General features: G+C 40.0%; 8 protein-coding genes and 1 long non-coding RNA gene across 14 annotated transcripts in view; 4 read left to right on the plus strand and 5 right to left on the minus strand.

Annotated features, from left to right (window-relative positions):
* The first annotated feature begins 5,533 nt into the window (after window positions 1-5,533).
* On the plus strand, window positions 5,534-44,354 carry septin7a (septin 7a). The gene is made up of 14 exons (XM_051955903.1): window positions 5,534-5,653; window positions 6,541-6,542; window positions 12,516-12,618; window positions 20,571-20,677; window positions 28,966-29,066; window positions 29,155-29,289; window positions 32,927-33,044; window positions 33,435-33,527; window positions 34,270-34,366; window positions 38,199-38,250; window positions 39,644-39,769; window positions 42,265-42,400; window positions 42,521-42,666; window positions 43,533-44,354. Exons 1-14 carry the CDS (start codon window positions 5,599-5,601, stop codon window positions 43,567-43,569), a joined length of 1,308 nt encoding a protein of 435 aa, XP_051811863.1. The 5' UTR covers window positions 5,534-5,598; the 3' UTR covers window positions 43,570-44,354.
* A 9,205-nt stretch (window positions 44,355-53,559) lies between these two features.
* On the plus strand, window positions 53,560-93,723 carry eepd1 (endonuclease/exonuclease/phosphatase family domain containing 1). Of its 2 annotated transcripts, XM_022203581.2 has the most exons (8): window positions 53,560-53,912; window positions 53,994-54,899; window positions 76,492-76,543; window positions 89,054-89,164; window positions 90,613-90,747; window positions 91,528-91,666; window positions 91,803-91,997; window positions 93,247-93,723. In XM_022203581.2, exons 2-8 carry the CDS (start codon window positions 54,052-54,054, stop codon window positions 93,435-93,437), a joined length of 1,671 nt encoding a protein of 556 aa, XP_022059273.2. In that variant the 5' UTR covers window positions 53,560-53,912; window positions 53,994-54,051; the 3' UTR covers window positions 93,438-93,723. The 2 variants fall into 2 exon arrangements, with proteins under 2 accessions (XP_022059273.2, XP_022059272.2); XM_022203580.2 differs by having other exon boundaries at window positions 53,560-54,899.
* A 9,667-nt stretch (window positions 93,724-103,390) lies between these two features.
* On the minus strand, window positions 103,391-105,256 carry LOC127536152 (mitogen-activated protein kinase 15-like). Its single transcript, XM_051955767.1, has 4 exons — window positions 104,686-105,256; window positions 104,491-104,598; window positions 104,165-104,313; window positions 103,391-104,056 (listed from the first exon to the last, which is right to left on the minus strand). The coding sequence occupies exons 1-4, from the start codon at window positions 104,761-104,763 to the stop codon at window positions 103,486-103,488; spliced, it is 906 nt and encodes a 301-aa protein (XP_051811727.1). The 5' UTR covers window positions 104,764-105,256; the 3' UTR covers window positions 103,391-103,485.
* A 9,810-nt stretch (window positions 105,257-115,066) lies between these two features.
* Window positions 115,067-131,586, minus strand: matcap2 (microtubule associated tyrosine carboxypeptidase 2). The gene is made up of 7 exons (XM_051955766.1): window positions 131,255-131,586; window positions 129,393-130,066; window positions 123,690-123,833; window positions 121,344-121,476; window positions 119,945-120,250; window positions 119,656-119,753; window positions 115,067-117,453 (listed from the first exon to the last, which is right to left on the minus strand). The coding sequence occupies exons 1-7, from the start codon at window positions 131,277-131,279 to the stop codon at window positions 117,295-117,297; spliced, it is 1,539 nt and encodes a 512-aa protein (XP_051811726.1). The 5' UTR covers window positions 131,280-131,586; the 3' UTR covers window positions 115,067-117,294.
* A 4,587-nt stretch (window positions 131,587-136,173) lies between these two features.
* anln (anillin, actin binding protein) lies at window positions 136,174-149,691 on the plus strand. 5 transcript variants are annotated; one of them, XM_051955760.1, is made up of 24 exons: window positions 136,174-136,331; window positions 138,448-138,598; window positions 138,696-139,136; window positions 139,225-139,538; window positions 139,872-140,229; window positions 140,396-140,598; window positions 140,680-140,787; window positions 140,897-141,008; window positions 141,389-141,696; window positions 141,781-141,929; window positions 142,021-142,162; window positions 142,327-142,462; window positions 142,790-142,972; window positions 143,252-143,378; window positions 143,590-143,638; window positions 143,916-143,969; window positions 145,049-145,081; window positions 145,197-145,215; window positions 145,679-145,791; window positions 146,053-146,106; window positions 146,882-146,968; window positions 147,083-147,190; window positions 147,952-148,124; window positions 148,221-149,691. In XM_051955760.1, the coding sequence occupies exons 1-24, from the start codon at window positions 136,314-136,316 to the stop codon at window positions 148,333-148,335; spliced, it is 3,555 nt and encodes a 1,184-aa protein (XP_051811720.1). In that variant the 5' UTR covers window positions 136,174-136,313; the 3' UTR covers window positions 148,336-149,691. The 5 variants fall into 5 exon arrangements, with proteins under 5 accessions (XP_051811720.1, XP_051811722.1, XP_051811721.1 ...); XM_051955762.1 differs by having other exon boundaries at window positions 141,392-141,696; XM_051955761.1 differs by having other exon boundaries at window positions 139,875-140,229.
* Window positions 149,692-156,859: 7,168 nt separating this feature from the next.
* On the plus strand, window positions 156,860-188,221 carry asns (asparagine synthetase). The gene is made up of 12 exons (XM_022218067.2): window positions 156,860-156,971; window positions 165,546-165,801; window positions 169,914-170,151; window positions 170,909-171,094; window positions 171,174-171,275; window positions 172,658-172,785; window positions 175,705-175,831; window positions 177,051-177,157; window positions 179,301-179,401; window positions 180,035-180,116; window positions 180,202-180,357; window positions 183,529-188,221. Exons 2-12 carry the CDS (start codon window positions 165,553-165,555, stop codon window positions 183,733-183,735), a joined length of 1,683 nt encoding a protein of 560 aa, XP_022073759.2. The 5' UTR covers window positions 156,860-156,971; window positions 165,546-165,552; the 3' UTR covers window positions 183,736-188,221.
* A 128-nt stretch (window positions 188,222-188,349) lies between these two features.
* tac1 (tachykinin precursor 1) lies at window positions 188,350-193,497 on the minus strand. The gene is made up of 5 exons (XM_022218066.2): window positions 193,084-193,497; window positions 191,525-191,627; window positions 191,412-191,435; window positions 189,052-189,108; window positions 188,350-188,943 (listed from the first exon to the last, which is right to left on the minus strand). The coding sequence occupies exons 1-5, from the start codon at window positions 193,198-193,200 to the stop codon at window positions 188,897-188,899; spliced, it is 348 nt and encodes a 115-aa protein (XP_022073758.1). The 5' UTR covers window positions 193,201-193,497; the 3' UTR covers window positions 188,350-188,896.
* Window positions 193,498-212,100: 18,603 nt separating this feature from the next.
* Window positions 212,101-213,227, minus strand: LOC127536154 (uncharacterized). The gene is made up of 3 exons (XR_007945145.1): window positions 212,860-213,227; window positions 212,563-212,657; window positions 212,101-212,322 (listed from the first exon to the last, which is right to left on the minus strand). It is a non-coding gene; the product is annotated as an uncharacterized LOC127536154 (long non-coding RNA).
* A 67,093-nt stretch (window positions 213,228-280,320) lies between these two features.
* Window positions 280,321-288,358, minus strand: part of sdhaf3 (succinate dehydrogenase complex assembly factor 3) — an 18,652-nt gene continuing 10,614 nt past the window's right edge. The window contains exon 2 of the mRNA XM_022217023.2: window positions 280,321-280,753. Within this exon, the coding sequence (XP_022072715.2) occupies window positions 280,559-280,753 (195 nt within the window). The 3' untranslated portion in view covers window positions 280,321-280,558. The remainder of the gene's footprint in view (window positions 280,754-288,358) is intronic.

Raw genomic sequence — 288,358 nt, forward strand, 5'->3', positions numbered from 1 at the left:
TGAATTGGCAAAGGAACAATTGTTTGCTGTTGAACTGAAACAAACCGCGTTGATGAGAAACACAGGGAAGCTTCCATTTGTTTCAACATTTTGGCACGGCTAAATAATAGACCAGAAAAAAAACAAACAGAGCAATTGCACACATTGATTCATTTGCCAATTTAATGGCACACCAGGCAGGCGAATGATACCCTTCAGCCTCTACCAATGAGAGCCTAAATGTTGTAGAAAGCAAACGACTTCCCTGATGATGAAGTTGGAATTGCGTGAAGATGGCGAATAGTAATTTGATTTCCTCAGCTTGAAATTAGATTTCTGAAAAGACTATTTCAAACACAGATGGCTTTGTTTTGTGCAGTCATTTCATCTCAACGCTGGTATTAAGCCCCATAATGTTCCATCATGTTGTTAGCCTCGTGCACCATACATTTCTATTCACTGTCAGCCTTCCATCACTATGTTTTGGACCTCTCAGCAAAAATAATCAAGTATGAGGTCAGTGTTTTCTTACATAAGGATGCTATTATTCATAAAATATACCAGGCTCATGCTTGCTGCATTACATTACCCACACTGACACCTTGTGTGAGCACTGTGCCACAACCAGATTTTCTGTTAGAGATCGAAACATTGTGTTAATTTTGAATGTTTGTTAATCACTGCGTCAGTTATTTCATATGTCATTTATTTAATATGATGCCTATGATGCATACATACGCCAATATCTGCCCACATACATTCAGAAATATATACAGTACATAAAGCACAAACATGCTACATATACATGAGAACAAATGTGTCACATTCAGTATAGAATAGGTGGAGTTTCTTGTGTATGCTACAATACCATACATATATTCAGTGCACACATACATTTATAGATCATAATGAAGGGGAGAATAAGACATGTAAAACTAAACACAAAGAACAAAATAAGCAAAAACGATCATATATATACCCATCTATAGCTACACGCATGTATGTTTTAATGTATAGTGGTGAAAAAAGTCTTTGGACACCTTTAAAATCTTATACAATCTCAAATATTATCACAAATTATTGGTGGAAAAATCTTTTTTGTGTTTCGAAAGGTGTGGCTACATTAGACAGACACAAGCAAATACAAATGATATTTGTCATTTATTGTTTACAAGAAGATCTAACAAAACTGAATTTTTGACAGTTTCAGTATGTCAGTTCTCAACATTGTCTGTATCAAAGTCAAATAACAGAGAATGTGTTCAAAACTGAACAAAAAATTAATAAATCATCACATCAACAAATTAATATTTAGTGGTCCTGCCATTAGTGTGCAGTAGAGCTCTAATCCTGCCTGGTATGTTCCCCATGAGCTTTTCACACTGTTGAGGGGTGATCTTGCCCCATTCTCCTTGAATGATTGCTTTTAGTTCTTCTAAGTTCATTGGTTTTTGCTTTTGAAACAGACCTTCTGAAAATCCACCACAGATTTTCAATCATGTCCGGGGATTGAGCTGACCACTCTAAGATCTGGATACTGAGCTCCTGCAGCTGACTTCTACTGGCCCTGGATGTGTGGCAAGGGGCGTTATCTGTTGAAATATCGCATTTTGACCGTGACGGAACAGTGCATGTGCAGTAGGGAGCACGTGGGTTTGGAGAATGGCACAATACTTGGCCGAGTTCAATGTGCCCTCATGGACAGTGAGATGACCAACACAAGCAGCACTCATGCAGCCCCAAACCATGATACTGCCTCCACCATGCATGACAGTAGGTACTGTGCATGCTGAAGATGATGCTTCGCCTGGTCTTCTGTGTAGCCTCACATTAGCAGGAGGAAGACAAAGCTGGAAACTGGACTCATCTGACCACAGAATCTTCTTCCAGTTCTTGTATGCTCGGGCCCATCAACACCAAGCTAGCCTTTGTCTCTCAATGATCAGGGACTTCTTGACAACCTTACAGGACCTTACCATGATCTAAAAGTCAGCCACTTTCAATGCAGGTGGAACACTGGACACCAGTTTGGTTTGACCACTGCTGCTGAAGCTCCTGTGATGTCATTTGGCAGTTTTTCATGGACATGTGGATCAGGATGTGGTCATTTCTTGGTGAAGAAACCCTTGAATGCCCAGATCTCAGTTTGTCTTTCAATATGTTGGTTCGTCTGTATGTCTGCAGAGCGTATCCAACTGCTGAAGGACTGCATCTGCACTTCCTGGCTATCTGGTGGTAGCTGTACCCTTCCTGGATGAGAATCTACATCTTTAGGTGCGTTTTCTGCATTAGGTTCCTTGTTTTAGCCATTTTTGTCTCTGATGAACTTTCAAATGTGCTGGCTTTATATAGACACAAACCACGGCAACAAAAACTGTGTCTTTTAGTAAAAAGAACTTTCATTAGTGGATCACTGGTACCAAAATGACCCAATACTCAACATTTCTTATGTTATTTTAGGGAACCTATCAATTTTAAGTTTTTCATGGCTATTTTAGGATTTGTTTAGTATTTTGGCTGTGACTATACTAAAAGAAATTGCATTTGATGACCTATAGTGACTCTTAATGTCAATATTTCACAAATGCACATGGTGTCCGAAAACTTTTCCACCACTGTATACATACAATTATACCTTTGCCTGAACTCTATAGAGGCTAGTAACATATTATAACCTTTGATAATAGTCTAGTTTTTGCATTGCTAAATGTAATATGTATATATGTTGTTTTTTTTGTTAGCAACTTTGTCAAAGTAAATTATATTGTGTCAAAAAAGCACTGCATTAAGACTGTGGAGAAAAACATCAGGCAGCACGCAGAAAAACTTGGCCTTGGGCAACACTGGACTTTGCAACAACAGCCACTGTGGTGAAGAAATGTTACTAGAAAACAAAATGAACATTTTTGGAGCATCTCAGGCAGAATTCAGACCTGAATCCCATTCAAAAAGTACAGAACAGTACAAATAAACAGAAATAGTTTTGAAAATCTTTTCCACTTCTGTCTCTTGCACATTGACCTATGCATTGTCAGATCCTTATTTCATTTTGATCCAGAAGAAACCTGACTGACTGTAAATCATAGGTATGAAATATTTTAGACGTAATTGCAGATACATAAATATATATGCATGTCTTAAAAAGATTCTTCAAAAATAAATAAATGCAAATATTTGACAAATACATCAATACAAAGTATGCAGGAATAATTTTAGTTAAACTAACCTGTGTACATGCATCAAAATGAAGCACATCCTAACATCTGTTTTTTGTTATTGTCAATAGCATGATCCGCATCAATCCACTCTTTGTACTGAGAGAGAAATGCACTGTAATTTGGTTGTATTTTCATAGAGACACATTCCATTTTGATCTGTTTGTATGTAGCTGTTACTGAGCTCTGTTTTGGAAATGGAGGTAAAAATTTCCTTTCACTGTTACAGTATAACCATAGTAGGATGGAGGATATTAATCAAGCCAAGAATGCAGTTAATTGTCAGTGTAATTATACATTTACTAGTGTCTAAGCAGCTCTTCTTCAACCGCTACAGCATGTGTAAGAGCATCACAACAGCTTAATCAACAGTACACAGTAATAACACTGAGCAGCACAGTGACCCAGGTGGTTCATCTGAAGCCTTCTGTACATCAGCTGGCAGCTTCGTATAATGTGATGCGACAACTTCATTCTCCTCTTTGCCACACTCCATTTCATTTGATTTCACAGCCAGAGGCTGTCATGTACGTATATGCTGCTGAGTGAGGCTGCTCAGGCTCACAGGATTGATTTTACTGCTGCCTTGCGTAGGATGGTTCATATCTGCAATGCTTTTTGATAGTTTATTTTTTCCCCAAAACACGCAGAATCCTGCACAGCATTCTGTAGTGTTTTTCTGCCAGGCTTTCTCTTTTTTTCTTTTTCTTTCTTTCTTTCTTTCTTTCTTTCTTTCTTTCTTTGTAATTAATTAAGTTAGAAAAATTTATTATATGTGATTTTGGCCGCAGCAGCAGCCAGCCAGTCAAGTCAGTGCATCACTTGGGTCCAGAATGAAATATCTTCACAACTCTCAGACTGATTGATGAACAGCCATGAACAGCAATGATTAACACACACCTTCACTCACGCATATGATCGCACTAGTACTGAAGTCACTCCACTCTGGTGTACTGTAATTTGTGCACAATAGACTTCATCATAGCGCATATATCACAAAAATTCGTTTCTCTACTCTGTCTGTCTGTGACATCTTTAATATGCAGCCATTTTATGTTAAGACCCTGATAGGCGTCAACCTGTGCCAAGCTGAACTGACTGTGTATTGCTGAGAAAGTAACCCACCTGCATAATAAACTTGAACAATTCAGTACATGTGACCCATGAAATCCAAAGTACTCTCCATGGATGTCCATGACAAAATGTTGGTGAGGCATAGATGCTCAATAGCGCAGTGGCCTCAGTAACTGTGACAAGGAAGACACTGAAACCCCCGGGATCATTCATAGAGGTTGCTGTCTGACAAACTGAGTAACTGCAGAAGAAGGGCCTTGGTCAGGGAGGTGACTAAGAATCCAGTTGTCATTCTTCATTCATTAGAGCTTCAGTAGCAGGGATGTGAGATTCTGCTGGAAGAACAACCATCTCAGGAACACTCCATTAATCTGTGCTAAGCAGTCTTGCTCTTTTTTCAACCACTTTTTTGATGAAGTGATGATATCCAGCTACACTCATTACACAGTAGGTGATTCATATGGCCATTAAAGAAAAGTAACACTTTTCTGTTACCTGCATTTAACACAGTTTTATTATATTTTTTTGTTGACAGACCTTGTTTTTTTTTAAAATTACTATTTTATTCCTACAAGAAACAGAAGGTAGTTGTGTACCAGGCAAACTTAGATTTTTATTATTAATAGAGCATTTTTACATTCACGTATGAGTACTTCTGTTTAAGTAAATGAGCGGAAGACTTCCCACCCAGTGTGAAGAGTGAATGAACTGTTGATTCAGGCAATATCTGTCTGATGCTTCTACCCAAAGTTAAGTGAACATTTTCTGTGGCATTGTTGCTAAAATGAATGCTTTATCTAGGAATTCCTTTCTATTTTTTTGTGTTTTTAATCAGAGGTAACTTATGCATCTTCATAGCATCGATCCTGCTCCTGCCAATACATTTATTATGATGCTCTGCTCACACCTGTCCAAGTGTAAACTGTAGTTCATACACATTTCCACCAAACGGCGCTATTGGCCGGTTATTTCCATGAAGACTGAACGTATGTGTGGTTTCATTAGTTTGTATCGACGAAGTGTAAAAAGTCTAGTGCAAATCTTAGTCATATATACCAGTTTATAGTTGGAGTTATCCTCAGTAATACAGTTAGTATTCTTATAAATTTGTAAACAGTTCGTATTAGGTTGTAATCGCAAGTGGTATTTGATTCGGTACAAAATCTCGCGATATGTCGTTGCTTGTATTCTCCAAAGAGAGCGTACGCAATTTGCGTTGACGTTCTCTCGTCAATCACATGCCATTACGTCCAATAATGTGCGTATCCCGCTCGGTATCACTATTACTACTACTACTTCACCGAGCTGTGTGCTGAGTTTCAGAGAGGGAATGTCAGGCGGAGAAACATCGGTCAGTGAAGCAGACGGGAACGGCGGCATAATGGGTGAGTTTTCTTCGAGTTTTAAACCTTCAGTGCTCTGTAAAGCTGAACCTAGTTGAACTTTTTTTTTAACAGTTTGGCGTTTGTTCAGCGAGCAGCGAGTTTTCTCTGTAAGCGAACCGAAAAAGCGTGGAGGTGAAGTTGGGTCTCGTTCTGGACTAGTCAGCCAGTGTTAGTTAGCCGAGCCCCGGTTAACTCTGCTCATGGAAAAATAGCACACCGAATTTCATGTAGAAATCTGTTGGTTCTCTTTGTTCTTCGGCCAGCGCAGCTTCACGCCTCTCAAACTGCTGTTGGTCTTCCGGTAAATTTGGTGTTGCCTTAAGTGGAAGTTTGGCAGCTATTTAGACGTTAACCCAGTTCACGCTGCTCGCACCATGTGTTTGGCTACAACTGGGGCTATTGTTAATATTATGGGAAGTATATGGAAACCATGTTTAAGAGTTGAAGCTCCCGACTTCTGTCTGTTGTTTGGTGTTTAACGTTTTGCCTCATTCAAACAACAGCTTAATGAGTGACGTTAAATTACGCTGAGGCAGTGTTTCAATTAAACTTTTGTGGTAAACTACATGTTGGTTCATTAATAGGGTTTGACTAGGAGGTCATTGGACAACATTTATCACCGCACATTATCATTTCGAGCCATCCTGTCGTTGGTTCATACGTTAGTCTGCCAGTTCCTTTGTTTTGTCTCTAGCTACGTAGTTAAGCCTGCTCGTTACAAAAGAAGTCTCAGCTCTCTGTTGTTGTAATCTAACCCACTAAACATGCCTAAAAGGCTGTTAAAGTTCATTGTTCACCAGAAATGCGACTGAATAACAGAGAGGACTGGGCTCCAGAAGGTATCCTGCCAGGTGGTGAAACAGGTCAGTCTGCTATGCTTCAAACAGCAGTTTGTCAGCTGAGTCTCACTGGGATGTCAAGTGCATTTCTCCGCTGACAGCCACATGAGTATTCTTCTCTTGAGCAATTATATATGAATCATTTGCATTGTTGACGTAATCCTTGATCCTGTTAGGATTATGTGTGGGAGGCAGGCCTAATTATTGTGCCATTTTTGCTGTTACACGCCTAATCATTCAAAGTAGTCGACTACTTTCAGGCTCCTTCGTGCTGCTGTTTATCTTGCCATTCAGAAGAGAAAAGAGAGTATGTGGTCCCGAGCTCCAGGATGGAGACGTATATTTGGCGCTACATAATGAGCAATTAAAAATCTAAGGCTACCATGGGAGTAAAATTAGAGCCAAGTGACATCTTGTCTGTGGTGTTTGCATAGTGGCATTGACATAGCACAGATGGGCAGGTCAGGCATTTTGCCAGACAGTGTCAGGTGGCCTGGCTGTCAATTGCCAGGGGAACGGTCATTTTAGAGTAGCAGAGTCATGTCTGAGGGTATCTAAAAGGAAGACTTTGTTTTCCCTTCTCTATATGCAGTCAGAGGTTTGCCCATGCTCGTGCCACATCTATTTTTGACATTTCATTGTCTTGCTTGTGGTCTGTTTAGTTGTGTGGCTGCAGATAAAGTCTTCAGTTTCTTTCCTCTGTTTACGTTATTGTCAATGTAGTGTTGTGAACATTAGTGTGTGCATTGAAATAAGCTGTAAATTGTAATTATTTCAGAACTCAGCCTCATGTGATTGATGGTAGTTGTTGAAAATCATACGCTGAGACATCATATCAATGTTGGGATGCATCGTGTTAACGGTGTATCATAGCATTTTATTCATTGATTTTGAGACTCTAGCAGTGGATGTTGGGGGGACAGGGTTTCTCTCAGACAGCTGCAAATGATCCTAGACTAGTAACATTTGCAACAGAACCTTTGAATGACTGGTACGTGATCGTGAAATGCGTTAAACCAGTATTGAATCGTCATTCTGCTAGCAGCTACTACTCTTTACTCGGAACAAATAAAAATGGCTCAGTAATCCTACAGATATGATGAGTAGCCACAGCTAACCTCACTAGTACAACTACCAGAAAAGCAGCATTCATCACATCGGGAACAGCTGTCTGCAAGCAGAGGTTGTCTTAGAGCTAACAGTTTTACACAGTACCTGCTGATGAAAAGGGACACCTGTTACTGACATGCAAGTTACCTACTGTTCTTATGTGGCACACAGCTGCAGCACACGATGATCAGCAAGGACGTAAGTTTGTAAGAATCGATACATGCAAGTGGGGTAAAACACCAATAATGCAGTTTTCTTGTGTCATATGATAGTAGAACAGCTACTGTTGCAGCAACTTTATCAGTCCAGGCAATATGTCAGTATTTAACAATACCTCTAAAATGTATTTTTACCCTGAGCAGAGCGTCACAGATAAACTTCATCACTGTAGTTTAAATGTTGGATGCATGTAATCAGAATCCTGTAGCACCTGAAAATTAGCAGGATTAGCAGCAGTGTGCGCTCTCTGCTGACAGACACTGAGCTCCAGGCCTGTTAGTGTTTGAAAATCCTAGCTTAATGGTAGTATGAACATCAGGTAGCTAGCTAAACCATACAGCTGTGAGAGACATTTTGTTTTACAAAATTATACTGCAGAGTTCATTAGCACTGCAACAGTTAGCAGTTAGACAGCAGAGAAGCCCACTTGTGTTGTGCGACCCTTACGGACGATCAGCAAACACACCTGTAGCTCCATCTTAAAGAGCTAAAGGATCAGCATTTACTGTAAAATCCCCGTCTCTTTGAAACCTCATCTGTTCCATGTGTGAGGAATATCTGATTTGGAGCATTTCAGTCCCATTGTAAATGAAGCCCATTTGCTTTAACAGAGAAGTTTGGAAGGACAGTGTGGGATGCTGCATGAAATGTCTTGTCGGGTCGTGGGAAGCACTTTGTCTACAAAGCACTGTGATCCTGTCTGCTGTTGAATTCATACTCGGTGCTCTGCCTCTGGGATCTCTGGACCTCTTCATAACCCCGGCTTCCGGGAAGCTAACCGCATTGTTTCCGGTACTTTAGCAAACAGCAAAGTGCACCATGCATTGGACTGTCTGTAACTACTGCATTGCTTCCCTGCACTGATTCAGTTTTTCAGTGACATATAAGGAGTCTGTTGTTACAACAACCCGTCTTCCTTTGGTTAACACCTCACAGTCAGGAAGTTGTAAAGCGTTTTCTTTGCTTACTTTTAAAATGGTGTTTATGTCGAGCAGCTATAATTGCAGCAAACAAGTTAATTTAATGCATGTTTCTGAGATGCAATTTAGCAAACTGTTTTGTAAAGTAATTTGTGTGAATTGTGTGGTTACAGCTGCCACCTGTGGCAATGTACGTGAAATTTCTCATAGCGTCTCTCACACAATGCTTCAGAAGACAGCTGCTCCCGATGCTCTTTATAAAATGCATGTGAAAGTGTACAGCGCTGTACAGAAACATCACTTGCAATGTTTAGATTCCCTGTCATTAATTACAGTGTGTTTGTGTGTTATGGGTGCTCCTTCACATTAGAGATAAGCTTATGTTTGCAGCATTTGCACATTGTTTCAGTCTGAATGTTTGAGTGCTCTGCTCTTCGTCAACTGCATGCAGAACAGGAAGTGGTGGGGAGGAGAGGGCCTTTGGATGTAAGCCAGTATGCCGGTAGCCTGTCAGAAAGGTGTACGTGTGTAGATAGTTACAGTGTGACAAGTGGAGGACGCATCATCTTCAATGCTCAGATTAACTGGTCACAGCTCCTATAAACACATGGGAAATAACCACTTAAAGATGCTCTGCAGTTACTCTACTGGAGGTCTGACTTTGTTCACCCATAGGACTGTAGTAATGTCATGTGTGAACAGTCTGTTTTAGTGATGATCACTGAAGCTTTTTGTAAGTCACACTTCAGGACTGGCAGTGTTTCCCCCTCACAAGCTTGGTTTGCTGAGGTGGTTAGAGTGGCATTCTCGTGAATGTGGTTTTGAAAAGTGTCTATTTGAAGAATTTTTTTTTCAATTTCTTCTCCTCTGTCTGTCAGAATTGTTTTCAATAAAGATAGCATTCCCTCCTAATGTTTAATCATGTACTACAGTAGTATCTTAGGGCCTTATCAATGATTCTCATCCACATTTAGATTACTTATTCTTGTCATTTGCAGGGATGAGTAACAATGTACTTTGAGGGTTATTAAATTTACCAAATGAAGTCAAAGTTTAATTTAATTAGGTAATTTCTTCCCTCCTCAACTGGCAAACTTTTATTCATGTAGAAAAGAATGGTTTAGCATGCCCTTTTTTCTATTATATTACTTTATAAGATTAGGGAAAGCCTTGCATTATTGGAGCTTTATTGTCTATTAGCTATCAGAGGGAGATGTATAAAAATGACTGAAACCTGTGTTCTAGATTATTAGCACACCTGTGACTGCTGTTAAGAGTTTTCCAGCTTTTTCGAGATTTTCTCGTTGTGCTTACAGTAAGTCAGTGAGCCAGACTGATATTTCCTGTCTTTATGTAAATTGGTCCACTTATTCATTAGTCTCTGGAGGTATCCAGCCTAATAGCGAAACTAAAGGAGAATTCCTGTGCCATTTTAAAATGTGGTTTTACTGACAACTTTCTCTTGTTCTCTTTTGTTTGGATTTGTTCCTGATTCCTGGACCTACCTACACTGACTCCTGGCTTCCTGTTTCATTTTTTGTCACCTTGACAACTTGCTTTCCAACTCAGCTGTAAGTACTCTGCTTTAAAATGTTCTAAAATCTCTGTTCATCATATATAGAGAAATGCAGGTTCTTGTTTATTTTTAGTGGAACCATTTGAATCTGAGCACACCTACAGCATACAGCCTGAAATCCATGAATCAAATAAGAATTTAAAATGATTTGGATCTAGGTTTAAAATGGTTATTAAATGACTTCAAATGTGTCTTTGAATTCTTGTGTTTTTCATTAGTACTTCTATAAAAGTTGTGTAAAATTTCACAGGCATCTATCTAGAGTAGTATTCACTTAGATATTTCAGTCGGAACCAAAGTGGTTGCAATTTGTCCAGACTCGACTACAGGTGCTCTCAAAATATACATATAAATACAAGAGGTTTGGTAAGCACAAAATTTGTGGCGGAAATTTTATCACGAGGCCTTGAGTTGCTTCAGCTGATCATTTAAAATGGAAAACAAAAGGAAAAGTTCATGAGATACCTATGTCAAGCTGTTTGACGATCCAAAATCAAAATTATATGTCAACGTCACTTTGACAAGTCAAAATAATAGTTATATATATCTCAAAGGTTATTATGAATCATCTGAATGGATGTGCATACCACTGCTCATGTTTGGTTTTCCATTGGATATTGGTCTGGCAAAGCATTTGAACATTGTACGCTGAAGTAATGGTGGCTGTTGTGGTGGTGACCAGTTGAAAATGCTGTGAAATTGGAAGAAATTCTCAGCAAGAAGTTTGTGAAGAGATTCATTCATCTGTGACTTATGGTCAGAGTGTATTAGAACCTCAGGCCTCTTGACTAAGCAGTGAAACAGATGCCATATGTGGTTGTGGGTGGTGTACTATATTAAGTTGGAAAAGCGAGTTTCCTCTGCCATTTGCCATAGCTTCTGATGTATTTACAAATTTATCTGCGATGTCATTTGGCCTTGTCTAAATTCTAATTCAAATATCTGTATTCACATTTTGATTTGACAGAATTCCAGTTTGGGAAATCCACAGCATAGATCTGACTAGTTCAGACTCCCTTTGTTTAAAAGGGACAATGTAGATATCTTGAATTTAGGGGAAATAAATACATCTTGAACTAGAATTCAACTGTAGATACCTGGACTAATTCAGCTGCAGATATCTATAATGTGAATTGTGGATATCTGCATATGTTTGTAATGTGAAACTCTAAACACATGAATCGTAAAATTGACTTTGAGTGGCATTGTGTATGTCTGAAATGTTCGTTTTGACTCAGAATCAGAAATACAGATATTTGTTTTGCATACCCTACCTAGCTATTTCTTGTTTAAACAGCTGGCTATATAGTCCATTATGACACAAGCAGGAATGACCGCAGCTCTTGAAGAGTGTGATTATGTAGCTGAAAATAAGAACAATATTACATCATCACCTATGCCTGTTAATCTTATCTGATACAGTCGTGCTCTGTAATGCTAGGTAATAACGAATTACCTAGTAATATTTCTGCAATGAACATCTAATAAAAATTGGACTTCATTAGGTATGATGGAGTTCAGCATATTCCCTGTGGTCCCTGGTAATTTAACTCAAGGTTCTGGATGGGATTTTAATCTTGGTAAAATTACAGGAAGTGGTTTGTACTAGATCTAGATATCCAGTAGGACGAACCAAGACAGAAAGCAAATGAACATTCTAAGTTAGCTTAGAAAGCACAGAAACAATGAGGCTTTGGACTTTGCACGAGGTCCATCATATGTTTAAGTATTCTTTAGTGTCACAGTAAGAGGATTAACACTGTCTTAACAACTAAAGGAACATTATAAAGAGGAGCTGCTAATAGGTAATTAAGGTGCCAACTTTACAAAATGTAAACAAATGAGTTAAGCAGGACTGAACAGCTGAGGCTTTAGTTTCATTCCAGCATTATTTTGTCTCCCAGATAAGTTGGTGTTAGCATGTTTCTATCAGCAAAACTATTTTCCATGTTTTGTGTTTTCTCATCTCATCACTGACCAGGCTTCCCTGTCTTTCCATAATTTTGCTCAAGTAGGTATCAATGATTCATGCAGCCTCAGTGTATTTGTTTAGGGCACAACAAAGTATTTAGTGGCTTGAAAGTGTTTGCAGTATTTCTGAAATCAGGATGAGGATTGTCCCGCAGTCTGTGCTCATTTTCCAGTGTGGTCTTGTTGCCTTTGGAGAAAAGTTTCAGCTGTTTATTTTTTGTCCACAGCAACAGAAGAACCTGGAGGGCTATGTGGGTTTTGCAAATCTACCCAACCAAGTTTACAGAAAATCTGTGAAGAGAGGTTTCGAGTTCACGCTTATGGTTGTGGGTGAGTAATTCTCTTTTAGCACCTTTTCACGTCCTCGTGTCTCTTCAGCTGTGACACAATCAGGTATTCATCTGAACAAACATTGACTGAGATCGTTACACTTTTTCATTATTTGCCTATTCAAGTGTCTATTCAAAAATGTTGGCACCTGCAGAGACTCTGTCAGTATAAGAACCCGTATATCCTTCTGCACGTGTTCATATGTTGAAGTGTATTGAATTTCACACAAATGTGATGGCTGAAAGCGTAAGCATATGGCTGCCCAAACGCATTAGGGATGCTTGTATTTGAGGAGGATAAGTTACATGTAAAACAAGGCTCCAGAAAACCGTACTCAAAGCAAATGTTTGCTGTTCAGCAGTACATTCAGCCCACTAGTGTTGCTTTGGTGTGTTTGTGTGTGTCTCTTGGAGTGCGTGAAGGGAGGAGGTTTCCTGTCATTCCATTCATGCAACCAAAGTCAAAGCCTGAGCAGCTGATTCGAAGGGAGGCGCACCCATGCAACCCTTCCTTTCTCTACTGCATGTTGTCGAGGGCTACCTGAGCAGGAAGTTGCCTTGAATGCCTGCGTGATGTCACATCCTATCCCCAGGGTTCATGGCTTATAGAGCTTACCTGCCTCCAGGGCTAAAGAACCCGTTTCTATGGACATGAGAGCACCCTCCTCCCTTCTGGCTTCATTCATGTAGTCACGCCCTGGAGTTTCCCCCTGCTGTGCACTCTCAGGAAAGAGGCTGTTATGTGGCAATTTTATGTGCAGCATGTAATTAGAATAGCAGAGTTATTGGCAAAGTCACACATTTGTCATGCTGGAGTAGGTGAAGAATCAGATAATGCGTACTTCTCTTTATGTTTTTTAGCTGAGTGTTTTAAAACACATTTACCTTTTTGGGACCCACTGGTTATGGAATTTATGGGATATCATGGAATTTATAGACCTATTCAAGAACGAGAAATATAAAACACACTACAAACAGGTTTTTTTTATTGCATTTTAGTGCTTACTTTATTAGACATTACAGCATTAGAAAGGAAGTGTGAATGGAAGTAGTCCAGAAAACCAGTCTGTTCACAGCCACAGGAAAAGATGAACACATTAGGAATTAACAGAGCTTTCTTCTGCACTTCACAAAAACATTGAACTGCACTCAGAGAGAACAGTCGTCCACTGAGGTCAGTACCCAATTTTGCAAATTGGCTCAGATCTGCACCAACATTTAATGGACTCTTCCTGTGCCTGTGCTCCACCTCATTACCAAGTTTCATGAATTTCAGGGTGGTAGCTTTTGCTTACATCTGCTGCGTGACAGACAAACAACACTGGAAACATACAGTTACCGTGGCTTAGCCTTGGAAGGAGGAATAATAACTAGACTTACTACAGTCAGGTATATAAATGGACAGTCATCAAGGGAAAGCTCACCAACCCAGAGCAATTAGACAACAAGTAATATCACTGAATAAGTGTTAGACAGGTGGTTCAGCATGCATTTATTGTTCAACTGCTGATAAGTTCTTGACTATTGACTTATTCCACGCCCTAGTCTGGTGTGAATTACCAGGACAATGATCAGATAGTGAGCAGTACACAGACACTCCTTTGACCAGTGACTATAAAAGGCCACCATAAAATGCAGCTTTATTCACTGCCACAGATGACAAGAGAAGACGAGAACGGGATGTCGGCCTGCTGGATGCTGGCATGTTGGTTCGGACTGTAGCCAGGCACCACAACCCTAACATTTGTCGTTGAAGAAATAGTTTCAGAAAGCATGGTATGACAGACAATCCGCCTCATGGTGCTCTGGATGTCCAACAATGTGATCCTGTCCCCGAAAATGTCTACCCATTTATTCCCATTAAACGTACTGCAGCCTTTCACTAAATATCCCAATGTCTCCACAGCGCTACATATTAGCAACAAATATCCCAAACAAGGTCCGAAATGGATCTGAATTGATTCATTTATTAATCAGTTGACATTAAATTAAATGGTTTGGATAGTCTCTCATTTCACCTCAGTTCAAGCATAGATTATAAATGTGAGGATCCAATGTCTTTCTTTGTCATACATGATAAAAGGCTTTATGGTTTTTGGGGTTTTTTTTGGCTGTTTTTCAGATTAAATAAGACATTGTAAGTCCTTGGTTGATGGTACACTATAAAGAGCAGTTTGCTGTTTCAATAAATAAGACAATTAGTCAATCAAGAAAATAGTTTGTGCAGTCATTGATTATGTAAATATTTTGAAGCCTTTGTCAGAAAGAAACAAAACATGTCATCCTTTTGCTTCTTACAACACTACCTTCACATTAACATTTAAACAACATTTTTTTCCTCAGCTTTTTAGTCTAATGTTAATCATATTTTCTGATGTATTTGTAATAAATGAGCTTGAAAATGTGAATATAAACAACAGGAGGGGATAAATCAAATGTCAAGGCCACAGTGGGAACTCTGTTTTTAACCTAGAGCTTTTCTGCATGGGTCTATATGAGTGAAAGTGCTAGTGCAGTGCTTGTGTGGCTGTAGAGGGGCATAGATTGTTAGTGGATAAGTGAAAGTGGGCCAGAGTCATTTGCTGGTCAAAGTCAATATTTGGCTGTCTTTTCCATGTTGGCAGGAACTGACCTTGATGTTTGCCACCGCAGTTAGAGCTCATTGTTTTGGGTCCTGGTTGACAGAGAGGTGAATGAGCTCTGGTATAATCTTTATGGACAGAATGGCCTCACGTAAACAGGAGCTTGTAGGTGGGAGAGAAGCAGTCTGACACGGGAAAATGATGGCTTTGTCAATAGATATATGTCTAACATTTTTTGTGCCCTAGACTTGTTAAACTTCTACTGTCTCCTGCCTCTTTGTAGGGAAAGTCCCATTCATAAACACGGAGTGCTTTCAGGAGGTAATGTTGAATGCGCAGAATTTCCCTGAAATAAATCAACAGACTACTTTCCACATCACCTGCACATGAGTAGCCCAGTGTCCAAGAAACCCTGGCAAATGAATGGACCTAATGCGATCTCCGTCTCAAAAGTCAAACTTTTCCTGCTTCCCCTCCACCAGCCTCTTGCATGCAGTGGGAAGTGCTTTTGAATAAACCCCCATGGTTTACACAGCTGCTGGAAATTTCCTTTAAAGGAAGTGAGCTGGCTGCTGAGCGAGCCGATGGGCCTCAGCTTGGCGGGCCGGCCCGCTCAGAGTGGCCCTCCTCTGGTGCTGCAACCAGGATGCTCACTTCTAATGACATGGAATGGGGTCACTATTTATGCTGGGTCAAGTGTAGCTGACATTGGGGACATTAAAGCAACTCAGTAGCAAGGAGTAGCTTTGACTGATGTAGCCAGTTGGTCAAATTGTAATAATTTAGTAATGACTATAGCAGTTAAATATGCTCTGGTCATACATTAGCATATTACTAAGTTGAGTTAATTTCCCCACTGCTGCTGGCTGATTTAGCACTCTTTGCTGCTTGTTGTTTGTAGAAAGTGAACATTTTATATCCTAATATAGTTCATAGCTAGCTTGCCCTCAGTGGGTTGAATTATCAGTCGAGGAGCCCTTCATTCAAACTTCAAACACAAACCAAACTGGAACAACTGTAGAGAGAAGCATGGTTAGAAAGGAGTGCAGCCACATGATACATGCCTTGTTTCTTAACCACCTTTTCCCATGCTAGTGAACTTGGCTAAGCTATAAGCTATACCACAGCAGACTCTGGCACCATGTCCACGATTGTCATACAACAGTGTCATCTAGACTTAGCTGGCTGGCAAGCTTGCAGGATTTTCACTCAACAGCTTGTTAGGACATTGTTAATGAATTATATTCCAAGCACACTTCTTTTTCATTTAAATGTGAGCCATCATGATTGAGTATTGTAAGTACCAGTGAAGACATTAAAGTAAAAGTAAACACTTGATATATTAGTGCTCATCAGAGGCACAAAACATAGGTGGCCTATGCCAGCACTGTACATGAGGTAGTGTTTCTGATTGAAAATTCAGCTTAATCAAATCATCGTCAAAAACATTTTTATCAGTTTGTTGTGTATATCAAATTTAACATCATAAAATATGTGAGTAGCCACAGTATGAGAAGTAATTTTGAAATGGAGTGAACACAGACAAGCACAAACAAGTGGAACAGCTTAGCTCACAATGTTTGCAAAGACCTCTGGTGCAAATCAAGTTTAAGCATTTCTGCCTTGAAACTTCGACGTACTGATGACAGTCTCGAAAAAAGAGTTGATGCCGATTCCGATCCTGCTTATAAATCCCAGTTTTTAATGATTCTCGATTCCACTGTAATGCAGGTAGGGATTCTTTTTTTGAAATACCTTCTACCTTCGTAACTTTGATTCACATTGACTTTTTTTAGGGCTTTACCCAATGACCGGAGATGGACTTGAAACTTCTGACCACTGTATGTTTTTTGTTGGATAATTTTTTAGTTGAATATTAAAAACCGGTGTTATGGGTACAAAGTCAGACATCATGTATTGTGCTATCCTGACTCAGAGCAGCCAGAGTATGGAATATTTTTTAGTAAGTCATAGCCAATTACTGTCTTATAAGATCTCCGTAGCTCATCTTGGCTGTGTTATATAATGGTTGGGTCCTGTGGCAGATTGATGACACACTCCATGCCCCCTCCCATCCAGACAGCCACATCTTTGACCAAACACGATCAGCATCTTCACTCAACGCACCACCACCATCATAAGTTTGAGTTGAAGAATTTTGGTGTTTGTGTAACCAGAGCCTCTCATCTTCCTTCTACTTACACTGGCCCTAAACTTGGAACAGAATCTCACCAACTCTTTCCTGCTGCTCTTGTCAACTCTGAGCTTTCCTAAATCAAGCTGACGTTTTTATCACATGCATTTCACCCACAGTTTGCTCAAAACCACAGCCTCCCCCTGATACCCATCAGCCCCTAGTACACAAGAGTTCTCCATTCCTTTTCAGCCTTGAAGAAATGTTTAGTGGTCTTACATGTTTCATCACAGACCAGTTATAATCGCTGAAACCTTTCTGTTGAGATTGCGAGATAAATGTGGCTCTACCCTCTTAGGAAAATATTTTTGACTCAGAGTGTGTTTAGTGAAGGATCCTTTTGTGTGATGTTTTTCATCTTGCCGTCCTCCTCCCTATTCATGGAGTGTTGAGTGGCTGAGTTGTTGGCAGCCTTAGCTCCTGTTGGCCATGGCCACTTGTAAAGGTCAGGAGCAGCTCTTTTGCTTCTGTGCCAACCCGGCGTATGACTGCCTCTTCGCACACACTGAAGCTTTTGTTCAGCAGCTCCTTCTTACCCTCCACTCATCCCAGTCTTAACAGGCACACTGCTGATGGTATTGGTTTACCACAGTCATGCCCTTAAGGTTCCTGTTTTCTTGTTTGAGTTGTTGGGTGTTTGTTGTAGCTCCGAAGGGGCTAAATTGATCTGCACTAAAACTGTTCAAAGACAACTGAGACAAGCTATCTGAAGCTCAAGCTATCCTGGTCCCAGTATTATTCTAACCTGGCAATAGCCAGATTGATATTGTGTAGTACTTGATAGTACTCCACAATATCAATCTGGGACCGCTCCATGTAAATCCGTTCGGAGGAAAGAGGCACGGATTGGACAATGCAACAGTATGTCCCGCCTCTGACTGGTTTGTTTTTAGCCAATCGCGGGATCTTCACAACGAGCGGAACCAATTGGTAGATTAAACTCTTATCAAAACCCGTAGGTAAAAAAGCACAAACATCTTTACCATCCAGAAATGCGCAAAGCGCCTCTCGTTGGTCTTCCTTCAAAGAAGCGAGAGGAGATTCAGCTAAAACTGACTTAATAGCAGCATCTACACGATCGTTGTCCTCCGTTGCCCTGTTTGTTTTGGTCTACTGGCGCTTGGTGTCGTCTTCACACCCGAATATCCCGCCCCACACACGAATACTGCTGCGTGATTGGCCCGTGCCAACTTGGCTCTGTACGAACAGTGAATGCGGGAGCGGTGCAAGATGGTTTCTTGAGAGATTTGTGAACTCACAAATATCGCGAGAAATCAACTTGCTGACAAGGTTAGTATCATTCAGCATCAGACCATACTGTCCAAACTGCATGTTGGATGGTTGGATAGTGTTGAAAATCTTCCTTCTTACACCTTACTAGTGTTAGTGCCGCTATTATCTGTAACTTTATATAATTAATGCCACCTCCCCCACCTCTCTGTGATGGACGGCTTTCCTCCGTCTTCCTGTGTTGCTGTTGGGAACGAATACAACCCATTTGATGTTTTTAAGGTGGTTGTACAGCACATCTTAAAAACTTGTCATGAGGAACCATAAATCCACCCTAAATATATCGGTTGTGTAAGTGGCAGTCAAGGTTTGACCAAATCAAAGGCATTTGAATCATGATCTGAATTTTTGAAACTGTTGATCGAGACTATAACATGACCTCAGTGCTTCATATCATGTCACACTGACAGTAAACTCTATGAACCATTGACACAATTTCCTACAGCATATTATAATGGAGACGTGCTGTAGTCAGTGCTTCAATGCTGGTTGCTTAAGGCAAACAAACAGTGATGGTACATCACACCGCAAAGGCCACATATTTAAGGAGTGGCCTGGCTGTTTAGACAATTATGTAGCAACTGAATCGACAAATTGAATATTGATCAGATTTTGATTATCAATCGTGATTGATCACAGTTTGCCTTCTATTTATTAATTGAGCAGAATGAGTGGGACTTGTGAATGAAGGACTACATTTCATATATGAACTAAGCAATAACAGAATTTGTTTTGACGCAATTACATTGGTTTTCACTGGACTTAGTGCTCATTTTGGAGTTGTAATTTATTCATTGCAGCTTTCAGGACCAACATCCTGAAAGTAGCATCAAAGCTGTCCAAACTGGTGCAATAAAGACAGATTGAAAGGAGAACGCCAAGCTTTGTGAGATGGACCCTAGCTTTAAGTTAAAGGGACAAGGTATTCGGATCTCAAAATATATATTCAAATACCACCACAATGACCGAATATTTGGATATTCAGGTCCAGCCCTAGTTCAGTCATGTATGACTTAATTACTCTGTTACAACTTTCCATTGTGCAACAAAAATTAGTTTTACAGGGTTTAAGCACAGACATAGGTGAGCTGATGTGCTTGAGCTGCTGGGGTGGGTGGACGAAGAGGCAGAGTCTTCATAGAGAAAGCAACATTCTAGAGTAAGAGAAATTACCAGTGTAGAGCTGTATCTAAGCCATTTAAATACGGTAAGCAATTGCTTTCATGGAGAAAAAAAATCTACTTATGCAAGTCTGAGAGACAGATTAGTTTGTAGGAGTTAAATCAGTGATAGGAGAGGGACTTTAAAATCAATACTGAACTCATATGAGCTGGTGAAGCGTCCATGAAAATTCTGAAACAAAATTTTATAATTCTTAGAGTGAATCATTCTGTCAGTTTATTGTTTTTTTTCGTGTGCGTTGGATTTCTTGGAAAACTATTTAATGGAATCTGTGATTTCATTTTTCTTTCCTTTTTTAGAGTGAAAAATTCATGACTGTGGTGGTTTGAAATCTTCCTTCCCCTCTCCTCCCTTCCCACGATTCTCTGATTAGATTCCTGACATGCAGACAGGATAAGAATTTGGGAGGACAAAACTTCCACCCTGTCCTTCTCTTCCTTCGTCTCACTGCTTGCCTGGTTATAAAAAAGAAGGTTAAACTGAGCCATTTCCTGTGCTAAAAAAAAAGTTTTGAATCTGAAACATGTGAAGAATGTCAAACAGCAAAAGACTGCGTTGGAAAGGCAGTTGATAAACATCTGGAGACTGTGTCATGTTGCGCCCCAGTCTGGCATGAAAAAGAGGATTAGAAAACAAGTATAGCGTGAAATGCATCTCTCGAGTTTTCTCTCACCCACTCACTCTGTCCATGTCTTTGTCTTGCAGGAGAATCTGGGCTGGGGAAGTCGACGCTGATCAACTCACTCTTTCTGACAGACCTGTATTCCCCTGAATATCCGGGTCCCTCTCATAGAATCAAAAAAACAGTACAGGTAAATGTCTTTCTATTCCCAAAAATGCATGCAGTTCCCACAGTGCAGTAATTTCCCCATTTGACTTATTGCTGTTTTTTTGTATTCATTGTGGATTCATCCTTTCTGTTGGTATGACTCAGAAACTAATAGATTTTTAATGCCGAAAAGAGTTAGTTTTTTTTTTTCTTCTGTTGATTAAACGATGCTGGTTTACTTTCACTCTGTCACTGGGCAGTTCAGGTGTCAGAGCTTGAGGCTGCTTTAATTCAGGTGTGCCTCACCCTCTTCTCTCTGCATTATAGCCACCAACTAAATAGTTGGTGTGTGAGATCTTGTTTTGTGAGGCTGCTCCACCTTGCTGTTGCCTCATGTGTGTTTGTGTTTGACAGTGGAACCAGTTAATCAGCTTTCACAAAGAAATATCTTGATGGCCCAAGGCAAAAATGTGTTACAATTTCAAATAGGACAATAAAATTAGCTTTTTTTAAGGTTCTGTGTTTCTAACATTCCCCTCCATTGTGCTGCTTTTTTAAACGATTGCTCATTTGGAAATAAAAAATAATGACAGCACATCTGATTTTTTTTTTTTAAACTTTTTGTGATAAAAGTAAAAATGTATGTCTAATCTGTTCCTATATTTTATTTTTTAACACCATCTTAATCTTTTGAGTTCAGATTAAACTTTAAAGAAACAAAGCTCTTGATTTATTCATCAAAATATAATTCCAGGAGCTAATCCTTTTAATGTGTAAATACACACACCCAAATGCCAAGTCCCCAGTATCAGTCACACTTTTCAATAGATTTTAAAGGCCCACTAAATTTTATTTCTCAACCTCTCAGCTTCTTGCTTTCAGTGCTGTGTTCCTGAGTGAACACTTAACATTCTGCATAATTAAAACAATATTTAGATTTTTTTTTTTTTTCCCACAGAGGAATTATTTTATTTCATCCTTAGAGATGATGCATAGTGGTTTGTGAGGTGCATCTTGGCTGGCATTGTATTGCAGTGGGACAGATAGTAGAAAGACCCAGGTTTCTGTTCTGCTTTTGGATGTTCTAATGAAAGATGTGTAAATATATCTTAGAGTATTTTACATCTCCAAGCATGTTCAATTTGATGCATCGCAGTAAGCGATCGTTCACCTAATTTTATTAAAGTGACTGTTGTTGCTAATAGATGTATATACATGCCTACTGGATATCTATGTTCCATGCTAGATAATCGGGAAAGTAAGTGAAGTGTTACTTGAAAAGTGCTTTACATTTTTGTTAAAGTACGACATCAGGAAGATGTTACTCTTGACATTTTTCAGTCACCACTGTCTGTCAAGCATCCTAAATGTAATGTATGTGAAATAGTATTGCTGCAGGATTGCTAGAGTATAAATTCTTATACATCTTCATCTTGTTCTTCTGCCACTGGTGTTTATCGCAGCTCCTAGTAATCATCAGCTACAGACCACTTTATCTTTGGAACATAGTAACAATTGGATGTATTCATTCTTGTGTTAGGTGAACTGAGTGGGCCAGAGAGGAAGAAAATTTACTCCTTTCTACCACAATTTCTGACACTGTAGCTCCATATGCCTTCCCAGCAGCGCAACAACTCAACCAGATGATTATTATGCAGTGACATGAAGGCGACCACGTGGAATTTGAGCTTGCGCACTCTCATAAAATAGTTGTATATGAACCATAAGTAAAAATTTTGAAATTAGTGATTTGTAACAGTCCCTCAAATCTATTCATCAGGCTTCATGTCTGTGCCTTGATGACTCTAGCATCACCAATGGGACAAACTTGGAGCTGTCTTTATGTGCGGAACTGTTTTTCCAATTTTCAAAAATGAGGTACCACTGGATTAGAGTTTAAAGTGCCCAATGATGTCAGTTTCTGTAATATAAATAAAGTAGGGTTAGCAATGAGGTTTAGGGTAATCACAATTTTTTTTCTAGTTTTCAACTAAATTAGTACAGATTAAATTATATACCTCACAAGGGAGTAATATATTTTTTTAATTGTCAAACTTGTTCATTTGTTATAGCCAATCTTTTTTTTTTTTTTTTTTTGCAAAGCTGCCGAACTGAAAGCAGTTGACACCAAACTTGGTTCATACCTTGGTCTGAGGTTGTCACAAAAGTAATTTAAGCACTGGGGAGCACTTCAATTTAAAAAAAAAATTGAGAATTGTTCCTCTGCCCATAGCATAAGAGATCCTAAGTATAGGACCTGACAGCCTATTGTCAGCCAAAGTCATTTTTTCATTCCATTGCATTTGTTCAAAAAACATGTCAGATTTTCACCAAATTTCGTGCAGATCATCTTCAGACAAATCCACACAAAAGTTATCAGATAAATTTTCTGTTTTTAAAACCATTTGGTTGTTATAGACTATTGAGTGCTGCAAACAGGATGTGAGGACAGATGTCAGCAACACATTGATTTGTTGACACCATACTTGGTACTTGAACAGAGTATACATTCATCCAGACCATAATAATACGTGATTGACAATAACTGAAAACTTAATTAAATCAGCCCCAGTAAGTAGGTAGAAAGACAAGAGCAAGTGTGTTATTTTTGTTTCATTTTGAATCCTTATGTATATACTTGTTTATTAGTTGATTAGCATGCTGTCATCTGGTAAAAGGCAGAGCTGGTATACAGTTAAATTGGAAACTTTAAGTGTGTTTTATTTGAACCTTTTTATGGAAAGGCATGTCTGTGCCAGTCAGGACAGTAGAGAGTTCAGTCTAGCTAGGATGGCCAGTGGCTATGCTTGATTGGATATAAACATACATCTCTGTGAAAGTATTATGTTTACCTCTTTCTGCTCTACAAGACCAGAGTGTAAACACAACCCTTTTTGCACTATAAAAGAGAGAGATGCATGTACTGGACCTGATCTGAAAGACAAATTCATGTGTATTCAAACTTTCCAAGCAATGTACAGCTTTGAAGCATAGATTTAGTGTGGGGTGCGGATTCAAGGATTCAGCTGATACATCTGCAGTGATGTAACAGCTAGCCATGACTGGTGACCAAATGTTCTAATTTGTTGGCTGGGTGCAGCACCAACACAAACTGTTAGTTGCTGTTTTGACATGTCTGGCATTCAACTTTTTGGGGTTCATCTTGGCAAATTAGAAAACTTTGAAACTTTCCAAATGCATTGTAGAAAGAGGAAAGCATTTTTGAAGCAGGAACCAGAGAATGAGTTTTAGTCTTTCCTAACAATCAATTGATCAGTTAGCCTTAGAGCTACAACTGCCTTAATTTAACAGATTGGACCTGACTGGCACTGTATTTCCTGTGTCTCAATGATAGTAGATCTTATACACCTCATTAAAATGTGTACTGTTTCAAACCAAAACAAGCAGACTACTTCCTGGTATGATGTACTGATAAAAGAAGGCACGTGCCAGACTGAATAGTACACTGCCCCTCCCCATTCCAAGACAAGAAGGTTTCGCCTAATGACATGACTACAGCATGACTTTCCAATGACTTACTATGTATTTATACAGGAATTGGTTATTGGTATGGCCTTCATGAGGTGTGCATTAATGACAATACAATGAAACACTACCGTCTTCTCTTATCAGTAGCCCTAGGACAGAAAGCAATTTTTCATTGACCCTTTATAGTCATAGACTAGTTTTAAAGTAGTAAATGTGCCACAAAAATGATAATTATGCAAGTCAAACAGCAGGTTTATCCAGATCAGTGGATTGAATCACTGAACAACAGGCTTTCTGTGTTATATTAAACTCGGCTAGCAGGCTTTCTATTGACTTTAAAATTACCAGTGAGTTGTGAACATCTACACTGGTGTTTCTTGAAAGTGTCAATGAATATTTGTCACGTCTGAAAAGTGTACTTGCATCATGTAGTACAAACTCATGAAGCCTTTAAGCTGCCAGTTTCAGGCAATTTTATTCAGGAAGTTCCTGTATGGTAGCCTAAGTTTAGACAACATTGAAAGCTGCATCAGTCTTTTTTTTCACAGCTGAAGAAAAAGCTGTAAACATGATGCAGATGCTTTCTGACATGTTGGCAGACAGTTGCCTTAGGTCTTCACCAGCTCTGTGAAAATGACTGAGTCTTCAGTTAGGAATTAGGTGGTTGAGAGCAAGGACAATGAAGCAATACAATGAAGTTGGGAGCTGTAAAACCAGAACAAGGATCTGAATGAGCCTAAAGCATTCCATAGAGTTGAAGGGAACTGCATATCTGGGGATAATTCTCTGAGAGTTTGTCCCTGCAACACATCTAACAGCATGATCATGGCACATCTTTTTTGCATTACAAGTGCCCATGCGACCCATTTTTTTAATATACAAATGTAAATTACTGAAAAACAAATTTTGTTTGGTGTGTGTTTCAAAATCTAGAACTGTTACTGGCATTTGTAATTTCAGTCTGTACCCATTCCTACTACCTACAAAGTTCTTTTGTTGATCCCAAACTTATCACTGTCTGAAGATTTTTCCTGACTAGACGTCTGTTTACAATAGCAAATATTACAGCTTCATGAGCCCTCTGTAAGTTTAATCTTTATGTTAAATCGGGCATTAACAGACATCAAAGCTACAGGTGTGTATGCCAAGGCTGATGTTGCCACCAAGAGTGAAACTAAATGTGGGAGGCATCTGGTTTATGCCCCAGGTCTTTAAACTTTGATGCTGTTTGCAATGACAGAGCTGAGGATAAGGGTTTGGCAGTTTCCTCAAATAGAGCTCACAGCTGCATACTTTTACTTGAGCTTCCTTTTGAAGACTGAAAGATGATACTGTTGGTGTGAAGGAGCTCCAACCGGCTCCTCTCTCCTCTTTATAGCCCGTAGTGGGGAATTATAAGTGTTCCGTTTGGGTTGGTGTACAGAAATCAGCTGCATGTTGAAGATCTTCCCTTCACCTGTTCCTTCTGATCTACTGCTTTGTTTTAAATCTCCTCTAATCCCCGGCAACACACTGAGGGGCTCTGTCTGCCCTCACCCCACTGCTGCGTCCAATTTGTTTATCTGCCCATTACACCTCCTCAGCTCTTATTAAAAGTTTAAAGAGATTTAGACTGCGAGTCTGTGTGCTTCTGCCTCCTCCCAGACCGAAGCTTTGAGGATTCATCAACGTTTTCACTCCCAGGGCTGAAATGTATGCTTGTGCTGAAACCATGTATTGCTTGTTGTTTATCCTTGCAAAGACTGAGATGATTAAAATGAAGAACAGAGAGCTTTTCTTTTTCTCTTTCCAAGAACCACATAATAATTACATTTCAAATAATTGTGGCCACTTTTATTCTAGGCCCTGCCAAAGAATGTGATGAAACCCCGAGGAATGCTGTCTGTAATAGACTCCAGTTCTTTATTTTAAAAAGATGGGGGGGGGGGGGGGGGGGGGGGGGGGGGGGGTTAGCTAGATGACCAGGTGGGCCAACAGAGAGGGTGTTATCTGAAGGTGATAAATGCTGGAATAGACTTTTCTGTTGTTCCTTGTTAATAAGAGCATGCAAGGACACTGACTTGGTAATTAGCCAGCAAACTGACATATGCACTGAGCTCAGTCCTGCCGATGCACAGACATGCCCTGGTTTTTTATATCAGGAACTCGCTCCTGCTTCAGTGGAATTTTAAGATTAAATAACAAGATAATCTGTTGAATTCATAGAAGCACAGCCGAAACAGCTTTCAACAGTGTGTTTGAAAGATGTGTCTTCATGTAACTAAGTGTAGCAATACATTACATTTAAAATCTATCATGACATCATTTGCCATTTACTGGCATTTTCAATTTGCACATAAAAAAACTGAACTGAAATGTTGCGATAAATTTGTGTACCAGTAAAAGCAAACCGAATCTGTGGCAAAACTAAAATCAGTCTGATACGTCTGTCAGTGATCACATCTAGCCTACATTCATATTAAGCAGATCAAAGGAGAATTGTGTAGTGTAGTGTAGCGTAGTAATTCACCTTAACTGTCTCAAGAGTGGTTAGTTGTCCCACACAACAGTCACAGTTTAGTTATTACATTAAATAAGCGTGTGGTCCTGTGATCCAGTCAAACAGTCCATAACACTTGAATTGCTGTCCCAGAATGACGTGTATTCAGTGTTCATGTCCGTTTTCCCATGAACTCACTGTCTGTGAGCTGCCTGTCTGTTAATTAGGCATGTCTGTGGCTTGACTCATCCTGCAATGCAGCAGAAGAAGAGAAACTCTGCTGTATTTTTCCATGTTGCTCCTTCAGCATTCCTACACTTTCAACTTAAAATTTGTTCTACTATCTCCGACGTGCTGTGATTTACCCACTTGGTTATTATGTAGATGTAGCACGCCTGTTGAGATCTGTATAGACGATGCATTATCGCAAACGTCATTCTTTTACTGTTACACAATGAAAGAGATATTTGAAATATTGCAGATTCCTCCAGGCAGTGTCTTCTTCCTTCCTTTTTAACATTTAAAGTCCTCCTCCATTCAAATATGTGTTGTGGTGATTGTTACGTCTACCAAAGTTGGACCTTTACTGTGTGCAGAATTTGTGCCTGACGTCACAGTCCTGCTCTAAAAAGCAACTGGACAGAAGTCTGACATAGAAACCTGAAGCCTACATTGTGCATATACAATGAATGGACTTTTGGTCACGTAGGAGGCATCCTGTAACTAGTAGCTAAACTTTTGAAATGATAAATATTTTCAAATTGTGGATTTTTCATTAACAGGAGATGTCGATGCAATGAACTTTTTTTATTAAAAGAAACACATCAGACACAGATGTTTTTTCTAAGCACAGTATTTTCATGTTTTCCAACTTGCATGGAGGGTACATTTAGTAATTTATGGAATTTAAAGGGTCTCTAAAAGTCAATTTGTCAATTAAACGTCCACTCAAAGTATGATAGTCATTTGTACCATTGTCTGGTCAATCTAGGCTCCCAGTAGCTAGTTCTGGAGGTCAAAGATCAGTTTACCAAAAGCCAGTCTGAACTCTGCAATCTTAAGCCATCATCCAATAAAAACGGATGTTCAGATTGGGGCAGCAATCACAGGTCTTGCCCGACATCTGTTTTCAAGGGAGTGTAATATCCGTGTGTCACTCACTGACAGTCTGGGAACTCTGAGTGCCTCTCATATAAAAGATTGACAGATGAGGTCTGGTTCAGTTCTGCTGATTAAATCAAAGTTCATCTGCTGATCACAAGTTCTGCCTCGACCCCCACTGATCAAAGCTCAGCCCCCTTCTGATCTTTCTGATGTCTTCAGAAGCAGCTTTGTTTACCACGTTCTTTCACCCCACCCCCACCATCCCTCTGCTATCTGTCCAAGACTCTGCAAAGATGTTAGGTTGTGTAGCTGCAAAACAGCTTTGACTGGCTGTGGTTAATTAGTTTGCGGAGCAATTTTAGTTCTGATCTGCTGTCTGTAAATTGATTAAGGATATAAAGAAGTAATCAGTGGTCATGCCCTCATTTGGAAAGTATCTTCTATTCCATGTCTTTTCATTACGATATCAAGTTTTCCTCCATAATATGTTTCTACGACTTTTTCACCAAGATGTTCCTGGGCAGGGTCAGTGTCATCCTTTTGTGCTTGTCCACAGCCCTGGCTGGGTGCGAGAGGAGCATAAATCTGGCGCATGTTCGCTGTCAAATGTGTTGAATAGCCAAATATGAACAACATTCGCTTTGTTTGGGAGCAGACAACAAATTGGAAATGTACGGTAAACTATGAACTGGCTTTTGGCATGAAACATAAGATGTTGAAATTGCTGTCTGTAGTTCACATATGCAGGGATGTGATTTTTTTCCGTGAATTCGCGGAAATCCGCTTTTTTTCAGGGATGGGAATTTAGTGCAGATCCGCGGATTTAATTTCAAGTTTGAACACTTTATTGTCGCTGATACTCCCGCGCGATGGTAACGACGTTAACGATAGCTTGTTAACGACGATTGTAAACGGCCCAGCGATTGGAAGTCGCTGCCCCCCCCCCCCCCCCCCCCCCCCCCCAAACAACTTTCTGCTGGAATCAGAACTTGCAGATCCCATCCCTGCATATGTGAAGAGATGGTAACCCCTGTTGTAGTTTTAGGCTGCCAACATGTGAAATTAACTTCATGTATTCTATAGATTGCACCAAAAAATCAAGTATGGTTTTTAAAAACAACTTATGAATAATTGAAACTGTAATATACACTGCTCCAAACGGGTAACAAGACCATGCCAAGTAAAAAGTCAGTCTTCTGCAGTGATTTTGTAATTATTTTCGATATGGCCTGACTGAGTTTTGTTTTTGGTGGTTGCAGGTGGAACAGTCAAAGGTCCTGGTAAAGGAAGGAGGAGTGCATCTTCTGCTCACCATCGTTGACACCCCTGGCTTTGGTGATGCTGTTGACAACAGTAACTGGTGAGCTCTGCCATCTGTCACTGGTTATTACAAGTAACCGTCACTGAAACTTCACTTTCCAATCATGTGAATGATCTGTTGTCCCCAGCTGGCAGCCAGTCATCGATTACATTGACAGTAAGTTTGAGGATTACCTCAACGCAGAGTCACGGGTCAACAGACGGCAGATGCCAGACAGCAGAGTGCAGTGCTGCCTGTATTTCATTGCTCCGTCAGGACATGGGTATGTACTACAGGGATTCTATTCATTACTGAACTTCTGAAAAGATTAGGACACTAAATGTATTTCAGATAGGACAATTTTGTAGACATACCTTCCATAGAACATTCACCATCAGAAACAACATCAAAATCATTGACAAGAGAAGTGAATAATATTGATTATTTTGTTGCAATGACACACAGCAAGGGGTGGGACAAATTAGACAACAAGTCAACCGTCAGTTCTTAAAGTTGATGAACTGAAAGAAGAGAAAACTAGGCAGTGACTTTGACAAACTAAAGTTATGTAAAAAGTTAGTCTTCAGTCTGTACAGAATGATCTTCAGTCTGCAATGTAATGAAGAATGTGGGCAGGGTAAGAAAAATAATGCTGCACGCAGGGCTACGAAATGTGGGTGTAACCAATGGAAATGTTTAGTCACACCTGACAACTTTTTGGTCGCATGGCTCTGGAGCCTTACACTGGGAAGAAGGCGGGCTGGCACAGGCAATGTGATGCTTTATGCAATTTTCTCCTGAGAAACCTTGGATTCTGGTGGATGCTACGTTAACTGTGTCTATAATCTGTTTACGACTGTAAGTGAGGATCTTTGATTACCAGCAATGAACCATCTTTGCAGTATTTTAAGCTGAAAATTTAGAACCACACTGTTACACATGTGAGACCTTGATTAATTTGCTGAGAAAGGCCACTTTTATAGATCTGCTGCTAACATCTTGGTGCCTCATACCCCAGTCGAGGCCAAAAGCATAGACGCATAATACTGAAGATTGCAGCAAAATTAGTTTGTCATGGAGGCATTCTCACAGTTTTTAAGGTCATGGAGATGTTAAAATGAAATTGCTGGCATGACACCTGTGAGTTGAACTGAAGATACCAGGCAGAACTGGAATGCTTATAAGCTCTCTGCAGCTGCACTTTACCAAGTTTTATCCAACTTTACATGTAACACATAGCATTGGGACTACAAAAGCTGTAAGAAAATGAGATTTATCCCACTGCAGTCTTACAAACGTGGACTCATGTTGCCAGAGTTAGATCATGGTGCCAGGCCACAAAGTATTTTTGAAGAACCAAGACCTTGGAGTCGGTGGGAATGGTGCTAAAATAAGATAATGCAATATAAAATAATGTACAGCATGCTGCGGGCTAAGAAGGGCACTTAAAACCTGGTTGTGAGTGATCTTTTTTTTTTCTCCTTTTGTTTCCTTCTCTCTGTGTTAGCCACAGTTTACACAAGGGCAAACGCACACAGAGCAGAGTGAAAAGATTTAAGAAAAGCAGCACCCGTATTTAATCAAACATCGGTTGAACAAGCTCAACACAAACTTGGAGAAATGGAACCTCTTGGACTGCTGGACTCCCAACCAACAGACTCAGACAGTGCTTGTTAGAATGATTTTAGAGAATTGTTGCAAATGAGCTGGAAATGGACCAGAAAACAGTTGGATTATTCCACATATTAAAGGCATTTATAGTTGAGTGAAGATGTCAGTTTATCAGCTTCTCAAAGCTGAGTTCACAATCAAAAGTGACACCAACATATTTCCATTGCAGTGACTTACTCAGACAGATTGTTAAAGTTTTTGAATATTGCGATTTGTGGGAATAGAGAACCAAAAATACCATTCTGGCTTCACTGAGGTGTAAAGAGTTATAGGTTAATATTTTTGATGATGACAGTCACCCTAGTTATTTGAGTTTAAAAGTGAATAGTCAACAGTGAAAAGAAAAGTTGTATTTGTGAAAGATCTCTCTAAGAGGATGCATGTACAGGAAAAATAAACAAAAAATGGCCTTGAATACATCCCTGAGGAACCTCACGGGAGATGTCTGCTGTGGTGCTTGACGAATGACCTAAAATGACCTAAAACATTAGTAAGAATTTATTGATTTTTAAGTACTTTCAGTTGTTTGGAGTGTTGGACTCAGTCACAGGGGAAGCAACAATGCAGCAGAGCAACAGATTTCAGCTGTGTATGTCAGCGTTGTTCCCCTGGTGCCTGATTTTTCTGGCCAGCTGAAGCCAAGTTAGTTCTGCCTGTAGCCTCCAACCGGGTTACCGGGCAGGAGTAACATTGGTGTAATCTGCCCTGAGCTCACTGACCTGGAGACCTCATTCCTCCCATCTGTGTCTTGGCTGTAGCTACTGCCAAATGCACACGCACACACACACACACACACGCACACACACAGACGGCACACACAAGCCACACTGTCCTGCCTACTGATGGTGGTTTTGCAGTCCAGTGCTTGTGGAGCCTGTTTGCCCGCAGTGAGCCAGCGTGGGATACTGACCGCAGCCTTGTTGGTTCTCTTGGCAAATGAAAAGCATCATGTGGATCCATTCATTTTCAACATCTGCTCGAGAACATTGTGTATGTGCGTGTTTCCATGTGTGGATTAACCCGCTGAGCCCTCCAAGTACTTTCTAGTCTCTGCTCCTGTCACATTATTACTCACTGTCTGCATCTGTTTTGCTGTAATGTAAAGTCCTGCACATCAGTGGAAAACACACAACCATAGCTAAACATTAAGTATTGAATGTCTTTTGTGCTTTATGTTGACTTTATAATGCCAGAAATCATTTTAAAAAGGCAAATTGAAAGGTGAACTTATTAGATTAATGATTAAGTATATTTTATTTTTCTTTCAATCTCTCTAATTAAGTTCCATTGTCAACACATAATACTCTGGGCTATGTTTCCTAACGTACTGTTGGTATGTATCAAAATTTGGTCAAAAAGCCCTGAATAACTGATTCAACTGAAAGAGGTAGTGCTGGGTGGACCTCACCTTACTGAAACCCATCCAAGCCAAACACTTGTCCACAGCTCAGCTTCCATAGATGAAAACAATAGTAGCTGATCATACAGTAAGATTTAATAAACTATGACAAATGTAGAAACAGCCAATAATAATTTTCAACTGTCATTGAAATCAGGCAAATGTATTTTTAAGCAGGCCTGCAGATCAATTTGGATAGACATTTTCGATTTAACCTGAACACTTCGCTGAAATTAGTGATATGCAGTGTTGTGCAAATGGTTTAGTCTTCACAAGTAAAGTGGAAATGCTTTCCAAAACAGTACCATGGAGAGTTTTTATTTATCAATTGGGTAAGGGAGGCAAGAAGAAAAAAATTAATATTTGTTGCCTTTATAACAATACCACTTCTCCAGTTTTGGGCTTTCTACATTTTTGAGGATTTTTTTATTTTTTTTTCCATTTTTATTTTAGAGTTTATTTTTGATAGCGTTGCTTTCACTTTGCTGAATTTTTCGGCAGAGATTCTGAGTGTGATGAGTGCCTATAAAATATAGTGCATGAGTCAGGACATGGTTGAGGTATCCTGTGAATAAAATGGTAGCGATGAACTACTGGCTTTCCAAAACCTTTTCTGTGGGTCACCGACAATAGTTCATACCACATAGAGGCTTAGGCACTTGTAATGCCATGACAGCAGCAAACAGTCCAAACAGACAGATTTACAGTGGTGTTTGCTCCATCCACATGTGCAGTTTGAGGTCAACCAGCCCTCCAGCTTAGCTCAAACCAGAGCTATTCAGTGTAACCTTTAAACCCTAGTGCCTCACTAACCTTTAAACTGTTGCTTCTGTTTGCTCTTTTTCTCCAGACTGAAGCCCCTTGATATTGAATTCATGAAACGGTTACATGAAAAAGTAAATATCATCCCTCTCATCGCAAAAGCTGACACGATGACTCCTGAGGAGTGCCAGCAGTTCAAGAAACAGGTGTGTGTGTGACTTCTGCATGTTTCAGTCCATATGTTTCTGTTTGGTTGCTATATTTTATGATTTGTTTAAATTGCATTGATGTCAGTACTATGGCTAAAGGATTCAATGACAGGTTTCCATTTGGTGCTTGTCAACACTACCATTTCTACTGCCCTATTTCTAGGTATATTGCTCTTTTTTTTTTTTTTTTTGCTTTTTGGGCATATTTTTTTAATCATAAACAAGCTAAAATTGAATGTTTTGTTTGTGAATATTACCATCAACGGAGTTAGTTAATCTTGGCTGTTGAGTTTTTTGAAACTGTTTGTCATACACCTCTCTACATCACCTCTCACGCTGATTTTCCATCCCACTCTGCATCCTCCTGTCCCTCTCTTATCCCTGTAGATCATGAAAGAAATCCAGGAGCATAAAATCAAAATTTACGAGTTCCCAGAGACGGAGGATGAGGAGGAGATGAAGATGGTCAGGAAAATCAAGGTTAGTTCCTTCAAAACAGCTGTCCATCAAATTAGAAGTAAATACTCTTCTGTTATATCACTTCAATGTCCATCCATCCTTACATACATTATCTATACACCACTTAATCCTCATTAGGATGCGTTGCATGCAGATTAATATCATCACACCAAACATGCTGGACCTCATTGGCCTCATGTTGTTTTAATCTCATCAGACCAAAGGATATGCTTCAAATAATAACAGACTTTTTCAGTTCCTTTAGCAAAATATAATGTAGCAATGTGCCGACGACCTAAACATAGTTTATGTTGTTTTTTTTCTTTGGACGCTGTCCTTAGAAATTATGTGCATTTTTCAGTTTCTTTGACAGTTCCTTTCCATGTAGAGTCATGATACAGATAGATCCAGCCCATAGGTCTAAAAAGGGGAAAATTCTGGTGTTCACAAGCTTTTTTTTTTTTTATAACCATGTTCATGCAATTATGCTGATTTAGAAATCACAGATATCCTCAGTTTTGTTTCTACTTTGGGGCCTGTACTTTTAATATAATCTATACACTACAGTTTAACTTAGAAAATCTGCAATTAATGAGAGTTGATTAACATTAAAGTGATGTTGCATAGGTTTGTACCCGCTTATGTTGTGTACTGTACATACAGTGCCTCTGTGCATGACAGTGCACATCCACAACCAACAGTCTATTTTTAGCTGTTGTGTGTGAGCTATGCAACAGTTGTGCCTCCTCCCTCCTCTCCACAGGATCGTTTACCCTTGGCTGTAGTCGGTAGCAACACCATTATCGAGGTCAACGGAAAGCGAGTTCGTGGCAGGCAGTACCCCTGGGGTGTGGCTGAAGGTAAGAGGTCAAAGGTCACCTGATCCCAGCCTGCAAATTGATCAACTGCATTGGAATGTCCCCTTCACAAACATGTGCAAACACACTAATATTTCCACAGTTATATTGGATTATTGAGCAGGCATCATGTGTAGATGATTTGCAAACCAGTAACGCAATCCATGTGCTCTCATGCCAAACACAAACACTGTATCATGACTATATAAGCCCAGTACAAAGGAAATGCTTTGGCCTGAGCTGTGGTGGACAGTACATGTAAAAACTGGCTTATTGCTTATATGCAGTATGAAGGGGATTACATCAAATATATATTTCATATAGAAGAAGGGATTTAAAAATAGTGTGGTGTGTTTCAGTCCCATGCTATATCATTCCAAACGTTAGCTTACTGCAAAGGCACAATTATCCTATCCTGTCTTATATCTAGATCTAGTAACAGCATTGCTCTCTCAAACAACATTTTTCAACATTGATTAAAAATGTTACAAGTCAATGTGACATAACATACAATAAGTTTAAAGGTCATTCAGGGAGTTTTTGACCCTGAGTGGTTGTATAATGCAGCATTTCAACATGCAGAGTTCTTTGCATCTTGTATTAGCCCATGTGTGCACAGATAATGGCAGCCCTGGAATTGTGTAGTTCATGCAAGCCATAAATTACCAAGAAGTCTAACAGGCAAAGAAACAAACAGTCTTGAGCTTGTATCACATGTTTGTCAGCAGATGCAGTTGTCCATTTGTCATGGAAATGGAGTTGACTGATGTGTGGAAATAGCTGAAAGAACAAACTTTAAATCTTCAACTTTTTAGTGAGTGCAGATGAGAAGTCCTCGAACTATTAAATAGGGACGGTTTGAGAAACCACAAAAATATGTTAGTACAGTTGAACAGTTCAAACCAGCTTCTCAATGGACTTTGTGCTTTTAAGCTCATGGATGAACTTTCAGTCTCGTCATAATGTGATGGTGAAAAAAACATATTTACTTCAAATACAAGCCTTTTTAATGCATCTGTATGACGCACATTAGTTTATAACAGAGGGTGAAAATATCAGGTGCAAGTTTTTGAATGTTTAAAAAAATCAACTTTGCAGTGTTTTATGAGGAAGTAGTAGTTAGAAAGTTATAAATAATCAGCAGAGTTGGGTAATTAGCTGTTTAGTTGATTGACAAGAAGCGTAATAATCAGCTATTTTAGTTTAGTTAATTGGTTAAAACATTTCTAAGCAAAATGACCTCTTTAATTTCTTGCCATATGTGATAGCTCTGTAAATCCTAAACAACTGATAAGCATAATTCAGTCATATTGTATAAACAGACCTCAAGACAATAGGAATCAGTTTGCTCTGCTAACCGTTCACAGCTTAACCCCTGTAACAAAAACACAACTGCAAGCAAGACTGATAATATGAAGAAAAGCAGTGACATTTTGAGCCGCCACTGAGAGACTACACATTTTTCTCTTCAGCACAGGATATGAGAATCCTGTTTGACATGACACAGGAAGCTGCAGTCACATTGCGGCGAGATATATCAAACGTATGCAGCTTGAAGTGATGAGGACAGCATGAATGTGTCTCAGCTCACAGATACCAACTGTAACGGATGAATCTGAGGCAGTGAGGGGAACATTCCAGATCATAAACGTTCTGTTGTTGTCTAAGTAAAAAAAAAAAGAAAGAAAGAAAGAAAGGAAACAACTGGGCACAGCACGTCCAATCAAGTGACTGGTAGGAGTGCTACTATGAAACTGGTTTGCCGCCAGGGTTTGCCGTCCATGGGGAGTGAGTTTTGGAATACCAAAAATGTTTTTGGCTCCATGTCAGCATAAATATGGAGAGAGGGCGGGGGAGAGAGAAAGAGGGCAAGGTCCCTGAGAAGCTATGCAAGTCACTCTACCACAGAGAAACCTCAGAGGACTGTGGTGAGCTTCACTGGAGGAGGGATGGAAAAAATAGCATGTGATGCCACACGCTGACAGCTTCTGGTATTGCAGCCGTCCATGTTTTCAGCTTTTTACACCTCCCAATAAGGGATTAGGGAATAACAGTATGCTTTGTTTTCCTTCATTGACATCATTTAATTTATGTATCGACTTGTAATATTCATTCATTTATTCATTATAGTTGCTTCATCTGATAACATTCCTCTATCTTTTGTCTGTTCCTGGGCTCAGGTACAAAATGAAATTGCCCAAATATCCAACAAAAGCCAAAAGAAAACTAAACTTCTGTTTCCCTTTGCTGCAGGACTAAAACGTACTGTATCATTTTAATATGGATTATGCACCACACCAAATAAAATATGCTCCTTATCTGTAATGTCATACAGTTAGTAAATGTATCGTTTAAAACCTGAGAAACAGACACCCCATCATGCATGCAGCTAATTTTGAAATTTGCTGTCCTTATAAAATCTCATTGCCATTATTTGATATTTTTACATTTGATGCACATATTTAACTTCCTGGCATGTTTTTCTATGTTAAACAGTGTTTTTCACTATGAGACACTTTCTTCTGTCAGCTCACTTGAAAAAATGGGCTCCAACTAAGGATTACTTTCAATATTGATTAACCCAATGAAACCCCAGTGCTTTCTTGCTGCTTCTTTGGTTTTGTCACATTTTTATTCACTGTGTGCTCATTTCACTGTTATATAAAGTCATTCAGGTCTTTGCAAACAGAACAGCCATGACCAGCAATAAAGAGAACTCAAATATGTCTTTTTGTGCAGAATGACAGTTAAAATGCCGTCAAGAATATAGAAAGTTGTTTTTTTAATAGAAATTATTTTACAAGAATTAAAAAAACTGCAATCAACATTTTCCCTCAGTTTACTGGGGAAAAAATGGTGGCTCAACATACTATAGATATTTTACTACCCACATTTTAAATTTGTTATTCCATACTTTTTTCTGCTCAGCCTGCAGTTTAACCAAAAACGCCCTGAATTTTTGTCAGATGACTGTTGGTCACAGCTGAGTCATGGCTCAGTCATGGCTTCTTGCTTGTGCCAAGGATTCCAATTTCTTTTTCTTTTTTAAAGAATCTAGTGTCGACGGCTTATTTTTTCTGAAATTTTACAAGTTGTATAGAATATAGTGATTTTGGCTAAAATGTCAGGTTTAAAGCTTAGATTTGGTCATTTTCCGATCAAAAATTCAGTTTCATTTTTGACAGTTTCTGGCTATCAAATGGTGCCATTTTGCTGCTTATTTGTCTATTTTCTTTTTTGTTTCCATGCTTTCACAGTCAGCCAGCAGGTTTTGGGGTTCAGATGACTGGTTTGTCTGTTACTTTATTGAATAATTGTGTCTGTCCACAAAATAACAAATAATTTAAAAAGACTACCACCTAATGGTATCCTACTTGAATAAAGCAATGAAATATAGACAGTCAACAGGTTGTAAAAAATCCTCAAGTTTGTCACTCTATTTGAAAAACAAGATGAAAGCAAATGGAAATTTATTTCCCTAACAGTTCATTTCAACATCCAACACTGTTTACAGACTGACTGCCTGTTCCAGCACAGGTGTGCACACACACAGTTTTTCCCTGAAATAAACCACCTTATCCTGTGGCTGCTTGTGTTTGTTGCCCCATTCTGACATTTTTGCAATTACTCTGTTGAAAACACCTTTACTGTAATTTGTAAAACATCCTCAGTTTGGATGTTATGATCAAATTGTTGTCTGTGCTGTTTAATAGGATTTGCTGTAATGTCTGTTTTCTGTGCTGTGGTCATAATCCGTGCAGGAATCCTATTATGTAAGTGTCTAGCAGTGTTTGGAGCTTGATCTAATCTCTGTTGCGTCTGTGTTGTCTTACAGTGGAAAATGGAGAGCACTGTGATTTTACGATCCTCCGGAACATGCTCATCAGGTAAGTAGAAATGTACGCAACATTCAGAGTTTGGGCTCACTGAGAAATGTCCTTATATTTGAAAGAAAAGCATTTTTTTTCTGACACTAAATGAATCAGAAGTACAGACTTTTTTTTTTTAGTTTTTATTAACTGATTAGCTGGTCAGTGGACATTTCCTACTATTAGCTAAGGCAGCAAAAAAAAAAACAACAAAACAGATTTTAATTTACATTTTTGACATTGTTAATGTGTAAATTACTTTTCTAGCTGGAAACGGGTGACTTTTAACGGAATGTCGACATAGGGGTACAGAGGAACATTTCCAGCAACCATCATTCCTGTGTTCTAATGCTACACTGTGTTAGCTAGTCAGAATCAGCTTTAATGGCCAAATATGTACACAACATATAAGGAATTTGGTTTCGGCCGTCGGTGTCACCCTAGGAGTATGGGAGAGAATAATAAAATAGAAACTACAAAAAGAGGAACAGGTAGGAAAACAAAAGTAGTAGTAATAAAAATAAATATAATACAGTATATAAAGAAATTTACAGCTAGAAAGGAATATATAAACACAGTAGTGCAAATGGTGTTGACGGGCTAACTGATGATTAGAAAACCCATTGTGCAGTTATGGTAGCACATGAATAAAAGTGGGAGTTTTCATGGAAAACATGAAATTGTCTGACCCCATACTTTTGAACAGTGGTGTATAATTAGTAATAACTTAAAAAAAACAGAAGCTCACGGGAGATAATCATTTAATGTTCACAGTTACAATGTTTATGTTTGCCAGGGCCGGCCCTAAGACTTTGGTGGCCCTAAGCAAGATTTTTTTTGTGGCCCCAAAACATGCACAGGGCAACTACCAAATCACGTGCACAGCTTGTAATTGGGTTAAAACACACATGCACATGATTAACAGCATTAACAGATTTATGTTTTATTGAAATAAAGACAGGGACAGAATGCGAATTACACACTTATTGTGGTGTGGCCCCCTCTAGTGGATGTGGCTATAAACAACAGCATAGAGTGTTTATGCCAGCGGCCGGCCCTGATGTTTGCTTTTAGTGTTTCATTTTTTTTCTCTTGTAAACACCTTTATCTACAAAGAGCAAATCTGGTGTTTTTGTCAAATGTAATTGGAATAATGACAGTAATGCTGTTTTGTAGGCTTGTATGTGCAGTGATCTATAGGTCACAGTGACTAATTGAAGCTGGAAACAACCTCAGACACCACTACAATAAAGGAAAGATGGGCTAAATGTTTGATAGGTTTTGATTAAATTGAAAGCTAGATAGGTTTCTTTTGCACTTAAAAGTTATCATAAAAAGTGCTGGAGTGGATGCCACTGACAGCGATTGTGCCTTTTTCTGACCACTCTTGTTTACTGGTGATGTTTTCCAGGACCCACATGCAGGACCTAAAGGACGTGACAAACAATGTTCACTATGAAAACTACCGCAGCAGGAAACTGGCTGCCGTCACCTACAACGGTGTGGACAACAATAAGAACAAGGGACAGCTAACCAAGTGAGTTCATCAGTGCAGCATGCAAAGCTTTCCCGTTTCTGAAATGCACATTAATACTATGGACTGATGGGACAGTGTTGCTGATCTGGCTGCTGATTTTGTGAGGATGCTCTGAGCAGCCTAATCCCACTCTGAGCTCTGGAGGAACCCGCAGGTCACAGGTCAAAGTCCGCATTGACTGACCGACAGATTAAACTTGGCAAGCTGTCACTAAAGCAGCCCAAACCATTCTCAGCCCAAACAAGCCTGCTCTAACACCCCCCAACTAACTGGCCACCAGTATCAGTTGTGTCTAATCTGACAGCACTAACTGCGGCACCATCTGACACCTAATCCACTGGCTGCAGCCATAAGTAACCACCAGCACACTCTCACAAGCTAATGCATGGTTTATGGCAGCATGCTAAGTGTCTGTGCATTTGTTTGTTTTTAGACCTGACACGGCTGAAGGCATGTAAGTGTTACTTCATTTCTTCATAACCTCTCCAAACAATGCATTTTCACCCCTTTCTCTGACCGTTTTCATTTCCCCCGCCTCATAGGGTTCCTTTTATTCTTTTCCACCTGCAATGCTTTACTTTATATATTTATTTGAAAAATGATGTTATTTTGTTTATCATGTTTGACCATAAATTACAGAATTTTAGAACAGAGACTGCAAACTTAAACTCTGTGTAATATATCCAGTCAGTGGCGTTCTCTCGTCCCTATTGGCAGTCCAACTTAATTACCTGTGTTGTACTTTAATTACACATTTCTTGGCCCCCAGTGTTGAAGAATTCTCCATGCAACGACTGCAACTACTGACTAAATGCTAAACTGCTGGGAAAGATTGTTGTGTGGTGAAAGAAACTACAAACTAAAGAAAGTGGGAGCAGAATGACAACAAAGTCTCCGTTACTCATAGCTACAGTGTACAATGATAGTGGATACACCCATGTGCAATATTACTAAAATGTCAAATGATTGAAAAATTGTTTACCCTCTCAATTGAATAGTAGGGTGTTTTCTGTAACCAGCAGTGTAGATTTGCTATATTAACCCTTTGATGCACAATGTGGGTGAAGGGATAGCCATTTTCCATTGAATTTGGGTCACTTTTGACCCATGTTGTGCATCAAAGGGTAACAATACAGGCTCCACAGTAGGAAGTCAGCGCAACAAAAGTCAGTACTTCACATGTCCTGCTTCATTTTAATGACCAATTGAATCTTTTTGGCATGGAGGATTTCAGTGTTGCACAAAGGTCTGAGGAGGGGTTCTTCCATTCCTCAGAGACGATGTTTTTCAGCTGCTAGAGGGGTTGTGTTGCTCTGAAATACACTCGGCCAGGTCACAGTTTTTACTTTGTTCTTCTTTAGAAACTCTTGTGGAACATTTCTCCTCTGCCAAGCTTCTGCAGACTGGGAGTCATCTTGTCAGCCAGTATTTTGGTTTATCCGCAGATGTTCATAGTTTCATCTATGAACGTCACCTTTTGCACTCTTTCAGTCCAACATCATCACTCTCTCACCTATGTGCTTCACTCATTTATCTTAGTCTCATCACACCAAAGAATCCCTTAGTACTTATTAGGCTTCTGGTCATTCATTTTAGCAAAGTGTTCTGATGGCTTTTGTGCTGAAGTGCAATCGGGACTTTTACTCTTCACTGCCAGCTATAGACTGAAGATTTGCCTCACGCTGTCACAGTAACTCTGATTTCCCCTTTGCAAGTATGCTGTGTCAGCCCGTCTGTTTTTCAGAACTAGATTGTGACAGCAGCATGCTGTCTGTGGCATTATTTTAGAGTTCTTCTCTGATTAGTGGTACTATGGCTCTTTCTATATGTCCAAAGTAGCACAAACTGGAAAGGTTGTGGTGTTCATATGGCACTTTGTAATAGTTGTCTTGTAATTAGGCTAACTGGAAATCACAGGTGAGACAGTGGTTCATTGATCACAGGTGTATTTACTTTTGTGGCATTGAGTTTCTACTTTGGGGCCTGTGTTTTCACTGTAGTCTTTCAGAAGTGTTTGTTTTTGAATGTTCAGTAAAAGAATCATCCTACTGTTCAGCTTAAATGTAGTGCAGTTATTGAGAGATGTATTCTGAAATCCTTTGACGTTTAAGTGATTTTGCACATGGGTGCACTCACTGCTGTTCATTATGTATCTCCTGAAACGGTGCTAATACTAATATAGTCAACTGAATCAAATGTAACTGGATTTTATACAAAGTCGATAGATTTTTTCTTACTGCGACTGCTGTCCTCTGTGGAGATAATGCTCTTGGAGATCAGTTTATTCTCCTGTCTCTTTCTTGCTGCAGCCTTCTCTGGAAACCATCTATCCCTGACCCTGCCTCTTGCCCCTGTCAGCACTGTCTAGTCAGAAAAGCCTTTATGAGTGGGAGGGGGGCACATTTTCTATGTAGTTCAAGTGTCTACCTGGGAGGTTACAGATCCCTGTAGCTGCTGCTGTGTGCTGTCTGTATGACACTGGTTTGTGTCTCCAGGAGTCCTCTAGCCCAGATGGAGGAGGAGCGACGGGATCATGTGGCCAAGATGAAGAAGATGGAACAGGAAATGGAACAAGTGTTTGAGATGAAGGTCAAAGAGAAGCTCCAGAAGCTCAGAGACTCTGAGGTTGAGGTAAACACGATCAGTCTGGTGGGGATTTTTGCATGTTGTGTTATCTTTCCTTTTTTTTTTTTTTTTGCACGTTTTGTACATTTTTTGCTTATCGCTGACTGTACTTTCATGTCCTTACAGCTCCAGAGGCGTCACGAGCAAATGAAGAAGAATCTGGAGGCCCAGCACAAAGAACTGGAGGAGAAGCGTCGCCAACATGAAGAGGAGAAGGCCAGCTGGGAGGCCCAGCAGAGGATTCTGGAACAGCAGAAACTAGACGCATCCAGGTAAAAAATAAACCACACATGTGATCAGCAGTAGGCTGAAGATGTCCTAAATGTACAACTTTCAGTTTGACTCTTAACACTGCTTGCTGATAATGTTGGAGGAAACCCAACAGAAATTTTTTATTTATTTATTGTATTTCAGTAATTTCAAATTTAGAATCCTAGGGGCTTTATTCAGAAGAGGCATGTCTATTAAGAGGTCATATGTGAACTCAGTGCAAGTCCGAATTTAATGCTGTCAAATTAAAATCAAAGCTGGAGCAGCTCAAGGTTAAATACACGTATACAGTACTTACACATCTTGTTCTTCCTGTTAACCCTCTGAACCCCACAAACCCAGCAGCAGGGTTTTAATAGTATGTTGTCTTAAAAAACATCACCAATATGATGCAATTTATCGCAGTCAGAAACTGTAAAACAGAAAGATTTGTAGGATTTTATATCTGTGATGTGAAATCTAAACTTGAAATCATGGTATTTATTCAAAATTACTGAATTTGTTGTCTCATTTAAAAAAAGAAACACTAAAAATGCACCGTTTGGATCATATTCTTTAAAAAAAATAACTGAGAAAATGAAGCCAAACTTCTGGCTGATCTTGGCGTGTTACTTGTGTTTTATTTTAAAAGATGTATTTCTTACTTCAAATTTGTAAAGCATATGTCTCTACACTGTGAAGTCGACAGTTAGTTCTCCCTTCTCTTGCCTGGCTGCTGTTGAAATATCACAGATCAAATGCTTTGGGAGCCAGTAAATGATTTGCTGATTGTCTAAGTTGAGCCCCGTCACACCCAGCAGAGTGTTTTGATTAAAAGCAGGAGCGTTTTGTTAAATACCTGATTTCTCATTTTCTCTCGTTTGTGCAGGACCTTGGAAAAGAACAAAAAGAAGAAGATATTTTAAGAACTCTGGAGGATCTTCCCAATGTTGCAGTTGTATTATTGTTATTATTATCTGCCAATCTACCAGCTTCGATTGTCAGAACATCTGTCGATCAACTACATCTGCAGTTCGACCATATTACTGTGTAATAATCAAATGAAAGCCAGGGGGCAGCACTGTCTGGACTCTGAATTTGACCTCCTTAAAGAACTGTTGTTATCTTCGTATTGACTCAGTGTACTTTTGGGTCACTGATCGCGTAAACAGAATTTTCACACAGAAAGCTGGTATTCTTCCTTCCTTTCTGGATAAAAACGAGGACACAGTTCAGAGTCCAGTTGTTCTTTCCTCTTTTCTTCTTCTACATTGGGAATGTTGGATGCTGCACTGATCTGCATCCTTTTAATGCCAAAACAACCAAACAAAGAGGTCAGCCTTTTACTCCTGCATGTTTGCAGCCAGCGTCAGGCTGAAGCTCACCTCAGGCACTGTTTTTTTATATATATATATAGAAAGAGAGATATTAATATCTCTCGGTTCACTTATTTAGGTATCACATTTAATTTCCTCCCAAGACATTACGCTCCTCCGACTCCTCAGATGTAAATCGTATAACCATAAACTGCAGTGTTTAATTTCAGTTGTGTGTGAAATTTTCTTACTTTCTCTTTTGTATTGGTCCTGGTATAGGAATTGTGTTCCGTTTTTTTGTTTGAGTATTAAAGCCGATGTTTTCCAGCCCACCAAACATGTATTCCTGACTTCACTCATGCTGAGTGTAACAAATTAAAAAAAACTGCTCATGAGGTGCGTCCACATGAATTTATTTGAACTTCTGTTGAGATTCTGTCTAAAAACAGAAACCTTTGGAGGCGCAGGATGCAGAGAGTCCTGTGTTAGATGTTGGTGGATGGGAGAGCTGGAGCTGAGGTGCTTCAGTGAAGCAACAGTTAACTGGATCACTGTAGGAAATTGGTTTTCTTTACATCACATTTAGCACTGGCTGTACTGCAGCTCTATTTTGTAATGTCTTGTTTTTATGTACAAAGTCACATAATAAAATTGTGATGGGAAAAAAAAACACTAATGATTCTGGCTGTGCTTCACATGACAGGAATGCAGTTGCCTAACATGTGATTCCAAAACCGCTGGCGTTCGTGGGCTTTTTTAACAGCCTGACCTCCTCTAAAACCCACCAGACGCTGGAACCTGGCTGCAGGGATTTACTACAACATAATTAGGGAGTAATTAATGAGTGTTAGGAGATAAGACCTCACTCGCCATCAGTGTCCCGGTTCATCCCGAATGTGCTGGATGGGGCTGAGATCGGCTCAATTCTTCTACACCAAACTGGGAAAACCATTTAAGCCAAATTAAGGAAAAGTCATCCTCCAAACTACAACTGTATGTTTACACCCTCACATTGTTTGTAATTCTGATCAGGTTTTGATCGTGTAGTGTGTTCACTGCATCCGCCTCATGTGCACTATTTCCCCACAGTGCAAAGCTCAAAGGAATAGTAGGGGTTGTTCGCAGCTGGAGAAAATTAAATCTGGAACGCCGTGAAATATATCCAGAAACGCTTTCAGGACAGTAAAAGCACAATTGGATTGCTGGAATAACATTTTGCACTCTGTTTCCAAGTGCAAAAATGTGTATTGTAAGTATAGCAGAAAATATAGTACTTGTCGTTCATGGGTAGTATGTACAGCACTGTGAAAAAGTATTTGCCCCCTTCTTAAATTCCTGTTTTTTTTGCATATTTCCCCCCATTTTAATGTTTAAGATCCTCAAACTAATATCAGACAAAGACAACCCAAGTAAACACAAAATGCAGTTTTTAAATCATGATTTTATTTAATAAAACTATTCACAGCTACCAGGCCCTGTGTAAAAAAGTAATTGCCCCCTAAACCTGATAACAGGCTGGGTCGCCCTCAGCAGCAACGACTGAAATCGAGCATTTTCTATAACTGGCAATAAATCTTTCACATCTCAGTGGAGATATTTTTGGCCCACTCTTCTTTGCAGAATTGTCCTAATTCAGCAACACTGGAGGGATTTCCAACATGAATGAGCTTTTTAAGGTCATGCCAAAGCGTTTCAATTGGAGTCAAGTCATTCAGTAGTTGACTTGCTGGTGTATTTCAATTGTCATCCTGCAGAACCAAAGTGCGGTTCAGCTTGAGGTCACGAACTGATGGCCGAAGATTCTCCTTCAGGATTTTCTGGTAAGAGAGCAAAATCCATGGTTCCATCAATCACAGCAAGTCGTCCAGGTCCTGAAGCAGCAAAGCAGCCCCAGACCATCACACTACCACCACCATGTTTGACTGTTCTGTGATGTTCTTTTTCTGCTGTATTACTTTTATGCCAGATGTAACGAAACACACACCTTCCAAAAAAGTTTAACTTTTGTCTCATCAGTCCATAGAATATTCTCCCGAAAGTCTTGGGGATCATTCAGATGTTTGTTTGCAAAAGTAAGACGGGCTTTTATTTTCTTTTGGTCAGCCATGGTTTTTTGCTTTGGAACTCTGCCCTGGATGCCATTTTTGCTGGAGGGTTCACCACTGTTCCATGTTTTTTTCCATTTGTGGATAATGGCACTCACTGTGGTTTGCTGGAGTACTAAAGCTTTAGAAATGGCTTTGTAACCCTTTCCAGGCTGCTCTGGAACTTCTTTGGATTACAGCATTTTGTCGTAGCTTTTTGAGATCTTTTGGCCGACTTCATTTTGTGAGGCAGGTTCTATTTAAGTGATTTCTTGATTGACAGTTGTGGAGGTAATCAAGGCTTGGGTATGGTCAGTGAAAACAAACTCATGTTCCAAAAAATGTGATTAGCCACAGTTAATTCATGATTTTTCAAGGGGGGCAATTACTTTTTCATGTAGGACCAGGTAGGTTTGGGTAGCTTTTTTCACTTAGAACATTAAATAATCATTTAAAAACTGCATTTTGTGTTCACTTTGGTTATCTTTGTCTAATATCTAAAGTTGTTTGATGGTCTTAAACATTAAAGTGGAGACAATATTTTTTTTAAAAAAGAATTCGAGAAGGGGGCAAATATTTTTTCATGACTTATCCATGAATGGATTTGAATACAAGGCAAATAACAGACTAAACACATGGAACCGTAGCATAGAGGCAGTAAGTAAAAGTGCTCTAGATGTCTAACAAGATGAAATAAGAAAGGCATCTGCAAAAAAAAAAAAAAAACAGAAAATACAGAAGATAATGACAAAAAAAAACATACTTGGAGACCATACTTGGGCTTTAAAGTGAAATGTAGAATTCTGGAGTTTGTACTGTGACCTGCAGGTGGCAGCAAAACACTGCACCAAACTTCTGTTGACATGTTCAGGGACTTTCTGTGTCCTTGGTAAGTCTTATCAGAGTCTCTCTGAACTTTAACCGTGACCGTACTGTATTGTCACAACGTACTTAAAACCCTTATTGTGCTGAGCAAAGGACTCGCCATCTACTTGTGTTGTCATGCCCTTTGACCTAATGAAAAGAGATTCCTTTCTGACCTTTGTCATACTTTCATTCTGCGTTAACAGGCCAGATTAGAAGCTCTATCAGGAGCACGGTGCACCTTGGTCTGCTGACTGTGAAGATCTCTGTGTAATGAAAGCAAATGGTTTAAAACAGTTAGTTTGAAAATAGTTTTAATTCCTTAATTATTAAAGGTGAGTGTTTAGTCTGTCACATTCTGAGACCATCTTGAGGGGCCTCCAGCAGTCATTCAGGAGGTATTTTCGGGAGGAGTAACAGGATGTTCTTCAGGAAACTCCTGGAGTCCTTCTGGGAGTTTGAAGAGCTCTTCAGGAAACACTAAAGGTTCCTGAATTATTACATAACCTCTTTACAGCTCTGGCTCTCCTGTGGTAGGTTCAGTAGTCTCTGAGGTGGTCAGGATGACATTAACAGGTTCTAAGGGTTCCCTTAGGGTCCTCATTTCAGGGATGGAAGAAAAGAGTGCTCATTACATGATTCTAGCTTTCTAGCATCATGTATTAGGATTACAATTCCTCTTTAAATGTTTGAAGGACATCTAATTCTTTGTGAAGCTCATTAAGTGTTTAAGGGAACTGCAGGAGCTCTTAAGTGCAATCTAGAGGTTTCTGAAAATTTCATTTCCAAGCCTGGGAGGTGCTATTTTTAAATGGTTCTGTGAGTTTCAGTGCTCATTAAGATGGTTTTGCTCATCTTGAGTTCACAGTGGTATACGTAAGAAGACTGCAGAGGTTCTTGAAGTGTTGCTATATTTGGTATGAGGGTCATAGGAGCAACAAAATTGTTGGGACTTGTAAGGGCTGTAGAGGTTTCTGAGAGTGCTAAGTTTGTGAGATAGTCCAGAGAGGTTAACAAGATCCTGCAGAAAACAACATGTTTAAGGTGGCCTCTGTGTTCCTTGTGAGGGTAATGGGGTTAACAAATGATTCTTGAATAACCTACTTAAGTTGTTGGGGGAGTCTCTTGAGGAAATCAAAAAGTTCTTGACTATTAAGGCTCCAAGGATTCTTGAAAAAGTCAACAGTCAATGAAAATAGTCCCTAAAGGGGTCTGGAAGAGGCTTTCTGGGTGTTGGTGGGAGTCATGCTTCCTGGGGTTGTAGGAGTCCTCAACTACTAAATGATCTGCATCGGTTCTTGACATAAATCCTTGTGAACCTTCAACCTTTCCACACATTCTTAAGCAGGTTTGGGCTTTCACTGAGAAGATTTCAGGGGTCTTGAATGGATTCCAAGAGTTCTTATGGGGAGCTCAGGAGTCTTTAAATAGGTTCTAGAGTTGTTGAAATGGATCTTTATTAGAATGCCACATTAATAATAGAGTATTGTTTAAAGACAATTTTTTAGTTTTTGTAGGACTGCAAATGTTTTTAAGGTGGATTTTGAGTTCCTGAATGTTTGCAGTAATGAGGAAGTTTCCAAATGACTAAAAGATGGTGCATTCTCTGGAAAAGATTGGGGAGTTATTTTCCTGCCCTTAGTAGACTGATTTTTGTTAGTAACTGTGTATGCTTTTGTGTCCCCATTCCATCTCATCCTCAAAACCCTCAATGTCACCGTACATATAGACCAGAGGTCCCAGGTCTCTCACCTCAGTATGTTGTTTTTGTCAAGATAGAGAAACTGGACACTTCCTGCTGAAACCTATTTCACAGGAATTGTGCTGCTAGGAACAGCTTGGATCCAGGTTTACTTCCTATCTACCACTGACATTAGCAAACACTGGAACAGGAGTTTAATGTGGTAACAGTGAGGAATCAAGGTACAAATAAGCTGAATCAATCAGAGGTCTTCCCACAGACAACCAGTATGTTGATCAGGTCCACAATACAGTATCTAATCAATCAAATGAGTCGTAATGATAGCTGTGGTCATGACATTTTTCATTTTTAAAGAAAAATAGTCTTTGAAATGTTCATTGATGTAACCTCAAATTCGTATTTTCTCTCTTGTCTGTTCAAACAAAACCTGGACCCTTTGGACTCAAAGCTGCTGTGTGCAGTAGAAACACACACACTGCTGTAGCCCAGCGTCACACCACAACCCCACCAGTCTGACGGCATCTCTTCTTTTTGATTGGCCAGCGCACCCTTCAGGTCAAATAGGTAAGGACATTCTCAGCCAATTACAAAGGTGTACACTTAAACCTGGTGTGTCAGCCCACATGACAAGACAGGAAGGGGTCACAAATGTTATCCTGCCTCGGTCCGTAAGAGGACCGGACCTTGACTACATTACGAGGATCAGTCTTTACTGTGGGGCATGATCTGTAGGAACCGGCTGCGCTTCCCTGATTCATCCACTTCACTGTTCAAACACTACAGCTGCCAGATTCTCTCTCTTATCAGATGAAACAATGTTGGTTCATGTCTGGTTAATTTCTGTCCTGACATTGACCTGCGTTCACTGAAAGCTACAGTGTTTCTTCATTAACCCCCGCTCTGGGCAAAATGTTATGTATGTGGGTAATAAGTCACTGAGACCAACAACTCTCACTCTAGCTGTGTTTTATATAATTCAAAAATGCATGCTATTCTGGCAGTACAGAGCTACAAATACAATCAGGAGACTGTTAAACTGTAAGTAGAATTTATAAGCTCAGCAGTACTTTCAGGCTAAGAATAAGGGATTTTTACATTAAAATGAGCTGTAATTATGTAATTGATCCTTAGTGAAAGATTAACAAAACTAGAAGATGTCGCCCTGCTGGTGAAGCATAGCGGTGATGTTTGTCAAATTGTCGAGCAGGCGTAGCAACATGTTTAAAATGGCAGTGATCAGCGGGTGTTGTTCACCGTGTTCAGTCTGTTAGCTTAGCATGTGAACAGATTTGATCATTAGACCTCAACACAAAGTTAAACTGAGGGAAATTTTATTAGTTTTGAAAGGATTCTGTCATAAACCAAAAATATTGGACAAACTGAAATTTTGATCTTGTGAATCAGGGAACACTAATAACGCATGGAGGGAAGATTTCCTGCTGAGCCGGGGACACCAGGGCCGTAACAGGAAAATTTCTCCCTAGTAATCCTTTTCGACCATAAAGAACCAGGTGCGAGTTCGGTGCTGGTGCTTAACTGGTGTTCTCATGCCTCCTAAGAACCGGTTTGCTTTTGCATTGGCAAGGAGCCAAGTTAGAGCCATGTCATTGCGTCACCGTAAAATGTGAGTACATCACAGCATGTGTTGCAGTCACGCACCATAACCATGCTGGTGCCGTTCCCGACTTTGCAAGCCTGCATTGCGATCCAGAAACAAATAATCAAACCGTTAGTAGCAACCTGTCTTCATTGTATTCACAGGCAACGGCGACTACATTTGAGACAACAGGTAATTGTCAGAGATGTCTTGATTCTTAACATTATCTATACACCACTTCAGCCTCATCAAGGGAGGCTGGAGTCTATCCCAGCTGATTTAAGGTGAAGGCATGGGACACTCTGGACAGCCCACTTCTTTCTTTTTACTCCTACAAAACAACAGCGTGAACAGAGGAAAAAACAAGTACAAGGCAAACACAAGGTGACTGACCAGTAGTTACATGTGTCTCTGCTGGCCCGTGGCCACAAACTGACACACGTGCTCTTTTACCAGGTCAAGTGGAGCCAAGAAGAGCCACTGACAAGATCCACAGGATTAGTAATATTAGACAGCAGGCAGCAGAAGATGCTATCAGACCATCCTGAGCGGCCATTACGTTCTTTGGATTCATATCACTGTGAAATCTAAATCCTCTTAACTGATTTGGATCATTTAGCTCCATTCTTCTTTTGCATTTGTCCTTTTAAGGGAAGTCGATGCCGCCAGCTTTGAATCCCTTCTTTGATTATTTAATTGGATCATACCTGCACTGGGGATTTCTGCTTAATCTTTATTGCATAAGCGGTGAAGGTGGGGTCAAGCTGACAATGTCCAGCATGTATGTCTTGAGGCATCCTGCCTGTAAATAGAGCTGTGATGCGAACAGTGGCTTATCCTTTTAGTAGCAGAGAATCCTGTTACACAGCTGACTGTCTGCACCAAATGTCTGTGTCAGTACCACAGCTCCATGTCAGTGGATCCCAATTAAACATTATGCCCATCTGAAAAACAGACTGCCAAAGAACCACAAATCCATGTGAACAAGCCCCAAAGAAAGACCTATGGGAAAGGACCATTGAAAACCCCTCAAGCATTCGATCAAAAAACAAGTAGTCCTCATTTTTGTCTGACTCTATAACACACTTCTAGACCCCCCCACATGTATTTAATTAAACTTCAAAATATTTCTGGAGCTAAATCAACAGCTCAGGGTGCTTCCGAGGAGAAGGGATCTTGAGTAGACCCTCAGAATGCCTTAAGAGTCCTCGACATCCCAACAAGAGACCCTAGAACTCATTTTAATCTTTGGTTCAACCCATTTAAGGGGCTCCAAAAACTCCTCTTATATCACTGGAACCCCTTGAGAGCCCTCAAGACTCCATTGAGAAGCCTGTTAATGTAAATTCTTAATCCTGTATTTTATTCTAGCATGTATTTTATTTATTTTGTTGAATGAGTTGGTGTTGTCTGTTTTTAATTGTTGCACTTTTAATATTTCTCTGGCTGTTGTCTTGGCCAGGCTTCCCTTGGAGAAGAAGTCATTGAATCTCAACGAGACCAACGTGGCTTAATAAAGGTTAAATAAAAATGTAAAAAAAAAAACTGAAACCTCATCATGAACCAGTCTCTGAATCTCACTTATGCAATGTGCTGGTGTGAAACGTTAATAAAACCGGTTACATTAGCACACATTGGCATGAAATCAACAGCGGTGCATGTCTGCGCCAGAATGGGTGCAAATGTAACAATCCCATTGTGCTTTTTATTTCCAATTGAAAAGAGCTTTAGATGAGAGAATCATATGGCCAATGCATCATCATAGGCTCTGTTGATGGAGAATGAAACCAAAGCACAAGTCTTATCTGAAATTATAATGCAATGCTAATTCCCTCAGGTAGAATCAGGTCAGAGGAAACCAGAGTGGTGACGTCCTTCAGCTGATTGAGGCCCAAGCAAACACTGAGACCAGCTGCAGAGTTCACAGCACACGCAGGCCAAACCTCAGTCAAAGTGTTGACTTATAATGTGCATAAAAAAATTAATTGATAAGTGAACAAGCTGCAGGTTACAACATGTCTGTCAGTTCTGCTTCACTTCTCCAGTAATTTTAACACCTTGACGTCATGTCAGAAGCCACGCCCCCTGTCACTCCTGGAGGAAACATAAATTGACAGGGAGAGTCTCTACTTTCCAAAATAAAAGCTGGGGTGAAAAACTACAGATATATATTCACAGGAGCAACAACAGCAAAGAGCACAGTGATTATATATATTTAAGGAGAGGTCACATCTGATGCTTGCAATATTGTATATGGGAAAGTTGATTAACACCTCTTATCAAGAACCAAAGACACGATAAACAAGCAAAAAAAGTACGTGTATAAATAAATGTACATTACTGATACTGCAGCAAAGGGGATAAAATGTAGACATGAAGAAATTGAAATCAAATATAAAAATTCATAAGTACACATATAAATAATACAAAATATAACAATAATAATAAATTAAGTAGGCAGTGATTGCACTTAATGCACATAGCATATTGATATCTCAAAAGAAAATTTTGACATTGAATAGAGATCTTCTATATCTAGAAAAATGTTGGTATATCAGATCATTCCATCTTCTCACAGTCATCTCAGGACCCCACAGACAGACCACTTGAAGATCTTCCTCTTTAAAGAAGCTTTTAACTTACTTTAAGGACTGCTTTTAAAAATTGTAATTTTAAATGTTTGTACTGTTTTTTGTTGTTTGTGTGTGTGTGTGTGTGTGTGTGTGTGTGTGTGTGTAGCACTTTGAGATTTCTTCAAATGAAAAGTGCTTTATAAAGAAAATGTATTATTATTATGATTGTTATTATCTCAAAAAATATCGATTTATACACAGGTTTACACAACATAAGGAAAATAATGACATTGATGACATGACATCTATTTTATTGTGCAATTTATTTTATACATGTTTTCATTTTTTCTTTCAGTTTTTCTACTGTTTCAATCAATCCATTTGACATTCAAAAAATATATGGGCACTTTATTGAACTTTTCTGCACAGTTTTCTTATTGAAGTAATTTTAATTAATTTTACTTTAACTGGCTGCAGTTTGCGTTTTTCTTTTTACGTGTTTTTCATCCGTTTCCTTTAAAGCACTTTGAAAACCTCAATGTAAAATTAAGTGTTGCGCTAGTAAACCTGCTGTCTGTATGTAAATTAAATATTGATATTGCACAAATTATTCAATGTTTAGACAAAATGAGTGTATATGATAAATGGGAATAGTAATAAATCTTAAAATGAAAACTTAAATGTGAAAAGAAATGTGTAAATGAGTAAAAATTGAAATGAAAACGAAAAAAACATTAGAAGAATGTCATTTTGAGCTAAATTAAAAAAAAAAAAAAAAAGATTACATGCCTATTTATTTATTTATTTGGTTTCTTCCATATTCATGTAGTTGTTTTTTTCGTCTGGCTGAACCACACTTCGATTTGGTCTGACGGTGCTTTTACTTTGAAGACGGCCACTCGGTGTTCCGGTGTGAATGTATAACTTGACGTGGTGTGAGGATGGTTTGTATTGATGTGAGCGTCTCCCCGTCAGATGAGCGTGTCCAGGCCGACCTGTGGCCAGGCAGACACGGAGAGTCTGAGGACAAAGTTTACCGGATCCAGCTCTTATCTGCACTCAGCTCCACAGAGCTCAGAGCGTGTCGGAGCCGCTGAGGGCGGCATGTGTCCGGGCTGAGGACGGCTGCTGTGGTGCGTATGACTGATCCCCGTTAATAAGCAGCACCGGGATGTGTGCGTAACGCTGACTCTCACCTCTCCGCTCCTCCGTAGTTTCCTTCGTGCCGGTTGTTTCTCCGTCTGCTCCGAGCCCCGGTGACCCTCCGGAGCCATGGGTGGGAATCTGGGCTGCCACCGCTCCATCCCCAAGGACCCCACAGACTTCAGCTGCGGAAAGCGCAAATTCAGCGCTGCATGCAATTTCAGCCACATCATGGTGAACCAGGAGCGGCTGAACATCAACACGGCCACCGAGGAGGAGCTCATGACTCTGCCGGGGGTCAACCGCACCGTGGCGCAGAACATCGTGGAGTACCGGGACTGTATCGGCGGCTTTAAGAAGGTGGAGGACCTGGCTCTGGTGAGCGGCATCGGAGCCACCAAACTTGAGGTGATCAAACTGGAAATCTGCGTCTCCAGCAGGACCAGCTCGTCCCAGCACTCCCCGTCCTCGCTGCGCAAAGACCTGGAGCACCAGTCCAGCACCGGCATGAACATTAACACCGCCACCCCTGCGCAGCTCATGAGCATCAGGGGCATCACGGAGAAGATCGCCAAGAACATCGTGGCCTACCGGGCAGAGCATGGCCCGTTCAAGAGCATCGAGGACCTGGTGAGGGTGAACCACATCAACAGCTCCCTGCTGGACAAAATCCGCTTCCAGGTGTTCGTGGAGCGCTCCAGGGCTCCATCCACCAACACCAACGGAGGGCTCACCTGCACCACCAAGTCTCACCCCAGCCCCACTTCATTCAGTCTCAGGAGCGACGACCTGGACCTCCCACCAGGAGGACCGACCCAGATCATCTCTGTGCGGCCCAACGTGGAGCCCCCGCTCGGGCTCCGGGAGGGGAAGCCGGTGGTGCGTGTGGCCACGTGGAGCCTGCAGGGCTGCTCCTGCGACAAGGCCAACAACCCGGGAGTGAAGGAGGTGGTCTGCATGACCCTGCTGGAGAACGAGTGAGTACCTGTAGGCCCAGCCAGACATCACACCTGAGGGGGGGACAGACAGACAGACAGACAGACAGGCAGGGTGGTCATTCAACATGATCAGATGATGACAGGTGCGTCATGATGGTAATGATGACGTCAAAGGTAAAACCAAACTTGATCTTGTTGTTTGTAATCGAGAGCAAGACGTACGAAAGCCACTGATTGACACAAAAACACGTTTAAATAGGCTGCTTTATTACTGAAGAGAATAAAAATGGGAACAATTTAAACCAAGCAACTCAAAAGACAGCAGTGATCAGTGCATCCATTATCACCCATCATTTAAGGACTAAGCTTGACTTGGGATTTTCTATTTTTAACAATTTTCTATTAATATTGTTGATCATAAATCTATGATGTTTCTACTACATACATTAAATAGACCAATCTGTAAAAAATACAGAATAATGTTATTCATATTTCCGACCAATTTTCCCCCATGTTAACTTGTACATTAATACCTTTTCCCCTGGGATGATATTTATTATAATCTGCAATTTGAAGAAATAGGAAAAATCGGTAAAAGAACAGTACATTGTTTAGAAAATTACATTTAAAATCTGACACTTGGAGCTGTGCTTATTCAGGTGCTTACACATATCCAAACACATTTTACCCCAAAGTGTGGCTGCAAAGTGGCAGAAAGCTCCAATTTGTTGTTGAAGCTCCACCATCTTTAATAGGGGGCCATCAGGGCCACACTTGCTGGCACAGATGCTCCACACCAGCGTGTGCCAACTGTGTCATCTAGAAACCAAAGTGGTCCAAAGCAGCTGATGCAAAGTGAGCCTTTTTCTGGAACCATAGAGAAGATTCTTCACACCGTCCTCCACACTTTAAAGAAGGAACGAGAAAGAATATAAATCCTGACTGTTTGGTGTGGTTTCCTTAGAAAAAGGAAAGCTTATTGAAAAAGCTTCAATATAAAACAGTAAAGTTGCCTTTGATTGTTTTTTAAATGACCCAGCCGGACCTTAATCTCACTAGTGGCTCTTTGATCATGTACGACGCTAAAAGCTCAACCACGATGCCAACAATATGGCAGCAGCAGGTGTCTGGCTCAGACCTGCTGTGATGAGCTCTGAGTGACGCTACCTCTCACATTCTCTGAGTATGTTGTCGTCTGACAGGGTCTCGCTTGTCAAAAAACATGAGTGAAAGGCAGTGAGAGCACGACAATCTGGACCTGACCACTTTAAGAGTCCCCCCCACCCCCCCTCAGAGTGCAGCAGATAGCAGGAGAACAGGTCTCGGTGGATTCATCTGCCACAGTTTCAGTGTCAGGTTCAGGGCTTGAATAATGAGATTAATTGGATGGGATTCTGTGTGTGTTTCTGTGAGAACGAGCTGCTCAGGTCACTTTGTCTAAAAGCTCTAAACGACACACCGGATTCTGACTTTATCCGGCCTCTTCTTGCATCATGACACACTTTCTTGAGCAGGTTGTGACCTGAGTCTCAGTAACTTGTTGGCACCAGGTTACACTGGCTGGCTGGTGTACAAGTTAAAGTGCCAGGAGCTGTTTGGTTTCTGCTTGGGTGGTTGAGATCTGACCTGTTTGGAGGGGAGGGGGGGGGAGGGGGGGGGGCATGAGAAGGTGTTCATGCTGAACATGTCTACAACTGCCAGTATAGTTGGTATGTATAGTTAGTGTCTATGGCTGGATAAGTGAGGGATTTTCTGATAGATATAGTGACTTGATTTGTAATATATTTTTAAAGCCAAGCTTTAGTCCAATAGTCACTGTGTAACAGATTTAAAGCATGAGATGGAACTTTGCTACCTGACTGTCACACAAGAAGGATCACATGAATTTGTAAAACCATTGACACAACCCTGACGCAGACGTGTGTTAAACATAAACACTACTGTTAAAAAAAATTTGAGGTTACTTCGAAATGTCTTTATTTTTGAAAGAAAATCTTTTTTTTTTACAATGAAGATAACATTAAAGTAATTTGAAATCCAGTCTAGACATTGTTAATGTGGTAAATGACTATTCTAGCTGGAAATGACTGATGTTTAATGGAATATCTATATGGAGGTACAGAGAAACAATCAACCATCACTGCTGTGTTCTAATGCTGCATTGTGTTAGCTAATGGTGTTGAAAGGCTAATTGATGAATGATGAATAAAAATGTGAGTTTTCATTTAAAACCTGAAATTGCCTGGGTGACCCCAAACTTTTCTACAGTCGTGTACATCCTAAATTGCAGCCTTTGCAATTTTCTAGTTGTATCATTTCAAATTTAGAACCTGAATTTTATTTACCAAACTTAATTCAAGAGTTTGTCATTTTTATAGATGACTTTCCTTAATGGAAAAATGTAACTAAGTACATTTTAACTCCTCTCTGTTAGTTTTTTTCCTCATACAGCCATGGCCATAAGTTTGGACACAAGTACCATGACGCTTGTGAATCTTAGAAAATACCACAAAATTGTCACTTACAATACAGTACACAACTCCTGAGAACTATATTAAGTTTCATATTTTAAAAAAAACATCAAAAGAGTTTGGTGTCATTTTGTTATTCTTACCAAATTCGGTTGTGAAAGTACGCCATTTTTTTGTTATTCTAATATTATGTTTTGGGAACAAAGTTGTTCCAATTGTTGGAATTTATTGATAATATTATATCCCTTGTTGATTTTTTTGACTAATTAAACTGGTGCTGTCAAAAAATATTAGTTATGTTCTGTCATAGACCTCAAAACAGACATAGTAAGTCATGCTGTGTCCAAACTTATGGCCGTGGCTGTACATCTGTGCTACTGAACTGTTCTGTCATGGCCTCTGCAAAGCAGTGCTTTCCAAATATATTAAAAAAGGATTCAGTAGAAGTGGCCCCAGAACAAACGGCTTTTCTTATCGTGCTTTGGAGATATTGTATCTCATTTCAATAAGTGGCCCGTCCAAGTTTAAAAATTCGCCGTGTCTTTTTTTGTTCATCCTTGGCCCCAGTTCACTGTGGAGTCCTGTGCAGCTACTTTTCAGCCTTAGTTTGGTCTTTATCAGAGGCAACTAATTTTATTCAGCAGGAATCAGTAGAGATCAGATGTTTCAATCACTCAGCCTTGTAAAGCAGTAATTTTGCCTATTTGCTACAGTTTCTTATTATTTGGGGGCTTCTTCTCTGTTGACAAGAAAAATGGTGACAGCAGAAGTGGAAAGCAGATTTTTAAATGTTTTCCTTTAACTATCATACATGATAAAGAGAGGATTACTTGTATTTGAAAAGCTGGAGCCAGTGACTTTTCCTTGAAAAACATGACAGAAATGATTGATTGCCTCCTGATAGTTGCCAATAAATCATTTTGCAGATTGATCAACCGTTTCAATTTTACTGCAAAGCAAAGTAAGCCTCAATCTCGGAAGAATGAACGGCGCATTCCAAGCATTCATTTTTACATCTGTCACTCTATGAATTTCAGGGAAAGACAGTTTTGTGTCAGTATCCACAGTTGTCCCGTTCGTTGTGTCTTGCTTCCTCCTGTGACAGCAGGCTTTCTATCCAGATTTATAGTGCCTTCATTCAGAACAACTTTGTTTTTACTTTTGGGCAGATGGGTGACAAATCAATTCTCCAGGTCCCTGGAACTCTACAGGGGGTTTGAACACCGTTCCTCCAAAGACATTCCATCAGGATAGAAATGTTTTTCATAGGTTGAAAGTTGTCACTCAGAACAACTTAATATTGATTTGCAGCGACCCTTCTACAGGATGGCCTCACTGTAGGGGTGAAGGGTTCAGGTTTTTCCTTTAGTTGTCGCCTGTCTGTAAGTGGTAAGATGACCCTCTGTAGGAACTGTTTGGAATCAGACTGAGACCTGAAGGTGGTGTTGCTGCAGGGTTTAGATTGGTGTTGGTTCGTCTCACTGCATCCCCGCTGTCTGTCCAAGAACACCGGTGTTTGGTGTACCTTTGTGGTCTCAGTGTAATTAATCTCACTAAAGGTGATAACACTTTCAGACAGCCTCTTTTTTGAGGCTTTTATGGTGTTGTATTTGTGAAAAGCGACTCAAGTAGTTGTACACAAATTTCCAGACCCTGACCTCCACATACACTATTGTTCAAAAGTTTGGAGTCACTTAGAAATGTCCTTATTTTTGAAAGAAAGGCTTTTTTTTTTTACAATGAAGATAACATTAAAGTAATTTGAAATCCAGTCTACACATTACTAATGTGGTAAATGACTATTCTAGCTGGAAATGCCTGATTTTAATAGAATATCTCCATAGGGCTACAGAGGAATATTTCCAGCAACCATCACTCCTGTGTTCTAATGCTACACTGTGTTAGCTAATGGTGTTGAAAGGCTAATTGATGATTAGAAAACCCTTGTGCAATTATGTTTGCACATGAATTAAAGTGTGAGTTTTCATGGAAGACATGAAATTGTCTGGATGACCACAAACGTTTGAACGGTAGTGTACCTGGTCAATCCTGTGAGAAGAAAGTTTTTCATCAGATGTTGCTCCTGATATTATGTCATTATAAAATTGTGGTGGATTCAGACACTTTTTGATGAGCTAACGAGCACTGTCGCTGAAGCATTTGATTTCTTCGTGCTACTGACCAGGGACAGACTTACTCAGCGCTCGATTTAGACGGTCGCCAGGTCGCCATTTGGGACGTTTTTAGTCGCAAATGGCGACCTGGCGACCGTCTAAATCGAGCGCTCGATCGAGCTGAACCGCCTATCATGTTTTCTTCATGGAGGCAGCCACTTTGTATGATGCCATCAACCACCCATGATTCCCGGCGCTCGCGGCGACCTGGTGACCGTCTAAATCGAGCGCTGTTACTGATTAATGATGGACTCAATATGTTGAGTTTTAAGAGTTTGGTGCACCTCAGAGGAAGAAAGTTCTGTGTTTGAACCTGTTGGCTTCTTCCTTTTGTAGTTAATGGATGATGACAGAGTTTGTGGTGGTATTTCTTCATGTAACTTGAAAATTGTCCACATTGATCAAGTCATCCTTGAAGGTGCACCACACCCAGAGCAAACAGCTTCAGGTACATCACTTGACCGCTCCATTTGAACAGGGAACGTGCATGCTAGAACAACAACCGTCTGATTACCTTTGGCGCCATCTTCCCCTCTATCTGCTTCCTCTTCATCCTCAGTCCAATCCACCCACCCACCCTCTCCAACGTTTCCTTCAGTAATGCCTCCCTTTTCCTGTGTTCCCAAGCCAAGCTAACAGGCCTAATGGTGACATTGTAAGGATCATTGTTATGGAGGAACAGTCGGCAGTAGGTGGAGGACGCTGTGGACGAGATACACTGTGTTTGCACAGCGCTCGGCCCCGCTGCGCAAGCAATCACAAGATCCAGGCTGAGTTTACACACTTCCTGGCTTTCCTCCAGGCACAAGCAGAGAGCTACTAGAGTTCAATGAACTCCCACTAACTGAAGGTTACACTGCAAACTGCGCTCAGCCACCACACTTCCCAGGCCTGCTGATGTTAGTAATCAGCTGGCTGTTAGTCATCACCACATAGTGGCCCGAAGGGAAGTGAAAGAGCTGCCACTGGCCCTGAAGAGCGGGGGTAATATGGATCAAGGTGTAGATGTGAGCTGACAGGGACTCACTTGACTCAGAAAGTGAAAATGTGGCTCTGGCTGTGTTGCTGTCAGATCTTTCTGCATGACGGGTTGCAGGAGGACGCTTCCTCAGTGTTTGCACTTCTTTTAGGGCTCCATCTTCTTGCACAACACAGTGGAATTCGCCTGTCTCTGTTTTTGAAACATTCACACAGCATCTTCTGTCTTGCAAAACAGCTTATACAAAATATGTGACATTTATCCTCTCTGTCCAAACCTGAAAGGGAAAAACAACACTTTTTACAGCGTGACAGCTGGCATTCATCCAGTATACATCCCACCATACGTGGCGCTTTACCACACACACACACAGTGTCACTTGGCCTGTCTATTGGCTGCACCTCAACATCATTCTGCTATAGGAGGAAAATCGCCCTGGCATGTGTGTTTTTCTTTAAACCAGCTGCACTCATCTCGGTTGGAGCTGAGCGAAGGATGCTGCTTTGATGTTCCTCAGAATTGTAAGAGAGGGACTGTTGCGGTAAAACATTTGCGTGCCAGGAGATAAGCACTGTGATAAAATGGATAATCCACAGAAAAGAAGTAGAAGGGCTTCCTTACTGCACGATCCAAGTTGCTGCTGGGACGCTGTTGTTTTCTGTAACGAAGTGGATTTTGTGAACAGTAATGTGCAAATCCTGGAAATGAGCGACCATTCGTAGGCTTATAGCTTCAACTGACATCTGGGAAATCAGACTGCCAAAGACAAGAGGTAGCTAATAGGTTGAGATGAGATGATCAAAACCCCCCTCATGGCGTATGAGAATGGTTAGCTTAGCTTAGCATTAAGACTGGAGGCAGGGCACCATGGCTAACCTTGTTTTATTGAAACTTAAATAACACACCGGCCAAAATCTTACATCCTGTTGTGTTTTCTGTGAAGAAATGCATGAAAAAAACTGATGTAACCAGTTCATCTTGAAACCTGAGAAGGTGCTCTGGACTGTCATTTGTTGCCTTAGCAACAGAAGTAGTGAGAGTAAAGTTAACTTGTTGTTAGAAGGATACCTGAACCTCCTTTAAAGTGTAAATTATTATCAACAAAGTTAGCTCCTGTTGCATTTTTGCCTCGGGTGAATGAGAATTTGGCTTTTCGATCATGTAGCCGGAACATCTGTGTCAGTCTTGTGACCAGAACAGGATGAACCTTAAAGGTTACTCAAGGTTGTTTTTACTTCTTTTTTTTCACCATAATGAAAGTGGTGAGGGTTTGTTTTCAGTGCTGCTATGTCTGTGTCGACCCCTGACCTTGCCGGCAGGGCTGTTGATGATAGAGGACTGCAGGCTGACATCACGCACCCAGAGGAGAGTTCCTCTACAAGCTAGCTGTAGATTCTCAGGAGAACACTGTGTGAAAAAAGCAACAGATGCCAGACAAACATCTACATCGTTGTCAAAGCAGTCTCGCACCATTCTGTGGTTTCTTTTGGTTTGTGGGGAAGTTTATTCCCTTATTGGAAACTCAGTTGTGTAGCTGACACGTTCTTATTTTTGTCAAATCACCTTGTATTAAACTCAAGTTATTAAGTTAATGTACAAAATCAAGAAATCAGCTCAGTGACAGAATTCAAGTATCTTTAAGTTGTATTAGACCCTCAACTTAAATTTAATCTCCATGTATAGAAGATCTCAAAAACCAGTTTTAAAAAAATCTGCACTGCTTTAGGTTAGTCAGAAATGTTGTCTGTGCTGTTTTTGTTGGTGGTGTTGGTTCTCTTTGTCTACTTTCTCTTGTTTACCAGGGACAAAAATTGAAAATTTGCTTAATGCTATACACTCTATATGCAAAACATCAGATCTTTTCTCTGATTCCATGGTGACTGATCAAAATAAATAAATCATACTCATAAATATACACATGCAGACAAACACATCTGCAGCCAGTATACTGACTAAAAGAAAAATGCTGTCACTGTCCAGTCTCTCACATCTCTACCGTTCCTTCATGCTGTTAACAGGAGAATAACAGATAATAAAGCAGCCTGCTGTGTTTACACTGCAGCAGTTAAAGCCAATTACATGATAATCAGGTGCTGATGATATTCCAGGTCTTTGAGCAGTTGCTGTTGTTGCTCAGTTGTTAAATTTTACTGTCTAATCTGATCTGTCTCTGCTACCTGTTTAGCTCCTCATTACTCCACAGAGAACTGAAAGCTTCAAACCACCAGAGCTTCAAACCACCTGAACGGCTGCATTTACTGTATTAAATAATCATACTAATGGTATTCATGATCACAACCCGTTTGTCGTGTATACACAGTTCTGTAGTTCTTTGTTTGCTCTTTTGTCTCTTCCACATTAGTCCAACTGAATTTACACGCAGTGTTTTTCTGATACAGCTGATGTTTTAGTGAATTAAGTAGTTGAAATCAAACTGCAATGGCAGAATTAATATCCTGATTCACCCTGAAAAGTGAGTTCTTGGGCCCCTTCTGACCTCCACTGTACATGTTAGTTTTATTATTTCCCCAGATTCACAAACGGCAAGCTGTATTACAGAGCTGAAATGTTTAGTTGATTAATAAGAGGCTTTTTGATTTGGGTCATACCGTCCATGATGCCACCTTGTCAAATGTAAATATTTTTTAGTTTTTCTACTTCTTTTCTACTTTATACCAATTTAAATACAGGGTGTCCCAAAAAAGTTTGACATCATTTCACAGGCCAATAATTTTGGAAATTCTTGTTGAAATAACCTCAAATTTTCACAGATGCCGTTCACTCCCAAAGAGAAGTCATTTTGCATCTTGGAATATGTCACACACAGTCACCCAAGACTGTGCAGCATGTCTTCAATGCAAAATTTGGAAAAAATTTCACCACCTGGCAAACAAATATGGACTTGGTACCAAAAATTTAAAGAGGAAGGCTGCTTATGCAGAGCTAAAGGATCTGGTAGACCATCATCAACGTCAGCATATTCCAAGACGCAAAATGACTTTTCTTTAGGAGTGAACGGCATGTCTCAACCTGAAAAAAGAACAAAAACAAAACATTAAATATAAAATCCTGATCTTTTTCTATACGTTCTGTGAAAATTTGAGGTTATTTCAATAAGAATTGCCAAAATTACTGGCCTGCGAAATGATGCTAAATTTTTTGGGACACCCTGTATGTTAAAAAAATTATATAATAAACAATCAACTGATTAATATCAAAGAAACTTCGCAGATCTCTGGTAATAGAATAATAGGGTTTTCCCTAAGGTTCTCTATGAGATAATTACTCGATACATCTAAAAGAATTTTCTCCATCTAAAATAAATATAATAAAAGAATGAAAATCTGAGATGTAATTGCATAAACCAACATTATGTGTATTAAATTTTAAATATGGAGCACATGGGCGTTTCCTACTTTGACACTGTCTGCTGCATCGTTATCTATGTAGGAACATTTTAGGGTAAAATCAATCGGACAGTTTTATGTGTTTTCATAAAGAAATTACATCACTCAGTGCTGTAACTGAGTGCTGGTGTTCAGTCAAACATGGACACAGAATGGTCAAATTCCTAAAGAACCTTCATCCATTATTAACCCTTTCATGCACAACATGATTTAAAAGTGACCCAAATCCAATGGAAAATGGGTATCTCCTGACCTACGCTGCACATCAAAGGGTTAAGTAACTCCAACTGAGGGAAGACTCAAATTGCTGGATTGGAAAGTAGCCTGATGCATCATGGAGATTCTGAACCAGTATCTTTTGATCAATGTGTAAACAGTGATGCCTTTCGGTGCTGGTCAGGTTTGTCTTCTCTCATACATGAAAAGCATTTGGCTTGTGTAAATGCCATAAAGCCATTAAACACTGTAGTGCAGGCGTGGCTGCAAAAACAAAACATCACATGGCAATAATGTTTGCACAAGGTACAAGGCATAGTTGTTTTTCTCTGGTTCCTTTGTACAGTTCGGTTTAATATTTTACATCAGTGCACATTTTGTCCTGTTGGCCTAATAGCTGATTAACCTTTATTGCACTAAAATGTGTGGGAGATATTAATGGTAACAAGTCTGTTAAATAGTTCGTTTTATTGGTAGATGCGTTTTGTACCTTTGAAAGGAGCAGTGCTAAAGCTGTTTATGCTAAGCTAGGCTAATAGCATCCTGTCTTCGGTTATCTGCTAAACACATGTAAGATGTTCATGAACAGTTCACAGTAATTACATTCAGGAAGCAGTTGGTTAATGAGCTGTGTGTGCAGTATCTTTGCCTACAGGTATGGTGTTTCAGATCTGCTCCCACAGTGTACACAATTCCAGTGCAGTTGTGCAGCTGAGATGATGCACATATGTGTTGTTTACAGAAGGTCTGGATAAAGTAGGAGGCGGCACAGTGTTTGGCAGAAATGACACACACTCCTGTAATCCTTTCACAGACTGACAGGACTGTCAGAGATACACTGGGAAACATGACGCTCATCGACGTTTTCTGCGATGTTACTGAACTGAGATTCACAGGAATCCAGAGAGCTTGTGGCTAGCCTGGCTGCTGAGGTCATGAGGACAGGGAGCTGCAAAGAAGCTCTGTGCTGAGCTGATGCAGGGTGTTAGGTGCTCATGTGGAAATTTCCATTGGCGTAGCATTTTATTGTGGGTGGACAGTGAGACAGTGAGTTAGGGGCACAGCCCAAACCAACGCTGCCAGCCAGGAGACACTCGGGCCAATAAAGTGCTCCAAGCCCCATTTCTTCTGCTAAACAAAGCTGATCTGGGCTTGTTTATCTCCTGCAGCAGCACTTTAACACTGAGCAGCAACTCAAACTGACTCACTGTGGTCAATAGTGCAAATCTCTTTTAATCAGCAAAATACAAAAACAAAAGATACACTCGAGCCCAAAATTATTCATACCCCTATCAAATACAAGGAACTTCTCTTTTTTTTTCAGTTACACATCCGTATTTCACCTCAGATTTGACAGACCTAGGACATGCAGGCAAGTCTGAAACCATGACCAGTTATGTTAATTGAAGTAACACTGTTAAAGGTGTTCAATTCAACTTTGACAAAAAGTCACCATGTCCACGTCCAAAAGTATTCATGCCAAAGTGATACCAAGACGGATAGCTACAGGATGTTCAAACAAACCATTCTTTCTAAGGCTCTAAACTGTTTAATATTGTTTTCAATGTTTCTGAGTTTTAGTTTTTTGGTTTTTTTAACCAGTTTTCTGACTATAAAAGTCTATTTGCTTGTGACATTTCAGTAATTTTCAAGTCAACTCAAGACTTGCCATGGCAAAGACCAAAGAGCTCAGTGAGGACTTGAGAGCGTGCATTGTAAATGCCGAAAACGAAGGAAAAGGGTACAAGAAATTCCAGACAATTTCAGGTGCCGGTGGCAGCAGTGCAAAGTACCATCAAGAAGTACCAAACATTTCTCACAGTCAGACGTTGAAAACAATCCAACGACTACCACCAAGACTGTCCTCAAGGAACTGAGTGCAGGTGGTGTGACTCTATCAAGGCAGACACTCTAGCGGATACTGCACCAAAATGTTTTCGATTGATATCGACCAAGAAAGACCCCCCTGCTTCAACCAAAGCATATAAAAGATTGTCTGACCTTTGCAAAGGTGCACCTAGAGAAAGACAAAAGCTTCTGGTCATCTGTTCTTTGGTCAGATGAAACAAAAATTTAGGTTTTTGGGCACAGAGATGTGGCTTTCATCTGGAGAAAGAAGGGCAAAGCCTACAAGCCAAAGCACACGGTCCCTACTGTGAAATATGGAGGTGGAAGCAACGTGCTGTGGGGCTGCTTTTCTGCAAACAAGCCTGGCAACTTGGTTAATGTGGACGGGATCATGAGGAAAGAGCAGTAGGTTAGGATTCTCAAAGTAAACCTCAAGCAGGCAACAGAGAACCTGAACCTGGGGGAGTATTGGACCTATCAGCAGGACAGTGATCTGAAGCATACATCCAAGTGGTGCAGAAATGGTTCCAGGAAAATTCCAGGATATTAATGTTATGAAGTGGCCAAGTCAGAGCCCTGATGTAAGCCCCATGAAGAACCTGTGGATGGAGCTCAAGAAATGGGTGACAGCATGGAAACCCTCCAACTTGAAGGATCTTGAAGCATTTACAAAGGAAGAGTGATCCAAAATTCCTGCAGATTCTTGTGAGAAGCTTGTGAGCAAGTACAAGAATCATTTGGAGGCTGTGATAAAAATAAATAAGGAGTTTGCAATTGATTATTTTGGACAAGTTTTTGTTTTTTTTTTTTGCTTTCACCCTGCTAAAGATGTTCTTTACACTTTCTTGCTTAAATAAATTGGTAATGGTTCCAGACTTGCCCACATATCTTTTTGTATAAAATCTGAGGTGAAATGCTGATGTGTAACTGAAAAAGTTACTTTCCTGTATTTGATGGAGTATGAATAATCTTGGGCTTAATTGTACTTTACTTCTGAAATATCAAATGCAAAGTAATAATGGGTTAAAATAAATATGTAAAAAAATATAGAGATGACTTGAACTGAAGAGTAACCCTTAAAGATACTTAAAAAAAACTATTGCTGCAGTATAATCCAAATCCCAGCATGTGGGATATTTCCAACGCAGCTAAAATATGGCGAGATAAACATTGTATGTTTGTTGCTGATAATCTTAACTTTTTAGTCATTTCTGCGTTCCAGTTGTGTCTTATTATGAAATTAAGAATAAGAAACAACTTAATTAATTTCAAGATAACCTGCTGGTTGAAGGTTTCCATCTGCTTCACCATGAGGTCACATGAGGTGCTGCTTTGCTTCCTACCTGGTTCATTCAGAGCTTTTACAGCGCTATCGGCTGCATTAAATAAGTACGATAGTAGAATGAGTGATTCAGCCAGGAGCCATTATGTGTATTTTTGTAGCGGCATTTGACATGTCATTGAATATTGTTGACAGCATCCTCCCGCAGAACATAATACTCAGGTGTGCTCTTCCTTTTTAAAAGCAATTTTCTGTTTTGCACCCCATAGTTCTGTTACAATTTCAGTGTGTTGTTTTGCTGTGTATGTTAGGGAAATTGCTACCTGACACAGAGGAACAATTGAAGCCTATAGAGGAACAAAACCCACCTCGAGCTGAAGTTAAACCCTCTCAACAGTGAGGTGTGCTGTACTGATCCTCCCCCTCAGGCTGTGTGCTCTTTAAATGCGTTCTGTGCTGAAGTGCACCCTGGAGCCCTTTTTCTCATTCAGGGCCTGAAAATCCTCCGAGGCGTTATTTATGTTCAAGGTCATCTGTGCTGCTGCCGCTCGTCACTTCTGATTATGTAACCTCGCGTCTGCCCTCAGATTTTACTTAATCTGACAAATGCTGAAGCAGACATTTGGTTCTGCCTTATCGTGCTGTGTTTGTGTCCACACGACAGCAGCAGATATGGAGCCCTGTTTGACACCGCAGACGGTTTCTGTTGTCACGGTGACACTGAAGGATTAGACTCGCTGGTGCAAAGTCTGTGCAACCTTTGTTTGTGTTTTTGCACTTATGTTCATGCCTTCTTGAGGACTGTCTGCGTCAGGATTATCTGGAGTAGACGCGGATAATTCTGTCGACCTCTGAAGACTTGAAAATCCAGTCAAAGCACTAACTATCACTGACTCAGCGTTCCCCTCCTTGTCCTGATGACACGGCTGAACCTCGGGTCGGCTGATGTGTGCTGGTTGGAATCCCTTCCAGTGGAAATGGGAGGATCAGGATCTCAACCAGCAGGAGAGTAGCGGGGGTCTCTGAGTGCTCCGACCTCCAGGAGAGGAAAGGGGTATTGTCTGTGTGACCGCGGGCCTGTTTGTTCTGAAAACACAATCTGTACACTCGCCATTCATGAAGGCGGCAAAGTTTCTGCTTGTGATCTCACCAACTGTGAGTTACGTAACGTGAGGTCCAGCCGTCCCGGGTGGGGCAGGGCGGCTGAGCAGGAGAAACAGATGGATTTGCAGGGAAACTCAAATGAGGATTATTGATACTGCTGGTCCACGTGCACACAGAGTATCAGCGGTATTGTTACGTAGAGTGGCCTCCTTCACTGTGTCTGGGTAATCTGAATGGATTGTGGGCTGAAATAACAATTGGCTGCAATTTTGCAAAGTTATACACACGTGGACAAAATTGTTGGTACCCCTCAGTTAAAGAAGGAAAAACCCACAATTCTCACTGAAATCACTTGAAACTCACAAAAGTAACAATAAATAAAAATTTATTGAAAATTAAATAATCAAAAACAGCCATTACTTTTGAATTGTTGATTAACATAATTATTTTAAAAAAACAAACTCATGAAACAGGCCTGGACAAAAATGATGGTACCTCTATAAAAGATTGAAAACTATTTGACCAGAGTGACATGATTAACTCAGGTGTGTCATTTAATTGACATCACAGGTGTTTCCAAACTCATAATCAGTCAGTCTGCCTATTTAAAGGGAGACAAGTAGTCACCCTGCTGTTTGGTGAAAAGGTGTGTACCACACTGAACATGGACAACAGAAAGCGAAGGAGAGAATTGTCCCAGGACATCCGAAAAAAAATGATAGACAAACATCTTAAAGGTAAAGGCTGTAAGACCATCTCTAAACAGCTTGAAGTTCCTGTGACAACAGTGGCTCATATTATTCAGAAGTTCAAGACCCACGGGACAGTAGCCAACCTCCCTGGATGTGGCCGCAAGAGGAAAATTGATGACAAATTGAAGAGACGGATCGTTGGAATTGTATCCAAAGAGCCCAGAGCAACCTCCAAAGAAATTAAAGGTGAACTCCAAGGCCAAGGTACATCAGTGTCAGATCGCACCATTCGTCGTTGTTTGAGCCAAAGTGGACTTCATGGGAGACGACCAAGGAGGACACCACTGCTGAAAAAAACTCATAAAAAAGCGAGACTGGAATTTGCAAAAATGCATGTTGACAAGCCACAAAGCTTCTGGGAGAATGTCCTTTGGACAGATGAGACCAAACTGGAGCTTTTTGGTAAGGCACATCAACTCTATGTTCATAGACTCAAAAACCAAGCATACGAAGAAAAGAACACTGTCCCTACGGTGAAACATGGAGGAGGCTCAGTAATGTTTTGGGGCTGCTTTGCTGCATCTGGCACAGGGTGTCTTGAAAGTGTGCAAGGTACGATGAAATATGAAGACTATCAAGGCATTCTGGAGAGAAATGTGCTGCCTAGTGTCAGAAAGCTTGGTCTCAGTCGCAGGTCATGGGTCTTCCAACAGGACAACCATCCAAAACACACAGCCAAAAACACCCAAGAATGGCTGAGAGAAAAGCGTTGGACTATTCTAAAGTGGCCTTCTATGAGCCCAGATCTGAATCCCATTGAACATATGTGGAAGGAGCTGAAACATGCCATTTGGAGAAGACACCCATCAAACCTGAGACAACTGGAGCTGTTTGCTCATGAGGAGTGGGCCAAAATACCTGTTGACGGCTGCAGAACGCTCATTGACAAATACAGAAATCGTTTAATTGCAGTGATTGCCTCAAAAGGTTGTGCAACAAAATATTAAGTTATGGGTACCATCATTTTTGTCCAGCCCTATTTCATTAGTTTGTTTTTTTAAATTATTATGTTAATCAACAATTCAAAAGTAATGGCTGATTTTGATTATTTAATTTTCAATAAATTTTTATTTATTGTTACTTTTGTGAGTTTCAAGTGATTTCAGTGAGAATTGTGGGTTTTTCCTTCTTTAACTGAGGGGTACCAACAATTTTGTCCACGTGTGTAGTTGGTCCTGGCTTCATGCAATACATAAAGTATATAATGTTTTGCTTCTTGTATGAAAATATATCCTGTAGCATTAGAACACAGGAGTGATGGTTGCTGGAAAAGCTCCTCTGTCCTCCTATGGAGATATTCTATTATAAATTCAGCTGTTTCCCATATAGAATAGTCATTTACCACATTAACAATGTCTAGACTGGATTTTGGATTCATGTAATGTTATCTTCATTGAAAAAAAAAACTGCTTTTCTTTCAAAAGTAAGGGCGTTTCTAAGCGACCACAAACTTTTAAATGGTAGTGAACATATTGTGACAAAAGTGCTACACATTGTGTCTACTATTGTGAATAAATACTTTTTCTGTGATTTTACTAGTTATTGTGTGTAACTGAAAGACTATGCAGAAAAAACAAGGAAAATCTGTAAAATAATTGTAAATTATTCAAAAAATCTAAATTAAAATCTGTTTTTTGTTGTTTTTTTGGTTGTTTTCTAGTTCTATGGAATGTCCACTGACCAGCTAATCAGTTAATAAAGTTTCATGCAGTAGCGCTCACATTTGATGTTGTTCACTAAAACACAGTATAGCTGCTTTTCCAGTACAGAAACGTATGACTTGTAACCCAGAGCTTCCTATAACCTAACCTTTATTGGAGCGTAAAGAGGAAACACTGCTTGTTTCTATTGTTTTATATTTGCTTCTCACTGACCATAAACGTAACAAAGGCAGTAAGTGATAGTTCAGTTTAGCAATTGAACAAGCAGGACACGTGACAGGTTTACTCCCCTTTTTCACTTTTTCTCTTTACCCACAGAGTCAGTGTGAGAACTGACTAATCATTGGCGACACCCCTGCAATTACCTAAACAAAGCCCTGTTTCCTCGTAAAATACTGGCAGGCTTTAAAAATCTGGATATCTGGGTTGTTTGTATCTGTGTTAACTTGCCTTCCTCTCCACCCTTGCCGTTGTTGCCACATTAGCATGTCGTCGGTTACCAAATGGCATTAGGCCACCAGCAGGAATGTGCATTGCATCACCTGTGTGCTTACACATGCACCCTCATGCAAACGGTGGTTCCAGTGAAACCCTTGTTTCACTAGAAACCCTTGTTTCTCCAATTATTTAAACTCACTGAAGCAGCAGGATTTCTATGGTTTTAATTCGTTGTTACAAGCTGCAGAAATCTCACTAATAATTTGCTCTTAAAACATGTAGTTTGCTTCACATTTTCGGAGGGCAGCCATTGCTTTGTTATGTGAAAATGCAGTTATTTTCTTTTAGTGCAGTCTCTATGCTTTCTTGAGGATGCACCCAGTTAGGAAGAGTTGTTTGGGCAACAGTGCATGTGATATATTACCTCACCTGGTCCCAGATTACCAGAATTTCAATTTTCTGTGCTGAAAGGATGAAGTCGTATGATTTTAATAACTGAATTCATGATTACTTAAAATGCTTTTAAAATCAACATAAATCTGTATTCAGCTTGTTCAGCTTAACACACATCAGCATCCGTTTTCTCCTCCATACCTCCTTGTCTTTTACTGACTGTACTGGCTGCTGAATATGTGTCAGCGGCTGCTTTAGCTGATTCTAATTCCAGTAACTGTGAATCTGGGACAATTGATGGGTAAAGGATTAAGATTTATAAACCGAGAATTCAATTAAATTCATTTTTATCTACACTACCGTTCAAAAGTTTGGGGTCAAACAATTTCACGTTTTCCGTGAAAACTCAGCCTTTTGTTCATGTTCTAACATAATTGCACAAGGGTTTTCTAATCATCAATTAGCCTTTCAACACCATTAGCTAACACATTGTAGCATTAGAACACAGCCAGTTTGGTGCATTTGCAAACATGGAACAACAACATCAGTAACTTTCAAATACATTAGAGCTGTTGGGATGTTTTTATTTTCCTGCTGGTGAATTTGTTGTCATATTATCCATCATATGGAGACTTTTATTTGGTGGCGAAATGAGGAGTAAATTAAGCGGTTTGTTATTGGGACAGTTTGATAAACTGCCATTAGATTGGTTTGAGTCGTATTGTCTCGTGCATTGTCCTGTTTTACACATCACTTAGTGTTCTGTCTAATTCCAAATACTGTATGGATCATGTCTGCAGTGTGTTTCATGTCTTAAAGGGGCTTTAGAGCATCTGTTTGGGATTTTCTTGATTGCCATCAGTGGTGATATTTGACAAAAATGGCTACAAGCAGGACATTTAATGGGACCATATGGGTCTCCTCAGCTCTGTCCTGTAGTGTTTGATGCTGCATATAACATCCTGCTGCCCACATGGTGGTCCAGTGTGTGCTGAGCTCCTCATCTGATATGCATCCAATGATATGTTGCCAATGTTCCACTAATCCGAGATCTCTGCCATCTTTCTGTGTGACCTGAAAGCCGTAGAAGTATTAGTTCACAAGTCCAGAAAATGGTCTGAATTTGCCCTTGATGGGTCCACCTGACGTGCGGAGGATTTGTGTTGTAACCCGTCCATGTTCTCCTTCACAAATGCTGACTGATTACATTACACATGATGCGGGTGCTGGTCCCTGAGCTTCACGGGAGCTGCTGCACTCAGCTAAGTGAGTGTGAGTCAGTCTGGAGTAGTAATAGAGCCCCTGTAATACCCGGCAGCAGCGCAGCAGCACTTCACTAATAGAAAAGACTCTTATGCAATGAGATTTTCTGTGTGGCTGATTTGAGATTAGTGGGTCAGAGGTGTTTGGGATCAAAGTATCGCCACCAACTTCATTTCGTTGTGTTGCACCACAGAGTATCAGTTCGGTTCTGCAGACTGAGCTGTGTGTATTAGAATAATGTCTTGTGTAACTCTGTGCAGCAGCAGTTTTTCTCTCTAATGTAGTAACCAGCTCAGATTAAACTCGAAAACAGGGGGTCAAACATACATAAATGCTGTGGTAGTGAAGTGGAAAAATTTAAAATAGCATTGACCTTTTTGTTGAAGAATTTCTTTTATTTTGACACTTTTCAAAGTCATCCCGCGGCCAGAATTAATCCGCTGGCGGGACGATTTTGGCCCCCGGGATAACTTCGTAAAGTGTAAAAATAACAGAGAAAACAATGTTTCAGCAACATTCACTGCTATTTTAAATTTTTCCACTGCACTGCCACAACCTTTGTGTATTTTTTCTTTATTAATTTTATACATTTACAAGGCAGGGCGACAAATTAAACCTTCGTCTTTAACAATTCCCATTTAGTTTGTGTGGTGTGTCGGTTCAGGTGGACAGGATTACTACACAGATGTGGAAATGAATGTAAATTTAAAATAATTTCTAGATCTTGACAAGTTATGCTGATAACAAAGTAAAATACTAGGTTGTTCAGTTCCAGATAATTGTGGCTAAATGTTATGTGCCTTTTGTAGACACATTGGATCTGTAAGTTGCAATGTGTAGAATGATAAACTGAGGCATGATATTGTTGAAATTAAGCAAATTTTCCTTTAGAAATTTCATCTTTTTCATAATGTTTTGCAAAAAGACATACTTTTTTTTCAGTAAAACAAAGGGAAAATTTTAGAGTTATGTTTATTTATAGGCTATTATGGTTTGATTTTACTGGTCCAGCCCACTTGAGATCAAATTGGGCTGAATGCGTCCCCTGAACTAAAATGAGTTTGACACCCTTGCTCTAGACGATTGTGGGTGTCACCTGGCAGGATTTTGAAAACTTATTTAATTCCATTTACTATAAATTGCCATTTTCTTTATGTCAGGATGCCATGAAGTGTAAATCCAAATGAAATGCTGAGTAATTTCTTCCTCACTTCTGTCTCAGATTGCTTTGGAAAGCAGTTCCTCTTCAGAGCCAAATGAATGCAGAGGGAAAGCGCTGGTGCCTCTCAGAAATTTATCACTTTTTATTGTGCTGACTGTTGGTCTGGAAAATCATTTTAAAAGTAAACAGATAAATGTTTATTGGGCTGTAAAGGCCCCTCCTTCACAGTACAACAACGTGTTGGCACATTGAATTCAGGACAGCAGTCCAAAGGGCCTCAGTAAGAGTTAGTCAGATTTTCTCAGCTCTCTGCCAGTTTTGAACAAAACAGTGGATTCGCCCTGAGGATGTATGTTGTTGAGAATCCAGTTTGGGTAGTGCCACTCTTATCTGTTGTGTCAACACTGTTTGACTCTGTGTCCTCAGCAGTTCAGTGTCCCATTGCCATGTACATGATGACAGCATAAAGCTCTGCTTTTGCCATATTGCAACGTGACTGTGTGTGTCGAACACTGTATCAGAAGCCAACATTTCCACCCCTTTAACTTTGAGTAGGAGTGGTGTGCAAGGCTTGGTTTAAAGGTATTACTGGGCTTCATTGTTTCCTTCAATATCAGTTAACTGAAATTATGGCGCACTGTTTCTTGAGAGGAAAGTACTTCTGTTATGGACTCTTCACAGTAAAATCTGTTTTTATTCAGAGAACCAGGAGGAAATGTCTAAAATAAAAAGTTCCTTTTGTCATTTTAAATATACATTTTAATTGCTGTGAGAACCACAGATGAGATTCACTTCTCCTTTGTTGCATCAGGTCATCAGCAGATATCTCCGAGACTGATGTCTTAACAAATCAGCCTAACTATGAAGTGTTCATAACTAGATAGAGCGAGCAGTAAGTGAGGCCTTGTGTAAGTTTTTGGTCTTTTGCTGGTTTTATTAGACAGATTAGTCAAAAGGTAGACAGGAAAGTAGGGAGAAGAATGAGGGGAAGACCTGCAGCGAAGGACCCTAACCCTGAAACTAAACCGAGGCCGCTGCATCAGGGACTATAGCTACTGTTTATGAGTAACCCGCTCAGACAGTTGAACTACCTGGGTGCCCAAAATCTTTTAAAATGAATTGCTACAATCCACGGGCTGCACAGTGGCTTGGTGGTTAGAGCTTTAACCTCGCAGCGAGAGAGAAGATCCCCGGTTCATGTCCCCGTCTTCCTGGGATCTTCCTACATGGAGTTTGCATGTTTTCCTTGTGCATGTTTTCTCCAGGTTCACCCGCTTCCTCCTGCAGTCCAAAAACATGCTGAGGTTAATTGGTAACTCTAAATTGTCTGTAGGTGAGAATGTGAGTGTGATTGTTTCTTTATATGTAGTCCTGTGGTAGACTGGTGACCCATCCAAGTCAGCTGGGATAGACTGCAGCCCCACACTACCGTCATGAGGACTAAGCAATGTGTAGATAATGGATGTATGATATGATCATCAATGTCCCAGTGTTTATTTTGCTGCTGAAAAGTCACTGTTGTTGTGTCTCAGCTCAGTGTTTCATAGAGGCCATGTGTGAATCGAGCAGCGTGGGTGGTACTAACACATCTTTCCTCAAAGTGTATGAATTTTAAAGATGTACAAATAAAAAATAGGGTGTTCTGATAAAGCAGCTTGAACCAACATGACTGTCTTTAAAGGAAATGTTCCTCCTGAAATTAATATCTTCATATCTAAGCAACAAAACAAACTCCATGCAGTTCAGTGCATTCAGTGGCTGTGCAGCTAAGGTCTGGTAGTTTATACGTGTGTTAGCAAACATGGAGCTGGATCTTGCTCGTCTGACATTAACACTACATTTTTGCATTGTGAAGAAACGTGTTTTGATCCTCTGAAAATATCAGGTTTTCAACTTTCCAGTCATCCTTGAGCTAATCATGTGTGACTTGCAGTTCTGTCAGAATAAAATGAACCAAATCAGAGCTTGATATTTATTCAAAATCCCTTTATTCTGCTTGTGTCATTTAAACATTTGCCAAAAAATAAACTGGTCTGATTCTGTATAAAAAAAAAAAATTCTTCACTCCTCGGCACAACCGAGAATCTCTCATTCACTCCACGGTGACCAACAGTCACGTAACAAAAATGAATAATAGCAATAATTAATTTGATTTTAATGCATTTTTCATCTCAGCAAAAGTGCGGAAATTCAGGATTCAGGAACTCTTCTGCTGAACTGCAGGCAGTGTTTACACAGAGTAGAGAGTAAACAAGTACAAGTAAACAAAATATAATTTAAGTTGGAAAATATGTACTGTATATAGAGCCAGCAATTTTTGTAATATTGGTAACATTGTTTATATAAATGAAATGCACAAAGACATTAAAGGTTCATTTGAATTAAAACTTTGCTGCATGCTTCAAAGACTTCTGAGTTCTCTCTACTTCTAGCCATGGTTGTGCTGTTTCTGGACTCATCCTCTCTCTCTCTCTCTTGCAGCATCAAGTTACTGGCGGTGCAGGACCTGCTGGATCGGGAGGCTCTCGATAAGGTAAAGTGGAGCCTGGTGACAGTGGTTGATGGGGGAGACTAGTACTGCTGGCACTGATGCTGCTTTGATTTGCAGCATTGTACTGTAAATGAAGTGACTCACCAATCGAGGAAATGCACTCACAAACTTCCCATTAATTTTTTGTGTTGCGTTTGTTATGCAAATGAGCCCTCATTCCTTCCTTCCGTCCACTGTGTGTGTGTGTGTGTGTTTCTGCCTCACACGTGTAGATGTCTTCTATTTCGATGCCCACATCTCAGCTTGAACTGTGTTAGCGCTCTCCTGCGCTTTCATTACTATAAATATGGCAACGGTTGCTATGGGTTAAAGGGTAGGTGGTGCTGCAGTGTCAAGAATTAGGTCAGAATGGATTCATGTTTGATTCAGATTAATTTTTTTAACTAAGAAAAAACAATCTAACTAAAAGACGGTGGCACAGCTTCCCTGACAACTGGAAGTCACGACGGCCTGATTTCCCAGACGATAAACTAGAAAAGCACTCAGAGAGTGCAGACCTCCGCCAAGGATAGAGAGGAAAACAGGAAACCCATACAGTAAAGCAGTGGTTCTCAACCCTGTTCCTCAGGACCCCATGTCCTGCATGTTTTAGATCAAGGGTGTCAAGATCCGTTCCTGGAGGGCCACTATCCTGCATGTTTTAGATGTTTCCCTCTTCCAACACACCTGATTCAAATGATCAGGCTCGTTATCAGGCTTCTGCAGAGGCTTGCTGACGAGCTGATCATTTGAATCAGGTGTGTTGGAGCAGGGAAGCATCTAAAACATGCAGGACATGGGGTCCTGAGGAACAGGGTTGAGAACCACTGCAGTAAAGGATCATGAGCTGGAATCGAACCTGTGTCTGTGACACAGTTCTGTTTACAAATCACCTTCTCAACCAGTTGAGCTATCTGGACACCTTGCTCCAATTTGTTGGACAACATACTAACCTATGATGTTTTTGTCATATTTTGGACCACATAGTAAAACATACTAAAAATTCAAAGTGATCCAGAATCCAGGATCCTTTCCGGAAATTAAATCAGCTCTTCCTCTTACCGTAGTCTACATCCCCTCAAAATTTAATCTGAATCTGCCCAGGCGTTTTTGAGTTATCTTGCTGACAGACAGACAGACAGACAAACGCCGTGTGTCACATAACCTCCTTGGCGGAGGTAATGACACAAACATACATCATCACAGAAGCTGCAGCCTTCTGCTTCACATGTTAAACCTGCTCAGGCCAGTACTCACTTATTTATAAAACAGTAAACAGGGGAACGAGGTGTTTTCCACATAGATATTAGATATTTAGAGTAAGCTATGTCTTCAAATATTCAGTTATTCCATGATTGTAGTATAGTTTCAGTGAAACTTGTTGAATGATGAACGTAAATGTTAGTTTGGAGAGGAAACATTCTTTACGCTATGCCAAGCTAACTAACTACACTACAACCTGACTGATATATTGAGGAAAGCTGGATACTTTGTTTATATATGATACTGAAGTACAAGATAGCACCTCATTCATTTGAATGAAATCAGCTCAGTGGTGCAAACTTCTCTTCCTCCACGGGTACATTTGGACCAGTATGCATTACCTTCTAAAGGTGGATGTTGTAGTCACATGGTTAAGCCACTATACCAAAATTGGAACGTAGACTGTAAAAGTGAAGCAAATGTAAAAGTGCCTTAAACCTGCATTCTTTCTAACAGCCAGCAGGAGGCGACTCCTCTGGTCGCAAAAGAAGCCAGACTGTAAAAATCTATGAGAAAATGACCCTTCTGTCACCTCAGTATACATTTCCTAGTAAGTTTCTGGTCTCTGTCACTACTTTAAAGACTTGTTGAATACAGCACGAGGTTCATTTTGTAAATTACAGCCCAACGCTGTTCATAGATATTGGTTCAAGACATCCACTAGCTAAGCTGGCTACTTCCTGTTGACTCGTCCAATTACATGAATGGAATGAGCTCACTGAGTCACTTCTGGACTTAGCAAATGTATGTTGGTTCTCTGACCTTTCCATTCTTTTTGGCTTCCATTTCCACCTTGTACAGGATTCTTCCCCTCATTTATCATCAGCTGAAGATTTACATGCCTGGTTAACGCTTCGCAAATTAGGTAGCGTCTGTGCTTATGAGAACATGGAGGTTTGCAGGAGAGCTTTGTGAAATACTGCAGCTAGTGAGCTAACAGATAAAACATGCAGGTGCTAATCAGTTACAATAGCTCTCCAGCTTCCTGATATTTTGCCTGTAAAAGACTATCTATTTCCACTCTCAGTTCATTCAGGGAAGACTTACTTAGCAACTTAGTTAGCATTGTCACAAATGGGACATTTAATTCGCAGAGTTTATTCAAATACTGTATTGACAGGAGCCCATTTCTCTTTGTGGACAGTTTATACTCTGGCCGAGGAGATGGAACAAAAGTATGTCATCCAATGGCACATAAACCCAGTAGCTTTCTATGTTTAGAACTCCATGGTTTTCTTTTTCCTTAAAGGTTAACACAGTGAAAGCAGTTTTCATTGATTTATGTTGCCCCATATGAAAATTCCCTGGAGATGTATTGATTTTGATGCCAAATTTTGTCATATTAAATGTGACTAAGCATGATGAACACAAAATTTAGCAGGACTGATCTCTCTGTATTGATAGAATATTATTGAGCACATAAACAGACTGCTGTACAGTCAGTTCACACACTCCTCTCACTGAGGAGAGATGTAGGGCAACTGAATTAACGCACAGACGTCGGCGCATCCATAAAATGTCAGGGTTCGACAGGCCACTCTGAGCAGTATGATGTGTTCCTGTTCAGCCTCCACACTTCTTTGCACGTGGACAATGTCGCTCTCTGTATTGGCTACTAGATGGATCCTTGGCAGAGAAATGAGAGCTCGGTGGAAAGGGAAGTAGGTCAGCAGCAGAGTATTTTGGACCAAGAGAGGGAGGCGGTGGGAGGATGAGTTACCTCTGGACAAGTGGTAGCCCACATTGCAGAGTTTTCACTGTTGCCAGCCTCCCACACTGATTTTCTTCTCATTTTCCCAACTCTTCTGTCTTGTCTTAGTCATTAGCACCCTTTCTTTTCATGCTCTGCCCCTGCAGTTTCTCTTCCTGCTGAGTAAATTAAAAGTGTGTTCCATTCTCTCGTAGATCTTTCACTTTACGCAACATGGCCTGCCAAAATAGTACTTTAGTTTTACACTTTTAAACTCAGAAGGTTCACATTTTTATGGCTTGGAAATGTATATTTTAAATTAATTTACGATGATGGTAAGTAATCGATGTTAAGTCTTCAAATCCCATGATTTGATTTCTTCATCCACAAACCTAATTTCACAGTAAAACTTCAGCATTTATCCACTATTACAGTAGGATCTTGTTAATCCTACATTCAAGAGTGGAGAGGATCATGCCATGAAAAGTCATCCAGAGCCTCCAGCCTGACCCCCTCAGCATCAGATGATTTGTTTTGTACAATACCTTTAGTATATTTAATAATACCATACAAAATATGACCTTCATATTTCATGCCCTTGAAGTACCAGCGCTCGATTTAGACGGTCGCCAGGTCGCCATTTGCGACTAAAACCCGATTTTGGCGACCAAAAATGACAAAAAACACGCTGGTTAGGGGCCCAAATATTTTCATGTGGGCTACTGACCTCCAAATCCAAGTTTCTGGGATGGCAATTTTCCGCGGATCCACGGATTTCCGCCGATTTAATTTCAAATTTGAACACTTTATTGTTGCTGATGTTAACGTCGTTAACATCGCGAGACTCCGTTGGATCCAGAACCAGCCCAGAATGTGGTGGCGGCATCCCGAGGACAGCACCAACTGAACCTGAGCACCGCGAACGGAAAGCACCAAGCCACCGGAGCTGTCATTTTTAACTCGGCGGGTCCACCGGCTGCTCTCCCCGGTCACAGACTGCTCAGACTCCCCGGCTGGCTAGCTATCCCTCTTGCACCAACTCCAGTTTTTATCCCCACTATGGAGGTGATGATCCAGTGGCCACATTGCTGGGTCTCTGTATTTCCCTGCCACCTGGCTTGCACTGCAAACAGTCCTAGTGTTTACCTCTGTAGGTAGTGGGGCAACAGTGGTTCCATGTTATTACTTCAAGCTGTGCTCAACTGGACTCTATGGGTTGAGACCTTGACTCCTGAGAGAGCCCCGGTTCTCCTGCTTCAAGCAAGATAATGTCCTTCTCTTTAAGGTTAATTGTCTCTCTTGAGGGTTGTCAAATTTCCTTTTAGGCTAAATTCTTGCTTTGACTTTCATCTCATTATGAAAAACATTAGAGAGCATTTCATTGCAGCAGACATGGGTTTGTTAGCTGTTTCATATACATTTGCATCCAGTGTAATATCATTATCCTCTCTGTCGTTTACAAAAGAACACCCAACACCAGTGGTTTTGTGCTGCAAATTTCACATCATAGATTTTCATTTGTGTCAACACTATACAGAAAAGAGGATGTGTTGATCAGTATCCTAGGTAACCAACAATAAGCTGCTCATTGGTCTGACTCTGCTTAGCCTGCTTGTTCCTGCTCTGCAATGGAATCAGTTCTCTCTGTGAAGAACACAACAAGACATATGTTGTTAATGTAAATGGGCTGCATTAACCTTTACTGAGCACAGGGTTATGTTAGGCTGTAATTACAGACTGGTATAGCTGGGTAATATTATTGGAATGTATCTGTTGCAACAGATTCAACTTGTTTTGAATTTTATCATGCTGCTTTTTTGCATAATGATGTTTTGCAATGTGATAGAAACAGTGTGTAGGCCACAGTTGCTACCTTTGTCGTGGTTAACCACATTTGTTGTAGCGTAGTTACTGCAGCCTATTTATGCCACATAACCAAAGCCAAACAGACTCATAACTTGATATACATTGTGATCATTTAGGTCCCAATTACAAAGTGCTTTAACTAATATCTGTTGAGTATACCCCTGACTGCTTCATGTGGTAAATATACAATCCATTAGAGAGTTTCAGTGCTACATGCTTGCTGTGAATGAGATGTGATCAGTCACGAGGAGAGTATGTGCCTGTTTAGACTGTTGCTCTCACTGTGTTTTGTCGCTATGGAACCCTCCGTCTGTGGTTAGGTTTCATCGTTGTTATTAGTCATACGGTAAAAAGCCCTCGAGGTTACTGTCTAACTGCCTTTGTACAGACAGAATAATTATTGTGCAGTAACTGGACAAATGGGAGAGTTTTGTGCTTTAAAGATTTATCAAACACTCGCACACCTCTTATTGTTTCATGTTGTGTGGATACTGGCAGCCCCAGACACAGTTATCTGGCAGTCCACTGAAGGTTCACCGAGTTCAGCGTTGTTGCTACTTGGCAGTTCACTTGTTTTGTTCTTGTTTCAGACAGATTGGCCAAGTGGTCTTCAGATGGGAAAAGGAAAGAGACCTCACTGACATGAATGGATTTTTTTTTTAATTTTTTAATCTTTTGACTTTATAAAATACATCTTATAAAACTTCTGATTTCCTATCAAGAGAAATCTCAGCACAAAAACTACTCTGCAGCCCAAGTCCTGTTAGTGCCCTCTAGTGGTTAGAGTTCATTACAGTCACAGACTTAAACATGATAATGGTGTCTGTTTATTCACATTCATCCATGTCACTGGAGGGAAGTCACCTGGATTAATTTAGGTTCTTGAAGATGTTACACCTCTCATCTAAGAGGCTTCCTCAGTTCTAACTGACTTGTGGGGAGTCCCAGGTATTTGTTCTCACCCTCAAATCACATGACTCATGGCCCATTAATGAAGCAAGACTCATGGTGTGAGGTCTGTCAGGTCAGGCAGGATTTGAGTTGTCAATAGTGGTGAAACTTTCTGTTGACTGAGGACTACATTATAAGTACCTGACGAGGGATGTCATAAAGCCCCTCTCTGTCTACAGATGGTTGTTCCAGTTTCACAGAGAAAGAGTGAAGGAACACTCTTTAGATGCAGGTGGACTGCTGAGTGTTGTCCTGGGGAAATGCTCTCGTTTATTGAGCCATGCTCTTGTTTCGTGGGTGTTCATTGTCGCCTATATGTGTCTGTGCACTCCTTCTGCACAAGGCTGCATGTACAGTGTTGCTCAGCTTGTGTGTGGGTGTTTTATCCTTACGATGAACCCGTCTGCCTGATCTGAAATGCACTGGGATGTTGTGTTTGAGAAAATTCTTCTCAGTCTCAGTTTCTCAGAGGCACTGCCTACATAAGGAAGATCTTGTTCTGCCTGATCTTCTTTTGTTTGAAGTTGTTAAATTTTTTTTGCTGACTTTATGAAGGCCCAGAAGAAGTTTATTTCCCTTCTACAGGTTGTCCTTGAAGTCTGGACACATAGGAACTCTCATTATCTATAATTTTTTTGCCTCCACGCATTAGATATCGTTTGATTGAAAGAAGAGTTGAACTGGTACTTCTCAGTGGACATGAAGTATGGACATATCTAAAGATAGTAGACTAATTTAATTCACGCCATCCAAGGAGAATTCCACTTGGCTTTTCCACAGTGGCCAAGGTGGTTAAAAAGTTTAAAGAAACAGGCTATGTCATGGACAAATCCAGTTCTGGACGACCAAATATATCAGCTGAAACTAAAGAATCGATCATGGCTAAAATTCATGCTAGCTCCAAAAAATCACTTCCCTAACCATTAAGGAAGCCATGATCTAACCTAACCCTAACCCTGTCTTTCGATATGTCCATCCTTCATGTCCACTGTGAAGTACCAGTTCAACTCTTTGTTCTTTCAACAAAGCCATATTTATTCTGTGGAGGCAAAAAATTAGAGTTAATGAGATTCCTCTGTGTCCAGACTTTAGGGACACCTTGTATTAGAGCGCTGAGCAATATAGAATGTCTTTGCTTATTTTTCAAAACCCTCTTTGTATTGAGAATGTGTTACTCTTAAAATTAATACAAAAAGAAACAAACAAAGGTGCACAAACCAATATTTTGTGTGAACAATTGCTCAAATAACTAGTTGCAGCATAAACATGTAGCGTGAAGTGATTAGTTCTGTGGGACTTGGACTATGTAGTTCAGCTCAGTTTTTTTTAGCTTTAGCATTTTAGTGACCTTCAGGTTATTGTTTTAGTGTTACAGTCAACAACTTCACTGCTTTGGTTCGCCGTCATCACACCCCTCATCGACTTTATTTCCGGCTACAGTTGGCTGCTACTATAAGCTGCCCAACCAGCACCAAACTGCAGTCAGTGACTAGCTGGTTAAAGAAAAGTGAAGTGTGTCAACACAAGCACCAACAGATACAGACAGAGTTAAAATACATTATAGGAATTTTGAGATTTCCTCATCTTTAGTCCCATGGCTAAGCCAAATTTCAAAAACTGTGTAACCTACACCATTCGGAATAGAATTTAATGGCATGTTTGTTTAGACTCTGTCTGGTTAACATCCATTTCTTTTAAACTCAGCACCAAAAGTTGGAAACACGACTTTTTATTTCAAAAACTAACCTTGAACAGCAAAGGAGACTCACAGCGAGACTTTGCATCCTCCATCTGTGCTACCGCTTAATATTAATTCTAGTAAGCAGATAATGAAACGGTTGGCAGTGAGAAATGAGAGGGCTTTTCAGTGTTTTTTCCTGTACCTGCTCTGCTAGGTGATTCCTGGGCTTCCTGCCAGGACCTTGACTACATGCTGTGGCTGCACTTTGGTCCTCACAAGCTGAATTATGAGAGTGTTTTGTGTTTTGGCAAATTTAATACTTGTGAGCAATTCATCCTCGTATGCCCTACAGGCTCAATAGCCCCGGGGGACAACAAGTGAGAAGTAAATCCTGTGGGAGGTTTTTCACCTCTTGGCAGTTTGAAATTGCTCTATTATTAATATTATGACGTCCTCGGTGACGGGCCAGTGAATGCAGAATGCAGGTCACTGTAATTAGAGTGCTGGAGACTGAAGTCTGATAGAGCTGTGGTAGCACTGAGATGACCTGAAGGACTTTGTCACAGTGTTCACTGTTAGTGTTACTTATCATTAAAATGCAAAGTCCCACAGTGTCATTTCTTTGCATATAAATTGATAAAGTGCAAATTAGCTTGTAATTTGCATCTCTAAAACAGAATATTAACCGAGCCAGTGGCTGATGCATGTTTACTTTTTCTTATGGCCCATTGTGACATGGATGCTGTGTCATTACCTAGTTTTAGTATGTTCAGTTTAGCTTACATTTTACTCTTGTTGCTCACATTCCTAAATGAAGCTGTGATCAGTCAGAGTGCTATAAACCGCTATGCAATTTTCCACTGGAGTACTGGAGAATAAAATAAAAACTATATACCCATGCAGCAGCTTTGTTCACTTGACCTGGGATGCAGCGTATTTGTTGACAAGTCAGCAGCTCCACCTTAAATAATAGGCATTCTGAGATGGGTTCAAATTTCAGGGAGAAGAGTGGAATTTTAATTACCAGATGTAAACGCGTAATCCCATGAATCAGGTGTCAGTATCCAGGTACAGATTACATGTTAATCCTGGCTGTGAATGTGCCATTAGATCAGACTGCCCCTACAATTTACACAGTTTAAATGTTCACGTAACTGAGAACAACACAGAGGGCAAGTCCTGCTGAAACAAAACCCAGTGTCGTCAGCCCTGTATAAAAAGACTGTTAAGCGGACAAGGACAAACACGTTGCATGCAAAACCTGACAACACTATTTTGAAGGTGAATATTTGTATGCACCTCAGCACAGCCCGGCATATTCCACCAGACACGCTTGTCGTGTGGATGAATAGCTTCGGAAACCTGCCACAACTGTCGGATGTCAGAACCACTTCACATGCACACTGTTTGTTCAGTGATACCGGTCAGGTTCCGCTGGTTTGTTTCGCTATGTCCTCAGATGGTTTACTGTTGTGCACTCGGAACTTGTTGGAATAAAGCGGTCCTGTGTCCCAAAGGTTTATCCAGCCATGTAGAACAGACTATATCGCATCAAAACTTAGGTTTGTTTTTCAATATCCATGTGAAGATACAGTTGTACAAGCTTTGTATTTGTTTATTTAGTCACATATGAGCTTCTGCTTTACTGTAGTCATTCATTATTAACATGTTGGAGATTGTAACTTTATTAATTGCTGTCACTTCAGACTGGGCCTCACACACAGAGGTCATGAATGTGTGTGCTTGTAGGTGGCATCCCTCTGAATCTGCCAGTGTCCTACAGGGAAACTCGGGTTAAATTTAGAGTCGGTGGCAGCCTGGCAGCTTGACTAGAAAGAAATCTGAACCTTTAGCAGCATGTTCGTCTGTGCAGCTTTTCCTTTCTCCCACTTCTTCTTGTATTTGCACACTGAGGTGGTTTTCCCAGTTCTCCAGAATATTGCACCACCACTGGTTGAGTCTGCTTTCAGGCTGTCGACATAAGAGGCTTCCTCTTTCTCACTGCATTTCCTCTGTGAGTTGAGGCTATTTGAGTTCGCCGAACTCTGTATTGTTTCTCAGTGACTGCTGATCATCAGTTCATCTAGTACCGTACTCTCTGTGGAATGCATTTTATCATGCTACTCAAGCAGATTAAAAAGACATCAAAAGCAGAGATAAAATCATGATGTATTTAATGTATCAAATGAAATGGATATTTTCTAATATTAATATTGGACACCACTATGTTGTAAGACCGTGTGTTTATAGAGAGAGCTGCTCTGAAAGCCATGATAACTTCTGGGTAAGATTAGTGTGTCAAACCAAATGTTTTAAATAACCAAGATGTACTGGTCCATTGGCATTTTTATAGACCAATTATTCCTTTCAGAAACCTTGATTTTGCTAAGATATTCCCATCAGTAATGCCAAGAATAATCATTTGGTTAGTACAGCTCTAAAGTGTTATAATAATTAGTGGCACATATATCTAGTAAATCTGGTGTCTTTATATAGAAGAAATGTAATGTAATATATATATATATATATGGAGAGAGGCATGAAAAGATGGTCAAAATTTCTGTTTCTGTGAATGCTTTTGTAGATTTCGATAGTGACTGGTGTTCACGAGGCATTAAGTTAAAGATACAAAAATAATATTTTCAGTAACATTGATATATATTTTTTGTTGTGTACAATGTAGAACAAGGAATTTAAAGTTTATAGAGATCTCTGATAACTATGACCAAGCTCTCAGACCTTACTTAGTTCTTTAGGATCGTAGCTTGTTCACAGTCATTGTCAGGAAAGGCCATGCGATGCAAATGTCACAGCTTCATAAATAATTTGTCTCCTCCAAACCTTATCTCAAACAAACAGCAGCCATTGACACTTCTAAGCAGATGGCTAGCACTCTAAAAGTAAAATAAGGGATACCCACAAAGAAGGGGGAAGTCTAGAGGATGATCTGTAGTTGTAGAAATTTGGAACATCTTGATCTTACTGTGTCAGGTGCCTTGAGATCACGTATGCTGTGAAGTGGCACTATATGAATAAAGTTGTATTGAATTGATATAAAGATAGCAAAGTGTTTTCAGATGGTTGTTTACCAATTTCTTGTAAGTAATTAAGAATTGCTGCACTTAACAGGAGGTCAAGTTGTGGTCTGGAAAACGAAGGAAAACTTGAAGAGATAAAATCAAAGCTGTGTTTGGCTGCAAAAGACCTTGAGGAGGATTTAGCTGGCTCTGAAGTGGTGGAGCTGTGTTCTTGTTCGTGTTGCAGACATCTGCACCAATGTGACCCTCATGAGTCATTGTAAGATCTTTGTTGTGTCCTCACCACAAATTTCATTGTCCAAATGAAAGTCAGAACAAATCTGTTATCTGGTTAAAAAAAAAAAAATCTGGTTAAAAAAAATCCTGTGTACTGAAGTTAAAGATGAGTGTTTTGGCAGCAATAAGCAAAGGTATTTTTGGATTCTGCTCTCTACTATTTCAATGGCACAGTGAGGAAAGGGTTCAGTTAAACAGAAGCAAGTTCTAGAAGCAGACGCAGCATCTGTAAAAAGCTGTAGATATAAAGGATGGCCTCTACAGCACGGTCAAGATTCTAAACACCCCTAAAATTTTATAATAGACCACCTCAAAAGTTGAACATTGAAAGCTTTTCACTCATAGTCCCCTGATCTAAACACCACTGAACATCTGTGGATGGACCTCAAAGAGCAGTGCATACAAGACGGTCCAAGAATTTCACAGACCTGGAAGCCTTTAGCAGAGAGATAGAGAAAATCCCCCAAACAAGAACTGAAAGACTCTTGGCTGACTACATAAAGCTGTGATAGTTACCAAAGAAGGAGGAACTAGGTGACCCCACAAGGTCTTTTCTTGTTATCTGGAAAGTACAGGAGATAGAAATGAGAAGTAATTTTGCCAAAAAAAAAAAAAATTAAAGAACTGTATTGGCCTTAACTTTGTCTTTTCAAGCTCGTATAATGGTTTACTAGTTTCAAAAATCTGACAAAAGGTCCACATTTCTGCTCATATCAGATTCCATTATCATGACTAACTTAGTTTAGCGACACTGCAGCTACTTTGGTTATCGATTTTAGCTTTGAGTCTGGGGGTTTTACTGAACATGTGTGATTCAATGACTACTCATAAATTTAGCTTCTGGCTAGATTTCATGCTCTTAGTCTGTGTTCTTGGCACTGACTGATGTCAAATAATGTACAGTTCTTAAATTTAACTTATCGGCATTGTTGCTAATGCTTTTCTAATAGTGCCACTGTAGCAGTAATATTATCATTTTGCCAGTAATTTGACCTGAATATCCTAATATTATCCTTTAGAATTTCAGAAAGCTTGATGAAACACCCAACATTTGGGCGTTAGTTCAGTTCTTCAGCATATGTTAACACGGCTAGCTTAAACTGTAAAATGTAGGCTAGACTTTTGCTATGTTTCAGTCACACGTTTGCACTGGATTACCAAAGTCTGTGTTTTACTCAAATTCTCTGACATTGTTGGTAGATGTGATATTAATCAGCTGCCACATAACAACTTTGGTGCCTGTTAAAAGACAGCAACATTCTTCATACAGCAGACTGCCATACATGTCATCATTCCAATCATTTTTTTTGTTTAGATTTTGCTCTTCAGATGGATTTGGACTTTCTGTGACTCTGTGTAGTGACATGAGTTTTCTTTATTTCAGCCTCCATAATTCTCAAATAGGAAAGAGGCAGTAGAAAGTTGTGGATAGAACAGAAAAACTTGCAAAAACTTTAAAAACTGACCCCAATTTGACAAGATGATCATCACACAGGACTAATATTATCTCCGCATGACTTCTGTGTGTGGTAAAATATGGTAGATAATGTGCAGTGGAATCATTTCAAACATGGCAAATTTACATGGGATTACTATGTCAATATGAAAACCTATTCCGATTTACAAGAGGTCCCAGGTAATACTTGTCCTGAGTGAATGTGACTCATGAGTGGCTTTCCTGGCTCAGTGTTTTTCATTTAATAAAACAATTAAAGACAAAATGTCCTCTCTTTTTTTGTGTGTTGCAGTTCTGTGTGGAGTTAAACCAAGGAACACTGGCCAGCGTACGGAAGTGGAAATGGCCACGAGGTCTGTGGAAAAGTATCGTGTCTGAAAAACCCACCGGGCACTCCAGCAAGGTACTGCACTAACACATTAATTGACATCTTGCTGTTGTAGTTTCACTCCAAAGGTGTCTTTAACTCTCAAGTACTTAGAAGCTGCTTCACCCTAGATTTTGCCAGTTAATCTGCAAGAAAATGATCCCACTGAGTGTTTTGTTTTCAGAAGTAAAATCCGTGGGTTCACTAAGCTCCAGCGGTTTGTCTGTCTACAGTATCTGCTGTGACATCAGGACGACGCTGAGCTCACAGCAGATAGTTGTTTGTTCACAGCAGAAGCCAGCCAGTAGATGAGGCCTGGATATATACTTGAGCTGGCGCAGCTATGTATCCGTGGCCTCGGTCACGTAAAATAGATGGTTGAAATAACAGCAAGGAGCTTTAAATGCCACCCCCAACTGTGAGTGCAGTGGGACAGCGTGATTTAACCTGAGCATGGTGTCATAAAGGTAACCAGAGTACAGTGAGATGAGCACTCAACAGGGGAATGAATTAGTGGCCGTTTCCATTCAACTTTCATTTTCCCGCAATAGTCATTTTCAAATGTTTTTCTTCATTTTGGTTTTTAATGATCAGCCCTCCAGATCACAGTGGAATCACTGACAAGAAATGTACAGAACTATAGCTCCATTCAATAGATTTCCCAAGCTAATGGGGTCCAACAAGCCTAAAATAATGACTGATTTAAAGAAATGACAGTCAGGCATGCAGTTTCCTCTATTCCTAGTAAAGGTTAGCTGAGTGAGCTAGTTCTTGGCTGTATAGTTTTGACAGTAAAATCAATCTCCTGGTCTACATCTGTGAGACAGCACATGGACGTATTTTCTTAAAACGTCAGTCCTTATACTGTTTTTCATTCTGTGCATTTTTATAATAAAGTCTTTACTATTACCTTATCTGTTAGATTGAACATTTGCACATTATGTAACCGTTATTAGTTATTTTTATCCATGCTATTTATATTTGTTAATCCATTATTGCTTTGCAAAGATGCAATCCCCCACAGAGATCACTTATCGTATTGGGTCTTAACAGATATTTTCAGTTACCACTCTTCTTAATAAGTAGAAAATGTGGCAGTTTCATAACTGTGACTCAGCCGTGTTAGCTGACCTTTCATGTATACTACAGTCCTGTGTCTTAAATTAGTCTGTATGACATCGTGTGCTCAAGTTACCCAACAGTGGATTACCTCGAGGCTCATACTGTACTCCAGAAAAGAATCAAAACAAGTCAAAGAAATCCATGTGCACTGCATTTGTATTCAATAAACGCCTGCAGTGGGTTTATCTATAGTCAGCGTGACATTCAGTGGGTTGTACACAGCCATACCCATGCTCTATGGAGAGTCTATATCGATACAGTAAGCTATGTATTAATAACTGGTACAGGTAGTCATATGCCGCTAATTAGTACAGTTGTTGAAAAACTGCATGAGACTTTTCAACATAATCCTCTGTTCACAGGGAGCCAGCTACTCAGGGTTTCTGTGGGACAGCTCATCGGGTGTTGACCTGAAGGACGCCGTAGTCCTCGAGTCTCCTGTTGTCAACGGCAACGGAAATCATACGTACCCTCGACTCTACCTGGCTCACTTTTTAGTAAGTAGTCATTCAGTTTAGTTAGATGAGATATATTTGCTAATATGTCAGCAGATATTGACCTTTTTATGTAAAAGCAGACCATATATTGTCCTATAAGCGTGATCTACCTCCATTATGACCATTACACAGTTGTTTTTACTTTTTTCATCTCTGTTTTTTTTTTTTTTTACATAAAAGACAACACAGACACATACAATGCAAAAAAAAAAAACCTTGGCAGGAAACAGAGAGCTGAGTGCTTCACAGAGATGTCTCCTCCAAGCTTAACATAAGCAAATTTGTTAATTGTATGATAAAATAAGCGACGACAATTCAGGTTCTTTCTTGATCATTAGAACAGTAGGTTGATGAAAATATCTTTAACCACTGTCATGTCGCAAGCTTTTCTTAGGATATGATATCCAGATAAGTTTTTTATCAGTTATTATTTTCATGGCTGCCATGACTATTTTCATCTGCTAATGAAGACCTTGAGATGTGGATTCAGCTCAGAAAAACACACCTTAAAAAACAAAATGCATTCTTAAAATCAATAGGATTAACTATTTATTGTTTAAATGTAACTTTCCACAAAGTAGCATTCAGTTGGCCACACGCTTCTCTTAATAAGTCTGTCTGTTCAGGGATCCAGTTTTGCTCAATATCCCAGAATTAAGACGTAAAATGTTGTTGTTACAATGCTAGCAGATAGATGCATGTCTCTTTCTTGTGTCATTTTATTTAGCATCTGTTTGGTTGTTAGAATTCTGACCAGAATCAAATGACTTTTCCTCCTAGATTGGTTCATATGATCTGACAGTAGTGAACGTCCACATGCAAGCCGCAGCCTCACCATCAGAGTCCAGCGGCAAAAACCACAACTCAGATGAAGTCAAGTGTCAGCGCCTCTCACCCAGCATCCAGGAAACACTCAAAGGTCAGTCTGTCAGGTTGGACCAGTCGAGGTCAGCTCTGCACACACTTTTCACTACATATATAACCTCATATCCTGTGCATCACACACCTCTACATAAATGAGAAGTTCATCCTATCCTCCATATCTTTTTCTGCAGGTGAGAAGGAGTTGGTAATATTGGGAGACTTTGGCTCCCCTCCTCAGAGCTCAGAGCTTGATATACTAAGAAAGGAGAAGCTCTGTGCCCTAATACCATCCTCCCAGTTCACCAACATCAGCACCCGCTCCCCACAGGGAACCCGCTCCCTGGATAACATCTGGATCAGCCGCTCCCTCAAGAAGATTTACTCAGGTAGAGGCGTAATCTAGTCGTTTTCTGGTAGTGCACAGTGTAAAACCTTTAATTAAAACTCCTTCATAATCAGTCAGGTTTCAGGTCACTCAAATGTGATGAATACATATTTCTAGTTATTTGAGAAAAGTCCAGGTTGAGTCTTTTAAGACCCATCAAACTTGAGTCAAGAGTCAAAGTCATTAAGGACGAGTTTAAGTCGAGGCTCAAGTTATTGGAGAAAAGTCTAAGTCAGGACTCATGCTATGAGTAAGAAATCTAAGTGAAACCTTGATTCATTTGACACAAATCAAACACTAGAAAGTTCCAGGTCTTCCCCGAGTTAAAGTAAATTCAGACAAGTTTAATCTCAAGTTATTCAGGACAAATCCAAGTCAAGTGTAGAGTAAATTAAAACAAACTGAATGTAAGTGTGAAGTCAGGCATTTGAAACAAGTTCAATTCAAGACCAAGGAAAGTCTTGAGTCATTTTAAGACAAGTCCAGTCCAAAAGATTCTCCAAGTCAAAGTCATACAACACAAGTTTAAGGTGAGTCTTAATTTATCTGAGACAAATCCAATTCAAGGTACATGTTACAATCTATTAGAAACTTCTAGGTTAAGGCTCAAGTAATTTAAGACAAGCCCAAGTCAGGTTTTGAGTAATTTTAAGCAGGTTAAGTGTCAAGAGATTTGAGTCAGTCAAGACACGTCTTTATTGAGTTTCAGGTAATTCCAGACAAGTCCAAGTCTAATTCAACACAAATCAATTTTTATATCATTGAAGGTGAGTCCAAGTCAAGTCTTTAGTCAGAGTATATCAGGACAAGTCAAATAATTTCTCAGTCATAGACCAGCATGTCCAAGTTAAGTGTCAGGTCATTTGTCATTAATGATCATTTCAGTCTAAGTCAGTTATAACATCAAAGTCAATCGAGCCGATCCAGTGTTGAGTACACAGTTATTTAAGTCCAAGTCCAAAGTGCCTTTTACTTGTGGCTTTAATCTCATCGGGCTCGATTGCTTTGGAGATCTTTACTCCCACAGATATCCGGAGGAGACACCTTTCTTGCGTATCATAAATACGATCAATTTGCACTTTCAACTCATCCTTGAGCTCAGGATGGTTGGAAGGGAGTTTCAGCAGCTTTCATGAGATCAAAGTTTACCTCACTGTATGACTCATCTGGTACATTGTGTTACATGTAGTCCCGCCTGTTTGCTGACTGTCCATTTCCTTGTTTCCTGTCCTGTGTCTTATTTCTGACAGGCCACTGTATGGTGGTGCGGGAGGGCCTGACAAACCCCTGGATCCCAGATAACTGGTCGTGGGGTGGTGTGGCGTCGGACCACTGTCCTGTGGTTGCAGAGTTTTATGTAGATCCATCTCCTAAGGAGCTGAGCAGGCCTGGTATGGCAGTGGTGGACAGAGGAGACATTATGCCCAAACATGAGCGGTGACAGCAGCCACAGTCAGGACAGCAGTGAATGACATGAGAAGGACTTTGAGCCACCTGGATGCTGCTTTATCTTGGTTTGTCATGGAGCAGAGTTTCCTGATGAATATGAAGAAGTGCCAAGATTGCCTTTTGGGTTTCAATTTATCAATGTATAATAGTAAGTGATAAGCCATCAAGCCATACAAATTGTTGAGATAAAGATATATATATATGTGATGTACTTTAAAAAGAAATGTGCCAAACATTTTCTATGTGTATATAAAATAAAGAGAAATTGATAGACGTTCCAGCTGTGTCTGAATTCTCATCAATGCAAATGTGTGCAGTATCTAATCAGAAGCATCTGAATGACCCAGCTGTTCAGGGCCGCTGCTGCAACGCTCAGCTGCTCTGACAGTGGAAGGGGATGATAAGATCTGTGCTGTACAGCTCATAAAGGCTGCTCTTAAATTATGTAAGCGAGGACTCTGAGTGCACGTGTGAGCTGACTGCTTCCTCTGTGATGGAGATGAGCTGCCAGGGCTCGGTGCCATCAGAAGACGCTGCTGCCGCTGCCTCGACTGCTCATTAAGCAGCTCCACAGTGATGCTTTCAAATGAAGGGAAAATGGATTAATCATTCATTCACTGTTTTACATTTCAATCAGTGGTTATGAATCAGGACAGCGATATAATGAGCATAATAATGACGTTAGACAGCACAGGATATTGTATCAATAAGAAAACCTATTTGAGAATATTCAGTGTTTGTTGATGTTTGATTGGTGTTTGTTTGTTTATTCATTGTGTATTTGTACTAAATACTAACAGTGGGTAACTGCACCTGGCTGATGAGGTGTATGGATGACAGCAACAGGAGTTTTCAACTGCGCTAGCTGCTCCCAGATACACACCATGGACACATTGTTGTTATTATACTACTTTCTAGTCTAGTAGCACTATATTCTGTTCATTTGCTATTATAATTATTGAATTAATTAATTAATAGGTCGCATCTCCATCAGACTGCAAGAAAGATGGACGTAGCTGCCATGAAGTCACCTCTTGGTTTCTGGGCTGAAGAAGTGAAGGGTTATGGACAGTTTAACATGTCTGTTGAAAATGTGCTGCTACTTCACTGATTAAAAAACAACAAATTAACAGTTAATTATATCAGAAGTAAATCCATTCGGATTTATTTCTGATATAATTAACAGGATGAGACTTATGTTCACTGTGAATAAGCATCAAAGCTGCTTTGTCCATACAACCTCAGTGCTAGTTTGATCACTCTTATAGTGAAAATGTATTCAAATGTGTAGCCTGATGCACTCATTTATCGGAGACACCGCTCTCATATTTTAAGTTAGGACATGAGAGACCCTTATCAAGAATATTTCAGGTTCAGTAATCATTCATTAATTAAATCTACTTCTATTGATCAGTCTCATTATCAAAAGTCATGAACTCTGATTTCATTGACCTCCAGTTCCCAAACAAAGAAATACATGGTAGCATCAATGATAATTATACACAAACATTTATTAACTAATACTACAAACAACAATGATGTAACAACAGGCAGCAATCTAATGTGTAGATGCAGATAAGCTAATTAACTGTGACTGTTACTGGAAGCAGTTGGTGGAGTGGTTGTCAATTTAGAACTACTTTAGGATCGGAAGCCACTTATAATTTGGAAATTTACCCATTTAGCAGAAGAGAAATGATGCCTGTGTAGCCTTTGTAGGAGGGAGGAGGATGTTGCAGCAGGATGTGTCGCTGTGATGATCTGTTTTGAGGAACGCAGAGACAAGACACCAGACTTTTGAATAGTAGTGCAGGTGAAACTGTTTCACTCAAACCCAAAAATGTTAAACTCCTGGTGGAGTGAGAGGAAGTCAGTGGTTGCTGAAGTTACTCAAATTCATGCTGTAGAGAATATGAATTGATAAGCAGAAATTAATGGTAAATGATCTAATATTTGTCATGATGTTTCAGTCTAGACCACAGGCTGAACCCACAGTGGAAATCTTATGATCAGCAGCTGTTTTGGATTCTGGATCTTCCAAATAAGGGTTGCTACCTCTGACCTACATAAATCCTTGTGGAAGAACAGACCAGTTCATACATGAACTTACTTTATATTGACATTATGCTAATAGGGCAGATGTTACTATCACAAGCACAGTAGACACATGCTGGGGCAATAGATTCACTGTTGGTTTTGCGAATGATAGCTCTAAACATCAGAACAGGGGAGAGCTGGATGTAATAAGCAGCCACAGAGCAGACACTGACGTTTTATGTAGGCCTTTAAACCTTACTAAGGGACTAATCCTGAGCAAAATAACCTCTATCACTGACTAGGCTTAAATTTAGTTAAGTCAAATTACTGTTATCTGTATAGTACCTTCACAACAACAACAGACATTGAGCCAAATTAATTTTTGGTGGAGGAATTAGGTTCGGGCCCAGTGGCTTGGTCTTTAGCACTTTTGCTTGCAGTTAGAAGATCCCCAGTTTGCGTCCCGGCTTCCTGGGATCTTTCTGCATGGAGATTGCCTGTTCTCCCTGTGCACACAAGGGTTTTCTCCAGGGTTCAAAAACATTCTGAGGTTAACCGATGATTCTAAATTGTCCGTAGCTGTGAATGTGAGCGTGATAGTTTGCTCTATATGTAGCACTGTGATAGACTGGTGACCTGTCCAGGGTGTCCCCTGCCTTCACCCTAAAGGCTGGGTTATGCTTTCCACATGAACGTGATGTCAGATGGGATAGATTCCAGCCTGCCGTGATTCTAATGAGGATTAAGCATGTATAGACAACAGACGGATGGAATTATATTGGTTTTGCAAATTTACTTGAAGTTTAAATATTAAGGTTAAGAACCTTCAGTGACATTTATGATGGAAATTTACCACTGAACGATAACTATTACAGTTAGAATTAGAAACCATAATGACTAATTAAAAAACATTAGCAAGATTTGCAAAGAATCTGACATTTTTTTGGAACCAGCCAACACCTTAAGCCCCTCACATACCCTGTTGTCCCTCATTTATCCCAGTACCTGTACATACACACGTGGACAAAATTGTTGGTACCCCTCAGTTAAAGAAGGAAAAACCCACAATTCTCACTGAAATCACTTGAAACTCACAAAAGTAACAATAAATAAAAATTTATTGAAAATTAAATAATCAAAAACAGCCATTACTTTTGAATTGTTGATTAACATAATTATTTAAAAAAACAAACTAATGAAACAGGCCTGGACAAAAATGATGGTACCTCTATAAAAGATTGAAAACTATTTGACCAGAGTGACATGATTAACTCAGGTGTGTCATTTAATTGACATCACAGGTGTTTCCAAACTCATAATCAGTCAGTCTGCCTATTTAAAGGGAGACAAGCAGTCACCCTGCTGTTTGGTGAAAAGGTGTGTACCACACTGAACATGGACAACAGAAAGCGAAGGAGAGAATTGTCCCAGGACATCTGAAAAAAAATTATAGACAAACATCTTAAAGGTAAAGGCTATAAGACCATCTCTAAACAGCTTGAAGTTCCTGTGACAACAGTGGCTCATATTATTCAGAAGTTCAAGACCCACGGGACAGTAGCCAACCTCCCTGGACGTGGCCGCAAGAGGAAAATTGATGACAAATTGAAGAGACGGATCGTTGGAATTGTATCCAAAGAGCCCAGAGCAACCTCCAAAGAAATTAAAGGTGAACTCCAAGGCCAAGGTACATCAGTGTCAGATCGCACCATTCGTCGTTGTTTGAGCCAAAGTGGACTTCATGGGAGACGACCAAGGAGGACACCACTGCTGAAAAAAACTCATAAAAAAGCCAGACTGGAATTTGCAAAAATGCATGTTGACAAGCCACAAAGCTTCTGGGAGAATGTCCTTTGGACAGATGAGACCAAACTGGAGCTTTTTGGTAAGGCACATCAACTCTATGTTCATAGACTCAAAAACCAAGCATACGAAGAAAAGAACACTGTCCCTACGGTGAAACATGGAGGAGGCTCAGTAATGTTTTGGGGCTGCTTTGCTGCATCTGGCACAGGGTGTCTTGAAAGTGTGCAAGGTACGATGAAATCTGAAGACTATCAAGGCATTCTGGAGAGAAATGTGCTGCCTAGTGTCAGAAAGCTTGGTCTCAGTCGCAGGTCATGGGTCTTCCAACAGGACAACGATCCAAAACACACAGCCAAAAACACCCAAGAATGGCTGAGAGAAAAGCGTTGGACTATTCTAAAGTGGCCTTCTATGAGCCCAGATCTGAATCCCATTGAACATATGTGGAAGGAGCAGAAACATGCCATTTGGAGAAGACACCCATCAAACCTGAGACAACTGGAGCTGTTTGCTCATGAGGAGTGGGCCAAAATACCTGTTGACAGCTGCAGAACGCTCATTGACAAATACAGAAATCGTTTAATTGCAGTGATTGCCTCAAAAGGTTGTGCAACAAAATATTAAGTTATGGGTACCATCATTTTTGTCCAGCCCTATTTCATTAGTTTGTTTTTTTAAATAATTATGTTAATCAACAATTCAAAAGTGATGGCTGATTTTGATTATTTCATTTTCAATAAATTTTTATTTATTGTTACTTTTGTGAGTTTCAAGTGATTTCAGTGAGAATTGTGGGTTTTTCCTTCTTTAACTGAGGGGTACCAACAATTTTGTCCACGTGTGTATACCTGCAGCAAGCCCTGCTGCCTCGTCACTGCTGCCTGGACTCACTGGCTTCTGTATGTTGGAGCAGGGGGTCCCCTAGTGGGTAAATGTAACCATGCTTCATCCCCTTCGGACAATATTTATGATAATTCCCGATACTCATTGGAATCTACATTTGGCTATAAATGTTCTATTAGTTTAAATTTAAAAAACAAAAAAAAACAATGACAAGGAGCACACAAAGTGTCACTTCTTTTGCTGACCCTGACAGGAGTAAGGTAGGTTGTGTGTTTGGTGTTTACCTTTACACCAGCTGCATACTCTTGGAAGTTGGCCTTTTGAAATGGATGATGGAAGATAAATGTATCACTTAAAGCACTGCGTCTGTCATCTGTCCTTTATCTCTCCACCCTGAAGAGTGCTTCACTAAACTGACACTGTTAGAACTGGACCAGACTAACACACTAACTGTTGGGATGATCAGATCGAATGTAAAGCATAGCTTAAGGTAATGCAAAAGTAACACTCAAAAAAAAAAATGTTGCCATGACTAAGGGCGGATCCAGATTAATTTCAGTGGGGGGGGGCAACAGATATTTTGGGGGGCCACCGAAAAGTTGTAAGAAAAAATGAAAGCTGCTACCGACCTTTCGCTTTTACAAAGTATTTTTCATGTTTTTTTTCTGGCTCTTTAACCCACTGGGAAAGCTGTATATGACCTTTTAATTTTGGACTGTTAACATTCAAATTATAATGGACTTGTTTCCTTGTTTATGTGAATTACAGCATCATCAGCTGCAGCATCTGCCTGTTATGTAAAACTGGTAAGCTCAGTGACAGTATCCTGAGGGCAGTTAAGTGACAAATATTGTGCAAGAACAGCACTATATACAACCCTGTCAATTGCCACTTCTTAGAATGTTTACTGACAATTATCCCACCTAAAATAAGAAATAATATTCTATACTTTAGCAACTAGTTCTCAGCTGTATATCAGAAACATCATCGGGTTCTGTATACTAATCAGTCTAAATCAAAATGAGTACTACCCAATACACAGTGAACAACAACAATCTGTACCCTTGATTTGTGGTAAAATAATCTGAAATGTTCTGTGCAGTAATGTAAATTATAAAATACAATAAAGTACAGTAAGTAGCACTCTATACATTTAATAGTAAATCTGAGAATAATAAACAGTAACAATACTCCATATTCTTAAATCATTTAATAGTGCACAGCTCAGCAAACATCACAGTGTTCTGCATAGAAATCACAAAAAGCTGCTCTCAATAATCTTTCACAGTGAGCTGATGTTCTTGTGTTGCAGCAGGTCCATGGTCCAGACGTGGCCATCAAACAGGCTGGGGAGGTCTGGCACCGTGTACTTCCTAGAGCACCTCCTCTTTTTGCATTCTTCATATGGGATGGAAATAAAGTAACGTTGGTTTAGCACGTCCACCAAAGGCATGTAGGTGTAAAGCAGGAAGTCCTCCACAATGAGGATGTGAGTCTCCTCCTCCTTGTGGTCGGACTTCGGAACGATCTTTGTGTCCAGGGTGTTATTAACGCCAGGAGACTTCTCAAACTTCACCGGGTTCTCCAGCCACGCCTAGATCCTACTCATCATGGCCTCCATGTCCAGAGCAGTGATGACATCGTACTGCTTAAAGCCATCTTCACCAACTTCAATCTCATCTTGGGGCTTGAAGAAGTCATCCTGATGGACCACGCAGCAGTTGGGCAGGTTCTTGATCAGGCGGTTGGTGAGGCTGGTTTTCCCTCCATTTGTTACGCCGGCGATGTCGATGATGTACTTCATGTTCTCCGATTGGTCAAAGTTCGGAAAAAGGGTCAAACACGTCAACAAAAACCAGGTCTGGAGTGATCGAGCGTGGAAGAAAGCTGAAAAACAGAAGGTTGCAGCAGGAAATGTCAACTACTCAAGTCCTCCATGGCACTTGAGTTTAGTGAGTAAGGTAAGAGCAGAAAGGGAGCTGCCACTCGGACACGGTACTTCCAACCAGAGAGGACCTCTTTCGGTTGTCACTGTTACATGTGTGGGTGCATGAATGACTGACGGAGTCGAGCTGTGTCTCTTAGATGTCTGTATTCACCGGCTGTACACATTACAGAACTGAGGAGAGAGTTAAGCAGAAGCAGGCAAGTACCTGAAATACATCTGTGCCGCCAGGGGGAGCTATTGGCTGCAACTCATTACCTACAATAGTCACTGCTACACCGACTGCCGAAGTTGAAGTTTTAGGTGGAATATTCCTTTTAACCAGCCCCTCAGGTCTCTTTGAGGATTTTGGATGGAATACTCGGTTAAACCAACATTTTAGGTGCATGTCCAGGAATTTTTGGTGGAATGTTTCTTTAAGGTTGATGTATGATGACCTTGTAGGTGGAATACTTCCTGAAACCAACCTTTTAGATCAACATTCAGAGATTTAAGGTGGAATATTCCATTAAACCAACCTAAATTTCATGTTTTCATCATTATCAAGTGAGAAATATCAATCCAGACTCCTCATAATGACGTTTGAGATTTATGCTGCTGTTATTTCTTTAGTCCAGACTAAACCCAACCAGGGACAGGAGTTGTAAATTAGCTTTATGCTACACACGTCCCTGCACGGTCCCTGATTAAATAAATTTATAAAATAAAATAAAAATAAATAACAGAAATCCACAACTGTAATTTTATTTCAGGACTCGGTGATTAAATGTCAAAACAATCCATGTGACTCTAAAAACTCAACAGCTTTACAAACTCGAAGATTACACTCTCCACAAGGATCCATTCTGACTGCACTGGGCGAAAATTCAGGTTGTCAGCTTTCAAATGAGACCAGAACCATGCATGTACTCCAAACAGTTCAAGAGCAGCATTCAATTTACTTTGGTTACATCTTCAGTAGAAATTTCCCGCGGAATCCTATCAGGCACTTCAAGCGAACCCTGTTCTAATTTACTTCTCCTGAACTCAGGTTGTGAGCACCTTCAGGCCTTCTCTCCTTTTAATATGGCCATGAGAAAGACATATGCTAAGAAGAAGATAGATTCAAAGACAACTGCTGTAGAAAGACAATATGTCTGGACTCCCTTACCTGGTCAAGATTAGATATTGTCTAATCTGACATGCCTGAGAAGACTAGTTGTCCCCATGTTAGGTTGTAATGTAACTCTGACATTTCTCCCAACCCAATATATAACCAAAGATCGAAAAGAGTCCTCAGAATTGATGCTGGCAATGCTCACATGAATGTGCTGCTTTGTTGTCTCACTTCTCCTGATATCAGTAAACCTTACTCTCAACCTAAGCCATTTGAGCCTCCAGAGTGTCTCTGTGTCTGCCTCCTCATCCTCCCTCGACATCGCTGAAAGCCCACACCCAGCAAAGTGTCACAAAAAATGTAAAGACATTCATCTGTAACCTGAATCTCAAGAGGAATTAATAATACACCTGATACTCACGCAAAGATTCACATACTTTTTCACTCATGGATATGTAATAAAGGGTAATTTTCCTCAATAAATAAATGACCAAAGTGTTTTGTTTTTTTTTATAATTGGCTTCTCTTTATAATTGGTTTCTATTTTTTACTTTTAGGACTTGTTTAGGACTCCATTAAGGTCACATTAGGAGGAGACATTGTAGTGTAATATTTCTGGGTACAATGCGCTACAATAACAGATGATATAATTATGGCAAATGCTATTAGACTAAAGACCAGAAGTAAAACATATGTACTCAAAACATATTGGTGTAAACTTCAGATAATATAACCTTTGACATTTACTACAATAATATGCATGAAATATATCACAAAATAATAAGGGTAAGACGTGGAGCAAAAAATCTAAACATGTCCTGGCATGTTCTCTGGAACAGATGACCTGATGATAACCTAATGTTTTCTGTAAAATGAGATCTAGCGGTGAAATATGATAACCTGACGTCATGATCTGACCAATAGATTTAGAAAAGCATAACGGTGTCAAAACTGCCACTCCTGTCATACGCCCTATAGGCGTGGAATAATGACCAAGGCTCAGCTCAGCTCAGTATCTTCAGTTCTTCTTGGGGTGTTATCGCTACTAAGAATTACTCCTGGATTTTTTGTTGATAAATAAATCCTTCTGCCATCCGAATGCTGACTTCTGTTGGTGATTTTCGTTTTTTTTTAAAGATCTGAACACAGTCAAGTCATAGACTCTGGCTTTGATTTGTAACTTAGTTTACACTTCAACATCTTGTGTAAAGTGCTTGAACATGAGATGAAATGAAAATCATGAGCAGAATAATTTATGTAGTCATTAAAACAAGTAAGAGTGGATGTAATATTTAGATTATTGTGATGAGGCAATTAACATTTCTGCAAAAAAACCCAGTCAACACAAAATATTTTCTTTTTTACCAGGGCTACCAATGTGAAGATGGGTTTTCTTTTTCATTTAGTCGTTTGAACTGATTTAATTATTAAACAGTTATTTATTTTCTGTTTTACTAAGATTTATTTTCAAGGCACTTGTCTGTTGATAGTTTGTGAAGTTGTAAAGTGTCTGTAGTATTTCATGATGCAAAGTTTCACATAAAGTCGTTTTCTGTCAGTCAAAACAAGCACAGCAGTGTGGTTGTGTGAGGGTATACGAAGTTACATGTATTTGCTTTCATTATTGAGTTTTAAACTTCAACTTAGATTCAGGATTTCAAGTTATTGAGGGCTGAAGGCTGATAAGTGGAACCATGTCTTATAAAAACAGAGTTCAGTCATTATTTATTCCATTAAAGGTTACTAAGTTGAATATATTTGACTTTTTCTCTCATTAATTTGAAGATATTCATAACCTGGTGTCAAAGATGAAGGAATCAAGCTTCTTTAAACAAAATTCTAAATACAATCTGTTTTCTTAAACTGCTGCTGAAACTACAACTCCACTGCCATTTCTGTGGTTCATACCACTGCTGCTCCTTCTACAGCTGTGATCCCTGCTGAAAGTCTCACTGCTTTTCCAGCTGACAGTCAGACCACTGAGGACATTTCATTCAGCTGCTGTTTCTGTTTATTTTGCAAGGAAGTAAATGAAGAAATGAAAGGAAAATGAAATAGTAAAAAAAATAATGAAATAGCAAACAAAAAATGAAAGAATGAAGAATAAATGAAACAGAAAACAATAAATGAAATAACAAACAAGAAATGAAATAATGACAAAGAAATGAAACAGAAAACAATAAACAAAATGGTTAACAATAAAAGAAATAATAAAGACTAAATGGAAAAATAAACATGAAATAAACAGAAACAGAAAACAATAAGCTGAAAAAAATTAAAGAAATAAATGAAATAATAAACAATAAAAGTGAGTTACTCTGTAACTTGTACAGAGCAACAACTGCACAGAGATCTGAAGACTCTGCCAAAAAATCTCCTGACTCTTTTCAGAGGCCTCCTCGGAGCCTTTCTGGTGTCAGGAGCTTCAGCCACCACTTCACCATTCAGTTCAGCAGTAGTGGGAGTTTCTGCTGGACCTTGATCAGCTGAAACAGCGTCATTCAGGTCAGTCTGAACGGTGATGGGTGAAGCAGAGGAGACCGCAGACTCATTAAGATCTGCTTCTGGAGACTCTGCTGGATGTTCTTCTGCACAAGTTGTCTCTGTGTCCAGTATGGCAGAGCTCTCTGAAGGCTCATCAGGAGGTGAAAAGGTGTCACCCGAAGAGGAGGCGGCAGCGTCGGCCACGACAGCAGCTGCATCTGAAGTAGAGCTCTCTGAAGGCTCACTAGGAGCTGAAACAGTGTCACCCGTAGAGGAGGTGGCAGCGTCGGCCAAAAAAGCAGCTTCATCTGAGGCAGAGCTCTCTGAACCCTCATCAGGAGGTGAAACGGTGTCACCCGAAGAGGAGGCCGCAGCCTCGGAGGGAGCTGAGACCATGTCACTGAAAGAAGAACCACAACAAAGAAATGAATAAAATATTCAACTAATCCATCAACTAGTGGAACATTCCATCAAAAAAGCATCCAGCTTCCATCCAGCCGTCACTTACTGAGAGCTGTTGTCCTCCTTGCTGTAGAACAGAAACGGGTGTTGCAGAGCCTCACTTGGTGAAATTCGGCTCTCTGGATTCAGATGCAGCATCTTCTTTAGGAGGCTTGCGAACAGTTTGATCTCATAACTGTCCACATCTGGATCCAGCTGCATTTGGAAAAAAAAGATTTAATGGTTGTTCAAAACAGCACACATGTTAGAAATCAGCATTTCCATGTTCAGACAATCAACAAGAGAATGTATTTGATATGTTAAAAGCAGAAAAACAACTTCATTGGTTTTGGCTAAATGTCAAAGAACTCTGTGCAGGACAGGCTTCCATACCTTCAGTGTCCATGTGTGCTCCGTGGACTTGAAGTAGAGCTGGTTGTTGGGGCCTTCACTCAGAAGCTCATTCTCTGGGTTAGCCAGAGTCTCCACCAAAATCTTCATCTAAACAGAGAATATCAGCTACATCAGCATAAAAGGCACTCCTGCATCTATTTGACTTCCAACATCCTAGAACAGTGGAGGACATACCAGGTGATACTGACACCTCTGAGGGAACAGCGGGCTGCCGAGGAACAAGGTGGACAGAACAGCACCCACTGACCACATATCCACTGCCTCAGAGATGGGTAGACCCACAAGAACATCAGGACACCTGAAGAAGGAAGACAACAGTCAGTGATTGCAGTGACTTCCTGCTCAGTTTTACATGTTCATGATTTTTGGTGACATCAGATCAGATGAGTCAAAGAAGAGCAGCAGTACATGATGCTGGAAGACAGATCTTCCAACCTACCTGTATCCAACAAGCTGCTTGACGGAGCTGCTCTTCACTTCACCAACTGGGATGGCTGAGTTGAAACTAGTAAGTTTCACTCTGAAGTTCTGCTGGTCTTCCTGTTTCATCAACATCACAGTATGTGGGTTGATGTTTCTGTGAACGATGCCAGCAGTCTTCAGAGTGCAGAGAGCTGAGAGCAGCTGCAGGACCAGAAGAAGAAACAAAGATTGAATCTGGTTGTTCAGATGTTGGTTATATGTTGGCTTGATATGTTCTGTAAATCAGTAGACATTGTTTGGTGATGGAATCATCAAATCCACGTACCTGCTGTGTAATGGGTCTGATTTCTCCAAGTGACAGAGGTTCTCCACGTCTCTCCCTCAACAGCTTGTGAAGGCTCTTGTCCAGCGTTTCAAAAACTAGACAAGTTTGCCCTTTACAGTCAAAGTCATCAAGGAACCTGACGATGTGGAGGGGGTCAAGTCCTCGGATCCTCTTCAGAACGTCCAGCTAGAGAGGAAACAGAAGACATCAGACGGATGAATCATCTGAGAGACAGTTCATGTTAACGACCTGATGAAATGTGTGAGACTGTGGGAATTTTTATACAAAGTATTGGCTGCATTTGGCTATCCAAATCAATTTCTTTAGAAAGAGGAACCTGCCAAGGCTGTGGAGCATCAGCTATACTTTTTTCTTTATTTATTGAGCCCTTAGCTCAATGGATGAGGCAGAATACAGAAATTAAAGGTGTTACTTTAAAATCAGGGGAGCAAAGATTAGCTCTGTTTGCTGATGACATATTAATATTCCTGACGGACCCCACTCAGTCGCTTCCCAAATGAATGAAAATGCTGGATGAATATGGCTCTTTTTCAGGCTATAAGTTCAATATTACCAAAACTCAGGAATTAAAGCTTAATTACAATCCACCTACACACATTAAAAGTGCACACAAATGGAAATGAAATGCCCATAGCATTAAATATTTGGTAACTGTCCTGACAAAGGATCCATCTGAAATGTTTCAGGCCAATTACGGGCCTCTAATTTCAAAAATAAGATCAGATTTACAAAGATGGAATAATGTCCCTTTTTTGGCTCTACATTCTTGGGTGGACTCAATCAGAATGAGTATCCTCCCTCGTTTCCTTTACCTTTTTCAATGTCTCCCAATTCAGATAGTCCAAAAACATTTTGATGAGTGGGACAAACTACTGACAAAATATATTTGGCCAAATAAAAGAGCAAGGATAAAATATCAGACAATGCATTTAACAAAAGAGAAAGGGGGGATAGGCCTTCCCTGCCTTCTGGAATATTATTATGCTGCACAAATGAGACCTTTAATCGGATTATGTTCACCCACTTATTCGGTAGGGTGGAAAGATGTTTAAGAAACTGTTACAAAGGACATACCAATTATGGCATTATTAGCTGACAAAAATCTGCAAACTAATACCAGCTCTGCAAATGACCCTATGTATGAATCTCTCTTGAATTCGTGGAATAGAGTTATGCAAATTTGTAAGTTGGAAAATCTCTCCCGAATCCTCAGGTGGTGTGCGTACGACTCTGACTTCAAGCCAAATGCCTTTGATAAAAGATTTCAAAGTTGGATCTCAAAGAGACTTACTAGCTGTTATTCTTTTATCCACAAAGGGGCGTTATGAGTTTTGAATTTCTACAAAAAAAATGTGGATTCGGCCAGGATGATTTCTATCGATACTTACAGGTTAGACATTATTTTTGATCAGAATATAAAAACATCATGGGATGAAAGTAACTTGGGGTTCTTGCAGACTTTTCTAACATTAATTAAAACATTTCCTCAAAAGAAAATAATATCTAAAGTATATAAAGCCATTCAACAAGGTAAACAGGCCAATACAGAATACATTAAGAGAAGATGGGAAATGGAAGGAAATATGGAAATTTCAAGTGAAAGCTGGGTGAACTTCTGTAGATTGCGATGGGTCACTACGGGTTCTAACACTTGGGGAGAGTTTTGTTGGAAGAACCTAACCAGGTTTTTGACTACACCTATTGAAAAGAGACATCAGGGTTGTGGTGATCTCTGCTGGAGATCCTGTGGGTCCTCAGGGGCTAATCATTTCCATATTTTTTGGTATTGTTCGGTGATAACATTGTATCGGACACAGGTATGTGAGCATATTAATGATGCATTTGGCAGTAAAATACTCTGTAACTTTGAAAATGTGTCTTTGGGCAATGTGAATGTAATAGATTGGAGAAAGAAGGATCAAATGTTGCTCTGGATACTATTGGCAGCAAGTAAGAAAGCCGTAACAAGGAAACGGTTAAAACCGGACCCGTGGACAGTTGAAGACTGGATTAGCACAATTCAAGAAATCTATACCATGGAAAAGCTTTCTTTTACCCTCAGGACTCAAAGGGACAAGTTTTACACTATCTGGTCAAAGTGGACTGACTATGTGAAGCCCATAAGGTCGGATTTTCAGTAAAGTAACAATATGTAAAGGTGTGGAAATAATATGTAAGTGTGTGCTAACCATATTTTTGTAAAGGTAATCCTCCCATACATGTTCAACTCAAAAACGTTAAAAATAAAAATGAGAAAAAAAAAACGTGTGAGACTAAGACTGAGGCTCTACCTCTCTGTTGGGCTGCTGGGAGTCTGTGGCCGTCTTCTTCAAGATCTTGACCAATACCGGGTGTTCGGTATCCAGCCGTGTGCACTGAGCCACGTCACAAAAGACGCCCCGATACTTGAAGCTTCCAAACCGGTACTCAGTGATGCCGCCAGACAGCAGGTCCATGGGATGGAAGTCAGAGTTGTCAGATCCTGATCCACAAAGATGGAGAGAAAAACGTGTTCAATCAGTGCATTCAGTCAACACATCAGGGACAAACACACAACTAATACTGATGATTTCTAGACCATTTAAATGAGGAGTGTATGTCAGAAAATCACAGATATAACAGTGATGAGTTAAAACAACATTAGATTCAAAGTGCATTTGAATCTAATGTTTTTCTGTTTGTTTTCTACTTTGATTTTGTCTTCGGCCTGATCTTCAGATTTACTGATGTTTATTTGTGTAAATCTGGTTGTAATTTGTGCAGATTTTTGTAAAAAAAAAAAAAGAGACATTTTAATCTGGATCACAGTTCACAGACTGCTCCTTTCTAGGTTACATTTTACTGTACAAACACCTGCTGCACACAAACTCATTCTCAACTTCAGTAACAACAAGTTCATGTTATTTTCATCACAAAACAGTCACTGCAGACCACTTATGAGCACATATTTCAACATATTTCAACATGTACAGATGAATCCAGGTCTTTTCAAAGTGTGTGAAATATGAGATCATGTTGGTGTTTTAGTGTCTCTTACCTGGTTGACTTGAGGATCCTGACAACTGCAGATGTTCGCTTTGGATGGTTGAAACAGACATATTTAAATGTCAAAGTGGTTGAAATCAACTTCGTCGATCAGCAGATGAACAACGGTGTTGTTGCCTCTGGTGTGATCAGATGAAAGTGAAATGATTTCTGACTGAGGCTGTTAAACTTGTTAGCTTCATTCCATTCAGTTCGAACAGTTACAGCAAAAAAAAAAACAATTTCAAATCAAAACAATGTCAGGCTGGCTGCAGCCAGGCCGAGATAGTGCTCTCTCCTCTCATGTCCTTATTTGGCGTTTCCTGCAGCAGGGCAGCAGGTGAAACAATTTTAAATGAAAACAATGAGAGAAATACATTTTGACTTTGAAATATACTCTACCAGGGCTGTCAAACATGTGGCCCGTGGGCCAAAACCATCCCAGCAGAGAGTCCAATCCGGCCCTAAAGTGTAAAAATTACAGAGAAGAAATGAACTGCAAATTATGAATTTGTAAAACTATAAATTTGAAATAATTTCTAGACCATGACAAGTTGTTTTGATCATAAAGTAAAATACTAGACTACTCATTGTTCTTTTGTCATATTGTGTCTCATCTTTAGAATATTTTGTCTTGTTTTGTTGTTTTTAGTCTTTTTCTGTCTGAATGGGTGCATGCGTACGCTGCGACCGGCTGTAGGTTTCTCGGCGTCCTAACTTTTGAGCTGTGCTAGAAGGGACATCAGCGTTTAGTTTACTGTCCCGTTTTAATGTTGATAGATCTATGCTGACCCTGTTTTATCATGCTTTTATTGAGTCGGCATTATCTGGTTACCTGGTTTGGAAATTTGTCTCTACAGGACAAAAATTCCCTCAACCAAATTATCGAGTGGGCTGGTTGGTTAATTGGGAAGCCTCAACCCACTATGCCAGCCTTGTATGGCACACAGCTGCAGCGCAAAGCCAGCTTCATTTTAAAAGACTGCTCACATCCCCCGAATGGGGAGTTCCAGCTTTCGGGCTGCCGGCTTGTGGTCCCTAAGGGACGGACAAAACGCTATAGGTGCAGTTTTGTACCCTCAGCTATTTTAATGCTTAACAGCAAGTCCACCAGGTAAACACTCTTGTGCAGATTGTTTTTAGGTAGATCAGGATATGTTGGAGCAGTTTCCCTTTCCCTTTTTCTGATTTATTATGCTTTTTGTTGTGATTTGTCTGGTATGAATGTTTGTTGGGTGTTTTGACATTTCATTTGTTGTTGGGATCGCTCAGTTCCTTTTTGCACAACAATTTTAAAATCTGGTACAATAAAGAAACCTTGAGCATTGAACCTTGATTTATCTCATTTGTCTCAAGTTTTGTCATTTTGGATTTCCTTGTTGTCTCATTTTTGTCGTTTGTTCATTTTTTTTTTTGTCATTTTGTGGTTCACTTTATTTGTTGCTTTAAGCATCGTTTTTGTCGTTTTGTGTTTTTTGTCTGGCTTGTGTTGTCTATTTTTTGTTGTTTTGTTTCTCGTTTTTGTCATTTTTTGTCTCATTTGTGTCATGTATGGAAGTTTTTGACTTGTTTTTGTCCTTTGTCTCATTTTTTGTTGCTTTGTAATGTTTTTGTCTCATTTTTTGTCTCATTTTTGTTTTGTTTCGTGTTATTTGTCTTTTTTTGTCATTTTGTCTCTTGCTTTTTTCACTTTGTGTATCATTTTTGGAATCTTTTTGTTTTAATTGTTTTTTGTCTTTTTTGTCTGACTTTTGTCATTTTGATCAAAAAGTAAAATACTGTATCATTCAGTTCCAAATACCTGTCTTTTGTAAAACTACAGCAGATGTTCCAGATTCCTGCTGGGCATTTTTTTCATTATCTACAAACTAGAAATTTTGTAAGACAGTCTCTTCCCCTTGATCAGTTACCTGACCAGCACAATTTTTACACTTTAATGACCACTAGTCCTACGTCTAAAGGTCTGATCTCTCAGTTTGTCTCACTTTTCACCTCTCATCTGTCCTCGCTTCACATTAGAGATGCCTGGATTGAGGACACAGGTGTGGAGATTTCAGATGGGCTATGGGAAATGGCACTGGAGGGGATCAAAGCTTGTTCTATTAATGCAAGGCTTCAGCTCATCCAGTGTAAAGTAAGTGACGGGACCCTTGCACACCTTTTTTGGGACTGTCCCAAGCTCAGTGGTTTCTGGGATGACATTTTTCATCTATACAGTGTAATTTATAACAAGCCACTGAAACCTGAAGGTATCCTTCCAATACTACACTGCTCTACTTATTCCATGACTCTCCCAAAAGCAATGCAAGAAGCTCTCACGTTTGGTATGGTTGTAGCAAAGAGGGTGATCTTGAGGGAATGGAAATCTAGCTCTGCACCTTGTTCTAAACAATGGCTAAATGACATGGTTTCTTGTTTATATCTTGAAGAATTGCGATATACCAAATTTTTTCGGATCTGGGGTCCCTTTATTGATTATATCAAGATGGACAAAGACACAGTATCAAGCTAGTTACAATTACAGTATTCTGTAATACACCTTTTTTATGGTTGGATGCTTTCCTTTTGTTTTGTATTTGATTTGTCTGCCTGTTCTCCTGATAAGCCTGTTTCCTGTTATACATTCATGACTCTGGGACATTACCTTCTGGACCTCCCTGAACATTTTGGCTCTCATCTCATGGACTATTCCTGGCATCGAAAGATCACTTTCACTATTTGTTGGACTGACTTGTTGAGATATGCACCTCGTATGGTCTGGCATTGTTTGTGGTTTGTGTCTGTATTGTGACCCTTGTGTTGTATGTCTTTTGATGTCTGAAAAACTTTCAAAACTTTCAAAATAAAATGCATTAATATATATATATATATATATATATATATATATATATATATGTCCACACTTGCTGATGACCACTTCCGGTCTCAGAAAATGAAAGAACGGACCTTTTTTCGTTTCTGTCTCTTACTGATTTTATTTTCTTGTTGTTATAAATATAGAATGAAAATCAAAACATTCCATTAAATTCCATAAAATTCCATTAGCAAGTTATGTTATAGGGCTTCTATAAGGCGTGGTTAGCACTTTCGCCTTGCAGCAAGAAGATCCCTGGTTCGAATCCCGGGGTGGGCCTGGGATCTTTCTGCATGGAGTTTGCATGTTCTCCCTGTGCATGCGTGGGTTTCCTCCAGGCACTCCGGCTTCCTACCACAGTCCAAAAATATGCTGAGGTTAACTGAGTACTCTAAATTGCCCGTAGGTGTGAATGTGAGTGTGCTTGTTCGTCTGTGTATGTAGCCCTGCGACAGACTGGCGACCTGTCCAGGGTGTCCCCTGCCTTCGCCCAAGTGAGCTGGGATAGGCTCCAGCACCCCCCGCGACCCTTGTGAGGATAAAGCGGTGTATAGAGGAAGGATGGATGAAAGTTATGTTATACTGTGAATAACAAACTTGCAGACAACAGTGCAATAATTATTCTTTATACATGAGGATTAGATATCTGTGAACACTAATTTGCTTGATATTTGATATTGCAAAAAAAGCACATTGTGATGTTGTTAAGAATAGTGTTGGAGATTAGCCCTTTAACTGATGTTCTCATATTTGTGAAATTTAAGTTGTGATGGAACTGTTTCCTTGCAGAGGAAAAAGAGATGATAGTGTTATTAGAAAGTGCAACACCTTTATTTATTTATTTTTAAATTCAATATTTTTATTTCTTCTTTTATTTCATTTTTAAGGTTTGGATATCCTTGAACACTCATTTGAACAGAATATAGATTCTGATATGTTTGCAAAGAATAATGTTAGAGATGCGCACTCATGTTGGAATAAATCCTCATTGTGAAGCAACCCTTACTTGCACTGAATTGGAAATATTTTAGAAAAACACACTGAATTACAAGACAAGGCTAGAATTACATGATTTTAATAGTAATAGGTCGGGATCTAAAGTGGGCCGGTCTGAGGCATGAAAGTCCAGGGCTGAAAATGAGTCCCACTCCGGCCCTGAGTGGGTAGGATTAGGCAACAAGTGAAGGCAGAAAAATAGGTAGCAAAAGGATCCGAGTGACTATGACCGTGCTGACCCCTGTTCATTACTGACAGCACTAATAGTCATGAATTTCAGAACTGGACCATGGAGCAAAGGAATAATGTGATCTGGTCTGTTGGTCTGTTCTCCTTTACATGATGAGGAGGGCTGACTGTGTGCATCATTTACCTGGGGAAGAGATGGCAGCAGGATGAATTATGGAAAAAAATCACCAATCATTGTAAGGCATATGCAGTGTTGACCTATGTTATGGTGTTATTGTTACAGGGGCACCTCCTGAAAATGCATTAAGTGTTGCTGTCCTCTAGTGGAGCTGTGAGCAATAGTGTGAGCAGCTCTAGAAAACCTCTTCTTACTTCCACAGGAGATCATCTTTAGACCTGACTACACTGCAGTTTCCATTCCGCTACATAGTTGCGCACATTGTGTTCAACGTAGTCTGAGCAGGTGGGAGTGTGAGGCCTGTGTGTGCGTGAATGGTGAGTAGACTGATACCCATTGTCCAGCATGTCACTGCTTGTAGCTGTCATTCACTGGTCTGTTGGCTCTCTGCGGTTTCCAGTTTCCCTGCAGTGAAACCAGACGCTGATGAACGAGATGAATGAAAGGGTGGCACCTGCAGAGAGGCAGCCAGTTACTGCGGTCACTCAGATTGTGGGTCAGCACATTTAGTTCAGGAACCTCTCCACACTGATCTATGACACAGACAGGAGCTTCACATGTTTAGCCTATATTCTGTTAGCATAAGCTTTGTAGTCCAGCATTAGGCTGATCCGGTTTTTAAATCTATTTGGCATTTTTCTCTTCAATCCTCAGGAGAAGAGTCTGTGCCAGCAGTCTACAGAGAGAACAGTCTGGATTGAAATTGCTCTGTTTATGAAAGTCCTGCATTTTATCAAATCATTAATGATAGAGAAATTATGTGAAAAGCAATAAAAGTAAAACTGCACAGCATAATATTGTGCAAAAATTGTGCCTGCAGCAAATATCTAGGTATGACCTAATTCATGCATATGAAACTGAGATCTCCAAGCAAAATCTCCTGGTTATAGAAAAGTAAAATAATAGCAACAACTTTGCATCATTGGTGTCTGCAGCTGTCTGTGTGCATGTCCACGTGGAAGAATAATCAAGTCTTTCTATTACTTTTTTGGAAAATGGGAGTAGACATGGAATTTGTTTTATACCTGCATAGTAGAACATCTTTAATTCAATTCTATTCTATTTATATAGCACCAATTACAATTCAGATTTTCTCAAGATACTTTACAGAACTCAACTGGCCTGAACCCCCAATGCAAGCCCTAAGGCATCAGTGGCAAGAAAAAAAAACTCCCTTTTAACAGGAAGAACCCTTGAGCAGAACCCGGCTCGTATGGGGAGACCCATTTACCACTGTCCAGCCGGGTTGACAGGTACATATTCATGCACACTGCTGCTCTGATAGTGTGGTCAGCAAAACCTTCAAGTCTGATAGAGAGTTCAAGTTTGTCCACAAGATTTAGTAGAGTTCATGCCTCGGCTGGTCATTAGTGTTTTGGCTGTAAGAGGGGAACCCACACAGTATTTGCCACATGGTTGTTATGTTGTGGCTGGTTGGTGTAGTTATTCTACAAGTCTTGGTCTTCAGTATTGTTATTTGGAAATTTGGAGCTATGGTGGACCAAGATGTTTCTTATGAATTTAAAATTCTTCTCCTTACACACAAAACCCTTAATGACCAGGCTCCATTGTAACTTAAGGCCCTCATTGTGCTTTATGATCCTCACAGAGCCCTTTCCTGAGCGCAGGTTTACTTGTGACTCCTAGAATTTCAAAAAGCAGAACAGGAGGTAGAGTCTTCACTTATGAGGCTCCTGAGCTGTGGGATCAGCTCCCAGTTTGGATGTAGAGGCAGAAGCCCTGTCTGCTTTAAAGAATAGGCTTCAGTTTTCCATTTTGAATAGCTTATACTTAGGACTGGCTTTGGTCATCCTGAACAATCCTTTGGTTTTGTCGCTGTAGCCCTGGAGTGCTAATGGACTTCCCACAATGCACTGAGCACCTCTCTCACTATTACTTCAGCCAAGTTCACCTCAGCCTACTTGTACAGTCTGTGGTGAGCTTGGCTGAAGCAGTGATGTATTTTAGCAATTAGCATTAGCATGTAGCACTAGTAAGTTTGGTAAGCTGGCTTGTGTAGTTTCGTTGTCAGTGATAAGTTTGCTTTGGACATGGTAGTAGTCTTGCAGCTAGCATTAGCATTTAGAGGGGTTTGGAGAGTTTATAAATATAGTTTCTTGGTCACTTTTTAGCAGTTGGCACTCAGTATTCAGCATCTTGCACTATATAACTGGTAGCATTGGCACTGGTCACTCCCTGGAGCATCTCCTAAACGGGCCAGGGTCAGTTGAAGATGGCAGTGCTGTTTGGATTGTGTAGGAGCAGCGTGAACTGGTACTAAGGGGGGTGAACCTGGGATGCCAGAGTTCACCATCTAAACTCCTGGAGGTGTTGTGGGACTAAATAGACGAAATACCGTTGAAGGGAGGTTTCCATCTGATGACCCCCAGAGATGTGTTAGAAATCACTGCTCACTGGTGTGTATAGTGACGCGTCAGGGATCCTAGGTCCTTCAGTATTGTTATTGCTAATTCTCTGCTCTACAGATGGAAAGAAACACAAACATTAAAAATAAAATTTTACGAAGTATTAAGCACACAGCAACTTTTCAAGGGAGTAAACTTTATTCAAAGATTCAGTCTATTAATTTCACAAAAAATCGTTCAAATAGAAAACATCACATAGAAACCCCATGTTATTAAACTGTACCATTTAAGGGGTCTTTGAGGAGGCAAAGGGCTCCCGGTTTTAGGTCAATCTAGGTATCAACAACAGAAACACTCATCAAGTATCACAGTAAAACCACAAGGCATTTGGTTTGTGTTGTAAAACATAAATGCATCAGTCTGTCTAAATGACACCGACACAGTAACTGCTCATATCAGTGCAGTTTAAAAGGTAGATCAAAGGTAAGAAAGTGCAAATAGTCACATTGGGCTTCAGGTCAGTGCACTTGGATCACTAGGGCTTCGCTGAGCGTACTGAGGAGAACACCTTCCTAAGGTCACAGTATTACAGAGTATTACAAATGACTTTCATTTTCTTTTCAGCAGGTGCAGAACAATGCTGACAGACTCAACTTTAATTATCACTCCTGTGTGATGGTGCTGATGAAGCACTGACACAGTATCAGTTCATCTCTGCAGCGGCAGCAGAACTGAGCATCATTCCACTACCCTCATCTTTCTCTCAAGCAGAAGCTCTCTGTTTTAACATCTAACACAAGTACCATAAAAGTAGGAACTCTAAGTGGTATCTAGAGGAAACAGAGTGCAAGACTGTATTCATCTTTACTAAAGAGACAGTTTTAAACACAAGGTAAGTACACTTAGATCATAGGTGCTTGTAAGAAATATATCTACAAGTTTCTGGTGGTTTAAGCTAAAACTAATGGATGCTCTATCTAATTCATGCATGAACCTACAAAACACTGGGCATTCAGGTTTTCTTTAACAACTGAACAATTTAAAGTTTTTAAAAAGCATGTAGAACAGATTTTAGATCAGATATCAACTCATGTACTGGCACAGCTTTTATTTTCAGCCAGTTAGCTTCTCACTGATATATTAGACTGTCATTTCTTTAAATAATTAAGTTTGATCAGCATGTCATTTGTTAAAATTCATTTCAGTTTGACCCATTTAGCCTCATCCTAAGACAACCTTGCACAAGAGCTTTCCACAAACACTTTGCAGACCTAAATTAGAACCATTTCTCAATTTTCCACAAAAATACAAACAAAAGCGAAAAATAAAATAAAGTTGGACCTGAAACCTGAACTGTGACGACGTCTTCGGTGGATGTATCTTTATTTAAAAGGTGAAAATGATGGAAAAGGCCTCCGAATAAAAACATTTTCCACTCCACTGGTCCTCCACATACTAGTTGTCTGTGTCTGTGAGTAAGTCATTTGGACTGAAGTAAATCATTACTATATCCTGGTCTTTCTCTTGAAGGTTGTATGAATTCTGAATACAGTCCCTACTACATATATATTGGCTGATAATTACTACAACTAAATTAGAAACAGCATCGCCATTACTGACAACTACCAAGTGCACATCTTGATCTCAGATGGGTTTTTTCCATAGTGTGGCTGGTCTGGTCATGCTAAAGAGCTGATATATCTCATCTGGCCTGGGAAAACCTCAGAATACCAGAGAAGGAGCTTGAAAACATTGCTGGAGTCAGGAAGGATTGGACTGCTGTGCTTCAAATTATGCGTGCATGTTCTAAATGATCAACTGGCATTGAGCCATAAGCTTTTATAAGCTTCAAATATAAGCATGAGCTTATAAAAATGAATCAGGTTTTAATTTAATTCTTCATGGAATACCTAACCTCTGTTGGTCATTGATGTAGAAGCTAAATTCCTACAAGCCTAAGAATGCGAATCAAACCTCAATGCAATATAAATTGGGGGAAAAAATGTAAAAACAAAAAAAGTTGGCACCAAGTATTCTGTAAATGTAACAAGTGCAAAATATGGAAAAAGTCAAATGTTTGTAATGATACAGTAATCCTTGTATTGTATTGGCACCGAATATGTTCTAACATCCAGCTCTAAACACAGCACACTGCTGTGATTTTTTTGGGTCATCCATTCTTTATCTGGGGAGATACTGGGAGTCATAGTGGACTTTAATTACAGGCCAATATCAAATCGTGCAAATCAGTCTAACACAACTCTACACTACATGCAATACAGCACGCTGCACATGTCACAAACTCTGCTAGCATGCATGATGTTGGTGTTTGATGCATGCAGGCCAGGCAGGCTGGCAGTGGTGTGACAGCTTTTGTTCAGGACTGTGCAGGGAAGGTGGGCTGGGCTCAGATGATGGTCTTGAGCTCCTCGTCAGTCAGCTGGTTGACAGCCATGATTTTTGCCAGCTGCTCAGCATACCTCGCCTGGTCCTGCATGAAGTGTGGGATGCGGACGTTCTCCATCTGAGCCATGGTTTTCAGGCGGTCCACGTCTTCAAATGACACCTGTGCCACAGAAAACAGAAGAGAGATTTGGCAAACTGACAGACCGCAGATAAACGGAACGTGAAATTCTAACACTCTAGATTAGGGGTGTCAAACATGCGGTCCACAGGCCAAAACCGCCCGGCCAGAGGGTGCAATCTAGATTAGGGGTGTCAAACATGCGGTCCACAGGCCAAAACCGCCCGGCCAGAGGGTGCAATCTGGCCGTGGGACAATTTTGCAAAGTGCAAAAATTAGAGAGAAGACATCAACTGCGAATTGTAAATTTGTTAAACTGTAAAATTTAAGGTAATTTTTAGATCTTGACAAATTTTTTTGATCATAAAGTAAATACTACACCATTCAGTTCCAGATAACTGAGAGACTGAAAGGGTGTGTCTTTGTCAGGCGTGAACTAACCGTCACGTCACCCGTTGGTTTCAACACCGAGAAAATGAAGCCCGGATTTTGCTACTTCCTGGTCGCCATTTTGGATTTTTTGGAGCCAGTGACGCAAAAAGCGTCATCAAACAGGCTGGACCGGAGAGCAACTAGGGGTAGGACCAGTCTATGGGCGGGCCAGACTGAGAGCTGAAGACTCTCTTATCCCGCCCACATTTTATCGCAGAGGCTTCTGTTGCTGCTTTCGGAATAAAAGGATCTGTCAATCATTCCAGACAAGACTGTCTATCAAGTATAGCCACGCCCCCCTGGCTCCGTCAACTTTAACGATTTATTTAAAATTCAGTATTGACCATTTTGACCATGAAAACTAACGCGAAAAAAATCCTGAGCTGTAGAAAATCAGTCTATCAAATTTTATTTTTTCCGGTGATGAATTGGGGTCTATGGAGCAAAAGCTTTTTGGAGCCAACCCTAGCGGACGGCATGAGATTGCAAGTTTTTGACACTTCCGGGTGGGCTTCATTTTTGGAGCCAGATGCTACGTCCATCTTTATATACAGTCTATAGTCTTTGTAGACACACTGATCTGTGAGGTGTAATGTGTAAATGATAAACTGGGGCATAATATTGTTAAAATTTCACTTATTTTTCTTAAGAAATTTCAGACTGTTCATAATGTTTTATAAAAAGACAGTTCATTAAATGTGAACATTTTCAGAATTGTAGTTTCTTACACTAAAAAAATATGTGGAGTTGTCATTATTTATAGGTTATTATGCTGTGATTTTACTGGTCTGGCCCACTTGAGATCAAACTGAGCTGAATGTGGCCCCTGTGTTAAAATGAGTTTCATAACTCTTCTCTAGATGATAAAACAATAGAACACAATGATTTTAATTTTAGACTGTTGGTGATTTTCATCATTTGACGAGAGACATTTTCATGTTTTCTGCCCTCAAACCTCTAGTGCTGGTTGGTATTACAAGCACCTCACTTCTTACATCATATTCAACATCTACAGCTGGAATGAGCACCTGGATTAATCATGAGCACATTCAGCTCTTCTGAAGCAGAAGAACATGGTATGTTCTCTCGTCTGAGTAGTTATATAAGCTGCAATTCCATGTTAATGACGTTTTCCTCTGTCTGAACTACAGTCCTGTCTGTAGAAGAACTTTTATTTCATATGACTGAATGTACCTAACAATAGTGCTCTGCTGTTACCATTTGCTTGAGTGGAGCTGTAGAATAAATGGCAAAGAGGAGATAACACTAGAAACATGACACCAATAACAATGAGAAGTAGTTTTTAAATGGAACATAACTGACTGAGAGATCTGATAAAGAATTCATTTACCTCTGCACTCAGCACAACACTGAAGCATACTGTGCTACTTTGATGCACAACAACCATGCTCACTGCAGTGTGTTGGAGCTGTGGGCACTCAAAACAAAGCTGTACAAATATCCACAGAGGACGGAAGTGCTAATGGAGGATATCACTGGTGAATAATGATGTCCTCATTTGAACTTACAGATCGGGATCAGGGACAATCAGACAGATCTGTGTGAGCACGAAGATCCTACAATGTCATGATTCAGTTATTATGTAGTGATTAAAAAGGAAAACATTCTTAAAAATGGAATTAATAAAAAATTATCATTGTAAAATACTGATAATGCGTCAACGTCATCAACTGTGCTAATCAATCGAAGCTCTCTCATTTATGGATGATCCGGGAAGCAGTAATTCAACCTGGCTACTGCTTAGTGAATCAGTAAATGGCCTAATATCACTTTAGACAGAAGATGCCTCACCTTTCCAAGAGCCATCAGCAGTGGGAAGTTGATCTTGTCTCTGTATCTCAGAATCTTCAGGATTCCATCCAGGTAGACTTGGTCTTTACTGAAGCATCCTGCAAAGGAGGTCAAGAAAACAAAACCAGTAAAGTTTGTCAAATATGAATTTAAATGATGACTAAATTATTTTGAATGCTAATTTTAACATGAATTAACTCAGGCTAATACTGCAATCAAGTCTAACATTGGCTGCATATAGCAGTAAACCCCCATTTGAATCCTATATACGATGTAGTCAAATAGTGACCTGGCTGTGCGGTGTCCGTCTGGCCTCTCTTGGCCCGGACGCAGTAGTCCCAGCGGGTGTTGGGGTCCTGGACAAAGCGTCCAAGGCTGTGGAAGAGCTGAGAGAAGGACATGTGGCTGGCTTGATAGACGGTGTAGTAGAGCAGGGCAGCACGCCACAGTGTGGGGTCCTTCCTGAACAAGACACTGTGGATGCTGGCCAGACCCTCCTCTGTGGGGTTCAGAGGCTTCAGGTTGTGCTTCTTTCTGCCCAAGCTGCTGCTCCACGGCTGGTGGCAATTGTTGATGCCACGGAAGTAATGTGTGCCTGATGGACAAAGACAGACTAGTTGGACAGTTGTGCCAAAGACAAATTTATTCGTACCAGCGTTAACTATATTCCTCCAATGGTCTCATGATATCATACTAATAACAGTCATAAAGTGAATCCTCTATGGCAGAGACGTCAAACATGCAGCCCACGGGGTAAAAATTACAGAGAAGACATCAACTGCAAATTGTAAATGTGTAAAACCGGAAATTCAAAAATTATTTACAGATCTTGACAAGTTGTTTTCATCTTAAACTGCTAAATCATTTAGTTCCAGATACCTGTGACCAAATGTTTTTGTGCTATTGTAGATACAATGTGATCTGTGAGTTGTAATGCACAAGAGTAAATAATAAACTGAGGCATAACATAGTTGAAATTGCACTTATTTTTCTTAAGGAATTTCAGGTTGTTCATATATGTGAACATTTTCAGAAGTGTACTTTTTTGCACTAAAACATAGTTATTACTCTGCCAAGGAACGTGGAGGAGTTATATGATGATCTGCGTATGTTTGTCTGTCTGTCTGTTTACTCAAAATTACTCAAAAACAGATTGACGGATTTGGATGAAATTTTCAGAGAAGGTCAGAAATTATACAAGGACCAAGTGATTAGAATTTGGCAGTGATGCAGCTTATAGTCTGGGTCTACAGATTTGGTAAAGATTTCTGTATCACTGTGAGATAGCAGCATGGCGTCACTGTAACCATGACAACAAGTGAACACTACGTCAGCTGCCTGCTGATGATCACATGATTGTGATCCTACTACAAGTCCACCGGCGCAGACTTATTGGGACTTATCCATCAGAAATGATGCAACGGCTGAGCAGCCTTGACAGAGTACTGTGCTTTCTGAGTGCTTTTCTTGTTTATAGATTATTATGCTGTGATTTTACTGGTCCGGCCACTTGAGATCTATGTGGCTGCTGAACTAAACCGAGTTTGACACCCCTGTTCTAAGGAGTTTAATGTTTTGTGAAGAACTACATTACAGTCAGATTTAGTCAGTATTCATGGTTTCCCATGTTGCTGGAACCCCATATTAAGAATTGAATGCAAGCTTTGTGTGAGAACTTCTTCACCCACCAATCTCGTGCCTCAGCATGCCCTCCAGCCAGTGCTCTCGGGCGCTGGAGATGTTGATCGTCAAAGTGGGCCTGCTGTTCACCACCGTCATGGAGGCTCTGGACAGGAGGTCATCTGTCACCTGGACGACTATCTATCAGCACAACACACATGGAATCACAGTCGAGGAGTGTGACACCATTCTGTCATTTATCGCATTACTGTGTCATCAAACCATTCATTTGTGAGAATCTATGTGTCAAATGTTGATTGGTGATTTTTAAGGTGATGTTGCCAGTGTCTTTTCCTTTGAGTCGTCTCATTTAAAATAATAAAGTTATTGTATTTATCTCTACTACTCAGAAATGTTAGCCCAATGTACATTATATATGTAAGACTAACAGCTTATAATATAATCGTAATATGTCTTTTAGTATGTAAATTCTGATCTTTCTCTTCTGTTCAGTTTGACTACATGAGATGCAGGCAAGCACCTCAAAACAAAGAGAATAGCCCCAACCAGGAAATATCCGCTAACAGACTAATTAATACATACATGTAGATAATGACATTGATTTTGTGTCCAATTGATGACTTTAGTAAGTGAAGAATTACAGATTCAGCAAGAAACTGAATGTGAATCGAAGCGTATTTAAGTCAAATAAATGGCCCTAAAAGTTAAAGAAGCAATCATATTTGCTAAGTGGGATCCCAACCTCAGCACACAGCACCAATTTCACAAGCAATGCTTAAAAGCACCTAATCAACCTTAAGAAGTGTATACTGACAACATTTTATGGGAAGTCACAGGGCTGCAGGCCAAGAAAACAAAAACTGCAGTGATACAAAAGCTATTTGTGGTTAGAAAACACTACAAATGCCAAGTAGCTAACCCAAACTTGTGCACATATTTAAATTAATAAAAAATAACTTACTTCTGCCAACTTTCATACAGAGGTTGTTGTGTGCACAAGATAACAATAGATTTACTGTCTGTGATATTATGGCTTCTATAGATCTGCTTGTTTGGCTTTGAAAGGAAACACTGAGCCCAATAACATTGCCACAGGTGATACTTATTCTATCCCTGTCATACTTGTTTGCATCAGATGATACAAATATTGTTGTAATGGATCACGAACGATGACTGGGGGCCAGTCTGGAAGAAAGATGACTGTCTAGGTTTTTGATACAACTACACCCTGTGCAGTTTAATCCTAAATACCCTCCACTGTTGAGTAAATTTCAGAGGATAGTGTGATTAAGCTTTTGTTCATGAAGAGATTGTTTTAACTTAATTATACACTACTGTTCAAAAGTTTGGGTCACTTAGAAATGTCCATAGTTTTTGAAAGAAAAAGGGTTTTTTCAATAAAGATAACATTAAACGAATCAGAAATACAATCTAGACGTTGCTAATGTGGTAAACGACTGTTCTAGCTGGAAACGGCTGATTTTTAATGGAATATCTACATAGGGGTACAGAGGAACATTTCCAGCAACCATCACTCCTGTGTTCTAATGCTACATTGTGTTAGCTAATTGTGTTGAAAGGCTAACTGGTGATTAGAAAACCCTTGTGCAACTATGTTAGCACACAAATAAAAGTGTGAGTTTTATGGAAAACATGAAATTTCATGCCAAAATTGCCTCGGTGACCCCAGAGTTTTGAACAGTACTGTATATACCTGCACAACAACAGAACAGGAGAGGATGCTTTCGTTGTAGTTTGGCCAGCGAGCTGTTGTACTCACAAAGCTAAATATGTTTTCCACTCCTTTCAACATCTAGTTTTCCAACAAAATTCCATTTTACGAAACAAACAAATAGACTGACAAATCCAAATGTTGTAGGTGGCGGCTCCTTTGATGCCGTTCACTACTGAGTATTTTCTTTCCACTAACTTGTGTGTGTAAACCCACGAGGACGTTCCCAAGCGTACACAAGGTGCATGTGTATATGTGTTCAGTGGAACATTACTAATTTGGTGATGTAACATGCACTTGTTTGGTTACATAAACACAGCTACACAGGCAAAGTGCAGGACGACTTCAACGAAGTGGTGGCTTTTTGCAAGACTTTTCCCTGGAGCACACTCGCTTTGACAACCTGCTGTCTACTGCTCTGTAATGATGGTGTTCAAATCCACTGTGACACACACTGCAGAGGGCAGTCAAGGAATAATATCACAGTCCAAGTGCAATCTCTTATCTTACTGTATGTAATGTGCTCTACAGAGGGAATGTGTTGTGCTTGAAATAAAGTAGAAAAAATAATAAAATACTAAAACATCGTAAGAATGCGCAGCTAAAAAGCACAGCATCACCCTCCTCCTTCATGCAAATCCCGAGAAGCCTGTTCTCTTACCTCCCCCATGCAGCCTTCCTTCTCCATGTATTTCTTGACGCTGTGCCAGATACGACTTTTGGTGAGGAGGTTGCCCCCAGTGATCTGCTCAAACTTCTCGTAGGTGCCGTATCTCTGCAGGGCAAGCTCCATGATGTGGACTGCCTACAAGAGATGAGAAAATCACAATGTTAAATTGCCGGTGGCTAATGGCTGTGCTTGACACTTGCTTTACACATGTAACACTTACCAGCGACAACACAGCAGGGATCCAGAGTGCCACCATTTTGGTCACACATGCAACCAATATCTGTCAAGTGTGTTGAACATTTTCATTGGTTGCATCAGTGTCTGTGTGTGTGCGTCTCTACGTGGTTAAATATAAGAAACTATGCTTTTGAAGGAGCCAATGCCATTCAAAATACAGCAGCAGGATTTCTATTTGTCCTGTGTTTGGGCTGGTTATTGCTCAGAGCTTAAATAACTGTAACCAAGACACACAGTGAGCAGGCTTTTATGGGTTACAGTCAGTCTGTTAGCGCTCTCTGGCAAACTACGTAACAAAGACATGATGATTCATCACAACTTAGGTTAGCATTTCTGTTACTTTTTCTGTTAGTGTCACCAATGGGCAAGTAGCAATACGCAGTGTAGCTCAACTAATAAATATGAAATTATTATCTTTAAGATATAAAATCCTGGATGTATGAGACATTTTTTCAGCCCAAGTAGCCAATAGTAAAAAACAAAAAAACAACTGCACTTCTCACAGCTAACACTAAGTTTTGATTTATTTTTCCACCAAGGAGGTGGAGCGTTTGTCTGTCTGTTAGCAACATTACTCAAAAATGGACCAACGGATTTGGATGAAATTTTCAGGGAAGGTCAGAAACAACATAAGGACCAAGTGATTAGATTTTGGCAGTGATGCGGCTTATAGTCTGGATCCACGGATCTGTTACAGACTTCTGTATCATTGCAAGACACCGGCATACACGGCATCACAGTAACTATGACTACATGTGAACACTATGTCTGCTGCCTGCTGACAATCACATGATTGCGATCCTACTACAAGTCCACCGCTGCAGACTTATCGGCAGTTAACCACTGGAAATGATACAAGGAACAACCACCTTTGAAATTCCCTTGGGATTAACAAAGTGTCTATCTATGTCTATGGTGCCACAATTTCCACCACGCATTTTTTCAAGATTTCAGCTGTCAGAAATGATACTGCTGTACTCTACTATGTAATTTAGGCTTGAATAATGAAGGGACTTTTTTAAAGGAGTCTTGTCTCACACTACGTTAAACCTTGAAAAGATGTACTTCTATGAAACTCTAGCTTGCAGCCTTCCTTTACATTGAATGAATTCATGCTGAATTCTATACTGTAATTTACTGAGTATTAGTGTACTTAGTGTTCCTTGTCAAACACCCTGACTGCAATACTGTGAGGCAAATGTGATACAAGTGGCTACAGTTTACTTTTAAGGAGATCACAGGGAAAGAAAATGACAAACTAGGGCAGACTTCAGGAAAAAAAAACATGAGCATCCTCTGGAGGATTATCTTACTGCATTTCCTGTTGAGCTCCCTCACTTTTTCCTTGTCTGACTATCTGAATACTCGTGTTACTAAATCAGCCTGCAACAGAACACCACAGGGCTGCTTTCCTGTTCACTAGAAATATGTCTGATCTTACACACACTTCCCTGCATGCCCAAATCTTGGTTCTGAGGAGACATGCGCTAAGACTGCAGCTGAGGCTGATTTTAGTCAGTTTTAAATTAATCCTTCACTATGAACTCATTTATCCCTGCCACTTTCACTTGAACAACAGACGATCAGTGCTGATCTGCTCTGACGCTAAACAGCTTTGGCAGCCAGCCTTTGTGATCGCAGCATCCAGCTTGCTTGCTCATGTGGCATGAGGTTGCTGATCTCCAATTAAACAGCTCAGCACCAACCTCGTGCACCAGGGATGTCGTTGTAGTTGTGATGAATGACCTGCCACTGCCTCTGGGTTCGAATTAAGGGGACTTTTGCACTTCCATTGACTGCTTGTGCTTTGCATGCAAGCAAGCAAGTTTCAAGTTTCTGTAACCCACTTTTCCTTGAATATTGTACCTTTTGTACTTGCAGAGAGACCATAGTCAGGTACATTTGTAACATTTGTTAACATGTAATACTGTATGGTCTTAACCTTAACAATGAAAACACTGATGTAAATTTGTACTGTTAATCTTATTTCTTTATTGGTAAGCACTGTGACTCAACACTGGTTGATTTAAATGTGCTACATAAATAACACTGACTTACCTCGACTGAGATTAGTCTGTGTTGGGTCTGAACAGGCCCAAAGGTGATATTTACCCTTGCTTTGCAACACTGGTGTCATAGGATTACCATGGGACTATTACTGTCAACTACGACTCAGTAGCAGACACCGGTGAAGACTTTTGTGTACGTAGTTACTGTTCTTAAATGATCACAAGCTTCAGAAAGTCCAAGCCTTCCCTGTCGCCTTCACCTCAGGACAAATTAATGGGACATCTTTAAGCATCTGACGTCTCAGTCATTGGTACGTGTTTATTTACAGAACCACTCTGGGTAATGTTCCTTGCTATTTGTCTTGTCTTTTCACAATGAAACATGGAAGTCACATCCTCCGATCTATGGAGACTCTGCAATTTGTTGTCCCCACAGCACAGGGGTTTTCAGCACCTAATGCTTGGAATAAATTACAATCTCAACTTCAACTTCAAGCCCTTGTTGCACTGAATGAGTTTAAAGTTCTGGTGAAATCATTACAGTCTACCTTGTCTGTGTGCAAGTGTTATATGTGAACAAGTTTTAATGTTGTTAATTTCATCGGTTGTTTACTGTTTTTAATATGACTACGCTGCTGCCCACTTGGTCAGATCTCCCTTGCAAAGGAGAGCTCTGATCTCAATGAGACTAATCTGGTTAAATAAATGCTAAAAATAAAACAATAAATAAACTAAATATATTCCAGAAATTAAGCATAAAATGTATTAAATTATAAAATAATTAATATTTTTCATGTGCATTTTCCATCGAGTTATCGGCTCTTCCTCTGTTTTATATGACAGCATTAAGGCTTAGGTGCTGTTTCCACACTAATCAGAATTATGCATTTTAAAACTACAACAATCACTAGCGAACAGCTCTCCTTACTGCTCTGTTTTTTCCTGAGAAAAAAATATCTGGCTCTTTAGCTGCTAAATGCTCATCAGCTGGATATTAAGTTTGCCTATTTCCTGTGTGGTAGTGGGCAGGTAGACACTGAACCAAAAAAACAGGAAGGCTTGGGCATAATTCTCTGTGGGATAATTGATATGAGTAATAACTACTAAAAATTAAATTAGTGCTGAAAATCTAACAGAGGTCAAAATAGCATAAAAAATCTTAGGTACACAATGAAAATTGCTAGTCCTTAATAAAGTTTGAGATTCTAAGCTGGTGTTTTTTTTTGTTTGTTTGTTTTTTTACTGTGGTATGTTTTTTTTTCTTCTCCTATTTTTATTTATCCCCAGAGGGAAATTCAGTTTTTCACATATCCCCCCAATTGAAGGGGTCAGAGCACAGGGTCAGCCATTGGTATGGCGCCATTGGAGCAGGAGGGTATCATATACAATAATATATATATATATATATATATATATATATATATATATATATATATATATATAATCTGTCAGCAAGAATGTGGCATTTAAAGTGTTGAAATATAAAAATCAGAATTCTGTTTCCCTAAAACCTCTGAATGTTATATTACACTGGAGGGCACTGTCAGATGCACTTCCTGCAAATGCAGTCTTGTTGGTTGTATTAACTGTTACTTAATTCACAGTTTTGTTAACACAAATTTTAATGTTTTGGCAGAGAGTATATCAAGCCTTTTTAAGTAAAAGGGTAAAGTCAAGGTGAAGTACTAGTGTCAATGTCCAAGTAAAGTCAACCAATTCAGGACTCAGGTCTGACATGAGAGAGTAAAATAATCCACCTTTCATCAACTTGACAGTTTTATTGCCCTAGACCAGACCTATTTCACCACCACCACTACCTTCTTCACCTGCGACATCCCTGGGAGAAGGCAGGCCTATTTCACCATCACCTTCTTCGCCTGCAGCAACCGCAGGAGAAGCAGCACCTTCCACACCTTCTTCTCCAACTACTTTAACCTGTCCTTCCTCCTCCTCCTCCTCGTCTTCTTCGACACCCGGACCATCTGTATCTCCTGTACCGATGGGCAGAATCAATGAGATAGATGGCCGGCTAACAGATCTTCTTCTGAATACGGCAAAATCTGTGGCGAGTCATCTGTTGAGCACCGCTCTGAACAATTATCGCGAAGAAATCTGTTATGGTTGTTCCCTGTTTTTTCTTCAATTTTTTTTTTTATTTTGAACCTTTTTGAGTGACTTATGTTGTGACAGTAAAGAAAAAAACAGACTAGTGTCTTCTGAGTCATTTCTAAATCTTTTCTTTATTGCCGTTTAATCAGACTTCCTAAAAGTTCTCCAAAGAGGAGTATGACGGTCGACAACAGAGGTAAAAGGAAACCTCCAGACTGTTTCATCAGAGCCTGTGCTAGCGCTAGCCATTTGCCACTTCGTCATAGGCGAAGCCTTCCTCAGGATGGCGAAGCCATTTTTAGCATGTTTCGCCACGGTGACGAAGCTAATTTTGCCTAATAAATGTGAAAAAAGGGTTAACTTACAACTTTTTCGTAATTTGCCGAGCGATAATCAAAGAAAATAACAAACCGCATCTCCTTTACTGAAGAGCGCTACCGAGTATAACCAGAATGACCCGAATGTTTCGATCATTAATAGATGCACACTGTCACGTGTCTCGTCTCAGCCAATCAGAAAAAAGGATTCGGACTAACCCCGGGAAGGCGTACAACAAGGAGGACAAGGAGAGGGCATGTAAGAGTTGAAAAATCATTTTAAATAAAAAGATACTGAATTTTTTTTTTTATAAAAAATATGTACTTTTTTTAATTAAAATGTTGAAATAAACTGAAGCAATATTGAACATAACTTTTGGCCTCAAAATGCACCAGAATGCAGGAAAATGACTCAATTTTTTCAAAATTTCGTGCGCCGCAGTACAGATACTGAAAAAGTGTGATTAAATGTGGCTAAACAAAATTCTAGCACTTTAGCCACAGTGGTTAGAGACAAATTTTCCGTAGTGCAAGCACAGAGAGCCCCTTGTTTGTGTTTTAGACAGTTGCGGTGGTCCACAGTTAAGTATCTGTGTTGGTCTTTGGTAGCATCGTCAGAAATTCTAGAAAAAAACTTTTTTGAATGGGACATATTTGCTGACACAATATCTTTAGCTGTAATTTGTCTCGAGAGTTTTTAAACAATACCAGGTAATTACTGTTCAAACTGATGGTCCAAAATAACACTCAAATTGAAATAGTCAAATTACTAAAGTAAACACTTGGTCCTAGGGCAATAAAACTGTCAAATTGACAAAAGGATGGATTATATTACTCTTTGACATCTCTGAGTCCAAGCCCTGTGACTCAAACCCACACTTATAGATATTTGACACCAAGAATGACCTATTACATGCAAAACTTTATATTTTGAACATGGTATTGGTGTTGGGACCATGTGGCTGCTTAGAAGCTCACTGAGGTTATTTAGGGAAGTAGGTATTGCTGTGGTGCAGCTTTACCTGCGTCAAGAAGCGATCTGAAGCATTGTTATGCCGTGCCAGGACTAGTGGAGAAACAGGGTTGCTGTACTCAAACTGTGGATTGTAGCTGAAGTCAGACTTAAAAAACTTGGCCTTCTCCCTCTCAACATTAGATGGTTTGATGGCTGTAAGGATGCAGAGCTTCTTGGCATTTTCCACTTCCCGTGAGACTGTCGCTTTGTGCAAAGAGGGAAGTTTGGTGCGAGGCGAGTTAGGGACACACGTCTTCCTGAGCTGTGGAGCTGCTCGAGGGTTGAGGCCCATCGTGTTGCCCACAACTGAGATGTTCCGCGCTGGTTTAAGGAGACTGGAGTGGCTGCTTGAGAGGCCACGATTTGTCTGGGCAGGTTTGCTGCCACTTTCTGGAACACGTGCCTTTCTAAGAGCAATGCCTGGACGATTTCTTTTACTAAACGTGACGCCACATTTCACCGATGTCTTCGGCCTCTTGTACGGGGACTGCTTTTGGCTCTTCTTCTCCTCTTCCTCAGCCTGCAGCAGGACATTGTAGCTGTTAGAGCCGGCGCTTAAGAGGTCTTTGAGAACAGTGGAGGAAACCTTTTCCAGGTACACTTGGCTTGGACTCACTGCCTTGCCACCATAGTTTAAGATGTACTTCTTAGACATTTCTTCTTCAGGCCAGTGGAGTCTCTCTGAAATAAGAAATAGACTAATAAGGCAAGACAGTGAATGCGTTTGATGCTTACTTTAGAATCACCTTCACGTGCAGAGCTTTTAATAGACAACTAGATGGACTAATCCTCTTATCAAGGTTGGATAAAATTAACTTGCATTCAGTGTGATTACAACAACCCTGTGCACAATTCTGTAAGCAATGCAACAAGCTTTTCCCACTTTAAAGGGTTTTATTGCAATCATAGTCACGGGATGTGACTCATATGCACCTAATTGGACTTGTACTGGACTGCTATTATGTCAGCAGTCTGTGGCTATGGACCAATGAGTTTCATGAGTCAGTACTCTGCTTTCACAGAGAAAATTATTCTCTTCATGTCTCCAGAGACTGCCAGTACAGAATGCAGGGCTCTGCGATTTCCACGAAGGTGATCTGGACATGATTCCAGTCAGAGCAAGCTCTCTGTTCAGACAGGAGCACTGAGGCAGAATCCACGCAGCCACAAACTAGACAGCACAGACTAATGAGCTCAGCTGCACAGTAATGACTGAAAGGGAGAATAGTACAAACTGGAGCTTCATTGGCTTGCTCAGCTACCAAGTCAAATACTATTACCTAACACATCAGCTGTGGATCATTCGGTTTCCACTGACAATAAAGGCTACAATCGCATCAAACTGTTGGCAAAACAGGAATCAACCCAGACATCCATTTAGTGAGTTCTGGGATGATCAAAGTTTTGCAAAGGTGACTTGTGACATTTTCAAGCCAGATATCAAATATAACAGAATTCAATGAAATGCATAACAAATTAAATCAAATGCAGACATTTCTATCTAATCCATTATCATTATACATATACGAAAGCTCTAATATTAAAGCATTGCACTGGATCATCAGGATTCAGCTGTGAGTAAGCTCATCAATCTGTCAGACTGCTCTGAGTCTTAAAGCACAAATGCGTGGGATACAGCAGCACTATACAACACGGCGTACGGTGTGTGCAACGCAAGGAAACAAATAATATATACAAGCTTATGAAAACATGATTTTTTTTGCATTCGCATTTAAGGTTTCTCTGGTAATAATAAGGCAATGTAACAGCCTAAACCTTTATATCGTTGTAATAGAAAAGTTGCCGATACTTCTAAAGGGGTGTTGTGTAAATGTTCCTGATATGTTGTAAAGATAAATATAACATTACCTGTTACTTTGATTGACTCCAGCATCCTCTGGTAAGGTCTCTTTGAATCTTAATTGCCACGGTGCTGCTCGAAGACGGTACTTAGCAAAGTTAACGTAGCTAAACTAGCCGGCTAATGTCCAAACAGAAAGCTGACGATGACAGAGACTCGTGCTGGTTGCATGTTAAGACACGCACTGATATTATTTTCATATTTTTTAAAAGGCTTACATTAAAGCTGACATTAGACGTCCGCCTACACTACACCTCAGCCGAACGAGTGAAACTGGCAACAGAGAGCCGAGCTGTGCGATTCAGACTGCAGTGACTGATCTGTTTCCATGGTTTCGTCGGTGACGGCGCATGTATGCACGCACGGCTCATGGGAAATGAAGTCCTGGGATTACACAAGGGTCGCACTCAACTGTCATGGGGAATTGCAAATATAAATACGTTTTTGTTTTTTCGTTTTTTCAATACTAAATGAATTTAAATTGTGAACAGCATGTGTATACAGCTGTGAATTATTTTTTTTACATAAGCTTGTATTTATACAAGCCATTTATATCACGGCAGTCTTGAGTTTCCAGTGGCTCTTATAGCTTTAAATTATCTATGATGGAATGACTGAAACGCATGCGTCTTTGATACGAAAAACAACAACAAAAACAAAAACAGTCGTGCATTCTGCTTAGATCTTCTGGAAATCTGCTGGGTCATACTGTAATGCTAATATTTGGTTAAACGTCCTTTGGCCATTTTCACCTCACTTAAGCACGTGGCAGCCATAGACAAATGTCTGGTTGTATGTTTGACCACTTCTCTTGACATAATTGGTGCAGTTCAGTTAAATCTGTTCTCTTTCTGACATAAACTTGTGTCTTTTCACAGATTCACGACAGGGTTAAAGTCAGGACTCAGGAGAGGCCAGTCTACAACCTTCATTCTAGACAGGTTTAGCAATTTCCATGTGTGCTCTGGGTCATTGTCTTGTTGGGGCATACAGCTGTGTCCAGCATCTAACCTTCTTTATTTTGTGTAAACAGCCCCAAAGCATAACACCACCACCACCATGCTAGATGGTAGGTTGGGTGTTCTTGGGATTAAGGGGCCTCACTTTGTCTTCTCCATGCATATTTCTGGTCATTGTAGCCAAACAGCTAATTTTTTGCTTTATTTGAACACAGAACTTTCCTTCAGAAGGCCTTTTCATTGTCCGTGTGGTCTGCAACAAACTTTAGTTGAACCTTAAGGTGCTACTTCTAGAGGAAGAATTTTCTTCTTGAACAATTTATGTTTGGTGACTGTCAAAATATGCAATATATAAGATGAGCCTGGGATCAAAACATAGGTAAAAATGAAACCTTTCATAAACTGTGACTTGTTTTAACCAACCACCTGCCTACATAGTGATACAACTCTTGGAAGTTTAGTCTCCTTGAAATGTACTATTAAAGGTTTTCTCCAGTGAATTATCAGAAAACAGGTATCACATCCAGGACACTAATACGTGTCCCTATGACTCTATGTCATAGACGATAAACTGCTGCAGTTCTTTGACTTTAGAGTCTGACACCTGGAGTGGATGTGATAATAATTTGTTTGTTTTCATGTGTGTATTTTCTGTTCGTGTGAACTTTTGTGGACTCAAACTGTCCAAGTAATGCAAATTGAAAAGGGAGAAATTGATCCACCACTATGTACTTCAAAAGCCTGTAACTCCGAATATATTCATAATATGAAGATAAAATTGTACATGACTTCATCAAATATGCTAAAGCTATTGTCCATTAAAAAACAGCTTGTTCTCAGGGGGTCAGGTAGTAACTTTTTTTTTTTAAATTTTACATGGATTGACCCATTGTTAATATCACTGGGTCTGCTGGCAACCAGGCGTGAACTAACCGTGACATCACCCGTTGGTTTCAACGACGAGAAAATGAAGCTCGGATTTTGCTACTTCCTGGTCACCATTTTGGATTTTTTGGAGCCAGTGACGTAAAAAGCGTCATCAAACAGGCTGGACTGGAGAGCAACTAGGGGCAGGACCAGTCTATGGGACTGTCAATCAAGTATAGCCATGCCCCCTGGCTCTGCCAACTTTAGCGATTTATTTAAAATTCAGTATTGATTTATTTTAAGATCGGCCACCTGATCTCTCATTTTGACCATGAAAACTAACGGGAAAAAATCCTGAGCTGTAGAAAATCAGTCTATCAAATTTTATTTTTTCCAAGAATGAATTGGGGTCTATGGAGCAAAAGCTTTTTGGAGCCAACCCTAGCGGACGGCGTGATATTGCAAGTTTTTGACACTTCCGGGTGGGCTTCAATTTTGGAGCCAGATGCTACGTCCATCTTTATATACAGTCTATGCTGGCAACACTGATCTTGCTTGATGAATTTTGATAGAACCTGTAGGAGACTTAGTGCCACCTACTGGTACAACGCTGATGTGATTCTGTGAGTAGACAGAAACTGGCAACATATGGTGAGGAGACTGAATGGATGCATGTGATGCTTGGCAATCTATTCATATCAAAGAAAAGCCTCTGTCTAAACTTCACACTTGTTTCTGCAGAGTCTGAGCTCTCTCTCAAAACATGGACCAAAAAATTGTGATTCGGTGTCATTTCTCAATTATTTCAAAATTCCCATGAGGTATGGGTTTGTGGTGTTTTCCTTGATTCTGTCAGGACTTCTATTCACTGTAATTACAAGTAACAACTTTTTCATTCATTAAGCTACTTACTTAAAAAAAAAAGTTACTTACTGTGCATAAAGACTTTGAATTAGCAACAATCAGTCAAGGAAGGTTTGTTCCTGCATTATGTCTACATGACTGGTTACTGTAATAACCTTCAGATTGTACAAGGATTTTTGAGAAAAAACAAAACATGGCATCATTTACACATGAACCGTAATGTCCCTACACTGGTCACACTGACTGATTCTGATGAGTATGACAATTTCGGATGCATTTTTTCTACCAATCCAACTGCACACAGTTGTATAACTAAATACTGTCAAGTGATATTTTCTTGTTAATCTGGATAACACATCTGTGTTTTACATAGACAAAACCTAAAAGTCTGAAATCTCTGGCAGAATTCTTTGCTCGCTTTAGGACTGAGATTGTAACTCTTAGAAGAAAGCTCAGTGACTGACATTTTCAGAAATTTTAAATAAACTGGGCTGCTATTGGATCTGTGTGAGCCAGATTTGTGACACACTGTAGGTCTACTGATCAATCTATTGAAGCTTTATTCAATATGCACAATGTTTTATTTATTGAGAACTCAACTCCACCGTTTGATAAATTGAGTCAATCAGTCCTCATCGTCTTGTCACTCCCATCTAGAAAAGTTACGATGATTAAAGAAGTCACTGACAGAAGTCTTAATTTTCTTCACTGCTTTCATGGTTTGCTTCTCTTGTTTCTCTGGTACTGGAGGTGTTGTTTCTCCTTGTTCTTCAGTTTCCTCTTTTTCAGCTGGCTCTACGTTGTTCCTCCAATTTAAAGCCTGTCCATACGTTCCCTCCACTTTCTCCAAGGCCTCTTCATCTCTTGTTATGTCCCCATAGAGCCTCTCTTTGTCTTCCTTGGTTAAGCTGGGGATGATATTAAAAAGATTCCCAGTGCTTCCTTCCGCTACTGAAGCCTTCATGAAACAGCTGTTGTCAAACACAGAGGTGACAGCTGATGAAAAGCTAGGGATTTTCTTGCTGTTACCATCACCGGAGACATTACTAATCTCAGTATCACTTGTGAAACGATCGCTGGAGTCACTGCTACTGGATGGAACCACCAAAATGTTCAGCCTTCTGTCTTACATTTCCTCACTATGAAGCCAGACAGGAAGACAGACAGGAAGACAGACAGAAAGAAAGATAAAGTGCTGTTTTTGATCCCCTAAAGGTAAATTGCACAATGCAGAATTGCAGATAAGACACTGTTAAAATTACATATTTTTCTTTACCATCTTCATCTTCATCAGTGCTCTCATCGTATTCTTCCTCAGTTCTGCATGGCCTCCTTGACAGCATCCTATAATCTTGGTACAGTTTGGTGTAGTGTAGCGCTCTCTCTCTGACTTCCTCCACCACTAGTCTGAATCCAACATTCCTGTGTTCATGTTCAAAATGACAACTTGTGTAGAAATATTTTGTTAATTATTTAGGAGTTCATAAGGATGGGTTTTGAGTCAATCTTGGGTGATTCAAGAAAAAGCCTGATCTAAAACTTATTGTAGTAGCTGTAGCTAATAGCAGCTATTGTAATATATCCTGGATTTCTGGGGATATGTTTGTTTGATTGTGTTCATTTCTGGTTTTGTGGATAATGTGTGGGTTTAAGTTCCATTTTAATAGCAAGAATATATTTTAAAATCCCACAAATTTATATATACACACTTGTGATTGCAAAAATTACACCACATTATAAACATGCAGTAATACAGATGTTGCTACTTTTTAATAAAAAAAATATATTGGCTGTTCTGTTACTTCTGAAAAAAATACTTTTGTTGAATGCAGCAGTAGCATCAGTGAAGATATAAAGCTGAATGTATCTTTATATGCTATTGCAATCATTCAGATTAAAGAATAAAAAAATAAATGCTTATGTTTGCTACAATGAACAGAGCTTTCTTGTCCGTTGAACCTGTGTATTAGGTCAGCATACGTTTTTGTCCGTTTGTTTTCAGTATTTGCATACACAGATGACAGATTGATAAAAAAAATGTGTGGAAGGGGTGTGTTGTTGTGGTCTGTAGCCATGTCGGATGGTGACAGCCTTTTCCCACATTCACAGCCTGTGATTGGCTGACAGCACCTAAAACCCGCCTTGCTGATTCTGATTGGCTCTCACGTGAGCCGTTCAACAGTTGGAGTCTGCGCAGTAAGCACAGCGCTGAAATTCAAATTTGAACGGAGGTTGTTTTGTCCAGAGAAGAAGAACCGAGAAGAGAAGCCGAGAGCCGCTGAGCTCGCTTCGTTACGCCCTATTTCTTTAGCTTCATCCAAGAGTGTTAAAACACTTAGTTTTTGATACATTTCGCGAAGTGCTATCAACCGTCCAAATGGATCCATTTACCGAGGTGAGTCGCTGAGCTAACTTAACCAACTAGCTATCATACGTTGTCTCGAAATAGCTGCGTTAACGTTACTGCTAATGCTAACATATCTAGCGTGGCATTTTCTGTTACTGTACTTCTATTAGAGACAACAGGATAGCAGATGTTCACTTCCATGTTACTTTCACATGAGCTAACATTAACATCCAGATATGTAACGTTATTGTTATGATAAGACTCATGAAAACATATCACGTGTTTTTTCTTTGTCTGCTCAGTCGTCAGCAACCACAGTTATGGGATATAACATAACATCTAGCTCGTACTTTAACCTTCTAAAAACAGGGTTTGTAGTTGACTTGATGTTTGTCAAGTTGGCAAACGATTCACTCAGACTGCCGATAAACTAGTTCCAGATACACGGTATTATAACGTTCACTGTGCCAGAAATAAACCACAGTCTATTAAATGCAACATTAGTCACATGAAATTACTTCCTCTCCATTTAAGGCAATGGTATGTGTCAGATCTGGACACTGTCCAGCATTTGGCTTTCTTTGCTTGATTTTTCTTCCTTGGTGTACTCATGGTGATTCAAGCTAAAATTCAAAATGAATCAGGAATGACTGTCTGAGAACAGCTCTTGTTCCTCTTGTAAACTGGCCAATGGAGTTTGATATTTCAAATGCAGGAACTACAAGCAGGAGTGGCTTATTCCTGAGGAATGCTCTTAAATGTGACTTCATGTTTTCCACACTGCCTGGAGAAAATGTGCAGGAGGTGCAGCACAGCTGAAGGAATGTGTTTGAGCTTGCACAGTAAATCAGACTGTTACAGGCTGGGTGTGAGGCTGAGGGAGGGGAATATCACATGAAGGAAAGAGGAAGGAAAGAGGGCAGGCAAACAGGGGCCTTCTTATCTCTGGTGAAGAAGGACTGTTTTGTGTGTCCTAGGCTGTAAAGTTGCTTGTTGAACGAGCAGCAGCGTTGCATTTCTTGTTCCGCATATGTTTGTTCACAGATATTTGAAAGTTATCTGAGAAGATGCAATATATTTGCCCATTTTGTAGAAAAGTAACAGACTAATTGCACGTCTCACAGCAAGAGGAGTACGATTATGAGGAGATCTGACTTAAACCAAAGTCCCAAGTAGCAGTGCAAAAGCATTTGAATGGCTAGAGATTGTAAAAGTTGCCATTCATTGAGGGTACTTGCAGATTCCTCATAAACGCAACATTCAAACTTTAGTAATTTGGACTCTCGTTTTATTTCTTCTTCTCTGCTCTCCAGCCTCCACAAGGTGGGAAGTTGAGTAGACGGAAACAATTAGTTAGATAACAAATGTCAGTGGCACTCATTATTTGGCCTCACTTTGCATTCATGTATGTTTAGAAACAAGTGTCCCACTTCTTGAAGTTGATGTGTTGGAAGCAGGAAAAACAGGCAGCCAGAGGATGCGAGTGACTTTGACAAGGGACAAATTGTGGTGGCCAGATGTCAGGCCTTGTGGGGTGTTTCCGGTATGCAGTGGTTAGTCCCTACCAAAAATGGTTCAAGGAGGGACAGCCATTAATCAGCAACAGGGTCTTGCATACAACTAAAGAAGGCTCTTGGATGAGAGGTGAAACGTCTTCAAGGAACTTTCTTAAAGTCCAGTGGATTGATTTAAACTACTTTGGATGAGCTAGACTGATGAATCATGAATACTTTTGTGTCATGTGGATGTCCACCTGTATGTGCGTGGTTTAATTGTGGAAGCGATGATAGCAGAAGAGCACTATGAGAAGAATGCAAGCAGGTGGCGAGCAATGATGTGTTGGGAAACCTTGTGACCTGGCATTCATCAGGATGTTACTTTGACACATGCCAGCTGCCTAAACATTGTTAGATACCAGGTGTTTGCGTTACATTCAGCTTCAGTAGAATATGTCTGTCAGCTATTCCTGTTGGCAAATCTGCGCTAATATTGTTTACTGTATGACATGTTAATCCTGTCAAATGTCAAGATTTCACTTCCGGTGTTGTATTCTGATTGACTAAATACAATAAAATACAGTACCCATTGCTTCACTGTTTGGTCTGTCCTCTGTATGAATCAAGCAGCCATTGGATTAACGTCGTAATTCTGTTTGCCGAACTAGAAACTGTTGGAAAGGACACGGGCTCGCAGGGAAAACCTGCAGAAGAAAATGGCAGAGAGACCAAATGCAGCAAACAGACAGATGGTCAAAAGACCCAGAGAGCCACTGGCTGAAACCAACAGTGTCATCACTGAATCTATCATTGATAAAGGTATGACCACATTTGTTGGACTGCTGTTCTGTCATTTCTGCCACTGATTTGCAGCTCCCACATGTTTGCTTATATTTTCCACATCACGTCTTCCCAGTTCCACAGGTGTCCTCCAAGCCTTCTCCCTCAAAGCGCCGGTGCTCAGAGGAAAATGTCCAGCCTGCTGCCAGTGAGGAGAACCAGGAGCCGATAATGACACGCGCTGTGGCTCCTGTTTGCTCAGATCCTCCTACAGACAAGAAACCCCCGGTGGTCCCTGCCAGCATTCGACCTTCCTCCTCCTTGCAGAAGAATTTAACTCGACCCACTGTAAGGTCTCAGCCAGGACAGCTGGAAACTGCACAACCAGAGCCAGAAAGGATGGCTGTCAGCCCTGCTCCTGATCCTCCAAAAAGCAGAGAAGCACAAATGGAACCTGCCAGTTCAGCCTCACAAAGGAGAAAGGAGGATCTGGTTGAGGATCCAGCTCCATCTGTTACTGGCATGAGGTCACGCCTACATAGGCTAGCAGAACAGAGAAGGTGTTGGGATGGCGATGGTATGTACATTTTATTGCACTCTTTCAAATAGCTGGTAGTCTTCTTATAGTTTCTCTGTCCCAATGATGCACATTACAACCTTTACAGACACTTCTGATGCAGTTGAAGACTCCACTCCTCTGTCCCTGATGAGGAGGCAAGCTGATGCCCCACCAGTAGATGTACCCGCTGTCTCCTCAGGGACTCCACTAGGGAGGAAAGGCAGGCTGGCCAACCTGGCTGCCACTATTGGATCCTGGGAAGACGACTTAAGCCATGCTAGCATCCCCAAAGAGAAGCCTGCTACTGCCTCTGGTTCCAAATGTGCAGTCAGAGACACCCCTGTGGTTGCCAGTACTAAGCAGAGTACTGCAGCAACCACTTCAGCTGGAAACAGCAAATCCTCATCCAGCTCTAATCAGGTCAGCCTGATATTGTTTTTGTCTTCAGCATAATTGTTATATTTACCCAACTTATATTATATGAGGTACTGGTGGTCATTATGTTAGAGAACTAAAAATATTAAGTATGGAAAGTTGAAAAAGCACCAACTACTCCTCCCTCATCAACACATGACTCAAGCTAGGTTTTCAAATACTGCTACAGAAAAAATATTCAAGAGGTTGTACTTTGTTCAATTCTAGTCTATACTTCGGGAACTGTGTTAATCTAAAAAATATTCTTGTGTATTCAAACTTGTTCCTTTTGAATGTGCTTTTTAAATAAAGCAGCTTGCTGTTTGTGTGTCTTTTTAGCAGACCGTGTGTTCTCCAGTAAAGTCAAGCCAGGTGGTTCTGCCAAGCTCTCAGAAGGCTGATATTCCAGCATCCAAACCTGCACTTCAGTCAGCAATCAGTCCTCAGAAGAGATCCACCCAGGGGATGACCTTCCCCTCTAGTCCCCAGAAGAGCTCCATCCAAGGAAAAGCTTTTCCATCCGTCACGCAGAAGACAGGCCCCTCCTCAACATCAGTGCCTCAAAGCCCCTTGAAGAATCAGGCTGTGTCCAGAGGTCTCGACCTCACCTCTAGCCCCCAAAAGCCAGAGCTCCGTGCTAAGCCAACAGCTGCTGGCCCCCTGGCCCCCCAGGATAAGGCCACTCCTGGAGGTCCTGGTGAGTCAGGCTGTAGTTAATTCAGGAATTCAATTCTTTTCCATTGATTTATTTGTAGGACAAACTAGGACTGCTACAGATACATTTGTTTTGTATTTGATCTTGCAGTTACTTTCACCTACACGTATGAAAGAAAATTCTGATTGGTTTCTTTCAATCCGAACAGGTGTTAAATCTTTCCTGGAGCGTTTTGGAGAGAAATGTCAGGAGCGTAACAACCAGGGCTCCTCGTCCGGAGTCACAGCCCACTCTAAGACTCCTACTGTGACCCCGTCAGTCACACCAAACACCAGACTGGTGCAGGAGAGACTCAGAGCTGCCCAGGCTGCTAACACAGCTACTGCTGATCTCACTCAGAGACAGAAACTGGTAGGTAGATGTTACAGATTCTGTAGTGAGTCCTCATCTATTGCGATCACTTTAATAACAAAAATATTTCCCTCATTTCAGGAGCGCGAGTCTGAGCTGGCTCAGATTCGCAGTCGCTTCCAGAAGGGGAACAATATGTGGAAAAACAAAGATGAAGAGGCAAAGGCCAAGACCAACACAGACAACAAGGTTCAGTCATTTCTTATTCTGAGATGGAAATACTATATGACATTTCATAATGGTCACATTTCCCAGCATTTACAGAAGGTGCTTAATAAACAAATGATGTGCTCTCTAGGATAAACCTGAGAAGCCTGTGGAGTGTGAAGTTGCCTCATCTGAGCCACAGGATGAACCCTCTGCACCAACCAGTGAGAGAGCAGACACATCCACCAAGTGCACTCTTTCAGGTACTTAGCAGGACAATAAGTCAGAGCAGGGATCGGCCAGGATGGTTGTTCCAGGGGTGATGCCGGTTATTATTAATCAAAGAGACTGATACCCGATATTTGGGGCAGATGAACATTTGCAATAAAAATACTACAAGCCTTTAGTAATGAGTGGTTCTTTTTTCCAACATTTTTATCACTAAACTTTCTGTCAACAAGTCGAACCTTAGAAATAGTTTTAACGGATACATGTCATTGAGCTTTACAGAGTTTAAATGTTGGTAGGGATGCTTAATCTGCACTTGCCAATGTCAGCTTCAGTTGCAATAGCTAAATATGCTTCTTGAATGCCAATAAAATGAGAAGATATAACAGTTTCTAACCTTGGTATTATCAAAAAGCAGGTCGTGGGTTGATGGTCTCACCTCCAGCTTCAACATCCAGCCCCCTGAAGGTGGTCACCCGGACTGCAGAGACCGATGAAACCCCAGATGAAGAAGAAAAGGAGATAGAGATGAATGTGGACCAGTCCATCAACTCCGCAGTCATCAACGAGCTCTTTGATGGAGTCCTGGAGCAGAGTGAAGATCAGGATGAGGATGACGAAGATGAGGAGGAAGATGCTTTGAATATCTCCTCCATGTCCCTCCTCACTCCTCTGGCAGAGACCGTGGCTGCTGTGGTGAAGAGTCCAGAGAGGGGAATGATGGTGAGCACTGACATGACAACTTTTTCATGGATATATGGCATTAAACAGCTTAATGATAACATTTTCTTCATGCCCTCTGTGCAGACATCAACTCCAGCCAGCTCATTCATTGTGAAGAACAACTCCGCAGACAATGTTTCTAAACCTAGCAAGTTCCAGAGGACCAACATGATACGGACCGCCTCCTCAGATAGTGTCGAGGCTTTAGACGAGGACCACAAACTGCCTTATAGGTAACTGGTCAGTTGTGTTAAAGTTGCCTCATTTCTATGTCTCAGTGGATGTGAGCCTCATTCTGAATCTGTATTCTGTTGTGCTTTTTAGTATCGATGCATACAGGTCAACCAGGGTGAAGGAGACTGAGAGGCCCAGTGTGAAGCAGGTTATTGTGAGAAAAGAGGATGTCTCTAACAGAGCAGAGGAGCCACGAGGATCCAGTCTCTTCAGTATCAAACAGAGGATGAAGGTCTGGAAGAAATACATTTGACTTTCATACATGCCAGAACACAGTATGAGTTTTCATGTGTACTATTTTCTTCACTTAAGACTTGATTTGTTGCACATAGCCATAGAGGCAGTGTGTGTCACAGACGTGTCCGTAAACCATCCCTCTGTTGTATGTTTATGCAGATCCTGACAAATGAGATGAACTTACAGCAGACGGTTATCCATCAGGCCAGTCAGGCACTCAACTGCTGCACAGATGAAGAGCACGGCAAAGGATCCCAGGTGGAGGCTGAGGCGGAGAGGCTGCTGCTGGTGGCAAGTGAGTTCATCCACATTTAGACATTATCTACATTTATTTACAGAACATTTTGTGGCTTTTATGAATGCCTTATTGTCATTCCCTTAACTAAATGTCCAAAACTCAAATCTTCTAAGGTACAAAAAACACCAACAAGCATTTTAAATGTGAAAAGTAAAGATAGTGTGTAAATAAGGCTTACATACATTTACTTTGCATGAATTTTAGGCCACAATGCAACTCCACCATCTAGCTTGTCAGTATGCAGTCTAAATCCTTTTATGTAGCGCTGGTGACCCCTTGTGGTGGCATCAAAGACTTCACTTTCTTTTCTTCTGATGGCCTCAGCTGAGAGGAGGGAAGCATTGAAGGCAGAGTTAGACCGTCTGAAAGGAGACCCAGCAGGACAAAAGAAGGCCCCTGCAGCTCCCGAACCTACCAGCATGTCGGCCTCCAAAGGCTCCATCACCCTACAGGAGTTACGCTTGCCTCTCAAGGCAGACTTTGTTTGCTCCACTGCCAACAAACCAGGTACACTCAAAATTCCAGTAACAACAATTTGGTAATTTACAGTATCATTAAGCTGTTCCTAAGAGTTTACTTAAAAATAATCGTTCTCCCTGTTAAGTGTGCACTTTTAAGAGGCTACTACTGGTATTAGTGTGAAGTATATCAAAAATAAAAACAGGTTAATTTTAGTTTTAGAGGCTATTTATATATTTAATCATGAGATCAAAATTCACTAGGAGCTTTTTTGGGATTTCTTATGCCAGTGTTTACCTACATCATTCTGTCTTTTGATTATTTCAGAGTCAACCAAACATTCCTTCTTCATAATGATTCGTGCTGGAGCAGAGAACACTGTGGCCACTCCATTAGCCAGCACACACCGTGGCCTCAGTGGAGACACCCTCACCTTCCCCACCAAGTTCACCATGTAGGTCAAAGATACAAAAGTACAATTATATAACACCCGCAGTGACTGTGATCCACCGTTGCTGTGATGAAGTTTAGTTTGATTGGTTGAATTTTTACCAGAATTTAAACAGGTCACTTTCATTAGTTAACACAGATGCTAGTAAGTAAATGTTTTAATCAGGTTACATATATTGTGTATGTACTGACAACAAATATGTTTTCACTTTTAGATCTGATGTCTCAAGTGACTTTGGAATTGATATAGAAGTCTACTGTTTGGTAAGTGTCTTGGAAAAAAAATATCCAGTGTCATCTCTTAGAATTAAAAACACTTAATGTATTTGGAAAGTCATGCAGAGTGAGTCAACAAAGGCAGTGCAGATAAACAGATCTTTGTTAGACCAAAAGGGTTGAAGGGGTAAATCTGATGTGTGTGTTATTTGGAGTGCATTCAACAACCAATGAAAATCCCTAATGGATTGTCAACATCTTTGGAGAACTTGTCCAGAAAGTTTTTTTAAATTACTGACTTACAATTTGTAACAATGATTTTCAGGTTCAGAAACGTGAGGTCTGCAGTGACAAGAAGAAGAAACCCAACAAGTCAAAGGTAAATCCACGCCTTGTCCAGTTTTTTGTATTTTTTTTTAACCAAATGAAAACACACTGGAAGTCAATGAAAGAACATGCTTTAATGCTTAAAGTGCGTGTCTCTAGATGATCTTGAGACAGGTTCACGAGGCCCATGAACTGTGTATGTCGGTATGGAAAGTTTCTGTTTGGATTTCTCACTTGCGGGTGGGTGTGCACTGTGTGGGAAGGCTGACATTAAAGGACCAGTGTGTGATTTATTGGCAGAAATGAAATATAGAAATAAGCAGTGTATCATCGCCTGTAACAACGAATTGTTGTTTCTCTCAACTTAGAGTGAGTTCATAGTTTCATATCTACACTGGGGGTGGGTCCTCTTCCACAGAACCTGTCATGTATAGGGCATCAAATTTCTGAAGTAGATCTGATCAGATGCAGCTATTTGCTTGTTACATTTTCGAAGTCCACTTTACTACGAGAGAACAACGGCTGAGCAACCCCTAACACACTGAAAATGTAAAGTTTTGCCAAGGATTCATTTGATTAATCACAGTTCTCGCTTCATTGCGTGCCGTTGTTCCACCAAAACAGTTCCTGCCACAGATGTATTCTTTATTTATCTTTGCCCCAATACACCTGATTAGTTTAAAGATATGCAAACAAGACAGTTTTTTCCCATTTATAGCAGGCTAATATGTATGTGCATCAGTCTTGTATGTTATACAGGATGGGCTGGTTAAGTGAGACAACAAGCCTGAATGGACAAACCTTACACAGATTAGAGAGAGGGCGTTTCTGGTTTTTTGCATTTTAACAACACCCACCAGAGTTTTTCTACATGCCTATGAACAGAAGCATGAGGGAGTTGGTCACAATCAGTGAAACACCACTAGATACCACTAGTCCTCCAAGATGATACTTCACAAAGTGTCACTGGTGCTACATTGTTCCTCGACACAACTTTGGGTGGCTGCTTTACTGAGAGGTGTAGAAGAATGTTAACTGACAAGCAACATACATATCCCTCAGGCATGCTGTATTATTACTCACACTCAGTCTTTTGAAGCAAAAATATTTCCTTTTTTTTAATCCTACCAGGCTATCACACCAAAGAGATTCCTTGCCATCACTGTAAGTATTTAAAAAAATTATTCTGCACAAAATATTTTACTGAATGAATTTCAGGAACAAATGGAATTCTTTCCTTCTGATCTGTCTAAATTTGCTCTTCATTCTTCTCTTACAGAAAAGTGCTCAGACACCAGGTAGGTGAAATGATGAAATCACATTTTAAAATGATGTTTGTATAATAACACCACCTTATTATTTATGAGTCTTTCAAAATAAGAATTGTCACAGCTAAGTATCAGGAACAGATTCTGTTGAATCACTAACCAACTTGCCATAAGACTCCTTAAGTAACTTTTTAAGCACCTCACATCAGATATTGACTTTCTGGGCCGAATCCTTTTCCTTGAGTAGAGTCACAAAATGGCAATGACTGCATTCTGTGTGAGGAGAGGACAGCATTACATTCAGTCAACTCGCCAGCAGGCAGACAGTGTAGAAGTGTAGACAAGCTTTACATCAGTCAAGCTGTTGTTCACATAGGCTGAACAGTACTCCTTCGGACAAGTAAACTCGGTGTGATGTGTGAAATCAGTTCAAGTGTGAAATGCTCCTCTGACCTGTCTTTCTGTCTAAGCATTTCAACCTTTCTTTCTGTAGTAGTGGCCAGTCCAGGAGGCCCCAATGCTGTCCGCACCAGTAACTTTGTCCTGGTTGGGTCACACAAGCTCACTCTGTCTTCTATTGGGAAAAACAAATTCCCTTTGGAAAAGGTAAATAAGCACCACTGTTTCATGTTCCCTCATGTCTTTTTCAACATTCACGCTTTTCTAGTACTTGACCTTGTTCTTCAGTGTGCATTTCATACGTAGCTGACCTTAGTGTGAAGACAACAGATTGAGGCCAGTAAATGGCTGACTTGCCATGTGTCTGTGTCCAGGCTTTGTAGAGACTCACAGCAACTCTGTCTGCTCTCATAGGACAGTATGTTCTGCCTGTGCGTTCATTCATCTGCCTTGATATCTTTCTTTTAGATCAAATATGAAGGAAGTGAAAGAGAACTACTCAGTGGCATGTTTCATAACAAGGTTATTACTTGCCCTATTGTTTCCTTGTTTCTGCGGTGATGGGTGAGATACACAATAACAAAGAATGTTCCTAACACCATTGTTCAAGTAACATACCAACTTAATATCATATCAACAGCAGGGTTCTCGCCAGGATTTTTTTCAGCGTAACGGCAGGTCCTCCTGTGCGCGCGCGCGCAATAGACGAGAACGTGTCAATCGACAGGAAAGTACCGCTGAGGTGGGGAGACATAAATTAACCTAGATAGGCACCCAGTTGATAAAAACAAACGCACATGGCGTTATCTGTCAAAATAACAGCGCAGCGGCCCTAATCACAGTGTTAACCCTTCCTGTTCGGCCCCCGACCGTGGTCAGGAAGCCCGGGGTTAACCCCCTTCACTTCTCTCTCACTCGCCCTCCCCCTCCCTCCCACACACACACGCTGCTTTCTCTCCCACTCTTATGACGGAGCCACACACTCTCATAACCACAGCGTAATCTTTGAAATGTGCTGGCGTAGCGGCCCAAATCACAGCGTAATCTTTTAAACTGAGCGTAACGGGCCGTTAAGACTGCGCAACGGGCCGTTACGCTGAAATGCGCTGGCGAGAACCCTGAACAGTCTGTTCTCATGAGGGAATATATGTGCCTTTCGTTTCCTAGTTTATACTGACGCTTTAACTGTCTTTATAGAAGCCTTGTCTGTTTAACCACGTCTTTATGCTTAAACATTTCTGGACTGATAGGAAAGCGATGTGCAAACTTTTTAATAAGTGACTGCTCTGGATTCCAGGTGCCATTCTTGTGCCCTCTAGAGGGCCACATCTACCTCAAGATGCAGTGTGAAGTGGGCTCAAAGGTGGAAGAGAGAGGCTTCCTGGTGAGTGCACATAGATCATATCATCACTGTAGACCAGCTAATGCAGAGGCACACCTTGGTTTACTCATTCTACAGTATTTTTTAAGGTCTAATCACCTTTTTTCCCCACTCCAGACAATGTTTGAAGATGTTAGTGGATTTGGAGCTTGGCACAGAAGATGGTGTGTGCTGTCAGGATACTGCATCTCCTACTGGACCTACCCAGACGACGAGAAGAGAAAGGTAACCAGGCTCAACAAAACTGTCACCATACAGCATCCTGCTTGACATTTCCTGTAGCATCTTCAGAATGAGCACGTCCTGCCAGTTCTTCAGGAAACACTTGAATGTGAGGCAGTAACGTCACACAGCTCCGTGCAGCAGAGTTAAATAAGGTTGAAACAGTCCAGTTATTTAGACAATTCACATGTGCTTACTTAAAGGCTGTGTGTTTCACATTCAGTTAAAAATGATGGCTCCTACAGCTCAGTCAGGTTGAGATCAGCTGACTGACTTCAAAGGTGTTCCACCTCTTCACCCTAAAACACTCCAATTGCTTTGATTAGCAGCAGTGAAATCAAAAACATGCAGGTGTGCCAGTTCCAATAGCACCAAAAACCAAATTGGAAGCACTGCCACGTTTGACACTTTCTTCTGTTCGTCACTTTCAAGCAGATCTTGTGTCGTCGATCAAGAGATCTTTCAAATCAAGTTTTGATAGGTTTTTTTTTTTCACTACAACCCGACCTTTTTGTTTTTGAGACCTACCAGGAGTTTGGTTCTTTTGCTGAATCCTCTGAAGTCTTCTGTTAATTGATTGAATACGTTTGGACTGTATCTGCCAGCTGTATCTTGATACCAAGTAATGCACACTTTTCAACTGTATCTGAAACCTGAAGCATGAGGATTACACTGAGCCTTAGTAATGAGGCTAAAACATTTATACCCCATGGGACAGCGTGTCTCTTTATGTGCTGTTTTCTGACAGTTTATTTCTTTGCCAGAACCCCATCGGTCGCATCAACCTGGCCAACTGTACCAGCAAGATGGTGGAACCAGCCAACAGAGAGTTTTGTGCCAGACCGAACACATTTGAGCTGATCACAGTCAGACCGCAAAGAGAGGACGACAAAGAAACACTAGTTAGCCAGTGCAAGAACACCATGTGTGTCACCAAGTAAGCTCTGACAAGTCAACCCCTGAACACACTGCACATGTCTATTGGGTTTTTCTGTGAATGATGGTGAACCTGCTTTGTTGTTTTTCTATGCAGAAACTGGCTGAGTGCTGACACTAAAGATGAGAGGAATTTGTGGATGAAGAAACTGAACCAGATTCTGGTGGATCTGCGAATGTGGCAGCCAGACGCTTGTTGCAGGCCCCTGTAATCACTGCAGCCTTTCTATCTCTTGGACTGTCAATATGAGTGATGCATGCAATTACTAAGTGCAATACAGTATGACAATTATTAGACGTTTTTACTTGTGGGTATTTGACAGGAGGAGAATAATCAAACCCATAATTTATAGACCAGAGGAGGTAAATAAAGCCATACATTTGGGACATTTCAGTACAGTGTTTTAAATAGGAGTTGGGCAATATATTTTCTACATTTCTAGCCTGATTTGTTACGCGAGTGTTTTTGGATATTGTTGAGATGCCATCGTTTTATTTTCATGCCAATATTTAGTGTGCTTGACACATGATGCATGGCTTTAAATAACTTGGTTTCAGTGCTGAAATCAAGATATTAATGGTTTGGAAGCTGCACTTGATACTAAGTTGAAGCACCACAGTTTTATCCTATTCTGTTCTGCATGAGAGCACTGGACATACATTTGGTCAGTTTATACTTTATATATATATATATATATTAGCTTTTATAACTTGTGGCAGGACTTTAAAATTCTTCAATGCCATGCACAGATTTTTGGTACCATTTATACGGCAGGTTTTGTTCTCTTCGCAAATGCTTCAGAGTGGAGAGTTTTGGGTGAAGTCTAACATATTCTGTACTAAAGTCTGACCAGAACCATTTTAGGATCAATACTGATTTCTGGATGATTATATGATCAGTACATACTGGTCATTAGTCATTGTTTACGTTCTTTTACCATAAATGAATAACATGAACACTCCATGTCTGAGGTAAAAATGTGGCTCATCCACACAAAAGAAGCAGTTTTATTCAAGCATCGTATCGGCCTTTTCAGTGTGTTTAGTACTGGTAACCAAACTGATGAGCTTTGCCTGCCGAGTGGCTCAGAGCTTTGAAAAGAAAATGTTGGGCTCACGTTTTGTGCGGATTTATTTGTTTTAAAGATTCTTTTATGTTTAGCTGCGTGTTGAGCAGTAACGTGTCAAATATAGTGTTGCAACAGATGAAAATTCTAGACCACAAGTATCTTTTAAGGTGTTTCTCTTGTGTTGTGTACAGATTTTATTGCAGGTGTTGGTTAATGTTTTCATTCATGTCTGCATAAAAGATGGCGCTTTTTCATCCTGCTGATAATGAACACAACACAAAGAATGATAGAAGATGCCTTTTTTTTTTCAGAACAATGAGCAAAGAATATATTTGTGTTTTCAGCAGGTACTTGAACACACTTTTCAGTTTGTCAGGTATCTGCGGATCAGCGAGATGAGAATAAATGTCTGCTTTGACCAAAACGGCTGAAGCTACAAATGCACACGCCCTTTGTTTTCATTTTATTGAAATGTAACATTAAATGGAATTGAGAATGGTTTTGAAAGCTGTGAACTATTTTAATATCATGGTGTCTTACTATGTATTATAAAATGAACGTAATCATTTCTGTTGATAAGGCGATTCAGACCAGAAACTGTCCTGCATGACGCAGTTGAACCGGTTTAATGCCTGATGGTCTGCGGCTTGTGAAGTATACAACAGAAAAGAGTACAGTGTAACCAACATGTTAAATCATCACATTTCAGCAAAATCTGACTTGTATCACCTTTCAGTAATGGCATTACTTCTAAACCAGGGGTGTCAAACTCAGTTCCTGGAGGGCCAGAATCCTGCATGTTTTAGACGTTTCCCTCTTCCAACACACCTGATTCAAATGATCAGCTCATCATCAAGCTCAGCAGAAGCCTGATAACGAGCCTGATCATTTGAATCAGGTGTGTTGGAAGAGGGAAACATCTAAAACATGCAGGGTAGTGGCCCTTCAGGAACGGAGCTCGACACCCCTGTTCTAAACTGAGCAGCAGACTATTTAACACAAAATTTAAATCTAACAGTGTAGAGTTACTATATTAATTGCTCAATGCTACTAAAGTCAGCACACTGTTCATTGCTGAGGTTAAGATTTCAAAAGTACTTTGAATGTACCTTGAACCTTCTTTTTTGACCACAGACTCAGTCCACCTCAGCAGTGTTGCACAAAGCTCTATAGAGATGTCCCATTGCTGTTCAGAGACTTTTTTGAGCTTCTTTTAACAGAAGGTGTTGTGTTACTCTACTGTTCTCTTTCAGAGTTCTGTCCTCCTGTAGATTTTCCCAGACTTCTCATCCAGGTTTGTCCCTCTCACACCTCCTAGTTCCTTTCTGAGCTCCTCATCTGTATCTAGGCTGCCACCAGGAGATCCTTCTCAAAAACACCGACAAGCTGGTGTAATGGGCCCCCTATGGCTCACTGGGCCCCTGTCAAGCCTCATGATGGCAGCAGGTCCAGGTCCAAAGTCACTGAGGAGCCTGTGCACAGGCAGCATGACTATAGAAGGTAAGAGAGCTGCTGGGACTCATAAAAGCCAAGTTCCAGGTAAGAGATTTTGTGGTAATGAACTTAAATCTATTTTTATTTGATTCAGTGTGACTGACTTTGATCTGTTGGATCTAATCTGATTAATCACAGTCATAGTGCCACCTGGTAGATGGACAAGAAGTGCTGTATCAGTCCTCTGTACGTACTCCAATTTGCCTGGAACTTTACATTTGAGATTAGACGGCCCTCATCACATCCATATGTTTGTTTATTCATTTGGATCCCCATTAGCGACAGCATAAGCTGCAGCTATTCTTCCTGGGGTCCTAAAAAATTACAATGGCATACAATTCTAAAAATGCAATCACTCAATTAATCAAACAATAAAATATTTCACATTTAAATCATACTGTAGTTTAAATAAACAAGTGTCATAAAATGACACTGAAAATTACAATAGCAAATAACAACAGTTCTTCGTTCAGACATGTATTTCAACATAGAGCTGGTGATTATATTGCAGAAAGAAACTCTTTCAGTGCACTTTTGAATTTTAAATCATTTTCAATTGATGTAATCTCTTTGGGAAGTAAATTCCATTCTTTCATGCCTCTCCAGGCAAAGGTTCTTTTTATATAGTTGTTTAATATTTTAGGTAAAGTAAATTTGTTTGCAAAGGCAATATGCTGAAATACACTCAGTCACAGCGCCACCTGGTGAACATGCATGTACTTGCATACCAGCAAAGGACCCAACCAACGCCGCTTGCACCTTTAACTTTCAGTATTTTTTCTTATGTTACAAAAACACACTCCTGACAGTGACATGATGCAATGACATTAATACAACTGTAAAAGGATAAATAGAAAATGCATAACGGAATTACATGTTACCTGGTTCAAAATTCTTCTTTTGCTAAAGTCCAGAGGTTTAATAGGTGCAGCAGCTTCTTAGCTCAGTGGTCAGAGCTGAAATCCGCACACATCGGATTCTTTCAATCTTCGAACAGGTTCTGCTTTATTCCTGGTCCACCTGTTCCATCCTGGTTTCTAAATAGTCCCAGTTATGATCCACTTGAAGGTGTGAACATGGTGTCCTGTATTTCAATAAACTGTCCATATGCAGCTGAATTACAGTGGCTTTTATTTCTTTAGGACAAAGATGAAGCACAAGGAGGTCATCCATGAGGAAATATGGACATTTAAGTTTACAAGTTGGGTTCCTTATCGGCTCCACCATTATTAGTTGTGGTTTGAAAAACATCTACTGAGAGCTTGGATGTTCACAGCTTTTTGTTTTGTCATCAGCTTCAGCCCTGCACTTGGACTGATGGGGGAAGGACAGTTGGTTTATCAGGTACTTTCAAATCACGATCACAAAGCAAAACAAACATTGCATACACAAAGACTTCCTCATCAAACTAGAAGCATGACTGAAGTTGCCAGTGTCCTCTTGCTCCCATTTTTGTGCCCTGGAAGTCTGCTGTCCTCGAGCTGAGATGTTTTACTGCATTTCTCTCAGAGATGCAGGATAAAAACGTTTTTGTTTTTTTTTTCCTGCTGGGGAAAAAGGCTGGATGACGAAGAGATCTTATTTCTCCTCTCCAGTGGGAAAGGATGGTAAGTTTTTGAATCTTAAATAGTAGCCAAAGAGCAGAATTTTACTCTCAGGTTTGACAGTCATGAATGTTTAATTTTGTAGAGAAATATTTAAAGGTATCCTCCTTTATCTATTGTACATTCAGTGTGTTACTTACTAAAACACTACACACATGCACTCTTGAGATTTAACAGATGTGGTGAATACATTTTTCTTTAATAAATATTGGCATGACTTATTTAAAAAAAATGTTTCAAATGCTCCACTTTTTATTATTCACTTCCCAGCAGCATTCCTTTTCCCTGACTTGGTTGGCAGGGATTTTCATTTCTTGCGTAACGTTACTGCCACCTGGAGATCAGTAGAACCTGTAAAACAGAAATCTGTATTACGTGTTATATTAAAATGAGGCAGTTCTGCTTTTCAAAAGTGGCAAAACCAGAACCATATCTTGCCTGTGGAGTTGTCAGATGTCTGTGTGTTTTTGTTTTTCAGATCCTACATAAACTGTACTTCTCCATCTGTATTCATGTATCACTTAGAAGACCCTTTTTTCACACACAATCCAAATCAGATACTCAGGTAACACTGGGAAGATCTCTCGGAGGAAAGGCTGGGACACTGGCAAGTTGGCACAAGATGAACAGGTGAGTATATACACACTGGATCAGAGAACACAACAAGACACAGGAGGAGCACATTAGGGCCCACTAGTGGGAGAAGACTGAGGAGACAGGAAATAACAGGAATTGCAGAAGCCGGATGTGTCAGGGTGACGTGGTTTTCCAAATTACATCAGCTGGAGATCAAATAACTGCCATGCCTGGTTGGTTTAAAAGCCATGGCCTTCAGTAAGTGGTAATCTCACAGTCTGTGATAGCCCTTAACTTGCCCTTAATCTCCATGGGGCTGTGAATGCAAGCACTAAAGTTGTCCAAAACATGTGTCACCACCCAGGACTCTCTGTTATGTGCTTGGGGCACATAATTTTGCTGTGTTCTATTTTCTGTCTAATTTTTCCTTATGTGTTTTTCTTTCCCTGGTGTTTTGTGTTAAGTAATTAAGTAGTTTTATTTTTTTAATTGATTAGTGTGGCTGCCCTTTAAAAGAGGCTGTGTGAACTCGCACACTCCAGAGAAGACGCTCGCCTAGTGGAACTCTTTCATTCTCTCCTCCTCACTGTAGCTGCACCTGGTTCACACACCTGGTGTGCTCCTTGCCCTGAAGGTTTGGCTGCTTGGCTCTGGCCACACGATGGTAGCCAGTTAGCCTTTTGTTTCTTTTCTGTGCACTTTATTCGTTTTGCCCAGGGGTGACCAGTAGTCATGTTTTCGTGTTTTCTTTGCTGGGTTTAGTTGGGTTTTTTTTTTTTCTTTAGTTGGACGTGGAAGCCGCTCCTACGACTGCGTAGCAGTTGACCCAGGACCATGTCCTTTTGTTATGTTTGGCTGGCGCTCCTGGGCCATCTTTCATTTGTACTTTAGGTCTTTTTATTGGTTTTGGGACACGGGTGGTAAGGGATCTTTGTTCTTCTGTTTCTGGCAATTCGAGATATTAAATTTTCTAACGAAAACCATCTTTTTCAGAACGAAGATGCAGTTTAAAGTTTTAACAATAAAACTATCGTTTGATCCCTTATTTGTTTTCCTGTGTCTCTTCTTTAAATATGTTTGATTCCTTTGGGGTTGTAACACTCTCTGATCTGAAATTTATGTCTACTGTTTTCATTTCTCGGCCAGCAATTAGTGACTAAAAAAATACAATATAGACACTGACGGGTGTAAAATGAAAAGTTGTTTCTGGTTCAGGACTGTCTTGATATTAGGAAAGGGACAGTTACAGCTCCTTTTCTGAAGAGGCCTGTGCTTGGAGGCGCTTGATGAACTGACAACAGCCTCGGTCCTTTTGAAGCTCCTGAAGTTCTTCAATTGACTTTTCTTGACAATTCTTTCAAGGCTGTGGTCATCCCTGTTGCTGCACCTTTAACTACCACATTCAGCTTTCCTTTAACCAACAACCAGTCTTTTCAGCAATGACCTTCTGTGGTCTATCCTCCTCCTCAATTAAACAATTTCTCACTATGTGTCATAATGTTAGGGTTAGAGTTAAAAATGGAGTTTTATTGCGTTTTTTATTACACTACACATCAACTTCAATTCAGTTTTATTTATATAGCGTCAGTTAGTCAAATTGTCTCAAGATGCTTTACAGACCCATATGCCTGACCCCCAGAGCAAGCCCAAAGGTAACAGTGGCAAGGAAAACACCCTTTAAACAGGGAAAAACCTCGAGCAGAACCCGGCTCTATATAGGGGGGGGACCCATCTGCCTGCTGGCCGGGCGGGTTGAGAAGGACAGAGGAGGGCAAGGGGGAGGAATGGGAGAAGAGGGAGGGGTGGGAAAGCAAGGAAAACACAACACACATTTGGATACATGTATGACAAGATATGTGACACAAACAAAGTATAAGCTAACATTGAAAACTGACTCATAATTTACTCTTATGATGTATGGCTCTGACATTAAACATATTCCATATATAGCTAGCAGTAAAATTCAAACAGTATGTAGATTAGCATAAGTATAGTGAGGGCGATGCAGAGTTGACTGGTGGAAAAGGGGAGCTGGAAGCGGAGGGCTGGAGGAAGGTCAGCAGCAGCATCCCACAGTGGACATGGTGGAGACTGGACCAGCTGGTGGAACATCAACCGCAGATCTGAAGCATCCAGCTCTGGGACCAGGGACACTCGGAGAAATAGCACAGGGGGAAACAGAGTGAATGTACTGCAATAACGGTGTACATATTAAATGTAAAGGTAGATAGAGAAGGGCTCAGTGCGTCAAGAGAAGTCCCCCAGCAGCCTAGGCCTATAGCAGCATGACTAGAGGCAGAACGGAGGGAGTCAGCTGTGCAAATGAAGACACAGGCCGAACCCCTGTGGGTCACCCAGTCAGCCCCAACTATAAGATTTGTCAAAAAGGAACGTTTTAAGCCTGGTCTTAAAAATAGAGAGGGTATCTGCCTCCCGAACCCAAACTGGGAGCAGGTTCCACAGGAGAGGCGCCTGATAACTGAAGGCTCTGCCTCCCATTCTACTTTTAGAAATTCTAGGAACAACCAGTAAGCCTGCAGTTTGAGAGCGAAGAGTTCTGCTAGGATAATATGGTACTAACAGATCTTTAAGATATGATGGAGATTGGTAATTAAGAGCTTTATATGTCAGAAGAAGGATTTTAAATTCTATTCTGGATTTAACAGGAAGCCAGTGAAGAGAAGCAAGTATAGGGGAAATATGATCTCTTTTGCTAACTCCTGTCAGTACTCTCGCAGCAGCATTTTGGATCAACTGTTGATGTTTAAGAGAGCTATTTGGACAACCCGATAATAAGGAATTGCAATAGTCAAGCCTGGAAGTAACAAAAGCATGAACTAGTTTTTCTGCATCACTCTGAGACAGGATGTTCCTGATTTTTACAATATTTTGCAGGTGAAAAAAGGAAGTCCTACAGACTTGCTTTATGTGGGAGTTAAAGGACATGTCCTGGTCAAAAATAACTCCAAGATTCCTCACAGTAGTACTGGAAGCCAACGTGATGCCATCCAGAGTAACTATTTGCTTTGAAAGCGAGTTTCTAAGATGTTTGGGGCCAAATACAATGACTTCAGTTTTGTCTGAATTTAGCAGTAGGACGTTAAAAGTCATCCAGGTTTTAATGTCCTTAAGACAATCTTGCAGTCTAGCTAACTGATCAGTTTCATCAGGCTTCATAGATAAATACAGTTGTGTGTCATCTGCATAACAATGGAAGTTAATACAATGCTTCCTAATAATATTGCCTAAAGGAAGCATGTATAATGTGAAAAGTATCGGTCCTAAGACAGAACCCTGAGGAACTCCATGATTAACTTTAGTATGCTCAGAAGAGTTATTGTTGACATGCACAAACTGGAACCTATCTGATAAGTAGGATTTAAACCAGTCCAGTGCTATCCCTTTAATGCCAATTGAATGTTCTAGACGCTGTAATAAAATTTTGTGGTCCATTGTGTCAAACGCTGCACTAAGATCTAACAAAACAAGTATAGATACTAGTCCATTATCTGATGCTATGAGAAGGTCATTAGTAACTTTCACCAGAGCTGTTTCTGTGCTATGATGCACTCTGAAGCCTGACTGAAACACTTCAGATAAATGATTCCTTTGTAAGTGTTCACATAATTGATTTGCAACTATTCTTTCCAGAATTTTAGAGTTGTTTCTGTTGGTTAACTATTGTAGATACGTTGGTAATACTGTTTGAAAGAACTTGAATTTAGCTTTTGAGCTAACGTAGAAACGTGGATTTAAATCACACAAACTATTAAGCTGATGTAATTACAAACATTATTATGTCATTTAGCTCATCAAAATAATGTTTGCAACTTAAAAGGGCTATCGATTTCAGTAAATTAGATTTCTTTTGTCAACCCTACATTTGATCAGGTGTTGGGAACAGGTTTTATTTTTTACAGAAGAACAGTCGTGTTTTTCGTATATACTCTGTATTTTCGTTGCTTGTAGGTCAGTGCGCTCTTATTTTGAAGAGGCAGTGTACAGTGGGTGTCTCTCACTGTGGGCAGCTTTATAAGAAGAGCGGCTCCGTGATTGCATCAGTTTGGTCAAGTAGTGTTCATCTGCTGCTATCTGAATAACACGGTAAGTGGCTACATATTATTCTGTTAACTGATGAAATATCTTTACACTGTGGCAAAGTGACAGGAAACACTGACTTCCTCTTGAATGGAGTTTCGACTTGAAAACTCATTTTGAATTCATTTAATTTCTAATAATTTTAAAAGTATACACGTTCATGTGGAACAACTGCTGAGCATTTCCCAGTTTAATATGTTGTGAATAAAAATTGGGCTAATACATGAGCTGTCCAGCAGCATCTAGCCTCCAGCAGCATTGCTTCTCGTTGCTAGCCGTGAACTGGAAGGTGATAGAGGGAATAAAGGTTCAACCAGAAACACATGGTTGGCGTCGAGTTGAACAATGAAACGTAATAATACCAGAAAGCTGCTCATTAACTGTTAGCTAATAGTTGGAGCCAAGCTTATTTAGAATCGGTGGGATTATGAATGGAGCTCGGCGTGGGGGGCAGCAACGTTAACCTGAACAGCTGTTACCTTTAATCAGACTTCCAATGTGCACAGTAAATGAGATACTTATAATGGAGACCGGGGCTTGTTGTCACACTTTTTACACTCATATATATATATATATATATATATATATATATATATATATATATATATATATATATATATATCTTGGAATCAAAACATCACATGTTAAAAAAAAAAAAAAAAAAAAAATATGTACCAGATGAAAGACCAAAGTCTCAGGTATATATTTTGTATTCATGTCATTTTCATATCTTGTCAGTGCAGAGTTATAAGCAATCTAATGGAGATAGTCACCATGTGACAAGTTGCCCCACCAACGGGTAAGTTGTCACACTATGTGGGGTAAGATGTCACACTGGATTTTGCAACCAATAAAATAAGGACAAAATTATTGCTGTTGTTATTTTTTTAATTGAAAGTGAATAAATGACAATATTTCACTTTTATTACTAATGAAATAACATGAAACATGAAATAACGTGAAATATTATGCAACATGTTTCATTTTACGAACCTGACACTTAAACTGGTCCTGGAACAAAACAAAATCTCACTAGTCAGACTCCTCGTCTGAGTTGCAATTTTGGCATAGCTTATGTAGATTGAATTGCCAGGAGCACATGCATCTTATGAAATAACATGAAATAAAATGGAAATATTATGAAACGTGCATTATGAAACTGTCACTTAAACTGGTCCTGGGACAAAACAAAACCTCAAACAAAACCTGAGCTCACTAGTCAGACTCCTCATCTGAGTTGCAGTTTTGGCATATGTAGACTGAATTGCCAGAGGTGCATTCTTCATGTGCCCATCCTTTGCATATCACACACTGCACCCATGTTTCTCCTGGGCGGCTGTTTCCAAATGGCTCTATGCAGACCAGGCACAGGGACTCGTCTTCTTCCGATCAGGAGTCATCTGGAGTTTTTCTTTTTGTATCTGCCCTCTGTTTCTTCCCCGTGCTTTGCTTCTTTGGCATTTTAGATTTGGTTGCCTTGCCTTTCTTTTTGAACAGTCTTTTCTTCCCTTGTGCCTGCCTTTCAGCTTCAAGTGCCTCCTTCACAGGTGTGTCAGTGAGAATAGAAGTTTTTCTTTTCTTTTTCTGCTGGGTAACTTTTTTTCTTGGACCAGCTTTTGGGTAAGGCCTAATATCCTCTGGAGTTAATGTGTTGGTGGAGGAGGCTAGGTTACTAGGGCCTGGAATAGCTTCTTGGTTGGTGCCGGGGCCTGGAGCAGCTGGGCCAGTGCTGGGTCCACGAATGGCTGGGTTGGTGCTGGATGGGTCGGTGCTGGGGCCTGGAATGGCTGGGTTGGTGCCGAAAGGGTCAGTGCTGGGGCCTGGAAAAGATGGTTCAGTTTCGGAGCCTGGAATGGCTGGGTTAGTGCTTGGGCTTGGTAGAGCTGGGTCCTGGTAGGGGCAATCTGAGACGTAAGATGTGTCGGTCAGTATAGCCTTCCTTAACCCTTGCCTCAGGTTAATTCAGGACCAGCTCTCCGTTTAAAGGGTTAGATTCTATCTGCCTATTAGTATTCCACCTAACAGGTTTCAGCAGAATAATTAAGCTGGTGTCGAGGAATACTCGCCTAGGTCCTAACTGTCTTCTTCCAAACGTCTTACCCCTCTTACTCCAATAAATACTCTCTTACTAAGCAGCCCTCCTAAGTAGTAGAATTGATTTATTGAACACGTTTGTTAACGACAGCTTTCCTCTTAAAACTGTGGCACTTGTTGATATTCCTTGGTTCATTTTAGAGGTTTGGATAACTAACCTCAGGGGTAATGTTTAAATAACTAGTTGGATTAAAGTAACCTTTAAGAACCATTAGATTTAATGCACACAATCAACTTAACTTTTTACCACTATGCAGAATAGGTGAATCATAATAATTTCATTAGACTTCTCTTTAAATGCAATGTAGCGTTTTATTAAGCAATTATTAGCAGGGGCACAGCATTAATTCATGATTAAAGAATTTAATTATTTCTGATTATTTCTTACTAAACTAAACTAAGCTGAGCGTACCTAAGAATCTTCTCTAATTAGTAAATTTAGGAGAGAGAGCGGTCAGCGCGGCCAAGCTGTCACGCCCGGTCTTGACCTGTGTCTAGTTGAACTCCTCCGTGGACCAGCAGACTCGGTACGAAGTCTTCTTTGTGAGCGGAGGGTGTTCTTCATGGTAGTGTCTACGGATATGGGTCCGTATCCGTAGCCCACAGGCTACGGGTACGGCACTTTCCATTTGCCAGACAGATACGGACCCGTACGCGAGTCTCGCGAGTCAAGAAGCTGCTAACCACTGCAAACTGTTGAAAGGTAAGCAAAGGTTAAGGTTAGGGTTAGTGTTAGGGTCAGGTTTAGGGTCCGTACCTGTCGTACCGATGCTACGGTCCGTACCGCTAGCGTCTACCGGGAGTCACGTGACCAGATCTCGCGTATCTGATTGGCAAATGGCAAGTGCCGTATCCGTAGTCCACAGGCTACGGGTACGGGTCCGTACCTCTAGCAACAACCGTTCTTCATAGGCAGGGGGAGTGGAGAGGTCCCGAAAGCCAGTCGTTGGTCTGGCAGTTATCTTTTGTAGCAGCAGCTGGAACACAAGTGCGGGCGTCTCAGCTGTCTTCTCAGTTGGGTGGTGGTGGTGGAAAGCCCCCGTCTCATCAGGCTGTGGTGGGTCACTGGGTCCTCCAGCCCCTGGAGTGGAGCAGCCCTCTGCTGCTTCCTCCTTTGCCTCTCTGGATGTCGTAGGTGCTTGCCTCTCTTCATCTCTTTGGAAAACTGCAGACCTCTCAGGACTCTCCTTTCAGCAGAGTGTGGTCTTCTTCTTTTGAACAAAGTTAGAACAACTTTGCTTCCAACGACGTCCTCAAAGAACTCTGCAGCCTAAGTCCTGCGTTGTCTTCACGTCTCTTGGGCAAAAGATCCGATTTTGGCTCTTCAGAACTTTGGCAATGCTCTCCGGCAGCTCCGGCGAGCAGCATCTCTTGCAGCTCCGGTGAGCAGCATCTCTCCCCTCCGGGGGAGAACTCCGAATTCAGTGTCTCTGACTCTCTCTTTTATAGTGTCATCCTCTAATACACACATCTCTGGCTAGGTACGCCCCTGACACCGTCTAACTCATGCAATCAACTTGTTATCACATACATCAGTAATACAGAAGTCATGGTTTTACAGCAAATACACAGCATCCACCTTCCGTTGTTAACACACACACACATTGCTTGAGACATGTTGCCAAGACCATATTTGGCCACAGAACTTCCTCAGTGTCCTCCTTTCTGCAGTGTCATGGTGACTTCTGCTTTTTGCCCTGCACACACAGAGCTTAAACAGGGATTACTTTAGTTATCATTCACATTAAGCTGCACTGAATCTCTTTCTAAATCAAAATCATTCCACTTAGTTTAAACAAAATAAATCATCTTAAATCATTCTCTTCTATAGCAATAATCATTTCAGAATATATATCAGCCTATTAAAATCATTCTTGCATCAAGCATAAGCATAATCATGTGGTTAACTTATAAGGTTTCTCATTTTAACTTTTCATTGGTTTGCTTAAAGCTTGTATTTAGGTAGTGGTTGCTCCTGGGATCTCAAATAACTAGGCCCCACTTGACAGATGGTACAAATTCTGTCTCCAAGAACACATCCCTGTTGTAAGGCTGAATCCCTGTTGCCCGAAAGCCGGCCTGAATATTAAGTGGGGTTGCAGCCAGGGGATAAGTAGTTGCTACAATCCCAGGGATGTCATAGATGCTGAGAGTTTTCCCTGGGTTGTTCCTCATCCAGGAATCAGAGACAGAGTTTACATGCTTTTTAAATGGCCCGTAAACACTTCTGTCTAAAGGCTGCAGCCTGTGTGAGCAGTAGGGTGGGAAGGACAACATGATGATGCCATTCTCTTTGGCAAAATTCAGCCCATCAATAGAGAGATGTGAGCAGTGGTTATCCAGAAGGAGTAAGCAAGGCTTCTCCTTTGAGCACTTGGCATGTTCCACAAAATGCTTGAGGAAATCAACAAAGTGTGGTTCTTTCATCCACCCTGTGGCATTTGCTCCTCCTTTGCAGCCTGGTGGCCCATTGTTGACGAAATGATCACGAAAGTGCACCCGAGGAAATATGAAATAGGGGGGGATGCTGTTCCCTGTGGCTGAGACTGCGCAGGCAAGGGTCACCAGGGTACCCCTTTCCCCAGATGTCAGTGACCCACCTGCTTGAAGCCACGCCTGGCTACCAAGCAGTCTGGTTTCTGTACCGTTGTCACTCCAGTTTCATCCATGTTCCAGATATCTCCTGGTCCCAGGGAATGTCTGGTTAACACTTTATCCAGATTGTCAAAAAAAGACTTCACATTCTCCTTGTTAAAGGCACGAGCTCTGGCAAGGCTAGTTGCCTCTGGTTTTCTAAGAGAAAGTGAGGGGTGCTGCTTTGGGAAGCCTGTAAACCATTCAGCGCTGGCTTTTTCTTTGTCTGACCAAGCTTGTGGAAATTTCAGGCCCTTTGCCACCGCAAATTCATATGCCAGCTTTCTCACCTCTGATGGAGACAAACCAAAATATATTTCAGAGGATCTCTTGATATAGTTCTCAAGCTGCAGTTCCATCTGTGTGCTGAAAACCTGCCGTGGTGATTTGTACCCAACCACTGTAGTTGGGATAGCTGTCTGACCGTGAATTTCAGCTGGTGTGAATGTTTTACAGTACCGTGCCAAAGTACGGTAGTTGACATTAAAGTCCTTCGCCGTACTCCTGATGGACTTGTGACCTAGGGTCACCTGCCTGACTGCCCTTAGCATCACGTCAGGTGCTGCACTGCCATGCTCTGTTTTTCTTTTATAACTCCTGACCATCTTCTCACTTTCTTCTCTCTTTTAAACCCCTCTTTTTCTGTAAAAATAAAGTAAAATTTTTATCAGGATGTGTTGATTTAAATTATTTTTGAAAGTTATTATGACACAAATGACTGTGACAAGTTGCCCCAAACGACCATGTTTGCTAATGCTAGCTCTATCTTAAAGTTCGGTTAAATCAGAACAATGACTGAGGTATGACTGGATGCCTTAATATCTACTTTAACAAGTCCACATGTATAACTGCTGGGATTTTATCTGAATGAAACTTATTTCAAAAAATATAGAGTTAATATTTTTTACTTTGGGTAGTGGAAAATGTTTAATTGGTGCTCATCTCAACTTACAATGTGTTGTCCTCTTCTCACTCAGTCCATGAGACCTGACCATGCAAAGGAAGAAAACTAGTATTCCACTTTTTAGTTGCGCCCTCTGGTGGAGAAGATAATTGCAGTGTGACAACTTACACGTGTGACAACAAGCCCCGGTCTCCCCTAAATGAGATACTTATAATATATATATATATATATATATATTTATATCCATGTGTTTAGAGTTGAGCTTTTCCTTCCCCTTTTTACAATACAGTGTTAAAATGGCTAAATCTTTAGTTCTAAAGCACAGCAGAGCAGCTCAGAGTAACTACACATTTTGTTTCATCATGTTTCAAGATTTAGTAGATTATTATTGCAACTAAAAAGGCTTTTCCAGAATATGAACAGAAACTATGACAGAAAATGTAAAAATGTATTTTCTTTTTAAAAGAAAGAACTTAATATACAGACACATAGCTTCCACCATGTTCACAGGGTCCTCACGTGCAATTCTGCACAATAAAGTGTGTGTGTGTGTGTGTGTGTGTGTGTGTGTGTGTGTGTGTGTGTGTGTGTGTGTGTGTGTGTGTGTGTGTGTGTGTGTGTGTGTGTGTGTGTGTGTGTGTGTGTGTGTGTGTGTGTGTGTGTGTGTGTGTGTGTGTGTGTGTGTGTGTGATTGCATTTCATCTAACTACCTATTGATTATTTAGTATACAACTATAATGCTACATTTGAAATTTCTCGAAAATGGAGTTATCAGGTGAAAAAATAAATTAAATTTGCTCAAACTGTAGAGGGTGTCCTGTAAAGTCTGGACACAGGAAATCTCATTAACTGTAGTTGTTTTGCCTCTGCAGATTATAGTAAATATACATTACTGTTCAAAAGTTTGGGGTCACCTAAGCAATTTCCTGTTTTCCATGAAAACTCACACTTTTATTCATGTGCTAACATAACTGCACAAGGGTTTTCTAATCATCAATTATCCTTTCAACACCATTAGTTAACACAATGTAGCATTAGAACACAGGAGTGACGGTTGCTGGAAATGTTCCTCTGTACCCCTATTTCTCGACTGTATTTCTTATTCATTTAATGTTATCTTCATTGAAAAAAACTGCTTTTCTTTCCAAAATAAGGGCAGTTCTAAGTGGCACCAAACTTTTTTACGGTATCTAGTTTTTGTTCAGAATTTTTATACATTCTCCTTGTTTTCATACATATTAATGTCTGTTATTTGCATACAAGAAGAGAAGTCAAATGCACTTTTATTGTCTATTGTATAATGACAATAAAACAAATTCTCAGGTTTCTCCAGACTGTAATCACAGGGAGTCAGGTTTGGTGTTCAGCCCATCATTGCTTCAGCTTTCCTGTGTTCATTGAGAGTTTGGATTTCTCTGACCCTGCTGAAGGTATTTGAATACAGAAGTCTACAGTGTTGTCGAACACAGCGTCCTGTGTTGGAATAGTGTAACTTTATCTCAGCAGTTCACCTTGGGCTGGTGCAGTTTGAGGTCCATTGTAGTGCTGGAAAATAAATCTGACTACATTCTAACTTGCCAGACTTTTTTTTTTTACCTTTCTGCTGACTTTTCTTGAAATCTAAACTTTAAAACTGTTTAGGATTTGCATTGAATTGGTGTTTTTTTGGCAAGCTGCTTTTTGGCAGTGTGCTCCATTTAGTTTACATGCCACAGAAGTAATGGAGGCAGACAATTTTTAGGAAGGCTGAGACCATTAATGCCTCACACAATGCCTCATTCATCTTTTTTTTTCAGCATAAGGCATTTTTTTACTCACTTACTCATCATTTTCATATGCAAGCATAAATGTCAAATAGAAATGCGTGAAAACTCAAGTGCAGTATATTCTGCATTTCTGTGTAACCCATAATTAATTAGAATGGCTATAGTTCTGCTCTGTGTTAAAATTGTTGCTGAAGCGCTCAGGATAATTCAAAATGAAACCGTATGAGATAGCTACAGGAAAAACTGGTATGGGTGGAGCAGGTATGTGAGCTAGAAGCTTTTCTATGTGCCAAACAGTTGTTGACAAAGATACTATATCTCAAGTCCCCTCTGAGTGCAGGTGAGGTGTTTGTTACCTCTGCCAAGGAGGTTTTGTGACACCCGGCGTCTTACTGACTGACTGACTGACTGTCAGTCAGTCAGTCAGTCAGCAAGATAACTCAAAAACGCCTCTGCAGATTCAGATGAAATTTTCAGGGGATGTAGACTATGGTAAGAGGAAGAGCTGATTTCATTTTGGTGGCAATCTGGAAAGGATCCTGGATTCTGGATCACTTTGAATTTTTTAGTATGTGGTCCAAAATATGACACAAACATGATAGGTTAGTATGTCATGCAAAATGTGACAAAAACTAGAAAAGTGCTTTTCTAGTTTGTGTGTGTGTACATGAAGTGCTTTGTAGAACTTTATTAAGGCTAAAATCCAAAGCTACACCTAAAACACTTTAACTAATAGAACATTTACAGACAAAATGTTAATTTGCACATAAAAACAGGTGCACTTTCACATTCTCTTTAAACTTTTCAATGACAATCACACAAAATATTGGAGTTGCTACAAAATCAGTAAAAACATTTTCTGAGTGCTGAGAGCTACTTGGTTGTATGTGGTGGAATGTTTAGTGGGCGTGCTCTTAAAAGGCATGTGTGTGCTGAGAACTGGTTTCTTAAAGCAGTTCTGCTAGAAAAATAGTAGTTACTGGATGTACATCCAGTTCTGTCGCTGTTTAACCCTCTAACAGGCTTCACTCTTGGTTGTGTGGGGAGAACAGAGAAGCGGCCATCCCTTACCTTCACCCCTGGGCACAGTTATTTAACTTTTTGATTTTTTTTTCATTCTGTAGGCATAAACCGCAAACTAATCACTAATGTCTGCGTCTTTGTCCTGTCCATCCTCCACAGTGGTGAAATGTGTGGTATCTGGGCCTTGTTTGGCAGTGATGAGTGCCTGTCAGTTCAGTGCACGAATGCCATGAAGATCGCTCACCGGGGTCCTGATGCTTTCCGCTTTGAGAATGTCAACGGCTTCACCAACTGTTGCTTCGGCTTCCACCGGCTGGCTATTGTCGACCAGTTGTATGGCATGCAGCCCTTGCGCATCAAGACGTTTCCTTTCTTGTGGCTCTGCTACAATGGAGAAATTTACAACCATCAGTTGGTAAGTGGCCAGCTGCTGCTGTGAAACATCCAGTGTCTATGTCTTCAGCAGCCTTTGGTTTGTTCTGTAACCACAGACGGGTATTTCATAACTGAACACATTAGTCTGTATTGACAAACACACTTTATCTGACTAATTTATAAATGGCACATGGGATAAATGGATTTATTGAAATATCACAGCTTTGTAGGCTCACATTTTGGTGCTCTCGATGGAACTGCATGTCACTCATGATTTGATAGAGGACTGTCAGAAAGTTGAATGTCCAACTAATCTTTCTGTTTCTGGCTTTGATAAAATGTGCAATTTTGGCATTTTTTTTTCCAGAATCAGAGAGGAGTTTAAAGGGATGAAAACATATTTGCCAGGAATCTATTGATTCTGGTTAGGAGTTGTGATGAAGATATATACTGACTGGGACATTTTACAGTATCAAAATAAAAATGCATTTCATCCCCAATCAGACTATGCAAGAGACATGTGAATGTTGTCCTTACATTTGTCTTTAATCACTAAGGTACATTTATGCTGACATTGATGCATCTTTAAGGCAAACTAACATGGCGGAGTTATGTGATGATCAGCGTTGATCTGTCTGTCTGTTCGCAACATTACTCATAAACAGGCTAAAAGATTTTAATGAAATTTTCAGGGAGGGTCAGAAATGACACAAGAACCAACTGATTAGATTTTGGCAGTGATGTGAGTTATAGTCTGGATCCACCGACTTGTTAAAGATTTCTGTATCATTGTGAGATAGCAGTACGACGTGACTGTAACTATGACTACAAGTGAACACTACATCAGCTGCCTGCTGACGATCACATGATTGCAATCCTACTACAATTTGCCAGCTGCGGACCACAGATTTCTTTAAAGATTTCCTCTGTCGGAAATCCTACGACTGAGCAGACTGGTGGAGTGCTGTGCTCTCCGAGTGCTTCACTTGATTGTTGATGTATTGACCCAACTGATATATAGATCAGGCAAAACTACAAAAACCTCTAAAGCAAACACTCTGCTATAAACCAGATGTCTGCAGACAAACTTCTACTTGCAAATAAGTCACCAGTTCTCTCAGTCTTGATATTTTTATCAGGATGCTAATGCTGACACAAAGAGAACATTGTTACCAATTATTACTGTCATGGTTCTGTTGAGTCTATTTTTTCCCACATTTAGGGCAAACATCTTTTTCTCAAGTATCTCATTAGAGGTTAATGGAACCAGCATCATTTAAAGACACATCTCCAATTTCGTTGGAGATATGTCTGTTGGTTGGTTTTCGACTTTTAGTGAAAGAGTTAATGCATCATTTATAAAAAGCCTGACACAACAAACTGTTATTTAACTCACATGGATGAACAGCTGTTTCCACTTTTTTTGTTGTGTTTGTCTCCATATAACATGAAACACAACCAATACTAGCTCACATGAAAGAGTAATTACAGCTTGCCCTGACTGAAAACACTTCTCTCATGATTTCTGTCATGCATGGCCGATGTTTGTTTGTTTCTTCTTTTTCTTTGACTGCATTGTGGCAAAAAGCTGATACTGTTTCAGTTTCTTCTGCTCTGTTTATCACAGTCATGTATAGTATAGACTGGCCCTCCACCTTGTGACAACACTACACAACCTAGTTATTTGCTCCAAAGCAGTTTCTATTTTTTCCTGCTTGTTGACCAAAATCCAACTAAAAATTTCTACCAACTCGTACGGTCTGTAAAATACATCTTGACACTGACAAACAATTTTTCAATCCTGGATTCTGGAAAAATGTCCTCGTATACAATTACACCCAAAAAACAAATTTTTGATATAGAGTGAATTTTGCTTTGACTAATCTAGTAATTTTCTTCTGGTGGGAAATGACATATGTAAGTGACAGTAAGACACATGTTACTGATAAATGTCAACTATTTATGTCTTTTTCCTCTCTTTTTTTTTTTGCATTTGTACTATTATACATATCCTTTGAAACTGCCAGAGATGTAGGAAAAAATACAGTTCTGTTCTATTCCAAATGGTCCTGCTAATTTCTGCCATGTTCCACAGCATTCCCATACACTGCAAATTAAGACCAGCTAATGAAGCTTTTTTTTAGCCACAGCTAGTCAGGGTAATTGCAAGTCATGGCTAAAACCCGACAGTTAAGGGAGCTTGCTGTTTTGTTCCTTCATTTAGAGAGTGTTGCACTAAGTGGCTGCTCTCAAGGTGGGGAAAGGCTATAAACTCATAGAAACAGTTTTCAAGTTCCTGTAGCTACAATGGAGACCTGAATGGAAAAAGTTCAAGGAATTCCCCTCTGTGTAAAATCTGAAGTTGTTCCCTGCATTAGCTAGAAGAGCAGTGTGTGAAGTAGAAAGGTGTTCAAACATCACCACCACCAAGGCCCTCTTCATGAATGTCTGCCATTCTGGTACCAACATCTAAATCAGATACTCCAGCACACGCTAAACACAACTGGTTTCCATGGATGCTGACAAAAGAGGCTCTCTAAGACAGGCACGCAAAAGCTTTCATCGCTTTCATTTGGTGAAAGGAGAACCATTAAACCCCAACAAACACCATTCCAACCCCATCCCCATGGTCAAGCATGACGGAGAGAATATAATCGTTTGGGGCCTTTTTAAATAGGCAACCTTAGCAACGTAAAAGGGTATCATGGGGAAAAGAGGACTACGTTAACATTATGGAGGAAAACAGTCTGTAGAAAAAATATGATACAGCAATGGACCTTTCAATAACACAAAGACCCAAAATTTACTGCCAAAGCAGTGAAGAAGTGTCAAACGGAACATTTCCCACATGTGGAGCATCCAGGTAGCGTCGAGACCCGAGTCCTGTCAAGAATCTGTGGAGGGAACTGAAGACCAGAGTGATAGAAAGGAAACTTTCAACTTTTTAAATCTTCAACAAAATGCCAGTACAGACATGCAGAAAGACTTGTAGCAATTATCAGAACTGTTTGCAAGATGTGGTGGAAAATGACGACTTTGCCGCCGATTACTGAGAATGGCCATGACAGTTTTAGTAAAAAAATGTAAAAACAAACAAAAAAATACAGAAAACACTAAAATTGATCGCTAACATCTCTACCTCAATGTCTTACCATCTTTTGTCACTTATTTATGGCATTTCCAGCCAGAAATAAACTTGTCAGTCAAATAACGATTCACTATAAATCAAAATTTGGATTAAACCAGTAGTTCAATGCCTACGTATATTTGTCTTTGCAAAGCTCTAATTTGTGTCCCTAAGTTACATTTGTGAAAAATAAGATTGTGGCCATCTGTCACCATCAATGGTCTTGAAAATATCATCTGTGTTGCCATCATGTACTTCAGGTTCCATGACCCAAAGAGTCATCGCTGAGTTCTGTACATACGTAGGGAAACAAAGACTAGAGATGTAGGCAATATATGGAAGATTGCTACTGGTTTAAAGGAATGCAGCCAAGCAAGAGTATGTTTGCACTTTATGAGTGTGTGGGAGGTGCAGTCAGATCAGCTGCAGAATAGTCTGACTACAACATACCAGGCGAAGTGTAACGCTCTCCACCTCTTAGGGTAGTCCACTGCTGGCCTGTTAAGTGCAGTTTTAAAAGACCACCATGGCGATGGATAAATTCCAAACTAGAGGCTTCAGAACAGCAGTCCACAAACCAATGGATGATGTCACGGTTACTATGTAATCACTAATTAGCAAATGCTAATATGCTACACTAAGATGGTGCAGATGGTCAACACTGCACCTGCTCAACATCAGTATGTTAACAGTCATAGTGAGCATGCTGACAGCAACATTAACACCACTTAGTACAGTCTCTAAAAGACGCTACTGTGGTTCGCCTTGCTAATATCAGCATGTTGTTGTTCATGTTGTAGCATGTCACAGTTTCTTTATAGCATAAAGTTGTCCATATTTAAATTGGGGGGGGGGGTCTGAAAAGTTGAATGGTCTAAGTTGAATTTTACTCTTAGTAGAGGAAAGCCTGCTTGTGCTATCACAATGTCAGTTTAGTCTATGGCAGTGTTTTTATTGATGGACAGATATGAAGTCTTATGTGACAGAAACTAGAATAACCTTGTCTGTGCTTCTTGTATTTTCAGCTGAAAAAGCAGTTTGGGTTTGATTTCCAGACTAAAGTGGACGGTGAGGTTTTGCTCCATCTGTATGACCGCTTTGGCATCAAGAAGATGGCTTCTCTCCTGGATGGTGTCTTTGCTTTCATTCTGCTGGACACTGCCAACAGAAAAGTCTATCTGGGAAGAGATACGTATGGTGTCCGGCCCTTGTTTAAATTCCTCACAGACGATGGTTTTCTTGCAGTCTGCTCTGAGGCCAAAGGTAATGGGATAGTTTACACCATGTCCAAAGTTCGTTCTCTTCACTGGACAATATGTTTGATGTTTGTCACCAAAATGGGTTCCACCTGGTCAGTCAGGAACTGTTTGGTTGTTTGTCTGGTCAAATTGTCAGGTCCCAGTATATAAATTTCTTCCTTCACCAAAATGCTTTACCCTCTCATCCAAATTTTGGAAGTGTTGTCACCATGGCCTAGTCTAGAAAAGGTACTACTTCCAGTTGAGGCCAGGAGGAAAGAATCGTGGCCCGTGACTGAACGGAAAATGTTTAACAGATATTCGGAATTGGTATTTATGCAAGATGGTGCCCCTGCTCACACTGCCCATATAACTCAGCAATGGTGTTCTGAGCATCTACCTGACTTTCTCTGAAAGGAGGAATGACCACCAAACTCCCCTGATCCAATTGAGAACTATTTGGGAATCCTGAACAGTCACGTCTTTACCAGTCCACCACCCACCACCATGAAGCAGCTAAACTTTAGGGCTGTGGGGGAAGATAGAACCATCCACACTCAAGAACCTCGCAAATTCCACGCCCAAAAGACTGAAAGCTGTGATAAAAGTGAAAGGTGGAACTACTGGTTATTGAATAAATGGATTATATTGCATTCAGTCTTTGGACTTTGTTCTTCTGGGGAGAACGAACTTTTGGGACACGATGTATAACCCCTTGTGGAATCTGGCTCTTTTCTAAGCTTGTGGTCGCATTGTTTAACTTGTTACCATTCTGATCACAGGCCTGACAAACATTACCCATGCAATGAACACCCCTGCCAACATTGTTCCCTTTCTCCCCGGGCACTTCGAGGTTTTTGATTTGAATCCAAATGGGAAGGTTCAGTCCCTTCAGATGGAGCAGTTTCACTGCTGCACAAAAGAGCCTGCTCATGCCATCTGTGACACTGTGGAGCGACTCACTACAAGTAGGAAACTGTTCATCCACTTATTTATGTAGTTGGTTTGCTTTTTGTGTATTACTTCAAAAAAGTGATGCGTCCACAGGCTTTGATGAGGAAATCGTGAAAGGCAACATCAGAACCCTGTTTGAGAATGCTGTGAGGAAACGTCTCATGTCCCACAGGAGGATCGGTTGTCTTCTGTCAGGTAACTTTCTCCAGAATGGACATCAAACTGCTCCTGTGGCCGTTTCATGAAATGTTCAGTTCCTTCACATACATCAGATTCTTGTGCAAAATAATTGAATCAAACCATTAAGCACTTGCTCCCAGCTAGCATCTACGTCTGCATGTTGGTATGAACATAAACAAAGCACACACTAACTGACAGTAATTGGTTGATTGGTATGAAGATACATTCTGATTTGTTGTTGAAATTTTGGACATCTGCAGCACATTAAGGACCTGTCTGACTGCCCGTGCGAATTGATCTCGTCTGGGTTAGGCGTCTTAATCTTCCAGCAATTGTTTTCCAAAATGAGACATTGCATAGTTGTACTGACTGATACATTGTTTTCATTATCATTATAATATGAACATGTGCAACCAACATATCGCAAAAGACTGTCAGAAATGCACTGAATAAAAACAAAAATGTTTTATTCATACATCATTTACCCTTAGATTCGTTGGTGTTGACTTATTGTTAATGGTAGTGTGATGGCTGAGGAAGGAGAGAACAGCGAAGAATATATTGAGATGTTTTTGAAGACATTATTTTTAAAGGGATGCAGCAGGGAAAATAAAAGGTAATTTCTTATTCTTATAATGTCATATTTAAATGAATGTTCTTTTTAATATGGTGGGTAACTATTCAGCATTCAGGGGTTTTTCTTAACAGTGTACCTACTTAAGAAGGATGTTTAATATGTACACTTAGTCATATTGTCATTTGAAAATTGAACAATATTACCACACACCACAGATTTTCCTCAACATGCAGACTTAATAGAAAGTCATAATGTATCATACATGTACCAGTTAGAGCTAAGCTTCTTAATAATCATCAGTAATTTGTACTCAGTTGTAGTGTAAAAACTCTGTATGTACGGAAAAGTGTAGTGTATTGAAATGAAAAATGTATAGGAAACGTTTTCATCTGTTTGGACGGGACAGTGCATATTAATGAACAAGCAATCTCGTAAAGTTGACACAAGGTTGCAGTAAATAAGCTGGATTTAGCATAAGGCTAATTTCCATTCGGTGTCGCGCACACATAAAAGAAAAACGGACAGTTACGGACGTTAATAGTTGTAGTTAACGTGCCTGTTTTTAAAGAGCCTGATTTTCTCAATGTTAACAAGTTTGACTGCTAATCAGCCATGCCTTGTACTATCTTTTAAAAGTGACAAAGGTGGAGCATACTCTGATAGCTATTGTTAAAGTATTCCAGTTTGTGTAACCTTTAATAGAGGGACTTTCTAAATTTTACTTCACAATCACCCTTAGTGGCTGATTTTGTATTAGTAGTACCATTTCTGTTTTTGAAATGTGTGTCAGTGGTGCAGATTCATGTTGTCTGTTGTTCAGGTGGTCTGGACTCCAGTTTGGTTGCTGCTACACTGGTGAAACTGGCCAAAGAGGAGAAACTGCAGTATCCCATCCAGACATTTTCAATTGGATCAGATGACAGCCCAGACATCCTCGCTGCTCGCAAGGTTGGTTCTTATGGTCATGTACCACGTTCTTCATGGCAGTGCTGCTCACATATTTTAATGGCGTGGCCATGGTGACATAGTGTTGTCAGTTTTTCTGTTTATCTTGTTCTTGTGAATGCAATATTTCAGGAATGCCTTGAGGGAATTTATTCAAAATTGGCATAAAATTCACTTGGATACAAAGATGAACTGATGAGATTTTCCTGACAGATCTCAGGTCACCTCATGTCTGTTTCATTCTTGTAAACACCTGGAGGAAATTTCTTTACATGTGACGAAACATCCCACTTTGACTGAAGGGTGAACTGTCTGGACTTTGATGGTCAAAGGTCCTTGCAGGTGTTTGAACACATCTAAGAATGTTACACCCTAGAAAGGCTTCACTGTACACCGATCAGACACAACATTCTGACCACCTGCCTAATATCATGTTGGTCCATCTAATGACGTCAAAAACGCTCTAAACCATTGGGTCCGGACCAGAGGATCTCTCAGGGTGTCCTGTGGGGTCTGGCACCAGGATGTTGGCAGTGGATCCTTTGGGTACTCTGGGTTTAGCACAAGGCAAAGCACATTGAGGCATCTGTAAATCAATATTGTTCCACTGCATCCTGCTGATGCTTGATCAGAACAGAGTCTTGGAAGTTTGGAGGTCAAATCAAAATCTTGTGTGAATGTCATGTTCCTCAAGATTTTTTGGCTTGCTTGATGTCCTGTAGGGGTAGGCCAGTGACCTATAAGATTTCCATTTGTATGAAGGAGTGTGCTTGTTCTGGGACAACGTTTATGTTGGCGTGTAAGTCTCATCAACATGGATGCCAAAATCCAAGGTTTTTCAGCAGAACGCCACATAGTACCCATATGACCAATGTTATTCACTTCACCTGTCAGTGGTCATTATGTTGTGGCTGATTGGTATATACAGTTACAAGAAAAAGTTTGTAAACCCTTTGGGATTACTTGAATTTCTGCATAAATTGGTCATAAATGTGTCATAAACACAGTCTAATTAAACTATCAAAAAATACTGTATATGTTGACAACATTCACAGTGCAGGGTGGAAAAAGTATGTGAACCTTTGAATTTAAGAACTGCTTGACCCTCCTTTGGGAGCAATAACCTCAACCAAACATTTCCTGTAGTTGCAGATCAGACCTGCAGAACTGTTAGGAGGAATTTTGGACCATTCCTCCTTACAATACTGTTTCAGTTCAGCAGTATTCTTGGGATGTTTGGTGTGAATTTTTTCCGTTAAAGACAGGCCCTGAGGCAGCAAAGCAGTCCCAAACCATGATGCCCCCTTCTCCATATTTCACAATTGGGATGAGGTTTTGATGTGGGTGTGTTGTGCCTTTTTACTAGCCTAGCCGCGCTAGACCCAGCTCTTAAGACACAAGTGTCTAGGAACGCTCGACAGGGAAGGAGGCGGGCTAAAAGGTTGTCTTTCAAATCACTCTGCAGAAATTGGGTAGGTATACAACCAATCAACGCAACAAATAGGCTGACGTAGTTCCTAGAGCGCCGGATTGTGGCTAAGTCCCATTAGCTTCCCAACCAGCGGAGCCAACTGGTATATTAAGGATTTGCCATATCCCGTCGGCATAAGTCCAAATACGTCTTTCTTCTCAATGAAACACTTCCGTGCCGTCCGTTGTTTATCTTTCAAGTTGAATTTTAGCTTCAAATCTTTAAGGGCTGTGGCCAAAGCCGAGTCGAAAGATAACTGTTTATTGTGCACCGGTTGTTTCTGTCAGAATCGTCGCGCCTCTGTCGTCACTTCGTTACGCCCGCCTTCTGACTCTACACTTCATGGTGATTCGTCCGGCCAGTTTTAGGAGGGTAACTAGACCCACCCTGGCAGAGAATTAAATTTGTTGCCGTGGGTTGTCTAGCGCGGCTAGGCTACCTTTTTACATGAACATCAAGGCTTTTAGAGGTGCTTCTATAATCCTTTCCAGCTTCATGCAAGTCAACAATTCCTGATCGTAGATCTTCTATCGTGGGTAGAAAGACCAATGAAGAGGTGCTTACGAGAGCAAATGTGAAAAGAACAATACTGGCAACCATCAAATCCAGAAAACATTGGATTCCTAGGACATATGAGGAGGAATAGCATCGAGAATCTTGCAATAACAGGCAAAATAGAAGGGAAGAAAGCAAGGGGATGCCAGAGAATGACATACATGGACAATATCAAGGACTAGACAAATACATCGAAGGCCAACACTGTACTACATGCAACGTATGACAGAGAAAAGTGGAAAGGGATGGTTGTCAACGTGATTAACAAGACACCTAAGAAGAAGAAGAAGGTCTTCTGAGAGGTCTTTTGTGCAAGTCATGGTTCACATCAGGCAATGCTTCTTGAGAACACCAAACTCAAAACAGGTGTGTGTTTTTTTTATAGGGCATGGCAGCTTTAACCAACACCTCCCGTCAATTCACATTGATTGGACTCCACATTGGCTGACTCCTGCCTCCAATTAGCTCTCGGAAAAGTTATTGTCCTAGGGCTTTACATTCTTTTTCCACCCTGCACTGTGAATGTTTACGTGTTCAATAAAAACATGAAAACATATGAGTTTCTTGTGTGGTATTAATTTAGTCAGACTGTGTTTGTCTATTGTTGTGGCTTAGATGTAGATCACAAGACATTTTATGACCAATTTATACAGAAATCCAAGTAATCCCAAAGGGTTTGTATACTCTTTCTTGAAACTGTAAGTCTGGACAGACATGAGTGTACACTACAGCTTGGGCTGTTTTTCAGAGGCAAACAATTGCTTGGTTGTAATACTATTTTTTTCAGTTATGTTTTTTCTTACAGTTTGTGATGTGAAGCATGTATTGTCAATTCTGTAGAAAAAAAATCACAGATTTTCTTGGTTTTTAGTCACCATTTGGTTCGCATTTGTCAGGTGGCAGCTCACATTGGCAGTGAACACCATGAGGTGAACTTCATGGCAGAAGAAGGCATCCAAGCTGTGGAGGAAGTGATCTTCCACCTGGAGACCTACGACATCACCACGATACGAGCCTCTGTTGGTGAGAGCAGCATGAAGCACTACACAAAATCTACAGAATACTGAAAATACCATTTAAAGGCTTTAAAATATTTACAAAATAGGTATTTTCTGGCTGTGACTCATTGTTCACATAGGAAGGTACAACTCTAACTTCTCTTTTCTTGACATGTTCTGTATTTGTGAAGCAGCTCTCCTCAACCTGCTGGAATTATCAACTCTACCGAAAGGTTTAACGGCTTTACAGTTGTGCAGACTGATGTGCTCACTGATGTGACAAAAATGTGGCTGAATGTGCTGCATCATCACATTCCTTTTCCTCCTGATTGACTTGTTTGAATTGGAGGTGAGCTTATTAAAATGGTCAAAGAGGCCACTAGGAGCAGCATATGGGATTTTAATTGTGCCGCAATCCAGCAGCAACAACACTGCTCATATCTAACTGCAAAAATATGAAATTTTCTAATAAGAGTGAATTACAGGACAATTGACTGTCTGACAAATGAGTAAGTGCACCTTGAAGAGACAGAGATATACAGCAGATGGAAGGGTGCAGATCCAAAAAAAGAAATAATGTCTCAGTTGTAAAAAGTGAAACGCATCTAAAAAAGAAGTTAAGGTTACATATTAAAGTTATATTTGTTTTGTATGCATATTTGGAGTTTTCTTCTATGATATCTGACATGATCATTTGTTGATTTAAAGGTTTTAAGTGGATATCACTTCATTTTATGATCTGTTGCAATTTTTGCAGAAACTTCTGCTTTATTCATTCTCATATTAAAAGAACCTGTAATAGTAGTTTTCAACCCTTTATCAGTAGTTGGCAGAAATTCCATAGCAGAGCTTTAATAATAATTTATCATGAAATTAAAAGTACTATACAGGGGTCCCTTGCCATACCGTTGTCCACTCTTCGCTGTCTCACTGTATCGCAGATTTTTAATTTGTATTCGGTCTAGTGTATTTTTCACTATATTCCAGGATTTTGCGGTATATAGATATTTTTAGTTTAATTATTTTTGCAGTAAAATAAGCATCACATAGAATAAAAAAAAATTGAAAACAATGTAAAAAAAAAAAATAACCGCCTTTACAGTTGTAGCCACGTTTCTCAAAAACTTACTTCAACAGCAGCGTTGGGGACTTACTGTTGTGTTGATAGTGGGATGTAGTCTTTATTCAGTCAGATGAACTGGAATTAAATGAGTAATTTCAGTTTTTTTTTTCTCCCACTGCAGGTATGTACTTGATTTCAAAGTACATCAGGGAGAAGACAGACAGTGTGGTGATCTTCTCTGGAGAGGGATCTGATGAGCTGACTCAGGGATACATTTACTTTCACAAGGCAAGTCCTCCAGTAGTCACTCACTGTCAGTGAATCAGTCAAACTACAGGCTGTCCCTGAAGTCTGGACACACAGGCAAAAATACATATGATAAAGAAATGAAAGTTTTTATCAACATTTTATCCAATATATTTTGAATTGAATATATATTTGATAATTAATCAAACATACACTACGGTTCAAAGGTTTGGAGTCACTTAGAAGTGTCATTATTTTTGAAAGAAAAGAATTTCCAGCAACCATCACTCCTGTGTTCTAATGCTACATTGTGTTAGCTAATGATGTTGAAAGGCTAACTGATGATTAGAAAACCTTTGTGCGATTATGTTAGCACATACATAAAGAGTAAGTTTTCATAGAAACCATGACATTGCCCGGGTGACCCCAAACTTTTCAACAGTAGTGTACATTTACTATCGTAGCCATGTTTAATCTGTGGAGGCAAAAAATTATAGTAAAGGAAATTTCCTTTGTGTCCAGACTTTAGAACCACACTGTATGGTTTGGTTAAATTTATTTTCTTTATTTTTTTCACCTGACAACTCTATTTTTAGTAAAATTTCGAATAGAACATTATCGTTGTGTATTCAAATAATCAATCGGTCGTTAGATAAAAGGCAGTGGTGGAACGGTACACACGATTCACAGTTCGGTGTCTGCCTCAGTCAGAAAAAGACAGGAAATTCACAAAAAAACGTTCTGGCTGCAGGAAGGCAGATTAACACTTACAGTGAGTTATTACATCATGCAAGATTTGTAAAAATAACAGTCTGTAGCCTTAAAGACGAACCCTGCTGCTGGCATGTTGTAGCTGATGGATGGCTTGTTGAAACTTGAGACAAATGCGTCAACATAAATAGAAGTCAGACAGCAGCTGCTCCTATATGCTTTAGTGGACAGAACCAGGACCCTTTTTGAATACCTCTCTTCTGACGGCCTTCAGAACTGAAGATGGAGGTTGGAGGCAAAAACAAAGACTTCCAACCGTTTCAAAGACTAGAAGCAGAAGAAACCCACAGAAGTCAAGTTCAGTTTTAACACACTGACGTCTGCTCTGTGACAATGACATCATGTTGTAAAATGGATTTTATTTGGGGCTTAACAAGCAATATAAAACGTGTTTAAGTGGAGTACAGGAGGCACTGATGCAACAAGGGAAAATAACTGAAAGTGACTAAATGTCCTGAGAGGTATGTTTAAGATATGCAACGCAACAGTTGAAAATCTTGTGTTTGCTGACCCCCAGTGGACAAACTGGGGGTCAGCAACTTGCAATGATATACAAGTATGCACTTTAAAATGTATTTTGTTGTTGCATATGGAAGCGAATGTGACTCAAAACTCAAATTCAAAAGCATTAGCAGAAATGCTTTTGCATTTCAAAGTCATGGCTGCACTTTTTGACTCAAAAATGAAATTAAAAAGCAATATTCCAAAATGCAATTTCATTTTCTTCTTCAACACTGCTCATTCTGTGACTAAATGAAAAAGCAAAAGCAAATCACATTTGACATTTAATTTTCAAAACGTTCACCAGCAAAAAGGTAACAAAATTCAATTTGAAATGTCAAATTCGAAAATGCAAAAGCATTAGCAGAAATGCTTTTGCATTTCAAAGTCATGGCTGCACTATTTGACTCAAAAATGAAATTAAAAATCAATATTCCAAAATGCAATTTCATTTTCTTCTTGTATACATTCAAGACCATCCACAACCTTGCCCCTCCCCATCTGTCTGATCTCCTTGGCATTGCCTTCTCCACTTGCTCTCTCAGATCCTCTTGCTCCATCCACCTCACTGTGCCGTCCGTCTGCCTCAGCACCATGGACAAACTCTGGAACTCACTCCCGCCAGACATCTGTAACATTGACTCTGCCTCTTCTCAAATCCAGACTCAAAACTCACTTGTTCAAGACTACCTTCTCTCTGTAATGGCCCTTTTCCTGTATGTGCAGTTTTTTTGTCTGTTCTGTTGTATTTTTTTCTTCTTTGTAAAATATCCTTCGGTGTCAAGAAAGGCGCCTATGAATACAATTTATTATTATTTATTCAGACTTATAGCTAATATAGCATATAGCTAAGTGTTCTGAAAGGTGCCGTTTATAATCTATAGGAGTTGACAGAACTGTTTTTCTCTCTCAGGCTCCAAGTGCCAAAGCAGGAGCAGAGGACAGCGTTCGTCTGCTGAAGGAGCTCTACCTGTTTGATGTTCTCCGAGCCGATCGGACCACTGCTGCACACGGGTAACTCTTCACTCACAGCCTCTGCCTTTTCTAAAGAACTCATCCTGGGAACACCGTTGAAGCAAAACTACCCTCCATAATGTCCTTGAAGCATAAACTGGCATGCAGTGAGTTTTCTGAGTGAATTTGAAAAGCTGTAACAACTAATTAGCATTTAGTCTGATGTAACAACTTAAATGGGTTAAATTGTTGATCATTAATTATCTGTTATTGAAAATACCATCCAACCTGCTTGCATCCTCGTAATCACAGCTTTTAGGGAAGCTAGTTTCAGTGGTCTTCATAAAACCTCTCAAAAAGATCCTTTATGAGGGGAAAATAAAGCGGAATGATGGCAGAGTGTTACAGCTTTAATAATGTATCATTAACACCATCATAGTAATGTGTTTTAATGAGAGGAAAAATGCTACTAGGTAAAATTAAATGATGTAAATCTTAATAATGGGATCTCACTAAGGTAGTACTAACTATAACGTAAATAAATAAATTAGAATAAATGAAAGACTGATGAGTGATAGCAGTGGACACAATATTGTTGTATTTTTTTTTACCCTTATGTCTCACAATCATCCAAACTCAGTAATCTTATGATGAACTGCGCACTTTATGTGTTTTTTGCCTTTTATTTTTCAGTCTGGAGCTCAGAGTGCCTTTCCTGGACCACAGGTTCACAGCATACTACCTTTCCCTGCCTGAGGAGATGAGGGTTCCTAAGGTCAGTGCTCATTTCACTGTCCAACATATCCAGTGATTGGTGGAATCAGTGTTCGAGCGTAGCTTTGAATGTCTTGTGAAAGCAGCATGGAGTGGAGAAGTACCTGCTGAGGGACTCCTTTAAAGGTCTCGACCTGATCCCTGAGGAGATCCTGTGGAGACGCAAAGAAGCCTTCAGTGACGGCATGATGTCACTGAAGAAGTCCTGGTACATCTGCCTGCAGGAGCATCTGGAGTCTATGGTGAGTACGAGTGCAGGAACAAACAAATAACACTGAAGCTGAGCGTAGAGCCGTTTCTCATGCTAAACCGAGCCCTTTCGAGGGAGACTGTAATGGTATGGAAAAATTACAATTTAGTACGTAGCTCAGTTTTGTGGTCACAGTTTAGTACATTGTCCGTTCAGAAAATACAAGAAATAGGTGCTCATGTAGCTCAGTGGGTTGGACGGGTGAGCCACGTGTAGGAGCTGGTCTCTGATGCAGCGGTCCGGGTTCGGTTCCCGCCCGTGGCCCTTTTCTGCATGTCTTCCCCCACCCCCGTTTCCTGTCACTCTCTCACTTAGTCTGTCAAATAAAGCCGAAAAAGGCCCAAAAATAAAATATATTAAAAAAAAAGAAAATACAAGAAATAGAAAACTGCTTCTGGCTGCACAGTGGCTTGGTGGTTAGCACTTTCACCTTGCCGCTAGAAGATCTCTGGTTGGTGTCCCGTCCTTCCTGGAAATCTCCACATGCTTCACATGCAGTGCTCAGCTGAGAGGTTTTGTGTGTGTTGTTGAGAAGAGAACATAGATTCATCTTCAGTGTTTGATGAATATTAGTAAAATAACTGAAGACCAAACGCATGAAAAACTACATAGTTTGCACAAAGAGGTGATGTCCTCATTGAAGGGGCTGTTTCAGAAGACAGTGAAAGTGTGCAGCAGGTTTTAAAAAGTCCACTGACAGTGCTGCAGATACACCAAAACAACATTCATGGCTTTAATAAATCTTTATTTACACTGAGCTTTGTACAGCAGGCATGACTAGAAGCTCAGTAAATTCACACAATTTGTTATTTTTGACATATTTTCTGCATAGATAAATACATAAGTATATACATAAATAATTTAATTTAAAACCAATACATACGCTAAATGAATCCGTTTACAGTGTTACCTTTATATTGCTGTGGGTATTATGGGTAATCTGAATAAAATGTGAAGTCTGCATTACCCAAGCAGATTCCCAGAAACACACTCTGGATGGAGGTCCATCAGCGAGGCTGCTTGCTTTGCTGTGAGGGGAAAACATGCGCTAAGAGACAGTTAGTATGGATCTACACTGTACTGAGATGTTGACCCAATTATGTTCACTACTACCACCAGAAGTTTGGACACAACTTTTCATTTAATGGTTTTTCTTTATTCTCATTACTTTTTACAGTGTAGAATCTCACTGAAGGGATCAAAACTATGAATGAACACAAATATTATGTAGTAAACAAAAAAGTGTGAAATAAGTCAAAACACATTTTTTTTTTATTTTAGATTCTTCACCCTTTGCTTTGACTACTGCTTTATACACTCTTGGTATTCTCTCAATGAGCCTCGTGAGGTAGTCACCTGAAATGGTTTTTACTTCAGAGGTGTACCTTGTCAAGGCTAATTTGTGGAATTTCTTGTCTTCCTAATGGGCTGGGACCATTAGCTGTGTTGTGCATAATTGTTTTTTTTTGTTTTTTTGTTTACTACATAATTCCATGTGTGTTCATTCATAGTTTTGATATTTTCAGTGAGAATCTGAAATGTAAATAGTCATTCAAATAAAGGAAAACCATTAAATGAGAAGGTGTGTCCAAACTTGTGACTGGTAGTATATTTTACTCTGGATAAAAATCATCACCTTGGTTTGATATGAAGCCTCACTACACAAATAAACCCAAACAACAAGAAGGTTCATTTACTCTAACAATCTCAGGGCTATAGACAGACTTTTTACATGGGCTGCTCTGTTGTGTTTAACTCTTTTATTTAGGTTCATCCTAAATTGTTTACCTGGCTGAATATTCAGTGTAACTAGGAGGACTCTGCGATAGAAGATACTGTGACACCCCATGAGGTGATCTCAGTGTATTGTGATAAAAACAAATGCTAGTTTCAGCTTCTTTCACACATGTGGACAGGACAGAAGGGCCGATGGTGCGTATGATCAGTGTGTGTGGAGCTGCAGCAGGAGCTTCTGATGACTGTTACCGATTGGTCAACAGTTCATTCATAATTTCTGGGGGGCCACTGGCCTACTCCTCCCTAACGAAACGATCCCCTGACCTGACACCAGACATGATTGTTCTCACACACGCTATCAATATCACCAATGTTTACAACTGAAATATCAAATGTGACATCAGGAAACAGCCACAGCACTGCAGGCCAGCAAGTAAACGCACCATTACCAGAATTTAGTGACACCAAAAAGTACATTAAAACATCCGAAAGACACATTTTGTAAATAACTGTTGTCTCTAATAAGGCAAATGGCAAAAAATACAAAACAATTGGCCGAACAAGCATGAACAAATATCACTGTTGCATGCAATGTCAGCTTCTGCACAGAATAATATGAAGTTGAAACACAGCAGCACCACACTGTATAAAGACAAACTTAGTGGCCAGGGAGCAGAGGAGAGGGGGAAAAAGACACAGCAGCTCATAACAGATGAGCACCGACCTGCCATGTAATGCTGCATTGTGTGTGAAAAGAATTACTATGTTTTTTGTTGTTTTTTTGAACACCCACAGCCACCAAACCCCTTATCAGAGCCAGTCTGTGAATACATGCATTATTCAATCATCCAAACGATAATGAGTAAATACACTTTGAAATCATACACAGCAAGCCAGATTTACTCTCAGCACACAGATCTATGTGTCGGTTACCAATTAGGTCTATATTGGTGTTAATGCTTCCATCAGATTTGTAAAAGCATTTTTCAGCTATGTCCATTCACACATGGAAATTGAATTTCACACTGAGCTGATTAAACAGAGAAGGAAAGAAAAAGGTAAGAAATGTCTGTTGTGAAAAAAACTGCTTTAAAATACAAGGATGTGGGATTTAATTTAGAGCAGGAGCAGCGAGTTCACTGGAAAACAGAAAGTCATTTGAATTACTCACATATCCTCCAGACAGGTAATGCTAAAATCACTCCACTTCCCTCCGAGACATAATTGGTGAAAAAGTGTTTGTTTACCGCAATTACTTTGTCAGCATGTAACACAGAAAATGAGAAAAATCGTTTGCATTCGATGTAATTTCCCAGCTAGCGATGGGAAAATAGTTTCAAACAGTATAAATGTTTTCTGTCCAGCACTCAGAAGTCATGGCTTGGATGTTTAAACGCCGGGTGTCTCCTGTCCTGTGTCCTGTCAGGTGAACGACAACCAGATGGAGAAGGCTCACAAGACGTTCCCTCACAACCCCCCACGCACCAAAGAGGCCTACTACTTCAGACAGGTGTTTGAGAAGCACTACCCGGGCCGAGCTGACTGGCTCAGCCATTTCTGGATGCCGCGCTGGATCAACGCCACCGACCCGTCAGCCCGGACCCTGTCCATCTATAAACCTGATAAAGAGTAGTGATTGGCTGAGCAGCTGAGTGCCTCTGTCTGTCTGTCTGTCAGCAGTATGCTGCCCAGTTGAGCATGTGTCATACTTAACTTTACCTTGTTAAACCCCTAAGCTGAAGTAATGATTTCTTTGAAATTAGCGGCCTTTCCTTCTATCAGGGGTGTCAAACTCATTTCAGTTCAGGGGCCACATTCAACTCAATTTGATCTCCAGTAGGCCGGACCAGTAAAATGACAGCATAATAACCTATAAATAAATACAACTCCAAATGTTCCCTTTGTTTTAATGCAAAAAAAGTACATTCTGACAATTTTCACATTTAATGAACCATCTTTTTGCAAAACATTATGAACAACCTGAAATTTAAGAAAAATAAGTTCAGTTTCAACAATATTATCCATCGATTCTCTATACACCGCTTTATCCTCACTAGGGGGGTGGGGGGTGCTGGAGCCTATCCCAGCTGACTCGGGCGAAGGCATATGCTGCACCTTATCATTTACACATTAAAACCTCCAGATCACAGAAAATCTACAAAGACACTAAACATTCATCTATGTAGTAATCCTGACACACCACACAAACTAAATGGAAACTACAAAGGAAGAAGGTTAAGTTTTCCCCCTGTCTTGTAATTATATAAAATGTAAACAACAAATAGATATACAGGTTGTGGTAGTGAAGTGGACAAAGCAGTGATTTTTTATTTTTTTTGTTGAAAGATTGCAGTTAATGTCCTCTCTCTAATTTTTACACTTTCCAAAGCTGTCCCGTGGGGCGGATTGGACCCTCTTTGTGGGCCGGTTTTGGCCCGCGGGCCGTGTGTTTGACACCCATGCCTTATATAAACTTTGTCAAGCTGTGATGGAGTTTGTTAGACCTGTTGTGGTGATTTAGCTGTACTTTAGGAGCTGTTCTCAAAAGAGTGATAGATTTCTCTTTGTACAGCTGCTTGTAGGACAGTTCAGCTTTGTAACCATTTAAAAGCAGCGAGGCTGATGTGTGTGCACCAGCTGCAGCCTTTAATTTTATACCTGTCATCTTTAGTTTTCCTGCAGCGTGGGCACTTTGTGTGACCTGCTGCACACTCTTTCAAAGTAAGTCCAAGGAGGGTTTTTGCTTTTATGTGCATCACAAAAATGACACCTTGAACATTGGTAGTGTGGTGAAAGCAGCAGGTGGGCAGCTTCACTCCTCTGCTGCTGGACGTATTTAGCCGTGGCACTGCTGTGCACTCAGAAACAAACACACAATCAGTGAAGTTAGGCAGGCAGATTGGAAGAAAGTAGAGTTTAAGAGTAAAAGCAGACCTTTGGTTGTGTGGTGGTGGTAACAGATGTGTTGCTTAAACTTCAGGCAAATGTGCTTCATTAGGTGATCATAAGAAAGAGGTCTGAAAAGCACACCTGAAAGCTTATCGAGTGTTGATATCCTGGAAAAACGTTCTGAGGCATTTCATGAATACAGGAAACAGCCACATGGAATTTTCAGGACTGAAAAACACATTTGAGCTGTCTGAAAAACCAAATTTTACATCCACTCCAGGTGTCTCAATCTAAAGCCAAAGTCTTGTTTTTTTAATCTTGTCTTTAGATTTTGACACCTGTAGTGGATGTAAAAGTGATTTGGTTTTAAGAGAGCTCAAATGTGTTTTTCAGCTAAACTAAAGATTTCATGTGGCTATCTCTTTTACATATGAAGTAAAAGATACTGGAAAAATAATGTGAATTGAAAAGAGAGAAATTTTGACCAGTTCCTGTGAATTTTGTGGTCTTGTAAGTGGGAAACTGTTTACAGCATGAAGCTAAAAGTTACTGATCAGACCTGTCGTTGGGGACCAATAGTAAGGCTGTAACGGACAAATCAAAACTCTATATGACAGCTATTTAATGTGAGCCTTCGTGGACTTTTTTTTACTTTTAACTGGACCTAATCCAAGAAATACGATGGTAATTGGATTTCTTGTGTCAAGTGAGCTTATGGCCCAAAGGTTACACCTCCTACTTGAGGCACAGTCATAAAACTTTGGGGAAAGAATCGGGGGACTGTCCCCAGTCAGTGTGCCAAATCTCTGAACTTTTCACCGCACAGTTCTAAGGGGCTGTTATAGAAACACAACAGGTGCCTACACAGCTCTGCCTTGGATTCTTAATGCCATATGTCATTGATTTACAGTAGTATACCCATAAACCTGTGACAAGAACTGTCGGACCTACATTTCATTCTTTTACAGCTACGTCTAGCCAATAATTCCACAGTACAGCTAGATGGCAACTAATTAGACAAATGTAAGGCTCTACTGGGGTGATGTGTTGGTGTGATTGTGTTCATACATGAGAACTACATACTCCTTTGTTGGGACAAGAACCACAAAAACTCTCATGGAAGGCTCTCAAAACAATCACTTGGATATGGAAGCTTTTGTGGTGCAGTAAACCTTTGCTTTTTTCTACAGCTAACTCTAACAAACTCCATCAACGGCCAAGTTAACTGGTCAGCTAAGGTTATGGTCAGATGCCAGATCTTAAGATGCATTTTGTTGATTTATTTTAAAGGACCATGCATCTCTGTGTGTGTTTTCCCAGCCATTTTCTACATATTTGTGTTACTTGCATTTTGTTAAAGAGGAGTGATCACTCATGAGAAACCCCTCATCTCATCTATTGGGACCTTTGAGATCCATCATGGTGCCACAGCTGCAGCAGAGTTGCTCAAAGTTTGGTTTCCTGTCATGATGGTCAGCGGTGGTGCTTTTCTGTCATGTCACGAATCATCTGTTCATTTTTTCGTTTCATTTTTCTAAAGCACCGAATGATTCCTCGCTTCTCTATCATTCGCTTCAATCCAAAAACAGTGGATCTCATACATGCTCCACTTGGTCAGTGTGGCGTTTTCTTTGGAGATCTTTAGTCTTTACATTGTAACTGACTAACTTCTGTTGTACTATCCTGCTGCTACTTCTTAGATAATGTGGACTCCCGTTACCACAGACAACAGCAAACAACAGAAGTGAATATACTGTTGTGAAATGTCACTTAAATCTCAGTTAATTCAAAGCGACACCACTTGCCAATGATCACATTACTTCTAAGTTGAACAGTAGCGTTTTTGCTCTTATGGAGGACACCAAATGTGTGTAGAAATGTTCTGTTGTTCTTCAGAGACTTCAACATGCTGGAATATTCCTCTGCTGCCAAGCTTCTGCAGACAGGAAGTCATCTTCCTAGACGTTGGTCATGCAGCCTCATATCATCCCCCTACTGTCTCCATGCTTTACTGTGAGGACTATGCACTCACTGGGGTAGTTCACGCCAAGTTCACCCCAAATAGTGCTGAAGAATAGACGCCATAAGACTCTGATTGTCAGTAACAACCCCTGTGCAAAATATAAAACATTTTTCTGAGCGTAAGTGACCGAGTAGTGCAATAAATAGTGTCATTTTGGTAGGACAACCACTGCAGCTGGATTAGTAGCTCTGTGGCTCATTCTGTTCCTCCTGGTTACTGCTGTGATCGTTTGTTGACTGATATTTTGTCTTCCTTTATCCTTCTTGGTCTTTGTGAAGTCTCACTATCTGATTTTTCAGTAAATCGGGCAATTCCTTTCTGTGAGAGGCCATGATGCAGACATGCACATAGATCTGAAAGTCATTTTATGACCGTGTTCATCGAACTAGGTTGACTGGAAAATAAGACTCTGTCCTTTGTTTCAGTCATCACAGGTTCATTAACCTGTCTTGCACTGAGTTTCTACTTTGGGGCCTGTATCTTGCATATAATCTTTCTAAAATGTGTTTTGTTTTTTCATAAGCGGAAACACTCTACTGTTCAACTTAGAAGCAATGCAGTTATTGACAGGCGACACAACTTGGAATCATTTGATGTTTAAGTGATAGAGCATAGACGTGTCATCATTTCTGTTGTATACTATGTATGTCTGTTTGGGGGTTTAACTTAAATTGATCATTTAGAACTACTAACAAGAAAAAGGCCGATGCAGCTTGTTGACTAGTGTATTATGCAATTTGTGTGAATGACATCTTTACAGTTTGTCATCAGTGAGTCATGTGTGAACCTTGTCCAAGTAGAGTGACTTCACACTAATTAGTCTTTCCAGGGTTTTTTCTGGGTTTTAGATGTTAGACTGCAACTGGCTATGCAAATAGTTTATCATTGGACGCTGGTTATTAATGGATTAAAGTGAATTTCTTGAGAATATGCTACTTTATTCATCTTCATAGTCCACCCCTAGAACTACAGAAATACAGCAGTAATGCCTAAAAATGTGCTGCAATTCAGTAACTGCTAATTTCAGCATGAAACAGTAACAGAACATGTAGAATTTACTGCAAGGCTCTTGTTTTCTGAGCTGCATTCCATTCTCACTTCTGCTGTTGTGTCCTCTTCCTAGCACAGCTGTTGACTGACTCTTGCTATCTAGTTAATTGTCTACGATCCATACAAACTGCTGCTAAAATAAATGTACCTCTTGGCACTGTGTTGTTGCGTTTGTGCTCCATGCAGTACCTCCTTTTAACACCAGAGTCCGCTCTTCACACACCCTGAAAAGGTGCTTTTTTTCTCACTTCACATCACAAGGAATTCACGACTTTGAAGCTGAGGTTCAACCAGTAAAGAAAATAATTTTAATATTTGTCAGATTACTATAACACACAGGTATCCTGTCATATCACACCACATGTGCAGGTGGACAACATGACAGCTTTTCTAAAAGTCATTTGAAAGCCAAAATGAGAACCTATCCCAGTGTGTTGTATTTATAGAACAATCAGTTGCAATTAAACAGTTATGAGGCACTATGCAGTGACTTTGGCAGTGCAATTTTCAGCATACCCAGGGGTATAGCCTTGCTTTGATGGTCCACAACAACATTTAGTCTTTGTGGCATGGCAGATGGTGGAGAACGCTCACAGAAACCATTTAACATTGAGAATGACCCCGATTCCCTCTCCTCTGGTCCCGGTCTACCTTCTGCTGGGACAAATGAAACTGGCACAGGTACAGCACTGCTACGTCACTACAATGTGGAAACAATCATTTTTATTCAGCTAACAACTATACACAGTTTGGAGAAAACAAAACCAGCGTCAGGTACCCCTCCCATTGGTGTGGAATGGTTAGACGAGAAGCAGGCAGGTGACTGGACTGTTTAGCGGCGCTTGTCGTATGTCTGTATTGTGCTCCACTCGTAGGACTCTGCAGAGAGAGAAACACTGTTAACTTTATGACACATTCGCCAAATGGAAAATAATGTAAAAAAAAATGCCAACTTCAAACATGAGCAGTTTTCTTGAAAAAACTTACCTGGCTCCTCTTGGCTCCTTTTTCCCATCAGTCCAACAAAAGAGTTGACTTTATGTCCTTCAAAGGAAACACAGAGACTGTTCAACAAACAGCTTAAAGTATATTTTAGTTAACTGTAACAGGAGTTGTACCCAGACTTTTAAATATACAAGTCTCCACAGTTCACATGCTGTTTCACACACATTTCAAAACATTTAGTCCAGTAGTTTTGACATTTTTGTTTGTGATCCCTTCAAAGCTCTTGTCTGCTTAATGAGCCTGCTTACAAGGGACTATTCTTTCTCACACGTATCCTTTGAGGCTTGAAATGAAGTGAATCACATGAAAACAGTAAGAAGGTCAGAAAGCATGAATCTCAAATGTTTGTCATGCTGTCTAACATTACATGAACTTGAGTGGGTCAGTGATTTAGTATAGGTGTAATCTGTGTGTGGTTCTAAGCTGTAAACTCCTCTTTACGTCTCCACACATTTCCAGATATGATACATGGATATGAGGTTAGTGTGTTCAGTGGCTGTCCTGTTTGCACCGTGTGGACCGGGACCCAAACTGAGCTCCAGTCAGACATTGGGACCTGTCAGTTTGGCATGGAGGTAAATGTGACGGACAACTGCATCACAGACTGACTGGGCCCCCTGTCAATCACAGTAATGGACTCTAATATGATCACGAGGAAGGAGATGGGGGGGGCTGGAGTGGGGGTGTATTAGACTGGGGTGTTATAAACTACAGAGCCCTGAGGGAAAATCTTGCATTACACAAACATCAATATTTGCATTACACTGATGAGTTAACTGTAAACAATGTCCTTGTCGGTCAGCAGTGCAGAAATAACTGAGCACTGTTTTGCCTCTTTTTTTTTTTTTTTTTTAACCCTCTCTAGTATTCTAAGTGTAGAAGGCATCCTCAGTGTAAGTGAAGGATGAAATGCGTGGCTCCTTCTATCCATCACAAGCGTAAACAATCCAATTTAACTCTCACATGTCCTTGGGGCATTGATCCCAGCACCCTCCCTCTCCCTAATGATGAGTGACTGAGAGCCATGCCTGCATGAGCTGAATAAATTAGACGTATGCTTACTTATGCTGCACTGTGTTGCATCACTGAGTGGGTGACTAATTTAGACTAAATGAAAAGAGAAAAAGGGAAAATCCCCTCCTCCTCGTTTCTTTTGCCTCTTTGCTCTTTATCTCTACCCTCTTTGTCACACACTCTGGACCACCTCCCTTACTGACAAATTAGTGTTCAAAAGAACAGAAAAAAAACCTGACATGCAGTAATCTGTGGTGGCTGTCAATTAATTAAACCCTGCAAAATTGTTTGCTTCCTCTGTTCCCATTCCTTTTCAACCAATGGCATAAAGATTTTGCTCAATTAGTAATACTGGGGGTGAAATATGAGAGGATTTACCCTTTTTTTCTGCTGCTATCTTTTTGGAACAGAGCATCTGGATCCAAATGGCCAAATGGCTGATCTAGTCCACTTTCAGTGGGGGTGAGGTGTTGTCTGTAGAGCTTTAGCAGTCATCCAGTGTTTGGAGAGGAATGCACACGCCTCACACAACACCTGCTGGATCTATTCTTATATTTAATGCATTTACTGTCTGTCAAAATTGTACTGAAAACCTACAACTTTACTTGATCTTCATAAATATGGCTCTGCTCATGCATCTACTGTTATATGACTGTTTTACAACAAAGCTTAAATAAGTCAGTGGATCTTTAAAGGATATATTTTAAGTGTACTGAGCTCACTGAGTTCACTGACACCATTTTTTAGGAAACTTTGGAGGTTTTGGCAACTTTGGAGGAGTTTACATTCTGCAATTCTTACAAATTACACAGACTGTATTTCTACAGGCCAATTCCAGTATGTTTTAAGGTGCTTGGTTAAATTTTTGTCCTTTTAAGCCAGAGAAAGAGATAACATGTGGAGAGGACTGGGTAACGATGAATTACTGATATGACATGAAAACCACTTTAGAGATGGTCTTTTTGGCCTCAGAATTGTAAAACCCTGGCTGTGGCTATGCACAGACAGAATTTCTGAAACTGTTGAAGAGGCTTCAGTTTATCAGAACACCTACAAATGTGTAAGTCCAGAGAGAGCTGGGGCACTCATGAAAGATGAAGAGCAGATCATTGAAAATGAGATATGAGGACAACTGCCTCCAGTAGAATGGAGCCGTGACACTTATTATCGTTTATCATTAATTCTCTTCATGTTCCATTAAAATCAAACGATTTCATCCAGGTTTGATTGACATGCATGACGCACGGACACCGATAGCTACGGGGAAATGGAATTGTAGGGCATTAAAAGGAAAATGAACAAACAACTGACATGATTTTAGTACTTACTTTTGCGGGTGATCTGTGCATTTGCTGCAAGAAGACAAAATCAAAGTGCTTGTTAGGACAAGAGGTCCACAGAAAGAAAGAAAAGCTGTACAGTATTGAGAAGGAGCTCTTACCCATAGAGCGCTTTCCCATCAGACCAATGAACTGATGCGGTCGCGGCTTTCTTGTCATCCTCAGGAGTATTTCTCTGAATGGGTCGTTGGGAAGCCAGCCATCCTGAGGGGGGACAATCTCAATAAATGTTCACGGAGACACCAGGAGGGGGTTTGGAGACCCAGGTTGGCAACAAGTATAATTGTGTAATCCCAGCATTTATTGTCACTTGATACCAAAATGATGGAGCTGCTTTATAGATCTGTATTTTTGTCTGGTAAGAAATACAAAACTGCCCCTGTAATATTAAATGCTTATATTGCCACTTGCTGTCCTGATAATAACAGAGGAAAAAGATCAGAATCTGCTTGAAACAGCGCATGTATCTTCAAAAAAAATGTTATCTAAAACCCCCAACACCCTCGTGTACCCACCTGCACTGAGTAATAATCCATGCATGGCTTCAATCTGAAACTTTCACTAAGTGTTTCTATTTCCATCTCAGGATATATTTATGCATTAGTGTGACTGAGATGTGAACCCCAGGCCACTAATGTCTCGCACACTAAGTTGTAATGATTTATTGTAGCCTCATTCATCTGCAGAATGGCCCCAGTTAGGCTACTGGAGGAGCTGCTTGGCACGTCTCCAACTCGCAATGTCAAAAGCTGGACGTGCGTTTCATGTAAATGGAGCAACTTTTTGGCTTCAGCTCCTATACAGTGTGCTGTGCACTTAGGCTTTATTTAATTTCCTATTGGCTGGCTGCTCTGCAACAATATCCATCTTCATGCTGAGTGTTACTGAGCCCGAACATCTTATTTTCTCTAAGTGCGGTGAGATGCTTTCAGATCAGCTTGTTCTAGGACTTTTTCTCAGCATTCATTTGCTGCATTCTGTGCATCTCAAAATGCCAATTTGGAAAAAATGAATGAAACATGAGAAACTGAACTGGGAACAGATGGAATCATCTCAAACTGGTAGATTTTTTTTTTCAAGTTTTACAAAAAGCCCACAGTCTTGGAACCTTGACCCTGATAATTAGAAGAGTGGACTGTTTTTTGTTGTTTTTTTTTACAGTCAAGGAACTGGATCAAGTCATTACATTGACTGTGCACTGTTAGCTGTCTACTCTAAAATTAATTAGAACAAATGAGTCATGTTCTATTCTAAATTATGGCTAATGGGAGTTGGGAGAATGAGAGAAAAATTACATCTTGAAAACAATGTGAAATTAAAACCTACATGTTATCTCATTGACGACATCTGCAGAAATCCAATACAGTTCTTGTACATAGGTAGATTTTTTTTTTGTAGTAAATAGCCTATTCTATAATTCTGGAGTGAGTTTTAATTTACTTCACTAAAATCCTACCACAATTCAGTTTAACCATTCTAACTTCCCTTATTATATTTGGGTTAAACAAATTTAAACAATGTATAAATAATTCAATTCTCCTAGTTTCATGCAAAACAGAAGGAAAAATTCCTTCCCCCTTTGCTTTAACCCAATAACAGTTCCAGTAATAGGTGACATTTATGAATACTTCCTCTAAAAACAAACATGTACAGCAGCTACCTGAATCTGATTATTACTCGTCCAGTAGTCAGCCTCTCCTTTTGGCTCGTTTTCGTCGCAAAAAACTTGAGCGACGGCGAAAAAAGCCATTAAAGCAGGTAAAAGCTGGAACTTCATGGTGCGGAGCGGCTTTTTTGACGCGCTGAAATTCACTCAAACTGGCTTTAAGTCGAAAAAAACGACAGTCGACAACAGAAACTAGAAAAGCAGAAAGTAAACCAAGTGCGTTAGAGGCACGAGCTGGAGGTGTTCTGTGCGCGCGCTGCTTCTCTCCTCACAGCTCAACAGTTTAGTCCATAGCGCGTGCGTGCGTCAGGATGCTCATTAAGTCCCGCCACTGGATCCGCAGCTGTCCGCGCGCTCTGCCTCTGCACCAACTTCCCTCCTGTCCGCCCCGCGTGCGCTCCTATATAGCGGTGTGAGCTGTGTTGCTTAGTAACGCCATTACAGTAGTGGGATTACTCTGTCCGTGTCACGAGTACACAACGAAGTTTTGTCGTCAGGAGCTGGACACCGTGTGCGTCACCGGACAGCTGCACTGTAACTGTGTTTGGTTTTATTCATAAAAACACCGACGAGAATTATAGCAGCATGACTTCACTTTCAGCAGTTTTTACTTAGTTGTCTAGTGAGTAATGATTAATGGCCCTTAGGGGAGCTATTAGTTTAACTTGGAGACTCCAGAAATTACATAATTCAGAGAAGGGAGCTCATAAATGTTACGTTCATGTTCTGATAATGACGTTGCAATTAAGGATGAATTCAATTTAATATGTTGTTTTTTAATTGAGATTTTTTTTGTCAGGTTTTTGCATGTTGCCTTATTTTGTTAGCTGACAGTGTAGAGAGAAATCAGAAGATAATGTATTTTGTTTAAGTCTACACTTCTTTTTTAAGTTTTTTTTTTGCCTTTTGTTAGAAAGGTTAGTAGAGAGACAGACAGGAAATTAGGGAGAAGAACAGGGTGAAGGACTTACAGCAAAGGACCGTGAGTTGGACTCGAACCCGCGCTGCTGCGTTGGGGACCACAGCCCAAATAGCTCAGCTGGCTGAGTGGACAACCTTAGTCTACACTTCTAAGAGGGCAGTTTGACTGAAAATCAGGCCACATTCAGTGCGGGATTTCGTCATACTCTTCTTACAGAACCCACACAGCTTTCCTAAGAGGACACATGCAATGCAGATGCTCAAATCTAGACACACATAAGAACGTAACAGTAACGTCAGCTCAGGATGACGCACTTGGCTCTGCTTAGTTCTCAAATCTATATTTTTTATTTTTTTCCCTCAACTGTATCATTTTATTATTGAACTGGGTAACTTCTTACGCACCAAATGCCCTATTTAGATATTACATTTATATTTTCTCGCTATATAAGAGCTCAGAGAAGACTATGCAAAGCTCTCATATCAAAGCCTGGATGAAAAGAAGAAGGACGTGTGACCCTAAGGTGCCACTGATTTCCATTAGAAAAGCTTTTTTAAAAGAGTAGACCGTTCAGGATGAATAGGGGGACTCCGCTGCCTCACTAAGTTCACTCACCTCACGAAGGGGCTTGATTTGCACAAGTGCCTTTATTCCATGAACAATAAGTACATTTTCTTTACCCATGTGCTATCTGGCGAATGCAAATGTTTGCTCTGTGCTCACGTAGCCCTAGTCCAGGATGCAGCACCATTTTACATGAACACAAGTATATTTGACGGTCGTTTTGCATTGATTGACTCAACTTGACCTTAATGTGTGTATTTTGTTTTTTGAAACCATGGATGGGGTCCCTTTTCTAGGATGCACATTACCATTCAAAATTTTGGGTTCAGCCAGACAATTTCATGTTTTCCATGAAAAGTTATAGTTTTTTTCATGTCATAATATAGTTGCACAAGGGTTTTCTAATCAGTTAGCCTTTCAATATGATTAGCTAACACAATGTACTATTATTGTGATGCTTGCTGGAAATGTTCCTCTCTACCCCTACGTAGATAGTTCATTAAAAATCAGCCGTTTTTCCACCTCTTTTGCCACATAAACAATGTCTAGACTGTATTTTTGATTAATTTAATGTTAACATCATTGAAAAAAAATGCTTTTCTTTCAAAAATGAGGACATTTCTAAGTGGCCCCAAACTTTTGAATGGTAGTGTATATGTGTCACGTAAAGTGAAAAATTCCTGGTGAACGTTGTGGAGCAGGCACAGGGTCTGTGAATAGGTTTACAGTAATATTCATTACCTCTCTCCACCGAGGGGCCCTCCGTGGTCACAGAGCTGCTCCGGACTGAGATTTAATCTTCCTCACAACTGTGACAGCTCATCCAATTAACAGACGGAAGAGGGAGGTGAGGAGAGAGAGATGGAGAGAGAGAGAGAGAGAGAGAGAGGTGATGGAGCTGTTGGAACCATGGGAGGGAGTTACCACAGAGGGGGAGGATTAAGAAAGAATACGTAGGAGGTAAAGAGAGCAGGGAGCCACTGAAGTTGGGACAGACTGATAAACAGATATGCAGATTACACAGAGAGATGTGAACAAACAGGGCGTCAGTCCACTGAGACTGTGCAGCGTCTGCAGCTGTTACTGCTGCCTCGATCAGCTGGATGGTGTAGCAGGTCGCTGAGGACGCTCCTCTAACTTTGATAAGACGTCCATCAACAAATGGGACTGTGACATGCTGATGTGATGCATGAATATATTAGGGAATAAGTTGATTTTGTGCATGGAATGAATCCAAATCGGATCATTTGTTGGAAGGGACGACTGAGTCAAAGCAACCCTGTGCCAATAGTTAATGCACGAGCAACTTGAATTAGAAAATTCCTGCTGTAAACAGGGATCCCACCAAACATTCCATTTATATTTTAATTAAAGTAGCCTGGAAGAGGCTAAATCAAACAGGAGCTGTTAAAATATTAACTTTCTTATGATCTTCCATCAAAATTTACACAGAAAATAAAACCATTTCTGCATTTTTCGGGGGTTTAAACTGCAAAACCTGCCTTGTGTGTATCATAATATAAAACACTTTCAAACAAGAAAAAAAATGATCTCACTGTTATTGCATAGTCTGCTAATTAACGAGGTAATCATTTATTAATGCTACAATGATACATGTTTCAGCTCTATGACTTCATGCAAACAAACTCTCAAAGATCACCCTTTGTTTTCATTATTTTCTAATTAAAGATGCTGTGAAAATTGAAATGGGGCTGCCACATGTCAGTTTTCTCTGTGTATATGGTGCTCAGCAGATAATTCTCAACAGGAGCTTATGTAGTTTCTTTTTTCAGCATGACACTCGGATGGCAGCGACAGATGTGAGCTGAAACGAGAGCTTATGTTCATATCCAAGACCTGCTGCATACAAGGTTTCAGCATGGACAAAACGGATTCTTCGTGACTGCTTACAAATATGAGCCAAATGCACATCTTCAGTCGCTTCCAAATTGCATTTGCATTTCAAGAACTATTCAAATGATCGCTGTCAAATCTGCCATCTGGATAGTTCAGCCAAAAGAAAACATTGTTATAAAAACCAGTTCCAGTTACTTGAGGTACTTTCACTTTACTTGAGCATTTCCTTTTTTAATTTAGCATAAAATAAGTGTCTTAATATACGTTCAACACATTGGTAAGAACAAGAAAAGCACTCAGAGCGCGTAGTACGCCAAGGCTGCCCAGTCATATAATTTCTGACTAATGAAATCTTGAATACAAAATTATTTTGTGCTGAGCACAGGCGTGTTATGCATGTGTACGTTATGCACGAAAGCCGAATCACGTGACCTAAATATGTTCCAGGCGGCAGGAACTGATGGGACTTGGAAATACCCCCACAATGTAATCAATTGTTCCTTGTATCATTTCCAATGGATAATTCCCGATAAGTCCACAGCGTTTGATTAGTAGTAGGATCAAAATCATGTGCTCGTCAGCAGGCAGCTGATGTAACCTTCACTTGTTGTCATAGTTACAGTGACGCCTCGCACTATTTCGCAATGATACAGAAATATTTAACAAATCCGTGGATCCAGACTATAAGCTGCATCACTGCCAAAATCTAATCACTTAGTCCTTGTGTTTTTTCTGACCTGCCCTGAAAATTTCATCAAAATCCGTTTGTCCGTTTTTGAGTAATGTTGCCAACATACAGACAGACGGACACAAACAGATGGACAAACGTACGCCAATCATCACATAACTTGGCTGTTCCTTGGCGGAGCAACAAACCTGTAAAAAAAAAGGCATGTTGTTTTGTGTCAGATGTTAGTTCCACTAACACATTTCCTCTTTAAATTTCTCTCATGGTTCCATTAAAATAATTGTTTGAGGCCCATATTGTCCATTTTTCTCACAGCAAATATAGAAAAATGTCAACAGTAAATATAAGTTTGGTTAACAGAACTTTTTTCTCCCTATTTATTCTTTCTTTCATCTCCCATAAATCATCTTAGGATCCGTCCAATTCATTTTAGGACTCTTGATGGGACGCACTGGACTAAAATGCTTAATAGTATAACAACAGTAACATTCTGCTTTCACTCTAATACATCATGATCAACAACGTTGTAGAGAATAATTTATCAGTAACAGAGACATTTTGCTGCAGAATGAGTAATGTTTGATCCTCTAAGTATTGTTTGATGATGATATTTCGGTACTTGAACTTAAACAAGACATTCCACTTTTACTTGTTAAGAGTTTTGACGTTGTTGTTTTGTTGTATTGAGTTAATTGTTGTACTTTCCAGCACTTGGAGAAACCAGTGTTTGATGTTGGAATGCTATAATGTTGCAATGACAAAATTTTCCTTTCATTGTACAGATTTTCTTCACTTTTGTGAGAAAAAAAACAACAAAAATACATTCTGATTTTATGTGTATAATGTCAAATTTAAAAAAAAAGATCAATGAAATATACCAGATTTTTTTCATGTCAAATTACATGTAAGAACTCACTTGATGTGATCTGCAAAAAACAGTAAATTATTTACATTTGAAACTGAATTTGGATATTTTTACAAGGTTTTTTTTTTTACATAAAATTGTATGATGAAGAACAATGCATGCTGGCGGTAGTCTGCAGTATCACACCTGATTTATTTACTTTGGGCGTTTATTGTACAGGACAGTGTAGAGAGAGAGACATGAACTATGAGTAGAAGAGTGGGGGGATGACATGCAGTAAATGGCCATGAGCTGGATTAAAACCCATGACCACTGTTGTTTATGAAATGACTGTGACTCGTGATTCTACATTAGATTTTGGTGCCCAGGTGCTGAAATATTTCAGCCAGAACATTGCTGCTTTTTAAATGCCCAATGGTGACTTTCATTAGTATAAAAATGCAACCATAAATTGGACACTGCGTCCTGATGATTGAAACACCCACCATATACAGTCCTGTCAATGCAATGTTCCTGCTTTGATTCCTTTTTTGGTCTATTTGCTGCGTCTCACTTCGTATTTCTCTTTCTTCCATTCTCGTCACCTCCCTGCTGGTCACCTTGGGATAAAAGCAAATAGCAGTGACCAACATTGGCATCCGCCTTTGCTTCTCAGAGTGGTCACTTATTATCTGCACTGAAACAAGAGGTCGCCTGCAGTGCTTCAAAAGCGGCTGCTGCAAAGCATGCCACTTTTATCTTAGGTAGTGTCTACAGATACGGACCCGTACCCGTAGCCTGTGGGCTACGGATACGGCACTTTCCATTTGCCAGACAGATACGGACCCGTATGCGAGTCTTGCGAGTCAAGAAGCTGCTAACCACTGCAAACTGTTGAAAGGTAAGAAAAGGTTAAGGTTAGGGTTAGTGTTAGGGTCAGGTTTAGGGTCCATACCTGTAGTACCGATGCTACGGGTCCGTACCGCTAGCGTCTATCGGGAGTCACGTGACCAGATCTCGCGTATCTGATTGGCAAATGGCAAGTGCCGTATCCGTAGTCCACAGGCTACGGGTACGGGTCTGTACCTCTAGCAACAACCTTTATCTTAGATAAAATATTCACGTGACTGCTGTCCATTTTATTTATGAAAATGCACATTCACGTGATTTCCTTTAAGTGTATTCATATTAAGCTTTCATGTGGAAATAATGAAATACAGTTATTTCCTTTCCTGTCTCACTAAGTCTAGTGCCTTTTGAAGTGTGAAAGGAGTAAATTCATTTATATTTAGTCACCTGCAGATACAGTAGGAGTACACAACAACAAACTGTACTGACTAATTAAATCGAAAATCCATACATTTGTTTTGTTAGAAGTCCACATGCAGACTGCATGTTCACCAGAAATGTAAAGCGAATGCTTGTTTTCATATACTGTGTATATTCACAGTACTCCACATGCTTAGCCCTCTTCTCATCAAACATTTGCACACACTCTTTTCTTTTGTTTTCACTCGTCTTCTTTTCTTTTTGTTGACTTTTTAACATTGTTTAGCATTAAGTCCCTGGGCGTTGAACCATACTGTATTTCCTTAAATGAGTGGTCAAAAACAAATACTTTTAAAAAAATTATTTAAAATACAGGTCCTTCCGGTGACGCCATGATGGCTGCTGCCTAAAAGATACGCTCCGTCAAACTTATATTATCTCCTAACAGAATATGATTTAAAATGAATTTAACAGATCTCTACATCATTCACCTGCAATCCTGTGGAACTCCTCCTTAATGCTCTGACAGGTTTATGTCCAGGAAAACAACAATGATGAGTTAAAGCCGTTTCAGGGCCAGCAACACTTTTCTGAATGTCCTCCATACGGTTGCCTTACTCTGCATCTCCGACATTATATAAAAACTTCAATTTGCAAAGAACCGCAGCGCAACACACAATATCTGCTGGATGTGAGAGCATGACTGGTTGGTAATGTAAATGTAAGGACGGATTAGGCTGTTTATGTAGATTATGGACTTACAACGATTACGAAACGGTGCCGCTCAAGCAGATACTTATCCGGAAATGCGAGAACATTTATGCTCGGTCTGATAACAATCTACGACGAATATTTAATTATCTGTGCAGTAACGCTGCTCCTTTATCCACTGGATCGTTAATAAAAGCTGTTCTACGCCAAAACTCGCTCGCTTACTGACTGAATGAATGAGGAAATGAAACAGCGTGTGTGGCTGAAAGAGGGCGGAGACGGAGAGAAACTCGAGGTTTTCTCAGATAAACCTGCTGCCGACCAAGTTCAACTCATAGAGTCTGTTACTGCGGTAAATGACCGAGAGTTTAAGTTACCCCTCTTTGTGAAACAGGCTCGAGTTACCCCTCTGTCTCAGGGTTAAGTTACCTCACTTCATGAAACGGAAAACTCTGATTTTCCCTCATTTCAGGGTTAAGAAACTCAGAGTTTTCAGTGAACCTGCTTTGTGAAACAGGCCCCTGATGTATTGACTGGTCATTCTTTATAATGTCATCCAAAACAGCTGGCATTATTGCGCTGAGGGATGGTTGTGATATCCCACACTTAAAGGACATCATTTAACTGTATATCAGACCCAGATAGGATTTAGACAACAAATGTAACCGCATATATTCTTTATATAAAACACATACCTGTCAGCCACTTAATGCTGGAAGGAGTCGGTGTGGAACCCCCGAGTCGTCAGCTCCTGTGTCTGTACCGGGATGGCGTGGTTTCAGCGGGTGGGTCTGTCTAAGACGGCCCAGTTCAGCACATAGATCCAAGAGTACTGCTCTAGGGAATCTGAATCGGCTTATTAGCCAGTCATCGTCCAGGAAATCCCCGTTATCCCTAAAATCTCTCTTCATTCTTAACGTGATCTTCCAGCAATGCCAGCGCCATCCATTGTGCCACATTATGCATGGCTGTCACCCGCTATTTATCCGCTTGATCAGCGATTGGACTGATTGTCACATGCCTTTTCCAAATTAGTAATCAATCAGTGCCACTCACTGCTCTATTATATCATTTGAAGATGGAAGTTTGATATTTTAACATAGTTCTGCAAATACAGTCGTAGGCTGAATGGTGCACTATACGAACATCTACAACAATGAGGGTTTATGATTATCAGGCTCTACAAGTCTAATATGTGATAACAATAAAGGTTTGAGATCAATCCGGCTTCAATTCACCACTTCACCCTCCGGCACTGCCGTTCCCTCTGTCTCCAAAATGTGCTTAAGCAAGCATCAAAGTTGGCGCACCGGTGCGCACATTCTCACGCCAAGTTTGTTTTTAGAAATCACAACGTACACAGTGTACGCCACTTTCTACGCAAAGGTTGTGATTTACGCCACTTTCTAGCCCTGTTTTGTGCGTAGGCAAGCATCAAGAATCAAGGTTGGTGCGCCGGTGCGCACATTCTCATGCCAAGTTTGTTTTTATAAATCACAACCTTCGCGTAGAAAGTGGCATACGCCACTTTCTAGCCCTGTTTAGTGCGTACGCAAGCTTTATAAATGAGGCCCCAGGTCTATAACCACCATCCCTAAAATCCATGGAGTCGGCTCCAGAGAAATGAAGGGAGGTCAACTTTTATCAACCTCCATCCAGATGTTCAACTTGATATCTTAGAGATTTTTAGCACCACAAACCTTTAGTATCACACTTTATCATTTATTAGGACTTTAATGGAATCCACCAGCAGATTTAGTTTTTGTTGAGAAACTTTATTCTTGACATCATGGGACTGCAGGATTTAAAGCTGTTCCTTCTATTTGACCTCATGTTTATTAGTTTTAGTGGAGAAAGCTATTTTAATTGTCCATTAGTCTCTGATAAAGCAAATAAAAAATTGGATTAGTTAAGAGGTTTAAATTTCTTACTTTGTCATATTTTAAATTGACAAAAAAATAAAGCGTCTTGAGACAATTTGACCTGTAATTGGCGTTATATAAATAAAATTGAATTTAAATTGTACATATCTTGTAATGTTGGAGTAATTCAGACATATATGTTGGAAAACACATTTTCTTTGTCCATTAATCTGTTGATTGTTTTCTCCAGTAATTTCTTGTTTTGGTTTATAAAATGTCAAACCCAAATATATTGAGTTTACGGTCACAAAAACCAAAAAGATTTACATTCATGATGGAGGAATCAGACAGTTTTTCACTTTTTATCTCAGTTTACTCAAAGATTGTTGATAATGTGTGAATTATTGCAGCTTGTGAGCCGTAGAAGGTTTTAATGTTTGGGGCAGAGTGTCAAAAAACATTTAGAAACCAACATCAACAAAACACTCAAAGATTTGATCATCATTAAAGGGAAATCCAACTTTTGCATGACAATGTCTAATTAAAGGACATTTATTTCCAAAGTAAATGTGTGATATTCATCCTCTGGAGCTTCTCTTCACATCGTCTTCCACCTGGACTGGTTTGGTCGGGAGCATGTGCAACAAACATCTGAAAAACTGCACTTTAACATCAATGAATGACGCAGTTTAACCTCTACATAAATGAGACTGAGTCTGGATGTGCTGCTCGGTCATTAACTCCTAAGTTTAGGAAAAGTTCAAACAAAAGAGGACAGTTCAGATAAGACTTGAAAATGAGCTTATTTTGCACAAACATCTCAGACTTTCTGAGCTTCAGCACCTCTAGCAAGATATTTGAACAACAAGCAACTCCAGAGATCCAGAAGTTGGAAAGAGTTAGCTTTAGCTGAGCCAAAGAACATGTGGGACGCTAACCTAGCAAACATTTCAGACTTTTCTCTGTGAATTCTGAGAAATAATTTCCTATTTAATGACAGAGCTACACATCTGAACTCAGTCTCATTAAAACAGACTCTAATTCAGTGTCATCCATCCATATTAAAATGCAGTTACCCAAAATGTTTGTTGCATGAGCTCCAACAAAACCTGTCCAGGTAGAAGACCACTTTGACAAACAGGAAGTGTAAGATTCCAAGCAGATTTATAGAAGGGGGAACCGGACTGTACTAAGTGTGGTCGAGTATAGAGGGGTGTTTTGTGGGTTTTTAAGGTTGATAATGATTATTAGTGAGACATTTGGAGTAGATATTCATTTGCAGTAAATGAAAGTATTTAAAATCTTGGAGTTAAACTTAGAAGAACACAAACTGTAACAGAAAACTTTGTTGATACATTTTTATTTTGTTTACAGATGTTAAGTTAAAGGAGTTTTATTCGTGACGTATAACCAATCAAATCACTCCAGAAGACAGAATGACCACAGCGAGATAAAGGTTCAGAGCCAAAATAGTGCCATTTTTAAATTTATTTATTACCGTAAATCAGTAAAAACTAAAATACTGATAATCATTAAATCAGTCAGCCCACAATTGCTACAATTCTACAATGGATGTCTCTTTCCTTTGACTTGTTATTTGTACCAATATACGATGTATATGATGGCATTTTTTTTCATACCAAAGGCTATAATATGATGTTTTCTAAGAGACATACTATGCTGCTCTGTTTGTTCTGGCCCTGGGCCGCTGCACTCCTCCTCTGTTGTTTTCTGGATTGTACTCAGCTGCATGCCTTCGTCCAGCCGGCCTCCGTTGACTTGTCCCGCCTGCCGTCTCTGGAGCTGAAGCTGGATTGGATCAGACCAAAGTACCATCCAATCACGATGCCAGCTGCCTCTCAAAAGGCTTCTACATCTGGTGGCACTTCTTCTGAGGGGAAGCTGAGCTTCAGCAGAACTTTGGAGATGTGTTCCAGTGGTTGGTGGATGTGTGGGAAGATAGAGAGGGACCTTTGAATTGTTCAGAAAGGAAAACAGGGAACCCATTGGTAGTTTTAGTTTAGGGTGCTATTGCGGTGTGTTTTGGGGTTTTAAGAGGTGAACAGGAAGAGGTTTTTTTTCATATTGATGATCTTTTACTTTGTTCCTGGTTGGAATGCCTTTTAATGTCAACGTGACGTTCACTTTCAGTTCTGCCATGTGGCCATGTGGTCTGATAAGTCCAGATTTACCCTGTTCCAATGTGATGGGTGCATAAAGGTAAGAAGAGAGGCAGATGAAGTGATGCACCCATCATGCCCAGTGCCTACAAGATTGTGGGGGTTAGGGTTATGAGCTTGGGTTGGTCAGTTCTAGTAACATTATGTTCCCAAAGAATGAGGTCAGCTCTCCCTCGGAAAAGAGATTTTTAATCTCAAGGGACTTCCTGGTAAAATAAAGGTTAAAGAAAGAAAAGAAAGCTGACTACCTGAATATAGTACCAGGTCTTTGCATCAATGGAGGTTTTCTTCCCTGATGGCACAGGCATGTTCCAAGATGCTACAATTCATGGGACTCACATTGTGAGTGAGAGCATGATACATCATTTTCACACATGGACTGACCTCCACAGTGAATCCACAGACTCTGCACAGCGGTTCGACTCTCCCATCATCAAAATAAGATCTTGACAGAAAATTAACTCAACTCTGGACAGAAATAAAAGCTGTGACATTGTAGAAGCATACTGAAACAATGCCACGGTGAATGTGTGTCATTCTCTGAGCCTAAGGCAGTCTAATGAAATGCTAGAGTGTGCGACTTTTTTTTGGACAGGCAGTGGTGTTCCCTGACTTGAACAGAACACCTAAAGAAAAAGGTTGAGCCTCCAACAAAGAGCAGCTGAAAAAAAAGGTAAAACAAGTAATGAATGTACCGAGGTGTGTGAAAATAATGAGCCAGATTACTTTAACAGTGTAACTTTTCCTGCCTTCTCTCAATTTCTCATTGATCGAGGGAACGTAACTGCACCAGACACAACAAGCATTTGATTTTGTAGTCATTTGTTCTTTTTGATTCAATCCAAAGAGCGCTGCGAAAGCTCCCAATCAAAGAGACCAAAAATTATTATTTCTACTGCTTAGAGGACTTGAATGAAACCTCCAGCTAAAGGAAAATTATTTCTCTGCTAGTAAAGCAGCCTTGATTTTATTTACAATCTCATGCGTATTCATGCAGGTCAGTGTGCTGACCGCTTGTACTAATGCATTTTGCTGCTACCTTTGATGCATTTAAATTTCAGCACAAAACATGTAGATTATTCCAGGCAAGGGAAGGGGTACTTCAATTGAGTTTGATTTATTGCTTACTAAATCTACCTCAAAATCTCAGTGGGCACATATTGTCTCATATTTTATAGGTTTGCTGTGCATGTTCAGTTCCAACATCATGTCCTGCATTTAACATTCATTAAACTATTCACATTTTGTTGCACAGTATAATCAGTCTCCTGCTGTTGGCCTCTCAGGACTTTGATTAAAACAGCTAGTGAAGTGCTTTACTCCTGTGGTTCGCACACTGGGTTCCAGAGGTCACCAGAAGCCATTAATAAGCCTCCCAGTATACAATTAATTGTATTTCACCACTATTTCATTTCCTTGATGTTTGATTGAATTCCATCCCAAGGAACACATATATTAGATAAATGTCAGGTGTGACCTGGTCCAGGAGTGTGAAGTGTGGAATGTGTTTGGTTTACTGAACTGGACTGATCAAATTTGTACCCTGCTATTGGTGGGGCGAAAGTTGGTCAGTCTGTTTGTCTGCCTTTCCAAAACCTGTCCAGATAGCTAGATAACTGCCGGCCAGATTTCCATGAAGCACAATGTATTCCCTGGATTCTGGTTCATTAAATATCTGGTGACCTGCTGGCTAAAGGGTCTTTTGTTCTGAAATATCATGTTTATATAAGCATTACCCATAAAGCACAGGGCGAGAGTACAACTGAAATATGAAAGTAAAACTAACAAATGAGAGCTAAGTAGAAGTCCACAATCTGAAACTGAACTGTGAAAAACCTGGAAAAGTCTACATGTCTGTTTTCAGAGTGATCCAAAATGGACCAAGGGCAGTCAGACCCATTCCATGAGAGTAATTACAACAACGAGCCAAAACCATAGACTGTACTTAAAAGATGGATGTAGCCAAAGTGATGTCATTGGATCGTTTGGTACCATTTTGAAGCATTGAGTTTGAAGTTTGGTTGTTGCCAAATGTAACCGGTGATCCTGATCGTCTTAGAACTCAAGGACACAATATACTGTGATGTAGTTGTGACCTGCTTTATTATCTATTTTTCTGTAAATGGGACCGTAATTTACAACAAAATCACGCTGTATTCAAAACCACATTTATGACACTTCTATTGTGTTTTGCTGTTGTTAGGTCTTGTTGTTTTTGTCTGTTTGTATAAATGTAGATGGACATATTGGTGTTTAAATCATGTTCACTATTATTATTATTATTATTACTACTACTACTACAAATGGTAGTATTTTGAAGAAGCAGGAAGAATAAATTTAGAATCATTTGAGTAAGAAGAAGGGGTGGAATTAGATAAGCTTTGACTTTTTCCCACTCCTTTTTGACCAAATTATTCATTGTCTTTTGTTGTTTTCTGTTTATGTTGAAATGTTCAAAATAAACTTTCAAAAATCAAATCGAATCAAATCTTGACATGTTTCAACTGCAGATACATTAATAATCCTTGCTAATTTGTCAGTTAAAAAGAAAAAAAAGGAATTTGGCAGTTCAACATTGACTCAATGTTTCCCTCATGGTTTCTGCATGGGACCACTCACAAATGGAGAGACAAGTCATTATGGCTAGAAAAATCATTATATCATCTCCAAAACAGCAGGGCTTGTCTGCTGCTCCTGGACAGCAGTGGCGAATACTTACAGTGTATGAATGAAGGACAAACCATGAACATGGGATCAGAATCCAGATACCACTGGGTTCTCAGCTCCATGACTTGACAGGTCAGAACTGCCTCAAGGTCTGTCAGTTTTCCTACTACGAAGTACATTTTAAAATGCTGTGAATACAAACAGCAGCTTCATTTCTGTGAAACAAAGATTTTTATGATTTTTTTTAAAAATACAAAAACACTTCTCAGACACTGTCTCACTGCTTCCACTCTGGTTTCTAATTGTACTTTTGAGAAACAACCTGTGATCAACTTCAGATTCTGACCAAATCCTACTCCCTTTCTTTGTGGCTGAGTTGCATTCTGCGCTGACAGTTTGGTTGCATGAACAAAGCTGTGACCTTCTGATGGAGTTGGTCCCCTGGGCTCCATCTAGATAATGGATACTCACTTGTGGGCGGGTGGCTGATGTGAAAGGAATATTGATAACTGACTGTCTGAGATAGGGAGGAAACTAGCCTCACCATGCACACTCATGTTGGATTTTCTGCACAGGACAGATATCAGGCAGCAGTTTTTCATTGAATGTGACTTCAACACTTCAACACCTTGTATCTTATTTTAAAACCAGGACTAGTAAAAAGATGGTGAAAGGAGAAAAAAGAGAAATAAATATTTTGCAGCAGAGCACGATAATCATGATCCTACATAGAAGAAATAATAAAAAATGTTAAGTGACAGGAAAAATGATTGAATAGTATATACAACAAAACAGGAATACGAAGGATTGGTGAGTTGAGCAGCGTGCGGACGAGCAGGCTTCTACAAGTCCAGAATTTCATTTAGCAGATGCTTTTATCCAAAGCGATGAATATCTGAGAGTAGATACAACACAAGCAAGGATCTAGTCAGGAGAAAACAACCTGGATAAGTGCCATAAAACAAGTTCAAGTGTGATAATAGGACCGTGGTGCCTACAGGCAGTGCAGATGTAGTAGGATTTTTAAAATTATTTTAGTTTTTTTTGCAGTTTGTCAAGTGCAAAGGTGTTCAGTGAAGAGCAGGGATATTAGTCTTTTCTTAAATACTGAGTGAGTCTCTGCAGATGGAACAGAGTTTGGTAACTTGTTCCACTACGACAGAAAGACAGATGAGAAGAGTCTAGCTGTGGACTCCCCCTGTTGTGGTGGTTGGATCAGGTGCATTTATACAGCAGGAAGAAGTGCAGACCTGAATGAGAGAGGTCAGTTAGGACAGAGCTGTTTTCATTGTAGTTTTGAATGTAAGTGCCAGAGTTCTGAATTTTATGCAGGCAGCAACTGGAAGCCAGTGAAGCAATCTGAACAACAGGGTGATGTGCTGTTATTGGCTGGTTGAAAACCAGATGTGCTGCTGAATTCTGGATCATCTACAGAAGTTTGATTGTACATATGGGGAGGCCTGCCAGTACATGGGACAGAGTTGCAGTAGTTGATGACTTGGCAGAGTTTACCCTGATCTTTACTCTGATCATCATCTTACCAGGTAGACTATTTGTTGGGTAGGCACCAAGATACACACTCTCAATTAGCTATGGCCCATAAACTTCCAGAAACTAAATAACAAGACCAACAAATTGTGTGGTTGGAGTGTAGTCACATGTACCGGATGACCAAACATCTGGTGCTCACATCTGCATTTTCTCCCAAGATGAACAAACTATAATCCTAAACCAACATGAGAGATTTAAAATATAACACTGGCTAAAAGCAACACAGCTGCTGCCCAAAGTAGGAAGTAAAGCTGGCAAAAAACATCAAATGTGTGAAAGCACAAGTTAACAGGCTAATTAATATCACTGCCCGACCATTCAGGAATGGTGTGACTAATTATAACTGTGTGCTCCGTTTAACATGGTGCTTAGATGTAGGACTCTTTAAATCACAATGCATCACAAGATTGTATATTAAAATTACAAATGTGGTCTGTTGAATGCTCTTTCATTAAATGTTAAATAAGTAATACATAATTATTCCAATGAAAGAAATACATGTAGTATAATGAAACAGAAATACCCTGAAATAATTGCAAAATTGTTCTTTAAATGGATTTTGCAATAAACCCTATTTTTTCAATTATTACATTTATTCATATATGTATTGCCATATTTCCCAATTTCAGGTTTATGTTGTATCAATTTATTTCAAAGGAACATGTGACAGTCCATAGTAGTCTCTTTATTTTGCTCACAAGAAAGAACAAATAAAGTAAGAAAAATAAAATTCTTTTTGTGGTGTAGTGTGCGCGAGACAACCCACGGCAACGAATTTAATTCTCTGCCAGGGTGGGTCTTGTTACCCTCCATAAGGCTCGAGGTTGGATTCTCCTAAAACTGGCCGGACGAATCACCATGAAGTGTAGAGTCAGAAGGCGGGCTCAACTAAGTGACGACAGAGGCGTGACGATTCTGACAGAAACAACCGGCGCACAATAAACAGTTATCTTTTGACTCGGCTTTAGCCACAGCCCTTAAAGATTTGAAACTAAAATTCAACTTGAAAGATAAAGAAAGGACGGCACTGAAGTGTTTCATTGAGAAGAAAGACGTATTTGGACTTATGCCGACGGGATATGGCAAATCCTTAATATACCAGTTGGCTCCGCTGGTTGGGAAGCTAATGGGACTTAGCTACAATCCGGCGCTCTAGGAACTACGTCAGCCTATTTGTTGAGCTGATTGGTTGTATACCTACCCAATTGCTGCAAAGTGATTTGAAAGACAACCTTTTAGCCCGCCTCCCTCCCTGTCGAGCGTTCCTAGACCCTTGTGTCTTAAGAGCTGGGTCTAGCGCGGCTAGGCTAGTGTGGAGGATGTATTCAGTCATCTCCCCTATTCTTTCAGCTGCAGACCTGTTGATGTTTAACAATTTGGGGACTTACACTTACAGACACTATGCATATCATGGCAATCTTGAGTTTCCGATGAATACTATAACTCTGAATTTTCTATGATGGACTCATTGAAACCATCCATCCATCTATTATCTATACACCGCTTCATCCTCATTAGGGCAGCGGACACCCTGGACATGTCACCAGTCTATCACAGGGCTACATCTAGAGAAAAACAATCACACCCGCATTTGCACCTGTGGACAATTTAAAGTTACCAGTTAACCTCAGCTTGCTTTTGAACTGTAGCTGGAGTACCCAGAGAAGACCCATGCATGCAAGGGTAGAACATGCAAACTCCATGCAGAAAGATCCCAGGAAGGCCGGGATGCGAACCGGGGATCTTCTTGCTTCAAGGCAAAAGTGCTAACCACCAATGTACAGCCCCATTATAAAACAATTTTTAAAAATGTTGCATTTCTTTGATCATTTCAAAAAAATCATAAATCATATTTGTATAAAGACTGAACAGTGATTTGGTGGTTAGCACCATTGCCTTGCAGCTAGAAGATGCCCGGTTCGTATCCCAGCCTGCATTTAAAATTCTTGTTCTCCTCAGAGAACCTTTCACTATCTGCAAACTGAACTACACTAATAATGAAGCCAATTTCCAAGAGAACTCATTGGTCAGTAGACAGTGTTTTTATACCCAATCTGTTATCTGGGCGGCATGGCTCAGTGGGTAGAGTGGCCGTCTTGCAACCGAAGGGTTGCCGGTTCGATCCTCGCCCCGTCATGCTCGAGGTGTCCCTGAGCAAGACACCTAACCCCGAATTGCTCCTGATGGGTCGTGGTTAGCGCCTTGCATGGCAGCTTCCGCCATCAGTGTGTGAATGTGTGTGTGAATTGGTGAATGTGATGTATCATGTAAAGTGCTTTGGGTACCTTGCAGGTACAGTAAAGTGCTATATAAATACAGACCATTTACCATCTGGAACAAAATCTACTCCAAGGTGAAAGTGAAGCGGACTTTGCTAACCTCAAATCCTACTTTGTAGTACAGGTCTCTGGTCATCTGCCTTTTCTACTTAAACTCTGTTGTCATCTCAGCTCTTCCACTCCCACTTTCCACTTCCATCACCAGATCTTCCCTGACCCGCACCTTCTTCCAACGTGTTCCTCAGTGTATAAACTGCCAGTCCACCGGCTACACTTTGAAAGACTGCCTCAGTTTGTATTCTGTCTGTTTTTGATTTCGTCTTAAACCTTGTTTTTGTCTGCTTCCCCTTTCTGCTTTATTTGGTTCTCTGAAGTCTGCAAGGTAAATTTTTTGGTCGTAGAAAACTGATTTGTACTTTTACATGCTTGTTTTTGTGCCATGCTTTTGTTTTTTGTTTTTGTTTTTTAAATTTGGGACATGACAGCTGTGTTATCGCTTGGGTCCATGCAGTCTCTGCTGAGGAGACAGAAGAGTCATACTCATTTACAGATGCTGTAAATGGCAGGAGTGCAGCTAAGTCAAAAGAAAAATGAGCTTTCTTGCAACTGAACCGAGGTTGTCTCTTTTTCAGCTGCTGGAGACACTTTGTATAATTTGTCTGTCCACATTTAAATGTGTCCATCCATTTTTGACCACTTATCTGGGTATGGATCACAGTGGCAGCAGACAAAGTGAGTTCAGTTCTGTCATCCCTGTTTCCTGCCTTGTGTTTCAGTTCTTCCTGTGGGACTCCAAAGCTCCCAGCTCAGATAATGCAGTCCATCCAGCACATTGTGGGTCTGATGCAGAGCCTCCTTCCAGATGTGGAAAAGCTCCTCAGGGAGGTGGTCAAGGGGCATCCCAATCAGGGGACACAGTGTGAGTGATAGGAGTTGCATGTCCCAGCCTTCAATAATACTGTAACTCATCTTGCCTTCTCTCAATTGATCCCAATTTAGAGGAGCACGGTCGCCCCGGGGGAAATTGCAGGGTTATTCCATTAGCCCAGGTTGGTCCATTTTAGCTGAGCCATGCTTGGTCAGTCCATGAAAACACACATTTCCACTGCAGCCTTACATCAGGAGATGAAACACTGAGCTGCACTGCTGGGACTCTGTAGCTTAGCAGAATCAGAATATGGAGCATCCAGAGCCCACAGGCCATCGGGGACAGGTTTACTGTGTGTTCCCAGAGTCAGAACCAAAAACAGTGAAGCGGCATTCTGCTATTATGCTCCTCACCTGTGGAACAAACTTCCTGAACAACGGAGGTCTGCTCAAACTGTCGGCTCTTTTAAATCAGGTCTGAAAACCATATTGTTTACCAGGGGCGATTCTAGGATCAGAGGTTTAGGGGTGCTGAGCACCCAGAGGTGCCCAGCCAGGCGAGATAAATTTCTTCATTGTTTTGTACGTTTTAATGCAGTTTCACTCCCACATTTGTGAAAGAAAAGCATAACACTTTTTGAAAAGGTCTGTGACTAAACCATCTAGTCTGATAAAGTTTATTTAAATGCTGAATCACCGCAAAGGAGGAATGCACTGGAATCTTAAAAGAAACATATCGTCGTCCTAATTTCTGGGAAAAGACGACTCATTTAGATACAGCAGCTCCTCAACATACACATAAACAGCATGTATGTTTCTGGAGTAAACCAGCCCCCTATACCAAGCACCAAAAAAACAAAACAAAAATGGACCGAGGACTTAGTTTTTGACTTTTATTTGAAATGTGATGCACAGCATTTCTTTCCCTGGTCTGCACGCTCTCATCTCCCAGAGTCTCTCCTTGTTCTCTTCCTTTTATAGTGAAATTAAACAAACAGAAAAACAAATAGATAATTAGGAAAATGTAATGATGTTCTGTTTAGAATGAAGTCCACTGATATCTGTTAAGTGTGCTTCTGGAAAGCATTTAACGTGGGGAGAACACATAACCTCCATGACATATATGTAAAATTATATTGTGAATGGATGTTTTTCTTTGTCATCTTAACAGTTACTGTTTTGCTTGCCACTATTCTACGTTTGTTTTCTTACCTGGTTCTTCCTGACCTTGCACTCTTTCTTCTCCTTCCCCTTTTTCATCTCTCCCTCTTTGGACTGACAATCATACACAAATAGATTGTATTCAGCTAGAGGAAAAATTATATAAATATGAAAAAATACCCATAAGAATACAAATAAATAACGTCCTCTCTCTCTCTTTGTAATGTCAATCTAAAGGCAAATAACCAAACAATGTGTTTCATATCTGATAACAGATATAAACACTGATACATTGATCCAACTTACAACATTACTCGATAGATAAACCATTTGATCTTACACTCTTACCTGAACCTGGCTCTTTTCTTCGAAAAAAACAATCTTATGTCCATGATGAGGCTGTCTGTCTGCACACTCACACAATAGGAGTTATAATGTTAATGGGCATCCGGTCAGTTAGCTAGTCAGTAGCACCTTGGCTTTAATATTAATTCATGCTAACTCCTACCTAACAACATAAACAGTAACCTTTGATCAAATGCAGCAAAAATGAGGACTGGTAATGATAATAATGTGTTGGTACTGAGTGGTAGAAGTTCAAACCAAGTACCCACACCACTACAGCACATTACCTTCTGTGGGGCAGCGCTTAGCTCTGCAAGTAGCGGCTCAGAGCCCGAGTTGGGAAAGTTGAGCAGGATCAAACCATTTTGAGGCAAGATGGGGGGATGGGGGTGCTGTATTTCTGTTGTTAAAACATTACGTATCAACCAAGTACTGTATGGTTTTTTACACTTTTCTGGTTTGTTAAAAAAAAGGACATGCGATACAAAAATAAAAATAAATATCTTTTAAATTTTAGGGGTGCTGGGATTCAATTTGGGGGTGCTGAAGCACCCCCAAAAATGGGCTAGAAACGCCTATGTTGTTTACTGCAGCTTTCTCTTAGATGCTCAGTCTATTTTCTTGTCTTTGAATCCACTTTTATAATCTTAATGTCAACTTTTATGTTTTATTTCTATCATTTCAATGTATGTCTACCTTTAATTCATTTCTGTGAATGCATTTCTTTGCAATAACGGTAATCGGTGATAGATTACTTTTTATTTTTTATGGATGCCACACCAGTGCAGGTGTGGACTCGCAGCTGTCCACATGTGCAGACCATTTACCCACAATTAAACACTGTCCCCCCAAAAACACCCACAAGCCACAACTTTAGTTACAGCGAAGTGATGAAAAGTGAAGTGGCTGGGCTTGGCAATCACGACCCAGGTGTGAGGTTTATTTCCAGAGTGAGAGGCGTTCGAACAAACGGATCGGCAACCGTTATCTGCACTTCACATCGTCATCTCCAGTCAGCTATTGTTACCTGCTGAATGTTAAGCACACTTATAGAACAGTAGGCTATGCAGGTCCTGTCGGAGTGGAGAAAAACAATAGCAGGCCTCTTTTTTTTTTACCGCTGTCACAAGTGGAAACACACACACACACACACACACACACACACATGCACACACATGTAAATCACAAAATACAATTTAATGCTTGAAGGTTGTGTGGACATTTTAATTTTCTTGGATGTTCAAGAATGAGTCATACAATGTGACATCTGCAGGAATAGGGCATTTGCCGTCATCTGCGCTTCTACATGACACACACACTTAAAATCTGTATGGGAACAAAGGGATGAATCACCTTTTGGAACTGTCTTTCAGGAGCATTGGAGGCTGGGTTTTGAGGAATTTCAATCAGGATGCTCCAGATGGGACACGTCAGCTGTAATTGGTGGCTCTGCAGGTCATTCTCTCATGGCCACTCGTGTTACATGAAGCAGTTCTCTCCTTGCTCTTCTCTTCTCCTGTGTTTCTCTTTCAGATTGCTGACACAAAGCCAGAGAAATGCTCCTGGGTTTGCCTCACTGACCACTGCAGCTACAGGCTTTCATAAAACTTTATATGTGCAGCTTTCTGTTTCCAGGGATTGAATGAGGTTTGTCAAAAGAATGCGAGCTCAGTAGAAAGCTCTGTATATTGATCTCATAGATTTTACCGCTCTCTATATTTAATGTTTATTATTATGGATTGCTAGTTGCAATTTAGCACTCTCTGCACACAGGCCTGAACAAACAGCAGCGTTCAAAGGTAATAAAATGTGTTCTTTACACAAATGCTGTCAATATACTGAATCGCTCAAGAATCACTTCTCTGTAATAAAAATGTCATATTGACAATAGCATCATATACACTGTACAGTATGTATAAAGCTCTTTATCAATTTATGCCCGAGGCTTTCATTAAACTGACAGCAAAGAACACAGAAAAACGAGAAGCTTTTTGAAAAAAAAAAAAAGGCTCAATTGTTGTTGTATTTACACTACTGTTGGAAAGTTTGGGGTTACTTAGAAATGTCATTACTTTTGAAAGAAAAGCATTCTGTTCTTCCATGAACATTAAATTAATCAGAAATACAGTTTAGACATTGTTAATGTGGTAAATGACTATTCTGGCTAGAAATGGCTTATTTTTAATGGAATATCTAGATAGGGGTACAGAGGAACATTCCTAGCAACCATCATTCCTGTGTTCTAATGCTACATTGTGTTAGCTAATCGTGTTGAAAGGCTCATTGATGATTAGAAAACCCTTGTGCAATTATGTTAGCACATGAATAAAAGTGTGAGTATTCAAGGAAAACATGAAATTGCCTTGGTGACCTCAAACTTTTGAACAGTAGTGTATACTTCTTCAGTGTTTCAGTTGTGTTTTAGATGTTAGTTGCGTAAAAATTACTCAAATTTAGTGCCATTGGGAACCACTAATAACCAGATCTTGACCTCAGAAACAGCAGTTTTGCAAAAAAAAAAAAAAAAACCCATCCATTTACTAGCTTTTCTACAGCTTTCAGCTACATCTAAACATCCTCATCAGGAGATGAAACTCCATCTGCTGGTGCAGATCATAAGACATAGTTGAAAGTTTCAATGATGATGAAGCCATAAAACCACAAGATCTGATTTGAAGGCATGGCTATCCTACAATACAACTTTGAGTTTGTACTTTTAAATCATTTGTTGTAAACTAATCAGAGAGCAGAACCTTTAGCGTGCTGCTATTTTGCAACACAATGCTGAAGTCATGTAGTCGTGATGGGGAAAGAGCACAGAGGGGGAGGAAGTACGTAACCTGCAGGGCATGACTCTCCCTTACGACCTCCTGGAGAAGCTCATCACTGTCAGGCGAATAGCTGATGTCATGTGTCATGTATCTGTCTGCAGAGTTAACAACACAGAATATCAGCCACTTAAACTGCTCTACTGTGATGGAAAGTACATTTACTCAAGACTTTGTAGTTTACTTGAGTCTTTTCCTTTCCTATTAATTTATACATTTACTTTACTACATCGCAGAGAGAAGTATTACTCCATTGAGGAACATGGTGGACATTTGTACAGCTGTTTGTCTGCTTGTTAGCAGCATTACTCAATAACAGACTAACAGATTTGGGTGAAATTTTCAGGGAAGGTCAGAAATGACACAAGGACCAACTGATTAGATTTTGGCAGATATGCAGCTTACAGTCTGAATCCATGGATTTGTTAAAGATTTCTGTATCATTGCAAGACAGCAGCATGGCGTCACTGTAACTATGACAACTGAAAGCTATGTCAGCTGCCTGCTGACGATCACATGATTGCGATCCAACTACAAATCGACTGCTGTGGACCTTTCGGGACATGTCCATCAGAAATGAAACAAGGAACGACTGACTAAATTGTGGGGGGGTTTCTAAGTCCCTTCAATTCCTGCCGCCCGCTACATATTTAGGTCACACAACTTGGTATAGGCACATAATGTACACATACATAACACACTCTTGTGCTCAGTGTAAGGCCATTTTGTTTGTGGGTACATCTATATTAAATGACCACATTCTATGGTGCCGTGATTTCTGATCATCAATAACTAATAAATAAATGCTGCATTTCTCAAAAAACAAAAAAACAAACTACATTTCTGACAATGCCATAAAGGGGAATAAACAGCCTTGGCGGAGTACTGCGCTCTCTGAATGCTTTTCTTGTTTGAGTTTATTCAGACACAGTTTTCTCCTGTGCCTCACAATTCAGTACAGACAGAGTCATTTCAGTTTCTATGACCCACACAACCTCTTGGAGTTTTTCATATTTAAAATCCCTGAAGGACACAATTACCACCGTGCAAAATTGTTGTGAGGCCTGTTAGTCTAAATTAACCAGAATAAGTCAGAAAAATTCATTTCAGAAAAAAAGAACATTGATGAAAATGTGTAATATTTACAACCTTGAAATAGCCAGCAAAGAGAGCAAAATGTACAAAGAGAGGACAAGTTTCTGTTTGCTGTGTGTGGAACATGACCACTTTATATTAGGACTGCAGGAGTTTCATATAGACTCAGCCTCAATCTCGATATCATGACTGTGACTGTAATTTAAATATATCTGCTCTCCTTCCAGGTTATACCAGACTTCTATAGTAAATACTGTATCTGTGTCTGCTAAAGTCGTCTGATGTATAGCTTGGTTAAGAATGTAGTGATGTACAGTCAGCAGCAATGCGTCTCGATGATCCTCTTGTCATTTTATTCATATATGGGCTATAATACAGTGTATGAATAAGTGTTTATTACTCCGCCAAGGAGCACGGCGGAGTTACGTGACGATCAGGACATGTTTGTCTGTCTGTTAGCAACATTACTCAAAAACGAACTAATGTATTTGGGTGAAATTTTCAGGGAAGGTCAGAAATGACACAAGGACCAATTGGTTAGATTTTGGCAGTGATGTGGCTTATAGGCTGGATTCACAAATCTGTTAAATATTTCTGTATAATTGCGAGATTGCACAGCATCACTGTAACTACGACAAGTGAACACTACGTCAGCTGTGACAATCACATGATTGTGATCCTCCTCCAAAATCGACCGTTGCAGACTTATCAAGACTTATCCATCCGAAATGATACAAGGAACAATTGATTAAATTTTGGAGGTGTTTCCGAGTCCCTTTGATTCCCACCGCCCGCTACATATTTAGGTCGCGCGATTTGATTCGGTATTCGTACATAATGTACACATGCATAACACACACCTGTGCTCTGGCAAGGACATTTTGTTTGTGGGTACATCTACAAATATTAAATGGCGCCATGATTTCTGCCACAAATTTTTTCAAAATTTCATCTGTTGGAAATGATACAATGACTGAGCAGCCTTGGCGGAGTACTGTACTCTCTGAGTGCTTTTCTTGTTTATAGTTTAGAGAATGTTTCAGATCCAAGATGCAACTGGCAGGAGGGTGAGACAGAGAAAACGGTGCAATTCTAAATCCCTCTGCTCCTTCAGCACCACAGATTTACCAACTCACAGCACACTTAATCTGCTGATATATCAGAGCCGCAGTTGGAGCCAAAGAGTCTCATTTCAAAAACCTCAGTCAGATAAAGGATCAATGACTCAGAAAGATGCCCCTGCACTCTCTCTGCAACCAGAGGGTGGAGAGGGGGGTGGGAGGTTAACAAGAGTGATGCATTTTCATTTCAAATCTGCTGAAATCCTGCCGTGGCTCTGTAAATATGGAACAAACAAAGTGCTTCAGGCTAATCAACACAATAAAGTGGCAGTAGGAACTGGCATACTATCCAAATGTGCTAACCAGCTAAACATCAACAATCCCTCTCCAGAATCACAGCCATCTTTAACTACCAACAAAACAATCCAGTCTGTGTCCAGCTGGTGTTGATGGTCTCTGTTTTCATACTTACTGGACTGTACATATTAGCAGCATGTAACGTTTGGTCTTATCCTTGTTATCTTGTTAGCTGATGTAAAGTATCTTCCTGCACATATGTTTCAGAGCTATCTGCACAATAAAATCCATATGATTAAGATTCAACTGGTTCAGTGTTGAAGCATCGTGAGAAAGATTGATGAGTTATAACAATAAAAACAGGCAAAACCAAGAATGAAATGACAGTTTTTTCATTCATGTCACAACAACACCGTCAACCTGGCTCTCCTCTTCATTCTGCAGTAGAGAGTGACACGGGAGTGGGTTTTCACTCCTGTCCCATCCCACTCTCACAGAAAAAAATCTTGTCCCGTCCCAATCCCAGGCCAGAGTAAAAAAAAAATCCTGTCCCATCCCACTCCTGGTAAAATGGCTCCCACTCCCATCCCACTCCCGTTCAGAATGACTCCCACTTCGGTACAGAAGTGGGAGTACCGTGGAGCGGTACAGAAGTTTTGCAAGAGCGGTACACGTTTTGCAAGCGGCATACGGCGTGTTAACGCCGTCACACTCGACTCTCGTGAAGCTGAGCAATATTTCCGACTTCCCTGCCATTTCTGTCAGCTTAATAGATAGGTCCTTACTTCTTACTTTGTGTTGCAAATCAGTTTTTAGCACATCAGATTCTACGCCAGTGTTAACTCCCTCCATTGCTGTTCTTCTTCTTTGAATTACGGCGGAGAGAAGCGGCCGGAAGCACTGTTGGCTTCTGGGCCGTGTAGATCTTTTCACTTCCATTACAGTGTAGGCTTATTGGCACAAAAACTACAAAATGGCTGCGCATGTCATAAATTAGATTTTGTCTTATTGATTGGTCCCCGCTCCCGTCTGCTCCCGTTAACTTTTTATCCTGTACCGTCCCAATCACGTGATCAATAGTAAAGCTGACTCCCATCCCGCGGGAATCCTGAAAAAATGTCAGTCTCTATTCTGCAGCACCTGGACTCAGCAGGAACCTACGCCAGGATCCTGTTGGTAGATTTCAGTTCTGCTTTTAACACAGTCATCCCTGCCCTGCTCCAGGACAAGCTCCTCCAGTTGAGTGTGCCTGCCTCCACCTGCAGATGGATCACAGACTTTCTGTCTGACAGAAAGCAGCATGTGAAGCTGGGGAAGCAAGTCTCCGAGACCAGGACCATGAGCACCGGCTCCCCCCAAGGCTGTGTTCTTTCCCCACTGCTGTTCTCCCTATACACAAACAGCTGCACCTCCAGGCACCAGTCCGTCAAACTCCTGAAGTTTGCAGATGACACCATCCTCATCGGACTTATCTCTGATGGGGATGAGTCTGCTTAAAGACTGGAGGTAGACAAGCTGGTGACCTAGTGCAGCAGGAACAACTTGGAGCTCAACGCCCAGAAGACAGTGGAGATGGTGGTGGACTTCAGGAGGAACACAGCCCTCCCTGCTCCCATCAAGCTCTCTGACTCCACAGTGCTCACCGTGGAGTCTTTCCGCTTTTTGGGATCCATCATCTCCCAGGACCTAAAGTGGGAGATGAACATCACTTCCATAACCAAAAAGGCACAGCAGAGGATGTACTTCCTGAGGCAGCTGAAGAAGTTCAACCTGCCAAATACTATGATGGTGCACTTCTACACGGCCATCATAGAGTCCATCCTCCTCATAAATCCTCCATCACTGTCTGGTACCCTGTAGCCACCGCTCGGGACAAGACCTCTGCTGAGAAGGTGATCGGATGTAACCTGCCATCCCTCCAGGATCTGTACACCTAAATGGTAAATGGTTGTATTTATATAGTGCTTTTATCCAAAGCGCTTTACATGATACGTCACATTCACCCATTCACACACACATTCACACACTGATGGCGGAAGCTGCCATGCAAGGCACTAACCACGACCCACCAGGAGCAATTAAGGGTTCGGTGTCTTGCTCAGGGACACCTCGACATGAGCTCGACAGGCCGAGGATCGAACCGGCCTTCCAGTTACAAGACGGCCACTCTACCCACTGAGCCATGTCGCTCCTTTAGGACTTTAAGGCGTGCAACCAAGATCTTGGCCGACCCCTCTCACCCTGGACACAAACTTTTTTGAACCCATCAGGACTAAAATGTCTCGCCACAAGAACAGCTTCTTCCACTTTGCTGCATTGCTGATAAACACTGCCCGTGCCACTGCAAATCAGCTCTGTTGACTATATTAATTACTACTGCGTAGTAACTGCACATACCTTGTCTATTCTAACCATATTTCTTACATCTCTTTACTTACTATTTTATTTTATTTTATCTGTACTTGCACCAAGAGCACCAGAGAAAATTTGTTGTAAGTGTAAAAACCTACTTGGCAATAAAAACCAATTCTGAAACACGATGTCATTACGTTACATTACGCTACTTACTTCTTTTTTTTCAGCTACAACTAATTTATTTCCATTAAAGTTTTTTAGTACTTCTGCTAAGGAGACAGAGCCTTGGTGAAGGTTGCGTTTGTTTCTCGGTCTGTCAGCAAGATTACAAAAATATACCAGACTGAGTTTCATGAAATCTGGTATAGAGATGGAAAAAAGAAGAATCCATTTAATTTTGGTGCAGATGTGGACTACTTTCAAATCACTTTAAAACAGTGAGATGGGGCATTGACCTGGAAAGCAGTCTGTGCTCTCCCAGTGACCAGAGTTATACGAAGTCGCATTTGAACACAAGGTCTTTGTCCATCAGTCAGGTCAGACAGAGCAGTAATGTGTAGCACTTGTAATGGAATTATGTTACCTTTAGGTGGGCTAAGGGTTAGGCTATGTAAAGGTTCGGCTCTGGGCAGGGCCGGATTGGGAGTCAAATTCGGCCCGGGACTTTTTGGACCAGACCAGCCCACCTGTGCCCACCAGGTGGGCAGGTTTGTGAAAAGTGAATGGTTTCCAGAGATGACTGGTGTGGGGTGATCCTGTTGTTCAAGTTACTGCTGTGTGTGACTGGCTATGTTCATATGCAGTCAAAAACCCTTTCTTAACCGGAATATTAGCAATAACCCGGTTGTGTACGGCCATGTAAACACCCGCAAAAACCTGAATATGATCATATTCCGGTTTTTAGAAACCCGAATAAGACCCCTGGGTTACTCCTTTTCTAACCCGAATATCTCGTCATATAAACGCACATCGGAATTTCCCCATAGAAAGAAACATTAGTTTGTGTTCTGCGCATGTTTCATCCGAAAGGAATCTTGGTCTTTTGAGTACGGCAACTACTTGTATGCCGCGTCTGGCGCGTGACCCACCGGAAATACACAAGGAGAGGTAATCAGACATGGCGAAACCCACACACGGCATCACAGCGCCACACAGCGTCAGCACATTGTCACACAACAGGAGTAACTCTGTCCGTTTAGGCATGTAAACGGGTTATTTCAAATGTTTCAGAAACCGGAATATTGACCTTAACCCCAATATTGATGGCATATAAACGTAGTCACTGAATGAAGCTGATGTGCTTCAAACAAAGGAATGGAGCGGATTCCAGGTGGGAGAGAGGCTGCTGGTGATTGGTTCAGGTGTTGTGACGGACAGTGAGGAGGTCCAGTAATGTGGAAGTGACTGACTGTGACTGATTGCGACTGGCAGGTGTCTTGTTCATGTTGGGAATCTTGATGGCCAACAATGAACTTTTACAGAGTGACTATTGCAGAGTGAGTGCTACGAATGTGATTTGCTGTTATTTTTGTCCAAATGACAGCAAAGAAATGCCAGAGAGAACGCCATTACACGAAAAATATCACATTATAAGGAAATTGGGATGTTTTTTTAATATAATGAGGAAAATATAAAAATACATCCAGTTTTTTATGGTGATAGCATTGTGCTGCCATTATATAGACTTTATTAAAAGGACGAATATGTATTTATGGTACAAAGACATATTTATTTGTGAAACACTCTACATCTCGATGTTTATTCATTTGCATGTTATTTAGCCAAATAAAATCCTGTCTGGTTTTCAGAACTGACTAATCTTAATGGGAATACAGCTGTACTGAACATATTTTCTTTAGTTTTAAGGTTTTATTGTTGTTGATCATTGTTGTTCTGCACATTTTTGCATATTTCAAAGCGAAAGCTCAACCCTACACCAGGCTTGCTTTGTTGATGTCTATGTTGCTTTTTGAAATATTAATAATGTACCGCTGTCTTTTTGAATCACTAATGCTAATATTAAAGGACGTGCACAGCACAGGTAGTGGTGGAGACTAATCTAATTCCATTGAGGAACCCAGGAGGCTTGGACCAGCCCTGACGGTACACTGTTATTTTTAGTCCTGAGTATATTATGATGGAGCTCCTCTGTTAACTCCTGATAGACTGTAACCTTCTCATTCACTGCAACTGAATGATTCTTTTAATCAGACAGGTCACATGCTGATATTAAATATCTAAAATACTAAAAATTTAATGATGAGGTGGTTTGATTTTGAGCAAACATGGATTCTTGGAACCTTTCCAAATGTGCATTAAACATATACAGCTTGTTACTAATGACTAAACATGTTCCTGATCTTGGATCATGAATGAAGTCTAAGTTGAAGCTATATTTTACAAAACGGATACAGTAGCAGTCAAAAGTTTAGATACCCCTACTCCTTCATGATTCTTCTTCATGTTTAGTTTTTTCTTACATTGTAGAAAAAAATGAAGAGATGAAATCTATGAAAAATACAAATGTTGTCAGATAAAAGAAAGGCAAATAGAGCGAAAGTCATCCAGATTTCTGGTCTGATGTCTATTCCTTGTCTTTCTTTTCCAGTTCTCTTTTTCTTCTTGGTCTCCCTTAGTAGTGGTTTTCTTTGTAGCAGTTTCACCATGGAGGTCTGATTCACACACTCTGATGTTGACATGTGTCTTGACTGTGGGAAGCACTGATGTGGACTCTAATGTGAACTGCAGTTAATTGTTGATTTCTGAGGCTGCTAACTCTAATGAACTTCTCTCTGCAGCAGAGGAAACTCCTGATCATTCCTGGGAGAGTCTACAGAGGAGTCAAAGAACTTAAAATTCTCTGGACCAGCTGACCTTTATGTCTGTAAGTACGATAATTCTCTATTTTTCCCCCAATTAAATGGTTCTTACCATAATATAGATTACTACAGTAGATAAACTGGATCTTTTTCTATATATAAACACCACTTGAACATAGCACAAATGTTGCTTTCAGACAAGCAAAGCAGACAAGAAATCTTGGTGAAAGTTGACAAATATCACCTTTAAACTGGAAGCTATTTCAGGTAATGTCGCTATAAAGCTGCGTAACATATTACTGACAGTCTGCAGAATAATCATCAAGTTGAACAATTACTACTTTCAAAAATCTAAGATATGACACAGATTTGGTTTTGTTCACGACATAATTCCATACTTGTTATTTCAGAAATTACTGCTTTTGTGTATCAGCCTGCTCATAGTACTCAAAACTGCACATCAAGTGAACAAATGATTTTATGCAGCGTGACTCAAGCCTCGCCTCTGTATTCCTGGCCAGTCTGAATGATTGCACTGTGAAGTGAAGTCACTCTGTTGCTTCTACGAGCAATGACGTAGAGGACACAGCCCAGACATTATCAATCAGACTCAGACAGGGAAATACGCAGGAGCTCTCCTGGCACTACCACCACCACAGTGAGGATGGGGAGGGTGTGGCCCTCATTCACTTCCCAGTTCCTGTAATGGTATCTAAAACCCCCCATTTTGGATATAAGTTCTTTATCCTTCAGTGAAAGAAGCTCCTGGCATTTTCTCAGTATTGAACCCTGTCAGGTCAGCATGAAATACAGGCAGCATATCAAGAAGACTGTGTCCAATCTGGCTAATGAATTCAATAATACTGCTGCTGTTGGCTACAAGCCTCTCCAGGATGAATGGTTTTCCTCTACGATGCCAGTAGGATCTGAATGAGCTTTTAGACGTGGAAGTGGCTGCTTACTCACATTTTATCCATTCATTCTTATATTCATTCATAAGTCTACTGACTTAGTGCAGTTGTTCCATAGTGGCCGTGAAGAGGCATTAGCGGATAAAAGAAAAATCGAGAGAAAATGTACTCATCTTCAGGGCACTACTGGTGAACTTTATATATTCTGAGTCTATAAAGAATGTTCACAGAATTAGTCATAAATACACAGGCAGTACAGAAACCAGAAAGTGTGAGAATGTAGGAGAAAAATGGAGGACATGGTGAAGAGGAAGTGTTAAGGATGTGTTGACAAGCGTGAAGACCGTCACCTGGTTCCTCCCCGATCAGCCACAAGACTGAAGAGATCAAACACAAACCACTGAGCTGAACAGGTTCTTCAGCGGGTTTAACAAGGACTTCATCCTCCATCATCACACATTCCTCAACTGCCACACCACTTAACACCTCATGGCTCCCATCTGTCCAACTGCTCTCTCCTCCTGCCATTCTGATGCTTTCACACCTTTCTCATCATCCATTGACTCCAGACTCCTCATCTCCATACATCCATCCGCTAGCTGTAACTTACACTTTGGATAGGTCACCAGTCCATGCCAGGGCTAACACAAAGAGACAGGCAATGCACACTGACACTTACACCTACAGACAATGTAGAATCACCAGTTTACCTGCTATACATGTCTGTGGACTGTGGAGGAAGTCAGAGCACCTTCCAAAAAAGTGTTGTAACAGTGAAGAAGGTTGCACCAGCCTCCAACCCATGGTGAAGGAGTGATTGGAGACTCTATAGCCAGTACCATGGTCACCTGCACCCCACTGCCCTAAGCTATAGGTGAAGAAAAAACTCTGCCTTGTATGTGTTTCTTTAAGCGAATCACAGCTGCACTGGACTGAACTAAGAACAGGATGCTGTGGTTCCAAAAAGAGTGATGGGGGATAGTTGTTCTGGTGGAACAGTCTGACATGCAGAGACTAAAACATAATCATTTAGCTAAAACCTGCAAAATAAAACACCACAAAAAACAATAAAAGAATTTCATGACTTTCAACAGCTGAAACCTGATTATACTTTAGCTCCTGAGGAATTCACTGAACTCGTCACTATCTGCTCTCTGGCCTGCCTAGAGGACATCACTCGCTCTCATTATCACAGCTGAGCTACTAACATCACCAATGGCTCTTCCCACTCTGGACACCACATGTTTGACCTGTTGCCCTGTGACAGATGCTACAGGTCACTCAAAGCACAAACAAACAGACTCAGGGACAGTTTCTTTCTGAGAGTTGTCACCACACTGAACAATCACAAACGGAACACATGCCACTACTGATCTCCATAAATGTGATCACTATGAATACATGTACAATATACTGTACCTCTGGAGACCATAAATGTTTGTACGACATTTGAATCCATCTGATAGCTGTTCCAGTGTTTCAGTGTCTCAAATGAAATATCTGTGCAATAACTTTATCAATGCACAATGTCCATCATTTCATGTGCAATATCATATTACTAAAAAAGAAAAAATGCATCTCCTGATATTGATATTTTTTGTATATATAGACGTACATGCATATTTTGTAAAAAAAAAAAAAAGTTTCTTCCTAAGTCTATTAATATTTGCTTTTGTACATTCAAACTGGAGAAGCGCTCCTAATTTTGCTGTATTAAATACAGTGACAATAAAAGCATTCTGATTCTGATTCTGAACTCATTGAAACCACACATGATTTCCAGCACTATGTGGTTCTTGCAGAACTATGCCAGACCCATATCGCTGTATGTACTTTGTCCACAGCAAGTCCCTCCAGTTGGTCTTGAAATGTGGACTTTTGCAGAACAGCCTTCCATCTATCATCTCCAACCCATATTTCGAGAGTACAACAGACCGTAGGGTTTTTACCTGATTCTTCCGTAGCACTCCTACTAGAGCCATAGCCAGAATCATGGCTTTTTCATGTCCTGATGTAACATCAAAGGCTGCACAGAGGGGTAGTGGTTAGCACTTTCGCTTTGCAGCAAGAAGATCCCCGGTTCAAATCCCGGCCTGGGCCTGGGATCTTCCTGCATGGAGTTTGCATGTTCTCTTTGTGCATGTGTGGGTTTTCTCCGGGCACTCCGGCTTCCTCCCACAGTCCAAAAATATGCTGAGGTTAATTGGTGACTCTAAATTGCCCATAGGTGTGAATGTGAGTGTGATTGTTTGTCTGTATATGTAACCCTGCGACAGATTGGCGACCTGTCCAGGGTGTCCCCTGCCTTCGCCCGAGTCAGATGGGATAAGCTCCAGCACCCCCCGTGACCCTAGTGAGGATAAAGCGGTGTATAGAGAATGGATGGATGGATATATCATCAAAAGGCACAAAAAAGCTCCTCAGTGTCCACTGCTAACAGCCTCTACAACATCACTTGTTCCTCACATTGGTGATACAGAATGTACATATTGTAGATTTATATTTACTCATTACTCATTTTTCTGTGAATGCTGTGCAAAGTGTTCAAGCCTCTTGTGTTAATTATATTTTATTAGCTATTCTGTATGCATCACTGCACAAGGTTGTTGAATTTTATCAGTTTGCTGCCCTCATTTAAATAAGTGTTGCCACTGTAACACATATGTTTTTCTATGGGAATAAAATGAAGGACCTTTGAAAAGAAAGTACCTTCCATCACTCACACAGCAAAATATTCATTTCTTCTTTGCAATGTGTCAGTTGAAAACTGTTGAAAAAGTACAAACATGTATTATATATTTGATTGTATCAAGGCCACAGGAGAGGTTGGAAGGAAAAGGTACGAGAAGAATCACGACAATTCATTCCAGAGGACATGAATGCCCGTATCCATTTCTATGGTGTTCTATCTGCCAACTAATGAGACATTTCTGTCAAAAGATCATCAAAATCATGAAAATACACTATGAATGCCTGTAGAACATTTCGTGTCAATCCATCCATGAGTGACAACTTAAAGTTCCTGCTGATGCTAGAAGAAACTTGGAGGCATCCTCAAAAACACTGTGATTCATCTTCTGGAGACCCTAAATATTTGTGTGGCCTTTGAATGGGAACCCATCTGTTACCTGTTGAGGTGTTTCAGTGTCTCAGATTAATAATAACATGTATAATTCTGTCTTTATGAAGACTTGAAGCAGTCATCTCCGAAGGACTGTGTCAGTGTAGGGCGGGGAAATCCATACACCACATGGCATTTTTTTCAACTGAGCCTCATTTTAAAACCAATGAGAAGACACCAAGAAAGAAAAACAGAAATAAAGATTATCTGTAATGTGAAATCCCTGAAACTGCCTTCATATCTGACTGCAGTGTTCACAGGAAGGTTGAGATAATATGCATCCAGGACCCATAAATTAATTTCATGCACGGTTCACTACAAAGGTCGTTATTAAAACTGCAACTAAAACTGCATTATTCATAATAACTGCACCAAAAAAAAGCTTGTCTCATGGCTATTGTCTTTACTAATATTTGTTACCCTGAAAAACAAAAGAGGGAGATCTGGCAGACAGCAGCACATAATAAAAGATAAAAGAATTGCGGATAACCGTGGGAAATGGAATGACACGTGGCGGTAAGTATCTGTAGCAAAAGGTCCAGTGTTGTCTTCATCAAGAGTCTCTCTGAACATCATGAGAACTTATTACTCTCGAGTGCTGGAGAGTGTGCGTACTGGAAACAGCACTGCTCATGACCGACGAGCCCTGCAGAGGATGCTGAGGTCAGCAGAGTGTACCATGGGCAAAACACTCCCCACCCTCCAGGATATCCACACCAGGAGGAGCTTTGGCCGGGGCAAACAGGATCATGAAGGATCCTCAACAACGTCACAACGAACTGTTCGAGTGGTTGCGCTCCGGCCGACGCCTTCGCCTCATCAGGGCGAAAAGAAGAGAAAACAGAGAGACTCTGGAGGAGCTTTTTCCCTCAAATTGTCTGGACTGTCAACTCAAACAAACAAGGACCATAAACACAAAACTGTAAATACTGCAACATTGCACACCACACAGACTGTACATTCTCTGTGTGAATGTATGTCAACACTTTTGCACATCTGCTACATTTTACACTGCGTACATTCAACAAATATGTCCATTTTACCTGTTTGTATTTCTTGTATGTTATAGTTTAGCTATTTGTATTTTTTGCATTATTTATATTTTTCGTTTGTATTTTATATTCTTACCTATTTTAACATTTTGTATTTATAAAGCCCGGTGGACAGTCGCTACATTTCACTGCCATACTCTGTGTACATCCATTTTTAAGTGTAGGAGTGAGCGTGCATGATAATAATTAGACCAATATGTGATATCTTGATCAACAAATTACAAATGATTATTCTGCACCTAATTGGAATTACACACATTATGTGCATCAGGTTAGCATATTGCCGCTGTCCTTGGTCTTCAAGGACATTCACTCACTCATCACTGCAAGTGCTCCATGGTTTTCTATTTTTTTCTTTCCTTTTTTAGCGCATGAGGATATACGCTGTCTTCAACTTACCCTTTTCTTTAAGCATCAACAGGCCAAGGTTCCCTTCTGGGGTATCTTGCTCTGAATAATAACGAGATTTCTGTCAATATCTCATTAAAGATGCGGCCAGTCTCTAGTTCCAAAACAGTTTCATCTTTCAGTTCCTCTGTCAAGGCCTCATGTTCACATTCAATGAAAAACACAGTTTGCAAAAGGCCACAGCATGACTCTGAGTTCCAAAGGTGCTGTTCCACAGGTTATTTTGAAATCGGAAGTCTATCTCTAGCTATTTCAATCAATGACTGCTATGTGTACAGTTTTGATTTTCATGCCTGGGTGGTTTAAGCTCTTATCGTACTGTGTGTTTTTAAAATAACAAATCTGGTATGTTTCTCAATGTTTAATTGTTGCTTTTCAACTTTTCAGCATGGATTAAAAACATTCCTTCTCCACACCTTTACAGTTTTATATGAAAACACTTGCTCGAGCAGGCCGACCCTTTTTAGGTATCCAGACAATAACAAGCTACCCAAAGATGTTTACCAGAAATTCATTATTCACTACTTTTCCATCCTCAATATACACATTTTTATATTTTTTCTTTAAAATAACAGTAAATATCTGTAAAATGTGTCATTTTATAATCAAATCATGCAGAAACATGCATAAATATAAATGTATTTATTCAAATTTTCTTCTTCTTCTTCTTATCATTATTATTATGAATACCTCACTCATGTATTATACAAACGTTACAAAAAATTATTAAAATACAGATTTTGATTTTTTTCCCTGGAAACTATTCACTATTTTTCAAAGTTTAATATAGCTTAATTTTTCCTTAAGCAAAAAAATCTGTACAATACACACATATTTTTGAATACATAAAGCAAAATACTATGAATATAAATTATATTGACTCTAGTGCCTGTTAATAAAATGAAGAACTATATTAAATATTATGAAAATTTCATTCATATATTATAAACATTGTAAAAAATTACATTATTAAAATACAGATTTTGACATTGACAGTATGCACAGTTTAGTAGGAAACTATTCATTATTTTTCAAAACTTAATGTACATAATTTTTCTTTTAAACATCAGCAAAAAAAATTCTGTAAAGTAACTTATTTTTCTGAAATCTATAAAGTGAAGACAGTGAAGTGAAATCATTTTATGGTCAAACCTTGTGAAAGAGTCAAAAGGATGTCTTCAGCATAGTTATTGTAAAAATGTCCATGCTTGCTTTTATTTCTGGCTACTAATTGTCTAAGAAAAAAAGCAAAAGTGGAGTGCATGACATGACTAGCTGATTAATTTCACACTATGAAAATATTCTTCTCTGAAAACAATCGTGGAGAATAGATTTATATTTGACATTAACAGTGGAACAGGGTAATATAGAAATGACATCTTATCTCTAATTGAAGCCTGTTGGAAATTAAGGCCTTTTTCATAGAACAAAAAACTCTCCAGTTCATAAAATAGTAATCTCAAACAACCTCAGCACTGAAAAACAGCACCAAGATAAGTCCAACTTGTTCCTGCAGCAGGAATGAGTTTTTAAGGGCAGCACAGTTTGTTTTTCAGGACCTAAACCTTTGTGGATTGCTTTTTCCCATCCAACTCCATTAACACTTTTTGGAGAGACTCAGATGTGTATGTTGGTTAAAAACTGCTGAATTCATTAACCTTAAAATCTCCCACTTCTATTTAATTGCAACGAAACCAGCTTCTGCTGACCGTTGTAGTGGTTTCTCTTAGATTTGCCGAGGGTGAAAAACATGTCCGGTGACACTGTTGCTTTTAATATGATTATATTATAAAAAGACAGCATCTGAACAGGTCCCATGGTTTGCTGTGGAGGTTCACAGCCAATACGAACATCTCCCAGAATGATGGGCTAGTGGTCATTTTGTACCCTTCTGGTGAAGGATATGATGTCAACATCTGACGACTTTGGTAAAAGCAGGATGCACCCCTAAATCAACATAACACAGAGTTTCTCACTACATGAATGAGAAACTCATTAATCCCCGCTGTGGGATTAATAAAGGTTTAATCTATCTATCTTGACTATATGAATAAGTAGAACTAATTCCACCACAAACAGTTATGTAATCCAAATTCATTTCTTAGAAAGCATGTGAGTTCTTTAATTTTTGTTAAAAAGATGACCTCAGGCTGCTCTCTGACTGGCTGCTTCAGAGTTTCCATGCACCATGAGCACTCCCATTTTTACTCCGCCAAGGAACGCGGCGAGTTATGTGACAATGGGTGTCTGTCTGTCTGTCTGTTAGCAAAATTCCTCAAAAATGAACTATCATATTTAGATGAAATTTTCAGAGAAGGTCAGAAATGTCTACAACATTTTGTTTATCTTTACACTTGCAGTTATTCTGTTTCTGATAGTGTCAGCAGCGCCTGCTGTTCGCCAGACAGTGTTTGGACTTCTGCCCAAAGGCTGCTCTCACAATCCTTTAAAAGCAGGTTGGCAAACTCCAAGCAGCTTGTCATGTGTCTTTTACTCATAGCGGTTTCTGTCCAGCCAAGGCTTGATTGATGAAGTGCTGCTGAGACGGTCATTTCTCCAATATTCTTCCCTGATCTCTGAGGACTTACAGTGCCTTGTGAAAGTATTCGGCCCCAGATAGCAAACTATGGGTGAATCAATGTTGAATCTATGTTGAGACCTAACGTCGAAATTATACAGAAAGCGCAAGGTTGATAAAATGTTGAGTCAACGTTTGCTTACATAGATTACATGTTTGCAAACATAGATTCAACATTAATTAAACATTGACCTGTCAAACATTTTAATTAAACCAAAATACAATGTAGATTCAATGGCATCTTTTAAACACAAACTTCAATGTTGACAAAATGTTGTTGAATCAACGTTGATCCAACCATCAATCTTCAACCGTAACCACAATTCAACCTTCTTAACCCCAATTCAACATTGATTTAACATCTTTTGCTATCTGGGTAAAGTGTGATTTATGGTTGAAAAGCAAACGTTGAGTCAACATTTTATCAACCTTGCGCTTTCTGTATAATTTCGACGTTAGGTCTCAACATAGATTCAACATTGATTCACCCATAGTTTGCTATCTGGGGCCCCCTTGAACTTTTCAACTTTTCGCCACATTTCAGGCTTCAAACATAAAGATATAAAATTTTAATTTTTTCTCAAGAATCAACAACAATTGGGACACAATTGTGAAGTGGAATGAAATTTATTGGATATTTTATACTTTTTTAACAAATAAAAAACTGAAAAGTGGGGTGTGCAATATTATTCGGCCCCTTTACTTTCAGTGCAGCAAACTCACTCCAGAAGTTCAGTGAGGATCTCTGAATGATCCAATGTTGTCCTAAATGACTGATGATGATAAATAGAATCCACCTGTGTGTAATCAAGTCTCCGTATAAATGCACCTGCTCTGTGATAGTCTCAGGGTTCTGTTTAAAGTGCAGAGAGCATCATGAAGACCAAGGAACACACCAGGCAGGTCCGAGATACTGCTGTGGAGAAGTTTAAAGTCGGATTTGGATACAAAAAGATTTCCCAAGCATTAAACATCTCAAGGAGCACTGTGCAAGCAATCATATTGAAATGGAAGGAGTATCAGACCACTGCAAATCTACCAAGACCCGGCCGTCCCTCTAAACTTTCACCTCGAACAAGGAGAAGACTGATCAGAGATGCAGGCAAGAGGCCCATGATCACTCTGGATGAACTGCAGAGATCTACAGCTGAGGTGGGAGAGTCTGTCCATAGGACAACAATGAGTCGTACACTGCACAAATCTGGCCTTTATGGAAGAGTGACAAGAAGAAAGCCATTTCTCAAAGATATCCATAAAAAGTCTCATTTAAAGTTTGCCACAAGCCACCTGGGAGACACACCAAACATGTGGAAGAAGGTGCTCTGGTCAGATGAAACCAAAATCGAACTTTTTGGCCACAATGCAAAACGATATGTTTGGCGTAAAAGCAACACAGCTCATCACCCTGAACACACCATCCCCACTGTCAAACATGGTGGTGACAGCCTCATGGTTTGGGCCTGCTTTTCTTCAGCAGGGACAGGGAAGATGGTTAAAATTGATGGGAAGATGAATGGAGCCAAATACAGGACCATTCTGGAAGAAAACCTGTTGGAGTCTGCAAAAGACCTGAGACTGGGACGGAGATTTATCTTCCAACAGGACAATGATCCAAAACATAAAGCCAAATCTACAATGGAATGGTTCACAAATAAACGTATCCAGGTGTTAGAATGGCCAAGTCAAAGTCCAGACCTGAATCCAATCGAGAATCTGTGGGCAGAGCTGAAGACTGCTGTTCACAAACGCTCTCCATCCAACCTCACTGAGCTCAAGCTGTTTTGCAAGGAAGAATGGGCAAGAATTTCAGTCTCTCGATGTGCAAAACTGATAGAGACAAACCCCAAGCGACTTGCAGCTGTAATTGCAGCAAAAGGTGGCACTACAAAGTATTAATGCAAGGGGGCCGAATAATATTGCACGCCCCACTTTTCAGGTTTTTATTTGTTAAAAAAGTTTAAAATATCCAATAAATTTTGTTCCACTTCACGATTGTGTCCCACTTGTTGTTGATTCTTGACAAAAAATTACAATTTTATATCTTTATGTTTGAAGCCTGAAATGTGGCGAAAGGTTGAAAAGTTTAAGGGGCCGAATACTTTCACAAGGCACTGTAGCTTGATAAGCACTGTAAGAGTGCCTGTTGGGTCTGTGGTTGCATCCACCTTCAAGGCCCTTCTTACTCAGAGTGATCCTGACATGCAGTGTGGACTGTGGGAAGTTATGGACAGGCGTGTGCTGTTCTAAACTGTTCTGTTAATTCAGTTTGTTACAGGTGGACTCCAACTAAGTTCCTGACACAAGGATAAAAGCAAACATGTGGACAAAATGTGGTGACTAATGTGCTAGGTATGTTCAGGGAGAGAATGGATTAAGTTTAATTTCACTAAATTGTTTTGTGTTTTTAAAGCTGTTAACACTGACCCAGAGGAGAAGGTCTAAATGGGTGTTGATGATGTCACTTCCTTCCACTCCACATTTAATATCAGTGTCACAGTGGGCGGTCTATGTGACAATGGATGTGCCCAACAAACCTGTTTGCAGTCCTAAATGTCCAAGTGTGTAGCTGATGTTGTGCTCTAACTAGATGTACAGTGGTCATGCTAATTAGATGTACATTGAGTATGATATGCTCATGCCAGTTTATTTTAGCACTGTAACAGATGCACAAGTATTTCTGCAAGTATGTAAGTGGCTAGAGTACCTAACAGTACATTTTGCTTCAATACAATAAACAAGACTACTAGTTGAAATGTGTGTTTTTTTTCTTTTTAACATATCAAATCCAACAGGGCATGCTAGTGCCAGCACAAACTGGCCATTTCTACCACGGACACTTCCACAAGAAATGTGGGGTGGTAGAGCTGGAGGCATGAAGATCCATCACTAATGGTGACCCCTAAACACAACACGTGATGGCAGTCAGTGAATTTATGTGCATCTTTGGGAATCACCTTTAGTTAAAGCTGCTATGTCTGTACAAATGTAAGCAGGTGCTGAGACCAAAACCAGGGACCTGTTCCATAAAGAGAACCAACATAATTGGGGATTAAGCTCCAACATCTGATTTAAATGAACCGAACAAATCGGTCAGGTCCTCCACTGAGTCCAGTTCGAATTCTTGCAATCAAGCTATCAGTCACATTCAACAAAAGTTGAAATAGCCAAAACAATTACATGTGCATGCAGTTCTTTAGCTGATTTATGTTGCTATTACTGATACTGATGGATGGATGTTCAGGTGCAAACTGGTCACAGTTTCTGGAAGCCACTTTCATAATTTATAACATGTGTTTGATGAGATGAACTCCATTTGACAGTATCAACAGGAAATAGGTTTTCAGTAGGTAAACTGATTGCTGTGCGTGAGTGGAGTGAACAGTGGCACTTCAGCAGAGGCTCCAGACACACAGCTGTTACATGTAGTGCTGCCGGCTCCTGGGACCTTTCCCTTCTGCATGTTGACATAAAAACGTTCATTTCCTGGTTGGATGGGGCAAAATGTAGCTGCTCAGGTCTACTAATCAAACACAGGCAGAGTTTATAGGTCAGTTTGGAACCTGTAAAATGCTGTCAGGACAGATGAATCAGGCCGGGGAGTGAGTGGAGAAGTTGACTTCTGGGTGTAATCAACTGCAATTACCCATAAAAGTTTATCACTTACCAGCGGAAATTACTGTTCTTGTTATTACTATTATGAAGATGATTAGATCATAAATTGATTTTCCATGGATGTAAACTCTCACCTGGTCAATGTGAGTCTGACTTCCATTTACTGTATCTAAGCAGCAACAATGAAACAAGACAAACACACCAAACTGTTTGGGGAGATGTCATGATATTCACCACAGGATTATGTGCAGTTTGAAAACAAGTCATGTAAAATTAAAAAATAAAGAATTAAATATAAAACAATTGTGCATTCATTACAACAACTCCTGAGCTAAGATCATGATCACATAAATCACTAGTGGTCAACACTGTTCATTTTGTTCACACCTATAGCCCATTTACCAGCTGATAGTCATGTAAGTGATGCACTGAAAAGAGTTTACAGAGTCAAGTAAAGAGCTCATGTCTCCATTTGGCAAACTGAAGCTTAAAATTCAGCACATGAAATACTGGGCAGCAATTAACTAGGTGCATGCAAATGTTCAATGGGGGTAAAAGGAACAGAGTGAGATAAAAAAAAGTACTTGACATGTGGTGAAATTGGACCTCTGGAAATCTCATTGATCTTGTGACCTTTGGGAGTCCAGTCTAGATCAGTCCGCATCGCATGTATATTCATGATAGCAGCAGGTTACTGTGATGTCAAACAAATGATCTCATCGTGGCCTCTTCTCTTTCACTAATGAAAGACTTTAGTGCTTTTATTCTGGTGAGACCGGGATATGAAAAGGTCCTTTAAACACCTTCCCACAGGACAGAGTTCGTGCAGAAATACTTCTATAACCTGTTAATGTGATCAGATTTGATATTCTCTGAAAAGATAGAAATTTGAAAAAGTACACAGAACATTCTAGAGATGATGACTGTCACAACAGCTAACATCAGTTTATGTACACGACTGTTCAAAAGTTTTGGGTCACCCAGAAAATGTCATGTTTTCCATAAAAACTCACATTTTTATTCATAATTGCGCAAGAATTTTCTAATCATCAATTAGCCTTTCAACACCATTAGCTAACACAATGTACCATTAGAATACAGGATACAATCTAACAGCAGGAAAAAACTGCCTTTGGCTCTTCTTGGTATCTGCATTGTTCCCATTTTTATAACATATAAATATAACACCGACTAAAATAATAAATGCATTAACCCTTAACCCTGAGACCAACCAGTATGTGTTATTAAAGGGTTAGAATTAGGGTTAGGGTAACCCTAACCTCGTCAGACAATTTTAAAAAGCTGTGTGTTTCATTTGTGCTGCATCAGATATGTTAAGAATTGCCTTCAAGATTTATAAATAATTGTCTGATTTTGGAAGAGGTGCGGTGTCAAGTCTGTTGGCTTTGTCGGGCTTTGTTTACTGGCTAATTTAAGCTTAGCGATGAGAACAAAACAATGTCTCAAAATGATTCCCAATGCCTCTTATCCTCGGAGCCCATGCTTGTTCATTTTAGCCTTGGGAGAGTTTTAAAATACAAAAAAATCTCCTTTTTTATCACCAGATCAGAATGAGATCTTAAAAACTCTTAAGATTGTTCTTTTTACTTCCAGAGGGTAAAGATCAGTCTTGTAGCAAACCACTAATAACTGTGGTGTTATTAATCTAGGGCTGCACGCCGATATCCACATCATCATCAGTATCAGCTGACAGAAGCCCAAAATGAACAGTGACATACAGGAAACATGTCAGACCTTATTTTCAAATATCGCATATAATTGAGGTCTTGTTTTACATGTAAGCTAAAGTAGATTTCTAATTTTGCACAGTGAATGTGCACATTTGAAAAGCATCGTCTCCACCTGCCATCACAATAAATATAGGTAAAATTATATGTTAAATCCACAAGAGGATAAACCTGATGCTCTCTGCTTTTAGGTGGAAAAAAAAATATGTGCATATATTGGTCATCGGCAATTAACAACTGAGTTGTGAGTAAATGATTTTTAAAATATTGTGTCCAGACAGTAGGCTGGTGGTTAGCACTGTCACCTTGCAATTAGAACATCTCGTCCCAGCCGGGATCTTTCTGCATGGAGTTTGCATGTTCTCCCTGTGCATGTGTGGGATTTCTCCAAGTTCTCCGGCTTCCTCCCATAGTCCAAAAGCATACTCAGGTTAATTGGTAACTCTAAATTGTCCGTAGATGTGAGTGTAAGTGTGATTGTTTCTCTCTATGATACACTGGTGACCTATCCAGGGTGTCCCCTGCCTTCACCCTAAGTCAGCTGGGATAGACTCCAGCCCCCGGCAACCCTAATGAGGATTAAGCTGTGTAAAGATAGTAGATGGATTGATCTAGACAAAAATCCAGTATCATGCATGGCTATATTGAACCTGTTGAATTCTCAGCTGCAACCCCATCCACTTTAACCACAATGCTGCTAGGTGGTCAATGAATGCAACAGATAAAAACCAGGAACCTCCACAGTAAAATGTTTAATGTAATAATTTAGTGACTTTGACAGTTTGTGTTTGTGGTCCATTTTCCACTTAACCAGATCTCTCCTACCTTGAAACATTTCACAAGTTTCATACCTCTTTCCACATTATGTCTGAAATGAATCCTGACCTTATTCATCACGACTGCTGGGTAAGATCCCATAATCCCAGCCATTACTTAACGCACACTATGCCTTCTCATCCCTCTGCACAGATGCTAAATGATTCATCGCTCTCTCAAGTGCACTGCAGTCTCTGCTGTAAATCACATACTGAGAGGCTTATTACATGCAAATATTTACACTAATTTTTCTGTCACAGTAAGATATGAAGCCCTTGTTACAACCAGAACTGATCTCTGAGCGCATTTTCACAGCTGTTGTAAAGACAAGTTATTTGCACCATTATGTTCCTGTCTCAGAAGTGAAATTTTGATTGTAGATACGGTATCTCGTGCTGCTGAGCTGCACTAAATTCATTACAATTACAGCCCTTATACAGCGTTATATTGTGTGCTGACAGTAAAAGAGCAGTTTAGAGCTGTGCTCTCTCTACAACAGGATAATTACTCTGACAAGAAAACATACAGGAGACTTCTGCTATCTTTGGCCCCTTTGTATGCAAAAACAAATAAAGGAGCATCACTAAGCTTAGTACTAGCATTATATTGTATCAAAGTGGAACATTACTTAGCAATAAAGAGCTTAACAATCAGCTAGTTTTTCAGACTATTGTTACAATAAAAATGTCTTGATTGCACCACTGCTAGGCAATTTCTGATGTGTATACAAACCTGTGAGGGATTAAAAGTGACACATCTACATCTTTGAACTGAAAAAATATTTAATAATAATAGTTGTAATTAAAACAGAACAATATCTTTCCTGCCTTTGCAACTGTGTCATTCATTATAAAATGCCTCTTTAATCCAGTTACTGTTTGCTGCTGCAGTGACTCACGTTTCCTCCAAAGACCATTATGGGCTGATGTAATTTAATCTGAGTAATCCTTTTATCAAAGTGTAAGACTGAAAGAAAATGTTTTACTTAAAGGATCAGCTCACTGATATCACCACCATACTTATCTCCCACTGGGAGTGCGATCTATCCGAGCAGGTAGTTTTGTCCATGCTGACTTCTATATACAGTACACACATCTGGGGTTTTGCTACCAGCTCAGTACAATGAAGATCAAAGTGAATTTAATTTCTGATATCTTGATATTTCAAAACTTAAGCAAACAAAACCAAAATTAATACCAGAAGGCTACATGCAGCTGAGGAATTGTAAGTTCTCCTTATCCAGCCTGTGACACTAACGCAAAACTGACCTCAAATCAACAGAAATATAAGAATATGATATAATCAGCTCTTAAGAATATATTAATATCCAAAAGATGTTTGTCTCGTTTCTAAGATCTGCATATAAATTAGTTTCTGATTTGTCACATTTCAAGAACCTTTTAAACATGAGCTTGTGTTAGGGATGTTAATGATGAGTCTTATCTATTATATTTTTGTAGGTCTACTGAAAATGCCATGTACAGAATTATTTCCATCCCTTGAAACTGATGCCACTTTTTGTTACATGTTCCATACTGTTATAATACAGTTACAGTTTGGACCAGCTGGTTGTCCAGCAAATGACGGGTTAATTGCAATTCATGGCTAAAACCAAAGACCATGTTGAGGTTGATATTAGAGTCTATCACTGAGGGAGAGTTGAGCACTTTGGCTCACTAGACAGAGAAAGGAATATTAGGTCACATCCAAGTATTTTCAAGTGCCAGTGGCCAAAGTGCAAACCACCATCAGAAAGTAGCAGGAGTTCCACAGGGTGAAAACTTTTGAAGGTCATGGAAGGAAGCCACAAGTCACCACTGCTCTGGTACAAATCATGAGAGACCCAAAAGAATCCAAAGATCAGCACCAAGGCCATCCTGATGAATGAGAGCAGTTGTGGTTCCAGCACCTCAATCAGACACTCCAGCAGACAGTTAATAAGGGTGATCTCCATGGATAGTAACGGAGGAGGACTGTCTCCAGAAGGGCATATAAAAGCTCACCCAACCATTTAATAGGCTCAGCTGGATGAATAAACTAAAATTAGATGTAAAACAGTGTTGTCAATATTGATGCATGTCAGACCGGTCTTTCTCTGTCGTGTTTGGAAATGTGTCCTCTTCCAGTGTGGAGTCCCACACGGGTCTATTTTGGGTCCACTCCTGTTCACTGTTTACATGCTACTGCTGGGACAAATCCTGCATCAACATAATAATGATTTCCATTGTTAGATAGATGGTACTCAACTGTAGGTCTCAAAGTCTGGTACCACGGGCATTTCACACAATATGCTCTGTCTGGCAGAAACTAAAAATGAAATTTTAAACAAGAGCTTCAACAATTTTCTGAAAGACTCCAAATGAGGAGTCGTTGTTGTGGCCCCAACACTTGCAGCATAAACAATCTCTCCTCTAGCTGAGTGCTTTATCTCATTATTTGCAAAAGACATGGAAGAGGGTCGTTTTAGAGTCATGCTTTATTTATAAAAAAAAATCTAGTTATTTCTTTCTCTTGTGGGATCAGAAAAACTAAACTATCAACAGATTGTGGCTTCTATGAATCTCTTCTTAAGACTCACTTGTATCTTTTGGCTTTTGCCTAATTGATGGTATATGTTATAACTATTTTATCTTGTTTGTGTTCATTTCTTTGAATTTATTGTCATCATTTGACTAATTTTACATGCTTCTATAGTAAATCACTTTATTTTCCAAAGGTGCAATGCAGTTGCTATTATTATATAATTATACTTAAATGGCATACATACTGTGTTTTTACCAACTCAAAAAGTGGTGTTACAATTATTTTGACCACATTTAATGTCAGTGAAATTTGGCATCCTTGGAATGGGAGCCATCAACTGTGCAGCTTTTGACAGTGTGGAACGCTGCCCCTGACTGATCGCTCCCATGTGTCATATCTTGTTGACGATCTTCAGGCATTGAGTATTTCAATCATTTCAAGATTTGTAGTTATCAGCTTTTCATTATACAGCATGAAAACTGTTCCCATAAACAAATTTGTGTTTGGCCATGAGTTAGACTATTTTACATCTCTCTGAATTCCACTGCTATTTTTTGCAAATATGTTACCAATGGCTATGAGGCAGAAACAAACTTTATTCCTGTGTCTATCTCTTAACAATTTTTTTAAAATTTTAGTTTGAAAGCATGCAAGCAACTCTGAGAAGTGGCTCTAGATGAATGGCTTTAGCTCCTCATACAGCAGCCTTTCTCCGTTTGTAAAAGTAGGGATCAAGGCTGCGTGGCTGCGAGTTTTATTCAGTAAATTTGTAGGACTGACATGAGGATTGTGAAAGTAAACCACTCTTCAAGGTGACGCTGAGAGGAGAGCAACCTTGGATCAGCGCTGACAATCCTGAACTGTCCAAATGGAGAAGGTGCGAAAGACCCACAACAAAAGCTGCTATTTATTAATGACATTGAGAAATGTTTCATTCCAGTCCATTTTCCGTGCCACCGTGTCAGCTATCGCCCACTTGTGCAAACATCAGAGCGGAGGAAGGCATTGCCAGGCACTGTAGTGCTGATGGTCTGGAGGTTTTATAGAGGTATTCCGATGTAATGTCAGGCCTCTGTGCCCACTGCTTAGTCCTCTGCCATATTCTGATGGTTGCACTCACACCACACTTTGGAGTGCAAGCACATTTCATGCAGTTAGTGGCTGGGGAAGATGTATCTCAAGCAGCAAATTTTTGTATCCCACACTTTGCTCATTTGTCACACATGACAGCTCAGACATCATTTTTCAAATTTCAGTGGAATGTTGATGGATGAATGTTTTTCCCCACTTTCTAACAAATCAAACACCCAATAACTCCAAAACAAGGCAAAAATGTATGTTGCTTATCAACCAAACACAGATCTGTTAGTAATTCAGTTCAAACTGGAACTTACACCAGTACTTATACAAACTAATACAAATGTAATGGTGTCAGTGTAATACAAGAACTTTCTCGTATTGTTTTTTTAATGAGACATATCATACCTAATATAAATGTTAAACACCAAAATCATGCCGGAGTTTGACACAAACTTGAGCCAAATTTATCAAATAGACCAGTTTGTTCCACAGATTGGTCTCTTCTAGTCTAATCTAGTCTCGTACAGTTGGGACATGGCTGCTTATCCAACAACAACTCCACATTTTAAAAGTGTAAGTGAGGGGATTAAGCAACTTCTGTGGTCAGAATGTGCCCATTATATCGCAGCTCAGTTTTTATTCATGGTGGCCCTATTTAAAGCAAACGAGAGGAGTCCTTGTCGAGCTTGGAACATTTCAGTCGACACTTCTACTCGCTAGAGAATCTAAAACTGAAGACCAGATGAAAAATGTAGGACTTGTCCTTTCAAATTTTCTATCTGACAACTGATATGATAAATTTGAATAAGCAACTCTGAAATAGTCTGCTGATTACCGACAGACTTTTAAAATTTGTATTAGCTTTAAAATTTCAAACTTACCCAGTCCACCTGGGAACAATTGCACAAATGACAGCATCACAGCACTATTACATTTTGTATTCAGAGGTATGACAGTTATTCACCAAGAACATTCACGAGGAAATAAAGAGACTCATCAGACACTAATGTACCTCTAATTGTCCGCGAACACTTAAACCTTTTCAAGATTGAGTGTTAAGATGTACGGTGAAAAGATGGGAGAGTGCTTTTCTATGGAGTAAAAAAGATATATCGATCATACTACTTTTCACTCTTGACCGTTGGTCAAGGACAAGCAAACAAATTGATGAGGTTTTGTGCGGCTTTTTTCTTCTGCATTACGTTGTGCTGTCTGCCTTTAAAAGTAAGTATTGATGTAGCTGAGCTGCTTATAACATGTCATCTTAGATCATCACCTTACCTATTCAAAGTTTAATCCATCTGTAAGGAAAGGCATTGATTATTTTAATACACTGAGAGGTTTTCTCACTTCTGTGCCAGTATAAGCAAAGTTTAGATACATACAGTCATGGAAAAAAATATTAGACATCAATTTGTAGTTCATTTTGATGCCTGGCACCACTAAAGGAAAATACCTGTAGAATACTATTCCAGCCAACTTACTGGTTAGGAGGAAGCCTGGAGAAGCCCACAAACCAGACTGTCTTGCCCCTACAGAAAAACATGGGGGTGGATCAGTGAAGATCTGGGGTTGTTTCTGTATGGGTGGAACAGGGCAAATGCAATTGTGTGAAGGGAGGATAAACCAGGTCATGCACAGGGCTACTCTTGAAAACAATCCTTTTCCATCAGCTAGAAAACTCTTTCCTGCCTCAAATGACTGGATTTTTCAACAAGACAATGCCCCTTGCCACACGGCAAGGGCAGTTAAAGCCTGGATGGAGAACCAGAACATTGGAACATGCCTTGGCCTGCTCAATCAGCAGATCTAAATCCAACTGAAAACATGTGGAAAATCATCAAACGCAAAAATGGAGAACCACAAGCCCAAAAACAAACCAAAAAACTTGTTTGAATTTGTGCACCAGGAATGGGCTGCTGTGACTGCAGAACAATGTAAGAAGCTGGTGGAGAGCAACTCAAGACTCGTGGTTGCAGTCATCAAAAACAATGGTTATGCAGTCAAGTACTAACTCCTGTGTGGATCATGTGACTAAAACAGACAGAAAAGAAAACATGGAAGGCCTAAAAGCACTGTTTATGGCAGGACAATGCCATAGCTATTGATGCAAGAACTTAAGTGATTTTGGTTATTATCAAGAAAACTATGGAAAATGTCTGATATCAGCTCTTAAATTAAACTCTTACAAGCTATATTTGTTCAAACAAATGTATCTTTAATTGTACCAGGCATTAAAATGAACAAGAAATTGAAGAAAACAAGGGGGCTGGTCTAATAACTTTTTTTCCCCTGACTGTAATTCTGCATTCTTGACATTATTGGGGTCGTTTTCTGACTATATGGTTTTATGAAGTTTCTGCACTTGAGTCTCTTTTAGACTCGCCCTGTTCTGGACATTCCTGGACGGCTCAGGGAGGCAACCGTGTGCTGCTCTTTATCAACAGTTTTGCAGTTAAAGTTCCTCTCCTGGCTGTCACATGAACGAAATCATGTCATGCTTTAAAATGGCTTAGCTATAACTCTACACCTTTGCCTCCTTTAGTATTCAAGAAACCTTGAATATGTACCCACCTACCCCTCCACTACTCACCAACAGCTCAAACTCTGTGCTACATAATAGAAAGTTGCAACGGGGAGTATTTTAGTCTTACATCTTTGAACTGGAAATCAATTCTGAGAGAAGCAAACAAACGGCTGAGCTTTGGTTGCACTATGATTCAACAGATGACATGAAAACACAGTAACCCACGCAGTCCTTGCTTACTGGTTTCAAGTCAGTTATTCTGATCATCCCTCAGTGTTACAGTTTCCAATGAGCTCTGACCGGTTTGTATACGATTAAAGCTAATTGTAATGGTAGTCATTAGCTGTTCAACAAACTAACACTGAGGATTTTACTGGTGACATTGCCATCAATACTCAGAGTAATCCACTGCATCTTCAGTTCTTCAGGTGTTGGGAGTGCATAAAAACTCTTTTATTCACTCTTACAGTCAACATCATTTGGTGTTTTTTGCTCATGGCTCAGACATTTTAGAGTTAACAGCAGCATCTCAAGGAAGTAAATCATCCTGCTGGACAAAAAGGCAGCCATTCATTCTGACTGGTTCACCTGGGAGCACTGATCAAGCACATATTTAGTTCAGCAACTACTGACTCCTCTTGTTGATGGAAGTGAAGGAATGTCAGTAGTAAACATCTTTCTATTGTTACAGCTTTCACTGTATACCTCCAAGCTCTTAAAACATAAGAAAAAGACAATAGAAATGGATTTCCCCATATTGTCCCTTTAAAACTGATACCAAGAAAAGCTCACTGACAATTAACAACATCAAACTAAATGTTTCATTACATAGACACACAGTTTTCTAGGAAGTCACTCTGATCCAACCCATCAGTTACATACTAGTGGGAAAAGTGCTACAGAAGGTGCAAATACCATCATCAGTGATACATCCAGTGAGAAGACCCATAAAAAAAGCAGCACCCTAATGTGCAAAATGTTTGTCACCAAATGCTGAATGAGCTCCTGCTGTGCACAAGAGTCAACACTGTACTGCAGCTACTTTGTCCTCTGTAAGAAGCTTCTACAGTTTTTCTTTCTTCTAAACATCTTCTATGTTCAACTGACTGAAGAAGTGATTCACTTCTTCAGTCAGTTTCGATGATAGTAGAGCCTCATTTTATTGATGTAGCATTATTAGTTATGTATATATGTGTATATACGTATGTTTTGGAACCAGACATTCTTGAGAAAATTTTAAGAATTATTATTAGTGGGAAATAATTCTACATTTTCTTAAACAACATAATTAATCAATTATAATTAAGCACGAAAAGCATATGTTATTACTTTTGCATACTGCAAACTCCATTATGACGATCATATGATTGCGATCCTACTACAAATCGACCGCTGTGGACTTATCAGGACTTATGTGTCGGAAATGATAGAAGGAACAACTGATTAAATTGTGGGGGAGTTTCAGAGTCCCATCAGTTCCTGCCGCCCGCTACATATTTAGGTCATGCAATTCAGTATCCGTATGTAACGTACGCATACACTCAGCACAAGGTAATTTTATTAAAGCTTTCATCTGTTGGAAATGATACAACTGAGCTGCTTGGTGACTACTAAGTGGTTTGTGTAACAGCTGTAGTTTCCTCTGTTGAATCCCATATCATTCAAGTAAAGACTGACTTTTTCTCCTGAGCAAAATGTTTTGTAAGCAGATGGCTTCTCACTGCTGTCACTTGAAGCACTTGTTGGTAGATTTCTTTACTCTCATCTTCACTATACAACAAGATAAACAATTCCAGACTTTGATATTCCAACCTCCCTACTTTCATGCAGTTTGGTTCAAATTCTTCCCCTGACTTTGTCCAATCAGCTCTATGTAGGTCGAGTTTAGATTAATCTAAAAAATGGCATCTATTTCCAAAAGCTGCTGTTTTTCTGTGCATGCTATTTTGCGGTTTTAAGCATAAGTTTGCAATTCTTCGAGCTTATAAATGGTTCCTTCTATTTCACTACCCTTGTGTAGCTGAGACATGATATAAAGATAAATGACACAGCAGCACTTCAGCAGTGAGGCAATAATATCTTAAGTGTGGGTGCTGCCATCTTACACCAGTGATGCCATTTAAAACAATCTGAATCACGTAGCTCTGAATAGCACTTCAAAGTGGCACAGATATGGGTATTGAGACAGACTCACTGTCTTGGCTCACAAGGACACTGGAATAGAACAGAGTGATTGTTAATCATCAGCATTCCAGGTGATGTTTCTACTGCAAGAAGACAAAAAGCTACTTATACACACTACCAGTCAGAAGTTTTAGAACACTACATTTTTTTCATTTTTTATTGGAAATGATGAGTGTTAATGTCTCATTGTACTCTGAAATGAAAGCATAGAACAAATAAACAAATTAAGTTAAAAAAAACAACAATTTAAAAGCCGAAATGTATTTTGAATTTTTGATTTTTCAAAGTAGCCACCTTTGGCAGATGTAACAGCTGAACACACTCGTGGCATTCTTTCAACAATGGAAATCATATATTCTTCACAAAATTCTTTCCATCTCTGTTGCAGAAGTTCTCATAAATGTGTGGCACTTGTAGGTTGCTTTGCTTTCACTCTTCTGTCCAGTTCATCCCAAACCAGCTCCGTGGGGTTCAAGTCTGGAAACTGTGTCGCCACTCCATGTTTTCAAGTTTACTATCTTGTTCTTTTTACCTAAGGTCATTCTGGCATAGCTTGGACTTCTGTTTTGAGTCATTATCTTGCTGTAGGATGAATCCCTGACCAACTAGGAACATACCAGAGGATACTGTATGGTGCTGCAGAATGCTGTGGTAGCTGTTTTGGTTCAGGGTTCCTCTCACTCTGTACAAGTTACTGACCCTGGATCCAGTAAAACAGCCCCAGACCATCAAGCTTCCTCCTCCTCCATGTTTCACAGTTATTTTAAAAATTCTGTGTGATGAACCAAAGATTTCAAATTTTATTTCATCAGTCCATAGTATACCCTCTTCCCTTCTTCAGTACTCCATTGGCGGTGTTTCATTGCCCAGGCAAGCCTCTTTTTCTTATTCTGATGTCTTACCAATAACTTTCTTACTGCAACTCGAGCTGTCAAACCTGCAACTCCAAGTCTTCTCTTCACAGTTGAAACTAAGACTTCTTACTACGACCACTATTAAGCTGTAATTGAAGCTGTTGTCCTGTGAGACGCCTGTCACCAAGCTGTTGACTCTCAGAAACTTGTCTTCTGATTCTGTTGTGGCTTTGGGTATTCCAGACCTCTTTCTGTCAGAGTTTCTCCCTGTTTCTGAGTGACTTTTGATGGTGAAGAAAACTGGAATCACTGACACCTTACCTTTCTTCACAATTTCTCTGTGGGAAAGATCTACATTGAAGTGTTTTGATGGTCTGTCTCTCTTCGATTGTTAATTGGCTTTTCGTCACCATTCTTCGAGAAACACATTACTTTCTGCAATACTGTTCAAGTAATGCTCTGGAGGGTATGGTGCTATGGTATGTTCCTACTTTTATGCAGACAGAGGGGTTGTAAGTAATCAAGAAAAGCTGGGACGCCTGTAGGATTTGGTAGGACCAACTTTCAAGGCTTGATCAAACTCCAGCTTTAAGTTAACCCATTTCTTGTTCCCTGAAAAAGGCCTTTTTATATAATTCTGAAAAGTGTATTTTATAAGAACTCATAGGTTCATTCTAAGAGCGTACACTACTTTAACTACTGCTGTTCTCATTCATAAATAAATATATATGTACAGACACCAACTTTTCTGTGGTCTTTCTCATGATAGGTCAGTTTGAGACAGACCTGAAGTTACTCAAAACCAGAAGGTCCACATTGGTATTCTTGTGAAGGAGTTTTAATAGTTGCAGTTTTAAGAGCTGTTTGGGTGGAACCTTTGCACAAAACAACATCCTTGAGGGCAACAAAATACAGTACATTTAAAAAAGTAAGAGAAGATTGGGTTATGCTCACAAGTTGAGCTTTAAAGACTTATAAATACTCATGAGCAAATCTTTGTCAACAGTAAAAAAATAAAAATAAAAAAAAAAAAATATATATATATATATATATATATATATATATTATTCTATCTATAAAGAGCCCCAGAACACAGAAGTCGTACTTTAGTAATAGTTTTTATTCAGTACTGGGATGTTATTTCTTTTATCTTGTCTCTGATAAAGATGACAAAATCTTGTCTTGTTGTAGTGAGGGTGAGGAGGTTGGGCTTTTTGTTAGGAAGGCAGTGGATAGTGAAGAAAAGGCTGTGTGGGCTGTTTTTGTTTAAAAATGGGGTTTGCTGTGCATTGTGTGTTTCTTTGTGAAGTATTGACATTTATTCTCTACACTTCCAGTTTAGATTGTCAGTTTTAGATGGTAGTTTTGGATCAGGAAATCATGACACATCAGTCACTCAGGCATTCATAAACAGTACTATACCAACATTGATAAAAATCTTAACTTATTAGACGCACTGATAAAAAAAAAAATACTCAATACACAGCTCATACATGCATGTCCTTTATGGTGTCCTTGCTTTTATTGTGCCATAGTGATTGATTTATTTTATACACTGCATGTATGTGATCTTTTCATGTATGGATTTTCAGATCATTCTACTTTCCCTGATTCACTTAATGCTGAATCATGCAGTGTTTTCTTATTTAATGCAAATGTTCTATTAACATTAATGCACATATTTCATGGTATGTGTTGCATGTTGTGTTGGTATGGTGATCTGTTATATGTTATGTTCAGAATGATTAAACAATAACAACAACAAAAAAATTAAGCATTATTATAAAATGTAACATGCTGATTTAGTCCCTGTTGATTGACTTAATTGGTGCCCAGCAGCACTGTAATCGCTGCTCCCACTTCAGCATAACCATAATACTGCTTGAGAGGCTACCTGATGAATTTCACTCCTTGGTATTAAAGCCATCCACAACAAACTTTACAATCTATTATATTTGCAATGAGGAACATGACTCATTAATGTGAAAGGTGTATTGGGAGACAAACCCATGCAAAATAATCATCCCTTTTCCCCAATTAACCTCAGCTCTACAAAGGGTTTTAGAGCCTTTTCATTCTTTTTTTTATGTTTTACAGAGTACAAATTGATAGTTTTGTTCAGTCAGCTTCCTGGTGGATAAAATATAATTAGTAAAAAATGGCATATTTTCCGCAAGAGCAACTCTAAATGCATTGTAAAGTAGTTTAAAAGGCATATTCGAACAACTTAATTAAACGCATGGTGTTAGAAAATCAAAAGAACATAGCACAGAAACTACTGTTCAAAAGTTTTGGGTCACCCAGACAATTTCATGTTTTCCATGAAAACTCACACTTTTATGCATGTGCTAACATAACTGCACAAGGGTTTTCTAATCATCAATCAGCCTTTCAACACCTTTCGCTAACACAATGTAGCATTAGAACACAGGAGTGATGGTTGCTGGAAATGTTCCTCTGTACCCCTAGAATAGTCATTTACTACATTAACAAAGTCTAGACTGTATTTCTGATTAATTTAATGTTATCTTCATTGAAAAAAGCTGCTTTTCTTTCAAAAATATGGATATATCTAAGTGACCCCAAGCTGTATCAACTTAATATTGTGTGTGATTTAAACTCAGATGTCTGCATTAGTTGGTTTAAAAGTACATTCTAGTTCAGGTAACTTTATAAAATCAAGTTGATAACTTAAATGTTATTCAGCTTAGGATTTTAAACCTCTACCTTTATCTGAAACAGGTCTAAAACCCCTAACCTCTAAAAACTGTATACTGTGACGCTTATGTGTTCATGAAAATATCATCCGCTGTACTTTTCTTTTAAAATGCCCTTGTTGCTGTTCATTTCAGTTCACTACTTCAGACACTCAACAGTCTAAGGATATTTTTAGTTTCCTTGGTTCACAGGATGCTCACTCTGTTGTTTAGTCACATTGTATCACACTGAGAAGGCGACAGTATAATTACAGCTACATGACACCAAGTGGGCGAAGGTTTAGAAAGTTTTCCTTTTCTGTATCCTCTGTTTCAAAGCATGCATTTCGCCCCCCTGCTCCCCAACGGCAAATCAGGCTGAAATTAAATGAGCCACCGAAAGATGCAGTGAGCACCCTGATCCTCAGCTTTGATGCTGGAAATACTCCTTATCCATGTCTCCCATCTGTCAGGAAGCTGAAATGAGCCGAGGAACAAATAAAACCCATTCCCAGACGTTTCTTTACAACTGTGGAAATGGACTTTAATCTTCAAAAACACAAATAGTGGGAACACATGATGGTCACCCAGAACAGCAAAGTCCGGATTTGCTCAGACTGGCACCTTTTTGTAACTCACCCTCTGGTTTCTCAGACATTGTACATTATGCAACTGAAGTCAGCTGTCTTCTATTTTAGGGAATGAATGCAAATCAGAATATGGCACAAACAAGCTTTCTACAGGAGCATTATGCAAGCAAATGGCCTCTTAATCACTTTTACTGCAAATGAAAATTGGAAGAGCTGCCCCCCAAATCTGGCTCTCTTATGTCAAGTGCTCCTTAAAACTGCAGGATCAGAGATCTCCTCTGAGAGCCTGACATAAAAAAAAAAAAACTTCTTTCCTGCTTCTTTGTGTCCTAAAAGAACAGTTTTCCAGGAATCATGACATTGTACAGATCATCGTGAAAAACTATTATATAAAACACCTTTTTCAATATTACAGACTGTCTGCTCCCTGTCAGGCTGAATGTTGGCACTGAATGTATTTATGTCAGGTGATGCTCTTTTGTAATTGAGTGACACAACAAATCTTCACCTTCCAAACAGCACATGAAAGACAAATCTCACTCCAAGCTCATCTTAGCAGCAGTTTATATCACATGAAATTCCTCAGCAGAAAAAGTAGTGTAAAAGTTAGGAATATTATTTGGGCATCAGAACTGTGCTCATGTGATGCTGTGAAAACTTTTTTTTCTCACAAACTATTCTGACAGTCCTTGGATGCACAAAGGTTTTGTAACATTAATCTGTGAAGATTCTCAGTCATCCAGGTCATGGTAATCGTCGGAGCTTCAGGAAAAATCAACTGACCTTCTCTTGTAGGTTCTTGAAGATGTTTCATCAAAGAGGCTGCTTCAGTTTTGGCTGACTAATAGGAGTTCCACAATTTATAGTCCCTCCAGCTCGCATGGCTAATTGGCCCATTAATGACCCAGATCTCACATGCCTCCAGGTGTGAATAGTTGTGAAATCAGGTGGTCCACCACTAACAACAGCAAGCATGGTGATGGGTTTGCTAGTGTACACAACAAAGGATGTGAATGGGCCAAGCCAGGAATGACTCAAGATGTTAACAATGGCAAAACTTTCTGGATAGAGACTTTATCACTAGGTGTTTGACAAACCCCCTTCTCTATTTAGAGGTAGTTGTTCCAGTTTTACACTGATGGCTTCCTTTACTCCTCTCTCAAACCATCTGTCCTCTCTGTCCAAACTGTTTACTGTTGCCAAAGGAATGTCCTTTATCCTTCAGATCTGTTTTTTTAAAAACTTGAACATTCATTTTACAGTGGCATTTCAAAATTTAAAAAAATCTCCATCCAGATAAGCATTAGCTCAATTTCTAAAATAATCTCTCTATATACTAACACACCTGAAAACAAATATCACATAACTGCTTACATACACTGAGAAGGTTGGTTACATAGTTGGAGAGTGCTAGAGAGGAAGAACAGCAATGACAAAAAGTAGAACCAGAGAATTCCTTGCTTTGACTGACAACTAGGAAGAACTGTTAGCAAAAGCAATGCATGGTTATAAGGTGATCATGGTGATGGAAAATATAGCTATGGAGTTGAAGCTTTTTCTGTCTGAAAAAGATGATGAGCTAGAGGCATGATGAGTCAGGGAAGGACACTCATTACTTCACGTATGATCAATCAAAAACAAAAACTAAATACAGGGCCCGAAGTAGAAACTCAGTGCAGCAAAAGAGGAATACGTCTGTGATTTCCAATCAACCTAAACGCATGAACATGGTTTTAAAATGACCTCTGAACACCAGAACTTTCTCCGTTTTGAACCAATAGGCTGTCTATCTGCATGTCTACATCACGGCTCCACATGGAAAACAATTTCAAGAAGAACTGGAAAATCTGATTGCGAAGCTTTCTAAAGACGGAAAAGGATACAAGAAGATCACCAACTAAAGTAAAACCAGCTGAAACACATTTGCAGTAGTAATCAGGATGTATGGAACAAGCCATATTACCACTAATCAGTAGCCTAGTCACACTAGACAACCCATGGCAACGAATTTAATTCTCTGCCAGGGTGGGTCTAGTTACCCTCCATAAGGCTCGAGGTTGGATTCTCCTAAAACTGGCCGACGAATCACCATGAAGTGTAGAGTCAGAAGGCGGGCGTAACTAAGTGACGACAGAGGCGCGACGATTCTGACAGAAACAACTGGAAACAACTAGCCTAGCCTAATTCTCTGCCAGGGTCGACAACAAAAACGACAACAGTCGTTGAGCTCCATTAGCACGGACTCTGAATAATCTTTCTGTTAACATGTCTGTAATATACTTGAGCTTCACCCATTGACTGTATAAATAAGGCTTCACCGAACTACCGCATCCTCTGATTTCCGGCGCTCTAGGAGCCTATTCGGTGCGCTGATTGCTTGTATACCTACCCAATTGCTGCAGAGTGATTTGATAGACAACCTTTTAGCCCGCCTCCCTCCCTGTCGAGCGTGCCTAGACTCTTGCATCTTCAGAGCATGGGTCTAGCGCGGCTAGGCTAACTAATCAGAGCTGTTCAATACAAATCTGCTAGACAAAACGTTTCTTCAAAAAAAGTGATCCTGTTGACATTTGAAGCATATTCTTTGTACAGATGAAACCAAGATGAATTTGTTCGGTTCAGATGGTGTGAACCTGGTCAAGACTACAGTAAATGCATAGTCCTCTCAGTGAAGGATAAGGGTGCGATGATGTGGGTGCAAAGCTTTTTGTGGAGATGACATTTATTAGTGGCACCATGAATGTCTGCGTATTTACCAAAAATGCTGAATGTGTGCAGCTCACTGCAACAGCAAACACCACATTCTGGTTCAGGAAACCTGGACAAAGCCCTTATCCCAGTTTTGAAAAATCTGGTTGGACTAGAAGGAATTCTGCAACAGCTGCTGGAAACTGTGTGTGCCTGTAGTTGTCTGAGTTTGACTGCACCAGTTACCCATACATTCTATTTCTAAGTTGGAATGTGAAGTCTATGTGACTAATAACTAGGTTCAAAGTAATCATTTGCTTGAGTCAGCATGCACCAGTAAAATTTAGGAGTCTCATCTTGTCAAGACGTAAGTAATAAGTAAATATTTGAAGCACTGTAGGATCACAAGCTAACAGAACTTCCTAAGACTAGTGCAGAAGACAGTTTAATTATTCTCAGAATATTAGGAGAGATCTGTGTTGTGTATATTCATACAGTGTAGAATGAAATAAAACATGGTTAAAAGCAGAGCCTGCATTATTGTGTAATGATATTGTGTATGAACATATTCTTTGGCAGGTGTTGAATGGCACAGTTGTATTTTTATAACGTGGCACATTGCCTTGTGGGATTATTAGCAAATGTACTGACATGCTGCACATAGTAATGTGATCCACTGTCAGTATAAAATGTCCATTAGTCCATTTTTAAACCATTTGATTTTATTTAGAAAGGGATTTTGGTTGATTATTTCAGTTACTTTGACACTTCCAGAGCAACTGGAAGTGTCAAACCCACAGTGCCTGTGGGAATTGAGCAATTATCATAGTGACGGCAAAGAAGCCATCTTCCTGTCACAGATCTCAATGTGCTCACTCTGCTTAAATATGGACCACAGGAGATTTACAGCAAGACGCTGCTTTTAATCCTGTATCAACATTTATCCCAGATAACACATAGAAAAGACTGACTTGTTAAACCAGTTGTAAATTGTAAAACCTTTATTCCACATTCGTTAGACAAAAATATCAGCTTTTCATTATACTTTGGCTCATTTTTTTCAATTAGCTAATGAACAAAACATACTATTTAGTTACATTTAATCCGTCACACTAAAACACTGTTTATATCCTTGAGGCTAAAAAAATATGTTGACTGTATTTCCTCAGTCAGTGGCTCATTTGGAAAGCCATTGTTAAAAATGTTGAAACCTGCATTGTTTAAATGTCTCCCTTTGTCATTATGTACGCAACCATTCAAAAGCTAGGGGTCAACCAGGCAATTTCATGTTTTCCATGAAAATTCACACTTTTATTCATGCGCTAACATAATTGCACAAGGGTTTTCTAATCATCAATTAGCCTTTCAACACCATTAGCTAACACAATGTAGCATTAGAACACAGGAGTGATGGTTGCTGGAAATGTTCCTCTGTACCCCTATGGAGATATTCCATAAAAAATCAGCCGCTTCCAGCTAGAATAGTCATTTACCACATTAACAATGTCTGGACTGTATTTCTGATTCATTTAATGGTATCTTCATTGAAAAAAAATGCTTTTCTTTCAAAAATAAGGACATTTCTCAGTCCTAACTTGAACAGTAGTGTTGATGTACTTTTAAGTTTCTCAGTTGCTAATCAACTGAATAGCTTGTGGTCATGGCCATGCGGAAGGTACAAACAAAACATTGTTCTGTAGCTCAGTTGGTGGTCAGAAATCAACACTGAACCTTCAAAATGAGTCATTTTTGCTGAACAACATGTGACACAGAGAATAATGATGAAATGTATTGACCTTAGTTATTCGTATGTTTATTCCTTTGTTCCATGAAATTACAGTCCAGCCTACTCTCCATGAGTGGTGGCATAATGTGACCAAAATAGCTGTGGAGAGCCCCAACAGACTCATGTTACATCACTGACTCTTAGCGATAAACTCCCTGAGTCTGTTGAACTGAGTGAAGATACTGCTTCTAAATAAATTCTTTCTTTTCTAGAAAATGTTGTGTGCTTTTTCATCTTTCATATTTTACATAGTCTTGCATGAAGGGTTTGTAATAAACAGTTCAAATGCTTTTTACTAAAAGGTTAATAAGGGGTGTTTTTATTGATGAATATTACTCAAGTAATTAAAGTAGCACTATCCCTCCAAGGCTTAAAACATACAGAATGCTCCTTAAACATATCCAGGTAATCTTCACTTTATCACCATTTTAATCATTCAGGTTTAATTTTTCAATCTAATCTTCCAATCATAGTGGAGCTTTGCATTGTCTTAGAGAAACAACTGGCTGCTTGACATGCTGCCTGTCAACTTGACTGAAAGCCACCAGGAAGGCTTTTGCCAGACAGTTTCTGGAACGATGAGTGGGTGCTGCTTGTATCTGCAGTCTGTGCCCCGCCTGCCTCTCCCATTGTCTCAGCTCATCATAAATCAAATAGATTGAACATGAATAGAAACAAACGCCATCACTTCACTGATCATAATCAGTACGTCTTCAAAGTAGTTACAGAAAAATGCTACAGGGAGTCTGACTGGTAATTGGAGTTTATTCTGAGTATGTGACTGTGGTTTGTGATCTAAGACTTTTCAGACAGCATAAATTCTTTTGGATTCCTGATACTGATCCACAAATCTCACTCTGATGTATCAGATGGCAGGTGCTCTAGAATGGGTGACTCCCATGGCATTTGTAAAACTATAGAGGGATCAGAAAGCTGCCTGGTGTCTATGATTTAATTAGTCTTTATGGGTTTTCAGTGGCAGCTCAGATACGAGGATGAGCCTCTTTGATGGGCTCAGCTCCTACTGAGACCTGACCTTTGACTTCACTTCACTCTACATTAGGTGGTACAATTAGTCTTCAAAGCTCCAGCAATCTGTTTTATCTGTCAGTGTCCTTTGGTGAGAGGAATAATGGATTTTCAGCATCATTGTCGTATTTTCTACTGATTTATTTTAGAGGAAGGTGCAAAGGCGCCCACTTTTTTCTTTTTTTTACCTTTGCCCATACATCCCTTTCTCTCTTCTTCATCCTCATGTTCTTTCTTCTTCTGCTGTGATGAAACATTTTTAAATGTGGTATACTGGTTGAGGATTATACCCTGCTCGACGGTAGAATTAGGTAAAATTCCCAAAAAATCATTAGGATTCAGCTTCATAGGGGACCATGATTATCATATCAGCATTTTTTTATTGACTGGCTCTTGAGATATTTCAGTCTTGATCAACCATCTGATTGGAAAACCTGTTCACCTTAAGGCCCAACATTCAACCCTCTCTATGGAATTTTAAAACGTGTGTATGAGAGAAAGCATAAATAGAACACTTGTCCTGCAAGTGGCAAAGACCTGGAGGTCGCAAAAAATATTAGAATTTAACAAGAACAGATTTAACAGGAGTGTGTTGGGCAAAGTGAAAAAAAAAAAAAAAGAATAAGAAATGTCTCCATAAAGCTGCAGAAACTGATGTGAACATAATGTGTTAAAATAGGTTTAATTGAACTCTTGGGTTATGAATGAACTCCACATGCCTTAGCTTGGACTTTAAAGCTAGATTTCAATTAGAAAGTCATTTAAATTTTCTGTAAATTGGGAATTGAAGTCTGAAAGATATGGGTGCTTATTAGTGAGATGGCAAATAGTTATGAAGCTATATATTTAAGTAACACAGCGCTTTAAACTTAATGCAGTTCTCTAAATTTGATCATGCTGATGACAGTGCCAGCATGCTGATGTTGAACATGTATGCTGTTTTCCATCATATTTTAACTGTAATTTTTGCTAGTTTTTATTTATACATAAACCAAAGTATTGGACAAACTAAATTCTGACCTGATGACAGTGCTGGATGAAAAATAAAGTTATTGTACTTTATCCTTCAGGAAAGTTTGATGTCTGCACTAAATGCCATACCAGTCCATCAAACAGCTTTCAGATTATGTCACTCTGAATGTCAACCTTTTGCTGGCTCTAGAGAAAAGAAGAGACCATGTTTCCATCCTCTGGGGTCCACAAATGTCTGTACCACACACAGAAGAACTTCAGATGATATTTCAGTCTGGACCAAAGTGGTCGACCAACTGACTAACAAAGATAATTTTGCCACCCCAAGATTCATGTTATTGCAATACCTAAAAATGCAACTCAGGTGCATTATGCTCAGCGGGAGCATTTTTACAGTAGGAGCAGTTTTGGCTGGATAGACTCTAGACCCTGCAACCCTTTACTGAATGGATGAAACTCTGGTAAATAAAAGGCCTACAGAGTTGACTGAATGACAGCAGACAGCAATGCAGAAAGGAATAGCATGGTTAAATATAAGTACATAAAATATTCTTAGCTAATTTGTCACTGCTGATGTTTGCCTTCTGCTAATGCAGAATGAAAACAGCAGTCTAGACTGGTGATAATAAATACTCCCCCATCTTGACACTTTTCATTTAATAATTTAGACATTGTTGTGATTGTTTCCCACTTATGATAAAGTAGCCTCCACGCTGCCATGATGACAAATAGCAACAGCCTGATTCACATAAAAAATCTATTAGCAGAGGGCTAACTCTAGCAGTTACGTAAGTACCACCTGCACACAGCAACCCCATCAAAGTTTACATGGAGCACAATTCAGTTATAGTTGCAGATCACATTTTTTTAACCCTTCTTGTTACAGACATCTGTAGCAAGAAGGGTTACGCCGGTTTCGCCGGGTCTCCATAACAAACTGGTCCCAACAAGGAACCAAGAACAAGAGCAATTCAGTGACCCAAAGGACCTGTGCTACTTACATAAAAACAACATGGACCTGCCATCCTGTTGGCCCACCACCAGAGAGAAAAGACCCTGAGGTTAGAGGAAATGCAAACAGGGAAACAGGCAGTGTTTGGCAAGTTGTTGTAATGAAGATATTAAGACTACTCCGGCTTCCTCCCACAGTCCAAAAAATATGCTGAGGTTAATTGATTAATCTAAATTGCCCGTGGGTGTGAATGTGAGTGTGATTGTTTGTCTGTATATGTAGCCCTGTGACAGACTGGCGACCTGTCCAGGGTGTCCCCTGCCTTCGCCCGAGTCAGCTGGGATAGACTCCAGCACCCCCCGCGACCCTAGTGAGGATAAAGCGGTGTATAGAGAATGAATGGATGGGTGGATGGATGGATGGATGGATGGAGATATTAAGACTATTTTGAAGATTCATTCACTCTAACACTTTTCTGACTTGTCAAAACAATATTCAGAGATGACTGCAAATACATTATGACTAGGGGTCTAAATTATTCTGACCATTCAAAAATCTAGTTCAAGATATCTACAACACCATTCAGAAAAGTTCAAACTTAATTTCATATGCACTACCGGTCAAAGGTTTGGGGTCACCCAGGCAATTTCATGTTTTCCATGAAAACTCACACTTTTATTCATGTGCTAACATAATTGCACAAGGGTTTCCTAATCATCAATTAACCTTTCAACACCATTAGCTAACACAATGTAGCATTAGAACACAGGAGTGATGGTTGATGGAAATGTTCCTCTGTACTCCTATGTAGACATTCCGTTAAACATCAGCCATTTCCATCTAGAATAGTCATTTACCACATTAACAATGTCTTGACCATATTTCTGATTTATTTAATGTTATCTTCATTGAAAAGAAAACAGATTTTCTTACAGAAATATGGACATTTCTGAGTGGCCCCAAACGTTTGAACGATAGTGTACATAAGAAACATACATAAGATGTATGTAAGAACATACATATCTTGCAATGGGGGAATGAAAAATATCTTGTACAAGAACAAGAGTTAAACTGTACATATCTGAACCTGGGCTTACAGACACTCATAATTCATCTATTTCTGAATTATAGATATCTGCGATACATATTCAGTCCAGCTATTAAAAGTTAAAATGACTAGCCATAGGCAGTGTCTGTCTCACCTCCTCCTTGGATTCTTCCCAATAGACTTTGTTTAGCTTCAACCATCTTTCAGTCTATGACACTTGATAGACAGCTTCCTCATACTACATAATAGTGCCACCATACATACTAGGTTACATGACGGAATGTTTTAGCTACCATCTCGGCAGCCATAAGAGTTAGACAATTTACATTTTTGATGTTGAAGAATTAATGCTGTGCAGTAGTTGTTGAAGTTACAAGAGAAGGATTGGTTTTAAACTGTGGAACCTTTTTGAACTTTTATGATCTTCAAACAAATAGCACTTTAATATAATCTATAGCACCAGTGTGTGTAACTTTTGATAAATGTTGCGCCGCAAAACACTTTTAATTCCAACATTGATCCTTCCATCTATCTGCATTTTCTTTCCGATTTCTGCTCTTTCATTGCACCTTCTTGAGCTTCTTTACAACCTTTCTCCTTATTTAACATTTTAAATGTTTAAACTATTTCAGTTCTCAGTTTGAGCAATAAAACTCATTTTAATCAGATCTTCTCAGTCTTCCCATATATGTTTAGTGAGGTAGACATCATGGACTGTGGAGGAAAATCCAAGACAGTCAGCATTCCTTGGTCTTCTTTGGTCTTTTGAGTGTGTTTGGCGTCACTACTCTGCTGCAGTAAGAATCTGTCTCCATAGAGACCCAAACCAAAGGGTGGAGCTTGTCTCTAAAGGACAGAGCGCTGCTTCTGCTTGGTCAGAGTGAAGAGGATTTAGTGCAGATGTCAGCTTTCAGAGTAGTAAATCCCCATGGCTTAGGTCCAAAGAGGTCTATTTCATGTTACAATGAAATAGGCTTCTGTGGGCCCTGAAGTAAACCTATCAGTGGTAAGCACTCATCTAACATGTAGTATTGACAGAATGAGCCTCAGTTACTATTTTTGTTCTGCCTGGGAGTTTATGTCTTGAGTCAAGAGCTTTCTCCCAGACACCTTGTGAGTGTCACTGCTCTTGGAGAATCATCTACGAACAGTAACATAGTAAGTCCTGGGAAAATGCAGTATGATCATGTTCTTTTTTTCACCACAGCACACAGCATCAGGAGCAGATGAAAGCAGCGAAACAAAAGTTGATGTATGTCAGTAGATCCACTGGAATTTTGTTCCCTACTTGCTGCAGAGAGACTTTGTGATCAGAATGAACAGCACTCTGCCACCCAGGGAGGAGTGATTCACATTTAAGCGTGGGAAATTTATCTGACTGAGGTCCTTTTGAGATGTAATGTGTCAAATTTTCATCTGCAAAACATGTTTCAAACACCCCTTACACTGAAAAAAGTCAATATTTTGAAAACTGAATGTTGGCCATGCACTCCAGCTCTTCCTTGGGATCCAAAGGTGGTCCCAGAACAGTGAAACATAACATCCCTCCAGTGTGTTTTGGCTCTGGCCTCAGGTCTCAGACGAGCACCTGACATCCTGAACCTCCTCAACAGACCCTTTCCAACACAGAGAAGCAAAGGTGTCACTTCAGGCTTATTCTGGATGTCAAAACTCCTCACCTTCCACAACCTTAGAGTGAGCCCAGGAGGACGAACACTGGGACTCTGCTACCACTGTTGATTATAAGAACTGCATATCATTCACCTCATCATAACTTTACATCATACACACCGTTCAAAAGTGTGGGGTCACTTAGAAATGTCCTTATTTTTGAAAGAAAAGCAGTTTTTTTCAATGAAGGTAACATTACATGAATCAGGAATACAGTCTAGAAATTGTTAATGTGGTAAATGAATATTCCAGCTCGAAATGGCTGATATTTAATGGAATATTTACATAGGGGTACAGAGGAACATTTTCATCAGCCATCACTGTTATGTTGTAATGGTACATGGTGTTAGCTAATGGTGTTGCTCCTCCAAGTCAAATCTTTTTTCTGAGATTAGTTATTTGTTATTTAGGACCCAAAAGTAACTTTGGTGAAATATTTTGACTGAAATTTGAAAATTTCATGCTTTCAGACCTTGGAACTTTTATATTTTCACACTTAATATACATCTTAGTCAAGAATTTCATGTTTTCATTTGTGTAACAGTCGTTTTTTTAGGTTTTGCTTGCTTTCTATAAATGAAGTGAAATATATGATTCAGCACCCTTAATTTCCCCCACACATTTTATACAATCCCTTTACATTCATAGTGATTTTGATACGTTCATCTCTGTAGGACATCAGTACACTATTTCAAAAACTACTGAATAAAAAGTCAAACTGGTTAAATGAAACTACGACTGCACTCCTCCATAGACCACAGTGTCTGTTCACCACTGCTATCTCCTGCACTATAAAACAAAAAGACCTCAAATCCACCTTTTCTGTTGACTGTGTGACATCATGATCTCTTCCGGTGACCTTATTTGCTGTGTGACAACATGCTCTCTCCTGGTGATAATTTGTCACAGATCTCTCCATACTCATTGTATGCTCTGACCAGTGGTGTGAATGAGTAAGAGACGTGTGATAGCACAATTCCAGAGCCGTTTTTCAAACTGGAAGAGGAAAAAAGCCTAAGCTAACATGTTGTATGACATTCCTGTGCAGCTCTAAAGCTTAAAAATGGTGTGATATTGTGTGTGAGAAGGTGAATCGGTCTTGAGCGTGCCGCTGGCGGGTGGTCTGCGGTGGCGCGTTGCTGTGGTAAACTAGGGGAAACACGTCCCGATGAAATGTCATGGCTTTTCATGAAGGCGTCACTCAGAGGACTGACTCTACTCTCCCCGCTGCCTCTTCACATTAGACTCCTCATTACTGTTACATTGATTGACTATTTATGTCCTACTCTGGGCCTTTGAATAACACAAACATCACAGCCCTTCTTTGTCCCACATACGGGAATTAGAGATTATGAATTCATAGCGATAGGATTTTAATAACAGAATAAAACCTTACAATTGAGAGGGTTAGTAGCTAGAAGTTAGAGAGGTCAAAGCCACAAAAAATCCAAATTGAGTTTTATGTAATTTCTTTAATATTTTATGGTCTAGATTTTAGTGGCAAAGTGGTCTAACCCACAAACCAAATATAGTATTACAGTAGTGCTTCCAATGTTAGACCATTCTTGAAAACACAAAACTTTGAACCTATTTTCCTCAAAAACTACAGGAGTGGGCTACCAGTCAGGTGTCATGAAAGGGTGTGAAAAACATGACATGAGACTTACATGTTAAAAGATAAGATTGCCAGTCTTACAGCAGCAAAGAGAATATTGCAAAACTGTAGGAACAGATTTTTGTGCATGCCATAGTTACAACAAAAGAACTGTTTCACATGTTTTAAAGCAATAAAATTACAGAAGTCTAAAAACGAGAAAAGCACTCAGAGAGCGCAATACTCCGCCAAGGCTGCTCAGTCGTATCATTTCCGTCAGCTAAAATCTGGAAAAACGTCGTGGCAGAAATCATGTACAATATACAATGTGACCATTTAATATAGATATACCCACGAACAAAATGACTCTGCACTGAGCACAGGCATGTATTACGCATGTGTACGTTATGTATGGACACAGAATCGCGTAAGCTAAATTTGTAGTGGGTGGCTGGAATTGATGGGACTTGGAACCACCCCCACAATTTAATCAATTGTTACTTGTGTCACTTCCGATGGATAATTCCTGATAAGTCAACCGCAGTCAATTTGTAGTAGGATCGCAGTCATGTGATCATCAGCAGGCAGCTGACGTAGCATTCACTTGTTGTCATAGTTACAGTGATGCCGTGCTGCTATCTGGCAGTGATACAGAAATCTTTAACCAATCCATGGATCCAGACTATAAGCTGCATCACTGTCAAAATCTAATCAGCTGTTTCTTGTGTCATTTCTGACCTTCCGTGAAAATTTCATCCAAATCCATTATTCCATTTTTGAGTAATGTTGCTAACAGATAGACAAACAGACAAGCCAACGCCGATTGTCACAAAACTTTGCTGAGACTCCGCCTCCTTGGCGGAATAATGTGTGGACATGACACGTAAAATGTGCCAGAAGACATTTTAGAATGTGTCCCAGGGGATTATGAGTAGCAATAAAGAGTTTAATTGAAATAATAGGATTTCAAGCAATGGTCGGTCACATGAACATTTGAGATACCACCTGACTGGTGCTATGTCAGTGGTCACAGCCGTCAACAAAATTAATAGGAGGCCTTATCTGGGATTCAGGAATATCCACAACAAATCCCAAAGTCACCAGCACACTTTGCAACTCAAACCAAGTGTTGGATGGCCAAACCAACTGACTAATAGTAGTCCACTGCTAAATAGATAAATATTAGAACCAACCTTCCCTGTATGGCTAAAATCCTTGTAAAAGCAGCTGTAAACCAGCTACATGACCATTTCAAGTAGAACAGTTTGAAATTTTTAGTCAGGATTTACAGTACATTGTAGCACAGAAACAGCAATGGTGAAGATCACCAGGGATGTTCCCAGAGCCTCAAATAATGGACTCATCTCTGTAGTTGTCCTGGTAGATCTCAATATTGCATTTGACACCAATGATCACAACATTTCTGACTGAAATATGTTATTGGGAAGCACCTGGATTAAATCAAATTGTTACGATCCAACCTCTAGGGGTTGGCTGGATGCAAAAAAACAAAACAAAACATGTTATTGGTTGAGGTGAAGGGATTTATTGCTTAGTGGCGAACGGAACATAAGAGTGAAAATGCAGAACACAAAACTGGCGAGTGTTGCTAAATCAAAGAGCAGAATAAAACCAAATGAAGGCACCAGAGTTTCCCAAACTTATCTAAAACCAAAACAAAGCAACTAAACTCCCTAGCCAAACAAAACTACAACCACCACCAGTAACAGAAACTAATACAAAGGATGCAAAACAAACTCAACAAACTGGTGTCTCACACTCACACATTTGACCACACGGGTCACAAACATGCATTGATCACACAGATAACAAAGACTCAAAACTCAAATGGCTTTTTCACTAAGCTCACAGTGTAGTGCTCACCACGAGTGTCTACAGACCAAAGTGGTCTGCAGTACCCACCAACCCAACCACATGCACCTACAGACCAAAACTCATCAAAATGCAAACAAATGAGCACATGCAGAGGCGCCAGGGCAGACTGGTCACAAATACCAGCCACCCAGACTAATGACATGGTGGCAGATTTATAGCCTGCAGGTGTGGTGCTGAGTGCATCTGGTTGGTCAGAGGTGGAGGGGAGTTGGAGGGTGGCCCAATCAGGGAGGTCGGAGGGCGGGGAGGACAGGATTGCAGTGCAGGTTGTCAGGTCTGGTGTCATCAGCTGGAATGGCTGGCAGCTGGGGTTCCAGAGACTCTGGAACAACCACAGCTGAACCCAGATGTGTAATTTTCCCCCACACAATGGCCCAACAGGACATCGCCCCAAAAACCAGACGGCACACCATTACTGGTGGCCGTAACAATATTTATTAAAAAGACTCCAGGTCGTTTTGTGTGTTCCACAAAGTTACTCAGGTCATCCCAAGGGTTTTGTGACAGGACTGATCATTTTCATTTTATAGAATTTTACTTTGACCAATATTATTTTGAAACACTGCATGAATTCCCATTGCTTTATCACACTTCCCCCCAGCTAAATTTGTAACTAAGGCCAGATGAAATGGAGCAATTCCAAGCAAGATTGGGATAACGAGCAGTTTTCTTCTTCTGAAATCAGATAAAATTGGATTATTGCATTTGGCTCTAAATACTCCAGAAACACTCAATCTAACCAAATAGTTGCACTTACACAATACTGTGAGAGACCTTGGAGTTATTCTTGAAGTGGAGATTAGAATTTAAAGTTTTTCTCCTGATTCATGTCTGCTAAATGAAATTGTAACTGTAATTGACTAAGCTCCATTGTATCTCCCAGCAGCCTCTGCCCTCAGCAGGAGAACTGAGGGATTGTTCAGAGGTCACCAGCCTTAACTCTAAGCTCTACCAAACCTTTTCCTAGTTCTGGCAGTACTTGTGCTGCAGCATGTTAGCTCAACTGGAGGCTTTAACTTTTTACTTTTATAAATATTCAAACATGTCTGGGAGTAATCTTTATTATGAGAAAGGGTAGAATATGTCTATCTGAGAGTGATGTAGGCTAGTTCGGGGTTTGCCACCCTATGGAAATAAACGTCACACTCTTCTTCAGTGTCAGCGCTGCCTCCATCTGTGCCTGGTTGTTACTTAGATGTGCAAGTATGCGCTTAAGGAGACAAGCAGGAGACATTTTCAGATATGTCAAAATAATAAAAATGTTAGTTTGAAAATCAGCCTTTTTTTTTTTTTACTGAACAGATGCTGTCTGTGATAGAAATGATCCCCGTCCTTGAGGCAGCAGACATCAAAGTGGAGATGGGAGCTTTGAGAGGTACAAGGAAATACTTCTCTTGCCAAGTGCTACCAGAAGACTGCTGGTAAACATCATGATTTAGCTTTAATGAAGCTTACAGACCATGTATAAGGCGCTCACTATTGTCAGACAAAGTGATGCTGTCTCACACTGACTGTAATAGTAATCCATGTTGGTTCCTAAGCGATTCAGAAATCGGTGGTGATATATAATGCTAAAAAGTAAAGCAAATGTGTTATCATTGATCCAACCTGAACACTTTTATGAGGATGGAATTTGTATTGTTTTTCATGTGACTATCATGAGGCACTGATATCCATCATGATATAATCCTAAAAATACCTCTCAAGCAGCCGGCACACATTATCCTCTGTGTCGAACAGAAAAAAAACTGCTCTGTAATTCACTTTGAATAATTGATGCGCTCCTCAGCTCCCTATTCATTTTTATGAAGGCTGAGGGGAGCATTCAGGAAGGACGAGAATGGGAGGAAAGGGGCAGTTTTATCATTGTTCAGTCTGAGGAAGTATCATGACGCTGATTATGATGCTTTAACTGCAAATTTAGAACATTTCCCAGCATATAGTGGCAGGGCAACTCGGAAAAGGTAGAACAAAGTATACCATATCCTTTTATTTTACATCCACAGTGACTAGCAGCAGGGATTGTTCTGTAAACTGAAGGAGAAAAACGTGGACTGTAAGAAGTGGACGTCTTTAAAAAAAAAAAAAAAAAAGGATTTTCATGCATATACTTTGTGAGGGAAAGATACTACTGAAAGTGATCAAATGAAGTTCATCTGCTCTTTTCAAAGTAAAAAGTTAAAGTACTTCAGGAGGTAGTTTTCCATATCAGTTTAATTTGAACTGCCAAATTTATATAGCATCAGCTCACCACGTAAATCATATCAAAATATCATCACATGTAGCAATCTTAGAGAGTATAATGAAGACCTTACAAAATCACACAGAGAAATCCAATAAATTCCAAGTTTCTTCTGGATTTTCTGTGAACTAGGGAGAAACCTGTGGCAGAACCAGGCTCAGGGAGGGCAGCCATCTTATCTGAGGTTAAAGAGGGACATCAGGACAGCAGACAGAAAACTGACCATGAATAAAAAAACAATATATACAGGGTGTCCCAAAAACATTTACATCATTTTAAAAGCAATTATCTAGTTTATGATGCTCAACCACTCCCAGAACTGTCCAGATACTTCACCTCAGTGTATTGTGTCAAATTTGACATCAATGTGACTGACATTCAGACTTGTTTTTTTACAGACCCTGCAGGCTCAATTTGCATATTAATGTGATATTATTTTCCTTTGTAGTCTGTACTGATTTTTTTTTTTTTTTTTTTAATAAAAGCCCTTCAGATATTCACATCAAGTGACTTTAGTAGTACCAGTAGCTGTACTGTCTCACTTACAAGTTTCAGCCATTCTGGAAGCATGCTGGAGGCCATAAAACACAGTCATGTTCTTGTTAATCAGTTTGTTAGTGGAACATGGATACGTTCAGATTAATCTTCACTAAAAGCACAGGCATGTTCAATGAATGCAGTCTTTTAGTGAGTTCATGCACAACACTGGTCTTGTGTGAGGTTAGGTTCACTCAACACAGACATTTTAGTGAACCCACTTTAGTTAAAAAGTTAGCTCCAGTCATTGCAAATTTCCCGTTCATCCATTAGCTTCATTTGCTTTATCCTGCAGAGGATTGTGTGCGGTCTGCAGGGTGGCTCGATGGTTATAACTGTCGCCTTGCAGCTAAAAGGTCCCGGCCTGGGCCTGGAATCTGTCTGCATGGAGCTAGCTGGCTTCCTCCCACAGCCCAAAAACATGCTGAGGTTAACTGGTAATTCTAAATTGTCTGTAGGTTTGAAAGTGAGTGTGTTTGTTTGTCTCTATGTGTAGTCCTGTGACAGACTGGGACCTGTCCAGGGTGTCCTCTTCCTTCACCCTAGGTCAGCTGGGATAGACTCCTGTCCCCTGTGACCCTAATGAGGATTAAGCGGTGTGTAGATAGGTAGGTGTGTCCCACCACTACTTTAAACACAAATTATAAGATATCTTGAAGCAAAACAGTCTCACCTTGTTTTTTTTTACTCTCTACTTTTGTTGAACTGTTTCAACTTTATTTTGCAGATTTTTTCATCTCACCTTCTTGAAAGGCTGAAACAGAAATAATCTACACGTCTGTACTTTTTGCACTCAAATGAATTCCACCATGGAACAGACTCGAAACTGTCTCACTTGAGTGCAGACTTGATTTTAGGGAAAAGTGAAAAAAGTCACATGATGTTAGATCAGGTGAATAGGGACGCTGGTAAATGACTGCGATTCATTTTTCAGCATGTACTGCTTCACTGAGAGCATTAAGTGTGCTAGTGTGTTGTCTTGAAGAAGGATGGAAGCATTTCCCCACAGCTGTGGCCTCTCTTTTTTCTGACCTTTTCAAAATTTCTAAAACCCGTGTAATGCTAATATATTGAAGAGGAAAGCAATCTATTTTTTCCTCATTCGTCTTTAAAATTGAAATACAGCATTAGTCTCATTTAATACACTCACCCCATCTTATTTTCCAATGAAATACTAATATAGTGTTTTCCAGCTGGTTCTTAATAATCTTGATGCACTTCACGGTCCTGGATTAGGAGTTATAAGGCAAATAGTACTGAATAACTCATCAGCTTTCATGGGATTCCTGATCTGTTCCTCATTTGATCTTGAGTAAAAATAAACAAGTGAATTATCTGATGTAATTACTATTATGGGATCTTTATTTTCGGAGTCCCTTTGTTTTCATAAATATGTACACCAACCAGAATTATTGTCTCTATTCTTATGAAGAGTGAGTGAGTATGATTCCGATAGCATAATTTATGGTCAAGAATATGTTTCACTTTGTTTAAAATTGAAATAATTCTTGAAATGTTTTCTTTGTATCCACTACCGTTCAAAAGCTTGGGGGTCACCCAGGCATTCCATGAAAACTCACATTTTTATTCGTGGGCTAACATAATTGCACAAGGGTTTTCATCAATAGCCTTTCAACACGATCAGCTAACATATGCAGCATTAGAACACAGGAAAGATGGTTTCTGGAAATGTTCCTCTGTACCCCTATGTAAATATTCCATTAAAAATCAGCCGTTTCCAGCTAGAATTGTCATTTACCACATTGGCAATGTCTAGACTGTACTGGTTTCCAACTAATTTGCTAATTTATTATCACCCCGAGCAATTTATTTTCATGAACCCTTTTAATTTGCACCCTATCTATCTATATTTGTATTTGTTCATTAATTCTGCGATTTCCAAATACCATTATTGTTGAATGATAGTTTATTTCTGTCAAACACTATTTTCAGTTCAATCATTTCTTTAGTGACATTTCTTTTAAATTCTCCTCTGAGCAGAAAATGTTCATGTCATCGGCAAACAATACCTGCGATACCTTCCAAATATCATTTATTTTAGAGAATTGCAGCTTGTATACACATGGAAACATTACGTCATACACATACGTTTACCCTCATATCTCCTACTGTTTGTTGTCATTATCCACATTAACAATGAGATGAGTTCAGAGCGCTGCTACCATTCATTCCCTTTAATCCACACTGACTATTTGTAGATCCATTAACTTCACTGATTTTCTCCAACATGGCAAATGGCAGTAAGTGAAAACAGAATGCTCACAGTCACCAAGAGCCTGTTCACTCAGTACAGATACCATTAAAAAAGTTCACATCATTTAAACAGCAGGAGATCTGTGTGATTTGCACAGCTGTCTATGCTTTATTAGCCAGAGGGAAAAAATAGACTTGAAGTGTAAAGAAAAAAAGGGTGACTGGGATGAAGGTGTCACACACATCTCAGAGTGGACTGAAACATTTGATGAAATGGAATCTGTTCTGGGAGACAGACAGATGATGGATGTCAAAACCACTTCTAAAAATGCTTTTGATGTGGACTGGCCTTCAGCATTGTGTTTGGGTGTATCGGTGATGAATGTGATGTGTCTGCTGTGTCAAAGTCAATGTTCTCTGTCAATGTCCATCCATTTTATTGTGTATAACCAAAAATGATTATTGTTAAAAATGCTAGAGAATTCTGCATTAAGTAAATTTCTGGACTTCTGAGGACACAACAACAACATGTACACCCAACTTCATTAAAATTACCAGAACGCACATGTTGGTACACATTTGGAGACTGTTTATGCCGATATGATGAATGTATCTTGACTATTTTCTCTTTTTCTTTGCTCTGATTTTGCCTTAACCAACTCCCGTGGAAAATATTAGTCTCAACTAAATCAGATTCATGCACAGAAAATGGTTTCACCTTCATTAAAAATGAACGGAATATGTCATGTGGATACCTTTTTACTTGTAGCAGATGATTTATTGGGCTCAGTAACAATTCCTGGAAAAGCCTTATTACTCAACTACCGTGGAATAGCTTTCACAGCCTACTTACTGTATATTTGCACCATTTCATAGATGGAACATGAAGACCAAGCTTTGTGTCAGGGCAGGACCTACTCTCCTGCTCCTACGGCTAGGATCAGGGACAGCAGCTGGCTGTAGAGGAGGGGCTGCTGGGCAGAAGGCCTGCTGATTACAAACCACAAGTAATCCCACAAACACAGCAATCAATAAGCTAAACCTTAGCAAACACAAGGGCACACTTAAGGGGACTGTATACAAAAAGCAATAATTAAAACTAGGGCAGGAGCTTGGAGTCGCTGTTGTATGAGCAGAGGAGTGTGTTAGAGCAGTGACCCCTATCTGCTACAATATCTTTAAAAGCTCTGAATTAACTGAAATGACAAAGCAGAGCAGCAGTGGCAGTGGTCATCCTGAAACCAGATTTCACTAGAATCCATTTGCACTTCTCTAATCCAAGCACCCAGAAAACTAAAGGTAACCTGGTTGGTGAACCGCAGCCGGTTTACATCACAGCATGCAGCCTCTCCAAGCTCACTGGCCTACATCTGGGGCATAAACATGCATGTTCACTTGTTGATTATGGGATGATTGTATATTCAAATCTTTTCTGAAGGAAGCTGAAACAGTTTTCATAAGATCGTGAAACCGGAGTGTTTTCTTTTATTAACAGCAAATCATTGCAGGTCAAATACTCCATTTTATTCACTTACTTTTAGCATTTACTTATGCAGGCAACTGGCGTGTAGAAGCACATGACGGCTTGTGTGCAGTAAAGATAAGCCTTGGTTCATTAAAAAATCTGGAACTGCTTTTTCAAAACGTGAATAAAGCTGATAAGATAATTATAATCTAAATTACACAAGACTGTTATGTCATAAAGGTCTTTGTTCTGCTCAGAACATCCACCTATTAACACGTCACACTGTGTCAACCAGCCTTCTGTTTTCTTCTTTGGCTGCAGGTTCTGGGTCAGTGTTTTTCCACCTTTCCTAGTAATAATATGGCCTTATTAATGAAATATGTTTTTAACTAAAAGTGGCTCTTGAAAATGCCGTGCTTCACCACCATAGAATAGAAGTGACACTCCACATTTCAAGTATACCAGTTTATAGGTGTAATTTTTAGAATAGAATAGAACAATCGTTTACAGGAAATTACTTGTAACAGTGGCATGTCAACACGCAGATAACCCACAAACCTGACAGAAAACCAAGTATGACCATATTCATAGTATGTAAGTTAGAAAAATTCTATAAATTAAAAACATATGCACAGCACATAACTCATAAGTTAAAATGTTACTGTGAATTGAAAAGCCTCATTGCAGCTGGTAGGAAGGACTTCCTGCTGCGCTCAGACCTGCACTTAGTAAAATTCAGGGTTTGTAGCGTTAAACTGCCATATGAAGACATCACACTGATTAATAGCATTTATTTCTGACACGTCGTGGTATTTCAATGTGTCAAAATAAGCAAGATCAGCAGTAAACAGACAGTTTTAAGGCACACAGTACTGGACTTTGTGTTACTGAAGACTGTGGGCACCTTTAAAACACTCTGCATTTTAAATTAAAAGTAGGAAAGCAAAGAAAGTGTGTGTGATTTCTATTAAAATGTAATTATAAAATTAAGTAGATTTAACTATGTGTATTCTAAATACAATAACATTTAACTAGAGTTGGGACTGTGGGTAATGGATATGGCATAACTTTACATTTCATATAGATGTTGTCATTATAACTTCATGCATAATTTATCAGTAAGATCCTACTTAGTATTTTAAAAGTTGAATAAAAGCAGTAGTGTATATTATAACTAAGTTTTAGATTCAGTAACAGCTCATTAACTGCAATGCCAGTAATCAGTCATTGCGGAATTATAACACATTTTACACTGTCCACCGTCGTTAAAAGAGAACTGAACTGAAAATTATTCTTTCATCTCCCACTGCACTTCTAAGAAATCAGATATTTTAATAGTCAAAAAACACAATTCTATTTTAGTTTCATTCAACGCAGATTCAACACACAATTAGAGCATTGTACCTATCCATAGATCACCCTGTTATAGCACATGCTGGTCTTAATTATATTCTATGATTATGAACAATACATGGAACATAACAACCCTGATTATTCACCTCCATGTATGATGTCAGAAACACACTTGATTGTGTTTATTCACATCATTTTTGTTCTATTTTGTAAATACCATGCAAATTTCCCCCTTTGATGGCTTGTTAAAAAATACTATATTATTATACATTCTAGAATTTGGTAATGAAAATATTGAGAATTGTTTTTAAATTTTGATTTGAAAATGGAATTGAAAATCCAGAAAACCACAACAGCAAATCTAGTTTTCAAATCCATCCAACGAAACAGGTTACCCTAAAGCACAGACGAGAACCTCATGATGGTGTTTGAGGAAGAGTGGGTGGATCACCAAAGTCCAAAGGATTCCTATTCAGGGGAACTTGAATATCTGAACTTTCATGGTAGATCTAAAGGAAAACAAGTCAAAGAAATAATGCGAACATGTATATTGCAAAAAGAAACAAGAAAAGCACTCAGAGAGAGCAGTACTCCTCCGAGCCTACTCAGCAATTGTATCATTTCCGTCAGACGAAACCTTTAATAAAAATTACCTAGCAGTGAGCACAGGTGTGTGTTGTTATGTATGGATATCGAATCACGTGACCTAAATATATACAATATATAGCAGGTAGTGGGAATTGATGGGACTCGGAAACACCCCCACAGTTTAGCCTACTGTTCTTTAAGTCAGTTTTTGACTAATGTAGCTAACAGACAGTCAGACAAACTGATCGGCAGACGTACGCCGATCGTCACATAAGTTCACCAGTCCTTGACGGAGTTATAATATACATAAATGGCCATGAGTTGCTTTCCAAGCTATGTGATAGATAATAGAATAAGTAACACAGTAATAAGCAAAAGAATATGAATTAAGTGACACGCTAACATTCACTTTGCAACACAGGCTTCAGTACGACCTGCACATCCAACACACGGACTAGTACGCCACCCTTTACAACCAAAATAGAATGTTATATTCTGAGAAAAATCTTTTGCAGTCCAATCGCTTTGATTGCTGTTACACATAATTTGATCATTTCTTCTTTGCCCTGTCACAGGATTGACTGTCCTGAGCAGTGTTTGTTCTCCAACACTGTAATCCAACACTCTAATTTCACACTAATAACACACAGTGTTTGCCCATAGTAATGATATATGTGTGGCTTCCAGACGTGGCTCTGGCTCTCTTTAGATAACCCTGCTGGTTTCCTGCTGGGCCCTATATCTCTGCATTCAGGGGCTATATGGTGTGTTTTCACTTCAATGTTTTTATGCCCCATGCATTGACTGGAACAGTCTGACAAAGTTATGAAAGGAAAATAAGAAAGCAAGTAACTTTCCTGCAACAAAAGTTGTGTCTCTTTTTGGATTTAAACTAAATTTAATTAATTATACATTTATATTAACAATGTATGATGTAAAACTAGCCATACAATTGCCTGAATCCCTCCCTAAGGCAAAGAATGGCTTTAACCTCAAGCACAGAGTGTGATTTACATTCCCATGTGTCTCTTGGCTTGTGTAAACATATGGTTTTAAACAGGGCTGGGACTTTAACAAGTCAATTTTGATTAATTAATTACAGAAAAAGCAATGCATAAAAAACTGTGCATTTAATCGCGTCTTCCTCAGTTTCCCAATTTGTGGCACATCGGTAGCGCTGATGCACCCTCTAGCCAGGTAGGTGGCGGTAATGAGCCTAAAGTCTATTTTTCGGCTGCAAAGAAGATGCGCAGGACGCACTGAGTGATGTCAGTGTAGAAGAAAGTTTGGTGAACAGTAATCGAAGACAAGACCACATCGAGCTTGTTGGGCGGAAATTTTTCAACTCCCCGATGGCAGCTTGGACAAAAACGTGGTTTTATGCAAATTGTGCAAAGAGTTTTCTTATCACTGCATCATTTCAAACCAACGGAATCACCTCAATGCCCTAATGGGGCATTAACTCCGAAAGAGGGATTGGTAAAGACGGAGCTGGAAGGTTGACGCTCAGATAACTTTAGATGGACGCAAATGTTGCAGTCTCTGCTGAATGTGTTCAATGCAACTGTTCGCTGACATTGGCCTTGTCAATGTCCTTGTGAGTCCTGTGGTAAAAATAAAAATCTCAGTCAAACTCACCACCATTTTTGTGGCGAGAAAGTATAAATTCCTAAAAGCCCAGCCTTGAACGTGAGGAGTCACAATGTGCCAGTAAACTAATTTTCTATTCATGTTAGAATTTAGATTTCAATTACATGGACAGCCAATCCAAATCATGCCTTTGGTGAAATCTGCCTGTATGCTTTTGGAATGAGGACCAGCCAGCCATTTCGATAATTAACACTCCAGCTCCCAAGATGACCAGCCATTTAATTTCTAGAAAAGTCCTGAGAGGAAAGGTTTAATTTTGGCAAGCACTTTGATAAGTTCTAGTTGTGAGATTAAGTTTTGATATATGCTAACAACCATCATTCTCATTAATGGATTGCCATGAAAGCCAGCAGAGGCATTCTTTATCAGCTAAGGATGCCTACTGAAGCACCATTTATAACTTTTCAACTCTCTGAGGATATCAATAGAGATCCAGCTGGAGATGTTCTGCAAACTTCTATGAATTTCAGTAACTTTCAACAGCATTAAGTGGGACTGTCTCCAAAATCTGAAATAAGAATTCCTAGCTGGGCTGCAAATTGATTATTAGCACTCCTTTGCAAAATTCACCAGTATTCCCCAACGTCCCCGGAGAAAGTTTTTCTGCCTTTTTCTCTCATTTTCTGAAAGGGGCTTTATGACATCCCAGGGATTCATCTTTCTGTTTAGTTGATTTGAAAGTAATAAACTCAGGTTCACAATTGCTCTTCTGCTTTGAAGTGCCACTTATTCCACAGTCAGCACAGACTTGTGCATATTGAGTCATCAGACAATTTAGCCTTCACTTTATATAATTCCAACCTCAGCCGTGGTTCCATCCATTTCTACCTCTCAGTTCCACCACGGTTTACCCCTGGAGTCAACAACTACACTTCCAAATTGATTCCACTTGATTATCTTGTTAACACTTTGTGGATCCTTTCTCCCAGCACATTCAGCTTATATTAGGCTGTACATGAAGCTTTTGTGGTGTATTGATAATTTTACCTGTTGTGCTGGGTAAACTCCCAAGCTGTCCTGTTTCATGGTGAAGGAGTTTTAACGGTAATTGATCAGCGCCTTTTACTTGTCCCTGTGGAAGTCTACTTTCTTTTCTTAGCTGTCAGACTGGTGGTATCCTTTGTCTATGTGTGTATCGACCTGTTTCTGTGTGCAGTCTTATTTATGAGCATTGCTGTGTGTTTTGTCTCATGTGGAAGGTGCGCAATCACAGAGCTGTCACCTCTTCAGGACAGGTGAGACTACATAGCCCTCACAGACCAAACACATCAACGTCTGCTTACAGGTGCTGGGGGAGTGTTACTGCATATAAAAAAGACTCTTCATGCTGGTCGGCGAGTCCATGCATGTCCACCAGGTGGCGTTTTGACCGAGAGTGCATGTCGAACTGTGAATGTGATGAAAGTTGGACACTGAACATACATGTAAAATTTCAGGCAGATTGGAGCATGTACAGGCTAGTCATAGAGCTTCTCCTATCCATCCACCAGGTGGCGCTGCAACCAAGAGTGTATTTTGGCCTATGGATGTGATCAGGATTGGTCTCTGATCACACATGTAAAGTTTCAAGCAGATTGGAGCATGTACAGGCTAGTTTTAGAGCATTTCCTTCCATCCAGCAGGTGGCGCTATGACTATGGCTTTAAATCGGCATGTGAATGTCATCAGGGCAGCACATTGATCATACATGTAAAGTTTGTGGATCTTTTGTTGAATCCATTCTCATATCTAATCCTCCAACGCAAGTGACAGCCTCTTCAGCAGCTCCATCTCTTGAATTTCCCTCAGGATTAATAAAGTGTCTGTCTGTCTGTCTGTCTGTCTATATACTACCAGTCAACTGTTTGGTCACACCTTTTCATTTAATAGTTTTGCTTTATTTTATAACTATTTACATTGTAGATTCTCACTGAAGGTATAACAACTACGAATTAACCCGTATGGAATTACGTAGTAAACAAAGAAGTGTGACATAAGTTCAAATACGTTTTATATTTTAGATGCTTTAAAATAGCCACCCTTTGCTTTGATTACTGCTTTGCACACTCTTGGCATTCTCTCATTGAGCTTCACGAGGTAGTCACCTGAAATGGCTTCCACTTCACAGATGTGCCTTGTCAAGGTTAATTTGTGGAATTTCTTGCCGTCTTAATGGGGTTGGGACTATCAGTTGTGCTCTGAGAAGTCAGGTTGGTACACAACTGACAGCCCTATTTGACAAGTGCTAGAATCCATATTATAGCAACAATCAATCAGCTAAGTAAAGTGAAACGACAGTCTATAATTATTTTAAGAACTGAAGGTCAGTCAGTCTGTAAAATCGCAAAAACTTTGAATGTATCCCAAAGTGCAGTTGCAAAAACCATCAAGCGCTACAACGAAACTGGCTCACATGAGGACCACCCCAGGAAAGGAAGACCAAGAGTCACCTCTACTGCTGAGGATAAGTTCATCTGAGTCACCAACCTCAGAAATGACAAGTTAACAGCACATCAGATTAGAGCCTATATAAATACCACACAGAGTTCTCATACCAGACACATCTCTACATCAACTGTTCAGAGGAGACTGCGCCAATGAAGCCTTAATGGTCAAAAACCTGCTAAGTAACCACGACTAAGGAAAAGCAACAAACAGAAAAGGTTTGCTTGGGCCTAGAAACATAATGATTGGATATTAGACCATTGGAAATCTGTGCTTTGGTCTGATGAGTACAAAGTTGAGATCTTTGCTTCCACCAGATGCAGAAAAGGTGAACAGACGGTCTCTACATGCATGGTTCCCACTGTGAAGCATGGAGGAGGAGGCGTGATGGTATGGGGGTGCTTTGCTGGTGACACTGTTGAAGATTTATACAAAATTGACAGGCATACTGAACCAGCATGGCTACCACAGCATCCTGCAGCGACATGCCATCCCATCCAGTTTGCATTTCACTGGATCATTATAAATTTTTCAACAGGGCAATGACCCTAAACACACCTCCAGGCTGTTTAAGGGCTATTTGATCAAGAAGCAGAGAGATGGAGTGCTGCATCAGATGACCTGGCCTCCACAGTCACCTGACCTAAACCCAATGGAGATGGTTTGGGATGAAATGGACTGCAGAGTGAAGGCAAAAGAGCCAACAAGTGCTCAGCATCTCTGGGAATTTCTTCACGGCTGTTGGAAAACCATTTCAGGTTCTACCTCATAAAGCTGACTGAGTGAATGCCAAGAGTGTAAAAAGCAGTAATCAAAGCAAAGGGTAGCTATTTTGAAGAATCTAAAATATAACACACGTTTTGATTTATTTCAAACTTTTTTGTTTACAACATAATTCCATGTGTGTTCATTCATAGTTTTCATGCCTTCAGTGAAAATGTACAACGTAGTCATGAAAACAAAGAAAAAAACATTAAATGAGAAGGTGTGTCCAAACTTGTGACTATTAATGTATGGGGCTTATCACATTCCATCCTCCAATGTCACCCTGTCAAGACCGATTGCCACCCTTTTGCCACCCCATGTAAAATGTTCTAGATTTGACACTGTAGTAGCTCAAGCAGATGTGGCAATTAAGCCATATTTTGACATTATGACATTTTCAAAAAAAATGACAAGGATGAACTAGATCAACTGGGTACACCAACACTTTACTAAACTTTAATAGTTTCGTGAAGAATACCATTAAAGTACCAGGCCTATAAACAGTATCTGTAAAAGTGGTAGTATGTGAAAATCTTAATACCCATCCTTATTGAAAAATAAGTCTGCAGCCCAATAAAATGTGTAAAATATCTGAATTCTGTCTGAAGCCACCATATATATGTAGATGTCTGACCTAGAATTCTTCAAACCTTTGCTCTTTCACTTACACGTGGAGGAGTGTTAGTAAAAAATATCTTGAAGTTTTGTCTGAGTAGTTTTTAATCATTCATTATTGTCATTCTGATGAAGGTCAAGACTGCTCCTTTTTCCTCATTTGATCCTCGCCTCTCTTACATTGCAACTGATGGCATACCATATGGAGCTGCTAATTATTGAGTGCCATGGGAAAGTGATGGAAGTCGTGATAAACAATTACTGAAAGCACCACCTTGCTTATTATCCCTCAATTAATTACAGCCTCGGCTTTTGACAGCTGATATTAATCGCTGATTCCATTAAGAGATTACAGTCAGTGTGTAACGAGATTGTTGAAAGTTAATTTACATATCATACCATGAAATATATGGAAGGATACCACAAATACTAATTAAAAGTTGCAGCATTTGAGTCTCTGCACTAAAGCTGATATGGGGTGCAGGACGATGGTAAGACCTCCTTCTTATGGATAAGAACACTATTTATACAACAGAATCTGATGTAGGACTCCTCACAGAAGATGCATCCAAAGACTAACAAATTAGGTTTATGTATGACATCCTTCTGTGTTGACACTGAGACTGGCAGTCGGTCAACAGCATCTTGCTGCTTGTTGGGAGATATTAGATACCCGCTGCTCTTACAGCCTTTTCAGGTAAAGATTAACAGAATAAAGTTCTTCTATCTGCAGTTTTCTGACATTCCATTGTGGGTTCCTGTCATGCAAATGTTCCATTTCATTTGAACGTGATGTGACTTGCACAGGAAAAGCCACACCACTTGTATGATACTAAGAACTAGATTCAAAACAATTCAGTACAAATATGCTAAGACATAAAATTATGGAATACCACATAGAATTATAAACAAAAAAGTGTAAATAATGTAAAATTCTTTATGTTTTTGTTTCCTCAAAGAAGCCATGGCTTAATGGCGCTTTGCACACTACTGGCAATATCCATCCATTCATCCATTATCAATACACTGCTTAGTACTCATTAGGGTCATGGGGGGGCTGAAAGTCTATCCCAGCTTACTTGGGATGAAGGTGTCCTGGCCATCAAGGAAAGAGGCTGGCATGCCTTTTGTACTGTGCATGGAGTGCACTATGACCTGGGATGTTCTACAAAAACAGATCCTGGAGAAAATGTGCCATCTTTTGAGGGCAGATGTTTACATTCTGGTTGCACCTTTCAATCTTTGGATAGTTGGCATAGTTGGTATCACCCACCTCCTTCCCCAAGATGAGCAACCACTGTGCCACCCAACCGTGGAAAGAGCATAGAAGTCCTCTGGACAAAGGGGACCACCACATGTGAAGACTGTGGTTGAGTGGGACAAAGAAATCAAGGACTATCTATCTGGCATCCAGGCGACCCTGGACAGGTCACCAGTCTATCGCATGGCTGCATAGAGAGACAAATAAACACACTCACACCTACGGACAATTTAGAATCACCAGTTAACCTCAGCATGTTTTTGGACTGTGGGAGGAAGTTGGAGTACCTGGAGAAAACCCACGCATGCACAGGGAGAACATGCAAACTCCATAGAGAAAGATGGAGTCCGGGATGCGAACCAGGGATCTTCTAGCTGCAAGGTAACAGTGCTAACCACTGAACGACTGTGCAGGCCCTGACAATACCCATTTCATCCAATGGTTTCCTGTTAACAGGCGAGTCTTCTCAAACGTCAAGTGGTGGAATTTATTGCATTCTCAGTGTGTTTGAGACCAACAGTTGTGTTGTGCCAAGGGAGTGTTGGTACAGTATACAGTAAACGGTTCTGCTTAACTAATGTAGTAAAGCATATTATTACAAGAATGCTTAACTAAGATAAGCTACAGTTTATCTTTATGTTAAGACAGTCCAGAAAATTTCCCACATTCACTACAGAGGGAGACTAAGAAGAAGAGGATAAAACACTGTGCCCTCATTGTTAACATAAAAATACTAATTCTGACCATTTTAGTCTACTACTATTTATAAATAATGTGGTGTTGCTGAAGTTCTCTGTTAACTTGACGTCTGTCAGTTCAGACTTGTGTCATGTCAAATGTTTGCATGTCTGACATAATAACGCATTGTATCTTTGTAATTTTAACTAAAAAGGGTTTCAGGTTCTGACGTAGATGAAATCAGAGAGCAACACTGTCATCAGGCAGATGGGAAACAAAATGTCAGTTTGAATTTCAGACTGCAACAGAGAAAATCTTCTCGTTGGCTATGACTTTAAGAGGGCAAAAAAAACACTAAAAGCCAAAAAAAAAACCAAAACAAAACAGTAGCAGACATAATGTACGCTCTAGATATGATAAAGCGCAACAAAAGCAATGTTTACAGAACAGATATTTAGATGTCGGTCGGAGGAGGAAGTTCAAAGCAGCATTCTATCTGGAACAGATGCAGGACAAAGGCACTTGGTAGCCTCCGGTACAGCTGCACCGTGCATAACTGACTTGTTTCCAGAGAAATTACCATTATGTCTGAACTCAGTGGGAGGCATTCAGCGCATCAACAACCATGAGTTGGCTTTTATAACAGCTCTAAAACCCCAATCTGTCCTCCTCAACACACACAGCTCAGGACTTTTGTGTCCATATTTCCACATGGATAATGAGGGCTTCATCTCAAACAATGGCAGCATCACCACTGAGGCTGAAGAAGGCTGTGCTGATGTGAGTCCTCAGTGCATCTGCCGAGGAGACACATCTCTGTGCCTTTCCGTCATGACCATGAGGGGAAATTATTTTCAAGTGAAAGAAGTTGACAAAGGAAATTAGTGCCACCTTAATGCACCTGTGGAGGAGCAAGAGGAACCTCTTTTATTGTCACAGTAAAAGAGAAAAGAACAAGCGCACAGAATTACACAGCACTTTGACATAATCAAATATTCTTAAAAGCCTCGACTTGGCCTTTGAGCTGCACTCTGCATCTGAAGCACTAAGAGGTAATATACAAGTGGTCTGACTTTATCAGAAAACCGTCTGCTTCTCAATGTCCAATGTCCTGCTGTTTCATTTGCCGTCCTCCTGGATGTCAAACTGTCTGCTGGGTTTGGTGGATTCCAGCATGAGTTCGTACAGCTGGCCTATCTGCTCGTCCTGGAAGTCGCGGAGTTTCCCCTCCGGCAAGTTGGTCCCGAACTTCACATCACTGAGGCGCTCCCCCGCTGACTCCAGTACCTGAGTCTGCAGGGTGTCCTTGTAGTTCTGCAAAGGGGGTGGAGGAAACAGGCACAGATTACTGTAAACAGACAGGATTAGCAGCAGCATTTAGCACCTGCCCGTCCACCCATCTCCACTTTCAGAGTCATTAAACACATCATGCAGTCAGCGTGCATCATATGGTGCAAGATGCATATGGAGAAAACAGAATTCAAGTGGCATTTTCATATGCAGTCAAACCAACACTAGACAAATTGTTCTAAAGAATGTGTGTATAAAAGCCTGAGCTCCACTGTTGTTAAAAAAAAAACACATAAAAATGACAATAACGAGCTACTGAGTGCCACATTCACCACCCTGCTGCCATAAATACTCACTAGAACACCAATGACATATTAATCAGCTGCTGAAAATGGTCCCCAACAAAAGCAGCATTTCCTCTTGTCACTACATTATTCGTGGATACAAAACACACTTAAATTGTAGGAAAACATACACAACCTGATCATTTCTGATGCTGAATGATGGCATGTTTTTACTTCACTTTTTCTTTTGAATTCAGCTTGATCAGAAACTGATGGTGACTGCAGTGACCATGACCATTCCCACAGTGAGTAACAGCATTTCTTAAACTCTCACTTAGTCCATTAAAATTTGTCCTTGACTGCAAATAAAAGAATGTATTCATGTTTACTGTACAGTAAAATCAAGGTGATGGGCTTCGATTTACAACACTGATGTCACTCAGGGCCAATCTGTGCACATACTGTAGATCTCTTCTTGCTGCAGAATAAACTGTCAAGTTGACCTCAGCCCATGTGTGATGAGTCAAAGCTGCCACTGCTGTACATGAATCATCCCGAGAGCTGCTCCGTGGCCACCTCCATGTGTTCCACTTCTTAAACACTGTCCATCATGTGAACAATGACAGTGCCTGGTGTTTGCCCATTCACAAAGCGTCTTGGGTTTTTGGAACATTCTCACTGTGAAAAATAACGAGCCATTTATCTGAGAGGCTCCTTCCTGCACATAATGTAATTATGTTGAATATTTGCCAAGGGGGAAATATCCTTCCTGAGGAAGGAGGGTCAGAGCTGAAAGGAATACTCCAGTACTTTTTTACTTTTCAAGAATTCATAAGAATAGTCCATGTGACAAATACAGTAATGTTCTTTCCTTATTTGGAAAGAAAAATAATTGCTTTTTTCAATGAAGATAACATTAAATGAATCTGAAATACAGTCTAGACATTGTGGTAAATGACTATTCTAGCTGGAAACGGCTGATTTTTAATGGAATATCTCCATAGGGGTACAGAGGAACATTTCCAACAACCATCACTCCTGTGTTCTAATGCTACATTGTGTTAGCTCATGGTGTTGAAAGGCTAACTGATTAGAAAACCCTTGTACAATTATACAGCGCCCTCCATAATTATTGACACCCCTAGTTAAAATGTGTTCTTTAGCTTCTAATAAATTCATTTCTTTTTCTAAATAATATAAGACCACAATGAAAAAAAGAGGAAAATACAACCTTTAATTCAAGTGCATTTATTCAGTGGGGGAAAAAAATCACACATTAAGAACTAATTCTTTTTACATCAAATTATGTGTGCCACAATTATTAGCACCCCTGATGTTAATACTTTGTACAACCCCCTTTTGCCAACAAAACAGCACCTAATCTTCTCCTATAATACATTTTCCTACAATTTTCAGTGTGAGAGTGTGCTTCTGCAATAAAAGTTGAATTTATTTCAAGGCTTTCAACACATCTTAACCAGGGGTGCCAGTAATTATGGAGGACGCTGTAAGCTGGCACACAAATAAAGTGTGAACTTTTCCTGGAAAACATGAAATTGCGTGGGTGACACCAAATTTTTGAATGGTAGTATAAGTCTGCAGTCATTTTTACTGGCTGAGGATTCATGGAGCCTTGTCAAAGCTTTGGGTGTCACCATCACAGAAAATCTAATGGACGCTAAAGGAAAGACGTGAAAGATGTCGGATTGTTAGAGGCCACTACTGTTATTATATTTTGCTAATGAAATGACCTGCCTCCTCCAAAATTCAACTACATAAATAACAAACTTGAAAAGCACAAATGACAGTGTGCGCTAATAGGAAGTGACAGTTGAAAATGTGTATGTGTGGGAAGAAAGCTAGCAGCTTGTACCTGAAGTCATTAAAGAACAAGCCGAAAAGGGTGATTAAGTTACTGTCATCTGCCATTATAGGTCAAGAAAAGCTTCAGTTTTCATTTAAACATTATTACTATTAACTATAAAATAAAGGTCCAGTTCAACATTGGTGACACACCAATGGACAAATGAAGTGATCACTGTTTAAATTTAAAGTCTTATTCAGTGAGCTGCAGCATCTGTGGAATCACACACTGCAACTCATAAAGAGTAAAGATCTCCACTTCATTAGGTAGATTTATCGGTCTGACAAAAAATTAAAAATTCCATATGTTTGGATATGTTAAAATTCATATCTCCTGCTGCTAAGATGGACCTACCCTGGCTGCTCTCCATTTTGTGCCATAACAACCAAGCAGGTATGAAACTAGCTTTACTACTCCATGTAGTTTTTGTTTCATTTTCCTATACAGTAATTCACTGGGGTGCTGCCAACCTGCAAGTTGCTCTTTAATTACGGTTTAATTATCCAGAGCACTAAAATATGCTAATAGGTATATACATTTCCTTTTGAATTTATTAGCTTGACATTTTCAACACTCTCTTTAAATATTTTAGCTTCCTGATTATTTCCTTGCCTACCCTAAAAAGGTTTCTGTACAGAGCAGTTTATATTATGAACCATTTAAAGGTGGTTTGCTGCAATCACAGACGTCTTTTCCTCGTCTTTTTTGCCGTATTCCTCTTTGCTCCTTCTGTTTTTGCCTCCATCTCTTTAAGAAAAGCCTGTTTGGACTACTGGAGCTGATTTATTTGGAGCAGAGAACTCCCATGGGTGCTTCTGAAATAAATGGATTATACACTGAACACTCGAGCCTTGTAATTTTATTTCGAGTTTCGCCCTTCATCTGCTTCCAGTCGTCTGTACTTTCCTGAGGAAGCTGAAATGGAGCGTAAATTCACCTCCTCTATAAAGAATGGACACATGGAGATAGTCAGGAGGTTGAGTTTGTATTGTTCAAGCGCTACACAACAGAATATGGTGTTAAATACAACTGAAGCCACCAGTCAGTGAAAATACTACTCTGGCCCTCCACTTCAGTCAGTGGTGGGTTGAGTTACAACCTGGCCTTATCCCAAATGTGAAGAACAAATAAAATCAGAAAGTCACTCCCTATTGGCTCTCCAGTGTCTAGCATTCATCACTATGCAATAGGATGAACAATGAAGGAATTATGTGTTTTAAAAGCACTTAAAATGCTCTGTGTGTATGTGTAGGCCTCTACTCTATGGAATTCTTTCTCATCTTGGACACCAACCTCACCAAGGACCAAGTGGACACTGAATTTCTGCACTTTCACCTAAAGTACGGGACAAAGTCTCTGTGAAATGGTTACTGATTTACTCAGCCATGGCTGCAGGATGCTGATGCAATGAGAAGGAATATGGCGGCCCCCTCCAACCCAGGACAAAATCCTCTGTGGAGAGACTTTGCATGCCAGTCCATCAACACCAAAACTAGTCATGTTCCAAACAATTAAGTTCCTTCTTGATTAAAGAGAAATGAATACATGGACTAGTCCATTAGTCTTAAAGTAAGGAAAGAGACAAAATAAAAAATAATTGTGTATTTTTCTTGCTTAAAGCAAAACTGCTCGGTACACGAGGTGCTATCTGTCCAACCCTGCTAGTTTCACCTGTGTATTAGACATAACTATAAACGAATGTTGTACATCAATAAATATTAAGAATTAGCTTATCCGATTAGTATTTTAGGTGCCAACTGGTGAGGACAGCAAAATCTATTAAATCAAATCTAATTCAACTTCTTGCCACAAGATATAGTTGGCTTCATGAACAAGAGGAACAAGATTTCCCAAGGAACGTTTAACTGACCACCTCATGAAGCTCATCGAGAGAAGGCCAAGAATGTGCAAAGCTGTAATCAAAGCAAAGGGTGGCTCCTTTGAAGAATATAAAATATAACACAGGTTTTGACTTATTTCACACTTTTTTGTTTACTACATAAATCCACATGTTCATTCACAATTTTGATGCCTGCAGTGAGAGTCTGAAAAGTTAGATGAAATATCTTTATCTAACTCGAATGATACATTAAAGCAAATTCCTGTCAGTGATTGGTACATTCAGCCTTCTTGTTTTTAAGCTTGTTCAGTTCTTTCCACCTTGTTTCCACACATGCAAAGCAAAGGAATATGGCCTGTTAAACCTGCAACAATCTCCTCATGTATCTGCTATGAAAGAGAATAAGTGTATTTCCTAAATGTTCACCCATTTCTTGACCATCCTCTTTAGTGCACAGAAATAAGAATTTTGATGCAGCATTACCATGACTTCTTGTAACTCCAGCACCACCACTGAATGGCATCACAGTGTATCACCAGAGCTGTTATTGTTGTCATTCCATTTCACTTGCCAGTATATCAGTTGAGCAGCCCCCACATTAAAAAAACAGAACTAATTGCAGGGTGTGTGCAGGTGCACTGGGGCGACAAAATCAACAAATTCTAGCTCGCAATCAGCGCTCAATGTGAGGCTTTGATCCTGATCAAGTGGACAAATTGAAATTTTCTAGCTAATAATAGACAACACGATGTTCTGGGTCCAGCTTGCCTGCTTCAAAAGCCCCAGATGATCTCGAGGCAGCATCCAAACCACATGACAGACAGCCTTTAAGCGACCTCTGTTGTAACTAAGCCAGCCAATCCACCTAAACTGAAGTCGATCTCTGATACACAAACAGTGACTGGCTGCTGTCATTTGGTTAATAATCTACTATTCATGAGATGACACAGCTGCAGTTTTATCCTTTTCTGGTAATTCTGTTAGTAGCCTGCTATTATGTACATGTCTGCTACAAAATGAACCTTTTTCAACTCCCTAGCATCCCTCTAACCATTTCTATTTATCACTGTTCTGGTGTCAAAATGTCAAAACGCTGAAAAGATTTGCATCTCCAGTGTTTTCATCTAAACATAAAGTTACTGCTAATGCAAGGTATGCAACAATGTGAGTTTTTCTGGATAAAAATTCTATTAGGCAATATTGCATTTTTTCCTTTTTACTTGAAGGTCATACTGTTGTGTTTCTGTTAAAGCGTACACACTCAGACACAATGATATTAAAGTGTGTCTGGAACAGATTTAGTTTGCGGCACAATTTCCTTTCTTACTGGAGAGTTTGGATGAAAACAGCTCCACAGATAGAAGACAGGGCTGAGGCTGCAGTTAAGGATAAATTATCTTTTGTACCATCCATGAATCAGGTCATTTAAAAGCAAAACCTGAGCATTAAAATTATGAAAGTAGAAAGGAAAAATGGCACAACAGTTAAAATGCATCCAAATAGTCATCCAAAGAGGCTAGGACTGAAAAAACTGCCGCTGTCAAGACACAAGTAGCTTCTCAAAGCAAAAGTTCAACTCTGAAAGCCAGAAGGTCTCACAAACATGCACTCTTGGAAAATGTAAACCTTCCATGGCTGTGGTAACATCAGGAGAAAAGAAAAGTGGTGTCACGACTTCCAAAAATTGATGGACGATCTAAAAGTCTGAAGTTCATCCAGATTCAAAACTGCACCATTTTAAAAAACTTTTCTGAATGCCTCATCTGACCACCCATCCTCGTCCACTGAACACTGGAGTGGTGAGCACTTTATCCGCAACAACCACAAGCATGTGACTGTGATTATTGATTATTCTGCTGATTGATACGGGCTTAGCAGGTGTTACAGAAACATAACACAGCAGAATAATGAAATATATTAGTACACTGTGACATTTTTTCGTGAAAAAAAGTGACGAAAATGTGATGTTAATAACTACAGGGGGGCCCAGTGGCATGGCTCAACAGTGAGTTCTTCACATGCATTTGCAACTAAATACAGATGTGTACAAAAGAGCATGTCTGCCAATACAGCTTTTTTTCTTTTTAAAACGGAGAAGTCAATAACACAACAACCATGTCAATGACACATCACTGCACTGAACTCGTAACCCTTTACCATGTAAAGTCTTATCCAGCAAACTGATGAAGGAAACTCATTATAACCAGCTGGGAGAAATAAACATGCAGGCAGCAGCCAACATTTAGCAAAAGTGCAGCAACACTAATCTAATGCTAATGTAACACAGGTGCTTTCACTCAGATATCTTTCAAGTTGCTGTCAAATAGAATGAGTCAGTTCCAGGGTTGAAGACGGTACTCGATCTAAAGCAGGGGTGTCAAACTCAGTTCCTGGAGGGCCACTATCCTGCATGTTTTAGATGTTTCCCTCTTCCAGCACACCTGATTCAAATGATCAGCTTATCATCAAGCTCAGCAGAAGCCTGATAACGAGCCTGATCATTTCAATCAGCTGTGTTGGAAGAGGGAAACATCTAAAACATGCAGGATAGTGGCCCTTCAGGAACGGATCTTGACACCCCTGACCTAAAGCTTCCTCGAGACGTTCACCAAAGAAATGTAAATGTATGAATGTTATCCAATAATTTAGCCTCTCTTCTCAAGCTAGAACCTTGACAGGGAATGTTTTGTGAACTAATCGGTGAATAATCTTCTGAAAGACGTTGCTGTTCTGTGGTGGAGACAACAGCAGTTATGATACTGCTAACAGGTGAGGAAGCTGAGTGTGATTCAGAGTTTGGAAATTACACTCAACAAAAATATAAACTCAACACTTTTGTTTTAGCTACCACTTTTTATGAGATGAACTCAAAGATCTAAAACTTTTTCCACATACACATTATCACCATTTCTCTCAAATATTGTTCACAAATCTGTCTAAATCTGTGATAGTGAGCACTTCTCCTTTGCTGAGATAATCCATCCCACCTCACAGGTGTGCCATATCAAGATGCTGATTAGACACTCGTCTTCAATGGCTGTGCGAAGTTGTTGGCTATCTTTCAGAGTGTCCTTTTATTGTGGGCAGTCTAAGGCACACCTGTGCACTAATCATGGTGTCTAATCAGCATCTTGATATGGCACACCTGTGAGGTGGGATGGATTATCTCAGCAAAGGAGAAGTTCTCACTATCACAGATTTAGACAGATTTGTGAACAATATTTGAGAGAAATGGTGATATTGTGTATGTGGAAAAAGTTTTAGATCTTTGAGTTCATCTCATAAAAAATAGGAGCAAAAACAAAAGTGCTGCATTTATATTTTTGTTGAGTGTATAATGTCAGCAGGATTTACTGAGGAGGAATGTCTGTTGTATGACTGTAGTGCACAGTCAGGGGCATGAATAAGTAATCTTTTCAGCGTGCGGTTCTAAGGATCAATGAGACAGACACACTAGACTAACATATTCAACTATTCACCTGATCTGTCCCTACAGGTTAGTGAAAATAATGCATTTTGGTCATTGTATGAATAAGGTGGGCTGCACTCCTCCTCGTGTCCCCAACAGGTTATTACCAATATTTTTATTCTGTCTTTTTGGTTCTAAGATTCCAATCGGTCTATCAGTCCATTACATTTTT

The sequence above is a fragment of the Acanthochromis polyacanthus genome, chromosome 11, assembly GCF_021347895.1.
Source record: "Acanthochromis polyacanthus isolate Apoly-LR-REF ecotype Palm Island chromosome 11, KAUST_Apoly_ChrSc, whole genome shotgun sequence".
In the NCBI taxonomy this organism is placed as follows: Eukaryota; Metazoa; Chordata; class Actinopteri; family Pomacentridae; genus Acanthochromis; species Acanthochromis polyacanthus.

Coding starts and splice junctions, on each gene's coding strand:
- septin7a (XM_051955903.1), top strand. CDS start 5,599: ATGTCAGGCGGAGAAACATCGGTCAGTGAAGCAGACGGGAACGGCGGC. Junction 34,367..38,198: donor CCCCTGGGGTGTGGCTGAAG/GTAAGAGGTCAA, acceptor GTTGTCTTACAG/TGGAAAATGGAGAGCACTGT. Junction 38,251..39,643: donor CTCCGGAACATGCTCATCAG/GTAAGTAGAAAT, acceptor GATGTTTTCCAG/GACCCACATGCAGGACCTAA.
- eepd1 (XM_022203580.2), top strand. CDS start 54,052: ATGGGTGGGAATCTGGGCTGCCACCGCTCCATCCCCAAGGACCCCACA. Junction 54,900..76,491: donor ATGACCCTGCTGGAGAACGA/GTGAGTACCTGT, acceptor TCTCTCTTGCAG/CATCAAGTTACTGGCGGTGC. Junction 90,748..91,527: donor TCTACCTGGCTCACTTTTTA/GTAAGTAGTCAT, acceptor TTTTCCTCCTAG/ATTGGTTCATATGATCTGAC.
- LOC127536152 (XM_051955767.1), bottom strand. CDS start 104,763: ATGTGGTCAGTGGGTGCTGTTCTGTCCACCTTGTTCCTCGGCAGCCCG. Junction 104,599..104,685: donor AGAGGTGTCAGTATCACCTG/GTATGTCCTCCA, acceptor TTCTCTGTTTAG/ATGAAGATTTTGGTGGAGAC. Junction 104,314..104,490: donor AGCACACATGGACACTGAAG/GTATGGAAGCCT, acceptor TTCCAAATGCAG/CTGGATCCAGATGTGGACAG.
- anln (XM_051955760.1), top strand. Junction 140,788..140,896: donor AGACCAACACAGACAACAAG/GTTCAGTCATTT, acceptor TGTGCTCTCTAG/GATAAACCTGAGAAGCCTGT. Junction 145,792..146,052: donor ACAAATTCCCTTTGGAAAAG/GTAAATAAGCAC, acceptor TCTTTCTTTTAG/ATCAAATATGAAGGAAGTGA.
- tac1 (XM_022218066.2), bottom strand. CDS start 193,200: ATGAAGTTCCAGCTTTTACCTGCTTTAATGGCTTTTTTCGCCGTCGCT. Junction 191,436..191,524: donor GATGGGAAAGCGCTCTATGG/GTAAGAGCTCCT, acceptor GTCTTCTTGCAG/CAAATGCACAGATCACCCGC. Junction 189,109..191,411: donor TGCACAGATCACCCGCAAAA/GTAAGTACTAAA, acceptor TTTCCTTTGAAG/GACATAAAGTCAACTCTTTT.
- matcap2 (XM_051955766.1), bottom strand. CDS start 131,279: ATGCTGGAGTCAATCAAAGTAACAG. Junction 121,477..123,689: donor AGGAAGGCTGCATGGGGGAG/GTAAGAGAACAG, acceptor TTGTGCTGATAG/ATAGTCGTCCAGGTGACAGA. Junction 119,754..119,944: donor GACGGACACCGCACAGCCAG/GTCACTATTTGA, acceptor CCTCCTTTGCAG/GATGCTTCAGTAAAGACCAA.
- asns (XM_022218067.2), top strand. CDS start 165,553: ATGTGTGGTATCTGGGCCTTGTTTGGCAGTGATGAGTGCCTGTCAGTT. Junction 165,802..169,913: donor AAATTTACAACCATCAGTTG/GTAAGTGGCCAG, acceptor TTGTATTTTCAG/CTGAAAAAGCAGTTTGGGTT. Junction 171,095..171,173: donor TGTGGAGCGACTCACTACAA/GTAGGAAACTGT, acceptor ATGCGTCCACAG/GCTTTGATGAGGAAATCGTG.